Source organism: Rana temporaria, chromosome 3 (genome assembly GCF_905171775.1).
Source record: "Rana temporaria chromosome 3, aRanTem1.1, whole genome shotgun sequence".
NCBI classification, from domain to species: domain Eukaryota; kingdom Metazoa; phylum Chordata; class Amphibia; order Anura; family Ranidae; genus Rana; species Rana temporaria.
This window is the reverse complement of record NC_053491.1, coordinates 102,908,940-103,189,387: the sequence shown is the minus strand read 5'-3', so window position 1 is coordinate 103,189,387 and position 280,448 is coordinate 102,908,940. Positions and strand designations below refer to the sequence as shown.

General features: G+C 44.2%; 3 protein-coding genes, 1 long non-coding RNA gene and 1 pseudogene across 4 annotated transcripts; 3 read left to right on the top strand and 2 right to left on the bottom strand.

Annotated features, from left to right (window-relative positions):
- Positions 1-97,270: 97,270 nt before the first annotated feature.
- On the bottom strand, positions 97,271-138,104 carry LOC120931566 (zinc finger protein 585A-like). The gene is made up of 7 exons (XM_040343135.1): positions 137,878-138,104; positions 134,516-135,138; positions 122,832-123,443; positions 118,558-119,223; positions 109,617-110,096; positions 102,818-103,105; positions 97,271-97,917 (listed from the first exon to the last, which is right to left on the bottom strand). Exons 2-7 carry the CDS (start codon positions 135,024-135,026, stop codon positions 97,517-97,519), a joined length of 2,958 nt encoding a protein of 985 aa, XP_040199069.1. The 5' UTR covers positions 135,027-135,138; positions 137,878-138,104; the 3' UTR covers positions 97,271-97,516.
- A 38-nt stretch (positions 138,105-138,142) lies between these two features.
- On the top strand, positions 138,143-181,678 carry LOC120931567 (hydroxymethylglutaryl-CoA lyase, mitochondrial-like). Its single transcript, XM_040343136.1, has 9 exons — positions 138,143-138,286; positions 147,157-147,240; positions 151,426-151,533; positions 161,830-161,925; positions 167,390-167,538; positions 170,216-170,279; positions 170,384-170,572; positions 174,209-174,334; positions 181,221-181,678. The coding sequence occupies exons 1-9, from the start codon at positions 138,209-138,211 to the stop codon at positions 181,320-181,322; spliced, it is 996 nt and encodes a 331-aa protein (XP_040199070.1). The 5' UTR covers positions 138,143-138,208; the 3' UTR covers positions 181,323-181,678.
- Positions 181,679-183,867: 2,189 nt separating this feature from the next.
- Positions 183,868-189,219, top strand: LOC120931565. Its single transcript, XR_005747877.1, has 2 exons — positions 183,868-185,991; positions 188,752-189,219. It is a non-coding gene; the product is annotated as an uncharacterized LOC120931565 (long non-coding RNA).
- Positions 189,220-197,437: 8,218 nt separating this feature from the next.
- LOC120931564 (very-long-chain 3-oxoacyl-CoA reductase-like) lies at positions 197,438-252,095 on the bottom strand. Its single transcript, XM_040343133.1, has 11 exons — positions 251,846-252,095; positions 246,872-246,918; positions 236,652-236,727; positions 233,429-233,539; positions 220,585-220,652; positions 220,358-220,402; positions 209,346-209,380; positions 209,193-209,274; positions 205,046-205,111; positions 201,141-201,290; positions 197,438-197,658 (listed from the first exon to the last, which is right to left on the bottom strand). Exons 1-11 carry the CDS (start codon positions 252,015-252,017, stop codon positions 197,539-197,541), a joined length of 972 nt encoding a protein of 323 aa, XP_040199067.1. The 5' UTR covers positions 252,018-252,095; the 3' UTR covers positions 197,438-197,538.
- A 1,561-nt stretch (positions 252,096-253,656) lies between these two features.
- On the top strand, positions 253,657-253,787 carry LOC120933933 (annotated as a pseudogene).
- Positions 253,788-280,448: the final 26,661 nt, after the last annotated feature.

Genomic DNA, 280,448 nt, shown 5'->3' with positions numbered 1-280,448 from the left:
AATTAAAGCGTCGCCTATGGAGATTTTTAAGTACCGAAGTTTGGCGCCATTCCATGAGTGTGCGCAATTTTAAAGCGGGACATGTTAGGTATCTATTTACTCTGCGTAACATTGTCTTTCACATTATACAAAAAAATTGGGCTAACTTTACTGTTTTGTTAATTTTTTTTTAACTCATGAAACAGTTTTTTTTTCCCTAAAAAAAGGTGTTTGAAAAATTATTGCGCATATACTGTGCGAGAAAAAAAGTTGCAATGACTGCCATGTTATTCCCTAGGGTGTCTGCTAAAAAAAAAAAAAAAAAAAATGTTTGTGGGGTTAATTTTCTAGCAAAAAATTTGCGATTTTTACATAAAGGAGAAAAGTGCCAAAATAGGCCCGGTAACGAAGGAATGGAGGCTATCTACAGGCGTGCACTATGAATCCCGACCATGCTGATCAGACACAGCAGAGACAAGAGCACACATCTGCCTATAACCACTAATGTTCTTGCGGAGTGAGCATAGCCCCTCCTCAATGATTGTCCGCGCTAATACACAGAGGGCCCCTCGTTGGCAGACATATGCCCACAAACATCACACTCCAAACGTAAGACATTTTCAACTACCAGACGGGATTCAACCAGTCTCAGACTGCCCCAGTCAGCTCTTTAAAGCAGGTTCCGAAAGTACTAACACTGGGTGACACTATGTCAATACATATTAAATACATCTTGAAATTTCCACAACAATGTGATTAAGTCTAACTGATGTGTTGATACTGACATGAGTGCATAATTTAGAATTAAACACTTGGACGTCTATATACGTTTTTTTGGGTCAGCCAAACTATAAATTAGGCTCACTTTTTTAAAATACCATTTTGGCGTTCAGATATTGTCAGTTGCCCCTTTGCTGTGCTGACTACCATAGTTGACTAAAGCTGGTTTGCATGTACTGAAAGTAATCACATGGGGGGTATTCAATAAAGCTGTTGTATTGCTTTTCTTAATGTATTGCACCTAATTAAAGAAACATTTGCGACCATTTTGTTTCTGACAGCGACTAATGCATTCTATACTGTGGTGCAACACCTGCTCCAAATTCAAAATAAAATACAAACAGTTTGTATCACATGAAAGAGGAGCTAATTAAAGTGAAGGTTTACCCTAAAAACAAGTATTTACCATTAAATCCAGCATACTGCTGACATGTACAGTATGCTGTGTTTTTTTTTTTCCGCTTTACATACCGTAGTATATGTATTTCTTCCCCGGCTTCCGGGTAGTGAATCCCGCGGGACTGGGCATTCCTCTTCGAGACTAATTGATTAACTGATGACAAAAGCTTGCCCCCCGGCGCAAAAGGCGCGTCACCAGTTTCCGAAAAAAGCCGAACGTCGGTGTGCAGGCGCCGTATAGCGCAGACTCGCAGTTCGGCTTCTTTCGGCAACTCGTGACGCGCATTACCCCTAACTAGATAAATATGCTACTAGTAAAACGTTTAGATAGAAGATAACAGTAAATCAACTGTGAAGTGCAACTCTACATGCATATGAAAATTAAGAAACCTTATTCAAAAGATCAAAATATGCGAAAGTGACTTAGTATAGCGCAGACTCGCAGTTCGGCTTCTTTCGGCAACTCGTGACGCGCATTATGCGCCGGGGGGCAAGCTTTTGTCATCACGTCAATCACTTAGTCTCGAAAAGGAACGCCCAGTCCCGCGGGATTCACTACCCGGAAGCCGGAGGAAGAAATACATATACTACGGTATGTAAAGCGGAAAAAAAAAAAACAGCATACTGTACATGTCGGCAGCATGCTGGATTTAATGGTAAAGACTTGTTTTTAGGGTGAACCTCCACTTTAAGATCAACTCTCATTTGGTGTACAGAGACAGATTTTGTAAAGGTGTCTCGCGTGCGTTTTGTGAAGTGGTACTGCGTGTCCCAAAAATCAAAGCCAAGTTGTAGATAGGTACTTGAATTTGGAGCACACAGCACCACTTTTAGAACACATGGTGGAAAAACTATGAAACTAATAGGCAAGTCAACAAACTGACGTGTTCATCAGATGGACAAAATATCCTTATTCTCCCAAAATAATTCATACGCATCCCTTTAAATTAAAAATACCTTGCGGCTAAAAAATATAAATTAAATAAAATACGATAAGCCGCTACCCCTAACTAGATAAATGTGCTACTAGTAAAAAGTTTAGATAGAAGATAACAGTAAATCAACTGTGAAGTGCAACTCTACATACATATGAAAATTAAGAAACCTTATTCAAAAGATCAAAATATGATGTAAACCATTGTACGCATACAAAAGTGACTTGTGAAAATAGCATATACAAATGCTTGTGAAATGATACACCAAAAACAATAATTGGAAATCCAATATGAAATATCGATAAGTGGTTATTTCTTCTAATTAGTAGAAATTAAAAATACTCCTAAACGTTGACAAGAAATTTGAAATGACACACAAAAATAATTATTAAAAATCCAATGAGAAGTGACACTAGTACGTGCTTAATTTCTTCTGATTGCTGGAATTTAACGATACACCATCACCGACTAGAGACTAGACCCCCGAAGTGATCAATACATGGGTTCTGCTTACCAGATGGTGTTGACCTCTTTAATGAAAAAACGGGTCAATTGCGCTTTAGCAAGATAAAGCTGGCAGCAATAATGGAGGCTGTATGGACTGCTCAATCCCTCAGACCGACAAAAGATCACAGATGAAATATGTGGAAGGAACCAATAGTGTAATCCTGTTTTTATTTAAAATTCATAAAATACAAATTCAAACTGGCTGCTTACATGGATTTGTGCCTTCGCCCAGAACTGAGGCTGTTATGCATGTCAGATATCTGAATGATGCCCTGTGGATCGCACTTGTGCTAGCGTGCGTTCCACTGTCGATGGAGGACAACCAAAGGGACCGGGAGTAGCGTGACCAAGTACCGCCTTGACGTACGTTTCATGTGTTTCACGTAATTTCTTGTCAATGTTTAGAAGTATTTTTAATTTCTACTAATTTAGTAGAAATAACCACTTATCAGTATTTCATATTGGATTTTTAAATGCAAATGAAAAACAAATGCTTGTTTTCACAAGCATTTGTATATGCTATTTTCACAAGTCACTTTTGTATGCGTACAATTATTTACATCATATTTTGATCTTTTGAATAGTTTCTTCATGTTCATATGTATGTAGAGTTGCACTTCACAGTTAATTTACTATTAGCGCCCCCTATCTTCTTTCTTTACACATCCCTTACCTAATGGCTTTGTACTCCTATTTTGTGTTGCTCTCTGCATGCTACCAATCCCATTATCTATAGTCCATCTCAGGAGCAAACTGGGGGGGCTGCATTTCTACATACAGTTGGATCATAGAGAACGAATGTAACTACCCCCTAACAGGAAGTCAGATCACATACACATTCACATACCAAACCCACAGCCTACTAATTTTATAAAAGAAAAGGTGAGCAATTGTTGCTATATATTTCTATCATTTCTATCATTACAGGTAAAGTCTTAAAAAAAAAATACAAAATAAATATTTGTAGCAATATCTAGCTCAATTGGGTGATAGGTAGGCACTTCAAAAAGAAAGAGGGAGTATGAAACATGCTATCACTACATATGCCAGGACTTCACTTGAGAAAATACCAGATGCCAGTTTTGAAACCGGATAATCTAAATTACAGGAGACAAGGTTTCCTCATTAAAATGATGAAAAATAAGGTTTCAAACCTGCCTGAATCACTGAATCCAGGACCGCTGCTAGAAATTCCTGCCACCGTCAGTAGACTTCAAGGCTTTACTATACGGATTTCAATTTTTTATTTGTGTGATTGTCCTTCGACCCAATATGGACTTTAAACTTAAAAAAAGTTTGGCTCTCTGTCAGGCCTCCCCCCTATATGTAAAATGGATAAATTCATGCATAGCATGAATCTAACCATGGCCGCTGTAGCCACCCCCTATTCAGGCATCTGGCCCCTTGCCGGGCACCTGAATTACAGTGGCGGGGGTGTTTTTTTGAAGCACCTAATTAGTCTTCAAAAAAGGTGGACTCAGAGCGCAGAGCATCACGCTCGGAGCCCACCCAAATGTGTTAGAAAAGCAAATTAATATTTGCTTTTCTAAATTCTAACACTGAACTGCCTCCCTGACAATCAGGAAGCGTGGGTCTAATACCTGTCACCTGATTGGCTGAAGGCACAGTCATCCCTATTGTATGCCTAGCAGGATGGAAGAAGAGATGCACCGGAACCATGGAGGATGCAGGAGCCATCTTCTGACATACTGCATGTCCCACAGCTCGCCGCCCTCACCCGCTGCCTGACCCACCACCAGGATGGGGTAAGTGCCGGTCAGATGGTGAGAGGGGGGGGGTCACAGATGCTGCATATGATGAGCACAGTGGCTGCAAATGATGTATTTTTTATTTATTTTTTTCATTTATTTTTTTCTGAATTTTCCAGTTTGTTTGCGCACCGGCCACCACTGGTACTAATACTAAATCCAAGATCATTACAAACCATGATCCAATGTTTTTTTTAATAAAGCCAGTGTTATCAACCTGTGTACACCGTAATATCTCATTAACCTTGGACTTTGTATACCATTGGCTTGTGATAACATTTTATGATGCATTCTATTTCAGATAACTTTACAGATTGATGCGTCTCATCATAACTATTGATTACTGTAAGAACTTTCAAAATATACATATACTTTTATTGACATGGTATTACGTAACTATACTCGGCACAAGGTCAGATAGACTATGTAACATGTTTTAGCTCACTGCGATTTTCTTAATTGAAGATCACTCTCATGAGTCTTGTGATGGTGCAAAGCAATGCCAGCTGAAGCTCACACTGAGTTTTTTAATTTGAATTTCATTAATTTTGTCAGAACTGTAGCATGCATTAGCAATGTTATGTCAAAAAGTAAGTGAACTACTAATGTCATTCATGAATCACTGCAGCTCTGCTAATGTCAGAAAGTCTAGTCAACTTTGCTTTATAATTTATGTAATACATTTATGTGGGTTTAACCAAGCTCTCTGGCGTTTCTGAGTGAGGCTGCAGCCTCTTGTCACATGATTCTGTTCTGTGAAGCACCCTCAATGAACATTGTACGTTCAGTATACATTTTTGCAATGAAGGAATACCTTTAGTAATCGCAAAAGCACCGTTTTGTGTTTAGAAGTGTTGTGGAATGGTACATTAAAGCTACTGGATAGCAAAAATCTTGGAAGTATAGCTACTGTCAGTGGTAGAGAAAGTCTACTTTATAGCTTAATTATGAGAAAAAAAATGTATGGGAAAATGTCCATTCATGCAAAAAATTTAACATTTTAGGAGAAAATTATCATGTGATAAATAGCTCACATAGTAAAAGAAGTATAACTACATTCTAAAAATCCAAGCTAAATTCATTAAAGGGGTGTTCCACTAATTTTTAATGTTTATTAAATGTCAGCAGCTACAAAAAGCTGCTGGCTTTTAATAAACATACACTCACCTGCTCCACGTTCCAGCGACGCGCCGGCCGGGGGGCTCCGCTTCTCTCCCCCCCTCTCCGGCTGGCGTCTTCATTCTAAGTGTGGGCTCCCGGCCGTAACAGCTTTCGGCTTCAGAGCCGGGCACCCACTGCGCATGTGCGAGCGGCGCTGCGCCATCCGATTGGACAGGCAATCGCCTGGGACCTGTCACGTGTCCCAGGCGATCGCCTACAGGGAGGGGCTGCCAAAAGGCGATTAGATTATTCGCCTTTGCAGCCCCTCGGCAGAAGGAGGAAGTGGGACAGGAAGTCCCACTCCTCCTAAAGCCCCCACTCCCCCCCCCCCATAAAAATGACATGCCAAATGTGGCATGTAAGGGGGCGAGGAGTGGATTAAGCGGAAGTTCCATTTTTGGGTGGAACTAATATGGTTGTGGGATTTGTAGTCGGTGCCCGTGCCCTACTGTTGTCTGACCACAATGCTTAGATGCATATATAATAAGGGCTGGTGCTGCATCATTCAGCACACAGTCACAGTTGGCAGGGAAAGCTGGAACACTGCAAGAGAGGAGGCGTAGCTACAGCTCACCCATAGGAAAGCCCCCAAATTGGGTTTCACCCTGGAGTGGAGCCAGTACAGAAAGAATAAAAAATTGTCTTTTATTACACAACAGGGCAGCAAATCAAAATGGGACACAGTGCTTCATACAACTGGTCCCTCGGGGAATTCAATTCCAATTTGAAAGGATAAGTTCACCTTTTTGTTCACTTTTCTTTTTTCTGAATTCCAGCTCCCCTATGTACTTTTTTTTTCAAAAATATCAATGTTTTCCAATAAATCTACAGACACTCACTTTTCTTGTCCTTGTCCATGTTTCTAGATGTATCCATTGGTAATGTCTTTCTTCCTGATCAGACTATAGGTTATGACACAGGAAGGAGTTGATCAGCTGACCTCATTAGCATACACCCTGCATTATCCACCAACCCATTCCCAGAGGCACATTTTTTTAATGAAATGCAATCAATCGGTGATCATCCTTCTCACTAAATACACAATATAAATCAGATAGCATAGTGTATGGCCATCTTTATACAAATACATAGAAGTGAGTGAACGAACACTCAGCTGTCCAGCCCTGTTCACATCTCTGCAGCAAAAACAAAGAAAAGAGATTGTGCAGCCGCCCTAGTGTTGAACCATTTAACCACTTAAAGCAGTGGTTCACCCTAAAATCCACTTTCTGTCACTAGATCCAGCATACTGCTGACATCTGCAGTATGCTGTTTTTTTTTTTTTTTTGTACTTATCGTTTTATCCGTATGTCTGCTCCGGCTCCGAGCGGCGTATCCTTCCGGGTATAGGCGTTCCTAAGTAAAGCGCAGTTGATTGACGGGCTTGGATAGCGCGTCACACCTTCCGGAAATAGTCGACGTGACTCTCGCAGTCAGCCCTACACGGCGCCTGCGCAGTCAGCTCTACACGGCAGGCGCAGGCGCCATATAGCGCCGTAAGCAGCCGAGAGTCACGTCGGCTATTTCCGGAAGGTGTGACGTGCTATCCAAGCCCGTCAATCAACTGCGCTTTACTTAGGAACGCCCATTCCCCGACGGATTCCCCGCTCGAGCCGGAGCAGACATACGGATAAAACGATAAGTACAAAAAAAAGAAAAAAAAATCCAGCATACTGCAGATGTCAGCAGTATGCTGGATCTAGTGACAGAAAGTGGATTTTAGGGTGAACCACCGCTTTAAGAACCTTTAAAAGTTTAAAACCGTTTTTTTGCTAGAAAAATACTTAGAACCCCCAAACATTATATATTTTTTTTCTAACACCCTAGAGAATAAAGTGGCGGTCATTGCAATACTTTTTGTCACACCGTATTTGCGCAACGGTCTTACAAGCACACTTTTTTTTAAAAAAAAATCACTTTTTTGAATAAAAAAAAAAGACAACAGTAAAGTTAGCCCAATTTTTTTTAATACTGTGAAAGATAATGTTACTTTGAGTAAAATGATACCCAACATGTCAAGCTTCAAAATTGCGCCCGCTCGTGGAATGGCGTCAAACTTTTACCCATAAAAATCTCCATAGGTGACGTTTAAAAAATAATATAGGTTGCATCTTTTGAGTTACAGAGGGGGTCTAGGGCTAGAATTATTGCTCTCACTCTAACGATCGCGGTGATACCTCACTTGTGTGGTTTGAACACCGTTTTCATATGCGGGCACTACTCATGTATGCGTTCGCTTCTGCGCGCGAGCTCGTCGGGACAGGGCGCTTTAAAAAAATGTTTTTCTCATTTATTTAGATTGAATTTGTAAATTTTTACACTGTTTAAAAAAAAAATTGGTCACTTTTATTACAATGTAAACATCACTTGTAATAGAAAAAAGCATGACAGGTCCTCTTAAATATGAGATCTGGGGTCAAAAAGACCTCAGATCTCATATTTAGACTAAAATGCAATAAAAAATAAATAAATTTGTCATTTGAAAAAATGACAACAGAAAAATGTGCCTTTAAGAAGCATGGGCGGAAGTGACGTTTTGATGTCGCTTCCACCCTGCTATGCTACGGAGATGGGTGGGGGTCATCTTGCCCTCACTCGTATCCCAGCCAAGCAGCGTGAAGGACCCGATCGCCTCCGCCGCTGCCGACGGCTTCGGTAAGTGGTGATCTCACAACGAAACCGTCGCGGAGACCACCGTTATCGTTCACAGGGCCGGCCACGTTAAATATGGATATCTCGGTTGTGGCAGCAGCTGCTGCCGTTACCGAGATATTCATTTTTAAAGTGATATGACGTATATGAATGTGAGCCGGTTCTTAAGTGGTTAATAAAGAATTAAAAAACAAGAGTGCACTCACAATGGTAGACTGCTATTCAGCATGGGTAGTCTGTATCACACATATCCCTCCTCTCCTGGCTTGTCCCATGGACTTAAGCCCATATGATGGTAATCCAGGCAAGTAAAGTAAGGGTGCAGGGTTCAGATGGGTGTTGCTGTGTACAGAGTGCAGGGTTTAGGGGTGTACTATCCCAGCTACCTACCAAATCTTCCTCACATCTCTCTATCCAATTCTTATGATCTGTCCCTGCCATTAGTGCGTTTAGGGATCTGGTTGGTTGTGAAAGCCACTGAGAGCAAAGCTGTCTCTTGTAAACACAGAAGGCTTCTGTGTTCGCAAGTGACAGCGGGGGAGCAGGAGTGCGAGAGCAGGAAGTGGGGGAATGGAATTCCACCATTTTCAGGCTGCAAAACTGGGTGCAATGGCAAGGCCTGGTGGGCTGTATTTGGCCCACAGGCCTTGTGTTTGATATATGTGTTAACTGAAGGATTGTGCCATCAATGTAGTATGGTGCTTCAAGCTAGAATAGGTTGCAGTGAAGGATTGCATCATCACCATTCGGAATGTGTTCAGCTGTGTTCCAATACAGATTTTAAATGCTGCCATTGTTTGGACTCTTCCTTCTCCCAACGTACAATGGGAACATCTTCTGGAAACAGACAATGCTGGAATATGCTTGCAGGGCTGCTGCTGGAGTTCATTGCCGTAAGGCCTGAGGAAGGTATGGAATAAGCTACTGGGTGATAGACATGTGCATTCGTTTTCGTCCGAATGCATTTTCGTCCGAATTTCAGGTATTTAGGCACAGAAAACGAAAACCGAAAGATCCAACATAAACAAATGCTTTATTTTCGTTTTCGTTGCGGTCGAATGTGCCTAACCTTAACTCAATTGGTCCAATATTATTCTACATAAAGAGAAAAGATTCGACATAGAGAGGCATAAAGATTCGACATAGAGAGACATGAAGATTCGAAATAGAGAGACATGAAGAGTCAAATTTTTTTTTTTTTTTAAAGATTCTTTCGAATCTTCTATTTTCTTTTTTCGTTCTTAGAACATTCGACAGACACCATAAGCCTTCAATGACAGATTCAACCTTAATTGTGCCTAACCTTAACTCTATTAGTCCAATATTATTCTACATAAAGAGAAAAGATTCGACATAGAGAGAAAAGATTCGACCTTATAGAGACATGAAGAAGTCGACATAGATTGAAAAGATTCGACATAGAGAGACATGAAGATTCGACATAGAGAGACATGAAGATTCGATATAGAGAGACATGAAGATTCGACATAGAGAGACATAAAGATTCGACATAGAGAGACATGAAGAGTCAATTTTTTTTTTTTTTTAAGATTCTATCTTGTTCTTAGAACATTCGACAGACACAATAAGCCTTCAATGACAGATTCGACCTTAATTTGGATTTTCGGACAAATGCATTTTTTTTTTACGAAAAACTAAATAGATAAAAACGAATTTCGGGAGTAACTAAATAAATTAATTTTTCAGACGAAAACTAAATTACGAAACAAAATATTTCAGTGTGCACATGTCTACTGGGTGATGCCAGCCAGGCAAGGGGGCTCCCGGGGAGTACCTTTGTTGTGGTGCCAGGGAAGGATCATATGCCCATTTAGCCATGTGGTTTAAGGTACATTGCACTCAAAATTATTACATTTAAATATTTGACATTATTTTGATATAGAGCAAAGACTGGCAATTAGAATTCCATTTTATTCTTCCAAAAGGTAGTGTAGGTGTTCTGAAGGCAAATCGTGTCCCTCTTTCTTTATCGGGTCTCTATTATTATGCTCATGTTTTGCTATTTGTGTTTAGGATTCTTGCCATTTAACTTTTCAGCGTTATGGAAAAACATATCTGCAAGCCTCTAGAAAGAAGTTATGTGGTAAACGATGGAAATAAAGTTTAACACGGTCTTGTAACTAATAAATACCATATGTATCTATTTTGAATGTTGTTAGTGATGAGATTCATTTGAAAACAAATTAGTATAGCAAATAATATAGGAATATTGAACAGAAGTCCAATGTGTTTTGAAGTGGAACATGAGCAATTGTTAATGTTGCTGGTGAGTCCTAATCAGCTTCTTTTACTTGGAAGATGCAAAGCCAGAGATTTGATTGATTCACACCCAGAAAGAAGAATACAATAAATCTGTAACAGGAACAAGCTAAGAACTACTTCTAAAATACATCTGAAAAATTTAGCTCAATCTTTGCAGAAAATAAACCTGTGGCCAGGCTAATAGGCATTCAAATATTTACATATTCTTAACAAGAAGTACATTATCCTATGTAGCTACACTGGAGAAAGCAAAGAATCTCGACACAAACTAGGGACCATCATGTGTTGTAGGGTATAGGCTGCTTACATGCTTAAAGCCTCGTACACACGATCAGTCCATCTGATGGAACGGTCTGAAGGACCGTTGTCATAGGTTAACCGATGAAGCTGACTGATGGTCCGTCGCGCCTACACACCATCAGTTAAAAAACCGATCGTGTCAGAACGCGGTGACGTAAAACACAACGACGTGCTGAAAAAAACGAAGTTCAATGCTTCCAAGCATGCGTTGACTTGATTCTGAGCATGCGTGGATTTTCAACCGATGGTTGTGCCTACTAACGATCGGTTTTGACCTATCGGTTAGGAATCCATCGGTTAAATTTAAAGCAAGTTGGCTTTTTTTAACCTATAGATAAATAACCTATGGGGCCCACACATGATCGGTTTTTACCGATGAAAACGGTCCATCAGACCGTTGTCCTCTGGTTAACCTATCGTGTGTACGAGGCCTAATACCTCATGGCTCAAATAGGCCTTATATACAATGGAGTACAAAATCCGGATGGGCAAAGCCTTATGGAGAAATAGATGGATGAATGTGTTTTGATTCAAAGATTCTTTCTTCAAATAGGACATCCCTAAAAAAAAATACCTATATATATTTACTGTGCCACACACGGCTTTCAGCCACTGTGGTGGAATTTATCTTCAAAGTTCTCAGCAAAAGTATTTCTCTACGCAAACTCAGCTTCCACTTCTCCCTCCTTTCAGCAGCCTTCCAGTATCCTAATCTCCAAGGAAAACCCATAGCAGGTGCTCTAGAATAAGGGAGCAGGCTGAGCTGTTGAGGGATTGGACTTCAACAACTTCATTGCTTATTTTGTGAAACATGACAGTGAATGCAAGTCAAATATCCAATGCTTTTGCAAATTTTGGCCTAGGAATACCCTTAATCACTCCGTGTGGCGCACATTCATCCTGCTACCCAGGCCCTCCCGTGTCAACCACAGCTGGCTATAACTAGGCACTTGAGGGGTAGCTAGAGCACGATCTTTCCAATGTCTGTACTCACAAGGACAGATGGATGCCTACTTCCAATCTTTTAAGCGATGCCCTCCAGTGATACCAGGCAGATTTTGCACTCTAGAGTATTGGTAAATAAACACACACACTGTCAGCAGCGAGGGTTGGTCAGGGGCTCTATTCACATATCCCTGCTCAGATGAAGCGATTACATGCTAACGGCGGCGGTACAAATCTGACAGCCACTGTTGACAGCTGTTGCTTTTTTGCACACAGCGCATCACTCCACTGGGAAGATCTACTGATTCTCGCTGGTGGCCACCCATGGCTGCTAATGTGAATGTACCAGGGGCTGAACTACTGCCATAGCGAGCCACGCAAGCGCTATGGGGCCCGCAGCCGAGTGGGGACCGGTGAGGATTAGAAAAATGTGAACAGCGAGCGCCATGCTGGGCGTTTGCTGTTCACTCAGCTGTGTGTTAGCAAAGCGAAGGAATTCGCTTTGCTAACACTGAATCAGCCAATCAAGTTGCCGGGTCTGTTACCGGTCACCTGATTGGCTGAAATGTCAGGCACTGTGATTGGACGCCTGAGAGAGGACGGAAGAAGACACGGAGGATGTGCAGGAGACCGCTGCTGACCCGCTGCGAGACAGGTAAGTGCCGGGCAGCATCTGATGGGGCACAGTAGCGGCAATCGATGGGCCCACTGGCAGCATCTGATGGGCACAGTAGCAGCAATTGGGGAGGTTGTTTGCAGGGGGACACATACAACATTTTGCTATGGGGCCCTGTGATTTCTAGTTAAGCCCCTGGAATGTACCCTTACAATAATAAATAAAGAATGTTTAACTGGACATTAAGGGCCCTTTCACACGGGGCGGATCAGCTATGAACCTCCGTTTGCTCGCTCCGTTGATCCCCGCTGAGCCGGCGGATGACAGGGCGGTCCCCGCACACTGTGCAGGGACCGCCCTGTCTTTTCTCCGCTTTCCCCTATGGGGGGATCGGATGAACACGGACCGTCTGTCCGTGTTCATTCGATCCGCAGACGGAAGGAAAAATAGGGTTTTCTTCCATCTGCAGGGCGAGATCGGGTGTCAGCGAATGTTCACCTGCTGACACTCGCGATCTCATAGGGACAAATGTATGTCCCTTTTTCATCCGCACACGGATGGATGAAAAAGCAGACATACGGTCCGCAAGTGTGAAAGGGGCCTAAAGAGAGATTATTACAGGGTTTTAGCAATGTTATTGACATTTTTGGAATGTTTATACATTTATACACTGATGTTTTATATATTTTCAGTGTTTTGTAATTTTTTTCATATAGGATACTTTCAATACACCCTAAAAAAAAATTTTTTTTCTTGTTACAAAGCCCAGCAATGCCTGATAAACAGGCACTATGTATTGTAATTATGCTACTATTTAATTTCAACTGTTTCCTTCATGTCACAAAGTCTGCAGAATTGTGTGCATATGTTCATGATACTCGGCAGAAACCTTATTGCATCAGTCTTTGCACTGCTGTGACCTAAATGTTTCTTTTTTACAAAATAAATGGTTTGTCATAAATGTAATGACTTTTCTGTGATAACAAAGCCAGATTAATTATTACCCTCTTTAACAGCTGCTACTTAGCCAGAGGTTTCCAGAGGCCCGCAAGGATAGCTTTATTATTTATCATTAGTTGCACAGTATTAGAAACATTAAAAAAAAAACATCTTACACTTGTCCCAATGATGTGTAGCATTACCCCCATTGGAGCTGCTGGATTTTTGGGCGGCGTGTTACCTCGTGGCTCCTCCGAAATACCTAGGGGTGAATGATGCGTATTGCATGTGGTAGAAGTAAAGGAATGTCCAGACAGGTGCTCTTTGCTGTGCTCTTTATTACCCAGCCGGGTAAAAACAGTAAACTTGTGTTGAGGAAAGTAAAGCTGAAGAAGATAGGAGAATAGCAGATTCAGGTGTAATGATAGTAAACTGTCCTGCTCCCAAACGTAACACTTCCCTTCACCACTCCCGCCGGAGTGGGTTTAGTGTACCCGGACAGGCCTCTCTCACTGACCTGGCAGCTGGAGTATCACTCAGACAATTATAGGATGAAGTCTCTGCCACAGACCCTCCTTGGTGAACTTAAACTTGGCAGAAAGTCTCTGCCACAGACCCCTCTCAATGAGCCTCAGAAGACACCTCTGCCACAGGTCCCCTCTGGGTTGGATTATTGGAGATATGCCTCCTTAATTTAGTTACATCTGGATCTCCTTCAACTTGTCGCCCAGGTACCGACCGACAGGTGATCAATCCCTCGGTGTCTGGGTACCTTGATCCCCGGTGGTTTATCCAGGCCCTTTTGGACCACCAGCCTCTCAATGGCACTCCTCAGACACACTCCCCACCGAACAGCAGTAGCTTAGGATCTTCAAGAATGGGAACCCAGTCACTCAAAGGTGGGTGCCACACTGGACAAAGAAGACCCAGAACCAATGGCGTCTGCCCCAGCATGCACAGCGAGGACAAACCCCTGTGATTGGCTGCTAGGAAAGAGCACCCAAACCTTGACTCCACTGCTGCCACCTGCAGCACCGGGGCTGGAAGAACACCCCAGTACAGCAGAATGGACTCACAGCACAGCCAGGCTGAGACAGAGGGCCAGATTCACAAACATTTGCACTTGCGCCGTGTATCAGTGATACACTACACCGCCGTATCTTACCTGGCGGAATTTCGAATCCTCAGCGATTTTGCGCCGTAAGTTACGGCGGCGTAGTGTTTTTCTGGCGGCGTATTTGAAATTGGGGGCGTGATTCATTTAAATGAAGCACGTCCCCGCGCCAAATGAACTGCGCATGCTCCATTTTAAAACTTCCCGCCGTGCTTTGCGCGAAATGACGTCGCACCGACGTCATTTTTTTTAACTTAGACGTGAGTTACGTCCTTTCCTATTCACGGACGACTTACGAAAAAAAAAAAATTAAAATTTGACGGGGGAACGACGGCCATACTTTAACATGGCAAGTCTATCTATACGCCACTAAATAGCAGCTTTAACTATACGCCGGGAAAAGCCGACTAGCGACGACGTAAGAGAATGCGACGGCCGCGCGTACCTTCGTGGATCAACGGAAAAAGCTAATTAGCATACCAGATGCGGAAAACGACGCGAACTCCACCCAGCGGGCGCCGAAGTATTGCACCTACGATCCAAAGACGTACGAAGCCATACGCCTGTCGGATCGAAGCCAGAAGCCGTCGTATCTTGGTTTGAGGATTCAAACTAAAGATACGACGCAGCAAATTTGAAAGTACGCCGGTGTATCAGTAGATACGCCGGCGTACTTGCTCTGAGAATCCCAGAGACCGCATTTTGCTACTAACAATCTGGATCAGAGTTTAACTACACTCTGATCTACACATAAATTTAGCTAGCACCAGTACTGTAAGGTACAGGCGCTACAGATGTGTGCAAAAACATGACCTCCTTATTTAATTTTTTTTTATAAATATAATCTTATGGTTACTCTAAACCCTACACAGATCTAATCTGCTTGAAAGAAAAAAAATATATATATACAGTACAGACCAAAAGTTTGGACACACCTTCTCATTCAAAGAGTTTTCTTTATTTTCATGACTATGAAAATTGTAGATTCACACTGAAGGCATCAAAACTGTGAATGAACACATGTGGAATTATACATAACAAAAAAGTGTGAAACAACTGAAAATATATTTCATATTCTAGGTTCTTCAAAGTAGCCACCTTTTGCTTTGATTACTGCTTGGCACACTCTTGGCATTCTCTTGATGAGCTTCAAGAGGTAGTCACCTGGTGCAGCACCCCATCACTCTCCTTATTGGTCAAATAGCCCTTACACAGCCTGGAGGTGTGTTTGGGGTTATTGTCCTGTTGAAAAATAAATGATGGTCCAACTAAACGCAAACCGGATGGAATAGCATGCCGCTGCAAGATGCTGTGGTAGCCATGCTGGTTCAGTATGCCTTCAATTTTGATTAAATCCCCAACAGTGTCACCAGCAAAGCACCCCCACACCATCACACCTCCTCCTCCATGCCTCATGGTGGGAACCAGGCATGTAGAGTCCATTCGTTCACCTTTTCTGCGTCGCACAAAGACACGGGGGTTGGAACCAAAGATCTCAAGTTTGGACTCATCAGACCAAAGCACAGATTTCCACTGGTCTAATGTCCATTCCTTGTGTTCTTTAGCCCAAAAAAGTCTCTTCTGCTTGTTGCCTTTCTTTAGCAGTGGTTTCCTAGCAGATATTCTACCATGAAGGCCTGATTCACACAGTCTCCTCTTACCAGTTCTAGAGATGTGTCTGCTGCAAAAGGAGGCTACTTTGAAGAACCTAGAATATGAAATATATTTTCAGTTGTTTCACACTTTTTTGTTATGTATAATTCGAGATTTTCCTAGCTTGTGACGGAAAATATTAATTATATGAAGACAGGAGGCGAGTATCTTATGCATTATCTTTCTTTAATAATGCCCATAGCAGAAATACAGTAAACATTTATTGTAACTTAAAAAATTCAAAGAACTACCCTTCCCAGCAGTCCCTGGGCCAGTGTAGCCCCTCCCAGACCGTAGCCTATATAAGGGACTGTCTGAGGTAACCTATTCCTCTTTCTTCATGCGAATTAGTGTAAACAGGAACCGAAAGTCCAATTAGACATCTCCGCGGCTGCCGGGAACCTTCCGACCGGAACACAACATCCGAATCTGGAGGAAACGAAAGGACAAGGCCAACACGGACCAACTTCATCCGGACCAGCTTCATCCCAACGGGGACTATAGGAAACCCAAACCATTCGGAGCCGACCGGTCAGTTGTCCTCAGGAACATGGACCAACGGATTCAGTCAACGGCATCCCGACTCCGGATCTGGAACGCAGTAGGAACCTCCATCTGCGGTGAACTAAACCCATGGATCGAAACGGGCAGCAATCCCAACGGGGATAGTGAAAACGAACTCCCGGGGCGTACCAGCCTCCGACTTGCAGGGTGCGTGGTTCATCAGTCTAGAACGAGAGAGAGACAACCTCGTGACAGGGTTGGGTTGGGAGGGAAGATACTCGCCTCCTGTCTTCATATAATTAATATTTTCCGTCACAAGCTAGGAAAATCTCGAATTATACATCAGACAGGAGGCTCATATCTTATGCAAGTTCAAAGCTATAACAATGCATATGACCAATAACAATCAAAATAATCCACAACACTGACATAGATATGTGTACCTCCTGTTCAAAGCGGGATTGGCGGAAAAGCGGTCGCTGACAACAGTCCGCCGCTATAGTAAGTCACAGAGGAAACCGGGAAGAGAGGATTAACGTAGGAAACGAGGAGTTGAAAGACTTGCGAAGATCGCAGCGAGGCTGTCAAGGACATATAAGTCTGTAGACAGCGGACCACATACAGTTGTGGATGTGCGGGAAAGAACGGGTAGAAAAACCGATCGAAGTACCGTCTGGTCCAACGCACGATGGAAAAAGACTTGAGTCTCTGAGGCGAGGAATGACGCCTGGATATGTCCAAAGCCTTGACGTCTGACCCACGATGATGGAAATCAGACACAAGAAGACAGTAAGCTCGAAAGACAGTAACCTCAAAACAGAGTGTCAACGTCCCCCAGCCCGAGAACATGATCATGACCTTGGAAAAATCCCAAGTGTGCTGGTACATTGGGCGATTTAAACTTAACGCCTTCAAAATTGACACACCAACGGATCCAAAGAGTCCGCCCGATAATTGGCTATTACAGACCCTGGCGCTTGAACGGGGTCGACCCGTCGTTGATCACACCAAGTAACCCAGAGTCCCCAGGTAGATCGAGATGCTGATCTAGTCCCGGGGCCCAGTCCAAGGCAGGGAATCCCTAGCTGTTCCCGAAAGGTCGTAGTCTGCGACCGGAACCCCGATACTAACCATGTGAGGAGAGGTAGGATGTGCTTCGTGAGTAGAGGGTGCAGATCCCCGTTCGGACCAGCGAGGAGGTGGGGGGAATGAGGAAACAACCTGGGGAGTTCCACCGTCATCCTCAGAAGGAGGGGAAACCATGGTTGCGTCGGCCACCACGGAGTGAACCGCACGACTGATGCCCTCCGGCTCGCTAAGTGAAGGAGGACCCTGAGGGTCACCGGGAACACATGGTGCGCCTCCGGATCCGGCCTCCGGTTGTAAGAGCGCGGAAACTGGTGGCTGATACGGGGAACGAACAGGTCCATAGAGAAGGATCCGCGAAGTGAGCGAGGATCAGGGACCCTGACCGGTGCGGTCGCCAATCGTTGGAATCGGTCAGGTAACGAGAATCCAATCTGCCACCCTATAGGGATAGTCTGTGGCATATCCCGCAATCGGGACGATGTTGCATTCCAGGCAGAAGTGCCCGAAGTCTTACTAGATCCGCTAGGATTCTGGATCAGGGGCCCACCAAGCGATCGACGTACCGGACTGCGGGTACGTTGTCCGAACGCAATAGCACACAGCAGATGGACGTGCGTGGCAACAGACTTCCGATGGCAAAAAAGGCCGTCAGGGGTGTACGTGTTGATGTGCAGCCGAGGGTTCTCTGCGGACCACGTCCTACCGGAGGACGAGGGACTGCACCGAGCACCCCAGCCGAGGCGGCTGGTATCCGACCCTATGATGAAATCCGGTGAGGAGTTGAAAATGTCTCGCCGTTCCGTTTGACGGCATGACGTAACCACTACCGTAGGTCCACCATGGCTTCACTTAGTTTGTATAGCGAAGCCCCTAGCGAAGATGTAGAGTCTCGAGTCTCTGGAGGGTTCGACAGTGAAGAGGGGCTGGAGAGTGGCCTGGATTGACACCGGGAACAGGCCGACTAAGCGAGTCAGTCCGCGTAAGGACACCCGCTGCTGCCCAGCATGATACTGATGTCTTTGCGGATGGCGGCTAATTGGGTATGGGTAGCCGAAGGATCGCTAGGTTGGTGTCCACCAAGAACCCCAAAAACTCTATCTCCTGAAATAGGGAGATAATAGGTGTTCATGATCTATGAGGAGTCCCAGATCGCGAAGCGATCCGACCATCCAGGAGGCGTGTTCGCTCGCTAGGCGAGGGGAACCAGCCATTAGAAGTAGGTCGTTCAAGTAGATGTTCAACCTCACCCTTGTTCCACAGGGCAGTAAGTTGGTGAGATTTCTCAAGCTCCCACCGGACGAAAAACCGCCTTTCTTCTTCCTGATCGGGAAGATGTTGTTGAGGAAGTTCAAAGAGAGCGGGTCCATCTCTACTATCGGCTGTTTGGTCCAAGGTCTAGCAACCTGTTGTCCATTAGGACGGTGTTTAGGTTTGAAAAACCGAATGGGATGGTGAACCAGGTATAACTCCATTTGTCCTACCGTCTTAAAGATATCATCAATTAGCGTGATCCCATTGTGCTAGGTCAACCGGCTTACAGAGGCGGTAGCCTGCTCACTAAGGCGTAGGGTTAGGTGATAGGTCCAGAGATCTAAGACCCAGTACTGTGAGGTCCCAAAGGCCCTCTCTATTCCCTTCCTGGAATACTGAATGATTATGGGATCCACCTCTGGAGTGAGCACCACCGTATTTGGTAATGGAAGGGTGAGTATTCCACCCTCAACTTGTCCGGTTAGCGTACCGATCGATCTCCGGGTCCAGCATTCGATCTATTGGATCACCTCAGGTAGAGGTGCCCAGTCACCGGAGTGTGGTACTCCACAAGAGTCCAATAAGGTTTTACCCTGGGACCTAGGGTTGGCGTCGTCATGGAGCGCCATGTGCCCACTGCTCACATAATCATCATCATTATCATCATCATTGTCATCCTCAGACTCAAAGGTGTTAGCCGCCTCGTACTCCGCGGACGACTCTGGAAGAGTCCACGAGGAGTCTGGCTCAGTCCGTCTAGCGGATCGCTGCCTCTGCATGTACATCTCCCCGAGGCTCGGGGGTCGATTGGAGTCTGGGAAGGCAGTGGGTCGGCAGGCCCGGGAGGGTACTGCCTGGGGCATGTTATTTACTTCCCCTGCCGGGGAGTCCGTGGGTCGGCAGTCCTGGGAAGGTACTGCCTGGGGCATGTTATTTACTTCCCCTGCCGGGGAGTCAGAGGGTCGGCAGTCCTGGGAGGGTACTGCCTGGGGTATGTTATTTACTTCCCCTGTCGGGGAGTCAATGGGTCGGCAGTCCTGGAAGGGTACTGCCTGGGGCATGTTATTTACTTCCCCTGCCGGGGAGTCCGTGGGTCGGCAGTCCTGGGAAGGTACTGCCTGGGGCATGTTATTTACTTCCCCTGCCGGGGAGTCAGAGGGTCGGCAGTCCTGGGAGGGTACTGCCTGAGGCATGTTAATTACTTCCCCTGCCGGGGAGACGGAGGCCACATTAATGTGACGGCGCATACGGGACGCCATGCCCTACTCAGGGGCGTTATATCCTTGCCGGGAGATCCGGACATAGGGGTGCATGTGGGTTGGAACAACCGATGCCCTGGTAGTCTGGTCGGACCTACCGACCAGCTCAGGAACCAGTGCAGCACTGAGGTAGGTAGGGCCTTCCAGGGCTGCGTCCACCACTTCAGTGGCACCAGTAGAGAGTAAAGGATCTGTCGCTAGCCACAGGAGAAGAGTCAGCTGTCTGCGGACAGCACGGCCGTGCAGCACAGGAAGATACGGAAGTTATGTACTATAACTTGTATAGTAATTTCTATAATTCATTCAATTATTGTTATAATTTGTTTATTTATATATATATATGTGTATTTATTTATTCAATTATATATAAAGTATAGTTTAATAGTTTATATTTTAAAATTTGTTTATTATATATATTTATATATTTATTTATTTATTCAATCAAATAGATTGTATAAATTATTTATTTATAGACATCTATGTTCATTGATTTATTTATATTTATTTAATAAGTCAATAATTTATTCATTCGTATAATTATTTAAATTTATTATTTATTTACATGTATTAATATATTCATTATATGTAGAATAGACTACAGGGGAATAAATTCCCAGAACAAGAACTGATGTTAATGTAACTGAAGGTGAAGGAGTGACAGAAGCAGGGGAGGGGAGGAATTCCCCACCAGCTAGGTGTGAGTGACAGAAGTTAGATGAGGGGAGATATTCCCCACCACAAGGGGAGCTAGACGTGAGGCTCGGGGCCTAACGTGATTCGCATAGATCAGTGAGATCTACACAGAGTTCCAACCATACAGCCGCCCGCACCCTGGCGTGGCGGCGATGGGGAGAGACGGTCTAGCACACGGAGGATGGAGTCCCCAGGACAGGTCCGCAGCAATGGCGCCGTCGATTCGCGACAATAGCGTGATTGGTGTAGGGAGATCCTCACCGCCACGCCCCCCTCAGAGATGAGACGCTCTGAGGAGAAGGAGAAGAAGGGAGGTAGGAAAAAAGGCGCAGAGATGTTAAAATGGCGCCGTCCTACCTCCAGTCAGAAAACGAGCAGTGTGCAGAGCGCACCGGGGGGGAACAAAAGAAGCAAAGCAGCGGTATATTGTAAAATAAACAAATAAAGAAGCCCAATGACTGTAAGATGTACACATCAGAGGAAAACGCGTTCTCTACAAAACGGGTGGCACAGATAGCAAAGTGGGAAAAGCATACAGCAAAAACTAAACGTTTATCATTTTTAGAAATATCAGTTGTGCTTCATAAGACAGAAGGTTGATAGAACAACACACAGATGAAGGTCTGAGGGGATCAGAGGGTATATACAGATACAGGTGGAAGTTGAAGGGAATAGCGGAGGAGGGAAAAACCTCCGTAGCTGTAATAAAAGCCGGGGTGGGAGGGGGGGGGGGATCCCCAGCACCCTGTGGAAAGACGATGTGACATTAGGATCTACACAAATTAAAAAGGCTGCTGATAACCAAATAACAAGCAAGCCTACATAAAAATTATAAACATAGAGTAATGTACTTATCTGAGTTCTGGCTATGAGCAGAAAGAAAGAGGAATAGGTTACCTCAGACAGTCCCTTATATAGGCTACGGTCTGGGAGGGGCTACACTGGCCCAGGGACTGCTGGGAAGGGTAGTTCTTTGAATTTTTTAAGTTACAATAAATGTTTACTGTATTTCTGCTATGGGCATTATTAAAGAAAGATAATGCATAAGATATGAGCCTCCTGTCTGATGTATAATTCCACATGTGTTAATTCATAGTTTCGATGCCTTCAGTGTGAATCTACAATTTTCATAGTCATGAAAATAAAGAAAACTCTTTGAATGAGAAGGTGTGTCCAAACTTTTGGTCTGTACTAGGGATGTCCCGATACCGATTCTAGTATCGGTATCGGTACCGATACCAAGCATTTCCCAGAGTACTTGTACTCGGGGGAAATGCTCTGATGTCTCAGCCGATACCTGGGCAGGCAGGGGAGTTGCAAGTCTTTCCCCCGTGCTGTGCTGTCTTTCCCCCGTGCTGTGCTGTCTTTCCCCCGTGCTCCGTGCTGTCTTTTCCCCGTGCTCCGTGCTGTCTTTCCCCCGTGCTGTGCTGTCTTTCCCCCGTGCTCCGTGCTGTCTTTCCCCCCGTGCTGTGCTGTCTTTCCCCTGTGTTCCGTGCTGTGCTCTCTTTCCCCCATGTTCTGTGCTGTCCTCTCCCACCCCCCGTGTTCCGTGCTGTGCTCTCTTTCCCTCGTGTTCCGTGCTGTCCTCTCTTTCCCCCATGTTCCGTGCTGTGCTCTTGTTCCCCCGTGTTCCGTGCTGTGCTCTTCCCCCCGTGTTCCGTGCTGTCCTCTCTCCCCCCGTGCTGTCCTCTCTCCCCCCTCAATTTGTCAGGATGGAGAGCGGAGGTAGGAGCCGCTAAACCCGGCTCCTACCTTTTCAGAATGAACAGATTCAGTGATCACTGACTCTGTCCATTCATATAACTGAGCATCGTAACCTGTGTTTACGATGCTTCAGTTTATGAATGGAGAGGAGCTTCCCTCCATTCATTTCAGCTGAGGCTGCAGAGAAAGGGACTGGGGAACCTGTGTCCTTAGTCCTTTTCTCTGTCTTAAAGGGGAGATGTGAGAGGTCTGTTAAGACCCCTGATATCTCTCCAAAGACCCCCAACAGGGCTGAATAAAAAATAAAATAATAATTGCAATAAATATTTTTTTTAAAAAATAAATAAAAATAAAATGTAAATAATAAAAAAAAAACACACACACACTTACAATCCACCCTCCCCCCTAAAAAAAAAAAAAAAAAAAAAATCACTGTTAAAAAAAAATACTGTCACATGACATTAAAAAAAATATCGGTAATCGGTATTGGCGAGTACTTGAAAAAAAGTATCGGTATATATATATATTTATATTTGTACAACTTTTACTAAAGTGTTAAATAATAATAATCGTCATGATTTTTGCAGCTCATTGTCACTGCACAGTTGCAGTTAAACACAATTGAATCCTTTCGGATCTTTTGCCTAAATACTTATGTTTAGAACTATTCAGCATTGAAATACAACAGCAAAGTAGACAGTATTTACCATAAATCCCTGACTATCATACCATCAAACATAGCCATCCTCATGAGGCTCTGCTCTCAACAGCTTCTGACACACAGCATGACATCTGTAAATGCAGAAAACATAGGTTCATTGGCTGATGAGACAAACTAACAAGACAGATCTTCTCACAAATCCCTGTGGAGAGCGTACAGTAAGGAAAAGTCAAACTGTATCAAAGGCAAGAGTAGAGATGACAGAAGCAGCCGGATGAAGAACTAGGTCACGGGAGAAAGTCTTGCAGCTCAGTGTCAGTGTGCAGTTCTTTCCGTGGAATTTTAGAGTACATTTTTTCCAGTTTCTGACCCATATTTTACTGATGGCGATTTGTGTAAGCTATATTGATGTGCTTAGAGAAATCCATATCGTATAACCGGAACCGTAAAACGATTGTACGTGCCATCGATCAGAAGTGGTATTAGGTGCAATACTTAATCATTGTTGTGCTAGTAAGATTGACGTATAAGATGCCTTGCATAGAGATGCTACTACTTTAAACTTTTTTTTTTTTAACAGAAGGTACTTTAACCACTTCAATACCAGCCACTTACGCACATTCCTGCCCATGCCAATTTTCAGCTTTCAGCGCTGTCGCACTTTGAATGACAATTGCGCGGTCATGCTATATTGTACCCAAACAAATTTTTTATAATTTTGTTCCTACAAATAGAGCTTTCTTTTGGTGGTATTTGATCACCTCTGCGATTTTTATTTTTTGCGTAGTGAATAAAAAAAGACCAAAAATGTTGAAAAAAAAAAGTTATTTGTTTCTGTAAAAAAATGTTTGTAAACAAGTATGTTTTCTTCTTCAATGATGGCCACTAATATGGCTGCACTGACGGACACTGATAAGGTGGCACCGATGGGCACCGATGGGCACCGATGAGGTGGCACTGATGAGGTGGCACTGATAAGCACTGATGGCGGCACTGATGGGCACTGATAGATGGCACTGATGGGCACTCATAGGTGGCACTGATGGGTACTTATGGATGGCACTGATGGGCACTGGTAGGTGGCACTGAGGGACACTGATGAGTGGCACTGATTACTCTGGTGGGTGGCATTGCTGGGCATCACTGTTTTTATTAGTACTATTATGGTGCCAGTCAGTGACCATTTGTGGGCACTGATTGGCATATGTTGGGCATGTTTTTGGAACATGTGGATGGCCATGGGGGATGTACCTGGCCATCCACATGTTGAAGGCTTCCCTGGTGGTCCTGGCGGTTTCCCTGGTGTGGGCATCCAAGGGAGGGGCTATGCTGATAAACAATCAGCACGAACCCCCCCTGTCAGGAGAGCCGCTGATTACGCAAGTGAGAAAAAGCCGATCAACGGCTCTTCCTGTTTACATCATGATCAGCCGTGATTGGACACTGCTGGACACTGCTGATCTGTCGGAGGCTCTTTACTGAGATCGGTGTAGTGGTGTGTCAGACTGACACACCGCACCACCGATCGCCGCGATGCTTGCCCTCATGGGCGCACGCGCCTGCTGTTATCCTGCTGGACGTCCAGTCAGAATAACAGAACCACTTCCCGGACGTCAATCTGCTATTGACCGGGCGGGAAGTGGTTAAACATTTTTAATACTGTATTGTCACTGCTGAAGATAGATTATTTATTTACTTATTTTTCCTTCTCCACAAGGCAACCTAGGTAGAATCCTAGGGCCAGATTCATGTAGCCCGGGCGCAACTTAACTTTTCCGATTTAAGTTACACCGCCACAATTTTTCCAAGTTAGTGCCCGATCCACAAAGCACTTACCTGGAAATTTGCGGCGGTGTATCCTAAATCCGGCCGGCGCAAGGCGGGCCAATTCAAATGGGGCAAGTCCCATTTAAATTAGGCGAGCTCCCGCGCCGGACGTACTGCGCATGCTCCCGACGCGAATTTCCCAACGTGCTTTGCGCGAAGTTACGATGCGCCGAGGTTTTGTGAATCGCGACGGGTAAAAAAATTTGCGTCGGGAAAAAAAGAGTTGCGCCGGGAATTTTTTTTTTTTTTTTTACATTTGACAGCGACACGGGAAAGACGGGTACACTTTTACATGGTGTACTAACTTTACACTTTGTAAAAGGTACCCTATCTTTGCGACGGCAAACTAACACTTACGGAGACTTAACGAAGGGAAAAAGCTTTGTGGATCTCCGTAAGTGCTAATTTGCATACCCGACGCTGGTTTACGACGAGAACTCCCCCCATCGGTGGCCGCGGTACTGCATCCTAAGATCCGACAGTGTAAAACTATTACACATGTCGGATCTTGGGGATATCTATGCGTAACTGATTCTACGAATCAGCCGCATAGATAGAAACAGGGATACAACGGCGTATCGGCAGATACGCCTGCGTATCCCTTTTGTGAATCTGGCCCCTAGAGTCTTAAAATATTCCACATTTTGACATGTTACAACCAAAAACGTAAATGTATTTTATTAGGATTTTATGTGATAGACCAACACAAAGTAAAAGGAAAATTATAAATGGTTTTAATTTTTTTTTACAAATATATGAAAAGTGTGGTGTACATTTGTATTCAACACCTTTTACTCTGATCTCTCTAACTAAAATCTAGTGTAACCAACTGCCTTCATAAGTCACCTAATTAGTAAATAGAGTCTACCTGGGTGTAATTAAATCTCACTAATTCTGACTTAAAATACAAAAAATAAATAATGGATTTGAATTCAATGGAGGTATTTTCAGTTAAAACACTTTGGGGGTTATTTGCGAAAGGCAAATCCACTCTGCACTACAAGTGCAAACTGCACTTGAAATTGCACTGAAAGTGCACTTGGAAGTGCAAGGAAAATAAAAAATTGAATTTTAGCTTGCACATGATTGGACGATCTTCCCCTCATTTCAGATCTACCCCTCATTTTTAATGCGACTTCACTGTCAGAGCAATTTCAAGTGCACTTTGCACTTGTAGTGCAAAGTGGATTTGCATAACCCCCTTTGTAGATACATTACTACAGCCGATTAGATCAGGATCCAATTTAAAAAATGTGTGAACAAGCAACTAGTGTAAAACACTGTGGCCCGGATTCAGATAGCAGTTACGACGGCGTATCTCCGGATACGCCGTCGTAACTCTGAGTTGCGGGGTCGTATCTATGCGACTGAGTCATAGAATCAGTTACGCATAGATTTCCCTAAGATCCGACCGGCGTAAGTGTCTTACACCGTCGTATCTTAGGCTGCATATTTACGCTGGCCGCTAGGTGGCGCTTCCGTAGAATTATGCAATGAATATTAGGTAGGTATCAAATTAGGTAGATACGCCGATTTAGAAATGTACGTCCGCCCGGCGCATTTTTTTACTTTGTTTACGTTAGGCTTTTTCTGGCGTAAAGTTACCCCTGCTATATGAGGCGTATCCTATGTTAAGTATGGACGTAGTTCCCGCGTCGAATTTTGAAAATTTTACGTAGTTTGCGTAAGTCGTTCGCGAATAGGGCTGTACGTAAGGGGCAGGCGAACCTTAGTAATCCTTTATGTTACTGGCAGCTTCCTGTATATGGATTCATCGGGTAGTGTGCGGGTATTCCGTCACTTCCTCGATGCCGCAATGTCTCCTGGGAGCTTTTGTCATTGTTCCCAGGAGACATTGCGGAGGTCTGCGGTTTAGTAATTATGCATATGAGCATATCATTTATAATTTTTTTGGTGGGGGAGTGGATCTTGGGTGGGAGTTCCCACACTTTTTTCCCCAGGACTTGACCCCTGGTTAGAACACCTGTCAGGTTGTTATTACTTTCTGTGCCCCTGTTAGGGAGATTCACCCTCTCTAATTGACCTGTTTGCCAAAATAAAAGAAAATCCCAAATTTTGAGTTGTCCCCAAAAAAGTAATAGAGGGGGAATCTTCCAATAGGGACACTAAATCTGGTGACCTGGAGGTCCCCAAGAAATCCCCTTAATTTGCAGGGATTTCCTCTTGCTTCCTGTTTTGGCTATGGGACCAGAAGAGAAGGTAAATCTCCTCAATGGGACAAATATGTCAAAATAAATCTTACTGGAGTTATAACCCTTTCTTTTCAAAATGAAAAAAAAAAAAAGTTTTGCCTATAGTTTAACTTTAATTCTTACTCACACATAAACAGTGTTTTGCCTTACTATTGCTCAAAGTCCTACCTCAACTTGTAGAATGTTGCTTCTTCTGCTCTCTAGACATGTGCACTGCTGCAAAAACGTTTCGTTTTACTTGTTTTTCTGCTTTTTCCGAAATTCGGGAATTCGGAAATTCGAAAAAACGGAAACTCTAAAAATGAGAAATTCTGAAATTCGAAAATTCTGAAATTCAAAAACCCAATTTTGGAAATTTCACATTTTCGAATTTTAGATTTTCGAATTTTGCAATTTCCAATTTTCTAAATTTCGAATTTTCCATTTTCAAATTTTCAAATTTCCGAATTCGCGAATTTTGGAAATTCGAAAATTTGGAAATTCAACATTTTGGAAATCCAACTATAAACTAACCAATTGGCAATTTACAGTATCTACTGTCAGACAGGTGAGTTGAGTTTCATTAGTTATTGAAAGTCAGAGTATAGAGTGAAATTGGATGTAATAGGAACACATCCAAGTTTTCTGGATGTCCTATACAGCATGTCTTTCAAAAATCCTATATATTTATTATCATTCCAATATGTTTTTATAAATTTTGTTCATTTTTCACAAACAGCATGAAACCATACACAAACAAATACAATCATGCTGAATACATGATAGCTGAGATGTTCAATAAAATTATAATTACTAACGTACAAAATAATACATCTCTACAAAAACTCTCTATATTCAGGGTGAGAAAAAAAAGGGGGGGGGACAGGGAAAGAAACATATATAGTGGTGTGTCACATTAATATAATTATAGATTCTTTCTTCAACTTTTAAAAATTTGAAACAAAAATAGAATATGTATGCCAACAAAAATGAACTTAGAAATTAAAAAATTTCCAAGAACTTTGATGACTCTTTAAATGTTATCCAGGTCTGCCACATCCTATTAAACTTCTGTATAGTATTATTATTTTCAGCAACCAGTATCTCCATATGCATAATACCATTAAGAGTCTCAATCCACTCCGGAATTGAAGGAACAGTAGGAGATTTCCAGTATCTTGGTATCAATTGTCTAACTGCCAAGAGAAAAAAAAAACAAAGAAGAGATTTTTTGGTTTTAGATAGTAATCGAGGTAAGAAGGAAAAAATAGCTAATTCAACAGAATTATTGATTAATATCACCCACAGCAGTATTATACAAGCTGATTACTTGATCCCAAAGTTTATAAATAGAGGGACAAGCCCACCAGAGATGAGATAAGTTACCTATAGTGACATTACAACGCCAGCATAGATCTGATTGTGACGGGAAGTTTCGATTTAATTTAACTGGATTGCGATACCATCTAGAAAGCAATTTAAAATTGTGCTCTTGAGTGTCACAAGCTATTGAAAATTTATGGGTATTAATAAAAATTTGATCCCAATCTTCCTCTTGTATTAGCCGGTTTAGTTCCATCCCCCATTTGACCGTATATGATGGTAAACCAGGTGAATTAAAAATAGATAATAGCATATATATTTTAGATATAGTGGGCCAGATTCACGTACTTGCGCTGCGGCGTAACGTATGTCATTTACGTTACACCGCCGCAAGTTTTAAGCGTAAGTGCTTGATTCACAAAGCACTTGCCTGTAAACTTTGACGCGGGAACGACGGCCATACTTTAACATGGGCTGTCTAATATTACACCACCTAAATAGCAATCGCAACTTTACGATGGGAAAAGCCGAATCGCGACGACGTAAGAGAATGCGACGAACGCGCGTACCTTCGTGGATCGCCGTAAACAGCTAATTTGCATACCCAACGCGGAAAACGATGCAAACTCCACCCAGCGGTCGCCGAAGTATTGCATCCTAAGATCCGAAGGCGTACGAAGCCGTACGCCTGTCGGATCTTAGCCAAATGCCGTTGTATCTTTGTTTGTGAATTACAAATAAAGATACAACGCGGCAAATTTGAAAGTACGCCGGAGTATCAGCAGATACTCCGGCGTACTTTTTCTGTGAATCTGGACCTATATCCTTAAAACAAAGCCAAAAAGAAGCTTTAGGATTTAATGGAGAAGAACCAATTTCCAATTGAAGCCATTGTTTATCGTTTTGATTTTGGAACCAATCCAGAATAAGAGAAAATATAGCTGCTTTAGAATAACACTCAAAATCTGGCAAAGCTCCTCCTCCACGATCTTTTGATCGGCAAAGTCGCGCCTCAGATGACGTCTGTATGACGAAACACATAAGGCAGGACCAACTTGTTACGCAAATACGTCACTTCCGGGACTTTTTGATACACCATATGTGGAACTTACATTGCGAGCGCGGCTTCCTTGTCTGTACCACCTAGCTGAGCATTGGAGCTCTTTGATTTTAAAATAGTTTTTTAAATAAATACCTAGCTTGTTGCAATATCACGCTATGGAAATTTTCTTATAATAATTTCTATGTGGATACCAGGCCGGAGCTTGCACCGCAGAGAAGGATTCAGTAGGAAATTTTTTTCACTTCCTTACCTGTGGATGGATCTTCTTACCTGGATGTGAGGAGGATACCGTGCACGTGGGATTTTCCAGTTTGACGTGGATTCCTGCTTAACTCCTTTTACCCCTGCAGGGGTGAAGCGCTCTGGTGAGTGGGAGCACATAAGAGAAGCACGGAACAGTCACCACAAGCAAATTTTTTGTCACAAATTAATTTTGCACAGGCTGTCACAAAATTTCGATGAAGCACATGTCACTTTGGATTCTCTTGTGGACTTTTTTATAGTTGATTTATAATTTTTAATTTTTTGGTTTACTGAGAGTATTTATGAATAAGTTAAAGCATTAATACATGAATTAAGTTTGCACATATTGTCAACAATTTGGAGGAAACATGTCACTTTTTTCTGTGACCATTTTCACAGTTAATTCACTTTATTTATTTATTGAAGAGCATACAATAATGAGTATTTATATTGTTTTTTTCTTTAGAATATTTTTATAGCACTGTCACTCATATCTGGTAGTGACATCAACCCACCTGATATTTTTATTATAGTCGTGTTGGAATAACACTTCATTTGCACATACAGGGCCACTCCACCTGAGGTATTTGTCCACTGAACAGCGCTATCTTTCCCTTTGTTCTTCTAATTCATTCATTGGATTTCACTTAGGTGAAATCTTTATATAGGAAGGCAGTAGTTCAATTATCCTAAGCGTGGATTTGTTTATATATATTTGATCAGCAAAGTGTTTTCCAGTTAATTTGAGGTTTAGTATTTTTCCAAACAAGTTGCAATATCAAACTGTTCAGTTTTAAAAAAAATGTTTTAGATAGTTTAATAGGTACATTTTGGAATATGTATAGATACTTTGGAAGAGTATCCATCTTGATAGAATTAATACGGCAAAACCATGATAAAGAAAGCTCCAACCATAATAAAAATTCAGCTTGCGTTCGTAGTAGAAGTGGAAGAAAATCTAACTCGTAAACCAGAGTAAGGTCTGTTGGGATTTTAACTCCTAGATATTCCACTGCTACTTCTTGCCAGTGAAAAGGAAATAACACTACCAACGAAAAAAAACTCATCTCTAGGTAGTGAGATATTTAATAAATCAGATTTAGTTAGATTTATCTTAAAGTTACTTAAATATCCAAATTAATTGATTTCTTTTAAGACAGAAGGAATACGTATCCTTGTGATGTTATATAAAGTAAAACATCATCTGCATAAAGTGACGTTTTATAGTCTATCTCATTAATAGTAATACCATGTATAGAACAATCATTACGTATAGCTATTGCTAGATGTTCCATTGTAATCACATAAAGTAATGGAGATAACGGACAACCCTGACGGGTACCGTTATTAATCTTAAATATATTTGAAAAAGTACCGTTTGTTCGAACCTGAGCAGAAGGAGTTCCTATATTTTTATTAATTAAATATTTTTATTACTTTAAAAGTGATTAGATACTGTGTTAAAAGGTTCAAACAAATATTGACAGTGTTTAATTCTAGCATTTCATGCTATTCTGCATGAATTAAAGGTTTATTCTCCCTGTTCCTGACAATGTTTCATGTTACACTCCTATCTAGGGTGTAAGATGAATTGTGTTGTCCTTTTGCCAGCAGCAGATGGAATTTTTTAATTCCGTATGATTGTGTGGCTTCGCCCTTATAGCCATGTCATCCATTCATTGATCCAAGCTCATGAATCAATGAAGGAAGGACTACAAGTCCCTTCTGCTAAGGTAATAATTGCATCCATCTCTCAGTCTGTTTCATTTAATAGTGACAAAGGCACAAATGCGCTTTTATTAAAGGAGTTGTAAAGGAAAATGTTTTTTCACCTTAATGCAATCATCTGATGTTGGCGCCCCCCCCCCCCCCCCCGAGCCCCGTTATACTTACCTGACCCCTCGAAAGTCCCGCACGGTCCCGATATTCTCTTCACCGCTCAGCCTGGCCGCTGATTGGCTAGCACGGATGGATTGAGAGCAGCGCAGCCATTGGCTGGCGCTGCTGTCAATCACATCCAGTGACGCGGCACGCCGAGGGGCGGGGGCCGAGTGATACAGCTATGGCCACTCGTGGTATCACGGGAGCGAGCCCGCAATTAGTGACCACCATGGGAGCTCTCGCATGACTGTGGTGACTAATTGCGGAGAGGACCGAGACAGCCACCGAGGGACCCCAGAAGACGTGGATCGGGGGCACTCTGTGCAAAACGAACTGCACAGTGGAGGTAAGTATGACATGTTTGTTATTTAAAAAAAAAAAAAAAAATTCCTTTACAAACCCTTTAACATTCCTAGATTGTAAGCTCTAACGAGCAGGGCTCTCTGACTCCTCTTGTATTAAATTGCATTGAAACTGTACTGTGTGCTCACATGTTATAAAAGTTCTGCTCAATCTGTTGGCGCTTTATAAATCCTATATAATAAATATTATAATCTAATCCTAGCTACGAACTAGCAGTGAGGGCTGGAATTAAAGTAATTTAGCACCCTTTACTTTAGGTAGGTGCTAGTAGTAGGATTTTTGTCAGTACAGATAAATTTAATCAGGCCTAGCTGTGAGCTAGGGCTGTTTTTCTTTTATCTGTGTGGGCTGGGAGTGGCTCAGAGTAGGCTGGTGACTCACAGATAGCATCATCTTTCGGTTAACTCCCTTCTGCTTCTAGAGGCTTCTAAAAGGAAGGAGGGGGAGATAGGTGGAGCTGTCTGGGGTATTCTGAGGAGCCCTGACTTAATCCCCAACCTGGATTGTCAGGGGGCAGGCCTCCTTAAATACCTAGAGTCGCCCAGCTAAGGAGGAGTTGTCGGGTGGAAAAACTGGGAGATGGAGTGACGTTGGGCCTGGAGCTCGAGCGTGGAAGGGACCCTCGTACAAACCCTAGGAATGTTCTGATCAGGAGCAGGAGAGGACAGTGGAAGGTACTTCCAGGCAAAGTCTCCAGGAGGGATCCACCAGGTGTGGGAGGCATGCCAGAGCAGACTGGGAGTGTGCAGTCTGAGATGGATGTAGAGCCAGTGGGAGAGACTGTGATGCCATGAGCAGTGAAGTCGGGCAGCTGCAGCCAGGAGGGCTGGCAGGGCCTGAAGAGGATTGGCTGGGATCAGTAGTCCACCAAGGACAGCTAGCATTTAACCAATTTAACCTTTTCTGGCTATATCACAGGCAGGTCCCTGCCTGCAAATGGTATTTCTATAAGGCCTGGCTGGAATCAGAGTCAGGCTTAACCATGTGCTACCTGTGCCTGAGGAAAAGTGATGTGCTGGAGAGAGAGAGATGTAATAGTCTGCAAGAAGGTTTGTGCAGGAGGAGTGTGAAGTGTAAATATGTACAGGTAGTATACATAGTTCTGTCCCGATGCAAATGTTTCTACTCAAATTCTGGGCATCTTGTAAATCCCCTAACCCCATCCAAGTTTAACCCCTCAATAAAAACACAAAAGCAAAGTTAAAGGACTATTCGTTGACTCTGTGTGCTTGAGAAAGTGAATGCCGGGCTGGGCAGGGTGACAGATGGACTACAACTTTCAGCAGCTCCTACGGGGGGTACAGCTACAGTAATGATGGCCAATACTGGTGTGGGGACTTGGGGCATTGCTATCAATTGAATGCATGCAATGTTGTGTTAATTTTAAATAATAAAACCAATAGGACTACAGAAAAAAAATACAGTATGAAGTCAGCATGTCTAACAAAAAAGCAAAAAAAACACTGAGAAAGGCTGCATGAATGTGTAAAGCAGAGAACTGATCAATCTGCCCATGTTAACAACAAAGCCGACTATAATAACATAAGCCGCAGAGTTGTTCTGTTTTCACAGAGGAGATTCTGACAGTACTCAGGAGAAATAAAGCAGTCCGCGTGCTGCAATGCACTGGTACTCCTAATGCAAAACTATTTATTAGTAATTAAAGTGTTTATGCTATCCGTTTTTCAGTGCTTGTACTGGTTTTACCATATCAACAAAACTCAAGAAGTTATCAGATATGCAAAGTTGTGGGAATCATAGAGGTGCGCATAGCTTTTATTTTAATAGAGAATTCATGTAATTCATGAAACATATTTAATTAGAATTTTTTTTTTGCTTGGCCCTTGTAACCTTACACAAAATAGTTCTGAACAGATATTTGGAAGATCCTCCTGTTGCTTAGATCAGCCCAGATGTTCGCATATTGTAAAGTGTAGCATTGTGGTCATTAACAAATAAGAGTATTGGTGCTATTCTGCTGCTCAATGTGATATTTGCATCTCTGTGTATTTGAAAAGAAGTACAGGAAGGTCTCTCCCACCTGGACTGAGTGCAGAAAACAGGTTCAAATTGGCCCCTGTAGGCTATAGGTTGTCATATAGCAGGTTATTTCCAAGACATGCTCTATTCACTGCAGACCCTCTTCATGGGAATGTTTTGACATGAGGGGCTAAATGGCAAGACCTTTCACACTCAGATGAATGAGTCAAAGGAGTGACAAATTCACCCTCCATCTTCAGTTTATTTCAGTTCTGTATGGCTCTAAAGACAGTTTTAAGTCAGAACTCCAGCCAAAAATAACAAGACAAAAATAAATGGCCTATTAAAAGAAACCAGTTTTTGCTGCAATATTTAGGTTCAATCCAGAGATTTCCCTTGAAGTACCTTTCTGCCTCTAGATGTCCTCAGCCTGATGCGCAGCATTCAACCTACTTCATATGAACCCAGGTCTTCCTGGACCCGCCCCAGCTTGTCACTGGATCCGCTCCAACGCGTTACTGTCATTGTACTTTCTACTCATATTAGCATGTTGCTTGTCAGCACATGTACTGATTGGGTACTTTAACTGCTTCTTCCTCTCACATTCCAGCTTTGCTACACATTGACTGTGATTATGAACAGCTGATACCAGGTCACATGCAGGTACTTACACTGCTTGCATTTAAAATAATACATTTCATTATTTAATAATTATTACAGAGTTGCATACATTTGTGTCTTTTATTGCTGACTAGAGCAGTGGTTCTCAACCAATGGTCTTCAGCCTGCCACTGGGCCACAGGTTTTCTCCTCCTGAGCCTGCTCCAGCCAAGATTGCCCGAGCACCATACAGTATGTAAGTGACAGTCCAGCAGGTGCTTCCTGAACCCAAGGGCATGTTTGTGGGCATAGACATTACATGTGCAATATGGTGCAGAAACACGTTAAAGCCTACTGTACATGCCCTTCTGCAGGCACACCCTCTGATGCCAAGCAAGCTCTTTAAACCCAAGCTCTTCACCGTATACGTCTTTTAGTCTTTGCTCCTGTGTTTCTGATCCTGATACTTATATTGACATCACTGACTTATCTTCTACCTGACCTGCTTTTGGATTACCATTGTCTGCCTATGTTTGCAGCCCATCTCGGCTAACAACCTTAGTCTGGACTTTTGGCTAAGGTTCTGCCCATCGCCTTTGTATCTGATTGCCCACATGTTGCTGACCTTGTTAGTTTCTGACTCGGATTCTGCCTTTTTCTCAGTGTCTACCCACTCAGATGGTACTGGACCAGGCTTCAGACCTGACTAGAGTATCCACGGTATTCCACCAGCTATACCCCTGCCCATCCTATACCAGTGCTCTCAAGTTCCAGCCTAGAGTGTCTGCACCCTGTCACTTGTGCTTGTCCTACAGACCCTGTGTCAACTTCCAGGGGTGCTTTGATGAGAACTTTGCAAGAGGCCACCTTCATCACCTCAGGCTTTGTATTCAGGTACATGACACTGCCTGACAGTGTGACACGTGGGACACTATAGCAAACAGAAAAGGAGCCATGGTTTGAATCCAACTGACCCAGCTGGCTGCTAGATTGAGACACAGGCTTTGAAACTGCCAGGGGGCTGTAAAAATAATATTTAGCTCCAGTACTTGGTATACACAATGTAAGTGTAGCATATTGACTGTGTGCTACCTACACTGAATGACCCACACCTAGCGCTGGTAAGTGATCTACAGATGGATAGATGTGTCACCTGCCTAGTACTTGATATGTGTGTCTATTCATCTAACTTGCAGTTATTTAATGATTACATGACTGCAAAGTAGATCAACAAACAAACACAGCAGGCCCTAGGCAGGTGACAAAAGTTTATAATCATATAATAAAGTAAGGGAGTACATATTTTGCATTTCCCCAATTAGAGAGATTTTCCTCATTTGCATTGGTGACCACACAGGGGGTGACAGAAACTCCATCCAATGGCTGCATCAACAACAATTAGAATCTGACATGGGTTCAAACCCTTTTCCACTCTGTCCAAATTAGATTCATTCAACCACTCAAACAACCAAACATCTTCTCTGACTATGTGCTGTCTGGTTAGAAATATGAGGGCAATATCTAAAAAAGTAAGGTGAAACAATGATCCATAATGTGACATCCAATATAGCCTGTCCATGATGTTGCTAATGCTCAAGCTCAGTTATTGCTAAAGATCATGCTCACATGAGGGAATGAAAAGAACATTGGACACCAGTCACTTTTGTCTTTTGAAAGATTTATTGTCAGAAAGTGAGGGTTGTGGTTCCCAGATACCAAAACCATAACAGGTCTCTTCAGCAAGCTCCCCCCAGTCTTCCTCTTGGCAGTTTCCTCCATCCCAGGCAGGGCAGCTCTGGTACCACTGCCAGCCCAGGTCTATAGCTTTCCCCATCACCAGGGTGGACAACTCCAGGTTAACATTCAGCACCTGTTAGTCCCTGTAACAGGAGGGCCGTGGAACCCAGAATCCCTTAGAAAATATGGGATACCCTTGCTTCAGCTCCCCATGCACCTCTTATGTCTAAATCACCCTATTCCCATTAGGGGCATAGGGTGACTGAGAAAATATATCTTGGACTACTTAAAATGGGACAGTAATATTTATCCACAATATCTCCCAGGATATATGTAAAGACTATTCTTGATATGTTTGATTCTGAACTCAACATGTTAATTGAAAGAGGCTGATGTGTTCAACTCCAGCCACCTGTCTGTCTGTTATAATGTAAATGAGTCTAGGATAACTTCTAAGGGTCTTTCATTGTGGCTTGTGCTAATTGACCCTGTAATTGTGTGAAGGAGTTCTGTGTTGATTGGTGATAATGTTGATTGTGTCTTCTGAGCTACAAGACGGCAAGTCTAGCCTAAAGGTCATGTCTCTGAGTCATCTTGGCTGCTTAAAGGGATTAGTTAATTAGCTCATATTAATTAGGTCTGGTCACAGGTGTATTTTCAGAGTAATATAAGCAGGATATGTTTGTACCTCCTCTTTTACTGTATATAAGCCTGTAGTCTTTCAATAAAGATTGTTATTCCTGTTTGATCCTCAGCACAGAGCCTTGACTCATATCTGGGGGAGAATTATTCATATGGGTTTCTTGTTCAGCTGGTTGGAGTGTCCGGTAGCTGCCTTTGTGTTCAGGAATGGAATGTCCTAAACTATTTGAAACCCTCTCATACTCGGGGTGTCGTTACAGTCCCCATACCGGCTATTGGGCCTAACAGCAGAGCTCTATCCAGTAGCACCTCCCCAGGCCTCAGCCTGGAGGCAGAGAACGAGCCGTGCACATGGCCAGTCCCAAATATTTATATCTTCTCCCAGAATGCACCAATGGGCTGAACCTCCTACCAGGCTGGCTGAAGGAAATGCAAGTGACACCTACTGGCTTCAGTAAGAATTCACAGCTCAACTGAAGCTTAGGGAAAGACCTGGTGTAAAACTACACAATCAGTCTGGGCTACCTACCACCCAGCCAAAAAACAAAATGTAATCACTTAATGCCCACAGAGTGGTTCTATTCTGACTGGGCGTCATATGACATCCAGCAGGATAAGTCGCCTGCGCGTGCCAATCGCTCTAACACACCACATTTCTGATCCCGGTAAAGAGTGTATGATTTAAGCTCTTTACCATGTGATCACCTGCGTCCAATCACAGCTGATCACAATGTAACTAGGAAGTGCTGTTTATCAGCTTTTCCTCTATTAACGCTGACAAGGCGCGAGTAGAGGAGAGCTGATCAGCTCTCCTGACAGGGGTGTCTGCGCTGATGATCAGTGCATTGATTATCAGTGCAGACCCATCAAGGATGCTCATCAGGGATGCCAACCCGTGCCCACCAGGGATGCTAATCAGTACCCATCAATAATGTCCTGCTCATTGGTGCCGCTATCCATGCCCATCATTGTCGAGTGATCACACTCGACCCTAGCTGTTCTTGTAATGTCCTGCTCAGACAGATAAGAGGGATGAGAGATCATACAGGAATAGGTATCTCCTACCATTATTCTACCATGTGAAAACTGAGTACTAGATATGTGGTTGTTTTAGTTTTAACTATAGTTATATATGTTTAGTTTTGAGATACACAGTGAGTTGTACACTGTTATGCACATGGATATGTGGACCTATTGGCCGGAGTATGCCCCAATGGCCCTGTTTTGTACCTCCACAGTGAAACTTTTTAAACAAATACATATATACATTTGGGACTTTATATGAGGTATAGAACAGGATAGTTCATAACCTCCAACCCTAAATTGACAAGACTAACTAGGAGGGGAAAATTGGGACTTTATGTGAACATGCGGTACACATGGATAACAAGTATGTCTGACAGGTAGTTTATAGTAGTACAACCGCTATATATCAATGTATCCAAGGAATGATTTGTATATAAAACAAATAGGTTTATTCAATGACATGTAAAACATACCAGCATTATAGCATAGTATATGGTAATATATAAAATAACAGACTCATTTGATCCATGTAAATAAATTGTAAAGCCATACATCATTATATCAGCATAATACAATATATGTTATGAGATGTTCATGGGAAGTAAACCAGTAGGTAGCTTTTAATTTCTCGAGGCGCTTGGTGGAATAGCTCCACTCATCAGAAGCAGATGCATTGTAAAAATCAAAAAATGGTAATAGATAATGGTACTTGTCAATGGGTCTCAGTATGGGGGAGGGGGTACAAAAAAAGAGAGAGTAGGAGAAAGAAACCCACCCTGCTATGGTCAAGTCAGAGCACTGGGTATGTGACGAGGGCCGAAGGCCAGCTGGGATGATCATAAGTCCCGGGAGCTGAGGTGGTATAACCCAAGGCATATGATGACAAACCATCAACCACCACCTCTGGCTCAGACCCTTTGGTGCCTGCTCACCACAAGCCGTCGTAAGTCCTAATCTGGGCCGTCGTATCTATGCGACTGATTCTTAGAATCAGTTACGCATACATATCCATTAGATCTGACAGGCGTAAGGCTCTTACGCTGTCAGATCTTAAATGCAATTTTTTTTCCCGCCGCTAGGTGTCGCCTCGTCGTTTTCCCCGTCGTCTATGCAAATTAGCTATTTACGCGAGATTCCCAAACGTACGCGCGGTCGACGCAGTGAATTTACAACGTTTCCGTAAGCGTAAACTTACCCCTGCTATATGAGGGGTAAGTTTACGAAGGTCCGTCGTATGCCATGTTAAGTATGGCGTCGGGTCAGCGTCGTCTTTTTCCGTCGTTTACGTTGTTTTCCTAAGTCGTTCACGAATAGGACTTTACGTCAATGACGCTCACGTCAGCGTCATTGACGTTTTCCATCATGAGCTGGAGCATGCGCACTGGGCTATTTTTAATTTTGAGTTCCTGCACCTATTTTCTGAGAAAAAAAGCTCTACATCTAGGTAAGTGAAGTGAAGCACATTGTGGAGTCCTGTGAGGTGAGTCTCTGCGCTGGCTGGGTAGCAGTGATGGTTCTGTAGCCTTACCTCCTGTGGGCGCCGATTGTCAGCTGAAAGTATTAGGCTGGAACAAGAAGAGGGGATGGAATGCGTGTGAACCGCAGCGGCGTCTGACGTCACCAGATAGCAGGTGGGATACACAATCATTTTAAACCTTGTTGTATTTGCAGTTTTTTTTTATTATGTTTATTCAAACATGTTTTCAGATGTGACAAAAAACTTAACAGTACAGTAACATCAACAAAGTAGTTGACAGTACACTGACAGAAAACATTTACACCTGCGACTAGTACCGCATTCTCCTTATGCTACAATGATACAGCAATTAGCAACTTCATGAGACAGAAGCAACATGAACCCAAATCCACACATGCCTCATTGCAATTTTCTGAATAGAATCTTTCATACACTGATAATTTTTTTTCACAGACGAAGGAAATGTTTTAAATCTAAGCACCTTGGGTTATAGTTTTTTTTTATTATTTTTCAGGAACCAGGAAGCAACTGAAGAAATGCATAATAAAAGTGTTAAACAAGTGAATATACTATATTTTTCTATTTATTTATTTTTTTACCAATGCTAGTAGCATAACAATTTAAAAATTGTTATTGTTGTTTGAGTTTAATTCCATTTTAATGACTTTTTTATAGCCTGGAGAGTTACCACAGAAATAAAAAGCCCAGTTGTTTTAAAGCATAATTACAGTACCATCCTCCTGCCCCCATGGCTTATTATTTTTTTTATTTTTATACATACTTTACCTTTTGCAGATGTCTTCTGGCCAGTTATGTGACTCACAGGATCCTCTTCCTCCTCACCTCTTCCTCAGCACTAAGCAGTCTTCAGTGATGCAGAGCAGTGCTGCTATGAGAAGCCATTGTTTGTTGTGTAAGCCATTGGTTATATTGTCTCCAAGCCTTTTTTTAGGGGGAACTTGGTTAAACTCAGATCCACCACCTTTGGCTCAGATCCTTTGGTGCCTGCTCACCACAATCACTTGTAAACACAGAAGTCTAGTTTCTGTGTTTACAAGTGACAGCTCTGCACTCTGTGTGTAACCCCCCTGAACTCTACACTCTGTATGTAATGCAATCCTGGTTTTAATGCCCCTTTAAGACCCTCCTACTGTTCCTGAAATTTGACTAACCACACCCACTATTTGATGCGATTTGGACGATGTGTGTAGGTGGAGGGGTTTTAGGGGTTCGTGGTTGAGTTCCAGCTCCTATTGTTTGAGGGAAAAAAAGTCCTGATTGTCTCTGATAAAGTGTATTTTTCAGTGGTTAATGTTAGGATATTTTTTAGACAGGGACACAATTTGCCCCCCCCCCCCCCCCAAATCCTCCAGCAATGATCAGTGACCAATGTTTTAACACCTGGTTTTACTTTACTGAAAAACAACCTTGTTACACCTTAAGGTAAGTTTGTAGCCCATTTCATCAACTTTCTTCACAGAAGGTTCACTTTAAATGTCTTCCCATGGTAAAATGAATTCAAAGCTTTGGATTGCTTTGCACTTAGTCATTGCACTTGCATTTTGCTATTAACTACTTGCCTACTGGGCACTTTGAGCCCCTTTCTGCCCAGGCCAATTTTCATCTTTTAGCATTGTCGCACTTTGAATCAGTGGCGTAGCGTGGGTTGTCAGCGCGCGGGGCAAGGCAAGAAATTTGCGCCCCCCTAACCTGGGACTCCCCAAGTCCCTTTCCTTCCTACAATAGTACTGACCAGCCTGATTCCTATACTGACCACTACACTAACCTCTACACAGACTTACATGATTCCTAGACCGACCATTACACTTACCTACCTGTCCACTGCACTGACCTACCCGATTCCTACACTGGCCACTACACTGTACATCACACTACACTACACACCACACTGACCACCAGGGCTGGTGCAAGGATCTTCAACACCCTAGGCGATAACCAATTTTGCTGCGACCCGACTCCACTTTACCCTGCCCCTGCAACACATGTGACCTATCTGACCCCCTGACACACCTACCTGACACATGCACTGATCCACCTGAATCCTACTTCCTGCACTACTTACATTACACTGACCCACCTGAACCCTACACTGACCTACCTGGACACCTACACTGGCCTACCTGACACCTACACCTGGCCTACCTGACACCCTACACTGACACAAACTGACATCTACACTGGCCTACCTGACACCTATTCACCTCTCCGCCGGCCCTCCGGGTCTTCAGGGAGTCAGTCGGAGATCCGGTGACGTCATGGACACACGACGGGCCTTGCCAAGTCCATCTGAAGGGCTCCTTTGCTGTGCCTTCATAATCTGCATGCCGGCAGGGACCTTACTGTCTGCCACACGCAAGGCTGTTACACTTTCCTCTATCACGTCCCTCTATCAACCTGGGATTCTACAGCCATCCACTGGGAGTTGTGATAGTTCACTTCACGGGACGTTTACATGCCGACGGACTGATGTTAACCCCTCCCTCATCTGGATTCAGCAAGTGCGTATCGTTGTACAGATGTTTTATAACCAGTATCATACTTAGCTACATGTTTTTATGAATGCTTTTGCTACAGTTTGGTATTACTCGCACCATTTTTACAGTTTATGTAGCTACATCGATTTTATCTCCAGTGCAATATTATTTTGTTACCCTACTTGAGACTATGAAAATTTTATTGCTATTCCCCATCGAGTGCCTGCCTTTGTGTGGTTTTTTGTATCCGCAATCCATTTTTCCAGTGGTGGTAGCTGCACTGGGAATCAGCCTGCTAAGGGAGATCAGCTAAAAGTAGTTGGATCTGTATGTGCGTTATTAATTAATCGAAACTTAGTCGATTAATTGTTTAAAAAAAAATTGATTAATCGAACACAAACATTTTGATCAGTAACAGCCCTACTAAAAAGAAATTATGACTTTCTTCCCCCATCATGAATAATGTTTTCTATGGCCACAGTAGATGGATTCCTTTCCATCTATTAAAGTAAGTACAGTTATTCTAAGGTTTTGAGAGCTAGCTGCCGAGCTGATTTATTTCCCTTTGCAGTCGATCAGATTAGTGACAAATAACATGCTCATTCTGTATGACAGTAAAATGCCTAGGTTTAGAGCTGTATACCTTTGTACAAGTCAAATGGCATAATGCACAGCTAAAAATATACATTCTATATACATAGAAAGATAAAAACATTCACAATAAGTGCTTTTTTTATGGTCTACTTAAAAACATACAAACAAAAAAGATAAAAGTGATTGGGACTTTAAAGGTGTAGAAACCTCCTTTCAGAATGATTATTATAACACAGACATACAATATCTCACAAAAGTGAGTACACCCTCACATTTTTGTAAATATTTGTTATATCTTTTCATGTGACAACACTGAAGAAATTACACTTTTCTAAAATGTAAAGTAGTGAGTGTACAGCTTGTATAACAGTGTAAATTTGCCTAAAACGCTGGCAACAAAAGTGAGTACATCCCTAAGTGAAAATGTCCTAATTTGGCCCAATTAGCCATTTTCCCTCCCTGTGTCATGTGGCTCGTTCGTGTTACAAGGTCTCAGTTGTGAATGGGGAGCAGGTGTGTTAAATTTGGTGTTATCCCTCTCACTCTCTCATACTGGTCACTGGAAGTTCAACATGGCACCTCATGGCAAATAACTCTCTGAGGATCTGAAAAGAAGAATTTTTGCTCTACATAAAGATGGCCTAGGATATAAGAAGATTGGCAGGACCCTAAAACTGTGCTGCAGCAGGGTGCACGGTCCAGCAGACCAGCAGTTTAACAGGACAGGTGCCAATCACAACAGGCCCCGCCATGGTCAACCAAAGAAGTTGAGTGCACATGCTCAGCGTCATATCCAGAGGTTGTCTTTGGGAAATATACGTATGAGTGCTGCCAGCATTGCTGCAGAGGTTGAAGGGGTGGGAGGGTCAGCCTGTCATTGCTCAGACCATATGCCACAAACTTATTTGCTTCAGATGGTATCAAGCATGTGTGTCGGCAACCAGGTGAGGAGTACAAAGACAAGTGTGTTTTGCCTTCAGTCAAGCATGGTGGTGGGAGTGTCATGGTCTGGGGCTGCATGAGTGATGCTGGCACTGGGGAGCTACAGCTCATTGAGGGAACCATGAATGCCAACATGTACTGTGACATACTGAACCAGAGCATGATCCCCTCCTTCAGAGACTGGGCTGCAGGGCAGTATTGTAACATTATAATGACCCCAAACACACCCTCCAAGATGACCTTTGCCTTGCTAAAGAAGTGAGGGTAAAGGTGATGGACTGGCCAAGCATGTCGCCAGACCTAAACCCTATTGAGCATCTGTGGGGCATCCTCAAACAGAAGGTGGAGGAGCGCAAGGTCTCTAACATCCACCAGCTCTGTGATGTCATCATCACAGTGGCAACCTTTGAAGCTCTGGTGAACTCCATGTCAAAGATGGTTAAGGCAGTGCTGGAAAATAATGGTGACCACACAAAATATTGACACTTTGGGCCCAATTTGGACATCTTCACTTTGGGGTGTGCTCACTTTTGTTGCCAGCAGCTTAGACATTAATGGCTATATGTTGAGTTATTTTGAGGAGACAGCAAATTTACACTGTTATACAAGCTGTACATTTACTACTTTACATTGTAGCAACGTTTAATTTCTTTAGTGTTGTCACATGAAAAGATATAATAGAATATTTAAAAAAATGTGAAGGGGTGTACTCACTTTTGTGAGATACTGTAGGTTAAAGGGGTTATTTTATTGATACAAAAATTATTAAAATTGTATTAGGGATAATATATCCCTTAAAACCACTGGAAACACTCTCAAATCCTTAACTAGCTCATTATTCAAACTCCAACACTCCTGAAGGTCGTCATTCCTCCCTCTTTGTGTGTATAGTGTAAATATTAATGCTTCTAAACCAAATTACAAAAATCAATAAATTGTATCAATGTTAAGATATCACACTGGGGAGGATGATCACAATCCTGATGCATTTTGCAATGTCGGCTTCTTCAAGGGCTCAGAGAAGTGCGGTAAGAAAGAGTTGCTAGCGAGAAAAGAGACATATACATAGGGGCAGATCCACAAAGGCATTACGCCGGCGTATCTCTTGATACGCTGCGTAATTTTAAATTTTGCGCGTCGTATCTTTGTTTTGTATCCACAAAACAAGATACGACGGCATCTCGGCTAGATCCGACAGGTGTACGTCTTAGTACGCTGTCGGATCTAAGTTGCAATTTTTTGGCGGCCGCTAGGTGGCGTTTCCGTCGAATTCCACGTCGAGTATGCAAATTAGCTAGTTACGGCCATCCACGAACGTCCGTCCTGTCGGCGCATTTTTTTTAAGTCGTTTGCGCTCGGCTTTTTCCGCCGTATAGTTAAAGCTGCTGTTATGAGGCGTACTCAATGTTAAGTATGGCCGTCGTTCCCGCGTAGAAATTTGAAATGTTTACGTTGTTTGCGCAAGTCGTTCGCGAATAGGGATTTGTGTAGAATGACGTCACCGTCAGAAGCATTGGCTTGTTCCAGGGTCAATTTCAGGGATGCGCACTGGGATACCCCCACAGACGGCGCATGCGCAGTTAAAAAAAACGTTGTTTACGTGGGGTCACGAAGTATTTACATAAAACACGCCCCATTACATCCATTTGAATTCCGCGCCCTTACGCTGCCAAAGATACACTACGCCGCCGTAACTAACGGTGTAAATTCTTTGTGGATTAAAAAAAAAATAAGTTACGGCGGCGTAGTGTATCTTAGATACGCTGCGCCCGGCGCGGAGGTACGTGGATCTGCCCCATAATATACAATATATACATCCAGAGCAAATTGTTCATCATATATATTTCAAAATCAACTGTTTAGTTGTAAGAACTTACAGTGGGTATGAAATAGCCAGAGAGATCTCTCCCACGGCGGTTATACTCTATTTCATACCCCACTGTACGTTTTTTACAACTAAACAGTTGATTTTGAAATATATATGATGAACAATTTGCTCTGGATGTATATATTGTATATTATGTACAGTATATGTCTCTCTAGCAACTCTTTCTTACCGCACTCCTCTGAGCCCTTGAAGAAGCCGACAAGGCAAAACGCATCTGGTTGTGATCATCCTCCCCAGAGTGATAGTTTAACCACTTAAGCCCTGGACCATTTGTCTGGTTAACCTCCCTGGCGGTATGATTATGTCTGGAATTTTGTACCAAAAGCGGTACAATTTTTTGCATAGAAATTTGGTGATATATATTGTAGGCCTTCAATTTTTAGTAATTACTTACTTAAACCCGACCAAACAAGACTCTAGTAGACATCCTAGATGTGATAAAGTTTGAAACACAAAATCATGAATTATAATCTAATAATATAATTTTATTCAATAATGTAATACAAAATAATGAAATTTGTCAAACAAAGAAAATTCAATAAACATCCAGAGTGTGATAAATTTTGAAACAAGGTACAGCACAAAGTCCAACGTCACGATCAGGACAATGGAACCTGCTTCTTTTTGGACTTTCTTTCCATTGCCATCTCTCTTTGAATAGCAAACCACGCACATCCTGGTAGGTGCTGTCTTTTTTTGCGGTTGGCGGTATGTAGTCTATAAAATGATGACCAGTCAGGCGTTCTGGGTTGACAATGCCTGAAAATCTTCTGATAATATTTTTTTTTACTAGTAATGACGGCGATCAGCGATTTTTTGACTGCGACATTGTGGCGGACACATCAGACACCTTTGACAAATTTTTGGGACCAGTGCTATAAAAATGCACTGATTACTGTGAAAATGACACTGCAGTGAAGGGGTTAACCACCAGGTGGCGCTGTAGGGGTTAAGTGTGCCCTATGGAGTGATTCTTACTGTAGGGGGGATGGGCTATGTGTGACAAGACAGTGATCACCGCTTCCGATTAAAGGAAGCGGTGATCACTGTCAGAGCAGGGAGATGCTTGTTTACATGAGCATCTCCCAATTCTTCCTTACTGTGAGACGATCACGGGTATACCCGCGGCGATCGAGTCCATGGGACCTGCGGTTGGGCTCACGGAGTTCGCGACAGGCGCGAGCGGTACACAATATCCTTAAAGGGGACATACAGGTACGTCCTTTTGCCCAAGAGTGCCATGCTATCGACATATAAGGGCCCTTTCACACGGGGCAGATCAGTAATGATCCGCCTCCGTGTGCCCGTCAGCTCAGCGGGGATCCTCTGTAAAATCCCTGCTGAGCCGTCGGCTGACAGGGCGATCCCCGCACACTTTGCAGGGACCGCCCTGTCTTTTCTCCGCTCTCCCCTATGGGGGGATCGGATGAACACGGACCGTGTGTCCGTGTTCATCCGATTCGCAGACAGAAGAAAAAATAGGATTTTCTTCCGTCCGCAAATTTGGAACTTTGCGGAGGCGGGTGATTACGGGTGTCAGCGGATGTTCATCCGCTGACACCCGCAATCACATAGGGACCAATGTATGTCCCGTTTTCATCCGCAAACGGATGGATGAAAATGCGGACATACGGTCCGCACATGTGAAAGGGGCCTTAGTGCATGTGGCGGTCGGCAAGCAGTTAACATTAATACAATTTCTTGAATGTTGTCATTTGGTTGCTAAGCAGTACTATTTACACTACACAAACATAGAGGGCGGAATCACAACCTTCAGGGGTGTTGGGGTTTGAATAATGAGCTAGTTAAGGATTTGAGAGTTTCCAATGGTTTTAAGGAATAGGACATCCCTAATACAATTTTAATGATCTTTGTATCAATAAAATAACCTTTTTAACCTACAGTATCTCACAAAAGTGATTCCCCCCCCCTTTACATTTTTGTAAATATTCTATTATATCTTTTCATGTGACAAAACTTACAGTGGGTATGAAATAGCCATAGAGATTTCTCCCACCGCGGTTATACTCTATTTCATACCCACTGTAAGTTTTTACAACTAAATAGTTGATTTTGAAATATATATGATGAACAATTTGCTCTGGATGTATATATTGTATATCATGTACAGTATATGTCTCTCTAGCAACTCTTTCTTCCCGCACTCCTCTGAGCCCTTGAAGAAGCCGACAAGGCAAAACGCATCTGGTTGTGATCATCATGCATTTTGCAATGTTGGCTTCTTCAAGGGCTCAGAGAAGTGCGGTAAGAAAGAGTTGCTAGCGAGAAAAGAGACATATACATAATATACAATATATACATCCAGAGCAAATTGTTCATCATATATATTTCAAAACCAACTGTTTAGTTGTAAGAACTTACAGTGGGTATGAAATAGCCAGAGAGATTTCTCCCACCGTGGTTATACTCTATTTCATACCCACTGTAAGTTTTTACAACTAAACAGTTGGTTTTGAAATATATATGATGAACAATTTGCTCTGGATGTATATATTGTATATTATGTATATGTCTCTCTAGCAACTCCTCTGAGCCCTTGAAGTCGACAAGGCAAGCGCATCAGGCTTGTGATCATCCTCCCCAGTGTGATAGCTTAACATTGATACAATTTATTGCATTTTGTCATTTGGTTGATAAGCAGTACTATTTACACTATACACACAAAAGAGGGAGAAATCACGACCTTCAGGGGTGTTGGGGTTTGAATAATGAGCTAGTTAAGGATTTGAAAGTTTCCAATGGTTTTAAGGTATATATTATCCCTAATACAATTTTAATGATTTTTATATCCCTAAAATAACCCCTTTTAACCCATTTCTGTGTTGGAATAATCATGCTGAAAGAGGTTTCTACACCTTTAACGTCCCAACCTCTTTTTTCTTTTTTGTCTGTATTTGCTTTGGGATGTGGTGTTGAACTGTCAACTGAGCTAATGTACTTTGTACTTAAAAACATAGAAGAGCAAAACAGCAGTAACTAGGCACTATAACAATGTAGCAGTAATTACATTTTGGAATTAAAAATTCAAAAAAATCACAAAAAGTTTAAATCGAATCATTGTGATTTGCACCCTGTGGTGTGATCATGGACATTAGAACCCCATTAGTTCACAGGTCATTCACAGCTACTAATTTGTGATCGCTAATTTCCACAAATGTACAACATTAAAGCTCCAATAATTGCTTGACATTGTTAGTACATATTAACATCATAGAACATCTTACACACTTTCATGTAAACCTGAGTGGTAAGACTCAAGAGTACCAGGATTCACCAATGACGTTCCAATGTATTCTAAATCATTTTTGGAATATAAAAGTGCAAGTAGGTACATTCACCAAGTGCTGGCAGCTTGAAGGCAATGTACACTCTGAGATGTTTTTGTTTTTTTACTAGGTATTAATGTGATTGGGCCAGATTCTCAGAAGAGTTACAACGGTGTATCTCAGGAAACACCGTCTTATCTCTGTTTTTTGACCCGGGTATCTATGCAAGTGATTCCTAGAATCCGACAGGTGTAAGTGACTTACACTGTCGGATCTTAAATGTAATTTGCCGCTGGCCGCTAGGTGGCGTTTAGGTTCAGTTCTCATTTGACTATGCAAATGAGCCTGATACGCCGATTCCCGAATGAATTTGCGTTGCGTAGTCGTCGCTTACGTCGTTTCCGTAGGCGTAAGGTTACCCCTGCTTTATGAGGGGTAACCTTAGGCCAGTCCGCCGTATGCCATGTTAAGTATGGCGTCGGGTCCGCGTCGTCTTTTCCCGTCGGGTACGTCGTTTTCCTAAGTCGTTCTTGAATACGACTTTACGTCAATGACGCACACGTCGGCGTCATTGACGTTTTCCGTCGTGAGCTGGAGCATGCGCACTGGGCTATTTTTCAGCCCGGCGCATGCGCAGTTCAATCGACGCAGGGGCGAGCTTAATTTAAATACAAGCCGCCCCCTTTGAATTACGCGGGGATACGCCGGGCCATTTACACTACGCCGCCTCAAACTACGGAGCAAGTGCTTGAAGAATACGGCACTTGCTCCAGTAAGTTGCGGCGGCGTAGTGTAAATGGCTTACGCTATGCCGCCGCAGAATCTACAAGAATCTGGCCCATTATTCCCTGTGCTATTTACTTGCCTTACCTTGTAATGATGAACTCATAAGTTGCAGCTGCAGTTTGTAGTGTCATGGATGATTGCTTCCTCCATGTTCATGTTTTGCTACATCTAGCTTGTCCTGTTGGTAAAAGGGACAAGACAACTTGCTGTTCCGGGTCACGCAGCATCCAATGCATGTCTTGCCATCCACGCTGTGTCACATCACAAATATAAGAGTGATAATGTATTAAAAAAAATCTTCCTGCTGCATCAGGGATCTCTTTTTGTGTCTGTGAATGTTCTGGTGGTCAGATCTAATTACTGCATCTGCAGAACACTAGACTTAGAGACCCAGGGATTGTGAGTTATGTAGTTTCTTCACAGGAAGTATCCGTACAGACAGAGATCATACATTAACATGTGCAGTGCCATGATGTATGCCCAATGTTTGAACGGAAATTGAAACTTTGATGTGAAGATTTACTCTAATGTAGGCTGTGTAGAAGGCAACAAATGACACCATAAAACTACACGATCAAAGCACATCTTATGTAGTTGGGAAACATAAGGTGCAGGTAGGAAGGTTTATAATGCTTTCAAATGCTTTCAAATGGAATTATAGTGTTTTTTTATATGTATATATATATATATATATATATATATATATATATATATATATATATATATATATATATGCATATCTATATATATATATATGAAAAAAAACTACAGCGCTAAATTAAATACTCAAAAATTATAACATTAATAAATCACCAAATAATAAAAAGCTGCAAAAATATTTGATAGTGGGTCAAACAAAGTAAAAATGTGTATAATAAAATATTGCGCTAATTATTAACTTAATTATGCCAACCGTGCTGAGACAGTGATTCAAAAAACAATATAGAAACAAATCCACAAATTGTGTCCAATTGTATGTAGACTGTGTACCAGTGTTTCAACTAAAACAACAACACCCAGTTCAGTGCAGTGATAGGATTAATCGATGTGATCACAGACACACTCTCCTGCTTCACAGATGGGGGGGATCTCCTCCACACAGACACCGCTCATGAAAAAGGGAAAGGAGACAGCTCATTGCACAGATGGTATGGCACCAAAAAGAAACAACAGATATTCCTCTAGAATGGCACACTCACGCTACCGCCGTTAAAACAAAGCATAGATCTCCAATGCACCAATCCTCCATAGGGCCGCTCAGCTGATGTTGCATCTACTCATTCAGATCCATTCCCGCTCGTAGCTACGAGCGGGACGGACAGTGGATCTGAATGAGTAGATGCAACATCAGCTGAGCGGCCCTATGGAGGATTGGTGCATTGGAGATCTATGCTTTGTTTTAACGGCGGTAGCGTGAGTGTGCCATTCTAGAGGAATATCTGTTGTTTCTTTTTGGTGCCATACCATCTGTGCAATGAGCTGTCTCCTTTCCCTTTTTTCATGAGCGGTGTCTGTGTGGAGGAGATCCCCCCCATCTGTGAAGCAGGAGAGTGTGTCTGTGATCACATCGATTAATCCTATCACTGCACTGAACTGGGTGTTGTTGTTTTAGTTGAAACACTGGTACACAGTCTACATACAATTGGACACAATTTGTGGATTTGTTTCTATATTGTTTTTTGAATCACTGTCTCAGCACGGTTGGCATAATTAAGTTAATAATTAGCGCAATATTTTATTATACACATATATATATATATATATATATATATATATATATCTATATCTATAGATATATATATATATACAGTGGGCCAGATTCAGAAAGGACTTACGGCGGCGCAGCGCCATTTACGCCGTCGTAAGTCCTAATCTGGCCCGTCGTATCTATGCGACTGATTCTTAGAATCAGTTACGCATAGATATCCTTTAGATCCGACAGGCGTAAGTCTCTTGCGCCGTCAGATCTAAACTGCAATTTGTTTCCCCGCTAGGTGGCGCTTCCGTCGATTTCCGCGTAGAGTATGCAAATTAGCTAGATACGCAAATTCCCGAACGTACGCGCGGCCGACGCAGTAAAGTTACGACGTTTACGTTAGGCTTTTCCCGGCGTATAGTTGCCCCTGCTATATGAGGCGCAGCCAATGTTAAGTATGGCCGTCGTTCCCGCGTCAACATTTTTAAAGGTTACGTCGTTTGCGTAAGTCGTCCGTGAATGGGGCTGGACGTCATTTACGTTAACGTCGAAACCAATGACGTCCTTGCGACGTCATTTGGAGCAATGCACACTGGGATATTTTAGGGACGGCGCATGCGCAGTTCGTTCGGCGCGGGAACACGCTTCATTTAAATGATACACGCCCCCTACCCGCCGAATTTGAATTCCGCCGGGTGATTTACGCTACGCCGCCGCAACTTTACAGGCAAGTCCTTTGTGAATAAACTTGCGGCGGCGTAACGTAAATCGGATACGTAACACCACCGCACAGATTTGCCCGCTGTACCTGAATCCGGCCCAGTATATATAGCTCTATGTTTTCTATTTTTATTTGCTCCAGACTAAAGAAAACCTTTACAAAATATTTCCTTCTCTAATTATGAAACAATGTCTGTAAGGTACTTGAGCTTGCCAAAACGAACTACTAACTAATCTTGGTTCCATCTATATTTTGATATTTCTATTGTTATTTTTGCTTTTTGCACTTTTACTTTTGTAACTATTCATTTTGTACCGTTTGTACTTTGGTGTTTACCTCCTTTAGTGCAGTCAATCCCAGACAACGTCCGCTAGTGATGAAACGGGTGGTCTGCGTTCCCAACGTCACTATGCCTCTCCATACGGAGATCCTGTGAAACGGCCGACGAACTTAGCGGAGGAGACTTGGAGGAGACGCCGAGAAACGTTGTATCTGTACCCATATACACCGCGCATTTCCTACTTGCGTTTGTAAGTGCAATACGATCTTTTTCATTAAACCCATTTTATCGCAGTATACACTATGGATCTTCTTTTTCTTATTTCTCTGAGATATCACTGATCCGATCTTCTGCATACTTCCGGTTTTAACCACCAGTCTTCAGGGAGACGTTAAACACCCCAGGCACATACTGACCGCTGTGATTGTGGTCACAACTTCTGGTAAGGAGACTGCACTAACAGCTTTTTGGTGTCCCCCCTGGTGGAAGGAGTGTATTTCTTGGTTTACCACACAGTTCATATATATGAAGAATTCCTTTGGTTTATACACATTCAGTTGTGGCTCATTGGGACTTTTTATATTATTAGCTACAGTATATCACGTTCACTCATATATGCACTTAAATAGTTTATAATTTAGTTTTACTTTCATTGTTATTTCATATATGTTTGTTTTTGGAATATTGTTCTTCATTCACGTATTTTACACATATATGTTATACATTTTCCCATTTTTTTCATAGAAGTTTTTGGGTATTACCAATAATAATTTTCTAGTGCTGTACCTTATATTTAAACACTTTTCTAATAAAAATAAATTTCCCACAAAAAATATGAAATATTGCAAATTATTATTTGTACTTTCATTTCCAATCAGTAGGTAAACTTTACATTTTTTCTACATTTGTTTGACAGAGCAGCCTTGTCTTGCTTGGTCCTTCAGGTGCCTTTTGGCAAACTCCAGGCAGGCTGTCATTTGCCTTTCACTGAGAAGTGACTTCTGTCTGGCCATTCTACCATAAAAGGTAGAGTATGCAGATATAGTTGTTCTTCTGAAAGGTTCTCCTCTCTCCACACAGAAAAACTGGAGCAGAGTGACCATTGGGTTCTTGACCACCTCCCTGACTAAGGCCCTTCTCCCCTGGCCCATCTAAGGAAGAGTCCTGGTGGTTCCAAACTGTTTCCATTTATGGATGATGGAGGCCACTGTGCTTATTGGAACCTTCAATGCTGCAGAAATATTTCTGTACCGTTCTCTAGATCTGTGTCGCGATATAATCCTGTTTTGGAGGTTTACAGACAATTCCTTAGACTTTATGGCTTGGTTTGTGCTCTGACATGCACTGTTAACTGTGGGACCTTATATAGACAGATGTGGAAAAAAAGAGGGTTTTGGGACTTTGAATGAGAAATATGTAAACATATCTCAATCCCTGTTATATGTAGAAAAAAAGAGGGGGGTTGGGACTTTAAATGAGGTATGCATGAGAGGACTCAAAGATAAGACAGTGTAATATGGATGTGTTTATTTATCTAAAACACATACCAGAGCTTGCGATTTCGAATGTATACATAGTAGTAAACATGCATGGCAATGAGCATATAAAAAGCATGATGCAAAAACCATAAACATTGTATAACAACTTGTTCCTCGCAAAAATTCTCAAAAAATAGAATCATTAAACCCGAGGTTGGTCCTGCAACTGAAAAATGTAGCATCTGTGTAAGCCCGAGACGCCTTTCATGACATCCTCACATGCTGGAAATTAGTAAGTTTTTTGGAGATTGACCTTTTCCATCTCTCCTACTGTTTCCCATTATTTGGGTGTTATGCTAAAACTTACATATTATACTTATGTCCTTCTGCAGATTTAACCCCATTGCGCATCCGCCCCTGAAGATTGGTAATAATGCCATGAAAGGCGTCTCGGGCTCATTTAAAGTCCCAATCTACCTCTTTTTTTCTTATATAGACAGGCGTGTGCCTTTTTCAAATCATGTCCAATCAACTGAATTTACCACAGGTGGACTCCAATCAAGTTGTAGAAACATCTCAAGGATTATCAGTGGAAACAGGATGAACCTGAGCATTTTGAGTGTCATGGCAAAGGCTGCGAATACTTATGTACATGTGATTTTTTTTATTTGAATAAATTTGCAAAAAATTTTAACAAACTTCTTTTGTGTTGTCAGAGTTTTGAGGAAAATAATTAATTTTGGAATAAGGATGTAACATAACAAAATGTGAAAAAAGTGAAGTGCTGTGAATACTTTCCAGATGCACTTTATGGTGGGGGCACCCTTATTACATTTTTATTATAGAGCAACAGCTAAGCTTTATTGTTATGAGGCTAATTTATAGCTTTCACATTGGTTGGTAACCTTGGCTGTGTAGCTGCTGTGGAACTATGGGCCAGATTCACATACAAATACGTTACGCTGCGGCGGCGTAACGTATCCCATTTACGTTACACCGCCGCAAGTTTACAGCGTAAGTGCCTGATTCACAAAGCACTTACCTGTAAACTTGCGGCGGCGTAGCGTAAATCCGCTCGGCGCAAGCCCACCTAATTCAAATGGGGCGGGCACCATTTAAATTAGGCGCGTTCCCGCGCCGAACGTACTGCGCATGCTCCGTCCGTAAAATTACCCGACGTGCATTGCGCTAAATGACGTCGCAAGGACGTCATTGGTTTCGACGTTAACGTAAATGGCGTCCAGCGCCATTCACGGACAACTTACGCAAACGACGTAAAAATTAAAAATTTCGACGCGGGAACGACGGCCATACTTAACATTGCTTAGACCACCTAGGAGGCAGCCCTAACTTTACGACGCGTATCGCTACGGAAACAACGTAAATTTAGATCGACGGGCATCGCGGACGTTCGTGAATCGCCGTAACTATTCATTTGCATATTCTACGCCGACCGCAATGGCCTCGCCACCTAGCGGCCGGCCTAGAATTGCATCCTAAGATCCGACGGTGTAAGTCAATTATACCTGTCGGATCTTAGGGCTATCTATACGTAACTGATTCTACGAATCAGCCGCATAGTTAGGACAGGCGTATCACAGAGATACGGCGGCGTATCAGGAGATACGCCATCGTATCTCTTTTGCGAATCTGGCCCTCAAGGTTTAAGGACAGCCTTTTATTCCTGTGAATGAGAGCCTTTTCCAGCAGTGTGCAGGAGGAACATTAAACGGAGTATTAGTGTACAAGTGATTGTGCGTACCCTATCCTAAAATGAATGTCTTTTTTTTTTCTACTTTCATTCTTTACAAATTTGAAAGTTTTACTTCAAGTGGTGTAATAGGCTGAAATTGTGCCTGAAATAACCCTTGATTGTGTAATCTCAGCACAGCTGCCTTTTGACACTTCACTAGTTTGTTAGCAGATTCTAGCTCTGGGGAGACATCAGCTGCAAAAAAAAAATGGGAAGAAAATTGTTCCCGTAAATCAAATCATGTCTTTAATCACAACTGTAACAACAACAACTATATCTAATCCTACAGAAGATAAGTTATTACTAATACATCCTAAAAGTGAATAAAAGCTAAATTTGTTCTCACTCTATTGGATTTCAGATAAGCATTTTCTTCATTTACTACAAAGCTGACTTGACATAGGAGACGGCGGCATATCAATAATTACACAAAGGCCTTGGGACCAGGGACAGTACAGGGCAGGGGCACAAGGGGCAGATGCCCTGGGCGGTACAATTTGCTGGAGGGAGGGGGCGCAAATGAAGTGCCGGCAGAGTGCTTCACAGTACACACTAGCCGGCACCGCTAATAGCTGTACTGTAGTCGTCTGCACCTTATACTGTAACGATGTGCTGAGTGCACTTCAGCACCCGACTCAAGCCTAAACAGAGCGCACCAGCCCTTCCCTGTCAGCACTTCACTATTGGATTTCAGATAAGCATTTTCTTCATTTACTACAAAGCTGACTTGACATAAGAGACGGCATATTAATAATTACACAAAGGCCTTGGGACCAGGGACAGTACAAGGCAGGGGCACAAGGGGAGGATGCCCTGGGCGGTTCAATTTGCTGATGGGAGGGGGCGCAAGTGAAGTGCCGGCAGTGTGCTTCACAGTACACACTAGCCAGCACCGCTAATAGCTGTACTGTAGTCGTCTGCACCTTATACTGTAACAATGTGCCGAGTGTGCTTCTGCACCTGACTAAAGCCTAAACAGATCGCACCAGCCCTTCCCTGTCAGCACTTCACTCCCCCTATTTATTTTTTATTTTTCACTATGTGTTTGACACCAGGGAGGTAGCACACACATAGCTCAATCGCTGGATACACACACACAACACCATACTTGCAATTATCCCAACACATGTGGAATGTGTTGTGGTGATTGGGCATGCTATGTGGATATTTTCTTGGCTGGGGTAGGTTTCCTTACCTCAGCTTCAGAACAGACAACCATTTGGCGTCCCATCTTCCTCGATGCTAGCCAAGCACAGTGCTCTAGCCGACCTTTTATTTCTGTACCCAACTCGTGATGAATGGCATATAGCCATGAAACGCGTCGAGTTTCCATGGGGTGCTCAGTCAAGCCTGGCTCATTATCTATTCACTGGCCCACATATATCTTTTATACATTCAAAATTCATTGAGTACTATGTAACTATTATTGTGTATGTGTATCTAACTTGCAGCAGCTCTTTTGCTTATGGTGTACCAATGCCTGCTAATAGGAAATACCTTGTATTTTTTTACCTGTTTCATACTATTGTTACAAATAAATAATGTTTACTAACCACTCTACCTCCACACGTCAATTGCCTCATTTAAAGTCTCACATTCCTTTCTTACGTACTTAAACTAGGAATGGAGGTATTTATTTATTGTGCCTCATTTAAAGTCCCAAACTCCCCCCTCTCGATCACTTCCTCTATGAAGGTGCTTCGGAGTCCCGTCCTGGTGGCGTGACGTCACTCACTACCAGAGGCGGGATGGGAGGAGCGTAGAGAGCTGAAGCTGAGCCTGCAAACTAGAGAACCCGCAGAGGAGGAAAAAACAAAGTGTGTATATCGCACAAAAGTAATCACTAAGCACTTGACACATGCCATGCCATGCCATCTACAGTTTAATAAATGAACTATCTGGATCCAATCGGAGGAGGCTGAGGAGACATTAATTACCAATGTTACCTATTTTAAATTTCTGTAATATGCAGCATGAGGGGGGTTAATGTACTGCCACTAGTCAGCCAATAATGCATCAGTGACCAGTGGCTGTACATTAACCCCCCCCCCCATGACCAGTGGCAGTACATTAACCCCCCCATTCTACATATTACAGAAATAAAAAATAGGTAGCATTATTAATTAATGTCCCCTCAGCCTCCTCCCCTCTCCCAGTCGGATACAGACAATTCATTTATGAATCTGCAGCAGATTCATAAATGAACTGTCTGGATCAGATTGGGGGAGGGGAGGAGGCTAACGGGACGTTAATTACCAATGCTATTTTTAATTTATGTAATATATAGCAGGGGGGGGGGTTAATGTACTGCAACTGGTCACTAATGCATTAGTGGCTGACCAGTGGCAGTTAATTAACCCTGGCACTGGTGCCACTAATGCAGCACACAGGGGTTAATTAACTGCCACTGGTCAGCCAGACACTGGTGCCACTAATGCAGCACAAAGGGGTTAATTAACTGCTGCTGGTGAGCCACTAATGCATCAGTGACAGTACATTAACCCCCCCATGCTGCATATTACAAATACCATTGGTAACTAACCACTTGAAAAGACAACCCGTCACAGTACATATATTGCTACGGGATGCCAGCTACAGTCGCATGACACTGCCTGTTTCAAGGTTTCGGGCACATGCTCCCATGGTCCCACCCACCTACTCACCTGTGATCTGACATAGCAAGAGACTGTCAGCAATGCATATCCCAGCCAATAATTCATGGCCGGGACCTGCTGATGTGTCAAATCACAGCCCAGAGCTCTGTGTTGATAATCAATACAGGGTTCTTTACAGAGGGAATGATCACTTTTTTTTCTGGTCACTTCACACCATCAGTGCAGGTGCGTCTGGATATGCACCTGGGATTCCCCTCTCCCAGGCTGGATGTCCCGACCGGCTGTGGATGCCTGAAATCATGCAGTGGTCTAATCTCACTCTCTGCCTCATGATCCTGAATTATCCTCTAGGAATCAAAATGGAGTCTCTCCTTTCCTGCCAGCAGAGCATGCTGGGATTTATAGAACTGCCTCTTTAAAAGTCAGTGAGGCCGCTCTGTGCTGAGACTTCATATTCCACAGCCCTTTGCAGCTGCTTCCTGCAGCTTAGTACAGTCCCTCTGATTGGCTGCTGTAACTGCGTCTTTAATTGGCTCATCTCCTGCCAATAGGAGCACATGGGAGGCTGCAGAGTGAAGAGCTTTGTGTGAGTCAGTGAGGAGAGGGAGGGGGGTGAAAAGCCCATGCAGGAACTGACAGGCAGCACTCTCCCTCTTTCAGGATGGAAAGCCTGTGTGCATCGCGGCGGTCAGCTTGGTGGGGTCGCGGGTGACAGAGTGAGGCACCCGCTACACTAGTATAAAAAAATATATCCCATTGTTTGTAGGCATTTTAGCTTTTACACAAACCAATTAATATAGGCTTATTTTTTACCAACGACAGCAGAATACATTTTGGCCTAAAATTGATGAAGATTTTTTTTTAACCACTTCCTCGTGCCCAGCCTATCGGAGGCTGGGCACGAGGAAGTGGTTAAAAAAAAATCTCATCGGGAGCATAGAGACTCCGGCGACCATCTGGTCCGCCAGAAATCTTTATGGTAGGCATCCGGGGCCGGCGGATCTGTTCTCCGACTCACTGATCACATCGGTGAGTCGGTAGAAGCACCGGAGGGCGGTGGGGGGGATGTCCCCTCTCACCGCCCGTAAGAACGATCAATCGGTGGAACTGATGCTATGATCATTCTTACGCTGCACAGAAGCGCACATTCAGGTGCTCTTTTTGCAAACTCTAGTGATGGTTGTCCTTCTTGAACTTTGTCCCATCTCAACACTGGAGCTCAGTCAGAGTGACCATTGGGTTCTTGGTCAACTCTCTTCTTATGGCCCTTCCCCCGGTTTCTCAGTTTGACTGGGTGACCAGCTCTTGGAAGAGTCCTGGTGTGTGCCTTTCCAAATCATGTCCAATTTATAGCTGCGGGCATCATTCAGATATCCTGGCCCAAAGTCAAGGACGTCCATGGACGTCCACCCAGTAGGTGTGTGCATCGTGGCGGTCAGCTTGGCGGGTGACAGAGTGATGCACCTGCTACACTAGTATAAAAAAAAAACAGAATATATCCCATTGTTTGTAGGCATTTTAGCTTTCACACAAACCAATATACGCGTATTTTTTACCAACGACAGCAGAGTACATTTTGGCCTAAAATTTATGAAGATTTTTTTTTTTGGACGTTTTATAGCAGAAAGTAAAAAATATATTTTTTCTTAAATATTTTTTTTATTCATATAATAAAAGCTAACAAAACACAGTGGTGTGCAAATACCAAAAGAAAGCTTTATTTGTGTGGAAAAAGAAGGTATACTGTATATTTTGCTTGGGTACAGTGTTGCATGTTTTCTGTTGGGGAGCATCTCATTACTGTACATGGAAAGTTAAGATTACTCTTTCACCCATTAAAAAACGAACTAACTGAGAAGGAAAGTAAGCTACAATTGTAAATGAGGAGCTGTTATGATTCCTAAATATAACCATTTAAAGAAACTGATCAGAAAATAAACATGAAGGCTTCTATTGACTTACATCTAGAAATGCTGGTTATTTGGTTGTAATGCTAACCCACTGCCCTCTGTATTTTTTTTTTACTTTTTAGGCCTCATGCACACTGGACGTTAAAATAGCGTTATAAAATTGCCAGTAGCTTTTTTCAAAGTTATTGCAATAGCGTTTTTTAGCGGTTTTCCGCGTTAGCGTTTTTTAGCATTTTTTGTTGAAGAAAAATATATATATTTTTTTCAATGGATCAAAAACGTTAAAAAACACTGGTGAGTGACGTTTTATCAACGTTTATCAGCGTTAGAGTGTTTTTACAGCTGAAAAACGTTTCTCTCAGAACAGACTAGTTTTGTTTTTGTTTTTTACTGCTCAAAACGCCACTGCCCAAAACTGCTGATAACAGTCTATGTATGGACACATAGGATAACATGATGGAGAGTTTAATGACTGTAGAAAAAAACGTCTACTGCCAAAACAGCTGCTGTAAAAACATCCAAAAATGTCCAGTGTGCATGAGGCCTTAGGCCCCGTACACACCATAGAATCCATCCGCTGAAAAATCCCAGCAGATGGGTTTCAGCGGATAGATCCTATGGTGTGTACACGCCAGCGGATCTGTTTCCGCGGATATTTCTCCCCTGGGATGGATTCCAGCAGATCGAATATTTGCTGACATGCCAAGCATATCCATCTGCTGGAATCCATCCCAACGGATGGATCCGCTGGTCTGTATAGACTCACCGGATCCATCCGTCCGAAGGGATCCCCCGCATGCGTCGTAATGATTCGACGCATACGTGGAATTCCTTATATGACAGCGTCGCGCACGTCGCTGCGTCATAATCGCGGCGACGGCGCGACACGTCATCGCCAGAGGATTTCAGCGCGGATTTCAATGCGATGGTGTGTGCACTCCATCGCATGAAAATCCGCCGAAATCCTCGAGAGGATTTATCCGCGGAAACGGTCCGCCTTAGAGTCAATGACCTGGAAAAGTAGGCAGATAAGGTAAGCTAGAAAAATGTCAGAACTTGTTACAAATCAGTGTATCGACGTGAAGTCCACAAATATTGTATCTGTGCCCACAGTTTGTACTACTTGTGCATCGTACACATAGCAAAAGAGACCATGTTTCATAATTGGAGGCCATCTTTTTTCCTGACATTTTCCAACATTTGCACACAATGTTTTAAAGGGAACCTGAAGTGTACGTTTAGTTAACCACTTCAATACCGGCCCATTGTCATATGACGTCCACAAAGGACCTCTACCGATCCTGGTGGACGTCATATGACGTCCTGGGCTTTGTGGGAGGATATCTGAATGATGCCTGCAGCTAGAGGCATCATTCAGATATCCTTCTCTTCTGCCGGCGATTCTGCACAACGTAAGAACGATCATAGCGGCGGTTCCGCCGCCATATCGTTCTTACAGGCGACGGGAGGGGACATCCCCCCCTCCCGCCGCCATCCGGTGCTTCTCCGTGCTCTCCCGTGCCATCGGGGGCCCGGAGAACGAATCGTCCGGCACTGGCAGGAAGCATAGAGATGACTGGTGACCAGATGGTCACCAGTCATCTCTATGACCGTCGGAGGACCCGGGCGCGATGTGATGACATCACGCCCGGGTCCCCGTAAGTAAACAAAGCCGCAATTGCCACTGCTAAGCAACAGTAATCATGAGATCAGTGAATTTTTTTTACCGATTTCATGCTTTTCAGCCTGGAGGAGAGATGTGGGGTCTTATTGACCCCGCATCTCTCCATAAAGAGTATAAATAATAAAATAAAATAAAAAAGTGTAAAAAAAAAAATAAATATGTAAAAAAAAGAAAGAAATACAATTTTTTTTTTTAACGCCCCTGTCCCCAGTAGCTCGCACACAGAAGCGAAAGCACATGCAAGTCCCGCCGACATATGTAAACGCTGATTAAACCACATATGTGAGGTATCGCCGCGTGTGTTAGAGTGCCAGCAACAATTCTAGCACTAGATCTCTTCTGTAAATCTAAACTGGTAACCTGTAAAAAATTTCAAAATGTTGCCTATGGAGTGTTTGGGGGTTCTGCGTAATTTTCTAGCTAAAAAAATATGATTTGTACATGTAGGAGAGAAGTGCCAGAATAGGCCTGGTATGGATGTGTGTATAAAAGCCTGGTATGGAAGTGGTTAACAGTTACCCAAAAGTTAGTATTGATGTATTGTAGTGTATGTTTTGTTGACAGTTAGCTGAAAGTATGTAATTGTGTGTGCTTTTTATGCCATTTTATATTTTTGGAAATTAGATGTCATACAGTTTTTTTTAAATACTCTGCTCTCTCTGTATATCTGGGGATGTGATTAGTCAAACACTGTACAGAGAACCTAAGCAAATGCATTTTTTTTATTTAATCCTGGATTTTGGGGGTTCTAAGACACCTGAGTAGATATTTAGTGATATAAACATGCATATATACAGTGCATTCCTAAAGTATTCAGACTCCCCATCACTTTTTCAATTTTGTTATGTTGCAGCCTGATACTACAGTTGTTTAAATATTTTTTCCCCTCAATAATCTACATTTAGTACTCCTATAATGACAAAGTAAAAGCCAAATTTTAGAAATGTGAATTTATTAAAAAGAAAAAACAAAACTGAATATCCCATGTACTTAAGTACTCAAACCCTTTATTCAGTACTTTGTTGAAGCACCTTTGGTAGTAACTCAGTAATTACAGCCTCAACTCTTTTTTGGGATGACGTGACAAGCTTTGCGTACCTGTATTGGGGTATTTTCTGCCAAATCCTTTTAAGCTCAGTCAGGTTGGATGGTGACTGCCGGTGGACAGCCATTTCTAAGTCTCTCCAGAGATGTTTAATAAGGTTCAAGTCAGGTCCCTGGCTGGGCCACTCTAGAGCATTCACAGAATTATTCCTTAGCCACTCCTGTGTTGTCTTGGCTGTGTGCTTAGAATCATTGTCATGTTGGAAGGTGAACCTTCAGTCCAGTCTGATGTCCTGAGCACTGTGGAATAGGTTTTTATTAAAGATACCTCTGTACTTTGCTCCATTCAGCTTTTCCTTGACCCAGACCAGTCTCTCAGTCCATGCTGCCACCACCATGCTTCACTGTTGGGATGGTATTTGGCAAGTGATGAGCAGTGCCTGGTCTCCCCCAGACAGGCCAAACAGTTCAGTCTTGGTTTCGTGAGACCAGAGAATCTTCCTCACAGTCCGAGAGTCCTTCAGGTGCTCTTTTTGCAAACTCTAGTGATGGTTGTCCTTCTTGAACTTTGTCCCATCTCAACACTGGAGCTCAGTCAGAGTGACCATTGGGTTCTTGGTCACCTCTCTTCTTATGGCCCTTCCCCCGGAAGGGCCATAACAAAATAGAAAAACATGAATAGGGTTCTAAATACGCTGAGTGCACGGTAAATAGGTCTTCTTTTTATACTTTGCATCTGATTAAAAGGTTTATTTTAAGGGCATACCCAGTAAAAAAAAAAAAATCATACAATCGTTTCTTCATTGTTAACACTATAATATCTCCCTACTGTGCAAGCCAAGGCTAAAAAAAGTGACAATCTGAGAGTAATCATCAAATTCCACTACCCCACTAAAGTCTTGTTAGATATGTGGAAAAATATACTTCAGTCAGGGGCGGACTGACAACTCATGGGGCCCCCGGGCAATAGAAGATTATGGGGCCCCCGGGCTTACAGATGGCCACCATGCCAGGAGGTAGTGCAGAGGCGGGGCAGCTAAAATCTCGGGATTTTCACATCAAAAGCATGTCGGTTTCGTACATATCAGTGACAGATGTAAAAAAAAAAAAAAAGATTTTTACATACTGTCCCTGGTTTTACTGAGCCTGGCAACCCTGATGGGACCCCCTAGTGGCATGGGGCCCTCGGGCAGTGCCCGAGTGCCTCAATGGTCAGTCCGCCCCTGACTTCAGTCACCTTCCAGACCACTACTATAGTCCATCTCGGCTCCATGTTCACAATGGATGACAACAGCGTTGCACCGATACCGATATCTGTGCCGATACTAGGCATTCACCTTTCAGACCACTACTATAGTGCATCTCGACTCCATGTTCACAATGGATGACAAACTAAGCATTTGCACGAGTACTCAAATGCTCGATTCAAGAGTCTGGTGCAATTTCAGTCTTTTTTTAAATTGCACTGCGTTTAATACGATTTTCACCCCAGTTCAGGTGTAATTTCCAATGTTATACACTTTAACAATTCACATCTGAGCCGCTGAACTAAGTCTAACTAGACAGGGCTTGAAAACGCACTGCAAATCGACTGAGAACATATGTGAACCCAGACTAGGTATCGGTAATTGGTATCAGCGAGTACTTAAGAAAAAGTATCGTAACCCGTACTCAGTCTTAAAAAACTGGTATCGTTGTATCTCTAGATGATAAATCTAAACCAACTAAATAAGTGTCTGAATTATGGGTATAGCTTCCTGTCACTGGGATTAATGCTGGAAAACACATAAAGGAATTTATGGCAGAAACACCTGCTTGCCTCCTATCTCTTTTCTGTATTTACTATTTGGTTTTAAGTAGGACACAAGTATGGCGTAACAGATAAATTTTGTCAGGGACTCAATGACCGTATTTATCGGCGTATACCGCGCACTTTATTGCCCTGAAAATCAGGGCAAAATCATGGGTGCGCGATATACGCTGATACCCGCTTCCCGCGCTTTGTTCGAACCACTTCGCCGACATATACCGAGCGCAGTACACTCGGGTATAGTCGGGCAGGCTCGGCTCCTCTCGCGGTCACATCCTGTGCATCCTGTACGTCCTTTACGTGAGAGGAGCCGAGCCTGCCCGACTATACCCGAGTGTACTCCGCTCGGTATATGTCGGCGCAGTGGTTCGAACACAGCGCGGGAAGCGGGGATCGAGCGGGGAAGGCTGCAGAAGGACGCCGGACCAGACGAGGCCGCCGATGGATGCGATGGATGACGGGCAGGACGCGATGGACGACGGGCAAGACACCAACGAGGGGCATCCAAACTGTAAGGCCCCATACACACGTCCGAGGAACTCGACGTGCCAAACACATCGAGTTCCTCGTCGAGTTCAGTGTTGAAGCCGCCGAGGATCTCGGCGGGCCGACTTTCCTCATTGAACAACGAGGAAATAGAGAACATGTTCTCTATTCGGCCCGACGAGTTCCTCGTCGGCTTCCTCGCTGAAAAGTGTACACACGACCGAGTTTCTCGGCAGAATCCAGCTCCGATCGAGTTTCTGGCTGAATTCTGCCGAGAAACTCGGTCGTGTGTATGGGGCCTATGTATTTATTTATTTTTGCAGGAATCTTCCTTCAAGTTCGGGGGTGCGCGCTATACGCCGGGGCGCGTTATAGCCCGATAAATACGGTATACAACAGTGGAATGTAACTGAAACATCGATAACAAATTCATAATAAAGGATAATGCAAAGAAAGGCCTAAGTTGGTGTCCCATGATGCTGTTGTCACGGATGTCTATTCTGGTCAGTAGCCAAGATGGTGTAGCCTTCTGTCTGTGTCAGTCATATAAGCTATCTTATGAATTAGCATTTTAGGGACCAATTAGTTTGGGTGTTCCCATCTGTTACCTCAAATTCAGGCGAATCAGCACCAGCTCTGAATGGTTAGTTCTAGGCTATAGGACGGGACTTGGCTTGTCCCTTAAACAGTAGCACAGGTTTTTTTTAAAGCTCAGTTGACTTCTATCCCCATCCTGTTCTCACCTTAGAGCAATAATTTTCCAATTAAAAAATGACATTGTATCACTGTGTTAGAAATGAGTAATGTTATCTTCCAGGAGTCCACGGCTATTGCCAAGACTGTTTGGGCCCATCTGTTTCAGAGTCATCCCATCTGTGTTCTATAAGACAGAACCTTCAGGTTTAGCACAGATTCAAGAAATGCTAGATAAAGTTTAGACATTTTGATTACATTCCAGTACATGTCAAATTTATGTTCACATATCCAAGTTTTGCTACATATCTACAGAAAGAAAAGATCAAGAATAAAAATAATACTAATACGTTTTTTTTGTTTTTTTTATCTTTCCAAATCTGGATCAGCTTGCTAAAAACAGTATTGCATTTCTGAGTCAGCTTTGCTAAGACAAATTCAAATAAATATTTTTTATTCTGTGACAATTTTGTGAATAGAATTACCAACTGGGTTATATGACTGCATTAACAAATGTAATGTTATTAACCACTTCCATACCAGAGATACGTTACACCGCCGCAAGTTTTCATCGCAAGTGCCTGATTCACAAAGCACTTGCGATGAAAACTACGCTGGCGGCCTCCGGCGTAAGCCCGCATAATTTAAATGGGCGTGTGCTATTTAAATTAGGCGCGCTGCCGCGCCGGACCTACTGCGCATGCTCCGTTTCCTAACTCCCGCCGTGCTTTGCGCGAAGTGACGTCATTTTTTCGAACGGCGACGCACGTAGCGTACTTCCGTATTCCCGGACGTGTTACGCCAACGACGTTAATTTTTAAATTTCGATGCGGGAACGACGGCCATACTTTAGACAGCAATACGTTTGCTGACTAAAGTTAAGGCACCCAAAACGACGACTAACTTTGCGACGGGAAACTAGACTTGTGCTGACGTAGCGAACGCAAAAAACCGTCGTGGATCGCCATAACTCCTAATTTGCATACCCGACGCTGGTTTACGACGCGAACTCCCCCCAGCGGCGGCCGCGGTACTGCATCCTAAGATCCGACAGTGTAAAACAATTACACCTGTCGGATCTAAGGGATATCTATGCGTAACTGATTCTATGAATCAGTCGCATAGATACTCTGAGAGATACGACAGAGTATCTGAAATACTCCATCGTATCTCGACTGTGAATCTGGCCCTTAAGCACCTTCCTGCCCAAGACAATTTTCAGCTTTCAGCGCTGTCACACTTTGAATGACAATTGCGCGGTCATGCTACACTGTACCCAAACTGATTTTTTATCATTTTGTTCCCACAAATAGAGCTTTCTTTTGGTGGTATTTGATCACCTCTGCAATTTTTTTATTTTTTGCGCAACAACTAAAAAAAGACTGAAAATTTAGAAAAAAATTAAGTTTTTATTTTTTTCTGTAATTTTTTTTGTAAATTAGTACGTTTTCTTTTTCAATTACGGGCACTGATATGGGCACCGATGAGGTAGCCCTGATGGGCACCGATGAGGCGGCACTGATAGGCGGCACTGATGGGCACTGATAGGCGGCGCTGGTATGCAGCACTGATGGGCACTCATAGACGGCACTAATGGGCACTCATAGACAGCACTGGGCACTCATAGGTGGCACTGATGGGCACTCATGGGCAGCACTTATGGGTGGCACTGATGGGTACTTATGGGTGGCACAGATGGGCACTGATAGGTGGGCACTGGGCATAGATGGGCAATGAGAGGTGGCACTGATGGACACTGAGGGGTGGCACTGATGGACACTGAGGGGTGGCATTGATGGCATTGCTGGGCATCACTCCAGTCAATGCCCATGTTGCCAGTCAGTGCCCATTTGTGGGCACTGATTGGCATTTATTGTGCTCTTTTTTTATCGTTTTTTTTTTTTATTGTTGTTATGATGCCATGGTGGCTTCCCTGGTGGTCCAGTGTGGGGCTCCGAGGGGGGGCTGCGCTGATAAACAATCAGCGCGAACCCCCTTTGTCAGGAGAGCCGCCGATCGGCTCTCCTCTACTCACGTCTGTCAGACGCGAGTGAGGAAGAGCCGATCAATGGCTCTTCCTGTTTACATCGTGTCCAATCATCGTGATTGGACACGGCTGATCCCCTGGAGGCTCTTTACCGAGATCGAAGATGCGGGGTGTCAGACTGACACCCCGCATCACCGATCGCTGCGTTGCGCGCCCCCACGGGCGTGCGGCGGCTGTTATCCTGCAGGACGTCAATAGACGTCCAGTCAGGATTTCAGAACCACTTCCCGAACGTCAATATACTATTGACCGGGCGGGAAGTGGTTAAACCTAATTATATGACTATATACATTTTAAAGCTCTTGTAGACCCTTAAAAGAGAGGTTTGTGCCGAAAAGTCCTAGCTCTCTCTCTCCCTCTTCTCCTAAACATGTATGCTGAGGACTTCCATATTTAGTATAAATCTGAATACAGTAGGTTATGGTTGGCTCACTGGAACAGAGCAAAAATAAAAAGGGCAACTCTACCCTCCAAATTCTTTTAAAACTTTAATAACTCAAACCCCTTGGCATTCTTCCAAGCCCAGAGAAAATAACGGGAAGGGATGCAGTAAACCCCTTAAGAAAATAAAGGCGCTGCATCGCTAAAACACAACAACAAAATGCTAAACAACAGAAAAAATAAATGTCCTGTACAACTGTCAAAAAGCATGGCAGCTACTCAATCAATGTAAAACTTACAAGGGCAGTGCACAGTGGTAATGCACAAAAAAATAAGCTGTTTTCAAGCATATGCAACTTATTTTGATTTGAAAGTAGAATAAGAATTCATCATATACTCTATATTGATTGGTAGAGTGTGTGCTATAGATTTTTGTTAACTGTTTTTGCTATCTTAACCTTTTTACCCCAAATCATTTTCAGTTCTAATGATGGCGCAGCAGTCTTTCCCCTGATTTAAAAGATGGAACACTGGGCCATATCCTCAAAAGGAATACGCCGGCGTATCTACTGATACGCTGTCGTATCCCTGTTTCTATCTTTGGAACTGATCCACAGAATCAGTTTCCAAGAGATAGACAGAAGATCCGGCATGTGTAAGGGACTTACACTGCCGGATCTTAGGATGCAGTACCGCATCCGCCGCTGGGGGCATTTTGTGTCGAAATGCCGCCTCGGGTATGCAAATTAGCACTTACGGAGATCCACAAAGCTTTTCAGCTTCGTTTTTTCTCCGTAAGTTTTAGTTTGCAATCGTAAAATTAGGGCTGCTTTTAAAAAGTGTAAACTGTTTACACCTTGTAAAAGCAGACCCTTCTATCCAGCGACGCGTTTTTTTTTTTGTTTTAAACTTTTTTTTTCCTGCCGTATCTTTTTTTTTTCCCGACGCAACTTTATTGACCCGTCGCGATCCACAAAGCTTGGCGTAACGTAATTTTGCGCTATGCACGTCGGGAAAATGACGTCACGAGCATGCGCAGTACGGCCGGCGCGGGAGCGCGCCTAATTTAAATGGGAATCGCCCCCATTTGAAGAGGAACGCCTTGCGCCGGCGGAATTTAAGTTACACAGCCGAAAATTTCTAGGTAAGTGCTTTGTGGATCGGGCACTTAGGTAGAAATTTTAAGGCAGTGTAACTTAAATGGGAATTTTTAGGTTACGCCGGTTCTTTGTGGATCTGGCCCACTATTCCTACAGCAATTGTGTTTTTGTATCCCAGTCTACCTCAGTATTAGTCCCTATATTAAAGGCTAAAACCCACAAAGAAAAAAGGGGAGAAAGGGGGGAAAGGGGCACTTTAATATACCCAAAGGATATAAAGAGTATATATGACGTTAGACTAAAATACAATGTTTATTGGAATAGCATTAAAATAATCCCTTGTGAACAGGGAGACAGTATACAAATTACCACACACATATATAAAAAGACTAGAACATATCCATTGAAAACTGAAAATGGATTGACACAAGAAAAGCGCAATGATCCCGAATGCATGGGTCCAGAGCATTGACACGTTTTGACTGGTTAAGTTTTCCTCAGGGGGATGGTACACACCCCTGTTAAAATGACAGGTTTCTGTGATGTAAAAAAAATGAGACAAAGATTTATAATTTCAGAACTTCCACCTTTAATGTGACCTATAAATTGTACAAATCAAGAAACAAACTTAAATCTTTTAGGGGGGTGGAAGTAAAAATAAAAAAATAAAATCATGTGGTTGCATAAGTGTGCACACCCTCTTATACAGTAACTGGGAATGTACAGTAGCTGTGTTCAGAATTAAGCAATCACATTCAAACTCATGTTAAATAGGAGTCAGTAGACACCGGCCATCATTTGAAGTGCCTCTGATTAACCCCAAATAAAGTTCAGCCATTCTAGTAGGTCTTTCCTGATATTTTCTTAGTTGCATCCTACAGCAAAAGCCGTGGTCCGCAGAGAGCTTCCAAAGCATGAGAGGGATCTCATTGTTAAAAGGTATCAGTCAGGAGGAGGATACAAAAGAATTTCCAAGGCATTAGATATACCATGGAACACAGTGAAGACCATCATCATCAAGTGGAGAAAATATGGCACAACAGTGACATTAACAAGAACTGGACCTCCCTCCAAAATTGACAAAAAGACGAGAAGAAAACTGGTCAGGGAGGCTGCCAAGAGACCTACAGCAACAATAAAGGAGCTGCAGGAATATCTGGCAAGTACTGGATGTGAGGTACATGTGCCAACAATCTCCTGTATTCTTCATATATCTGGGCTATGGGGTAGAGTGGCAAGACAGAAGCCCTTTCTTATGAAGAAAAACATCCAAGCTTGTCTAAATTTTGCAAAAACACATCTGAAATCTCCAAAAAGCATGTGGAAAAATGTGTTATGGTCTGATGAAATCAAGGTTGCATTTTTTGGCCATAATTCCAAAAAATATGTTTGGCGCAAAAACAATACTGAACATCACCAAAAGAACACCGTACCCACAGTGAAGCATGGTGGTGGCACCATCATGCTTTGGGGCTGTTTTTTTCAGCTAGAACAGGGGCCTTAGTCAAGGTAGAGGGAATTATGAACATGTTGCAAATACCAGTCATTATTGGCAGAAAACCTTCAGGTTTCTGCTAGAAAGCTGAACATGAAGAGGAACTTCATCTTTCGGCATGACAAAGACCCAAAGCACACATCCAAATTAACAAAGTATTAGTTTAAGGGTGTGCACACTTATGCCGCCATATTATTTAGTTTTTTATTTTTAATTCCCCCGCCTAAAAGATTTCAGTTTGTTTTTCAATTGAGTTGTATAGTTTAAAGGAGGAAAAAGTTCTGAAATGATTTATCTTTGTCTCATTTTTTCACATCTCAGAAACCTGACATTTTAACAGGGGTGTGTAGACTTGTATATAGATGTAGAAGGCCACCCTGAGATGATTGTAAAATCCTGAGGTTATATGTTTGTATCTCTCAAAAGTGTTGGAGAAGAAAAATACAAGCTCCAAACTGGCAAGCCATCTTATTTCCCAAAAAGGGTGGAACTAAAGTGGCCCAAAAAAAGTGGAGTGGGCTAAAAACCAGAGTGGAGGAGAAGTTAAGCAGTGGAGGATAACCTGCTTTTTAGACTAGCCCAGAAAGGCCACCCAGCTGCATCACCAGACAAGATACCGGTGATAGGGTACTATTCCTTCTCTTACCGAACCACAGGCGTTATGTAAATTGTTTGACACTCTCTGCCCACTCTGGCATTGATAACTCCTACTAAGCCGGGGCATTTTCTACTCCCACTGGTCACAGTTTGGCCCCTCTAAAGCCTAAAGGACAGTAAACTGACCCTTTATTTAGAACGTTTGGAGCCCCCTGCTTTAGGAGAACCCTTCTCAAAGTACCCCTCAATGTTAAAGGACATGAAGGTCAGCATTAGAGAAGTGTTAATTCTTTCCATTCCCTTGCTATGGTGATACCAGCCTGCATACAGTATAAAAATATAAAACACAAAAATAACTATGAAGTCCTGAACCTATATCAAAAACTCCAAAGCTCCAAAGCAAAGGAGCCTTACTTCAAACCAGGGAATACTTTGAATACTATGCAAGGTGAAAAATATGTAAATGCACAATTTTCAGAACAAATATAAATTCAGGGTATCATAGGATGATAAGTATTCATAATAAAAATTATACAGTAAAGGACTTTATCTACTGAAAAACAGTTGTTAGACAAATGTTGTTTGATGCATTTTTAACCCAGTAAATGTTGGCACAAATCTACAGTTCAAATCGGAGAAAATCACTGACATAAATAAATAGTGAGTGTCAAGGAAATGGTGAGTGTCAAGGAAATTTCCCTCCAAATAAATAAGAAACACAATAATGTTGTAATAAGAGAAAAACGTCTGGGAAAAGCAGTGAGCCAATCACATTGGCAGGAAATATGCAGCCTACACAGTGCCTTCGAGGGCCATGTTTTTTGCAAGGAAGCAACAATAAAATATTTTGGCACTAAGAATGTATTAATATGAGATTTACTGTAGTAAGTAATTTATAATATTATTAATTTACAAAATGTGCTCTGTAATATAATATATTGTGAGATATATATATATATATATATATATATATATATATATAGATATATAGATATATATAGAGATATATATCTATCTATATATATATATATATATATATATATATATATATATATATATATATATATATATATCTGTCTATATATATATATATATATATATATATATATATATATATATATATATATATATACACACAGTATAAACTGTATATAGCAAATATTTACTACTACTACTAATGCTACAACTATTATTACTAATGCACAAGTGACAAAAGTCCCTTTTGGATTGCTATAATTCTACTGGTTAAATGAATATATACCGGTATATAAAAAAATAACACAGCAGAATCTCTATTTTATTTCACATTCTGTTTAAGTGGGGTTATGAGTTCTAGTTTTGCACAAAGCATATACTGTTTCCTTCCTACTCCTCCAGATGGAAAGTCAGCATGAAAGGACATGTAGAGTAGAAATATTGTAGTGTAACTGAGGATAGATCAGAGCCATATGGACTTAAGTGGAAGAATGTTTACATTCTGGTCCAGCAACTGGCATGGGATATTAAAGAACCAGTGAATCACTCTTTTATTACCACATGCACCTGACTGGGATATTTTTCTGGATGCAATATGGAAACGCTATGAATGCATTTGAGGGAGAACATTTGACATCATTTAGAAATGTGAAAAAAAAATGGAAAAGAAAAAACACAAGATTAGACAGTTAGGCCGATATACAGTATCATGCCCCTATTGCTAACTGTTTAATGTATTCTTATATAATGTATAAAGTGTAACTTTCATGTTGATAAGGTATTTAAATATTAAATACAGGGGGCCAGATCTACAGAGCAAGTACGCCGGCATATCTACTGATACGCCGGCGTACTTTCAAATTTCCCGCGTCGTATCTTTAGTTTGAATCCTCCAACCAAGATACGACGGCTTCTGGGTTCGATTCGACAGGCGTACGGCTTCGTACGCCTTCGGATCGTAGATGCAATACTTCGGCGCCCGCTGGGTTGAGTTCGCGTCGTTTTCCGCGTCGGGTATACAAATTAGCGATTTACAACGATCCACGAACGTATGCGCGGCCGTCGCATTTTCTAACGTCGTCTGTAGTTGGCTTTTTCCGGCGTATAGTTAAAGCTGGTATTTTGCGCCGTATAGATAGACTTGCCATGTTAAGTATGGCCGTCGTTCCCGCATCGAAATTTGAATTTTTTTTTTTTTTGCGTAAGTCGTTCGTGAATAGGGATGGACGTAACTCACGTCTAAGTTCAAAAAATTTCGTCGTTGCGACGTCATTTCGCGCAAAGCACGGCGGGAAATTTCTGGACGATGCATGCGCAGTTCATTTGGCGCGGGGACGCGCTTCATTTAAATGAAACCCGCCCCCAACCGCCCAATTAGAAATCCGCCGCCAGAAATACACTACGCCGCCGTAACTTAAGGCGCGAACCCGCTGAGGATTCGAATATACGCCAGGTAAGGTACGGCGGCGTAGTGTATCTCTGATACGCTGCGCCGATCGAAATGTATGTGGATCTGGCCCAGGGTTTCAATTCTCATTGGTGAATGATATAAAAGAAAATCATAGTGTCCTTGAATTTATTATGAATTGGAAATAATATAAATAATATAATGTCAAATATATATGAACAGCATACTTGGTTATATTTTTATAGATTTAGAGGCATTCCACTCTAAATAAGCCACCTTGTTTATAGTTACATAGCTTTATAAAAGAACATAAGTCCATTGAGTTCAATTTACGTGTGTGTATGATTGTTAGTCTCTAGAAATTCCCATAGCCCTGTATATGAGGAAAACATCTAAAAGTTTTTTGAAGTTTTGACAGTTCCAGCTAATACAACTTCCAGGGGGAAGTTAGAGACATGTGAGGCCTCGTACACACGATAGGTTAACCAGAGGACAACGGTCTGACGGACCGTTTTCATCGGTCAAAACCGATAGTGTGTAGGCCCCATAGGTTATTTAACCTGTTGTGTGTAGGCGTGACGGACCATCAGTCAGCTTCATCTGAGAGACATTTTTCTGTATCTAACAGTCTTTCGCAATGTGAGGCCTCGTACACACGATAGGTTAACCAGAGGACAACGGTCTGATGGGCCGTTTTCATCGGTCCAAACCGATCGTGTGTGGGCCCCATAGGTTATTTAACCATAGGTTAAAAAAAAGCCAACTTGCTTTAAATTTAACCTATGGATTCCTAACCGATAGGAAAAAAATGATCGTTAGAAGGCACAACCATCGGTTAAAAATCCATGCATGCTCAGAATCAAGTCGACGCATGCTTGGAAGCATTGAACTTCATTTTTTTCAGCACGTCGTTGTGTTTTACGTCACCGCGTTCTGACACGATCGTTTTAACTGATGGTATGTAGGCACGACTGACCATCAGTCCATCAGACCGTTCTCGTCGGATGGACTGTGGATGTGGATGTGGATGACTCGGATGTGTATGAGGCTTCAGATTAACCACTTAATGTCCGCCCTGTAGCAGATTGGCCGTTCTGTGCAGAATCACGTATATACAAGTGATTCTGCACCTCCGGGTAGGGGACGTGCTGGCGGGCACTGATTCTGTTGTGATTAGTCATAGCAGAAGCCGATCAGCGGGTGCCGGCCAATGGATGTCCACCAGCACCCAGGGCAGTCTTAATAGCATCATGGACCCCTGGGCAAAGTAATGCTCTGGGGCCCCTACAATGATGACAGTGCAGGTAAACAGACATCAAGTAGGTAGGAGGCAGATTGCCTACACTGTGTATCTATCACTCTCAGTGCCATCATGGGGCCCCCAATTTCGGGGCAGCGTGGGCTCAAGAACCAGTTGCTTTGGTGAAAAAACAGGGCCCCCCATGCAGCTGGGGCCTCTGGGCAGTGCCCAGGTGTGCCCCCTCATTAAGACAGCCCTGCCGACATACACTGATGGACGAGGAGAGAGGCTGGATGGAGCTCTGGATATGTAAACAAGGCAGAGCTCCGTCCTGACAGCGGGGATGTGATGGATTTTTTTCCCACCTTTGCAGTACACAAAAGTACTGGCTAGGCACACATTTATCCCTTTGACCACCCTAGATGTATAATCCCTTCCCAGCCAGTGTCATTAGTACAGTGACAGTGCATATATTTAGCACTGATCACTGTATTAGTGTCATTGGTTCCCACAATTTGTCAAATATGTCAGAATATGCCGCGTACACACGATCGGATCGTCTGATGAAAACGGTCCGTTTTCATCAGACGAACTGATCGTGTGTGGGCCCCATCGGTTTTTTATCCATCAGTGAAAAAACTAGGAACTTGTTTTAAAATTATCTGATGGTTAAAAAACCGATATGAAAATAACGATCGTCTGTGGGCACGTCCATCGGTTAAAAATCCACGCATTCTCAGAATCAAGTCGACGCATGCTCGGAAGCATTGAACTTCATTTTTCTCAGCACATCGCTGTGTTTTAAGTCACCGCGTTCTGACACGATCGTTTTTTTAACTGATGGTGTGTAGGCAAGACTGATGAAAGTCAGCTTCATCGGATATCTGATGAAAAAATCCATCAGACCGTTTTCATCGGATGAACCGATCGTGTGTAGAGGGCATTAGTGTTGGATTGATCGCCACCATTACTGGTATAAAATAAATAAATACAAATTCCAGTATATATCCCATAGTTTGTAGATGCTATGGCCCGGATTCACAAAGGAGTTACGACGGCGTATCTCCAGATACGCCGTCGTAACTCTGAGTGTGTGGCGTCGCATCTCCACGCCTGATTCATAGAATCAGACATGCCTCACAGTTGCCTAGATACGAGCGGCGTAAGTCTCTTACGCCGTCGTATCTTAGGGTGCGTATTTACGCTGGCCGCTAGGGGTGCTTCCGTATATTTCCGCGTAGAATATGCAAATTAGCTAGATACGCCGATTCACGAACGTACGTGCGCCTGGCGTATCAAGATACGTAGTTTACGTAAGGCTTCGGGTCGGCGTAAAGTTACCCCTCATAAAGCAGGGGTAAGTCATGTTAGGTATGGACGTCGGAAACGTCCGAACAGCGTCGTATTTTACGTTGTTTGCGTAAGTCGTCCGTGAATGGGGCTGGGCGTAGGTTACGTTCACGTCGCCTAAGCATTGAGCAGGCTTTCGATAAGAGCATCATTTACGCGGGGTCACGGAACATTTACATACAACAAGCCCCCTACCAGCCTAGTTTGAATTAGGCGGGCTTACGCCGTGTCAGATACACTACGCCGTCGTAACTTAGGGCCAGATTCTCAAAGGCGTTACGACGGCCCAACACCATTAGCGCCGTTGTAACACCTCATCTGGCCCCGGGTATCTATGCAACTGATTCTCAGAATCAGTTGCGCATAGGTACCCATTAGATCTGACAAGCGTAAGGCTGTTACGCTGTCAGATCTTAAAAGTATTTTTTTTTCCCGCCGCTAGGTGTCGCATCGTCGCTTTTCCCCGTCGTCTATGCAAATGAGGTAAGTACGGCGATTCCCGAACATACGCGAGGTCGACGCAGCGAATTAACGTCGTTTGCGTAGCGTACCCGACGCGTAAGGTTGCCCCTGCTAATTAGCAGGCGCAACCAATGTTAACGATGGCCGTCGTTCCCGCGTCGAATTCAATAAAAATTACGTCGTTTGCGTAAGACGTCCGTGAATGGCGCTGGACGCCATTTACGTATACATCTAGGCAAATGACGTCGGGGCGACGTCATTTAGCGCAATGCACGTCGGGTAATTTACCCGACGGAGCATGCGCAGTACGCTCGGCGCGGGAGCGCGCCTAATTTAAATGGTGCCCGCCCCATTTGAATTGGGCGGGCTTGCGACGAGCAATCTAACGCTACACCGCCGCAAGTTTACAGGTAAGTGTTCTGAGAATCAGGATGTAAACCTGTAGACCTGCGGCGGTGTAACGTAGATCTCATATATTACGCTGCCCAGGAGCAGCGCGAATGTATGAGAATCTGGCCCTTAGAGCGCAAGTTGTTTCTGAATACGGGACCTGCCGCTCTAAGTTACGGCGGCGTAGTGTATCTGAGTTACGCTACGTCCGCCTAAAAATAGGCGCGTATTTGAGAATCTGGGCCTATAACTTTTGCGCAAGCTAATAATTTTACGCTTTTTGGGATTATGTTTTTACCAAAAATATGTAGCAGAACACATATTGGCCTAGTTTTTTATTTTATTGTTTTCAAAATTGTCTCTTTTTTTGTTTATAACGCAAAATAAATAAAAAATGCAGCAGTGATCAAATGCCACCAAAAGCTCTTAATGTGGGCTTAAAATTGCATGTTCACACAATTGTCAGTTAAAGAAACTCAGCGCTGTATCGCAAAAAAAAATAAAAATGACCTGGTCTTCAAGGGGGGTAACTCTACCAGAGGTCAAGTGGTTAAACTTCCTTTCTTCTAACCTCAAATCATGATCCTGTGTCTCTGAGGGGTTTTAGATTGAACAATTTGTTACAATTACATTTCATATATTTGTACATTGTAATCATATCCCTTCTTAATCGCTTCTTCTCCAGAGTGAGTATCTATAATCTATGTACTGTAATTGATCATAGTGGCTGAAGTCCTCCACCACTCCTATTAATTGTGCTCTTTGCTAAACTCCAGTAATAGGTTAGGATCAAATAAGATCAGATAAAATACCCTAAAAATTGCCTGTCCTTGAAGTGATAAAATCCATTTTTTTCTTTACATTTGACCAGTGTTGCCAACCGTCCGTATTTTTACGGACAGTTCGTAAAAACGGGCACTTTTTCCATCCGTTCGTAAATGTCCGTGGTTGCGAGATCGGTTCGGCTTGGAACTGCGCATGGAGATTGGAGGCAGGGGTTGATGGTGGCTGCGGTGGCACCACAGAGGGGGATGGAGGCAGGGGGCAATGGAGGCAGGGGGAGATTGGAGGCAGGAGGTGTTAGTGGCAGGGGGTGATTGGAGGCAGGAGGTGTTGGTGGCACCGCAGAGGGGGATGGTGGCACCGCAGAGGGGGATGGAGGCAGGGGGTGATTGGAGGCATGAGGCCTGGGGGAGATTGGAGGCAGGGGGTGTTAGTGGCAGGGTGTGATTGGAGGCAGGGGGTGTTGGTGGCACCGCCGAGGGGGATGGTGGCAATGCAGAGGGTGGGGATGGAGACAGGGGTTGTTGGTGGCACCGCAGAGGGGGGTGAAGGCAGGGGGTGATGTGACTAAATAATTTGCCTTATTATATCGAAAATAACAAAAATATGTTTTTTTACCTTAATAACTACCTTAAATCACATTGCTATTTGCCTAAAGTACTTGTTTGTAGCCTAAATACTGAAATTTGCACCTAAAAATGTAATTTAGTAACTTTTGTGAAATGCCAGTAAAATGTGGCTGTGCCAGTAAATTTCAATCTGGTAGGTTGGCAACACTGCATTTGACATTGATTTGAAGCTCATATAATTAAAGTCTTATAATATTACTGAAGTGATGTTGTACTTGTAGTGCTACCCATGTAGGAGCTGCTAAGTAGATGCCCTGGGTTCTTTTCCTAGAAAATGTCCCTCAGCCAGGCACACAGTTTCAATCACTCTTCTGGTTCAATATCCAGTCTAGGGGTATGCTTTTTTTGGATGCTTTAATGAAAGCTTGAACTTGGGAAGGTAGTGGGTAATTGTAGGTTACTCCAGTAACCTTTAGTAGCAATTGAAGGACACTTCTATTAAACCTTCTTTAAAGGGGTTGTAAAAGTTCATGTTTTTTCACCTTAATGCATCCTATGCATTAAGGTGAAAAAACATATGACGATTACTGGCCCCCCAGCCCCCCGCTTTACCTACCTTAGCCCTGGAAATCCCACGTCGCGAACGCGCTCTTCCTTCACCCGGGCTTCTCGGCTCTTCATTGGATAGATTGATAGCAGCTCAGCCATTGGCTCCCGCTGCTGTCAATCAAATCGAATGACATGGGTGCCGGGGGGGCGGGTACGAGTCCCGCACTCAGCGGCTATGGCCGCTGAATGCAGGACATGGGAACGTGCCCGCAAGGTAACCTCCTTGGAAAAGCGCTTCACCAGAGGGGGTTATCTGAGGCGGGGAGGAGCCCAGAGAGACGCCGAGGGACTCCAGAAGACACCGTTCGGGGCCACTATGTGCAAAACAAGCTGCACAGTGGAGGTAAGTATAACATGTATGTTATTTGAAAAAAAAAAATGTTAGGGGTTAGGGTTAGAGTTAGGGTTAGAGGGTTAGGGTTTCCCATTGAAAAATATGGCTAGGACTCAGGACTTGGAACAGGGACCTCCCCCAAAGGTCAAAGGTCAGAAGGTGGGTTCCCAGAGGTCAAAGGTCACACGGTGTGGCTGACCCACCCCCACCAAAGTGTACGGCCTACCCCAACTAAGTCAGGGAATGAACAAGTCAGGGAATGAACAAGTCGGGGAAATGCGAACCTTTAGTGTCACTTTAAACCTTCTCCTTTAGAACTGCGAGTCAAGTCCTTGCACAAATAAATGATGCACTGAGCTTTGTAGTAGCAACCTGAGGAGATCAATCTTCCTCTTGGACATCTGAACAAAGTAGTTTCATTAAGGATTAAATAGACGGAGCTCTTCAGGACACCAGACACAATTTCACTTGTAAACACGCTGACTCTAGTATAAGAGGGATGGCAGCAGCACACAGTCTCCGGGATCTCTCACACCTGTCTGTACTCACCAATGTCCTTGGATAATTGGTTCCAATATCTTCCAATATCTTCCAGACACTTTCACCCAGTGTTACCAGACTAGATTCTGATGACAGCCCCTCAGTCAGCTTCAGGAAAACTCTTAGCAAAGTAGGCCTCTAGATAGCCCAACTGAGGCGGATGGCAGAATTGCCTAGAGGGCAAACAGCTTCTTCTCAGGGAAACAGACCACTCTGTTCTCAGTCTCAAAGTATTTGTACATACTCCCAGTTACCATCTGGGCAAGAGAAGTTGGGTACACACTGCTCCCAGGCTGTCTGCAATTAAGAATCCCTTATTACTGTTGTGGAAACAAAACCGGGTGCCTGCCAAGGTCCACAACATAGGAAGTTCATACAAACGAAAAGAGAAAGCGGCACATCCAGTAATAAAACATTTTTTGTTGGTTATTGTAGAATCAAGAGATTAAAAACATGACACACGAGGGATCCACAATGTTCAGCAGACGCGTTAGACATAGAGGGCCAGATTCTGGTAGAATCCACGGCGGCGTAGCGTAAACCATTTACACTACGCCGCCGCAAATTACTGGAGCAAGTGCCGTATTCTCCAAGCACTTGCTCCGTAATTTGCGGCGGCGTAGTGTAAATGGCCCGGCGCAAGGCCGCGTAATTCAAAGGGGGCGGCTTGTATTTAAATTAAGCGCGCCCCCGCGCCAATCGAACTTCGCATGCGCCGGGCATAAAAATAGCCCAGTGCGCATGCTCCAGCTCACGGCAGAAAACATCAATGACGCCGAGGTGAGCGTCATTGACGTAAAGTCCTATTCGCGAACGACTTAGAAAAACGACGTAAACGACGGAAAAAGACGATGCTGACCCGACGCCATACTTAACATGGCATATGACGGACCTTCGTAAACTTGCCCCTCATATAGCAGGGGCAAGTTTACGCTTACGGAAACGTCGTAAATTCACTGCGTCATCCACGCGTATGTTCGGAAATCTCGCGTAAATAGCTAATTTGCATAGACGACGGGGAAAACGACAAAGCAACACCTAGCGACGGTAAAAAAAAATTGCATTTAAGATCTGACAGCGTAAGAGCCTTACGCCTGTCAGATCTAATGGATATCTATGCGTAACTGATTCTAAGAATCAGTCGCATAGATACGACGGCCCAGATTAGGACTTACGACGGCGCAAATGGCCATTTGCGCCGTCGTAAGCCCTTTGAGAATCTGGGCCAAAGTGCTTAATCATTGCTCAATGATTAAGCACTTTGTGTGAAACGTGTCTGCTGAACATTGTGGATCCCTTGTGTGTCATGTTTTTAATCTCTTGATTCTACAATAAACAACAACGTTTTTTTCCTTACTGGATGTGCCGCTTTCTCTCACCATTTAGGCACCTCTCCCCAGGGATTGGCCAGGGCTGCATAAATATTTACCTGCTAATTAGACTCTCTCTGCCCGCTACATTTCTGGACAAACATGGGGAAGCAGTTAATTCTGCAGCCACTGAAACACAGAATAGACCAGAACAATCAAACACAACTACACTGATTACAGTGATCCAGAACTAAATTTGCCTAACAATGAAATGCAGCTCCACTGGATACAGTGGTCCAGAACCAGAACTAACCTAGCACCTATCTAGGAGGGTGATACATATGTTTCCACAGTTTAATGCAGATAAGTCAATGTTCCTCTATGATCTCTCTGCCTCCTCCTGTATCTCCTTCAATCTCTTTGCCATGGAAATGTTAAGAAACAGGAAGGAATGAGAACAAAAGTGCAAATATTCTTATCTCAGCAATGGCCCAGATTCACATACATTGGCGCATATTTATGCCGGCGTAGCGTATCGAATATACGCTACGCCGACGCAGCACACAGAGGCAAGCACAGTATTCACAAAGCACTCGCCCCCAGTCGCTGTTAAAGACACGCTGGGTTTCCTCAGCGTAAGCCAGCGTAGGTGGAAGTGGGCGTGAGCCATGCTAATGAGGCGTGACCCCATGTAAATAAAGGACTGAACGTCATAAAGTTACGAATAACGTACGGCGCATGCGCCGTCCCATGGACGCATCCCAGTGTGCATGCTCAGAATCACGTCGAAACAACTGCCTAAGATACGTCGAATCACTGCCTACGACGTGAACGTAACCTACGCCTAGCCCTATTCACGTACTACGTAAACGACGTAAAATACGATGGCTGTGTTCCCTGGTCCATACCTTTGCATGACTTGCGCCTCCTATATGGGGAATAACTTTACACCGGACGTAGGACTTACGCAAAGCGCGTATATTATGCGCCGGGCGAAAGTACGTTCGTGAATCGGCGTATCTCCCTCATTTGCATAGGTGAATAGGAAATCAATGGGAGTACCACTTGCGGCCAGCGTAAATATGCGCCAACGATAAGCCGGCGTAGGAGAGTTACGTCGGTCGGATGAAGCCTATTTTCAGGCGTATCTAGTTTTGTGGGCACGGCTCACAGATACGACGGCGCATACTTACACTTACGCGGCGTATCTCGAGATACGTCGGCGTAAGTGTTTTGTGAATCCGGGCCAATGTCTGCTCGTGCACCTCACTTACTACATGGCCATGTGTACCAGATACATGCATTTTTTTTATATATATATAATTTACTGCAATCTGCGTTTATACACCCAAAATATTATTGTACTAGAGTTAAGCATCAAAAATTACTGCTTTTATTTGCTAACGTATTTTTGGTGCTAATGTCAGGGCTACTTAACTGAAATAATAAATATATTGGTTTAAAAGTTAAAACACGGGAACTGCTTAATCAGAAACAAGTTTTTCCAAATAGTTGCCGGATTTTTATTTTATATCGTACAATTTATGTGAACCTACTTTTTTTGTGGCATGTTTGTTATCTGCAATATAGAGATTTGTAGATGAGCTATTTTCTGTCCGCCTATCAGATACTGCAGTCAGCATCCTTGGTCAATGACTGCAGCTAGAAAAATCAATTACGTAATATGCTGTAGAGAGCTGATCCATGGAATTGATTTAAGAAAAGAAAAGCTTGGTTATAGTGCTGCACTGGTAAATAGAAAGTATATTAGGGGAGTGGATATCCCTTAAACTTCCCTTCTTCTACAGCAGACCCCCTTCCAATTCCTGGCAGAGTAATTTATTGTAAATTGGATAGTCAGGTTTGATTTCTTCACACATCCTATTCTAATAAACTAATGTATACATATTGGGCCAGATTCACAAAAGAGATACGACGGCGTATCTCCTGATACGCCATCGTATCTCTGTTTTAGGGGCTTCCTAACTATGCGACTGATTCATAGAATCAGTTACGCATAGATATCCCTAAGATCCGACAGGTGTAATTGTTTTACACTGTCGGATCTTAGGATGCAATACCGCGGCCGCCGCTGGGGGGAGTTTGCGCCGTAAACCAGCGTCGGGTATGCAAATTAGTACTTACGGCGATCCACAATGGTTTTTCGCGTTCGCTACGTCGCTGCTAGTCTAGTTTCCCGTCGCAAAGTTAGTCGTTGTTTTAGCTGCCCTAACTTTACACAGCCCATGTTAAAGTATGGCCGTCGTTCCCGCGTCGAAATTCCAAAAAAAATTTCTTGCGTAAGACGTCCGGGAATACGGAAGTACGATACGCACGTCGCCGTTCGAAAAAATTATGTCACTTCGCGCAAAGCACGGCGGGAATTTCGAAACGGAGCATGCGCAGTAGGTCCGGCGCGGGAGCACGCCTAATTTAAATGGCACACGCCCCTTTGAATTACACGGGCTTACGCCGGAGGCCGCCGGCGTAGGTTTTCATTGCAAGTGCTTTGTGAATCAGGCACTTGCGATGAAAACTTGCGGCGGTGTAACGTATCTAGGATACGTTACGCTGCCGCACTTCTACGTGAATCTGGCCCATTGTTCCTGCATGATCAGAGTAAATGTTCAGTTTGGAGAGTGTTATGCCGCGTACACACGATCATTTTTTGGCATGTCCAAAAAAAAACAAAGTTTTTCCAACTTCATCATTAAAACGACGTTGCCCACACACCATAGTTTTTTAAAAATGCTCTAGCAAAGCGCGGTGACGTACAACACGTACAACGGCACTATAAAAGGGAAGTTCCATTCAGATGACGCCACCCTTGGGGCTGCTTTAGCTGATCTCTGCGCTTTTCTGTCTGTTACAGCGTGATGAATGTGCTTACTCCATTACGAATGGTAGTTTTACCAGAACGAGCGCTCCCATCTCATAACTTGCTTCTGAGCATGCGCGGGTTTTTTGCGTTGTTTTAGCCCACACACGATCATTTTTTACTACCCGAAAAACGACATAGTTTAAAACGACGTTAAAAAATGCAGCATGTTCGAAAAAAAAATTGTCGTTTTTCAGAACCTGAAAAAACGGTGTGCAGCCCACACACGGTCATTTTAAATGACATTTTTTAAAAACAAAGGGGCCGACCCACGTACCAGGGGGTAATCTTCCGCCGGGCGCATCGTATCTAAGTTACACTACGCCGCCGTAACTTATTTTTTTTCTAATCCTCAAAGAATTCGCGCCGTAAGTTACGGCGGCGTAGTGTATCTTTGGCGGCGTAAGGGCGCGGGGTTCAAATGGATGTAATGGGGGCGTGTTTTATGTAAATACGCCGTGACCCGATGTAAACAACGTTTTTTAACTGCGCATGCGCCGTCCGTGGGGGTATCCCAGTGCGCATGCTCGAAATTAACCCGGAACAAGCCAATGCTCACGACGGTGACGGTTCCCTATTCGCGAACGACTTACGCAAACAACGTAAAAAATTCTAAATTGTACGCGGGAACGACGGCCTTACTTAACATTGAGTACGCCACCATATAGCAGGTTTAACTATACGCCGGAAAAAGCCGAACGCAAACAACGTAAACATAATGCGCCGGCCGGACGTTCGTGGATCGCCGTAACTAGCTAATTTGCATACTCGACGCGGAATTCGACGGAAACGCCACCTAGCGGCCGCCGAAAAATTGCAGCTTAGATCCCACGGCGTACTAAGATGTACGCCTGTCGGATCTAGCCGAGATGCCGTCGTATCTTGTTTTGTGGATACAAAACAAAGATACAACACGCAAAATTTGAAATTACGCGGCGTATCAAGAGATACGCGGCGTAATACCCTTGTGGATCTCCCCCAAAGTTTTTTTCATGCTGAAAAATGATCGTGTGTACGCTACATTACTTTCGGTCTTATTTTCTATATGATTACATTGAAAGTAACTGACACATATAACAACAGTCTGCTTTATGACCAGAAGGTGGCAGCAAACAATTATGTCTTCTACTAGTCATCAAAGTCATAACATTATATTGCATACTTGCAGCGAGGTCCTCCTACCATTGTAAACCTCTGTAGCTAATTATAAATGATTGGATGACTTACCGTTTTCTTTTCTTACTGAATTTTGTGCATACTACACAGATCTACCTTGTGTGAGTGTGGATTACTTGTGTGGTGTTCCACCAGCAGGAATTGGATAGCAAGCTTCTCAATTTATTGCTATCTATGTTCTAGTATGGCAAATAAGTAAAATGATTTAAATAAAGTAGGAATAAATTAAATAAAAAAATGTGTACAGGAGTGCAGAGCCTGCAGCAGTATAGGCGTGTTTGAAACCTGTGATCACAGCGACTGTCGAAGGAAAGTTTTCCAGCACCGAGTTTATTTGCAGCTCTGATATGTTATGTGAGAAAAGTAAGAAAAGAAAAACAATAAACTTAATTTTGCTCATTTGCTTATGCAATCTGTACAACCAGAAAATTAAAGATTTTTTTTAATGATGGCATGGTAATTTTTTAGTTCATATCATTTTTTACAGAGCAGCATTCATTTTTCTCAGCTCATGAAGTACTTTCTTCTTTACAATTCATCCCTTACAATCTCCTGTTTTCATATATGTTCTTTCTTCTCTGCTATCCTCTGTCTTGTCCTAGTACTTCTCCTCTGGGTGTCTAGTTTAGCGCTACTACCTATATGGTTCCCACCCCCACCCATCCTGGATTATCTTGCGATGGGCATCCTTCTTATGGGTCTATTCTTCACAATGCCAGACTGCATATGCATGATAGCCATATTGCCTTGCAGGGCCGATCCTGGGCAGGGTGCACGGGGTGCTCCGCACCCAGGCGCCGCAGCGGTGGGGGCGCTGAAGCTCCAAGTGCTCCCCTCCCTCCTCCTTGTCTGTGTCCAGAGGCAGAGCGCATGTAGCGGGTGCATCTGTCCCCCATCCCGCTTGCTCTCTCCGCTGGCAACTGACAAGAGCGCATACCTCCGGCTGTCCCTGGAATCCGGGCTGGGTACCACAGCGGAGCCTAGTACCGGAACACTTTCCGGCACTAGGCTCCACTAATTAATTCTGTCTGGTGTGCATGGAGCAGTCTCCTGTCTGCCCCGCCCCCTCTGCGTGTGTCGGCTCTTCTCCCATAGGCGGTGTGATGAGAGGCTTCTGGGTTGGCCGTAGCTGCTGCCAATCATCCCGTGCACTCCCAGAAATGCTCTCTGAGTGCCACCCTCCAAGTAACCAAAGATGCCATGTATGCCCCGCCCCCTATAATATGCTTCTGCTCCCCGTGCGCCTGAGCTACAGGGATCTATTGGACAAGTACTGATCTATGGGGACACCTGATGTGGGGGGCTCTGATGGGGACACCTGCTGTGGGGGGACTCTGATGGGGGACACCTGCTGTGGGGGGCTCTGATGGGGGCAACTCCTATGGGGGGGCTCTGATGGGGGGCAACTGCTGGGGGCTCTGATGGGGGACACCTGTTGTGGGGGGCTCTGATGGGGGACACCTGCTGTGGGGGGCTCTGATGGGGGACACCTGCTGGGGGGGACTCTGATGGGGGACAATAATGAAGACTTCTTAGGGGAGCATCTCTGTGTTTGAGTCGTAGCCATAGAAACATGTGTAAAGGGGAGGAGTTAGTAAGATAACCACGCCCATGTGGGGCGCCAGAAATATTTCTGCACCCAGGCGTCTGTGACCCTAGAATCGGCCCTGTTGCCTTGGCCATGGCAACTGGCACATGAGCATAAAAACATTTTCGTTCTTTCATCTATATGGTTCCTCTCTCCATATTATCTTGCTGTGGGCATCCTTGCTTATTGGATTAACACCTCCGCCTGATTCCCCACTAGCCTAGGTTGTGTCTGTATATGCACAGCAGTATTGCCAATCGTCAGTATTTTTACTGGCAGCCAGTAAAAAACAGGCAATTTTCTCCTGCCAGTAAATGCCATTAAAATGAAAAAAAATGTTGGGCTCAGCTTGGTTCGGAGCCAGCTGAGACTGTGCAAGTGCCTGCTACAGTGTGATCGGGTGGCTCTAGCGGAGGCGGTGCCTGATCATGTCGTGTGATGTCATGGTGCAATGGAGCAAAGCAGAGCGGCCAGAGCCTCGTGTGCTGGTCTGCAGTATGGGAGCAAGGCAGGCTGGGACCGGGATGGTCAATGCTGTTTAGACTGGAGTGGACTGGACTGGAGGGACCAATAGGCTTGGAGAGAGACCGTCACTGTGACTCAGGAGGGGACGTGTTGTGTCAGTGAGGTCTCATCATCATCTGTGCTGCTGCACACGGCTGTCAGTGTCTACTCCACAGAAGTAGAGGAGCCAGAGCTCTATTGCTCCATCTTTGACTTTGCCTTAGTCAGTGACTAAATTGCTGTGGCCAAGTTCTCATTTCAAAGGAAGAGCTGGAGGAGGCTCTCAAATATTTGTCCCCATACTATCAACTATTAGAGAGGGAATTACATTTTCCCTAATGGATGAGATAAAAACTTTTTTTGTAAGCAATGAGAGAACCCAGAGGAAAAAAAACAACATTGCATAATCACTTATCCAAGCAGTACCTCTTACGACAACCTGATTCAATTTATATAGTTTATAAAGTTGAAAAAAAAGACACAGGCTTATCCAGTTCAACCTATGTGTTTGTGGTTTGTGATTTGTGTTGTCTGACAATTCCCCCATAGCCCTGTATATTCTGCTCTTTGAGGAAGGCATCTAAAAGTTTTTTGACATTGTCGACACTCTCAGCTAGTACCAGTGCTCAGTAAAGTCTCCCTTCTGAGATAAAGTGCCTCTCTTCCAGCCTTAAAGGGCATAAAGGTTTGTTTTTTTTATTTTCTAAACAGGTTCCTTTAAGCTAGTGCATTGTTGGCTCACTATCCTTTTCCTTCGATATCCCTTCTAAATGTTTTTTTTTCTTTGTCTGAATTTCTCACTTCCTGTTCCTCCTCAGTAAGCTGTTCTGGCTGACTAACCCCCAGCCAGAACGGCTCGGAAGATGGGGGCAAGCTTACTGAGGAGGAACAGGAAGTGAAAAATTCAAACATAGAAAAAAAAACATTTAGAAGGGAAATCGAAGGAAAAGGTAAGTGAACCAACAATGCACTAGCTTAAAGAAACCTATTTAGAAAATAAAAAACATTTACAACCCCTTTAAGGCTAAGTTCACATCCGTGCAAGTGATTGCCACTGTGCAGATGTGTGTGGGTGCCATTATTCCTCATGGCACGCCATATGCACTGTAAATTGTTCCCACACTGGGAACCTGGCCTTAATAGGGGTTGAATGCCGTCTTCCGGGACCTTAGAGTAAACAGTTTATCACAGTTAGTGAAGTCACCTTTAACCACTTCCATACCGGGCACATATACCCCCCTCCTGACCAGGTGAAATTTCAGCTTCCGGCACTGCGTCTCTTTAACTGACAATTGCGCGGTCGTGCGACGTGGCTCCCAAACAAAATTGGCGTCCTTTTTTCCCCACAAATAGAGCTTTCTTTTGGTGGTATTTGATCACCTCTGCGGTTTTTATTTTTTGCGCTATAAAACAAAAAAAGCAACAATTTTGAAAAAAAAATCTATATTTTTTACTTGTTGCTATAATAAATAGCCCAATTTTTTTTTTCCAAAATTTTTTTTCTCAGTTTAGGTCGATACGTATTCTTCTACATATTTTTGGTAAAAAAAAAAAAAATCGCAATAAGCGCTTACAAAATATGGGACAGAATTATTATTATAATTTTTTTTTATTTTTATTTTTTTTACTAGTAATGGCGGCGATCTGCGATTTTTTTATTGGGACTGCGACATTATGGCGGACACATCGGACACTTTTGACACATTTTTGGCGCCATTCACATTTATACTGCGATCAGTGCTATAAATATGCACTAATTACTGTATAAATGTGACTGGCATTGAAGGGGTTAACACTAGGGGGTGAGGAAGGGGTTAAATGTGTAGCCTGGGTGTGTTCTAACTGTGGGGGGAGGGGGGTGACTGGGGGAGGTAACCGATCTGTGTCCCTATGTACAAGAGACACAGATCGGTCTCCTCTCTCCCCTGACAGGACGTGGAGCTCTGTGTTTACACACAGAGCTCCATGTCGCTGCTCTGTCACTGCTGATCGTGGGTGCCTGGCGGACATCGCGACCGCCAGGCACGCCACCGGCATCTCGGGGACGCGCCGGGCGCGCGTGCACCGGCACGCTCCCCAGTGGCCGGAGGAATCCAGGACGTCAATTGACGTCCTGTTGAGTTTCCAGAGCCACTGTGAAGCCGTCATTTTACATGCGGCCAGTATTCAAGTGGTTAATGTATTTGTACATTGTAAACATATCCCCTCTTAAAGCGGTTGTAAACCCGCATATACATTTTTTTTTTTTTTTACACCTGCAAGGCAAAAGCCATAATGAGCTAGTATGCACCGCATATTAGCTCATTATGAAATACTTACCTCGGAACGAGGTGTAGAAAACTTACCTGGTCCACGCCGAGCGTGTCTTCCGGGTATCGCTGCTCCAGCGCTGTGATTGGCTGGAGCGGCGATGATGTCACTCCCGCGCATGCACGGGAGATTTCATTCCGGCATGGGCCGGCGGCAGCCGGCCCTTCAGCCGAGGATTTCTCCTGCGCATACGAGGGGAATATCTCCTAAACCATACAGATTTAGGAGATATTCTTTATACCTACAGGTAAGCCTTATTATAGGCTTACCTGTAGGCAAACGTAAAAAATGTGGGTTTACAACCACTTTAAGCACCTCTTCTCCAGAGTAAATAACTGTAATCTAAGTACTTGATCCCTATAGTTCAGGTCCTTCATCCAACAAAAGTTGGGGTTGGAGGCCCCCTAAAAGAAGTTACAAGAGGACCATGCGCTCCTTCAGTGTGACCTATAACTGTGTTTCCTCCTCTCCACTTCCTCTTTCTTTAGGGGTACCTCAAGGTTCTGTCCTCGGACCCCTTCTCTTCTCCATTTACACCTCCTCCTCTGGTCTGTTAATAAACTCCCATGGCTTCCAGTACCACCTATATACTGATGACCAGGGCCGGATTTGCTCTCCCTGCCGCCCCAAGGCCAGGTTCCACAATGCACCCCCTCCCAGCCAACCGAACCCCCCCCCCCCAAATTAACAAAGAATGTGCGGCACGGTTAGTTCAAATATGTTTTGTTTGTTTTTTTACTTTTTTTATCACTTTTTTTATTTTTATTTATTTGTAGCTTGTCGCTTACTTTTTTAAATTTTTTTTTTTTTTTTTAATTTTTTATTTATCATCAAAAAAGGCAGTCCGTGGGGACCATCATCATACAAACCAGACATTTGAGACATAAAGGCCCTGTGCCGGGCAGGTAGCATCAAATCTTACAGTCATATATACAGGCAATGACAATCCCCACCACCTGGGAAGCAAAAAAAACAAAATACCCTGATTTATTTTAGTGACCCATTGCCTGAACCCTCACGAGCTGGCTTCCCGAACCATTTTCCGTTTTCTAGAAGTTAATGGAGTAGAGGGAAATGAGACTTTTTTTTAATTTTTGTATAATTTTCTTATTATTTTTCTTATTCTTTACTTTTTTATTTTATTAATTTAATTATTATTTCTTATTATTTATTTATTTTTTATCAATTTTTTTTTCACTTAACTTTTTTGCTATCACACAGGAGAAAACAATTTCCTGTGTGATAGCAATTGGAGGTGACATGTTCTCTTTATTGACCCTGTCACCTCCAAAACAGGAGTCCTAGCACTGTGCTAGAACTCCTGTCACAGCTGAGATGGGAAGAGCACAGCTCTCCCCTCTCACTGTGTACATCGGCAGCAGGGACAGGTAACAGACTCGGTGGCCGGGGGGGGGGGGGGGGGGACAGAGTCCCGAAGACAGAGCCAGCAGAGAGAGGTATGTGGGGTGGGGGGGAGAGGGGAGGACGGACTGGAGCACATATTTTACAAGTGATTTTGGCGACATAGCAGGAATAACTTGTTAACGAGCGAGCGGATTCCCCCATAACTTACCGCCCTTAACTGTATGTTCCAGGCGTCGGGAGACTCCATGCCCTCGGAGCCCTGCCGCCCCAAGGCCTGACCTCAGTGGCCTTGTGGGAAATCCGGGCCTGATGATGACACACAAATCTATCTCTTTACCCCTCACCTCACTCCTTCAGTCTCCTCTCACATTACTAACTTACTAACTGACATATCAACATAAATGTCACACCACTTCCTCAAACTCAATCTTTCTAAAACTGAGCTCATAATTTTTCCTCCAGCCCATGCTCCTCCCCCTGACTTCTCCATCAAGATCAATAATACAGCCATCAGTCCCTCCCCTCATGCCAAGGTACTAGGTGTAATCCTAGACTCTGACCTGTCCTTTCAGACCCAAATCCAACCACGGTCCAAATCGTCCAGACTTCACCTCCGAAACATCTCCAAAATACACCCCTTTCTAACCGTCAAGACCACTAAGCAACTTATTCACTCCCTTGTTTTCTCTCGTCTTGACTATTGTAAGTCCCTCCTCATTGGCCTACCTCTCTGCAAACTATCCCCTCTTCAGTCTATCATGAATGCCACTGCCAGACTCATCCACTTTACCAACCGTTCGGTGTCCGCCACTCCTCTCTGCCAATCTCTCCACGGGCTTCCCATTGCCCAATGTATAAAATTTAAAACACTAACAACAACATACAAAGTCATCACCAATCTTCTCTCCATATATCACCCAACCTGTCCTCTCCGTTCCTCCACAGACCTTCTGCTCTCTAGTACCTCTTTGTCCCCTGCTCCATCTTTCTTCACGTTACACAGCATGCAAGCTGGTCTAGCACCTGACTACTGTGTGTGGGGATTAACCAGAGACCCACTCACCTGGAGCAGCTTTTCTTGTTTCTATAGCTCCCTTGTCTCCTCTTCACACGCTTGTCTATAGGAATTCTCCAGAGCCTCTCCCATCCTCTGGAACTCACTACCCCAATCTGTCCGGCTATCTCCTACTGCTAGCCTCCAGCTAACAACCAAATCTTCTACTCGCCTCATCAGTCCACCCCTCACAGTCCCTACCTTTTGTTTCACCAGCCCCTCCCTCATAGACTGTAAGCTCGGAGGAGCAGGGCTTCTCTAACCCTCTTGTTTTGAATTGTACTGTTGTTGTAGTGTCTCCCTACATTGTAAAGCGCTGCGCAAACAGTTGGAGCTATAAAAAGCCTATATAATAATTATAATAATATGACCGAGAGTGATTGGATTTATGGTGTCTCCTCCTATTATATAGTTTTGGTAAATCTAAAGGAGATTGTAAAGAGATTGTACAATCAGATTGTATAGTGTATGGCCACATTTATACACCTATAATTTTGTAGTTGCGTTTTCAGTGTCATTAATTGTTAACGGCACACCAAACACAGAAGAAAAAACACATTTTGCCACATGAAAAAACAGGTGACAAATGAAGTAACAAATTTAGAAAAATGTCCTATGAGCTACTTTGCCAGGTGGAGCTCAGCCCATTGAAATTGACTGGCTGCCCTATCTGTGTCACTGGAAAAAACGAGCCAAAAAACATGCACTCCCACAGCTCTAGGTCCTGAAAGTGAAATCGGTGTGTTTACAGGGTCCTAGGAAACAATAAGAAAATTGTTTGGCATTGCAAATGTCAAAGGAAAAAGTAGTATCAAGGTATGTGCAACACTAACAATTGCCACTAGATGTCAGTCTTGGAGTCCAAATAAAATGACATTAAAAACTGTGTTCTCCATATAATTCCCACAAGGTACAACAAGAACACCAATACCTAGATTCAAAGACGCCGCCGCAACTTTAAGGCGGCGTAGCGTATCATATTTACGCTACGCCGCCTTAAGTCAGTGAGGCAAGTACTGTATTCACAAAGTACTTGGCTCCTAACTTACGGCGGCGTAGCGTAAATGCGGCCGGCATAAGCGTGCCTAATTCAAATGAGGATGGGGGGGCGTGTTTTATGTTAATTACTCGTGACCCGACGTGATTGACGTTTTTTACGAACGCCGCATGCGCCGTCCGTGTACATATCCCAGTGTGCATTGCTCCAAAGTACGCCGCAAGGACGTATTGGTTTCGACGTGAACGTAAATTACGTCCAGCCCCATTCACGGACGACTTGCGCAAACGACGTAAAATTTTCAAATTTCGACGCTGGGACGACAGCCATACTTAACATTGACTACGCCTCCTAGGGGCAGCTTTATCTTTACGCGGCGTATCTCATACGGAAACGGCGTATCTTTACTGCGACGGGCGCACGTACGTTCGTGAATCGGCGTATCTAGTCATTTACATATTCTACGCCGAACTAAACGGAAGCGCAACCTAGCGGCCAGCCTAAAAATGACACTTTAAGATACGACGGCGTAGGAGACTTACGCCGCTCGTATCTTAGCCTAATTTAAGCGTAGTTTCCAGAATACGCTTAAACTCTCTATGAATCTGGCTATGTAGTCCTAATCTGTTCTAAAATTCTTAAAGGTGAACTACCAGATAAAAAAATAAAATTTATTCAATTTCTGGATAAATTAAAAGGAATCATTACATGAATTGTACATACAGCTCATAGAACTACCTGAATCTGTCTTCATAGAAACCTCCTCTAATTCCCTGCATGGCGGCACCCAGAGAGGGTGGCAGCACTGTATCAGGCTTTGCTGCTTTGCATAGCGTCGTCTATCTGGTGTTGTCAACTTCCCAAAAAGAGGCAAGTCACAGACCTAGACCAAACTGAGCTGAGATGCAGTCATCTAAGGTTACTGGATTTTCAATGTGAAATACGGGGACACCCTCCTGACCATGCCCACAAAAGCGTGCCCACAAAGTCACACCACCAGATTTTGAACATGCCCTGAAACAATTGGTCACAAAGGGAATGATACAACGCATGTTGGCGAATCGTGTGTGTGGTCAGGCGGGGTTTAAAGTGGAACTAAACTCTATACTTGGCTTTTTCTTCAACAGTCTGACGCCCACAAGGTCCCTTGCTGGCATCTTTTTCCCCAGCTTCTTCCAGGTGTCTGTCTTCAGCCATCTTGATTGGCTGGCATGGAGCGATGTCACTCCCACACATGCGCAGAAGTGCATTCATCCTGGAACACGGCCACTCTTCCGGAATGAGGAGAGAGCTGAACCGGACATGATGCCAGTTTGTTGACAAAGTGATCGCTCTGTCATTGGATGGAGCGATCACGTGGTGGGCTGCTGTGATTGGCCCATTACCTTTACTTTTGGATACACGCCCCAGCCGCCCACATGACGGCCTCCCTCACATTTTTAGAAATATTTTATTATATCTTTTCATGTGACAACACTGAAGAAATTACACTTTGCTACAATGTAAAGTAATGAGTGTACAGCTTGTATAACAGTGTAAACTGCTGGCAACAAAAGTGAGTACACCCCTAAGTGAAAATGTCAAATTGGGCCCAAAGTGTCAATATTTTGTGTGGCCACCATTATTTTCCAGCGCTGCTGCCTTAACCCTCGTAGGCATGGAGTTCACAGGTTGCCACTGGAGTCCTCTTCCTCTTCTGCATGATGACATCACAGAGCTGGTGGATGTTAGAGACCTTGCGCTCCTCCACCTTCTGTTTGAGGATACCCCGCAGATGCTCAATAGGGATTAGGTCTGGACACATGCTTGGCCAGTCCATCACCTTTACCCTCAGCTTCTTTAGCAAGGCAGTGGTTGTCGGAGGTGTGTTTGGGGTCGTTATGTTGGAATACTGCCCTGCGGCCCAGTCCCTGGAGAGGAGATCATGCTCTTCTTCAGTATGTCACAGTACATATTGGCATTCATGGTTCCCTCAATGAACTGTAGTTCCCCAATGACAGCAGCACTCATGCAGCCCTAGACCATGACACTCCCACCACCAAGATTGACTGTAGGCAAGAAACATTTGTCTTTGTACTCCTCACCTGGTTGCCGCCACAAACGCTTGACACCATCTGAACCAAATAAGTTTATCTTGGTCTCATCAGACCACAGGACATGGTTCCAATAATCCTTGTCCTTAGTCTGCTTGTCTTCAGAAAACGGTTTATGGGCTTTCTTGTGCATAATCTTTAAAAGAGGCTTCCTTCTGGGACGACAGCCATGCAGACCAATTTGATGCAGTATGCAGCGTATGGTCTGAGCACTGACAGGCTGGTCCCCCACCCCTTCAACCTCTGCAGCAATGCTGGCATCACTCATACATCTATTTCCTATAGACAAAATAAAAAACCGAAAGTGACCCGTTTAGACCCGATTAAAACATAAGACATGCCTCCATCCCTGTATATATAAAAAGTATATATTAAAAATAAAAAGGGTTTTGGGTCTTTAAATGAGGTATGAATAAGTGTATGGTGTTATAAAAGATACCTAATTGTAAATAAGTTAGATGTCACAATCCCCGTAGGGAGATCCATGTAACCATAATAAATTAATGATTAATAAATCCAATAAATTAAATATATTGATGAATATAATATTTCCTATAGACAACCTCTGGATATGACGCTGAGCATGTGCACTCAACTTCTTTAGTCGTCCATGGTGAGGCCTGTTCTGAGTGGAACTTGTCCTGTTAAACCGCTGTATGGTCTTGACAACCGTACTGCAGCTCAGTTTCAGGGTCTTGTCAATCTTTTTATAGCTTAGGCCAGTGATGGCGAACCTTGGCACTCCAGATGATTTGGAACTACATTTCCCATGATGCTCATGCACTCTGCAGTGTAGTGGAGCATCATAGGAAATGTAGTTCCAAAACATCTGGGATGCCAAGGTTCGCCATCACTGGCCTAGGCCATCTTTATGTAGAGCAACCATTCTTTTTTTCAGATCCTCAGAGAGTTCTTTGCCATGAGGTGTCATGTTGAACTTACAGTGACCAGTATGAGCGAGTAAGAGCAATAACACAAAGATTTAACACACCTGCTCCCCAGTCACACCTGAGGCCCTGTTAACACTAACTAATCACATGGCTAATTTGGCCCAATTTGGACATTTATACTTAGGGGTGTATTCACTTTTGCTGCCAGCGGTTTAGACATTAATGGCTGTGTGTTGAGTTATTTTAAAGGGGACAGCAAATGTATACTGTCGTACAAGCTGTACACTCACTCCTTTACATTGTAGCAAATTGTCATTTCTTCAGTGTTGTCGCATGAAAAGATATACCGTATTTATCGCGGTATAACGCGCTCCCGCGTATACCGCGCACCCTTAAAGTTGCCCCGAATCCTGTGGAAAAAAAGTTTTTTTTGTACTTACAGTTTTGGTGTCTTGCGCGGCGGCCTCGTCGGGTCCGGCGTCCGTCTTCGGCTTCGGGTGTCCTCTTCGTCGGGTCCGGCATCCGTCTGCGGCTTCGGGTGTCCTCTTCGTCGGGTCCGGCGTCCTTCTGCAGCGTCCTCGCGTCCTCCCCGCTCGTTTCCCGCGCCGAGTTTGAATACTGCGCCGACATATACAGAGCGCAGTACACTCGTGTATTGTCGGCAATGCTCGGCTGCCCGTGCTGACGTCCTGTACGTCCAGGACGTCAGCGCGGGAGGACCTGAGACTGCCCGACAATACACGAGTGTACTGCGCTCGGTATATGTTAGTATTCAAACTCGGAGCGGGAAAGCGGGTATCGGCGTATACCGCGCACCCACGATTTTTCCCTGATTTTCAGGGCAAAAAAGTGTGCGGTATACCCGATAAATACGGTAATAAATTATTTACAAAAATGTGAGGGGTGTACTTACTTTTGTGAGATACTGTAAATTTAATTTGGGTACAACATTGCATGAACGCACAATTACCAGTTAAAGTAGCGCAGTGCTAAATTTCCAGGTTATGAAGGGGGTAAAACCTTCCAGAGCTGAAGTGGTTATACAGGCTGAAAACCTACGTGTTCTGTGTTTACCTTAGGTCCGATAAAAAAAAAAAAAAAAAATCACACACGATACACATTAACAAGACATTTTCTGACATATTAACATTAAATACACATATACATGAGAAACCTGATAGAAGTATGTGAAAGTTTTACAGACTTTTTTTTTTGGCTTCTTGGCATGAGTAACAAAATTCATTAGAATGGATCAACAAAGTGGCACGAAGTTGTATTAGTCCCCTTATGACAAGTCTAGGGCTGTAAAAACATGGAATGCTTCCCAAAGGCTTCCCAATATTCAGGGCAAGTTGACATCTCTCAAGAGTGAGTCCTCATGTGTCTGACCATAGAAGATTTGAGGCCAAACATCTTCCCACACTTTGTGCACATAAAGCTTTTCTCCCCAGTGTGGACTCTCTGATGGACAATAAGAGAAGACTTCCGGGTGAAACTTTTCCCGCACTCGGCACACAGAAAGCGATTTCCTCCAGACTGAGCTCTGCTGTCCTCGTCTGATCCATGAACCCATGTACTGACTCCTAAGCTGCTATTAGCTGCATTTTTTAATGTGGTCTTCTCTAAAGAACTTTCAATGTTCTCCATCATTTCAGAGTTCTCTTTGTTTAATGCTTTAGAAACATCAAATTCAAGTCCCCAGCCAGCTGAGTAGGGGCATGCAGTCATTTCTCCATTGGTGTATTTCTCAAGGTGCTCACCAGCTACAAGAGAAACACAAAATTGTGAAAATCACAGTAAAGAAGAAAATAGGCTTTGAGTTTAGGTTCGTAACCAGTGTTAATTTCGTTGACTAAAATGACTAAAACATTTTTAGTCGACTAAAACTAAAACAATTGAGATGACTAAAATACGACTACAGTGGCATTTTAGTCAACAGACTGATACCGCGTACACACCATCGGTCCATCCGATGAGAACGGACCGATGGACCGTCGTCGTCGTCGGTTAACCGATGAAGCTGACTGATGGTCAGTCGTGTCTACACACCATCGGTTAAAAAAACGATCGTGTCAGAACGCGGTGACGTAAAACACAACGACGTGCTGCAAAAAACGAAGTTCAATGCTTCCAAGCATGCGTTGACTTGATTCTGAGAATGCGTACATTTTTAACCGATGGTCGTGCCTATTAACAATCGTTTTTTTTCCTATCGGTTAGGTAACCCATCGGTTAAATTTAAAACAAGCTGGCTTTTTTTTAACCGATGGTTAAATAACCGATGGCGCCCACACAAGATCGGTTTTGACCGATGAAAACGGTCCATCAGACCACTCTCATCGGTTTAACCGATCTTGTGTACGCGGCATTAGACTAAAACTAAATTTAAATTTGACTTCAAAATTAACACTGGTCTGTTGTACATGTTCATACCTCAATACCATATGAGATTTTTCACTCCAGCTGTATATAATGAGTTTGGAAACTGTAGAGAAATGTTCAATAATACATTACAATTTAAAGTGGAGTTCCACCCATAAATATAACATTACATCAGTAGTTTTAAAACAAATGTCATTAGTCCTTTAAGAATTTTTTTTTTTTTTTTAGATGCCTTCAAAGTGTTGTTGCTAGGCAGAATAGTTAATCTTCCCTCTTCCTGCACCTAGGTGCTTAAGCTTCCTAACCTACACCGCACAGACTCCTGGGAATGTAGTGGGTGTAACTTTCCAGGAGTCTGTGCACTCCCCAGTCTCGAAGAATCATGTGACTTAGGTTTCAGATCAGGTTTCAGCACCTGTACTGTCCATTACACTGCTTGTGCAGCACTGAGCATGTGCGAGATCTGCAAGGCTGAAATCCAGGAAGTCATACAGTCTGGCTTCATGATGCCCACACTTAAGATGGCCCCAGTCAATTTCTATTTTATAAAGTGTCTAAATGCTGTAACAACCTAACAAAACCGACCTTAGTTTACAGACTAACTTTACTAGAATACATTAAGCTTGTGTATTACAGGGGTATTTATATTTAAAAAGTGAAATTGTGGCCGGAACTCCGCTTTAATAACACGCATTGAATTTTAGATGACTAAAATTAGTTTTAGTCAACTAAAATGTACTGGAGATTTAGTCGACTAAATACGACTAAATCTAAAACAATTGCAGAAGACAAAAATGGGACTAAAGCTAAAATGCCATTTTAGTCCTAAGACTTATGGCGCGTACACACGATGGGAAATTCCGACAACAAAACTGCAGATTTTTTTTCCGACGGAATGTTGGCTCAAACTAGTGTTGCATACAAATGGTCACACAAATGTTGTCTGAAATTCCGAACGTCAAGAACGCGGTGACGTACAACACTACGTCGAGCCGAGAAAAATTAAAATGTAAAAATTAAAGTTCAATCACTTAACTCCGAGCATGCGTAGGATTTTTGTGCGTCAGAATTGCATACAGACGATCGGAATTGACGACAAGAACTTTTCTTGTCGGAAAATTTGAAAACCAGCTCTCAAATTTTTGTTGTCAGAAATTCCGACAGTTCCGATGGAGCCTACACACGGTCGGAATGTCCGACAACAAGCTCCCATCGAACATCTGGAAAGGAAAGATAACCGCTCAGCAGCAATCACAGAACCTAATGACTAAATCCAAACCATGGGTGCCGGCAATGCAAAAATACGAAGGGAACTTGGACAGCCGCACTCCAAAAACGTTCCTTTTATTTAAAATAGATCACAAAATGAACATGCCACAGCAAAAATTGGAACAAAAGCTAATGCGTTTCGCACTGTAGCTTCAGTGTCTAGTCATAGCTAGTACACATAACACATGGATATTGAGAATATATATGCTTCACCTCACTGGTCACGTGGTCAGCGAGATGATAATTGGAGACCTAGTAAACGAGCAGTAAACTAGCGTCTCCTGTGAACCCAGGTGAATCCAAGCATGTGATTGGGAAAACTTTCCCCCCTCTTTCTCTTCCTCCCCCCCCACACATACACACACATGCACCTCCTATAAACCTACATATATTGTTTGTTTGGATGTTTTAAGCAAATGTCTTAGTGTTATTATCAATGTAAATTATATCTACATATGTTATATAAATATTGGGCCTGATCCACAGCCGCCGAGCGCAACTTAACTTTTTAGAGTTAAGTTACACTGCCGCAAATCTCCCAAGTTAAGTGCCGATCCACAAAGCACTTACCTGGAAATTTGCGGCGGTGTAACTTAACTCCGTCCGGCGCAAGGCGTTCCTAATACAAATGGGCGATTCCCATTTAAATTAGGCGCGCTCCCGCGCCGGACGTACTGCACATGCTCCGTCGGGTAACTTACCCGACGTGCATTGCGCTAACAGACGTCGCTCCAACGTCGTTTGCTTAGATGTTTACGTAAATGGCGTCCAGCGCCATTCACGAACGTCTTACGCAAACAACGTAGAATTTCAATTTTGACGCGGGAACGACGGCCATACTTAACATGGCTTAAGAGAGCTAGGGCTGAGCCCTAGTTTTACGCGGCGTAACTCGACGTAAACGACGTAGAATTAGCGCGACGGGCCCGTCAGAACGTTCGTGGATCGCCGTAAGTGTTCATTTGCATATTCTAGGCCGGCCGCAATGGCCTCGCCACCTAGTGGCCGGCCTAGAATTGCATCCTTAAGATCCGACAGTGTAATTCAATTACACATGCCGGATCTTCTCCCTAACTATGGAAAACTGATTCTGTGGATCAGTTCCATAGTTAGGACCAGGGATACGACGGAGTAACAGCAGTTACTCCGTTGTATCTCTTTTGAGGATTTGGCCCATTGTAAATAAAATTAGGTGTGTTGTGATAAAGTGATGTCCGCAAATGTCATGTGACATATACATGAGTGTGCTAAAAAGTGTGAATGTGACCTCAAAGATGAGCGTGAAACAAGGGGGGGAAGTGATGGTAATATGTGTGAATATATTACGGTGAGGTATCGATGTATATATTGTGGTATCCATTGACCACTGCTCATATATGTTGTTGAATGGTGAAAAACAAAGCAAAACAAGCCAAATAAATATATATATATATATATATATATATATATATATATATATATATATATATATATATATATATATATATATATATATATATATATAATGAAAGTAAAGATATGAAGAATGTGCATGGGGTAATCTTTATATGTGAATGACTACACAAGATCCCTAAATTACGGACCGTGTATATAATAGTGCTGAAAAGTATGTTAAAAATATCATAAAAATAGGATAGAAATAAAAAAAAAGAGTGAATATTGGTTTAAATTTTTAATCCTTATTTTTTATATATTATTTTCTGTGTTTCATTTTTAGTTTTCATTTTTTGAATTGTTAAATTACAAATTTTTAATTATAAACTTGTATTTTAAAGAAAAAGTAGCATAGTGTATGAAAGGTCTACATAATTATTATTAACCCATATTGAGACCGAAATTAGATTCAATCTCAAAATATTCTTTAAGGCGTCTCATCATAGATCCGGGTGGTCAATAATGATTAGTGCACCGGGACCTGCTAAAAGAGACTACAAGGTATAATAATGCAAATGCAACCATAATGTTATGTTAATTTTATTTGGTAAAGTTGTCGTAATATAATTCCAAACTCTGAATCGTGAACATGTGTCAAAAGACAGTGAAAAAACTTGATAATGACAACATGAAAATGGGATTTGGTTTGCTATTAGTATGGATATATTTAAAAATGATTCCTTAATTGAAAAGAGGGGAAACAGATGTGGTAATACGTCAAAAAGTCACGGACCATATACGGGGCAATGCAGTATAAAAACTGCAATACTTTTCTGGTGACTGCATTCTTAATGTCCTGTGCCAAAATTTAGAAAAGCAGTGCGACAGTTCTAACTTTTACATTATGTTGCAATCGCAGCGACTACGCTGTAATTCATAAAGAAATATGTCAGTTTTGGAGATAGGGAAACTTGTGGTAAAAAAGACCAATGTCATTTGTGTTGGGACGGAGGAGATTGTAGGTTGTGAGATGGTGGCGGCTCCACGGCTGCTGGTGTCCTACCAACTAAAGACACTTGGCCACACAATCTCATTGGTTGCTAGGATGCTGGCAGACCAGAAGCCAAGAGCACCCTAGCAATCAATGAAGCACAACATCCTTGAGACCTATGCACAAGGCCAGCTACTCTTTATGAATTACCGTATTTATCGGCGTATATCGCGCACTTTTTTTTGCCCTGAAATTCAGGGCAAAATCGTGGGTGCGCGATATACGCCGATACCCGCAGTCACTTCCTGGACGTACATGACGTGACCGCGAGAGGAGCCGAGCCTGCCTGACTATACACAAGTGTACTGCGCTCGGTATATGCGGCGCAGTAGTTCAAACTCAGCACGGGAAGCAGGGATCGAGCCGGGAGGACACCGCAGATGGACACCGGACCCGACGAGGACACCACCGAAGCCGCACGCCGGACCCGACGAGGCCGCCGCGCAAGACACCAAAACTGTAAGTACTAAAAAAATTTTTTTTACAGGAATTGTGGGTCCACTTTAGGGGTGCGCGCTATACGCCGGAGCGCGCAATACCCCGATAAATACGGTACATGAATAGAATTTAGTACAATTTCTACTTACCAGTGCATGGGTTTTCTAGATCTTCTTCCTTTATATTTGGAGAGTCGTCTTGTGTTATCTCCTTTACATTGGTACAAGATGAAGCCACGCAGTTAATAACAGGCGCCCCAGGTAATAGACACGGGTTGTCGCGTGACATCTGAGCTCGGTCTAATAAAGCAGATTCTAGCTCATTCATTAATGGCGCAACAGTATTATCGGCATCTGATGAACGCTGTATATCTTCTAGCCACTGTTGTTCATCGGGCTCCATCTTCAAGACCTCATCAGGATTCAGGGGCAGTTGACCTGATCAAAAAAAAAAAAGGACTTAAAGCGGAGTTCCGGCCACAATTTCACTTTTTAAATATAAATACTCCTGTAATACACAGGCTTAATGTATTCTAGTAAAGTTAGTCTGTAAACTAAGGTCCGTTTTGTTAGGTTGTTACAGCATTTAGACACTTTATAAAATAGAAATTGACTGGGGCCATCTTAAGTGTGGGCATCATGAAGCCAGACTGTATGACTTCCTGGATTTCAGCTTTGCAAATCTCGCACATGCTCAGTGCTGCACAAGCAGTGTCAGATCAGGTTTCAGCACCTGTGCTGTCCAAGTCACATGATTCTTTGAGACTGGGGAGTGCACAGACTCCTGGAAAGTTACACCCACTACATTCCCAGGAGTCTGTGCGGTGTAGGTTAGGAAGCATTAAGCACCTAGGTGCAGGAAGTGGGAAGATTAACTATTCTGCCTAGCAACAACACTTTGAAGGCATCTAAAAAAAAAAAAAAAATTTGTAAAGGACTAATGACATTTTTTTAAAACTACTGATGTAATGTTATATTTATGGGTGGAACTCCACTTTAATTTACAAGAAGTTAAAGCGCTAGTGAAGTTTAGAGAGAGAGAGAGAAAAAAAAACACATTACCCATGCAGGTTAAGGGAATAATGTGCTAGTATGCTTCACATAAAGGCACATTATGGAAGACTTAGGCTGCGTACACACGATCGGTTAAACCGATGAGAACAGTCTGATGGACCGTTTTTATCGGTCCAAATCGATCGTGTGTGGGCGCCATCAGTTATTTAACCATCGGTTAAAAAAAAGCCAACTTGTTTTAAATTTAACCGATGGATTCCTAACTGATAGAAGAAAAAAAACGATTGTTAGTAGGCACGACCATCGGTTAAAAATCCACTCATGCTCGGACTAAATTAGGGGACGGGAGCGCTCGTTCTGGTAAAACTAGCGTTCGTTATGGAGATAGCACATTCATCACGCTGTAACAGACAGAAAAGCGCAAAACGTCTTTTACTAACACAAAATCAGCTAAAGCAGCCCCAAGGGTGGCGCCATTGGATTTGAACTTCCCCTTTATAGTGCTGTCGTACGTGGTTTACGTGTCCACGTTCTGACACGATCGGGTTTTTTTTAACCGATGGTGTGTAGGCGCGACTGACCATCAGTCAGCTTCATCGGTTAACCCAGGGCTCGACAAATCCCGGTCGCCATGGCGACTAGAAGTAGGGTCCTTGCGACTTGACTTTTTTTTTTGAGCTGGCGCCATCTGGTGGTGAGCCGTTGGTATTACAAGTTTTTACCACCAGATGTGTAAGCTGGCGCCATCTGGTGGTGGCTGTTGGTATTACAAGTTAAGCATTACAAGTTAAACAGCAATTCAATGTAATTTTTCACTATTTTTCACTACTTTCACTGCCATCTTCTTCCCTCTAATTAGAACCCCCAAACATTATATATATTTTTTATCCTAACACCCTAGGGAATAAAATGGCGATCGTTGCAATACTTTCTGTCGCGCCGTATTTGCGCAGCGGTCTTACAAGCGCACTTTTTTGGGAAAAAATTACACCTTTTTTAATTAAAAAATAAGACAACAGTAAAGTTATCCCCATTTTTTTTTATATTATGAAAGATAATGTTACGCCGAGTAAATTGATACCCAACAGCTTCAAAATTACGTCCGCTCATGGAATGGCGACAAACTTTTACCCTTTAAAATCTCCATAGGCGACGTTAAAAAAATTCTACAGGTTGCATGTTTTGAGTTACAGATGAGGTCTGGGGCTAGAATTATTGCTCTCACTCTACCAATCGCGGCGATACCTCACATGTGTGGTTTGAACACCGTTTACATATGCGGGGGCTGCTCACGTATGTGTTCGCTTCTGCGCGCAAGCTCGTCGGGACGGGGCGCGTCTTCTGGCTCCTAACTTTTTTAGCTGGCTCCTAGATTCCAAGCAAATTTGTCAACCCCTGGGTTAACCGATGGAAAAATCCATCAGACCGTTCTCATCAGATGGACCGATCGTGTGTACGTGGCCTAACCTTAAAACGAAGCCCTCCAATGGAGTGCTGTCACCGCTGACAGGGCTTTCATCTGCACCCAGTCTTCCTCCCAGACTCTGGCCATTTGAATGGCCGGGCTGCGATGATGCCACTCCCATGCATGTGCACGGGAGCCACAATTGTGACACAGCGCTCTGAAGGTATGGTATACTCTGTATGCCTTTCCATCAGAGCTCAGTGCGTATGTGCCGGTGATGCGACTAGCTGCAGAAATAGTGAATATCTCCTCAGCTATTTACATATGAATGCTCCCGTTATTTACATATGAATGACGGTTACACAACAATGACAGGGCCCCTTTTTCCCTGCCTTAAAGACGGCTCTGATTGAAGTCAGGGTTCTGTACAGGCCACTTGAATTTCACCATGCCAAACTAATCAAACTATGCTTATTAATAGAGATGCTGTAGAGATAGAATGAGGAAAACCCCCTGTCAGGTATTCCTGCTATTCAGGGTTCCATTAGGGAGATTTTCCCTCACTGTCTATACTGGGGACAATGTTTAACCAGTCAGGAAGTGAAGGAACATCTGCACCACAGAAACAGACAGCAATAAAGAGTGAAGAGAGGTTCTAGCATTCCCCAACTCAAATTTAATTTTTTTTTTTTTTTACTAACGTAAAAAAAAATTCTCAGAGTTCATTGAAGGACAGGGGGGTAGATTCAGATAGATTAGCAGATCTTTAGATCTGCGTAATCTATCTGATTTACGATCCGCCGGCGCAAGTTTTTGAGGCTAGTGCTTTAATCAGAAAGCACTTACCTCAAAACTTGCGGCGGCGTATCGTAAATCCCCCGGTGGAATTCAAAATCCGGCGGCTAGGGGGAGTGTACTATTTAAATCAGGCGCGTCCCCGCGCCGATTTAACTGCGCATGCGTCGCCGGCTTAATTTCCCAGCGTGCATTGCTCCAAATGACGTCACTAGGACGTCATTGGTTTCGGCGTGAGCGTAACTTGCGTCCGGCCGTATTCTGAATCGACTTACGCAAACGACGTAAAAATTCAAAACTCGGCGCGGGAAAGATGGCCAAATTTAACATAGGATACCCCTCACATAGCAGGGGTAACTATACGCCAGAAAAAGCCGAACGCAAGCGACTTAAAAAAAAAAGCGACGGGCGTTCATTCTGAATCGGCGGAACTCCTCATTTGCATATTCATCGCGTACAAAAAACGAAACGCCACCTAGCGGCCAGCGGGAGATTGCAGCCTAAGATCCGACGGTGTAAGTCACTTACACCTGTCGGATCTTAGGGAGATCTATGCGGAACCTGATTCTATGAATCAGTCGCATAGATCCGACCGTCGGAACTCGGAGATACGACGGCGTATCAGGAGATACGCCGTCGTATCTCTATCTGAATCCGGGCTTTTTTTTTACAGAAGAAATGATCAATAGCAACAAAAAACTGCTAGCCAGCACAGGAATAAGCGCGCCCACACAAACACACAACCAGCATTATTATTATTAACCACTTAAGGACAGAGCCTCTTTCTGAGATTTGTTGTTTACAAATTAAAAACATTTTTTTTTTGCTAGAAAATTACTTAGAACCCCCAAACATCATACCATTTTTTCTAACACCCTAGAGAATAAAAATGGCGGTCCTGGCAATACTTTAAGTCACACCGCATTTGTGCGACGGTCTTACAAGCGCACTTTTTTGGGGGGAAAAATACACTTTTTTGGATTAAAAAAATAACAGTAAAGTTAGCCCATTTTCTTCTTTTTTTTTTTTACATTGTGAAAGATAATGTTACGTCAAGTAAATTGATACCCAACATGTCACGCTTCAAAAATTGCACCCGCTCGTGGAATGGCGACAAACTTTTCCACTTAAGAAATCTCCATAGGCGATGTTTAAAAAATTCTACAGGTTGCATGTTTTGAGTTACAGAGGAGGTCTAGGGCTGGAATTATTGCGATCGTTCTACTGATCGCGGCGATATCTCACACGTGTGGTTTGAACACCGTTTTCATATGGGCGCTCACGTATGCGTTCGCTTCTGCATGCAAGATCTTATTTATTTTACCTTTTTATTTTTTGAAAAAAGCTTGACAGGGCCTCTTAAATATGAGATCTGGGGTCATAAAAGACCTCAGATCTCATATTTACACTAAAATGCAATAAAAAAAAAAAATTGTCATTTGAAAAAATAAAAATGCCAATTTAAGAGCTATGGGCAAAAGTGACGTTTTGATGTCGCTTCCACCCTGCTATGATATGGAGAAGGGTGGGGGTCATCTTCCCCTCACTCATCTCCATACCCAGCCACCAGAAGGACCCGATCGCCTCCACCGATATCAGTGATCTTGCGGTGAATCTGCTTCAGAGACCACCATTATCGAAAACCGGACCGCCGGCTGAGGAAGAGGATATCTGGGTTATGGTAGCTAGCTGCTGCCATAACAGAGATATCCCTCTTCAAACAGCCAACGTATATCGGCATGCGGCGGTCCGGAAGTGGTTAATATTATTATAATACAGGATTTATATAGCGCCGACAGTTTACGTAGTGCTTTACAATTTGAGGATAGACAGTACAATACACTTTAATACAGTAGGCATCAGAGGGCCCCAGAGTATGCCCCAGTTTTGTAGCAAAGTAGTCTGATATTTCTCCTGGAGAAGAAACACGTTGGTTTGAATTGGGTCCAAGACTCAATTAAGAAGAGTCCAGTTCTAGCAAAAATTTCAGAAGATTCAAGATCCATCAGAATCATTGTAACGTCTGTACATTCAAAGCCACATTATCCATCAAAGCCACCCGCGCCGTTTCTTCAGAAGCCTTTGACGTAACTGGCATGCCTGGGAGTGATGTTACGCGGTTCTGGCCAGTCACACAGCTGGAGTCCGCGGAACCGGAAGGAAGATGGGCGAAGATGGATGCGGCCTCCAGCGGGGATGGCGAGGGCTTTGTTTGCAGGCAAGTTTAACATAATGTGCTAGTATGCGATGCATACTAACACATTTACTTTTGCATGTAAAAAAAAAAAAACCTCACTAAATTGAAGGGGTGTCCAAATTCTTTTGACTATATAATGTATTTACTACTTACAGTAAAGACAGAGGCCCAGATTCACGTAGGGCGGCGTAACTTTGTGCGGGCGTAGCGTATCTTATTTACGCTACGCCGCCGCAACTTAGAGAGGCAAGTGCAGTATTCACAAAGCACTTGCGTCCTAAGTTACGGCGGCGTATCGTAAATGGGCCAGCGTAAGTGCGCGTATTTCAAAGTAGGCAGGTCGTGGGCGTGTTGTATTTAAATTAAGCTTGACCCCATGTAGATGCATGGCCGAACGAACGGCGCATGCTCAGTATCACGTCGAATTTTCAAAGTAATTTACGCCCGCTTAATGCTTAGGCGACGTGAACGTAACCTACGCCCCATTCATGGACGACTTACGCAAACGACGTAAAATAAGACGCTGTTCGGATGTTTCCGACGTCCATACCTAACATGACTTACCCCTGCTTTATGAGGGGTAACTTTACGCCGGTCCGACGCCTTACGTAAACGACGTATCTTGATACGCCGGGTGCACGTACGTTCGTGAATCGGCGTATCTAGGTCATTTGCATATTCGACGCGGAAATATACGGAAGTGCCCCTAGCGGCCAGCGTAAATATGCAACTAAGATACGACGGCGTAAGAGACTTACGCCGCACGTATCTTAGACAAATTCTGGCGTATCTGATTCTATGAATCAGGCGCCGAGATGCGCTGCCCTCATTCGGAGTTACGACGGTGTATCTGGAGATACTCCGTCGTAACTTCTTTCTGAATCCGGGCCACACAGTTTAGTTGGTTTAGAGTTTTGTATGATATGTTTTATCAATTAAAAAACAAAACAAGCAGTAGCTCTACATAAGGGCAGCTATTAAAGATGTTGTAAAGGTAAAAAAAAAAAAAAAAAAAATCCCCAAATAGCTTCCTTTACCTTAGTGCAGTCCTTCTTCACTTACCTCATCCTTCAAATTTTGCTTTTAAATGTCCTTATTTCTTCTGAGAAATCCTCACTTCCTGTTCTTCTGTCTGTAACTACACACAGTAATACGAGGCTTTCTCCCTGGTGTGGAGAAAGCCTCTTGAGGAGGGAGGGGGCGAGCAGGAGTGTCAGGACGCCCACTAACACACAGCTCCTTTCTCTATCTGCAAAGTAGAGAGCGTCCTGACACGTCTGCTCGCCCCCTCAAGAGGCTTTCTCCACACCAGGGAGAAAGCCTCGCATTACTGTGTTTAGTTACAGACAGAAGAACAGGAAGTGAGGATTTCTCAGAAGAAATAAGGACATTTAAAAGCAAAATCAAAGGATGAGGTAAGTGAAGGAGGACTACACTAAGGTAAAGGAAGCTATTTAGGGATTTTTTTTTCCCTTTACAACCCCTTTAATAGATATGCTATAAAAGCAAACAGAATAAAAAGAAAGCAACCTACTCACCATTATGGATTTCCATATGCACTGACAGATCTTGATATCGATCTAAACAAATGCCACATTGAGAGCAAATATTAGGGGGTTTCCCAGTGTGGGTCCTCATGTGTCGGACCAGAGAGGACTTGAAGGAAAAGCTCCTCCTGCACTCTGTACACATGTAGAGTTTCTCTCCTGTATGAACTCTCTGATGTACAATAAGGGATGATTTCCGAGTGAAGTATTTCCCACACTCAATACAGTGATAAGGCTTTTCCCTGCTATTAGATCTTCCATCAGGATTGGATTTAGTGGCTTTTGTACATTCAGCGCTCTCCACTCCACTGAAAACAAGACCCTGCGATGCCTTTCCAGAACCATTATCTCTTGTCTTACAACTGCTAAGATGTGTACAGTTTCTTTCTTCTGAAAAGTCATCTTTGGTGTCACAACCTTGAAAGTCAATATTTTCTGCATTCATCAGATTGTTGGAAGACGTGTCACTAGCTGAAAAATACAATGCATGAATAGCTGAAGTTATCAATACATAGATAAAACACACAATGCCGCTAGCCTATTAGTATACAAGCATGCTATAAGAACATTTCATTTCGAAGTAGTGACAATTCTGCAAAGAAAGATGTTTTGATGGGTTCACTTTGGATTTCGACCCTTGGGCTAGTCCCTTCCGTCTAGTAGCCAGGGCCGATCCTAGGGTCACAGACGCCTGGGTGCAGAAATATTTCTGGTGCCCCCACATGGGCGTGGTCATCTTACTAACTCCTCCCCTTTACACATGTTTCTATGGCTACGACTCAAACACAGAGATGCTCCCCTAAGAAGTCTTCATTAGTGTCCCCCATCAGAGTCCCCCCCAGCAGGTGTCCCCCTTTAGAGCCCCCCACAGCAGGTTTCCCCTATCAGCGACTCCCCCCAGCAGTTGCCCATCATCAGAGCACCCCCACAGCAGGTGTCCCCCATCAGAGCCCCCCCACAGCAGGTGTCCCCCATCAGAGCCCCCCCCACAGCAGGTGTTCCCATCAGAGCCCCCCACATCAGGTGTCCCCATAGATCAGTACTTGTCCAATAGATCCCTGTAGCCCCCCCCCCCACAGCAGGTGTCCCCCATCAGAGCCCCCCCACAGCAGGTGTCCCCCATCAGAGCCCCCCCCACAGCAGGTGTCCCCATCAGAGCCCCCCACATCAGGTGTCCCCATAGATCAGTACTTGTCCAATAGATCCCTGTAGCCCCCCCCCACAGCAGGTGTCCCCCATCAGAGCCCCCCACAGCAGGTGTCCCCCATCAGAGCCCCCCACAGCAGGTGTCCCCATAGATCAGTACTTGTCCAATAGATCCCTGTAGCCCCCCCCCCCCACAGCAGGTGTCCCCCATCAGAGCCCCCCACATCAGGTGTCCCCATAGATCAGTACTTGTCCAATAGATCCCTGTAGCCCCCCCCACAGCAGGTGTCCCCCATCAGAGCCCCCCCACAGCAGGTGTCCCTCATCAGAGCCCCCCACAACAGGTGTCCCCCATCAGAGCCCCCAGCAGTTGCCCCCCATCAGAGCCCCCCCCTAATAGGAGTTGCCCCCATCAGAGCCCCCACAGCAGGTGTCCCCCATCAGAGTCCCCCCACAGCAGGTGTCCCCATCAGAGCCCCCCACAGCAGGTGTCCCCATAGATCAGTACTTGTCCAATAGATCCCTGTAGCTCGGGCGCGCTGGGAGCAGAAGCACATTACAGGGGGCGGGGCATACGTGGCATCTTTGGTTACTTGGAGGGTGGCACTCGGAGAGCATTTCTGGGCGTGCACCGGATGATTGGCAGCAGCTCCGGCCAACCAGAAGCCTCTCATCACACCGCCTATGAGAGAAGAGCCGACACACACGCAGAGGGGGTGGGGCAGACAGGAGACTGCTCAATGCACACCGGACAGAATTAATTAGTGGAGCCTAGTGCCGCAACGTGTTCCGGTAATGGGCTTCCGCTGTGGTACCCAGCCCGGATTCCGGGGACAGCAGGAGGTATGCGCTCTTGTCAGTTGCCAGTGGAGAGAGCAAGCGGGATGGGGAACCGCAGCCCCCGCTACATGCGCTCGGCCTCTGGAAACAGGCAAGGAGGAGGGAGTGGAGCACTTTGGAGCTTCAGCGCCCCCACCTCTGTGGCGCCTGGGTGCGGAGCACCCCGTGCACCCTGCCCAGGATCGGCCCTGCTAGTAGCCCAACAGTTACAAATACAGTGGAACCTTGCTTTACGAGTAACACGGTTAATGAGCGTTTTTTGAATAACGAGCAACCATTTTATTTTTTTATCCTGACTCGTCTCGCAAAACAAGCAGAATTCAAGCTAATGGAGTGTGCAGTACCGCATTTGGCCAGAGGTGCGGGGGCGCCGGTGACACTTGGAACGGTTTGGAAATATTCAGTTTGCGAGTGTTTCCGTACCTTTCCGAGATCAGCCGAGCTGTCCTTGAGTATTTCTAAATGCTGCGTACAAACGACCGCTTTTCATGGCGAGAAAAATGCCATTTTTTAAATTGGTCATTAACCACTTGCTTACTGGGCACATAAACCCCCTTCGTTCCCAGGCGAAATTTCAGCTTCCGGCACTGCGTCGCTTTAACTGACAATTGCGCGGTCGTGCGACGTGGCTCCCAAACAAAATTGGCGTCCTTTTTTCCCCACAAATAGAGCTTTCTTTTGGTGGTATTTGATCACCTCTGCGGTTTTTATTTTTTGCGCTATAAACAAAAAAAGTGCGACAATTTAAAAAAAATATATATATTTTTTTACTTGTTGTTATAATAAATATCCCAATTTTTTTTAAAAAAAACTAATTTTTTTCTCAGTTAAGGCCGATACGTATTTTTCGACATATTTTTGTAAAAAAAAAAAAAAAATCGCAATAAGCGACTGGTTTGCGCAAAAGTTATAGCACCTACAAAATGGGGAACAGAATTATGATTTTTTTTATTATTTTTTTTTTTACTAGTAATGGCGGCGATCTGCGATTTTTATTGGGACTGCGATATTGCGGCGGACGTATCGGACACTTTTGACACAAATTTGACGCCATTCACATTTATACAGCGATCAGTGCTATAAAAATGCACTATTTACTGTATAAATGTGACTGGCAGGGAAGGGGTTAACACTAGGGGGTGAGGAAGGGGTTAACTGTGTAGCCTGGGTGTGTTCTAACTATGTGGGGGGAGGGGGGTGACTGGGGGAGGTGACCGATGCTGTGTCTCTATGTACAAGAGACACAGATCGGTCTCCTCTCCTCTGACAGGACGTGGAGCTCTGTGTTTACACACAGAGCTCCACGTCCCTGCTGTCACCTGCCGTGTCACCGACGATCGCGTGTACCCGGCGGACATCGCGGCCGCCAGGTACACGCATCGGGTCTTCGGCGATGCGCCGGGACAGTTTTTACCCGCGGGTAATGCACATAAAAGGCCGTGTTTAAACGGCCACTTGGCACTTAAGAGCCGCGCTGCGGACATATTTTGTCTATAGCGCGGATCTCAAGTGGTTAAAGACGATCGTGTGTAGGCTCCAGAGCATTTTTCGCGATGAGAAAAATGGGCATTAAAAACTATTTTTTCTCGTCGTCGTTTTTCTCATCGTGTGTAGGCTTTAACGACTGGGGAAAAAAATGTGCATGCTCAGAAGCAAGTTATGAGAAGGGAAATTTGCATAATCAGCCCAAAGGGTGGCGCCATTAGAATGGAACTTCCCCTTTATAGTGCCGTCGTACGTGTTGTAAGTCACCGCCCTTTTTTTTGAGCATTTTTTTTTCATGATCGTGTGTATGCAAGGCAGGCTTAACAAGAGAAAAATTTAGTTTTTTCCCATGACATGAAAAACGGTCGTGTGTACGCGGCATGAGGCTCTCCGGTGCCCCCCCCCCCACCTCTGGTATTGCATGCCATAGAAGTCAATGCGGAAAAAATCATCTGGTTTCCATTGACTTCTATGGGGAAACTCGCTTTGATATGCGAGTGCTTTGGATTACAAGCATTCTCCTGGAAAGGATTATGCTTGTAATCCAAGGTTCCACTGTACTACCTAAATGAGGCACGGGACTATACCGGAATCCCTTGATTTTGATACTACTGTATGCCTTTTCCTGTTCTTGATAGCCTCAGCAATGCAAAAATGGCTACAAAATTACTATTTTTTGTAAAACTAAGAAGGATTGAAACAGAAAAAGCAGCGGTTAGACCAGGGGTAGGCAGGGGTAGGCAAGCCACACTACACAGAACATGGAAATGCATTTATTTTAGGAAATATATACTGCTGATGAGAAATGGTATTTAGCAGTTTATAGCAGTCTAGCTGGATACACACCGCAGTATTTTTTCACAACCAGGTTTGCAAGATAACTGAAATACATCACAGATTATATAATTTGCTGTTCAGTGATTGCAGTATTCTAGTCTGCATCTCCCCGAGGTAATACCTAAAATCTGGCCTGTTAGTGGGTCCTGAGGACAGGGTTGATGACCACTGCTTTAACTGCTTGCCGACCAGCAGCCGTATAACTGGCAGGTCGGTTCTGCTGGGCGAGATCACGTAGATCTACGGCATCTCGCCGTTTAGCCCCAATAGGGGCGCGCCCCTGACGCCGACGCGCGTGATCACCGCCGGGCACCTGCGATTGCTCGTTACAGAGCGAGAACCGGGAGCTGTGTGTGTAAACACACAGCTCCCGGTCCTGTCAGGGGGAGAAATGCCTGCCTGTCTGTTCATACAATGTATGAACAGCGATCAGTCATTTCCCCAAGTCAGTCCACCCCCCCTTCAGTTAGAACACACCCAGGGAACATACTTAACCCCTTCCTCGCCCCCTAGTGTTAACCCCTTCCCTGCCAGTGGCATTTTTATATTAATCAATGCATTTTTATAGCACTGATCGCTAAAATGCCAATGGTCCCAAAAATGTGCCGAAGTGTCCGCCATAAGGTCGCAGTACCGAAAAAAATTGCTGATCGCCGCCATTACTAGTAAAAAATTTAATATTTATAAAAATGCCATAAAACTATCCCCTATTTTGTAGACGCTATATGCCAGATCCACAAAGAAGTTACGTTGGCGTATCTATTGATACGCCGCGTAACTTCTAGGATGCGCCGGCGTATCTTTTTTCTGTATCCAGAAAGCAAGATACGACGGATTTTTGCTTAGATACGACTGACGCAAGTCTCTTACGCCGTCGTATCTTAGTTGCATATTTACGCTGGCCGCTAGGTGGCGCTTCCGTAGATTTACGCGTAGAATATGCAAATTAGGTAGATACGCCGATTCACGAACGTACGTGCGCCCGACGTATCTATATGCGTCGTTTGCGTAAGGCGTCGGACCGGCGTAAAGTTACCCCTGCTATAGTGAGGCGTATGCAATGTTAATTAAATTTGAAAATGCGACGTGATACTGAGCATGCGCGCGCATGCGCCGTTCAAAAAAAGCGTCATTTACGTGGGGTCATGCTTAGTTTACATAAACGCCCCCCTGTTCCTCATTTGATTTAGGCGCGCTTACGCCGGCACATTTACGCTACGCCGCCGTAACTTTTAGACGCAAGTGCTTTGTGAATACAGCACTTGCCTCTCTAAGTTGCGGCGGCGTAGCATAACTACGATACGCTACACCCGCTTATATTTACGCCTATCTACGTGAATCTGGGCCTATAACTTTTGCGCAAACCAATCAAACCAACCAATCAATAAACGCTTATTGCGATTTTTGTTACGAAAAATATGTAGAAGAATACGTATCGGCCTAAACTGAGGAAAAAAAAATAAGTTTTTTATATATGTTTGGGGGATATTTATTATAGCAAAAAAAAAAAAAAGTTTTTTTTCCAAAATTTCGCTCTATTTTTGTTTATAGCGCAAAAACTAAAAACCGCAGAGGTGATCAAATACCACCAAAAGAAAGCTCTATTTGTGGGGAAAAAAGGACGCCAATTTTGTTTTGGAGCCATGTCGCACGACCGCGCAATTGTCAGTTAAAGCGACGCAAAAAGTGGCCCAGTCATTGACCAGCAAAATGGTCCGGGGCTGAAGTGGTAAAGGTATATTAAGCAGTGGCGGCCCGCCCATAGGGGGCGCTCAGGGATGGTGGGATCAGTGTCCGGGGGGAGGGATGGTGGGATCAGTGCCCGGGGGAGGGGATGGTGGGATCAGTGCCCGAGGAGGGGGATGGTGGGATCAGTGCCGGGGGGTGATGGTGGGATCAGTGCCCGGGGGGGGGGGGGGGGATGGTGGGATCAGTGCTGGGAGGTGAGTCCCTTAAAGGAGTTCTCCAAGCTAAAACTTTTAACCTCCGCTGTGCCCGGGCTGTAAAACTATACAAAATAAACTTTCACTTACCTGCCTACGACCCCCGTTGTTCCGATATCGCCGTCCCGTTCTCCGGTCCCGGTCTCTTCCACTTCCTGCGGGTCGGTGACTCACAGTGCGCTCAGCCTATCAGTGGCCGCGACGGGACATTGCTGCGGCCGCTGATAGGCTGAGCGCACTGTGAGTCACCGACCCTGCAGGAAGTGGAACAGACCGGGACCGGAGAACGGGACGGCGATATCGGAACAACGGGGGATCGTAGGCAGGTAAGTGAAAGTTTATTTTGTATAGTTTTACAGCCCGGGCACAGCGGAGGTTAAAAGTTTTAGCTTGGAGAACTCCTTTAAGGGACTCACCTCCCAGCACTGATCCCACCATCCCCCCCCCCCGGGCACTGATCCCACCATCACCCCCCGGCACTGATCCCACCATCCCCCTCCCCGGGCACTGATCCCACCATCCCTCCCCCCGGGCACTGATCCCACCATCCCTCCCCCCGGGCACTGATCCCACCATCCCTCCCTCCAGGCACTGATCCCACCACCCCCCCCAGGCACTGATCCCACCATCCCTCCCCCCGGGCACTGATCCCACCATCCCTCCCCCCAGGCACTGATCCCACCCCCCCCCGGGCACTGATCCCACCACCCCCCCCCTGGGCAATGATCCCACCACCCCCCGGGCACTGATCCCACCATCCCCCCCAGACACTGATCCCACCACCCCCCGGGCACTGATCCCACCATCCCTCCCCCCGGGCACTGATCCCACCATCCCCCCCGGGCACTGATCCCACCATCCCCCTCCTCGGGCACTGATCCCACATCCCTCCCCCGGGCACTGATCCCACCATCCCTCCCCCCAGGCACTGATCCCACCACCCCCCCCCCCCCCGGGCACTGATCCCACCCCCCCCCCCCGGGCACTGATCCCACCACCCCCCCCCCCAGGCACTGATCCCACCCCCCCCCGGGCACTGATCCCACCATCCCCCCCCTGGGCAATGATCCCACCACCCCCCCGGGCACTGATCCCACCATCCCCCCCAGACACTGATCCCACCACCCCCCGGGCACTGATCCCACCATCCCTCCCCCCGGGCACTGATCCCACCATCCCCCTCCTCGGACACTGATCCCACCATCCCCCTCCTCGGGCACTGATCCCACCATCCCCCTCCTCGGGCACTGATCCCACCATCCCCCCCGGCACTGATCCCACCATCCCTCCCCCCGGGCACTGATCCCACCATCCCCCCCCGGGCACTGATCCCACCATCCCCCCCCGGGCACTGACACTGATCCTATCCCCCCGGGCACTGACACTGATCCCACCATCCTCCCACCGGGCACTGACACTGACCCCACCCTCCCCCCGGGCGCTGACACTGATCCCACCCTCCCCCCGGGCACTGACACTGATCCCATCCTCCCCCTAGCACTGACACTGATCCCATCCTCCCCCCTGGGCACTGACACTGACACGGAAAGTAGTACAGAGACTAGTCGCACAGTATCTCATGCAGTATGTCCACAGTCTCTGGTAATCTCGTGCAGTATGTCGGCAGTCTCTGGTAATCTCGTGCAGTATGTCGGCAGTCTCTGGTAATCTCGTGCAGTATGTCACAGTCTCTAGTAATCTTGTGCAGTATGTCCGCAGTCTCTGGTAATCTTGTACAGTATGTCCGCAGTCTCTGGTAATCTTGTACAGTATGTCAGCAGTCTCTGGTAATCTTGTACAGTATGTCCGCAGTCTCTAGTAATCTTGTGCAGTATGTCCGCAGTCTCTGGTAATCTTGTACAGTATGTCCGCAGTCTCTGGTAATCTTGTACAGTATGTCCGCAGTCTCTGGTAATCTTGTACAGTATGTCCGCAGTCTCTAGTAATCTCGTGCAGTATGTCCACAGTCTCTGGTAATCTTGTGCAGTATGTCGGCAGTCTCTGGTAATCTTGTGCAGTATGTCCGTAGTCTCTGGTAATCTTGTACAGTATGTCCGCAGTCTCTGGTAATCTTGTGCAGTATGTCGGCAGTCTCTGGTAATCTCGTGCAGTATGTCCACAGTCTCTAGTAATCTTGTGCAGTATGTCCACAGTCTCTAGTAATCTTGTGCAGTATGTCCGTAGTCTCTGGTAATCTTGTACAGTATGTCAGCAGTCTCTGGTAATCTTGTGCAGTATGTCGGCAGTCTCTGGTAATCTTGTGCAGTATGTCCGCAGTCTCTAGTAATTACTAACAGTGTAATTCTTTAGTTTGTTTGCGCCGATCTGTAAGGCTGCGTTATATACCATGATTTGTGATGCTGGGGCTATATACTCTGTGTTGTGATGCTGAGCTGTATACTCCTGACACTATGAGTGGAAGCAAGTGAAATACAGGGGACGGAGTGGGTGGATCCTATAATGGGTGTGGCTTATAAGTGGGAGGGGCCAAATGTGGAGGGGCGGAGTCTTGCGCCCCCCCATCCTAAAACTTCACCAGCCGCCACTGATATTAAGCAGACCTTCACACTACTCAGCTGTGTGTTAATCTGATGGATCAAATCTGAAAGTACACCCAACTATAAATGTCCAGCATTACTTACAGTGTATACACATGACCCTCATGGAACATGAAGACATACCTGTATGTACCATCTGATGTCTCAATAACAGATCCTGCTGCCAGAACTGTTGACCACACTGCCAGCACACATGGGATTCCCCTGCACCGCCATTAATACAATTGTTGTTTCTTTTGTCTTCTGCTTTCAGATTCAATGTCTGGGCCTTGTGTGTTTTCAGGTGCACTACAAGCTGCGATGTGTGCCGGAAGCTCTTTTCACACTGAGAACACTCATAGGGTTTCACTCGTCTGTGAACTTTCTGGTGCTGGAAAAGGCTGGAATAGCGAGGGAAGCATTTGCCACAATCTGGACATATGAAGTTCCCGGCCTTTGGGATGTGGATCCTCAGGTGTCTGACCATGGAAGACTTGAGACTGAACCTCTTCCCACACTGTGTACATATGAAGAGTTTCTCCCCAGTGTGGACTCTCTGATGGACAATAAGAGACGACTTCCGGGTGAAGCTTTTCCCGCACTCGGCACACAGAAAGTGTTCCTTAGCACTCCTGACCAACTTTTGTGCTTTATTGCCAATATACATAGAATGCTTTTCTACCAAATGTAGCTGGGAGGTATTGCATGCGTCTTTATGATGGGCATTCCTACTTTCTTCACCTCTCGCACCAGTTTCACACGCACTGGAAAAAGTTCTTGTGTCACCTACCGCGTCAATAAAATATTTACCTGCAGAATAAAGAGAAATAAAAGGAACATCATTTTCATTACATTAGTCAATTCACAGTGAAGACTGGTAAAATACAGGGAACCAGTCAAAAATGGGCATTTTGTATTGATTTAATATTCCAATTTTGAAGTCCTGATAATGAAGCCATAGATCCTACTTCAATACCGGACACTTTCACCCCTTTCCTGCCCAGGCCAATTTTCACATTTCTGCACGTACAATTTAACCACTTAAGACCCGGACCATTATGCAGGTTAAAGACCTTGCCCGTTTTTGCGATTCGGTACTGCCTCGCTTTAACTGACAATTGCGCGGTCGTGCGACGTGGCTCCCAAACAAAGTTGGCGTACTTTTTTTCACACAAATAGAGCTTTCTTTTGGTGGTATTTGATCACCTCTGCGGTTTTTATTTTTTGTGCTATAAACAAAAATAGAGCGACAATTTTGAAAAAAATGCAATATTTTTTACTTTTTGCTATAATAAAAATCCCCCAAAAATATATATAAAAATTTTTTTTTTTTTCCTCAGTTTAGGCCGATACGTATTCTTCTACCTATTTTTGGTAAAACATATCGCAATAAGTGTTTATCGATTGGTTTGCGCAAAATTTATAGTCTAAAGGCTCATACACACGGTAGGACATCCAACAAAATTTCCCTTGGATTTTTGTCCTAATTGATTTGTCCGGCCACACCCATAGCATACACACAGTCAGACTTTTCTGCAAACTTTTCTAAAAGTTTCCCAACATCACATGTTTTTTTTGCTCTTTTCTGCTCTTTACCGCCACCCTTTGGTTAACTTCTGCTATTGTTTGTTGCTTTTAACATTGGTTCTGAGCATGCATATTTGCACTTTGTCCAAAAGTTGGTTGGATTGCTGTACACACAGTCAGACAAAGCACCATCGGACTTTTGTTGCCGAAAAGTTGGTCCGTTTGCAGACCCATCTTTTTGTTGGATGAAACCCGAAAAAGTTGGTCCGATGGAGCGTACACACAGTCAGACAAATTAGAAAACTTGCAGATTTTGAAGTTGGTTGGCAAAAAGTGTGACCGTGTGTATGGGGCTTTACAAAATAGGGGGTAGTTTTATTGCATTTTTATTAATATTATTTTTTACTACTAATGGCGGCGATCAGCGATTTTTTTCGTGACTGCAACATTATGGTGGACACATCGGACAATTTTGACACATTTTTGGGACCATTGGCATTTTCACAGCAAAAAGTGCTATAAAAATGCATTGTTTACTGTGAAAATGACAATTGCAGTTTAGGAGATAACCACTAGGGGGCACTGTAGGGGTTAAGTGTGAACTCATATGTGTTTCTAACTGTAGGGGGACGGGGCTGGACATGTGACGTCAGTGATCGTCTTTCCCTATATCAGGGAACAGACGATCACTGACACAATGAAGAACAGGGAAGGTGTGTTTACACACACCTCTCCCCGTTCTTCAACTCCTGTGACCGATCGTGGGACACCGGCGGCGATCGGATCTGCGGGTCCCGTGGGTGCGGTCACGGCACTCGCGTCTCCGCGGCTGGGCTTAAAGAGACACGTACAGGTACGTGATTGTGCCCAGCCGTGCCATTCTGCCGATGTATATCGGCGTGAAGGGGTCCTTAAGTGGTTAAGGCCTTATACACACTGGACGTTAAATTTTTTTTTTTATAAAAACGGCAGTAGCTTTGCAGTGAGTTTTTCCATTTGCCAATGGCCCTATGAATACAGACTGCAGCCGCCATCTACATTGCCTCTATTGGTATTTAAGGAAATAGTGAATGTCATATTTCTGTTGTGCACCAGTTGTAGTGCACATGATCATGTGAGTGTATTTATTATTTTTTTGTAAATACATTTTTAAATTATTACAGAAAGCACTATGATGGTTTAAACTTGTCTTGGGAATGATTTAATTTTAATTACATCATGTAATCCAATGGAACCGTGTGGGAATGTGGCGATTTTGACAAGCTGCCTGCAGCAGAATCGCTACTGGCAGCATCGCCCATCTGACATTAAGGGCTGCTGTACTTTGCTCTTGCCCTAATAATCAGGTCTGCACATACACTATGGGCCAGATTCACATAGCCCGGGCGCAGCGTAACGTAACTGGTTTAAGTTACACCGCCGCAATTTTTCCAAGTTAGTGCCCGATCCACAAAGCACTTACCTGGAAATTTGCGGCGGTGTATCCTAAACCCGTCCGGCGCAAGGCGTGCCCAATCGAATGGGGCGAGTCCCATTTAAATTAGGCGCGCTCCCGCGCTGGACCTACTGCGCATGCTCCGTTTCCTAACTCCCGCCGTGCTTTGCGCGCCATGACGTAATTTTTTAAACTGCGACGCGCGTAGCGTACTTCCGTATTCCCGGACGGCTTACGCAAACGACGTTGATTTTTAAATTTCGACGCGGGAATGACGGCCATACTTTAGACAGCAATACACTTGCTGACTAAAGTTAAGGCACCAAAAAAAAAGTGTAACTTTGCGACGGGAAACTATACTAGCGGTGACGTAGCGAACGCGAAAAACCGTCGTGGATTGGCTGTAAATCCTAATTTGCATACCCGACGCTGGTTTACGACGCGAACTCCCCCCATTACACCTGTCGGATCTTAGGGATATCTATGCGTAACTGATTCTATGAATCAGTCGCATAGATAGAAACAGGGATACGACGGCGTTTTGGCAGATACGCCGTCGTATCCCTTTTGTGAATCTGGCCCTATATTCTCAAAAGTATTGGGATGCCTGTCTTTACAATCACATGAAATTTAATGGCATCCCAGTCTTAGTCCATAGGGTTCAATATTGAGTTGGCCCACCCTTTGCAGCTACAACTGCTTCAACTCTTCTGGGAAGGCTGTCCACAAGCCTATGGGAATGTTTGACCATTCTTCCCAAAGCACATTTATGAGGTCAGGCACTGATGTGGACTAGAAGGCCTGCCTTGCAGTCTCCGCTCTAATTCATCCTGAAGGTGTTCGATCGGGTTGAGGTAAGGACTCTGTGCAGGTTAGTCAAGTTCCTCCACCCTAAACTCACTCATCCATGTCTTTTTGAGCCTTGCTTTGTGCACTGGTGTGCAGTGATGTTGGAACAGGAAGGAGCCATCCCCAAACTCTTGGTATGCCCCACACCATAACCCCCCTCCACCAAATGATTTGGACCAGTGCATAAAGCAAGGTCAATAAAGACATGAATGAGTGAGTTTGGAGTGGAGGAAGTTCACTGGCCTGCACCCGATAGAACACCTTTGGGATGAATTAGAGCGGAAACTGCGAGCCAGGCCTTCTTGTCCACATCAGTGCCTGACCTCACAAATGCACTTCGGGAAGAATGCTCAAACATTCCTATAGACAAACTCTTAAACCTTGTGGACAGCCTTCCCAGAAGAGTTGAAGCTGATATAGCTGCAAAGGGTGGGCCAACTCAATATTGAACCCTGCGGACTAAGACACCATTAAAATTCATGTGCGTATAAACGCAGGCGTCCCAATACTTTTGACAATATCGTTTATATACTGAAACAAGCTAAAATCAGCTGTGTGCTCAATAACCTAGTTACCAGCATTAGGATTTGAAGCATCTTTTTCTCACCTTGGTGTTCTTGGAACATACCTTGCTCCAGAAAACTCTCGCCACATGATGGGTCCATGTGGGGCTCTTCTGTAGTGCCCTCATTGTTGGTCGATTGGTCTCTATCATCAGAGTCTGGCTCCAGGAACGTCGTTAGGGCTGTGCGTTTCCTCTGGTGTGATGCGCCACAAAAGCTCTTCTCGCACTGGAATGATTTTTGCCTCCTGTGAACTTTCTGGTGCTGAACTAAGCTTGCGTAGCGATTAAAGCACTTGCCGCAGTCAGGACAAATGTTTAGGATTTTTGGAGAATGAGTCCTCAGGTGTCTGACCATAGAAGACTTGAGGCCGAACCTCTTCCCGCACTGCGCACACACAAAGCGTTTCTCCCCAGTGTGGACTCTCTGATGGACAATAAGGGAAGACTTCCGGGTGAAACTTTTCCCGCACTCGGCGCACACAACGCGTCTCTCTATACTGTTCATAGTCCCCTCGGTGTGATTATATTCATCTTCTAACTGACCACAACCATTAGTCCTTACCAACCGAGAGGATGTATCTGAATCGGACTTATGGCCAATAGAGCTGCCATTTGGGAGTCCACAAACGCTGACAGCGGGCAACAGAGGCTTGGCTGAAAAATAGAATTTAAATGCACTATTAGAAATTCCATGTTTAAGATTTTTATAAAGAATAGTTCTATATTTTAAAGCAAACCTGTCTTGTGGCCCTGCAGCCTACGCATTGATATGCAAAGGTGTGCAAACTTAATCTTTGGTTTTAATGTAAAGTGTTATACAGGACAATGAGGTTTGCTACAAGCTGGCAAGCTTGGAATTTTTCTTTGCTGTTTTTTGACATGTGTTACCCTTCCTTGTGCTTCTTGCTGTAAAGACCAGTCACAGGCTGGGGTGGTTGCCATTTGTTTGTACCTACCATCTTGTATACCGCCACAATTACCTTTGTGAAAATGATGCGCGCATCCAGCGTAATTACTTATTATGCAAAAACAGTTCCCCAACCTCTAGCAGGAGGAATTCAAAACATTTCCTAACGGCACTTTTCTGGCACTATGGCCCTTTAACCACTTGCCGTCCGCGCCATAGCCGAATGACAGCTACAGCGCGGACCTGAATTTCCGGGAGGCTGTCAACAGACGTCCTCCCCTTTGCGCAGGGCACGTGAGGCACACACTGTGATCACAGAGTCACTGAGACTCAGGTAATCAGAGATCCGGCCCCTTACCACGTGATCAGCTGTCAGCCAATGACAGCTGATCATGTGATGTAAACAAAGCTCGGTAATAGTTATTTTTTTCTCCTCAAGCGATCATCGGCTTATGTGCAAGGGACATCGGTCGCGAAGAGGAAGGAAGCAAAATCTGCCTCATCTGTGCCCACAATTACCTCCTGCCAGTACCACCTGCCAGTACCACCTGCCAGTGCCCACAAGTTCCACCTATCAATGCCCACCAGTGATGCTGATCAATGTAACCTACCAGTGCCCATCACTGCCATCCATCAGTGCCCATTTCTGCCACCCATCAGTGCCCACCAGTGCCACCTATCAATACCCTTCAGTGCCACCCATTAGTGTCACCTATCAGTGCCCACCAGTGTCACGTATCGGTGCCCACCCTTGCCGCCTTATCGGTAACACTTTGGCACCAAGCACACGCAAATATGCAGCCTCTCAGTGGCCGGGCCTGGCACTGAGCGGTCGCATTTTTACATAAAATATCGTCCATAGAACTTTGCCGTGAGCGCGTGCCTCCGGTGCAGTGACTGGCCGCTCTGTACGCCATGTAGCAGGTGGCACATTTGCTGTCACTACCCCCTCCCCTTCATACCTATCACTGGTTGTTAAGGACATTGTTGGTTTGTTCCTCATCAGGTCCACTCTCTCAATGCGATTGACAGCAGACAGTAGGTAGCTTCTATAGCCCAGTGATATTAAACTTTGGCACCCCAGATGATTTGGAACTATGGGCCAAATCCACAGCCAGCGGCGCAAAATAAGTTTTTTCAAACTTATGTCATTTAAGTTACGGCGCCCTAAGTTGGTGTCGTAAGTGCCGTATCCACAGCGCATTTGCGCACAAAATTGCGCCTGCCGTAACCTAAATTCGGAGGCGTAAGGCGGGGTTATGGCAAGTGGGAAGGAAGTGGGCGTGCTTCATTGTAATGAGCCGTGACCCCATGCAAATGAAGGTCCGGCCGTACTGCGCATGCGCGCACAAATCTGCTGCTCACTGCGCATGTGCAGAACTTTGCTTGGCGCAATCAGTGAGATAGGTAAAAGGCCAAGTGTACTTGGTTTGAGGATCGCCCTGTGCTTAACTAGCTCCAGTCAAACACACTTCATTTGCAAAAGTATTTCCCTGTGTTCCCTTCCATGAGCAATTTGCTTCTGCTCTTAGTTTGTCAGTGTTTGTTGGTAAGTTGTGTGTGATAGAGAAGTGTTGGAGGAGTAGTAGATAGTAGTTGTTGTTTGTTTGTGATAAGTGTATTTTTTGTTTGATTGTTTCTGCTAAGTTTTTTGTTTTGTTTTTTTCTGCTTGGATTTTGTGTTTGGTTTTTGTGTGTTTGTATTTGACTTTGTAGTAGCTGTCTGCTTGTGTGTGTATTTTTGTGTATTTGTTTGGTGTGTATTTTTGTGTGTTTGTCCTGTTTGTTTTCTTGTTGCTGTGTGGTGTTTGTGATGGCTCCCAAACGCAGGAAGCTGAATTTTTCCCATGTTGAAAAGCAAATCCTTGCCAGGTATATCATCCAATATGGAAGATATTTACATGGGCCTGATAGCCGGAACACCTCCCCGGCCCAAAGGAAGAGGATATATGCAAAAATTACAGATCACATAAATGCGGCGAGGGGAGGGGAGACGAGGACCCCCGCTGGCATTAAGAAAAAGATCAATGATCTGAGGAGCATGGTCCGCAATAAGGTGGCCAAGCTCACTGCGCATAGGAGGGGCACTGGAGGAGGGGGACCATGCCCCATCCGGCTGACTGAGGAGGAATGGGCAGTGGCCCGGTGTTTCGAGCCAGAGCAGGTGGTGGGCCTGCCTGGTTATCAGTCTGATGTTCCTGTGAGGCCAGGTAAGCTTTTTGTTTTTCTATTTGGTGATTAGCATGTGTGGGTGGGGGAAGGGAACATGTGCCAAGTGTGTGGATCCTCAAACCTGCGATTGTTTGGTGTCTTCCACAGATGACCAGGAGATTGCTGGGCCATCAGGCCAGGCTGCTGCACCACCCCAAAGACAGGAGGCTGTTGAGGAGTCCCCAGGGGAGGGGAGTGGCCAAACCTCCCCTCATGAGGAGGCTGAGGGGGAGGAGGATGAGGGGGAGGAGGATGAAGATCTCCAGATTGGCCGGGAAATCATTATTGCCACTGATCTCATGACATTTGACGATACCCTTGAGGCTAGCCTTGAGGCTCCCCTTGAGGCTACCCCAGAGGCTGGCACCAGTCAGGCCACCATCAGGGGTAGCCCCTCCCACAACATGCCGCAACCCACAAGGGTCACTCTATCCCCTCCTACCTGGCCACAAGCCTCAGGGGCAGGCAGGATGGCGACCCAGGAGACCAGGGGGGGGTCTGAGCATCTGCCGGCCAGTCTGCTGAGGGACAATGCCCAGCAGACCCGCAGTCTGGGTGACATCAAAAAAACTATGGCCAAGATGGAGCACAGCCTGGATGTGATGAGGGAGTCACTCAGTGATGTGGCCACCAATTCATTGGGTGTCATCACCTGTTTGTGGTCCCTGCATACCGCCACAACAGGCGTGGGCCAGGAGGTGACTGCCCTCACCCGGGCTGTGCAGGACAACACCCGGGCTGTGCAGGACAACACACGGGCTGGCCAGGCCAATACGGCTGCCATCACTGACTGCCTGAACAGGATAGCAGTGGCCTTGGAGGGCAGGCCAGCCGGAGGTCAGACACCAGGGGAGGCTCCTCCCTCCCCTGCTCCCCCCCCATGAAGATACTCCCTCCCCTGCCCCCCCCCCCCCCCGTGAAGATCCTCCAGGTGCCCGTGGCCGTGCCCCTGCCCGTGGGCAGCCCAGACGGAGCACTCGCCGCCGGACTTAAATACCAGGGGTACTTTTTTTTTGGGTTTTATAATTTTGTTTATTATACTGTACTTATGATTTGGTTTATGTGTGTGAATGATGTGTGAATGTGGGGGGGTGGCATTCCTGACAAAATAAGGGTGTCACCCTCAGTTTTGGTGGAGAAGGGATCCCCAGGACCAGGGAGAAGTCATCCTAGGTTCCTGAATGGTGTATGAATGCACAGTGACATAATTGGAGCCGTGGCGTGGCGTTACTGCTCCCAAGTACCAAAGGGGGGGGGGGTACTTGGATCTAATCCAATTCGATGTGCATGTGATGTGTCTGTGCTAGGGACCACAGTGGTGTGCATTCATGCATTCTCATTGTGACATAAATCATGTGCGTTTCCAGAGACAAAAACATTCTCAATGTGTCATTAATCATGTGCGTTTACTGTGCAAAGCAACATTCTCATTGTCACATAATTCATGTGCGTTTGCAGTGAAAACAAATAATATCATTGTCACATAATTCATGTGCGTTTGCAGTGAAAAAAAATATCATTGTGACATGATTTATGGCCATTTACTGAGAAAAGATGCCTTCTGCGAGGCGTCTCCTGGCTACTGTGCCCTCAGTAGACCGGGTAGAGTGGGCTAGGGGGGGGATTGCCTGGGTGGGGGGTCAGGTCAGCACGTAAGTTAATCTCCAGTCCCCTTCTCATTGCAAAGTTGTGAAGAATACAACAAGCCCCTATTATTTGGCACACAAAGTCTGGGGAATACAACAGTGTACCCCCAGTCTTGTCCAGGCATCTGAAGCGGGACTTCAGCAGCCCAAATGTACGCTCCACTACTGCCCGGGTGCGAATATGAGCCTCGTTGTAGCGTTGCTCTCCTGGGGTTTGGGGGTTCCTGAAGGGGGTCATCATGTGAGGTCCCAGGGCATATCCAGAGTCACCTGGAAGGGAAAAGACAGGAGGATATTAGTCATGCATGTGCCCCTTGTGATGTCTGCATCATGGGGGGGGACAGTCATACCTGACACCCATGTCACTCACCAATCAGCCAGCTGTCTCCATACACGTTCAGCTCCAAATCTCGAGATATGTTGGTCTGCCTGAAGATGTAGCTGTCATGGCACGAACCCGGAAATTTGGCACAGACATGCCAGATGAGGCCATGGGCATCTACGATTACCTGCACATTTATGGAATGCCAGTTTTTGCGATTCCTGAACAGGTGCTCTGTATCATGGGGGGGCTGTAGTGCCACATGGGTACAGTCAATGGCCCCGATGGTCCGTGGGAATCGGGCAATCTGATAAAAGTCGGCCATGCTCTTCATTCGCTGGTCCTCCTGGGTGGGCTTTTCAAATTGACTGCCCATGCGTCTCAGTATTGCAGGGACAACCTGGTGCACACACCTGCTCATCGAGGACTGTACCATCCCAGCCAGACCTCCACATGTTCTTGGAAAAGACCCAGTGGCCAGAAAATGCAGGGTGGCCATAACTTTAATGTGAGCTGGCAGGGCATGGGATCGTTGGGTTGGGGTGTTCAGATCATCCTGCAGGATCCTGGTTAAGTCCAGGATGGCTTCCTGGTTAAATCTGAAGTTGCCAATGACCTCAGACGCAGTCATGCCAAAGAGATCTTGGCGTGGGCGGTATACCCTCTCCTGTGCCCTCCTCCTCCTCCTCTGTGCCCTCCTCCTTCTCTGCGCCTGTAAAGTTGCGAGTGCCGTTGTAATCATTGATGGCCCGGGCATTTTGGCAGTCACAATGAAGTCCAGCAAAGAAGTGTTGGCAGCTCTTCCTAAATGGTGTTGCTTCAGCAGACCTTTACAGGGCTGGTGTAAAATTAGGGCTGCTTTTATAAAGTCTAATTTTGCTCCAGAAAACTAACAGGTGCGTACAGGGCGTTATCTACGGCGCACAGGGCGTAATCTACGGCGCACACACTTAATTTTGAGGATCGCCCTATCTCCCTCATTTGCATCTTTGCCTATCAAATAAAGCGGCGTGACTAGCGTAATTTGCGTCAGAGGATGCGCCGGAGTAATTATTTTAGGTAGGACGGAAAAAAACGGATTTTTCGTTTTGAGGATCGGGCGCAAAGATACGCGCGGAGTAAAATTAGAAATCTCGAGTTAAGTCGGCGCATCTGCTTTGTGGATTTGGCCCCATATTTCCCATGATGCTCATCTACACTGCAGAGTGGGAAATGTAGTTCCAAAACATCTGGGGTGCCAAGGTTCGCCATCACTGCTATCGCCATTAGCAGGCTATTGGCCATGGATCCACTCACTGCCAGCTGCCAATCGTGAGAGATGAGGCCCTATTAGGAAACGAATACAGTACAACCTTGGTTTGCATAGCAAGATCACTTATTGTTATCTCACATATATATTATTATTATTATTCTTATAGCCAAATTTACCACCCTAACTCCTCCCACAGCTTTTACACTACATAGACAAGTAATATACCGAAAACGTGCAGATTGTTCCCTATTGGTGGGCTATCACTTTGTGGAATGGTTCACGAAATATCGTAGTTTTTGTGGCGAAATTTGTCGAAACTAGAGTGTGAGATGACAAAAACTGAAAAATCAGGACATGATTTCTAAACTGCCACCACTCCCTCATTTTCAAGCCGACCTACACAAATCTTATATCAAAACGTTCAGCTATCCCGGCTGCCACTACACATGTCCACGACTAACCCATAGGTCTGATCTTTTTCACAATATGACCATTTGTTTGCAACTCACACCATTCATAGACATTCATTGAAATTACACTCTAGACACCTAAAATTTGAAGGGCAATATCTAAACTGCGACTGTACCTTTTTAATATTTTAGAGACATACTATGCAGCAAAATGTAGGGCTGGGTCTTGTGATTCTCACAATATAAAGCTCTTCACTATACGACATATAGTTTTTAAAATACGATCGTTTGAAGAATGACAAGTATTCAGGAGAGGCAAAAAAACTCTGGCCTGTGCTTAGAGCCTGCATAAACATTGGTTTCCTGGCAACACTGAGGCCTCGTACAGACGAGGGGACATGTGCGATGAAAATGGTCCGCGGACCGTTTTCATCGGACATGTGCGCTCTGAGATTTTGGTCTGATGGTTGTACACACCATCAAACCAAAATCCCCGCGGACAGAATACGCGGCGACGTGACGGCGACGCGGCGATGTACGCGACCCCGGAAGTTCAATGCTTCCACGCATGCGTCGAATCACTTCGACGCATGCGAGGGATTTCGGCCGAGCGGACATGTCCGAGGAGTCGTACTGACCATCGGACATGTCCGACGGACATGGTTCCAGCGGACATGTTTCTTAGCATGCTAAGAAACAGTTGTCTGCTGGAAACCTGTCCGCTAGCCCAGGAATCCGGTCCGGTCGGCCCTACACACGACCGAACATGTCCGCGGAAACTGGTCCGTGGACCAGTTTCAGCAGACATGTTCGGTCGTGTGTACGAGGCCTAAGGGGAATTATATTGCTACATTTAGAGGCGCCTCTCTTCTCTTTTATACCCTGTAGCTCCTGCTGGATTTTGCTTCTAATCCCCTTGTGGATGGACATGTTACACAGCCTATCACATTGCTATAATATTTTTATATGGATTATAAACCGAAGGACCTATGAAGAAATGGTTGGGGAATGAATCATTTGAGTTCCCATGATTTCTCATGATAAAATTTGCTTTGATATACAAGTGCTTTGGATTACAAGCATGTTTCTGGAATGAATTATGCTCGGAACCCAAGGTTTACTGTATCTGTAAATACTCAGACTTCGCCCAACTAGCTTTAAAACTCTACCTGTTACAATACCTGTTATACATGTACCTGTTGCATATGTGTACAGATCTGAATGAGGCGGCTGTGGCGGTGGAGCCCCGCACACATCTGGGCCAAATTCAAAAATGTCAGTGACTGAGGGGGAAGGGTGTGGGTGGGACAAATAGCACCACGTTACACCCATAAAGTGCAAAAGATGAAGTTAGCCTTTAACCGGTTCCCGACCGGAGCACGACTATTTACGTCCACAGAATGGCATGGCTGCGCACATGGGCATATATGTATGTCCCCTTTAAGATGCGAGCTGTGTGGTCGCTCACACAGCCGACGGCACGCTCACGACCCTGACGCAAGCTCCGTGACCGCGCCCCCGATCGCCGCCGGTGTCCCGCGATTGGGTCACAGAGCTGAAGAACGGGGAGATGTTAGTGTAAACACAACGGGGTAGATCCACAAAGAAATTACGCCGGCGTATCTATTGATACGCTGGCGTAATTTCAAAATTCCCGCGTCGTATCCTCAAAACAAGATACAACGGCATCTCGGCTAGATCCGACAGGCGTACGTCTTCGTACGCCTTCGGATCTTGGATGCAATTTTTCAGCGGCCGCTAGGTGGCGTTTCCGTCGTAATCCACATTGAGTATGCAAATTAGCTATTTACGGCGATCCACGAACGTACGTCGGCCCGGCGCATTTTTTTTCGTCGTTTGCGTTCGGCTTTTTTCGGCGTATAGTTAAAGCTGCTATATGGTGGCGTACTCAATGTTAAGTATGGCCGTCCTTCCCGCGTACAATTTTGATTTTTTTGCGTTGTTTGCATAAGTCGTTCGCGAATAGAACTTTGCGTAGAATGACATCACCGTCGTAAGCATTGGCTGGTTCCGGTTTAATTTCGAGCATGCGCACTGGGATACCCCCAGGGACGGCGCATGCGCAGTTAAAAAAAACGTTGATTACGTCGGGTCACGACGTATTAACATAAAACACGCCCCCATCACAGCCATTTGAATTCCGCGCCCTTACGCCGCGAGAGATACACTACGCCGCCGTAACTTGTGTCGCGGATTCGTTGTGGATTCAAACCAAAGCAAAATAAGTTACAGCGGCGTAGTGTATCTTAGATACGCTGCGCCCGGCGCAGATGTATGTGGATCTGCCCCCACATCTCCCCATTCTACCTAGGTGACACTGTCACTGATCGTGTTCCCTGTCATCGGGAACAGCGATCAGTGACGTGTCACGACAAGCCACGCCCCCTAACAGAACACGCCCTAGGTGACCTAGGTAACCCCTTCAGCATCCCCTACAGGTTAACCCCTTCACTGCCAGTGTCATTCTTACAGTAATCAGTGCATTTTTATAGCACTGATAGCTGTAAAAATGACAATGGTCCCAAAATGGTGTCAAAAGTGTCCGATGTTTCCGCCATAATGTCGCAGTCACGATAAAAAAAAAAAAATCGCTGATCGCCGCCATTACTAGTAAAAAAAAAAAATCATAAATAAAAATGCCATAAAACTATCCCCCATTTTGTAGACACTATTAGCTGGATTCAGGTACAGTTACGACGGCGTATCAGTAGATACGCCGTCGTAACTCCGAATCCACGCCGTTGTATATTTAAGCGAATGCTCAAACTGAGATACGCTTAAATGTTGCTAAGATACGACCGGCGTAAGTCTCCTACGCCGTCGTATCTTAGCTGTCTATTTACGCTGGCCGCTAGGGGCGTGTACGCTGATTTACGCCTAGAATATGTTAATCAGCAAGATACGCCTATTCACGAATGTACGCACGCCCGTCGCAGTAAAGATACGCCTTTACGTAAGGCGTTTTCAGGCGTAAAGATAAACCACCAAAAAGATGGCGCAGCCAATGTTAAGTATGGATGTCGGAACAGCATAGAATTTTTCACGTTTTACGTTGTTTGCCTAACTCGTCCGTGAATGGGGCTGGGCTTAAGTTACATTCACGTCGAAAGCATTGACTATTTGCGATGTGATTTTGAGCATGCGCACTGGGATACGTTCACGGACGGCGCATGCGCCGTTCGTTGCGTCATTTACGTGATGTCACAATTCATTACCATACAACACGCCCACTACAGCCTACTTTGAATTACGCGTGCTTACGCCGGCCCATTTACACTAGGCCACCGTAACTTAGGACGCAATTTCTTTGTGAATACTGTACTTGCCTCTCTAACTTACGGCGGCGTATCGTATATGAGATGCGCTACGCCCCCGCCTAAAGTTAGGCACAGCTACGTGAATCTGGCTATATAACTTTTGCGCAAACCGATCAATAAATGCTTATTGCGATTTTTTTACCAAAAATATGTAGAAGAATACATATCGGTCTAAACTGAGGAAAAACATTTTTTTTACATTTTTTGGGGGATATTTATTACAGCAAAAAGTAAAAAATATAGATTTTTTTCAAAATTGACGCTCTATTTTTGTTTATAACGCAAAAAATAAAAACCGCAGAGGTGATCAAATACCACCAAAAGAAAGCTCTATTCGTGGGGAAAAAAAGGACGTAAATTTTGTTTGGGGGCCACGCCACACGATCGCACAATCGTCAGTTAAAGCGACGCAGTGCCGAATCGCAAAAAGTGGCCTGGTCATTTGGCTGCATAATGGTCCGGGGCTTAAGTGGTTCCTTAACTCCAGACAGCCATGCTGACTACACAGCCGCTGGTGTGTGCCGCCAGGAAGAGTGCAGATGTGCCAATACTGTGCACAGCACCATTTATCTTTTTTTTTTGCAAACTTTATTGAAATATCAATATGACATTTCATGAAGCTCTTTTAACACAGTGGCATTGGGATGCAGTAGTTTGCGTTGCAACCAGCTGCATGCAGTTTTTTTTTTCAGCGCACACCCTGGACACTATAGGAAACATTTTAATTTGCCTTGCACTGGGACTGTGCTTGGCAGTCCTGCCTACAGCAGTCCCAGCATGCCTGGTGTGAACAAGTCCAAAAAACATTGGGCTAGATTCAGGTAGGGGCGCGCATAGTTACGGCGGCGCAGCGTATCGTATTTACACTACGCCGCCGCAACTTACAGGAGCAAGTGCAGTATTCACAAAGCATTTGCTCCGTAAGTTGCGGCGGCGTAGCGTAAATGGGGCCGGCGTAAGCGCGCGTAATTCAAATGAGGAAGGGGGGGCATGTTTTCTGTCAATGTCTGATGACCTGACGTGATTGACGTTTTTTACGAACGACGAATGCGCCATCCTTGTACATATCCCAGTGTGCATTGCTCCCAAGTACGCCGCAACGACGTATTGTTTCGACATGAACGTAAATGACGTCCAGCCCTATTCGCGAACGACTTACGCAAACGATGTAAAAAATTCAAAAATCGAAGCGGGAACGACGTCCATACTTAACATTGCGTGTGCCACCTAATAGCAGGAGCAACGTTACGCCGAACAAGCCTTACGCAAACAACGTAAAAAACTACCGCCGGGCGCACGTACGTTTGTGAATCGGCCTAACTAGGTAATTTGCATACTCTACGCCGAAAACGACGGAAGCGCCACCTAGCGGCCAGCGTGAGAATGCACCCTAAGATACGACGGCGTAAGAGAATTACGCCAGTCGGATCTTAGGCTAATGTCGGCGTATCTGGCTTTCTGAATACAGAAAGAAGATACGCCGGCGCAGCTTTGAATTTACGTGGCGTATCTATGGATACGCCGGCGTAAATCACGGCTGAATCTAGCCCATTGGTGTTTGACCCTTGTTGGATGTGTAAATTATAAACCCATTAATTTCCGGTAGGAAGTGACTTTCCAGCCAATACTCTTTTCCTCACCGTTGTGTCTCCCCTGGTGTCTGATAAGGGAATTGCTCTTTCTAAAGCCTTTCTTGCACACATTATCTTCCTCTGCTCTGTGGAGGGTGGGGACATGATCCACGGCATTTCTTCCATGTATCTTCTGATGGACCACAAGTTCTGATGTTTGAACAAAGCTCTTCCCGTACTCACAGTTTCTATAGTGTCCATCTCCTTTATGGACTTTCTGGTGCTGGAAAAGGCTGGAATAGCGAGGGAAGCATTTGCCACAATCTGGACATATGAAGTTCCCGGCCTTCGGGATGTGGATCCTCAGGTGTCTGACCATGGAAGACTTGAGACTGAACCTCTTCCCACACTGTGTACACATGAAGAGTTTCTCCCCAGTGTGGACTCTCTGATGGACAATAAGAGACGACTTCCGGGTGAAGCTTTTCCCGCACTCAGTACAGATATATTTCTTTTGTCCACTGTAGTTCTCTTTCCCCAGGTCAGTTTTATGATCGCCATTTTCCACCTTTTCATTCATTTCTGCCTGTCTACCACTGTTCTGTGTGTATTAGCATTGGAGGAGGTTTCACTCTCTGCTCCTGTAGCCATTCTATAATCATATCCAGACATAGAGGGAGGATTTTCTTCTCCTAAAAAAAGATGAATAAAACATTGATCTATTACATATTACTGGTAGTGCAGAACACAATATACCACCCAATATATGATGAGTGAGTGGAGTTTTCTCCAAAAAACACACAAGCTTCTGATTCAAGTGTCCAGGGCAAGGGGTGGGCAGGAGGGGAAGCCGCCCTGGGCGCAGTGGTGGTGGGCACTACATGTTCCAGATTAGACCTGCATGATTATTAGTTACAAAAATTGCGATCTCCATTTAATCCCCCCTCATATGACATCATCCGTGTTGCTAGGACACGCCGTGACCCTAATCTCTGTAAAGAGCCATGGCTCTTTAACCTCCTGAGGCCCGCGCTATAGCCGAATGACGGCTACAGCACGGACCTGAAAATCCAAGTGGACATCAATTGACGTCCGCCCCTTTGCTCGCTCCCGAGCAGGCAGCGGGGAAACTCTGTGCTGGCCGTGTCCCTTGGACACAGCCAAGCACAGATCGCCGTGAACGGCCAATCGGAGTGGCCGTTCGGTAGGCGATCTGTGCGGCCAATGAGAGATGATCTCATATGTAAACATATGAGATCATTTCTCATTGCCGGCTCTCACAGACAGCGTGCTGTCAGGGAGAGAGACCGATCTGTGTCCCTTGTACATAGGGACACAGATCGGTCACCTCCCCCAGTCAGTCCCCTTCCCCCACAGTTAGAACACAATGCAGGGATACATTTAACCCCTTCCTCACCCCCCTAGTGTTAACCCCTTCAATGCCAGTCACATTTATACAGTAATTAGTGCATATTTTTTAGCATTGATCGCAGTATAAATGTGAATGGTGCCAAAAATTTGTCAAAAGTGTCCGATGTGTCCGCCATAATGTCGCCGTCCCAATAAAAATCGCAGATCGCCGCCATTACTAGTAAAAAAAAAAATTCTGTCCCCTATTTTGCAGGTGCTATAATTTTTCGCAAACCAATCGCTTATTGCGATTTTTTTTTTTTTTTTACCAAAAATATGTAGAAGAATACGTATCGGCCTAGACTGAAAAAAACGTTTGTTTGTTTTTTAAAAAATTGGGATATTTATTATAGCAACAAGTAAAAAATATTGTATTTTTTTCAAAATTGACGTTCTTTTTTGTTTATAGCGCAAAAATAAAAAAAACGCAGAGGTGATCAAATACCACCAAAAGAAAGCTCTACTTGTGGGGAAAAAAGGACGTCAATTTTGTTTGGGGGCCACGTCGCACGACCGCGCAATTGTCAGTTAAAGCGACGCAGTGCCGGAAGCTGAAATCTCACCTGGGCAGGAGGGGGGTATATGTGCCCAGTAAGCAAGTGGTTAACCATGTGATCGGCTGTGTCCAATCCCAGCCAGTCACATGTAAATGCTGGTATTCGGCTCTCATCGCCTCTCACTGACCGAGTGTGTGGCAAGGAGAGCCAATCAGCGGCATCTTCTCACAGGGGACATCCAGACATGTAATCAGGGCACTGATCACAATACAGCGCCACCAGTGCCAGCAATCAATGCCTACAAGTGCCACCAATCAGTGCTCATTAGTGATGCCAGTCAGTGCTGGCTATCAGAGCCACCCATTAGCACCACCCATCAGTGCTGCCAGTGCCCACCTGTGCCCATCAGTGCCACCCTAGTAGCGCCCACCAGGGCCACCAAGCAAGCTGCTTTCTGTGGGGGAGTTAACCAGGAGGGAGGGGCCAGGATCACAGAAGAGGGAAGTATAACATGTTTGTTATTTTTACAATCACTTTAACCTCTTCCCGCTGGCTATGCATTTAAAACCTCTTAAAGGGCCGGTAGGCGGCAGTGGAAAGGGGTTAAACTGTTGGATCTTGTTTACAGAAAAAGTCTAAAAAAGTGAACTAACTCTGTGCACCCCCCCCCCCCCCACTGCCCTGGTCCCCGCTGTACTTACCTGAGCTGTCAGTGCCCATACAGCTGGTCCAGGGATTTGAAATCAACCCGGATTACAAATCTCCCGACCACTGGACTGGCTGCAAGGGGCACTGACAGCTCAACATCCCCAGAGGTAAGTACAGCCAGGACCGGGGGTGGGGAGAGTGTAGGGCAGTGATGGCGAACCTTGGCACCCCAGGTGTGTTGGAACTACATTTCCCATGATGCTCATGCACTCTGCAGTGTAGCTGAGCATCATGGGATATGTAGTTCCAAAACATCTGGGGTGCCAAGGTTCGCCATCACTGGTGTAGGGTGTTAGGTACATGGAGCCTAACCCTTTAAATCTAGCACGACAGCCAGGCAATTAGCATTGTGAAAAGGAAAAGGAGACAATCAGCAATGGCAGACCACACATTCCTCAGGAGGACAGCTCCAGATAAAATATTCTCCCCTTAGCTCTGATTCCCCTCTGGAGAGAAGCTGCTCTTTTCATGGGCTGGTGACTACAGAGGAAGTGGGGGCAATCTCCCCAATGGGGACACCACAATAAAAGTATGGCAGCACAGACTAATATAAAGTATCATAGGGATCCGCCCATCATGTCCTGGTGACTACAAAGGAAATGGGGGGGAATCTCCTCAATGGCAACACACAGAAATAAAAAGCAGCCAGATGTCCATCCTACAACACAGACTGTGATCTAAAGCTATGATAACACTGTAGAGGCGCGTAGTCATGGAGATGTGATAACACAGCACACCATACATACACACATACATAGACACACTCACATAGCAACACAGCTTACCGCCCCGCCCCCTGACCCCAGCCCTTCACACCTTCTAGATCCGGTGCTCATGGAAGCGCGAGGGTTTCTGGGAGTTGTAGTTTAGGTGGCCCTGTACACCGCGCAGGGTGGGTAGTACAAGAAAACTGTGACACTACAACAACCAGCAAACATCGCCTCTTTCATACACGGCAGGTCAGGCTGTCATGAGGCCGAGCTGCCGATAGATGTCGCACTCTGCTAGCGAATGACCTTGCCTTCCAACATCAGCGGGTGGGGGTGTGTCCATAGCGTGTTGCGGGATTGGCCCATCTTTGTATCCAATCAGTGTGCGGCAGGAAGACCGAGCGGAAGTGTGACTTTGTTTACAGGTGTCACGGAGGATGTTAGCTATGAGTGTCCGGAGAGCGGCTCCGTGGGGGGTCGGGGCTGCCTGGACTCCGAGGGCTGTGCTGCGCCAGGTCAGATCTACAGTATAGTTTCACCTTAGCTGTTTGTGTCCTGCAGGTGACTCCACACCTCCATTCATGTATATGAGGAACTAGTCCTAGCTGTGTGTGTCCTCCAGGTGTAGGAGAGGTGACCCCACACATCCATTCATTTATATGAAGAACATATATAGGAGAGGTGACTCCACACCTCCATTCATGTATATGAGGAACTAGTCCTAGCTGTGTGTGTCCTACACATATATAGGAGAGGTGACCCCACACCTCCATTCACGTATATGAGGAACTAGTCCTAGCTGTATGTGTCCTACACATATATAGGAGAGGTGACCCCACACCTCCATTCATGTATATGAGGAACTAGTCCTAGCTGTATGTGTCCTACACATATATAGGAGAGGTGACCCCACACCTCCATCATGTATATGAGGAACTAGTCCTAGCTGTATGTGTCCTACACATATATAGGAGAGGTGACCCCACACCTCCATTCATGTATATGAGGAACTAGTCCTAGCTGTATGTGTCCTACACATATATAGGAGAGGTGACCCCACACCTCCATCATGTATATGAGGAACTAGTCCTAGCTGTATGTGTCCTACACATATATAGGAGAGGTGACCCCACACCTCCATCATGTATATGAGGAACTAGTCCTAGCTGTATGTGTCCTACACATATATAGGAGAGGTGACCCCACACCTCCATCATGTATATGAGGAACTAGTCCTAGCTGTATGTGTCCTACACATATATAGGAGAGGTGACCCCACACCTCCATTCACGTATATGAGGAACTAGTCCTAGCTGTATGTGTCCTACACATATATAGGAGAGGTGACCCCACACCTCCATTCATGTATATGAGGAACTAGTCCTAGCTGTATGTGTCCTACACATATATAGGAGAGGTGACCCCACACCTCCATCATGTATATGAGGAACTAGTCCTAGCTGTATGTGTCCTACACATATATAGGAGAGGTGACCCCACACCTCCATTCATGTATATGAGGAACTAGTCCTAGCTGTATGTGTCCTACACATATATAGGAGAGGTGACCCCACACCTCCATTCATGTATATGAGGAACTAGTCCTAGCTGTATGTGTCCTACACATATATAGGAGAGGTGACCCCACACCTCCATCATGTATATGAGGAACTAGTCCTAGCTGTATGTGTCCTACACATATATAGGAGAGGTGACCCCACACCTCCATCATGTATATGAGGAACTAGTCCTAGCTGTATGTGTCCTACACATATATAGGAGAGGTGACCCCACACCTCCATTCACGTATATGAGGAACTAGTCCTAGCTGTATGTGTCCTACACATATATAGGAGAGGTGACCCCACACCTCCATTCATGTATATGAGGAACTAGTCCTAGCTGTATGTGTCCTACACATATATAGGAGAGGTGACCCCACACCTCCATCATGTATATGAGGAACTAGTCCTAGCTGTATGTGTCCTACACATATATAGGAGAGGTGACCCCACACCTCCATCATGTATATGAGGAACTAGTCCTCGCTGTGTCTGTCCTCCAGGTGACCCCACACCTCCATTCATGTATATGAGGAACTAGTCCTAGCTGTGTCTGTCCTCCAGGTGTAGGAGAGGTGACCCTACACCTCAATTCATGTATATGAGGAACTAGTCCTAGCTGTGTCTGTCCTCCAGGTGTAGGAGAGGTGACCCTACACCTCAATTCATGTATATGAGGAACTAGTCCTAGCTGTGTCTGTCCTCCAGGTGTAGGAGAGGTGACCCTACACCTCAATTCATGTATATGAGGAACTAGTCCTAGCTGTGTCTGTCCTCCAGGTGTAGGAGAGGTGACCCTACACCTCAATTCATGTATATGAGGAACTAGTCCTAGCTGTGTCTGTCCTCCAGGTGACCCCACACCTCCATTCATGTATATGAGGAACTAGTCCTCGCTGTGTCTGTCCTCCAGGTGACCCCACACCTCCATTCATGTATATGAGGAACTAGTCCTAGCTGTATGTGTCCTACACATATATAGGAGAGGTGACCCCACACCTCCATTCATGTATATGAGGAACTAGTCCTAGCTGTATGTGTCCTACACATATATAGGAGAGGTGACCCCACACCTCCATCATGTATATGAGGAACTAGTCCTAGCTGTATGTGTCCTACACATATATAGGAGAGGTGACCCCACACCTCCATCATGTATATGAGGAACTAGTCCTAGCTGTATGTGTCCTACACATATATAGGAGAGGTGACCCCACACCTCCATCATGTATATGAGGAACTAGTCCTCGCTGTGTCTGTCCTCCAGGTGACCCCACACCTCCATTCATGTATATGAGGAACTAGTCCTAGCTGTGTCTGTCCTCCAGGTGTAGGAGAGGTGACCCCACACATCCATTCATGTATATGAGGAACTAGTCCTAGCTGTGCCTGTCCTCCAGGTGTAGGAGAGGTGACCCCACACCTCAATTCATGTATATGAGGAACTAGTCCTAGCTGTGTCTGTCCTCCAGGTGTAGGAGAGGTGACCCTACACCTCAATTCATGTATATGAGGAACTAGTCCTAGCTGTGCCTGTCCTCCAGGTGTAGGAGAGGTGACCCCACACATCCATTCATGTATATGAGGAACTAGTCCTAGCTGTGTCTGTCCTCCAGGTGACCCTACACGTCCATTCATGTATATGTGTGTATCCTCCAGGTGTAGGAGAGGTGACCCCATCCATTCATTTATATGACCCCCATCAAATCATTCTCTGCAGCTATTACCTTTTAGAATGTAAGCTCCTTGAGTAGGGCCCTCCTGTTCCTTCTGTATTGATCTGTACTCAGGGCTGGTGCAAGGATTTTTGACACCCTAGGAGAAACCTAATTTTGTCCCCCCGACTCCACCCCTTTTGTCCTGCCTATGTATACCCCACCTTTTTAATGATGCACCCACCAATGCAGCCTCAGCAGCGCCCATCAATGCAGCCTTAGCAGCGCCCACCAATGCAGCCTCAGCAGCGCCCACCAATGCAGGCTCAGCAGCGCCCATCAAATGCAGCCTCAGCAGCGCCCATCAAATGCAGCCTCAGCAGCGCCCATCAAATGCAGCCTCAGCAGCGCCCATCAAATGCAGCCTCAGCAGCGCCCATCAAATGCAGCCTCACCAGTGTTCATCAAATGCATCCTCAGCAGCGCCCATCAAATGCATCCTCAGCAGCGCCCATCAAATGCAGCCTCAGCAGCGCCCATCAAATGCAGCCTCAGCAGCGCCCATCAAATGCAGCCTCAGCAGCGCCCATCAAATGCAGCCTCAGCAGCGCCCATCAAATGCAGCCTCAGCAGCGCCCATCAAATGCAGCCTCAGCAGCGCCCATCAAATGCAGCCTCACCAGTGTTCATCAAATGCATCCTCAGCAGCGCCCATCAAATGCATCCTCAGCAGCGCCCATCAAATGCAGCCTCAGCAGCGCCCATCAAATGCAGCCTCAGCAGCGCCCATCAAATGCAGCCTCAGCAGCGCCCATCAAATGCAGCCTCACCAGTGTTCATCAAATGCAGCCTCACCAGTGTTCATCAAATGCAGCCTCAGCAGCGCCCATCAAATGCAGCCTCAGCAGCGCCCATCAAATGCAGCCTCAGCAGCGCCCATCAAATGCAGACTCAGCAGCGCCCATCAAATGCATCCTCAACAGCGCCCATCAAATGCAGCCTCAGCAGCGCCCATCAAATGCAGCCTCAGCAGCGCCCATCAAATGCAGCCTCAGCAGTGCCTATCAAATGCATCCTCAACAGCGCCCATCAAATGCATCCTCAGCAGCGCCCATCAAATGCAGCCTCAGCAGCGCCCATCAAATGCAGCCTCAGCAGTGCCCATCAAATGCAGCCTCAGCAGTGCCCATCAAATGCAGCCTCAGCAGCGCCCATCAAATGCAGCCTCAGCAGCGCCCATCAAATGCATCCTCAACCGCGCCCATCAAATGCAGCCTCAGCAGCGCCCATCAAATGCAGCCTCTCCAGTGTCCATCAAATGCATCCTCAACAGCGCCCATCAATGCAGCCCACCAGCACCCATCAATGCAGCCTACCAGTGCCCATCAATGAGTGTTTGCTTGCTTCCATTCATTCGGGAGTTGGGACACAGTCCTCCGCTGCTTCTCTGACACTATGTGCGAACGGAGCGGCAACTGCCTGCCGATGCTGAGACTTAGTTGCTTGCAGCAGAGAGAAGAGAGTAGGAACACCAGTGGTCGGGTGCCCCTAGGCAGCAGTGCGCCCTAGGCGGCTGCCTAGTTGTAGCACTGGCCCTGACTGTACTGTAATTGTACAAAAAAAAACAATGTATGGTGCTGCGCTCCAGAGAAATATAAAGTGCTGATGTGACAAAGATAATAAGTGTCACATTTAAATAAAGTGAATGTGCAAATAATCATAAATTCATCAAAAAACTGGAAATAAAATAATATTCAGTAATAAATGTAAAATCCATATAAATAAAAGTCTATGCGGTATATTCCATTGTGAGTCCACACATTAATAACGTGCAAGTGTTAATGTTTCGCAAAAATGATGTACGAATGGTGACTTTAGAGAAAGTGCTGGTTCCTTGAAGTGCTAAATCTCAAAAAATGTGACACTGTGACTTTGGCGATTTGTGATCTTCGGTGCGTTTTATGCCTACAGGTGTACCAGCTTCTTACCGATGTGAGGTAAACCGCATAACAGAGTAATAATAGCTGATCAAATTGTCATATCCTTCAACGATCCCTCCTGGTAATTCCGGTCTATGTGTAGCCTAATTAATTCTTCCTCTATATTTCCTTCTAGAGGGCTTAGGTCAGCATATTTGCACTCAGGGTAACGTGTCAGGTAATAAAAAGAAAGTGTGGAGAAACAAGGAGCCTCTATGGTGAAGTATGTGCGGTAGAGGTAGACCGATATGGGTTTTTCTCTGGCCGATGCCGATATTTAGAAATATCGGGGCGGCCGATATATGATGCCGATTTTTGCGGCCGATATTTTAGGCCGATTTTTATTTTTTATTGGTGGCACTGGCTCATGGCACTGGATGCCACTAATTGGCACTGGAAAGAAGATGGCACTAGCAGAAGGCACTTATTGGCACTGGCAGGTTGCACTGGATGGCACTGAAAGATGGTACTAGCAGGTGGCACTGATTGGCAGATGGCACTGGTTGATAGCACTGGCAGGTGGCACTGGGTGGCAATAGTTAGCACTGGTTGGCATTGGCAGGTGGCACTTATGGCTTTAGTTGGCACTGGTAGGTGGCACTGGCAGGTGGCACTGGATGGAAGGTGGCACTTAATGGCACTGGATGGTGCCACTGGTATTGGCACTGGCAGGTGGCATTGGCAGATGGCACTGGATGGAAGGTGGCACTAATTGGCATTGGCGGATGGCCCTGATGGAAGGTGGCACTAATTGGCACTGGATGGTGGCACTGGTATTGGCACTGGCACTGATGGAAGGTGGCACTAATTGGCACTGGATGGTGGCACTGGTATTGGCACTGGCAGGTGGCATTGGCGGATGGCACTGGATGGTGGCGCTGGTATTGTTACTGGCAAGTGGCACTGGCAGGTGGCACTGGTGCAAAAAAATGGTGCCCCCCCCCCCCCCTCAGTACAGACCCCCTCTCCCTCCAGTATAGACACCCCCCCCCCTGCCCCCCGTAGTACAGACACCAGAGCGGTGTGTGTCCCACGAGCACGGGCCCCACCTCCTCTGTGGGCGTTAACAGAGGAGGGACGCCGCGCTGGGTGTACCAAGATGGCCGTGGCTCCGGAGCTAGGCCGAAGCCACGGTCTTTCCTGATGCTGTGACCACGGGGGCAATCCGCAAATCCGCGGATTGCCGCCGCGGTCACAGCATCAGGAAAGGCCGCGGCTCCGGCCTAGCTCCGGAGCCGTGGCATCGCTAGCGGGAATTGTAAAATATCGGCCCGATTTGGATAAAAATCGGCCGATGCCGATTTCTCCAAAACGGCCAAATATCGGCCGATATATCGGCCGACCACCTAGTACTCACATTTAAAAGTTTACAACTGTGTAAAACAAAACGAGCAGCAAGCAGAAACATCACTTGCGGTGTCCGTATGTTCCTACGCGTGTCGTCGCGGTCATTCTCTGATGAAGTCGCATGACGGTGACGACACGCGTAGAAACATACGGACACCACAAGTGATGTTTTTGTGAAGTCACCATTCGTACATCATTTTTGCGAAACGTTAACACTTACACTTTATTAATGTGTGAACTCATAGTTGAATATACCGCATAGACTTTTATTTATATGGATTTTACATTTATTATTGAATTTTATTGTATTTGCATCTTTTTGATGAATTTATGATTATTTGCACATTTACTTTATTTACATTTGACACTTATTATCTTTTTCACGTCAGCACTTTATATTTCTCTGGAGTGCAGCTCCATATATTGTTTTTTTTGTATTGTATTCTCTTGGGTGGCGTTTGACCAATATGCAACCGATTATTTTATATTGAAATTTTTAGGTAGCGTGGGAATATCTATCATTACATGTACTATAATTGTGCTGTCCCCCCTCTACATTGTAAATTGCTGCGTAAACTGTTGGCACTATATATATCGTGTATAATAATGATAAGCCAGTCCTAGCTGTGAGTAGAGGAGAGAATGGATAACAGAACACAGCTGACAAAATTTCATTCTGTGGCCCAGATTCCCGTATGAGTTACGCCGGCGTATCTCCAGATACGCCGTCGTAACTCTGAGTCCGAGCCGTCGTATCTATGCGCCTGATTCTTAGAATAAGTTACGCATAGATTTGTATTAGATCCGCCCGGCGTAAGTCTCTTACGCTGTCGTATCTAAGTTGCATATTTACGCTGGCCGCTATTTACGCCTAGAAATATGTAAATCAACTAGATACGCCAATTCACGAACGTACGCCCGGCCAACGCAGTACAGATACGCCGTTTACGTTAGGCTTTTCCCGGCGTAAAGTTACCCTTGCTATATGAGGCGTACCAATGTTAAGTATTGACGTCGGAACAGCATCAAATTTTTCACGTTTTACGTCGTTTGCGTAAGTCGTTCGCGAATAGGGCTGTGCGTCATTTACGTGCACGTTTAAAGCATTGGCTTCTTGCGGGTTAATTTGGAGCATGCGCACTGGGATACTTTCACGGACGGCGCATGCGCCGTTCATTAAAAGCATCATTTACGTGGGGTCACATTAAATTTACATAACACACGCCCACATCTTCCACATTTGAATTAGGCGGGCTTACGCCGGCCTATTTACGATACGCCGCCGCAACTTTGGTTTGAGAATACTGGACTTGCTTGTCAAAGTTGCAGAGGCGTAACGTAAATAGGATACGTTATGCCCGCACAAAGATGCACGCTTCTACGTGAATCCAGGCCTGTGTGTCCCATTGAGGAGATGTCCCCACACCTCCTGGATTTCCTAAAAGGGGATCCACCAAAACCAGTGTCCCCATAGGAGGATTTTACCTCCATTACTGCTACAGTGACCATTCACAATTCTGGATCTTCCCTCACTTTTTGGGTTCGTTTACAAACATGACTATTATTTCTGGAAGTGCAGTCGCTGTAAATCTGAGGGGTAGATCTGAAATGAGGGGAGGCTCTGCTGATTTTATTACCCAATCATGTGCAAGCTAGAATGCTGTTTTTTCTACAGCGAGTGCACTTGTAGTGCAATTTCAAGTGCACTTTGCACTAGTACTGCAAAGTGGATTTGCCTTTCGTAAATAGCCCCCAAGGTGTGAATGAGCCTTAATGGGGCATTCTGGATGAAGCCTCTGCACATTGCTACAGTGGGTATATCTTATTTCAGAGCCCTAATGGGGCACAGAGAACAATAAAATACAATTAACAGGGCCCTTCTGTTTTCTATTCAAAACTAAAAAAAAGTGTCTGCCTTTAGAAACACTTTAGCACACTGAAATGTATCCTGCTAAATCATTAATTGTAAGCCAGTATTAAAGTAGAACTCCACTTACATTTTTTTTACTTTGTGGTCCCTTCCACCTCCTGTATTTAGAGCTGGTTCACACCAGATGCAGTTCAGCGTATTTTTATTCTGCGTCCAAAAATGTATGGGTATTATTTACCATGGATTCCAATGGCCTTAGTTCACCCCAGTGCAGTGCGTTCCAGTGCAGTTGACAAAAGTAGAACATGCTGTATTTTTTCTGTATGGAACACGGCTAAATGCATCAAAAAAGTACCGGAACGCACATGTCACAAATAGGGGGAAAAGTGCACTGGAATGCATAGAAAACATGCCAAAAATGCATCCAGAATGCTGAAATTGTGGTGTCAACCATCCCAAAAAATAAGAATGTGCCCAAGTCTTACAGATCCTCCCCACACTCAATGCTTCCTTCTTCATCCCGCACTGGCGGTCCTCTCCAATCAGAACCAAACTCTGCCTATATCCTGCTAGCCAGGCCAATCATTTACACACCCACGGGGGCTCAGTATTCAGCAGGCTGGGCTCACAGGACTCCATGACAGAGGGGTGCTATGTTAGTGTGACTCGGTCCAGGAGAAATGGTGGGGTATGCACTTACAGCTGGAGTTCTACTTTAATATTCAATGAACAATTATAGTAAATAAATACATTGTAAACAAGCTTATAAACATGTGGATGTGGTAAATGTGGTCATATGAGTCCTCTAATTACTCATATATCTCAAATGCAGCATCATGGCAGAAAAGTATTTTTTTATTTTTTTATCCAAAAGCATATTGTGATTTGGTAATGCTGATTAAAAAAAAAATCCTGAAGTTTCCTGATATCTGAAATATGAAATCTGTAACTAATGACAATGTGTGTTGACAGGTCAGTTCATTACCTGTATACTCCTTCCCTTCGGCGGTAAAGGTTGTTGAGGTTGGACCTCGGGATGGATTACAGAATGAGAAGGTAAGCCGACCATTAGGCTGCATTCACACTTGAGCTGATCGTTTTACAGGCTTAAATATTTGTACAGGCAGTTTTGCTTGAGCTTTTTTTCTTTTTTTTCTTTTTTTTAAGGCCTCATGTACAGGACGTAAAGAAAAAAAATGCTGGCGCTGCTGTCAGGGAAAACACAATGCTAAAAACTCGTTTTTTGACGTATTTTTTTAAGACGTTTATGAGGGGTTTTTGAGTGTCGGCATTTTTACAAAAAAAAACCACTCCCTTATTTTACACTGTTTGTGTACATTTTTACAATGTAAAAATGGCTGTAAACGCAATTGAGCGTTTTTTTTAGGCCTTTTGCGTTTTTTTACAGCCAAACAGCCCCTGCTTCCAGATGCACTGGCAGTCATTTTTTATTTTTATTTTTATTTTTACCGTCTCTAAACACTTATGCCTTCAAACTCCTCTGAAAGTTTATATGTGCATGGACAAATAGGCAGTAAAATAAAAATGTCAGACGCCCCCTAAAAGCAGCTGCAAAAGCGTCCTGTGTACGTGAGGCCTAAAACTATTTTGTAAAATAGGGGAAATTACTGCGCTGCCAGAGTGGGCGTGACAAAGCTGCTGACACAAACAAAAGACTATTTGTATATGAGAATGTAGAAAAAATGTGCAGCGCATTTTTTCTACGCTATAAAACTATTTTGGGCAATTGAATGCTATTTTCTAGGAAAAAATAAAAACGCGCAACGTTTGCTTTTTTTCAGGTGTTTCTATTGAAATCTATTGGGGCTAAAAATACTTGACACTTGTAGCTGTAAAGATGCTCATGTACTTTTTTGAGCTACCAGCTTAAAGTGACGCTACGCTATGAACAGGCACCACTCAAAACCATGGGATTTTCAATGTTTGTTGTTTTCCAACTACAAAATTGTGCTAAAAAACATTTCCTTTAGCTTTTGGACACATCCCTTAGTATGTCCCACGGAATGCAGGAGGCTGGCTTCTAAAGAAATCTTCACTGCAAGGATCTCAGGAGCGATTACATCACTTCCTGTTGGTGTTCCATTGCTGCACACTGAGGGCCAGATTCAGGTAGGGAGCGCGTAACTATGTGCGGGCGTAGCGTATCCTATTTACGCTACGCCTCTGCAACTTTGACAGGCAAGTGCATTATTCACAAAGCGCTTGCTCCGCAAGTTGCGGCGGCGTAGCGTAAATTGGCCGGCGTAAGCCCGCCTAATTCAAATGTGTAAGATGTGGGCGTGTTTTATGTAAAATCATCGCGACCCCACGTAAATGACGCTTTTTACGAACGGCGTATGCGCCGTCCGTGAACGTGTCCCAGTGCGCATGCTCCAAATTAACCCTCAAAAAGTCAATGCTTTCGACGCGAATGTAAATTACGCACAGCCCTATTCGCAAACGACTTGCGCAAACTACGTAATCAATGGAAAATTTGACGCTGGCCCGACGTCCATACTTAACATTGGCGCCTCATATAGCAGGGGTAACTTTACGCCGGAAAAAGCCTTACGTAATCGGTGTATCTGTACTGCGACGGCCAGGCGTACGTTCGTGAATAGGCATATCTAGCTGATTTACATATTCTAGGCATAAATCAGCGTACACGCCCCTAGCGGCCAGCGTAAATATGCAGTTAAGATACGACGGCGTAGGAGACTTGCGCCGGTCGTATCTTAGCAATATTTAAGCGTATCACAGCTTGAGAATACGCTTAAATATACAATGGCGGGGATTCGGACTTACGACGGCGTATCTACTGATACGCCCGTCGTAAGTCTACCTGAATCTGGCCCTGAGACTACAAATCCCACCCCCTAGGAATTGGTGTCTGAATGGGCAGCCATGTGGGTGGGACAGAACAGAAATCTTTGGGCCTGTCAATTAGACTGTGCCGTACAGTGGGTGGAGCATACTGGAAGTGTCACTCCTGGGTCCACCCACTACAGTGATCAGTAATTATGTCACAGCTTGATATATAAAATAACTACAGTGGGGAATATACAGGACGGGTCGCCAGGGGGATAGCACACATGGCAGCCAACAGTCTTAAAGCAGTAGTAAACCGCATAAAATTGGTCCCCCTGCAGGCTCATGTCATCATGTGCTAGTATGCCGCATACTAGTACATTATGGCACGCTTGCCTAAAAAATGAAGCTCTCCAGCAGCGAGCTGTCGCTGCGGACAGGGAGTCCATCTTCACCCAGGCTTCCTTCTGGGTTTACAAATGGTCACAAACACAAATTCTCCTGCACTTGGGAGTGCCCCTGCTCAGGATGAATAAGCTATATCGCCCTCTTGGTTCAACAAGGATAAGCCAAGTCTTGCTGCCCTCTAAAGATTGGGGTAGTCTGATATTCTAAAACCACAAGAAACATAAAGAAAAGGGCGCACAGACCTAGTGCATTATCCTAAAACCACAATTGTATTGTTAAAAAAAAATATTTTGGCTCTGAGAAAGAGTTTAAGCTCGAAACGCTTTAGCCTATTGGGTCTTCACCTCCTGCCTGAGATTTTGATGCACTATGGACTGAACAATGTTGTACCATGTGATGAGCTTTAACTCAATTGTTATTTTCTGAGTATTATAATACTAACCTTTTTTTAAGAATAAAATTATGGTTTTAGGATAATGTTTTAGGTTGGTGCGCCTTTTCTTGTGGTTTCCTTCTGGGCTCTGGCTGTTTGAATGGATGAGCTGCGATGACATCACTCCTGCGGCACAGATCTCTCAATGGACAGCATGCCGTCCATTGAGAGTGCAGTGCACATGCGCCAGTGACATCACCGGCTGCTACACATGTAAATATCTCTTAAACGCTGTACTTTTAGGAGATATTTACTGCACCTACAATACAGACCAAAAGTTTGGACACACCTTCCCATTCAAAGAGTTTTCTTTATTTTCATGACTATGAAAATTGTAGATTCACACTGAAGGCATCAAAACTTTGAATTAACACATGTGGAATTATACATAACAAAAAAGTGTGAAACAACTGAAAATATATTTCATTTTCTAGGTTCTTCAAAGTAGCCACCTTTTGCTTTGATTACTGCTTGGCACACTCTTGGCATTCTCTTGATGAGCTTCAAGAGGTAGTCACCTGGCGCAGCACCCCATCACTCTCCTTCTTGGTCAAATAGCCCTTACACAGCCTGGAGGTGTGTTTGGGGTCATTGTCCTGTTGAAAAATAAATGATGGTCCAACTAAACGCAAACCGGATGGAATAGCATGGCGCTGCAAGATGCTGTGGTAGCCATGCTGGTTCAGTATGCCTTCAATTTTGAATAAATTCCCAACAGTGTCACCAGCAAAGCACCCCCACACCATCACACCTCCTCCTCCATGCTTCACGGTGGGAACCAGGCATGTAGAGTCCATCCGTTCACCTTTTCTGCGTCGCACAAAGACACGGGGGTTGGAACCAAAGATCTCAAGTTTGGACTCATCAGACCAAAGCACAGATTTCCACTGGTCTAATGTCCATTCCTTGTGTTCTTTATCCCAAACAAGTCTCTTCTGCTTGTTGCCTTTCTTTAGCAGTGGTTTCCTAGCAGATATTCTACCATGAAGGCCTGATTCACACAGTCTCCTCTTAACAGTTCTAGAGATGTGTCTGCTGCAAAAGGTGGCTACTTTGAAGAACCTAGAATATGAAATATATTTTCCGTTGTTTCACACTTTTTTGTTATGTATAATTCCACATGTGTTCATTCATAGTTTTGATGCCTTCAGTGTGAATCTACAATTTTCATAGTCATGAAAATAAAGAAAACTCTTTGAATGAGAAGGTGTGCCCAAACTCTTGTTCTGTACTGACTATAGGTAAACCTTTTATAGGCTTACTTGTAGGTACAAGATAGAAAAGTGGAGTTTACTATCGCTTTAAAGAATAAGTTCACCTTTAGTAACATGTTATACCTGTATTTATGGCTGAAATGCTCTGCAGGCTCCTAAGAAAAAAAATTATTAAATGCACATTTGTTTCACCTGCAAAATCCTGTCACTTTGGCCTTTAGAAAGGTTTGGAGGGCTTTTCCGGGAACAAAGAAGGCAGGTTTTCTCACCGCCAGGATTGTGAGTACTTTCAACAAAGTTCAGCTTTAAATATTATTGTAACTGGAATATTCTTCAGCATTCTGTTGGTTTGAGCTGCTATCTTTGTATGTTTTGTAGACAAATGTACCAACAGAAGTGAAAATCAACCTCATTAACATGCTATCCGAATCTGGATTGAAATCAATTGAAGCAACAAGCTTTGTATCTCCAAAATGGGTTCCTCAGGTATGTACCTTTACTGAGCTGTGGAGTGACAGAAAGGAACTTACTCAAACCAATAATTTTGTTGATCTCCTTCACCAAATTGCATTATATGTGTATAAAGAGAATGTGTGTGTGTATATAATATATATATATATATATATATATATATATAAATTAGTGGTTTTGTACATGTGTTCTTTTTTTAAAGCGGAGGTTCACCCAAAAAACATTTATATAAGATCATATTCTTTATACTTCCAACGTGTACAGTAGGCCCTTTTTTTTGGCTGTACATACCTTATTAGTCACTCCCGCAGGAGTAGACGTTTATATGCTGCAGCGCAATATCATTTGGGACTTCGCCCAGATGATTGACGTCCTTGAGAAAAAGTTCCCCCCGGCCGGATAAGGCCCCCCCCCTATTGCGTAGGCACGTCACGAGTGTCAGGTAGTTTCCGAAAGAACCCGAACATGCAGAGCTGCAAGTCAGCTCTACACGGCGCATGCGCACCGACTAGGAGCCGCGTAGAGCTGACTCGCAGCTCTGCATGTTCGGGTTCTTTCGGAAACTCTGTGACGCGCCTACGCAATAGGGGGGGGGGCCTTATCCGGCCGGGGGGAACTTTTTCTCAAGGACGTCAATCATCTGGGCAAAGTCCCAGATGACATTGCGCCCCAGCATAGAAACGCCTACTCCCGCGGGAGTGACTACCCAGAAGCCGGATTGAAAATAGCTATAATAAGGTATGTACAGCCAAAAAAAAAGGGCCTACTGTACATGTTGGAAGTATAAAGAACATGATCTTATATAGATGTTGTTTGGGTGAACCTTCGCTTTAAGTATTATGGACAGAACAAAGTCTGTTAAAAATGAAAAATTCCATATTCGGATACATTTTTCTATCCAGCCAGCAGGTGGCACTCTAGGCTACGTTTCCTGTAATCCCTGATCAGAGCTTTGAATCAGACAAATAGAACTTTATAAATAAAATGAACAAAACGCAGTGCTAATGAAATGATAGTGCACACACCACTATACAAAGTAAGGGGGATATGTGTCCAGTAAGTGATGTAGATATGTGCAAACAAATAGTACAAGTAAATATATATAAATAATGATAAAAAAATATATAAATTGCATCAAAAAAAAATTGCATGATTAAAAAAAATCACATCACACTAAGGTGCATAAACATGCATAATAAATAATAGTGGTAAACAGTCCAATCCTTAAAAATGACACACAAGTCCATATAAAAGTGTTGTAAGGTGCTCCCCTATGGTAATTAAAGCAGAGCTCCACCCTAAGGTGGAACTCCCGCTGATCGGAACCCTCCCCCCTCCGGTGTCACATTTGACACCTTTCAGGGGGGAGGGGGGTGCAGATACCTGTTTAAAGACAGGTATTTGCACCCACTTCCGGCCACACAGTCGCGGGCAGACTGCGGGCATGACGTCACCTCCCGTCCCCGTCCCCGTCCCCCCCCCCGTTGTGTTCTGGGAACACTCGGCTCCCAGTACACAGCGGGAGCCAATCTGCAGGCGTAGCGCGACTCGCGAATGCGCCGTAGGAAAACGGGCAGTGAAGCCGGAGCGCTTCACTACCTGGTTCCCTCACAGAGGATGGCGGGGGGGGGGAGCAGAGTGAAGAGCGGTCGCTCGTCCTCTGCTGCGGGCGGCGCTGGACTCCAGGATAGGTAAGTGTCCTAATATTAAAAGTCAGCAGCTGCAGTATTTGTAGCTGCTGGCTTTTAATATTTTCTTTTCAGCGGACATCCGCTTTAACAGTACAAAGAAAAACAAAAAGACTGCGCTACAACACAATAAACACCAAGGCAGCAGCTATCGTGTGAAGTACACAAATAAACATAAAAAACAAAAAGCCGCGCCAAGAAATGGTTAAACAAGTCCACTACTGAAGGTAGAAGGGATAACAATGGAAAAAGTCTATGAGCTCTTATACAGAGGCCAAAGATGCACTTGGTAGTACAAGGACACAAGTTCCATATAATGTGGCACAATGATGTAACGATGGATGTAAATTCCTCCAACACCCGGTGACAAGCATGCAGTATGTGAAATTCCTCCACCTGGAAATCAAAGCCTCTTACCAGAAGGTAAGGAATCAAAGCGGATGGCTATAACCCAGCCTCGGCCTTTAATTTCTCCAGGGATCCCAGATCAGGAGTCCGCAGCGTCACAATCGATAGATCACAGTTGCTCCATTGGAGGGAGTGTATAAAAAGAGAGGACGCATATAGCGTAATACAGTACAGTAACCACATTTATTAAAAAGTAGTCTACTTACAGCAGCAATGAATAAAAACAGCCAATGTATTTAAAAGTTGAAAAAGCCGGCCGGCAAACAGGAGCCCTTCCTCCCGAGCGTGGTGATGTCACTGACGCAGCCTCCCAGACGCGTTTCGTCACAAGCTGACGTTATCAATGGGGGCCTGTTTGCCGGCCGGCTTTTTCAACTTTTAAATACATTGGCTGTTTTTATTCATTGCTGCTGTAAGTAGACTACTTTTTAATAAATTTGGTTACTGTACTGTATTGCGCTATATGCGTCCTCTTTTTATACACTCCCTCCAATGGAGCAACTGTGATCTATCTTTTTATACACTCCCTCCAATGGAGCAACTGTGATCTATCGATTGTGACGCTGCGGACTCCTGATCTGGGATCCCTGGAGAAATTAAAGGCCGAGGCTGGGTTATAGCCATCCGCTTTGATTCCTTACCTTCTGGTAAGAGGCTTTGATTTCCAGGTGGAGGAATTTCACATACTGCATGCATGTCACCGGGTGTTGGAGGAATTTACATCCATCGTTACATCATTGTGCCACATTATATGGAACTTGTGTCCTTGTACTACCAAGTGCATCTTTGGCCTCTGTATAAGAGCTCATAGACTTTTTCCATTGTTATCCCTTCTACCTTCAGTAGTGGACTTGTTTAACCATTTCTTGCCGCGTCTTTTTGTTTTTTATCCGCTTTAACACTCACCTTAGAGCGTGCGACCTTGCAACTAAGCGTGACGGCGTAGGGGAGGGGACAGAACAACAGGAGAGTCTGTGTAAGGCTGAGAGGACTGTTTACCATATCCCAATCTGTACATCTCGCTACAAGCCTGTTATAGAGTGGTGCACTGTCTTACCTGCAGTATGTGAGTACCCCGGCAAGGGATCTCTCTTTTTATTCAAATAAATATTGTTAAAATGTTACTTGCACATTCTAGGGTCCGTGTTCATCCGATCCCCCCATAGGGGAGAGCGGCGAAAAGACAGGGCGGTCCCTGCACAGTGCGATCCCCGCTGAGCAAGCGGAGCATACGGAGGCGGATCATTACTGATCCGCTCCGTGTGAAAAGGGCCTTAGAGGTTTGTTGGAGAACCTTAGTGAACATCATCATGAAGGCCAAGGGACACACCAGACAGGTCAGGGATAAAGTTGTTGAAAAGTTTGAAGCAGGGTTAGGTTATAAAAAAAAAAAAAAAAAAAAAAATATCTCAAGCTTTGAAAATCTCACCTTCACCAATGAACTTTAATATAGCCTGATCTGTGTCACACTTTGTCACTTTTTGCACTTTAAACAAATCTATATGTTATATTGCGATTAATGGGAGTGAAATATGCATGTTTATTATTCATTTGTGTAGTACAATTTTCATGAATTGATTAGGTAGTACAATTTCTGTATTTGATCTAAAAAAAATTATTTATTATCACAATATTTATTTATGGTATTTGGTGGGGTAGCACTGCACTAATTGGTTACTATGTCCAAAATCCTAAAACTGTCCCAAAGGATCCTTTTATGTACCATTGTGTATCACAGACCAGACGCCTTTACCGTCTTCCATAGAGACAAGAGGGTGCTGCAAAGCTCCTTCCCAAGCTGGCTGCAGGGGTTGGTAATGAGAGGCTGTTACATTGCGGTGGCTACATGGGATAAAGGAACTTTCTTTATCGTACATCACGGGACACAGAGCGGCATATTCATTACTATGTGGGTTATATGGAGTACCTTCAGGTGATGGACACTGGCAATCTCAAACAGGAAGTGCCTCTCCCTATATAACCCCCTCCCATAGGAGGAGTACCTCAGTTTTTTCGCCAGTGTCTTAGGTGTTGGTCATGGAATAAGCTTTGCCTCCACATCCTTGGGATCAAGGCAGGCTAACCGGATCTGTCCAAAATGCCTCAGTGCTAAGGTGGACAGTACCCGGGCCCCAAGTCGTGGGGTTTAGCCTATAATGCTTCTCTTTTAGAGGGCTGGACCCTGGGCCCAGGTCTTGGAGCTTTTTTAAAAAAGCCAAAAGTATCCTGTTTGCCAGAGTGCTGTATAGGTCCAGGACAGAGGTTCCTTCCAGGACCCCAGTGCCTGAAGGTCTAGTACACTACCCACGGAGATGGGAGAAGATTGGACATGTTGTGCTTTACAAACGTCCTGCGGCATGGAGCAGGTAAGAGGAGGGCCTGCGGGACTTGGTTCGACAGTGGGCTCTCCAGGGGTGATCTTTTGGGGGGTTAGCCTGAATATGCTCTGCATTGGCAGCCTGGTTCACTATGTCTGTGTAAGACAGGATGACTTTCCTTCCCCCCAGCACTTGGTCCCCCTGTCCTAGGATTTTTGCTAGCTATTCGCTGTGCGACAGGTTGGGGTTTTATTTTTTTTGGAAAAAAAAAAAAATCCCAGGGCTAGAAGAGAGGTTCCTGTTGGGCCTCTAATGAGCCTTACCTGACCGAATGTTTGAATCTGCCGCTCCTCCAGAGGCTCCGTGTGAGCTAGCGTTCGGCGGCGCGTCTCCTCCATGTGTAGGCCCCCTTTCCCGGCATACGTGCGCGCGGGCACCTCATATAGGTTGCCTTCGCGCCGTTCGGGGAGAGGGGGCGGTGACGCACGTATTGACGTCAGAGAGGGGCGTGCCGCAGCGCCGTTATACACGGCAAGCAGCGTTCTGCTCAGTTTACAGCTGAGAGGGGAACAAGGAGGACACAGAGCGGCAGAGCTCTGACACCCGGTGGCGCAGAAGGGTATTACAATATTGGAGCTCGCTCCAAAACAGTGACAGTTAAGCCTAAAATCCCTCCTTCAGCAGATTGGTGCTGGCAAAAATCAGGGTGGGCCAGTACAAAAAAAAAAAAAGAAAACCTATTTTTACTAATAGGCTTACTGGTCCCACCGGGTTTTTGGACATTATGACTTTGTTCCCTAAACCCTAAATTTTACTCTCCTAGCTAAAACACTTGGTGTTATATGCAGAGTCCCTCAGTGTTGTATCATGGCTCCCAAGGGTTCAGGATCAAGAGCTACAAAAAATGCCAAAAAACAGAAGGGTTCCCCCTCTGATTCTGATGATGTGAATCCAGCTATGCCGGTACTTCCCCCCCCCTGTGATTCCTGCAGGGGTCGCCTTGGTTGAGCCATTAGGGGAGGCTGGTGCTGAGGCTGGCCCAGAACCACCCAACCCTGTGTTTGTCACAGAGGAAGTACTAGCTGCCTCCCTGGGAGGGCTAGAAAAGAGGTTAGCCGCTATGATCGCTAACGCTATTCCAGGCAAAAGGCGGACTAGATCCCCATCGCCTAGATGTGTATCCTCGGATGCTGAATTTCTCTCTCCCGAGGAATTAGAGGTTCAGGAGGATCTGTTGGACCGGAACCTAGAGGGAACAGAGTGGGAGGAATCTACTGTGGAGGAACCTTTTTCAGCCTCCCAAGCGGAGAGCCTGTGGATCCAGTCTTTGACAGACTTGGTCCGGTCGGCATTTAAGTTGCCCTTGCCTGAGCCTCAGGTCCCTGCAGTCTCCTCCTTGGGTTCTCTGAAAGCTCCCTTGAATAACGCAGTTTTCCCGGTCCATCCTCTTTTGGAGGAGTTGATTTTCCAGGATTGGGTACGACCAGACAGAATTTTTCTGCCACCTAAACGGTTTTCGGTTATCTACCCTATGGAAGAGAAATTTTCTAAGAGATGGGCGCTCCCAGCTGTGGACGCAGCCATCTCGTGTGTAAATAAGTCATTAACTTGCCCGGTGGAAAACATTCATATGTTTAAAGACCCGGTGGATAAACGTTTGGAAACTCTATTAAAGGCATCCTTTGCTACGGCAGGAGCAGTGGTGCAGCCAGCTGTGGCTGCTATCGTGGTCTGTCAAGCCTTAAAGGACCAGACAAAACAGATGCTTAGAGACATCCCTGCCCAACAGGCAGAGGAACTATCGGATATTCCCAGAGCGCTGTGCTTTGCGGTGGATGCTATAAAGGACTCCATCCAGCAGGCATCTCGTTTATCACTATTTTTAGTGCATATGAGAAGGCTCTTATGGCTAAAGAACTGGGCGGCCGAGCCTCCATGCAAGAAGCTTCTGGCAGGTTTTCCTTTCCATGGAGGTCGACTCTTCGGAGAAGATCTGGATAAATACATTCAGACTATTTCAAGTGGCAAAAGTACCCTTTTACCAGTCAAAAATAAGTTTCGGGGTCCGGCATTTAAGAGGCAGCTCTGCCCTGTGCCAGGGCCCTCTAATTCCAGGCAGTATCGACGGCCTCCTGCGCGATCAAACTTTAACAATAAATCGCAGGGGCAGGCCCCTGGGGGCAAAAAGCCATGGTATCGCAAGCCAGCAAAGCCAGCCCCTAAGTCTGCCTTATGAAGGGATGCCCCCACCCACGAGGGTAGGGGGAAGGCTTTGTTTCTTTTCAAAGATCTGGGAAGCCAATATCCCCGACAGATGGGTCCGATCTTCTGTGGCCACAGGCTACAGATTAGAGTTTCTAAAGTTGCCCCCTCCTCATTATCAGGAATCAAGAATTCCAAACGATCCAACAAAGAAGTCCTCATTTTTTGCGGCATTGGATCGTCTGCTTGGTCAGGGCGTGATGGTAGAAGTACCAGCCCAAGAGCAAGGGCTAGGTTTTTACTCCAATCTATTTGTCGTACCCAAGCCCAACGGCGATGTCAGACCAATTTTGGACCTAAAGCATTTAAACGTTTACCTAAAGGTTCAGTCATTCCGGATGGAATCTGTTCGGTCAGCGGCCGCCGCGCTCCAGAAGGACGACTTTCTGGCCTCCATAGACATAAAGGATGCTTACCTTCATATACCGATCTTTCAGCCACATCAGAGATTTTTACGCTTCTCGGTGGCTCAGCGTCACTTCCAATTTGTGGCGCTTCCTTTCGGACTGGCTACGGCCCCTCGGGTGTTTACCAAGGTTCTAGCTCCAATATTAGCCAATCTAAGAATCCAAGGGGTCACGGTCCTAGCATATTTGGACGACCTCTTGATCATAGACCACTCACCTCCTTGTCTGGAGCGAGCGGTTGCCCTCACGGTTCAAGACCTCGAGAGGTTCGGCTGGGTCATTAACCGAGAAAAATCAGCATTCCAACCCACAAAACAGTTGGAATATCTCGGCATGAGGTTAGACACAGCTCAGCAAAAGGTATTTTTACCCCTGGTAAAGGTCAAGGCTATCAAAGATTTGATTCAGCTGGTTCTAAGCAAAAAAGAACCAACTATTCGCCTATGTATGCGTTTACTAGGCAAACTGGTGGCTACGTTCGAGGCGGTACCTTACGCACAGAGCCATACACGCGTCCTACAGGCAGCCATTCTGGCAGCTTGGAGCAAGAAAGGACAGGCCCTAGAGTTTCCTTTAGCACTATCATCAAGAGCCCGGCAAAGTCTGTGCTGGTGGTTAAACCCTCAGAACCTGCTGAAGGGAAAATCTTTCAGCCCCATAGCCTGGAAGATAGTGACCACAGATGCCAGCCTGAAAGGCTGGGGAGCGGTCTTGGATGGTTGCACTCACCAAGGTACTTGGGCAGCGGCGGAGAATCAGTTGCCCATCAATATCCTGGAGCTCAGGGCTGTCCGGCTAGCCCTCCTGGCATGGACATCCAAATTGCAGGGATACCCGGTGAGAATACAATCAGACAATGCCACAGCCGTGGCATATATAAACCACCAAGGGGGAACCAAGAGTCAGGCCGCTCAGAAAGAAGTGAGCTTGATTTTTCTGTGGGCAGAGGCTCATGTACCCTGCATATCGGCAATATTCATTCCCGGAGTGGACAACTTGCAGGCAGACTTTCTAAGTCGCCAAACTCTGTCACCAGGGGAGTGGGCTCTACATCCCCAGGTTTTTCAGACAATCTGCCAAAGGTGGGGTGTGCCAGACGTGGATGTCATGGCATCGAGATTTAACAAGAAGCTAGACAGGTTCATGTCCCGGAAAAGGGACCCTATGGCCTGCGGAACCGATGCGTTGGTGTGCCCTTGGCATCAGTTCAAACTCCTGTATGCCTTTCCCCCGTTACAGCTACTACCCCGGCTGTTGCGTAGGATCAGAGTGGAGCACAAGCCAGTGATCCTGGTTGCTCCAGCATGGCCCCGGAGGGCATGGTACTCACTAATCCTGAAGATGACAGAGGGAGACCCTTGGACTCTTCCTCTACGACCAGACCTACTCTCTCAAGGCCCGATCCTCCACCCTGCATTACGGCGTCTAAATTTGACGGCCTGGCGGCTAAATCCCTGATTCTCAGGGGTAGAGGTCTGGCTAAAACAGGTTATCTCTACCCTAATCAGGACTAGAAAGCTGTCTCCTTAGTAATTTTTTTACAGGGTTGGGAGGGCCTATGTAGGCTGGTGTGAGTCCAAGAAGTGGATTTCCCGCATATATACCATTGATAGAATGTTATGTTTTCTCCTGCTAGGAGTGGATAAAGGCCGGGCATTAAGCACATTTAAGGGACAGATTTCAACTCTGTCGGTGTGGTTTTCAGAAGCCGTTGGCCGCCCTCTCACTGGTTAAGACCTTCATGCAAGGGGTCTTACGTATTAATCCTCCGGTTAAGTCGCCACTTTGTCCGTGGGACTTAAATCTTGTTGTGTCAACTTGCAGAAGCAACATTTTGAGCCGTTGGCTGAGTTTTCTTTGGTGTTACTGACAAAGAAGTTGGTATTTTCTGGTTGCCATAATTTCAGCCAGGAGAGTGTCAGAATTAGCGACCTTATCTTGTAAGGAGCCATATCTTATTCTGCATAAGGACAGGGTGGTTCCCGTCTTCATCCTTCCTTTTCTACCAAAGGTTATATCCAGTTCTCATCTGAACCAGGATTTGGTACTACCATCCTTCTCCCAAAGCCCACTTCCAGAAAGGAAGGGTTGCTGCATACCTTGGATATTATCAGGGCCATGAGGGCCTATCTTAGAGCTACAGAGAAGATTCGGAAAACAGATGTGTTGTTCATTGGGCGCCTCCTGGGCAGCACATCATCAGTTCTCTATGGCTCAAGTATGCAAAGCGGCTACCTGGTCTTCAGTCCACACGTTTACTAGAATTATACCAGTTGGACGTAAGAAGGAATACAGATACAGCCTTTGGGCAGGCAGTGCTGCAGGCTGCGATTTAAGACCCTCAGAATCGGGGGCACCCTTGAGTTAAAAATGTAAAACATTTATTTTTCTCGACTAAGTTGGATTTATTATTATTATTTGAGTGTATCTCGGAATTAAATCCTTTTGGGAAGATGTCTCCCTCCCCTCATTAAGCATTGCTTTGGGACATCCCACATAGTAATGAATATGCCGCTCTGTGTCCCGTGATGTACGATAAAGAAAAAGGGATTTTTAATACAGCTTACCTGTAAAATCCTTTTCTTGGAGTACATCACGGGACACAGAGCTCCCACCCCTCTTATGGGGAACATTTTGGGAGGCATACTGCTTGCTACAAAACTGAGGTACTCCTCCTATGGGAGGGGGTTATATAGGGAGAGGCACTTCCTGTTTGAGATTGCCAGTGTCCATCACCTGAAGGTACTCCATATAACCCACATAGTAATGAATATGCAGCTCTGTGTCCCGTGATGTACTCCAAGAAAAGGATTTTACAGGTAAGCTGTATTAAAAAATCCCTTTTTGGTGCTGTGATGGCGCTACAGACCTCCTCCCTCATGCATCCAAAAAAGCACTACAGACCCCCCCAGTCATTCCCCTGCAGCCAGGAAGTGCCAGACCCCCCCCCCCCCCCACATAAGCTCCATCTTGTAAACATACAGCTTGCGGTCTGAGGTTGTACTATAAGGGCCTAGTATGGATTGGGTGGGGATCCCAATGCCATTTTATTTATTTTTTTACTTTTGTATATTCCTCGCAGTGGTGTGTGTGTGTGTGTGTGTGTGTGTGTGTGTGTTTTTTTTTTTTTTCTTATTCAGCTGTCAGCTGGGATAAGGACATATTTTGAACATATAAGTGCTATTTACAAGTCATAATTGTACTTGTAATGTTATTCATTTTGATTAGATGGCAGATCATGTAAAAGTTATGCATGGAATAAAGAAGTATCCCAGTGTCAGCTATCCTGTCCTAACTCCAAACCTCACTGGATTCCAGGCAGCGGTAAGTTCTATATTTATGTACACTAATAGCAAAATGGGTATATATGTATACTGTATATCGGTATTTTTTTTACTATGTTTTTGACCAGGGTGGTGCTGTGGACATAGCCTATCTTGATTTCTGTAAAGCATTTCATACAGTTCCACATAATGGGGTTTATTTACGAAAGACAAATCCACTTTGCACTGAAAGTGCACTTGGAAGTGCAGTTGCTGTAGATCTGAGGGGGACATGCAAGAAAAATAAAAAAACAGCATTTTAGCCTGCACATGATTGGATGATAAAATCAGCAGAGCTTCCCCTCAGATCTACAGCGACTGCACTTCCAAGTGCACTTGTAGTGCAAAGTGGATTTGCCTTTTGTAGATAACCCCCAATGTGTCTATAAAGAAGTTGTACACACCAGGACTTAAAGCAGGGGTTCACCCAAAAAAACTTTTTTTAATATTACACACATTAGAGCTAGCATAGTAAAGGCATTTACATTCTGCGTTTTTTTTTTTCTCTGTACATACCTTTATATTCTGTTTTTGTCCAGGGCTTCCGGGTTCCGATGACTGCGGGCCTGGGCGTTCCTATCCTTCCGTTGGATGATTGACGGCTTGTGAAACAGGTGACCTGTCGCACAACGCGCGTCACCAGATGTCGGGAAATAGCCGAGCTGCAAGTCGGCACTATACAGCGCCTGCGCAATCAGGTCTACACGGCGGGCGCAGGCGCCGTATAGTGCCGACTCGCAGCTCGGCTATTTCCGGAAATCTGGTGACGCGCGTTGTGTGACAGGTCACCTGTTTCACAAGCCGTCAATCATCGAACCAAAGGATAGGAACGCCCAGTCCCGCAGTCATCGGAACCCTGAGGCAGGGATAGGAACGCCCAGTCCTGGAGTCATCAGAACGCAGAAGCCCTGGACCAAATCAGAACATAAAGGTAAATACGGAGAAAAAAAAAAACCTGCCAAAAGTATATGCCCTTACTATGCTGGCTCTAATGTTAAAAAATCGTTTTTAGGGTGAACCTCCACTTTAACTCTTGGGTGGTTAAGTGGAATTGCCTAAAGGATAGATGTCATTGTGTGGTAGTAAAAGGGGTTCATTTGGAACAGAGACCCGTCTACACAAAGCTCTGTACTGGGTCCTGTTCTATTTAATCTATATGTAAGTGATACTAAAGGTTTGTTGGGTAAGGTATGTATTTTTGCTTATGACACAAAAGTGTGTAATAAGGTTGACGGTCCCAGAAGTGTCCATAGCATGGATTATGATTTGGCATTGCTGGAAGATTGGCCAAAGCAGTAGAAACTGCAGTTCAGTGTTTCTATATGTGAAATAATGCACCTAGGGAAAAATAATCCCTTTAAAGAGTACAACATTGGGGGTACAGTGTTGGCCAGTAATATAGAAGAGAAAGATTTGGATGTACAGTTGTGGCCAAAAGTTTTGAGAATGACACAAATATTAGTTTTCACAAAGTTTGCTGCTAAACTGCTTTTAGATCTTTGTTTGTTGTTTCTGTGATGTAGTGAAATATAATTACACGCACTTCATACGTTTCAAAGGCTTTTATCGACAATTACATGACATTTATGCAAAGAGTCAGTATTTGCAGTGTTGGCCCTTCTTTTTCAGGACCTCTTCAATTCGTCTGGGCATGCTCTCAATCAACTTCTGGGCCAATTCCTGACTGAGAGCAACCCATTCTTTCATAATCACTTCTTGGAGTTTGTCAGAATTAGTGGGTTTTTGTTTGTCCACCCGGCTCTTGAGGATTGACCACAAGTTCTCAATGGGATTAAGATCTGGGGAGTTTCCAGGCCATGGAGCCAAAATGTCAACGTTTTGCTCCCCGAGCCACTTGGTTATCACTTTTGCCTTATGGCACGGTGCTCCATCATGCTGGAAAATACATTGTTCTTCACCAAACTGTTGTTGGATTGTTGGAAGAAGTTGCTGTTGGAGGGTGTTTTGGTACCATTCTTTATTCATGGCTGTGTTTTTGGGCAAAATTGTGAGCCCACTCCCTTGGATGAGAAACAACCTCACACATGAATGGTCTCTGGATGCTTTACTGTTGGCATGACACAGGACTGGTGGTAGCGCTCACCTTTTCTTCTCCGGACAAGCCTTTTTCCTGATGCCCCAAACAATCGGAAAGAGGCTTCATTGGAGAATATGACTTTGCCCCAGTCCTCAGCAGTCCATTCACCATATTTTCTGCAGAAGATCACTCTGTCCCTGATGTTTTCTTTTGGAGAGAAGTGGCTTCTTTGCTGCCCTTCTTGACACCAGGCCATCTTCCAAAAGTCATCACCTCACTGTGCATGCAGATGCGCTCACACCTGCCTGCTGCCATCCCTGAGCAAGCTCTGCACTGGTGGCACTCTGATTCCGCAGCTGAATCCTCTTTGGGAGACGGTCCTGGCGCTTGCTGGACTTTCTTGGGCACCCTGAAGCCTTCTTCACAAATGCAGTGGAATTTTTTTTTTTTATGGGATTAAGTTAATTTTCATGGCAAAGAGGAACTTTGCAATTAATTGCAATTTGTCTGATCACTCTCCATAACATTCTGGAGTATATGCAATTTCCCATCTCAAAAACTGAGGCAGCAGACTTTGTGAAAATTAGTATTTGTGTCAGTCTCAAAACTTTTGGCCATGGTTGTACAGTGCCTTAAAAAAGTATTCATACCCCTTGAAATTTTCCACAATCTGTCATATTACAACCTAAAATGTCAATGCATTTTTTAATGTGATTTTATCCGATAGACCAACACAAAGTGGCATATAATTGTGAATTGGAAGGAAAATGATAAATGGTTTTCATGGCATGGATTTGTATTCGGCCCCCTTTACTCCGATACCCCTGACTACAATCTAGTGGAGCCAATTGCCTTCAGAAGTCACCCAATTAGTAGAGTCCACCTGTGTGTAATTTAATCTCAGTTTAAATACAGCTGTTCTCTGAAGCCCTCAGAGGTTTGTTAGAGAATGTTAGTAAACAAACAGCATCATGAAGGCCAAGGAACACACCCAGACAGGTCAGGGATAAAGTTGTGGAGAAGTGTAAAGCAGGGTTAGGCTATAAAAAAAAAAAATCCCAAGCTTTGAACATCTCGGGGAGCACTGTTTAATTCATCATCCAAAATGGAAAGAGTATGGCACAACTGCAAACCTACCAAGACATGGCCGTCCACTTAAACTAACAGGACGGGCAAGAAGAGCATTAATCAGAGAATCAGCCAAGAGGCCCATGGTAACTCTGAGGGAGCTGCAGAAATCCACAGCTCAGGTGGGAGAATCTGTCCACAGGACAACTATTAGTTGTGCACTCCACAAATCTGACCTTTATGGAAGAGTGGCAAGAAGAAAGCCATTGTTGAAAGAAAGCCATAAGAAGTTCCTTTTGCAGTTTTCGAAAAGCCATGTGGGGGACACAGCAAACATGTGGAAGAAGGCGCTCTGGTCAGATGAGACCAAAATTGAACTTTTGACCTAAAAGTAAAAAAAAGCTATGTATGGTGGAAAACTAACACTGCACATCACCCTGAACACACCATCCCCACTGTGAAACATGGTGGTGGCAGCATTATGTTGTGGGGATGCTTTTCTTAAGCAGGGACAGGAAAGTTGGTCAGAGTTGATTGGAAGATCGAGGGAGCCAAATACAGGGCAATCTTAGAAGAAAACCTTTTAGAGTCTGCAAAAGACTTTGAGACTGGGGCGGAGGTTCACCTTTTAGCAGGACAACAACCCTAAACATACAGCCAGAGCTACAATGGAATGGTTTAGATAAATTTATATTTATGTGTTAGAATGGCCCAGTCCAAGTCCAGACCTAAATCCAATTGAGAATCTGTGCCAAGACTTGAAAATATCTGTTCACAGACACTCTCCATCCAATCTGACAGAGCTTGAGCTATTTTGCAAAGAAGAATAGACAAAAATGTCACTCTCTAGATGTGCAAAGCTGGTAGAGATATCCCCAAAAAGACTTGCAGCTGTAATTGCAGTGAAAGGGGGTTCTTTAAAGTATTGACTCAGGGGGGCTCAATACAAATGCACGCCACACTTTTCACATATCTATTTGTAAAAGCTTTGGAAACCCATTTATCATTTTCCTTCCACTTCACAATTATGTGCCACTTTGTGTTGTTCTATCACATAAAATCCCAATAAAATACATTTACGTTTTTGGTTGTAACATGACAAAATGTGGAAAATTTCAAGGGGTATGAATACTTTCTCAAGGCACTGTACTTAATTCAAAATGAACAGGCAGTGGAGAAAGTGAATAGGGTTCCTCGCTAGAGGGATCACCAGCAGGAGAACGGAGGTCCTGATTCCCCAATATAGATCTTTAATGAGGCCTCATTTAGAATACTGGCCAGTTTTGGAGACCTCACTTGCATAAAGAGTCCAGAGACAGGTAATAAAAAATGGTGAAAGGTCTAGGGCAGGGATCCTCAAGCTACGGCCCTCCAGCTGTTGTAGAACTACACATCCCATGAGGCATTGTAACACACTGACATTCACAGACATGACTAGGCATGATGGGAATTGTAGTTCCTGAACAACTGGAGGGCCAGAGTTTGAAGACCCATGGTCTAGGGCAGTAATGGCAAACCTTGGCACCCCAGATGTTTTGGAACTACATTTCCCATGATGCTTATTTAAACTGCAGAGTGCACGAGCATCATGGGAAATGTAGTTCCAAAACATCTGGAGTGCCAAGGTTCGCCATCCCTGGTCTAGGGGATAAAACATATCTGGAGAGACTTCAGAACTTATATATACAGTTTGGAGAAAAGAAGGAAAATGGGATATATGATTGTCTCCCGTTTAAATTGTACCATTCCTGAAAAGTGATTTGTGGGCAGGAAATTTGAAGCCAATCAGTGGGCAGATACATTGTGAAAGGTTCGCGATGCCTGAGCCTCCATCCTTGGGTGAATGAGCTCACCATCCACTGTCTGTGACTGAATTCTCCCCTCCTCCCTTCCCTTTCTTTCCTTCCTCTACAGTACACTAAGGTAAGGAGTTGCTTTGTGGACACTAATGTATGTGGGGCTCTGGGAACACTGATTTAAGGGGGCGTGTTGGGAACTCTGATGTAAGTGGGGGCCCTGGTGAGCAGAAACCCCCTTACATCAGAGTTCCCCTTTACACCAGAGTCCACAGTGTTCCGCCTTTAAAAAAAATTGCTGTGCACTGCTAAAGTGTTTGGCGTGAAGAAAAGGTGGCAACCCTAGTTCATTGGGGCATGTCAGACCACAGGAGCCGTATTATCAGGATGGACAGGGGATTTGGTCAGGTTTGGAAACTTGTCCTGATCACTCCTGCTTCTTGGACATTGGCCTCTCACATCCATCAGCTTGCCTTTGTACTTGCAACTGACCTTTTTTGTTATTGTAATGCAGTCATGACGTGTGCTGTATGTTAAATTACTGAGCATCATTCTGTTTTCAGGTTGAATGTGGTGCCAAAGAAGTGGCCATATTTGGAGCAGCTTCTGAACTTTTTAGTAAAAAGAATATTAACTGCACCATAGAAGAAAGCTTGCAGAGGTTCAAGGCCGTTACTGACGCAGCTAAAGAAGCCAATATACCTGTGCGAGGGTGAGGACCTTTGTTTTTGTGAAGAAAGCAATGTCACCTTTTTATTAAAAAAACAATGATTATAGTAAGTTCAATGACCGTGTGCAACACATCTGTCTGTAAATTGAGATTTCATTTAGCTACTGTTGATCTATTCTGCAGTTCACTTGCTAGGTAAACAGAAGTTCGGGAATTAAAAAAACGAACAAAAAACATAACGTGCTCATCTAGGCGGATGCAGCATTGGTCCCCTGCCACCTCTACATCAAAAACTGAGAGATCAAACACAGCTGATCACTCAATTCTTGGTCTTCAGTGAGCAGAGACTATCAGTTACTGGCTCTCTGCTTTGCCCCTCCAGTGCTCTCTGGAGCGCCAGGCTGTGCAGGGGGTGGAAGTGGCTGTCTCAGCCTCTCAGCAGCGTGCTGAAAGGCTGAGCAAGCTGACGGTCAGGGATCTGTGTGGAGACTGGACTAGCTAAATTATATATATATATATATATATATATATATATATATATAATTGTATTATATTCAACTTTTTAATTAACCATTCCTTCTCTGGAGGGTTTACACCCCCCCCCCCCCCCCCCTCTTCCTGACCAGGCCATTTTTCGCGATACTACGGCACTGCAATACTTTGACAACTGCATGGTTTTGCGATGCTGTACCCAAATAAAATATTTTTATTTTCCCCCACAAATAGAGCTTTCTTTTGATGGTATTTGATCACATCTGCGGTTTTTATTTTTTGTGCCGTAAACAAAAAACAATTTTGAAAAGGAAAAAAAACTTTATTTTTTACCTTCTGCTATAAAACGTCCAATTAAAAAAATTTAAAAACTAAAATTTCTTCATCAATTTTAGGCCAATATGTATTTTTCTACATATTTTTGGTAAAAAAAAATCCCAATAAGCGTATATTGATTGGGTTGCGCAAAAGTTATAGGGCCAGATTCACGTAGAACTCCGGAGGCGTAACGTATCCCATTTACGTTACACCGCCGCAAGTTTTCAGCACAAGTGCTTGATTCACAAAGCACTTGCCTGTAAACTTGCGGCGGCGTAACGTAAATCCGTCCGTCGCAAGCCTGCCTAATTTAAATGGGGCGTGTATCATTTAAATTAGGCGCGTTCCCGCACCGAACGTACTGCGCATGCTCTGTTTTGTAATTTCCCGCCGTGCTTTGCACGAAATGACGTTGCACCGACGTAATTTTTTGAACGGCGACGTGCGTTACGTCCTTTCCTATTCCCGTACGACTTACGCAAAAATAAAAATAAAAAAATTTGACGCGGGAACGACGGCCATACTTTAGTCTAAATATAAGCCATTGAAATAGCATGCAGAACTTTACGACGGGAAAAGCCGACGTAAGAAAATGCGACGAGCCCGCGTAGCTTCGTGGATCGCCGTAAACAGCTAATTAGCATACCCAACGCGGAAAACGATGCAAACTCCACCCAGCGGGCGCCGAAGTATTGCATCCTAAGATCCGAAGGCGTACGAAGACGTAAGCCTGTCGTATTCTAGCCAAATGCCGTTGTATCTTTGTTTGATAATTCAAAATAAAGATACGACGCAGCAAATTTGAAAGTACGCCGGCGTATCAGTAGATACACCGGCGTACTCTCACTGTGAATCTGGCCCATAGTGTCTACAATCTATGGGATATATTTATGGAACTTTTAGTATCGTGATTTTTAATTTAATATGAATTGTCTGCCGTTATCGCCATCTTTTAGCGCAAGAAAAGTTTAAGAGATATGCATCCCTTTAAATTCTATGTATGTCTTCACGCTGGTCCCTTGTGCTTCCGTTGTGGTGTTTAAAAATCTTGCTTGCTGCATTTTTGGTCAGTTAAAAGAAATTGCACCAAAAATGCACCTCCCCGTTGAAATGCATATAAAACGCACACGTGTTTATGATGCAGTTTTGGAATCACATAACCTATGTAAAGCACACCCTAAGCACAGTAAAATTGTGGCAACGTTTTTGGTACCATTATTAGCATCTTTTTCTCTATTCCTAACACAGTTTTCTGCCGCTGAAATTTCAGTGCATCTCTAGAGTATTTATTTATATCCAGGCTTTTACAGTGTTGAAATAAAATCATAGTCGTTCAATTAAAGCGAAGGTCCGGTTAAAAATAAAATTAAAAGTCAGCAGCTACTAACACTGTAGCTGCTGACTTTTAATAAGGAGACTTACCTGTCCAGGGTGCCCGCAATGACGGCAGCCGTAGCCGAGCAAACGCTCGGGCCTCGGCTGCCCCGCCGCCATCCTCGGTGAGGGAATCAGGAAGTGAAGCCTTTGCGGCTTCACCGCCCGATTCCCTACTGCGCATGTGCAAGCTGCGCGACGTGAATGGATGATGTCTCCTGGGACACACACAAGGTCCCAGAAGACACCGCTCCACCATTCCACAGGAGGCAGCCAAGGAGCAGAAGAAAGAAGACGGGCTGCGGATCAGGAAGTGGCAGATTAGGACGATCTGCCTAGCAACAAGCACTTCAGGTATGTATAAAAAAAAATTGTTTTTTTGTTTTGCAGCATTTAGAAAAAAAAAAATTCTTGGTGGAGCTCCGTTTTAAATTGTCACTACATAAAGTATATACTGTTTTTGTTACTCTTTTTATTAAATTATAAAACCAATCTTGTTGGGTTTTCTGACCTTTTTTATCTGGTGACTTTGCAGGTATGTGTCTTGTGTTCTTGGCTGCCCATATGAAGGGAAAATATCACCAAGTAAAGTAGCAGAGGTAAAATAATATATGATCTCTTTTATAAAACACTGTCTTCTCACCTTCTGCACACTGCACAGATATAAATGAAAGCTTTATTATTCTTTTGTTTTTTCCTTTAGGTGGCACACAAGATGTTCTCTATGGGTTGCTATGAGATTTCCTTAGGGGACACAATTGGTGTGGGGACACCAGGCAGTATGAGAGACATGTTGACTGCTGTCCTAGATGTTGTTCCATCTAAAGCCTTAGCTGTTCACTGCCATGACACGTATGGACAAGCTCTGGCCAATATTCTTGTAGCTCTGCAGGTAACACTATGCCTTTTACATATCTCTTACATATGTAGTGTTTAAACATTCTCTTTTTAAAAGGTAAAACCTTCACCATTTCCTCTGGATACTGATTCTGAATTGGAGGGTCTGGTTCATTATAATCACCTGGTGCGCACTCAGTTTTTTTAATGAGAAAAGCTGCAGGGCCCTTGATTTCTAGGGGCCCATTCGCACCACAAAGCATTGCGGACATAGCATGTTTCCTGCACTGCAGGTCAATGCGCTGCCCTTGCGAGACGCATGTGGGCGCCAATGAATTGTTAATGACCCTCTAAATGCATCTCACAAACGCAGCACATTTGCAGCCACCAAATCGCATGGTACCGCAGTAGTGCTTGCAGTACTTTTTTAGTGTTCCAGTGTGTTTTGCAGCCCTAGTTTAAACTGGCCCTTAGGACGTATTTAACCCTTGGGGAGTGCCTCACCAAAACTGAAATTATTGTAGGCGGGTGCTAACATTTTTACTTGCATTTTAGTGCAGCTGGAAAAATCTATGGACCAATCACACAAGCAGGAAATTACTTTGAGGGCGTTCTGTACACCAACATCTTGAGAAGAAATTGTATATGTCATATTATATTTTTTTTATTTGCTATATTTTTTTTTTCTTCCCCACAAAAGTAGAGTTACTGCTTTAAAGTTAATGTATGTGGCTTTCCTATGTTTACGTGATTGCTGTACATTTATTTTTTATTTTTTGAATTATGTATACAGATGTGTCAATTCTCTTTTAAAGCGGTGTTTCACCCTAAAAAACAACTTTCTAGCATGTCATTCAGCATATTAGCGAGAGCTACAGTATGCCTTTATATTTTTTTTGGCGCCGTACTCACTGTTTAATCGCGTAGTAAAGATTCAGACTCCCCGCGGGGAATGGGCGTTCCTATGCAGAGGGCTCGTGATTGACGGCCGGCTCTGGCACGTCACGCTTCACGAAAATAGCCGGAGTAGGTCTCGGCTCTTCACGGCGCTATACGGCGCCTGCGCACAGACATCGGAGCTGACTGCGCAGGCGCCGTAAAGAGCAAACTCCTATTTCGGCTATTTCCGTCAAGCGTGACGTGCCATAGCCGGCCGTCAATCACGAGCCCTCTGCATAGAAACGCCCATTCCCCTGAAACTTTACTACGCGATTAAACAGTAAGTACGGCACCAAAAAAATATATAAAGGCATACTGTAGCTCACGCTACTATGCTGAATGACATGCTTTAAGGTACAGATAGACATTAGATCCTGATTTGCTGTTTTCAGACAGATTTAGCTACAATTTGATGTCTGTGGGCTTTACTGGCCAAGACTCATTAAGGGGAATAGTGATCATACATGGTCCAGGTATCCCGTAATGTCGGCACCCCAAGCTGATTCGTCCATCGGCTTCAGGTGCAGGCTCCAGCATCTTCAGTAGTGGAAACAGGAAGTGAAGCCTTGCAGCGCGAGTCGTGCTGTGCTTTCTGAATGACCTGCTGTCTTCTAGGACCTGTGTCACTCCTAGAAGACAGCGGGATGGAAGGAGGAGGGGCCAGAAATCTTCCCTGGTTTTGACAGCTATCCACTGCCTCCCAAAAGTGGCAAATGTGGCAGAGGATGGGGGGGGGGGGGGCGAGGGTGCAAACAAGCAGAGCTTTAACTTTTGGGTGGCGCTCCATTTTAAATTGATGAGTTTAATTCCACTTTTAAGCAGATTGGAACAAAGCTTTATAATCTATACATCCATCAGATTGTACAGGAGCTTTATGTGTGATGTGTAGTCTTATAATGCTTTGCATACCATTGTTTTAAAACTGTGTATGAAGAATCCGGTATCTTGCCGTTCCAACAATTTTTAAAAAGGCAAATGGATTGTAATGCCGCATACACACGGTCGTTTTTCGGCATGAAAAAAAAACATTTTTAAAAACGTGATTTAAAATGATCGTGTGTGGGCTTCACATCGTTTTCCGGCTTCTGAAAAACGACAAAAAAAAAAAATTCGAACATGCTGCATTTTGTAATGTCGTTTTTTAAAATGAAGTTTTTCGGGTTGTAAAAAAGGATCGTGTGTGGGCTAAAACGACGTTTTAAACCCGCGCATGCCCAGAAGCGAGTTATGAGACGGGAGCGCTCGTTTTGGTAAAACTACCGTATTTGCCGGCGTATAAGACGACCCCCTAATTTTCCAGCCAAAATGTTGGTTTTGGGATATACTCACCGTATAAGACTACCCCCTTCCTACTAGTCATGCCTCGCCTCACGGTGCCACCATTACATGCCAGACTATGCCACTACATGCCAGACTGTGCCCCATTACATGACCAGACTGTGCCCCATTACATGACCAGACTGTGCCCCATTACATGACCAGACTGTGCCCCATTACATGACCAGACTGTGCCCCATTACATGACCAGACTGTGCCCCATTACATGACCAGACTGTGCCCCATTACATGACCAGACTGTGCCCTTACCTTATCCTAAGACATGCGAATCGCAGCCGTACGTTTTTTCAAAAGCCGCGCCTTCTACGTCTTCTGTTCCGTGATAGGCGGAACATTCAGTTTCCCAGGAGGCACTGTGTTCAGTGTTCGCCTATCACGGAGGCCCTCTCGTCCGAGGACGAGAGGGCCTCCGTGATAGGCAGACACTAAACACAGGACGAGAGGGCCTCTGTGATAGGCGGACACTGAACACAGTGCCTCCTGGGAAGCTGATTGTTTCCGCCTATCAGGGAACAGAAGAAGTCGGAGGCGCAGCTTTTGAAAAATCGTACGGCCGCGATTCTGGGATAAGGTAAGATGTTAGGTTACCGGCGTATAAGACGACCCCCAACTTTTAGGAAGATTTTAAGGGGTTAGAAAGTCGTCCTATACGCCAGAAAATACGGTACCATTCATAATGGAGTGAGCACATTCATCACGATGTAACAGAAAAAAAAGTGCGAATCGTCTTTTACTAACACGGAATCGGCTAAAAGCAGCCCAAAGGCGAATAGAACTTCCCCTTCAGAGTGCCGTCGTACGTGTTGTACGTCACCGCGCTTTGTTCATCATTTTTCAAAAACGATGGTGTGTGGGCAACATCGTTTTTAATGATGAAGTTGAAAAATGTTGTTTTTTTCATGGCGAAAAATGACCGTGTGTACGCCGCATTAGATGCGATGTATGTGGTCAACATAAGTCCTCTTAAGGGTTGTTGGATATGATGTGCAGATTCTTTTTCTAATTATTCAGTTGAATATACATATGGCATTTCTAAACATAAAATTCTGGAATCCTAATACTGTGCTGCTGAAAAACATTTAGTTTAGCTTCTGGCGTAAAAGCTAGATACACAGATGGTGTAGCTTCCCACACACATACAAAGAATGTATTTCTTCATTACTTGAGGCCATAAGAAGAGCTCTGATCAGAACATTTTGCTAGGATTATAGACCAGGTTCTTATTTTTTCACATTCCTTTCATCACTTTGAAAGGATAGATTCTATCAGGCAGTCCTGAGCTGTTTTCTATTTGTTTAAGGGGAAACTCTATACATTGAATTTTAAATGGGCAGACCTTCATTCCATTATACTTCTGATGGTTCATTCTGCTGTGCGGTTCTGTTATCTGACACTATTTCTCTCTGTGTGACAGATGGGAATACATGTGGTGGATTCCTCGATTGCCGGCTTGGGAGGATGTCCTTATGCACAAGGAGCTTCGGGAAATGTGGCCACGGAAGATGTGGTTTACATGCTTCAGGGCCTTGGCATTCACACGGTTTGTATAAATAACCTTTATTTTGATGACCCTGTCATAATGATCCATCGTGCCACCGCTGTCATATTGTCTCTAAAATGAAACCGTCCTTTACAGAGAACTCTGGTAAACACAGTATTCATTAACCACTTAAGGACCGGACCAATATGCTGCTACATGACCCAAGGGGTTTTTACAATTCGGCACTGCGTCGCTTTAACAGACAATTGCGCGGTCGTGCGGCGTGGCTCCGCGCGGTCGTGCGGCGTGGCTCCCAAACAAAATTGGCGTCCTTTTTTTCTCACAAATAGAGCTTTCTTTTGGTGGTATTTGATCACCTCTGCGGTTTTTATTTTTTGCGCTATAAACAAAAATAGAGCGACAATTTTGAAAAAAATGCAATATTTTTTACTTTTTGCTATAATAAATATCCCCCAAAAACATATATAACATTTTTTTTTCCTCAGTTTAGGCCGATACGTATTCTTCTACCTATTTTTGGTAAAAAAAAATCGCAATAAGCGTTTATCGACTGGTTTGCGCAAAATTTATAGCGTTTACAAAATATGGGATAGTTTTATTGCATTTTTATAAAAAAATATTTTTTAACTACTAATGGCGGCGATCAGCGTTTTTTTTCGTGACGGCGACATTATGGCAGACACTTCGGACAATTTTGACACATTTTTGGGACCATTGTCATTTTCACAGCAAAAAATGCATTTAAATTGCATTCTTTATTGTGAAAATGACAGTTGCAGTTTGGGAGTTTAACCACAGGGGGCGCTGTAGGATTTAGTGTTCACCTAGTGTGTGTTTACAACTGTAGGGGGGTGTGGCTGTAGGACTGACGTCATCGATCGAGTCTCCCTATAAAAGGGATCACTCGATCGATGCGCCGCCATAGTGAAGCACGGGGAAGCCGTGTTTACATACGGCTCTCCCCGTTCTTCAGCTCCGGGGAGCGATCGGACCCCCAACCCACATCTAGGCAGGGACGTACAGGTACACCAATGTGCCTGTACGTGCCATTCTGCCGACGTATATCTACATGCGGCGGTCGGGAAGTGGTTAATAGATGTGCTGATATAACCTGTTCCCATGTGTATGTTCTTTTGGATTCAAATGAACTGCTTGGCAGATAAAGTCCATCCAACCTGGACTTTCCCCTACATACTGGTTTGTCGGTGGGAATTATGTCCAGCCATGGTAGAGACGGAGCCAAATGGCTAGGATGCCATGGCTACTGGAAGTGTACTGAGTATGATGTCCTGTTTGCCTTCACTTCTATAAAAGTTGGCACAAGTTAAGGTGTGGTGCCATAGGTGTAGCTAATCCCACGCAGAACTTGAATAGCGCTACAGCACTTTTATAGGTCTAAGTATTAGTTAAAAAAAAAAACTTTTTTTCGAACTTCAATTAAAAAAAAAAATATATATATCACGTGAAAATTAGAAGGCCATTTATTCTTGCCTGTCCTGCTACCAGTGCCACCACTTTTCACTAGACCAGATGAATAATCTGAGGCCTCTTACCACATCCTTTATGGATGCGATGGTGAGTGGATGGAACCACAGCACTCCAAAATGGACAAAGGCATATGGCAACCGGAAGAGTCAGATGTTTCTTGATGCAAAAGTATCTTTTGAATACAGCAAAGGTTGGCAGCATTAGAAACAAGACAAGGTGTGCAGGGTTGGTGCAAGTATTTTTGTCTACACAGGCAAAGGTGCATTTTGCAAACTGTCGCCACTTCTAGTACAAATTCATATCTCAGAACTGTACCGGTTTTGGCGCGACCTTCCCAAGATTTGAAAAAAATCCTGGTGTCCCGTGAATCCAGGCTAAGTTTTGAGGGGCAGTGCCGAAATGTGTTTTTGGGTGCCATTATCCTTTCATGGCACCCCAAACACGATGTGATTCTGCCGCGATTGTCACACAACAGGATCACCGCAAAATGTGCCTTTTAAAATCACGTGAAGCTTGTTGTCTGAAAAGCAGGAGGAGCTTCTTTGCAGGTGACAAATGTGCACAGGACAGCCCATTCAAGTGGGAATGCTCGTTCCCGGAGCACTTGCTCCCCATCTCTTGTGGGGTGCCCGGGGTCCCAGATGCTACAATTGCCTCTTCTGTGGCAGGTGACATCTCTTTGATAGGTGGGCCAATAGGATATCTTCTGGGGGGTGCTTTGGGAGGGGAGAGGACTTGTGCTAGAAGGTGGGGGGTTTAACCCCCCCCCAGCCCAAGTGCTCTCTCTCCTCCCAAAGTACCCCCTTCCACATATCCTCTTATCACCCCCCCATCACTACTGAAAGTATACGTCCTTGTTAACTGCCCCCCTTCCTGGTCACTGTGTCCCCCTCCTCTATGTTCATCCATATAAAACACAGACTTCAGATCAGCATGGCTCTTCCAGTGCAATGTCTCTACTCCCTGGCTCCTCCTCCTCCTGTCTGTGTACAGGAGAACATCAGAGCTGAGGAGGAGCTGACCTCAGTGAGGTCTGCAAGAAGTGTGCACTGTGCAGGCAGCGAGATGGTAGATATGCCGGCTGTCACAGTGGGGGGAAGATCGCCGCATGTGGGACCCCAGGCACCCCGCAACAGATGTGGCTGCAGAGTAGGTGTCCTGTGTCGGGCCAGTTGCCAGTGCCGGGACTCTGGGATTTTAATCAAATCTCAGGATGGTCCCAGCAAATTGTGGACAGTTGGGAAGTATGTTTTTCCAAATTTGTTTTTAGAACAAATAGTATTCATTAGCTGTAGTGGGCCAATTCCATAAGACTGCAGAAGCGGCATGGAAAGTCAAGTAGAACAAAACAACCAACCAAAACAAATTCCCTAACTACAGCAAACTGAAATCTTCACAATTGATATGGATCATTGCATATATGATTTTATCTGTTTGTATGGCTTTCGGGAACATCACTAGATTTTGGAAAAATCCACATAAAATACAGTCCATACTCATACCTATATTTCAGCGTTGCCTCAATCTGCCTTTTATATGAGTCTCCCATTATGCCCAGTCAGGCTCTGTTATTATTTTTTTTGTTTGTAATTACTATATAGCTATTAAAGTCTTGTTATTTACAATCTCTAAGGCCCCGTACACACCATAGAATCCATCCGCAGATAAATCCCAGCAAATGGGTTTCAGCGGATAGATCCTATGGTGTGTACACGCCAGCGGATCTGTTTCTGCGGATATATCTCCCCTGGGATGGATTCCAGCAGATCGAATATTTGCTGACATGCAGAACATGGTCTGTACAGACTCACCGGATCCATCCGTCCGAAGGGATCCCCCGCATGCGTCGTAATGATTCGACGCATGCGCGGAATTCCTTATATGACAGCGTCGCACACGTCGCCGCGTCATAATCGCGGCGACGGCGCGACACGTCATCGCCAGAGGATTTCGGCACGGATTTCAATGCGATGGTGAGTACACTCCATCGCATTAAAATCTGCTGAAATCCTCAAGAGGATTTATCCGCGGAAACGGTCCGCTGGACCGTATTCGCGGATAAATTCTATCGTGTGTATGGGGCCTTAGTGTGCTTACCATGTGTTCCTGAATGTGTTAACACTGTTACAATCTTAATATGTTGCTAAATTCCAATATATAATAAACTAAAAAAGTTAAATTGCTCTTTTCTATATAAATAAATTACTAAAAAACTTTTCTCAATCACCCAATGATTTTGCAATGAACGTTTATCTAAAAAAAACGCTGCAGAGGATTGCTCCCTTAACAGGGAAGGCGCTCCAGGCTGGTGTATAATCTGACCAACAACGAGTGTATAAGGAATGTGATTGCGCTGCTGCAAACCACAAACAACGATAATACCAATAACGATGTGCAATAAAACCGTATGTGCTGAATGAGTAGTCCAATAATATGAAAATAGTGACAAAAAATATATAAAATTGATAATGAATAATCTTCCTATGAAAATGCGCTTCAAATTTCATTGTGCAAACAAGAGCTTCTCATAAACGACAATCTGTGACAAGTGCTCCCTTCACCAGGTGCAATGACAGTTCGCCTCCTTCCTTGACCCTGTTGGGGTCAAACACGCTTAGAACTTATGACTATCATCTGCAACTGGCTCCTCTTTGGTCTCTATTAGTTCCTTTGAAGACCCTACAGGGATCAAACGCGCTCTGCACCCGATATACGTCTCCTTTAACCAAAATTTTTTACTGATTATTATTATTTTTTTTATTATGTTTTTTTAAATTTTGTTATACAATTTTGCAAACGGGTCATCTTTCTCCTTCATTGATGTATGCTGATGAGGCTGCATTGATGGGCTGCACTGGTGGGCACTGAGAAGTGGCACTGATGGGCGGCACTGAGAAGTGGCACTGATCACTGATGGGTGGCAGTGATGTGCACTGATGGGTGGCAATAATGAGCACTGATAGGCAGCACTGCTAGGTGGCACTGATTGGCACCAATGGTGATGGGCATTGATAGGTGCCACTTGTGGGCATTGATAGGTGGCACTGTAGACACTGGCAGGGGGTTTATAAAGGAACACATTAGGCAGATGTGCCTCCTTCCTCTTCAGGACCGATGTCCCTTGCACCTAAGCCGGTGATCGGCTTTTTTTTCTCCTTACGCTATCAGCATGAGGAGAAAAAAGAAATGTTTACATAATGTGATCATCTATTGACATCCTCCCGGCAAAGCAGGTCCGCGTGTAGCCGTCATTCGGCTATAGCGCGGACGGGAAGTAGTTAATATTTCCTCCGTTGTCTTCACCAGCAACTCCAAAATGACATGAAAATATAAAGTGCCTCCAATAGGGCAGTACTAGGTGTTAAATGGAATTAAACCTCACCACCCCAGCTTCATACATTATATTCACATGTATTTAAATATAAAACAGCATAATAAAATTCAACAGGTCTCACATATGTCACCGCCAGGTTCTACCTGTAAGCATTAAGCTACCATCCTCTTGGCTTCACTTGGAGGGCAGATGAAGCAACGAGGATGGTAGCGTAACGCGTAGAGGTAGAGCCTGGCGATGACATATGTTACATATGGGAGACCTGTGGAATTTTATTATGCTGTTTTATATTTAAATAAATGTGGGTATAATGTAAGCAGCTTGGGTGAACTTTTTTTTTGGGGGGGGGGGGGGGTTTGAACCACAAAAATATGAAACAAAGTACAGTATGGAGAGAGAAAACGCTAACCTTGCTTGAGATGGTTTCTGGAGTGGAGGAAGGTGGGTGGGAGGCAGTTATTGTTTGGCGGGAGAGTCTCCCCCCATAAGGACATTGGGGTGATCTCCTTCAGGGGTTTCCTTGTTTCTTTGTCTCTTAGCCACACTGTACACTCACAGTACTTTTCTCTGTGCCCGTGATCCACCTACTGGAAGTCGCAACCATGTGTCAGAGCAGGAAAAATGGACGCGGCCCGTGTTCGCGAACCAAAGCAATTTTTCTTTAAATTTTCTGTTTGTGAACTGAGTTGTTCGTAAACAGAAGCTTTTGTGAACTGAGGTATCACTGTATAGTGCGTTTATTATATTTACTTACCATTAGGTGGCAGCGCACAACTACCACTTATTTATTATCTGTAAACTAGCAAATGATCGTGCATTAAAAGACAGCTGCAAAGGATTACTCCCTTGACAGGGAAGGTGCTTCAGGCTGGTTTATAATCTGACCAGCAATAAGAGTCAGTGAGTTATTTTAGCATCTGGATAAGTGGATAACATACAGAGGTGTAATAAGATAGGATCAGATTAAAGATAAAAGTTGAGAAAAAACGTTTGATAACACTGTGGATCACTGTTACATTGGACAATAATTGGAGACTTCCTTGCATATAATCGATTTATTTTAAAGATGACACGGAATGTTTCTTTTGTTTACACAGGAGTACGCCATCATTGCACTATATTTTTTTTTATTTATATATTTTTTTTCTTTATTTACATTTTTGGTTGCAACATCATTTGGTGATTGATGAGAGTTTTTTGCATTAGCAATTTGGCACTTTATTTGTAAAAGAGAGCTATTTATTTATTTTTTAGTTTATTTTAGATTGGAATTTAGCAACATATTAAGATTGCAACAGTGTTGACACATTCAGCAACACATGGTAAGCACACTAGGAGATTGTAAATAGCAAGTCTTTTGAGTGTTGGTTCACACAGTGGCGGCTTCAAAGTCATCTGACTCTGAAGCTGTTCAGTACAGCGAAACTTCAGCACAACTTCAGCGTGGCTTGCAAAACTGCTTCTATATGGAAGTCGATGAAAGCCGCTCTGAAGTCGCCCCAATGTAGTACAGGAACCAGCGACTTGGGTCGCTCCTATTAGAACGGTTCCATTGCAATGCATGGATCGCCACTTGTCAGGCGGCTAAGTAGCCTGACAGTACCGGCACTAATGGCTATATAAAAACTGCAAACAAAACAAGCTTATTTTTTTTCTCACACCAATGTTACCCCATGAATATATTTTGCAAGCTGAGTTTTTCTCAATTTATAGAGCAGCAGTGATAACAATATATATATATATATATATATATATATATATATATATATATATATATATATATATATATATATATATATATATATATATATATATATATATATATATATATAATCATCCAGGCGCAGTTCACATTTGCCTCCAGTCAGGCTCAACCAACACGTGAAGAGACCAAGGAAATGCTTTTTCTGCTTGCAGCAGACTGATTATATTTTCTCAGCCTAGGCAATGTCATCTGACTCAAGCTCTGTGAGCTCCTTCTTCTAATAAAAAAAATGGTCCTGGTTTTTAGACAAATGATACTTTTGTTGTATATTGTGATAGAACATAAATGTATTCATGTAAATATACTAATTGATCTGTTTTATTGACGTTTCTTTTTAGGGCATTGACTTGAGGAAGCTAACAGAGGCTGGAACATATATATGCACTGCTCTAGGAAGGAGAAGTAATTCAAAAGTAGCTCAAGCGACATCCAAACTATGACCAGCAAAACCAATGCAGTATGCACTCTGTATACAGTAATACCTCCAGTGAGATAATTGACTTGGGGCTCTGGATCTCACTATCCTGGTGTATGGAAGATCTTCTGCTTTCCAGCATATGACTTGGCAGATTATGCATCCTTGCCAAGCAATTCTAACTTGGCTGCTAGAAAAGAACTTGTCTAAAAAAGCAGGCCAGTGCAGTTATCACAGCATAATTAAAATACATTTCTATAGGAAGTCTGTACTAAAAAAAATCCATTGCTGACTTTCTTCTAAAAAATGCTAGATGTTGGATGTCGCTGTTGTTGGCACTTTCTGATCAACTAACCTGGAATAAATATTCAGTAACTCCTTCATCTGCCTATTTGTTACAAGACCGTATCCTAGGAATTGGTCGTGCTATTGGATCAGCAGGAAGCCAAGTAACTCAAATTTTCAGATAAAGATATCAGCAATGGTAGCTAAAATGGTTTTATTTTGTATTTACATTTTTTTAATTTTGTTCGCACAGATTTCTAAGGTCAGGCAATGCACTGACATTCTTGCTTCCATATAGCTAGATTCAGAAAGAGTTAGGCCGGCGTATCAGTAGATACGCCGACCTAACTCTGAATCTGCGCTGTCCTAAGTTTAAGTGTATTCTCAAACTGAGATACACTTAAACCTATCTAAGATACGACGGCTTGCGCCGTCGTATCTTGGGGTGCAATATTTAGGCTGGCCGCTAGGTGGCGCTTCCGTTGAGTTTGGCGTAGAATATGTAAATGCATAGATACGCCGATTCACGAACGTACGTGCGCCCGTCGCAGTAAAGATACGCCGTTTCCGTAAGAGATACGCCACCTAAAGATAAAGCTGCCCCCTAGGAGGCGTAGTCAATGTTAAGTATGGCCGTCGTTCCCGTGTCGAATTTTGAATTTTTTGCGTAATTCGTCCGTGAATGGGGCTGGACGTCATTTACGTTCACGTCGAAACCAATGACGTTCTTGCGGTGTACTTTGGAGCAATGCACACTGGGAAATTCCACGGACGGCGCATGCGCCGTTCGTAAAAAACGTCAATCACGTCGGGTCACAGTTTTTTTTTTTTTTGTTTTTTGTTTTTTTTTTTGTTTTTTTTTAATTCCGCCTCAGAGAACTATCAGGATACTCAATCACTTTAGCGTTCAATTTGCAGTCTCCTTTGTTCGCATCATGGTTGGAAATTTCTTCCTTTTATTTTATTTTTTTCCCTCTTTTTTATTAATCAATATATCTCTTTCTTTTTTCTATATTTCTTTTTTTTTTATCTTTTTTTTTCTTTTTTTTTTTTTTTTTCCTTTCCCTTTTTTCTTGAATATATGTCAATAAATATACAAAAGGAAATAAAGAAAAACAAAATTCTTAAATACGTGAATAGATACATTAATGTCCCCTAGCCGAACAAACCCTTATCCCACCCTCAAGCCCCCCCCAACCCTTGATCCCGCCCTCCCACCCTCCCCTATCTCCGGAGTTCTGTCTCCTATTGAGTCACTCTTTGCCCGTTGACCTTCCTACACTGTATCATCCTGTCTATATACCTTGGTGCAAGTTTAAAATTAGCCCAATCCTGCCATTTCCGTTTAAATCCTCCCTCTCCTTCCTCTCCCATGTACCTGAGCTGTTCAGCATAATATATGTCGTTAATTCTACAAAACCAGCTCTTTACTGTCGGGCTCGTAGGGTCCTTCCATTGTTTGGGGATCAGACTCTTAGCTGCATCTAGTACGTGTGGAAGTAAGGTTCTCATATACTGTTTAGTTGACATTTCTGTCCCATGAAACAAGCAGACCCATGGATCCGAAGGTATTTTAATTCTGGTTATCTCCTCGATTATTAATAATACATCAATATATACTATACTATACTATACATAATAGTCGGGTCACAGTTAATATACATAAAACACGCCCCCCACATCCTCATTTGAATTAGGCGCGCTTACGCCGGCCAATTTATGCTACGCCGCCGTAACTTAGGAGGCAAGTGCTTTTTGAATACAGCACTTGCCTATCTAACTCACGGCGGCGTAGTGTAAATACCATACGCTACGCCTGCCTAACGTTGCGCGCCCCTACCTGAATCTAGCTAATAGTGCTTGTGTTCAGTGTGCCCCTAAACCTTTAAGGAAGATTGTGCTCCTTCCAGGCTTGCCTGCCTTCTGCCTATCCAATAAAATACATGTGATTCCATTGAGACTCAGTAGTTGTTATATACACGATCGGAAATTCCGACAAGAAAACCGTGGATTTTTTTCAGACGGAATTTTGGCTCATACTTGTGTTGCAAAACACAAAATTCCAACCGTCAAGAACGTGGTGACGTACAACACAACGACGAGCCGAGAAAAATTAAGTTCAATGCTTCCGAGCATGCGTCGACTTGATTCCGAGCATGCATGGTTTTTGGTGCGTCGGAATTGCATACAGATGATCGGAATTTCCTCCAAGAACTTTTCTTGTCGGAAAATTTGAGAACCAGAAAAATTCCAATGGAGCCTACACACAGTCAGAATTTCCGACCAAAAGCTCACATCGGACTTTTCTTGTTGGAATTTCCGATCGTGTGTACGCAGCATTAGAGTTAGGACTACAGAAAATGGAGTTCCTTGACAGGGCCTGTAGCTTAAACATGTATTTGTAAATCCCCCTTAATGCATATTGTTAGACAGGTCATATCGGTTGGTTGGTCGCTGGCTTGTAAGTTTGAACTTGGAAATCTCTTTGTATTTGTTTGACTTCCCATCTGCTGTCAGAATAAAATCAAGCCAGACTGCTCAGCCATTCACATCAAGCCTTGTATTTTATCAATAAATACAAGGATTCCTCTGGCCTGTTTCTCCACCTCAGCCAGTCAGAGGAAGCCTTGCAATAATTGATAAAGTACATGGCTTCCTGTCAGGCTCTGGTGTTAAAGCCTTTCCATGATGCATGTGTGAGGCCCTGTCTACATCACCAGTGCCTTACTTAACTCGGAAGTGGAAAACCGTAATTGTAAGTAAAAGCAAAACATTTTTGTTTAACCAATGAATGTAAGATGATTTCATATCAGCATGCGATTTTTTTATTGAAAGGGGGGAAAGCTTGGTTTAACATTTAACTGTCTTCCTGTTACCCATTAGCTTTTGACATTAAAACTCTGCAAACCACTAAACGCTATTGTAACATACAAAAGTAAATTCATATTTGTCTTCAGCCCATCTTGCAAATAATACTCCCATAATGATTACCGCGTGTCCCCCTACCAAAAAATGACAGCTCTGCATTCTGACAAAGCTCTTGGGGGGGAATGAAGCACGTTATTGCATTACAGCATCCTGGGAACCCCCATGTGAGAGGTGCCTCCTCACACATTCTTTTGTCATCAGCAGATGCATAAAGCCATCAGGTCTCTACGGATACAGCCGCTGCTCCCAATTTATTTTTTTTTGTTTACAAATGATTTTTTACTGAAGCAAAGGAAATTATACAGTCATATGACAGTACATAACAGAAAATTAATGTCATAGGGACAATTATGAAAATCAAAATAAGGAACAAAAATTCCGAAGCATACAAAAGTCATTAAAAAAATACTGATCGTTAATATCTGACATAACTTATACATACAAATGTAGGAGGAAGGTATACCTGAGAGTATTGCTTATGCAAGGTCTGGAAACCTAGATTGGCATCTAGTCATGTGATAGTAAAATATGCCTATGGGTTTTCCAAGCATCCCATCTACGCTCGAATAAGTGCATTTTATCTTGTAATGTATACAAAATCCTCTCCATTAGTATAACTGTATCCATTCTGTTTAGAACAGAGGACAGGAGTACTGCGGGGGTCTTCCAGTGCAGAGCAATAGCCTATAGGGTGGATATGCAAATAGTGTTTATAAGACATTTTTCCTTTGTGGAAGATACCTGGGATTGAAGCTCCAAGAAGACACATGGAGACTGTGAGCTGTAGAGGAGTACCTGATATTGCTGAAGCGATGGCAGTCACTTTCTTCCAAACTCGAGAAAGTAGTTCACAGTCCCAAAATACGTACTTAAAGGTACCTGGGAGCTTGCAGCCCCTGAAGCATAGTCCCGATGTCCCCGGAAATATGGCCTGAAGTCTGGAGGGGGTATAATACCACCTGGTCAATACCTTGTAGGCCGTTTCTCTAACTGCCAAGGATTTTGAGGCTTTGCGCAAGTTATCCAACATGGTGTCCCAGTCTTATGGAGCCAACTGTTCATCGGTCTGTCTCCCATTTATGTTTATATGGAGGTTCTCCCGGGAAACCCGAGGACAAAGCTGATTTGTAGAGGATTTCTTCCCAATTTGACATACGTGCAGGTGCGTGTTCAAGGCTGTGCACTCTATGCCAAATTGAGAGCACCTGTGCCCCAATAGACATGAATGTGACTGCTTGCACAGAAATGCCTGGAACACTTGTGCATCCCCATGCGGGTAAATCTGACCCTTACTCGGGTGTACACTGTGTAGTACGCCCCATGTGAGCGAAGCCTTAAGCACAACAACTGTGCAGCACTGCAAAGTAGTAAGCAGAGCCTGAATATCTAATGAACATTTGTCCCTGTGTACATTTATAAATACAAATTATACACAGAAATTGCTTTAAGACATCAATGAAATTTGATTATATAACATCAAGGTGATTTTATTTTTGTTTTTTTAAATATGCAATAACTCTTTCATCTGCCTTTTTGTTGGCCTGACCAATTTCTATGATATGGTCTTGTATTGGATCAGCAGGAAGCCAAGTAACTCAAATTTTCGGATAAAGATATCAGCAATGGCAGCTAACATTGTTCTATTTTTTTATTTTAACTTTTTTCTAACAGATTTCCTTTTTGAATTCATTTTCACTTTTGATGAAAAAGTGGGATACACATTTTTAGCTATGTTCTGCAGCAAGATCCTTCTGATTTTTTATTTTTTTATCCATTCCATTTTACTAAATATTCGTGGCCAGTAGAATGGAACAGATATTGACCTTCTTTGTGAAGAATGCCAGCATTATTACAAAAAGCCATCCTCTTCTATTGCATCTTTTACATTCTACCCAGAAAAAAAGCCAGATGAGTTAAATGTTTTAAAATCCATGAAGTGCTGGTAGATAATTGGGGTTGAAATACTGCAGAAGGAATCACTCTGCAGGAAAGGGCTTTTAACTTGTGAAAGCAAAGCTTAACATTAAATTGCAAAACATGTCATCAAGAAGAGATGGTTGTTCACTAACTTATATCTGTGAATCATTACATACAGATTAATAAATGTATATTGTTCTGTAAATCATTGTTTTGTTTTGTAAATCATTTATTTTATAAATGCAAGACATTCCGGCAGCGATATAGTCACTTCCAATCTGCTATACAAACAAGTGGCCACTGCCCCACCTATAAATGGTCTTTGCAGCAAGGAGCACTGGAAGGGTGACATACAGTACAGACCAAAAAATTGGACACACCTTCTCATTCGAAGAGTTTTCTTTATTTTCATGACTATGAAAATTGTAGATTCACACTGACGGCATCAACACTATGAATTAACACATGTGGAATTATACATAACAAAAAAGTGTGAAACAACTGAAAATATATTTCATATTCTAGGTTCTTCAAAGTAGCCACCTTTTGCAGCAGACACATCTCTAGAACTGTTAAGAGGAGACTGTGTGTATCAGGCCTTCATGGTAGAATATCTGCTAGGAAACCACTGCTAAAGAAAGGCAACAAGCAGAAGAGACTTGTTTGGGCTCAGAGGCGGCTCTAGGCTGTGTGAGGCCTTAGGCAAAACTTGACATGGGGCCCCTCTCACGCCCATGATGGGGAAAAATAATTCAAGGACAAGAGCCTCTTCCCCACAACCCTGGCCGGTGGTTGTGGGGGTCTGCCGGCAGGGGGCTTTTTGGAATCTGGAAGCCCCCTTTAACAAGGCGGCCCCCAGATCCTGCTCTTTAATAACTTAGGGGCGGGGGGCCCGATGTCACCTGGTGAACCCGCCCCCTTTGTGACGTTATTGACTGAGGGCATGCTGGGTCATTGACGTCACAAGGGGTGGTGTCAACGATATTCACTGGTTGTTAGGGACGGTGGCAGGCCCTGTTCCTGAGTCAGTGCTCATAACGCTGCCTGAGCAGCGCAGCGTTAAGGTCCCATGTCCTTCAAAACTGGAGTTATGCATTGGGCAATTTAGGTGGCCGTGAGGCCCCTGTGAGTGTGAGGCCTTAGGCGACCGCCTAATTAAAGAGCCGCCTCTGTTTGGGCTAAAGAACACAAGGAATGGACATTAGACCAGTGGAAATCTGTGCTTTGGTCTGATGAGTCCAAACTTGAGATCTTTTGTTCCAACCCCCATGTCTTTGTGCGACGCAGAAAAGGTGAACAGATGGACTCTACATGCCTGGTTCCCACCGTGAAGCATGGAGGAGGAGGTGTGATGGTGTGGGGGTGCTTTGCTGGTGAAACTGTTGGGGATTTAATCAAAATTGAAGGCATACTGAACCAGCATGGCTACCACAGCATCTTGCAGCGGCATGCTATTCCATCCGGTTTGCGTTTAGTTGGACCATCATTTATTTTTCAACAGGATAATGACCCCCAAACACACCTCCAGGCTGTGTAAGGGCTATTTGACCAAGGAGAGTGATGGGGTGCTGCGCCAGGTGACTACCTCTTGAAGCTCATCAAGAGAATGCCAAGAGTGTGCCAATCAGTAATCAAAGCAAAAGGTGGCTACTTTGAAGAACCTAGAATATGAAATATATTTTCAGTTGTTTCACACTTTTTTGTTATGTATAATTCCACATGTGTTAATTCATAGTTTTAATGCCTTCAGTGTGAATCTACAATTTTCATAGTCATGAAAATAAAGAAAACTCTTTGAATGAGAAGGTGTGTCCAAACTTTTGGTCTGTACTGTATGTCAAACAAATATGAAAAGATTTCCAATGTCAAACATACCAACCAGCCAGTGACCAACTGAATTGACCGGTCTGACAATATGTGTTAAGAACAGGGTATTAGTCTGCACACATTTGCAAATGCATGCGTAAGCTACAGGCCTCGTCAAGGCCGGTTGGTAAGTTTGAGCTTGGGAATCTCTGTGTTTGTTTGAAATGCGTCTCCCTTCCAGGGCTCCTTGCTGCAAATACCAGTTATAGGTTGGGCAGTGGCCACTTGTTTGTATGTTTTGATTATATTGGTCAGGCAATGCACTGACATCCTTGCTGCCATCGTGCTTGTGTTTAGTGTACCCCTGTACCTTTTAAGGAGGATTGAGCTCCTTCCAGGCTCACCTGCCCTCTGCCTACATATCTAATGAACATTTGTCCCCATGTACATTTATTAATACAAATTATACACAGAAATAGCTTTAAGACATCAATGAAATTTGATTATATAACATCAAGGTGATTTAAAAAAAAAATGTATACAGCACATGTCCATTTAAAATGCATATACCTGCCACACACACATTACAGGAACATTTTTATTTGAAAACTAAGTTGCAGGCACATGCTTTTGTAAATTACTGCAGATGGTAGCATTTGTGCAGACATGGGGCAATTGGTTGACTGATGGGCAGATTAGGAAAGGATGTTGGATTTAAACAAGTGCCAGTAGCTGAGCAAAGATGAAAATAAAATACAGAGAATATTCTTCAATTCCTCTGTTTCCTTTTTTAGTGATTACAAGGAAATTGGACATCCTGATCTGATCTGGCATTTGATTTAATTTTAAAATATTAAAAATAAAAGGTTACTGTAACTTGTGAAACCCCATTGTAACCGTCTAGTCTGTTTATGACTCTGAATGTTGTGGAACATGCTGTTTTGTATATATGCAATTGTTTCAATAAAGTTATTTTTGAAAACAAATCTAAACTTAGTCCTGAAAAGACTCAAAAAATTAATATGCCTTTTCCAGCTGGATCCAAAACTCAAGTTCTTCCCCTAATGCTTTAAAGCTCCTTAAATTGTACGGATGTTTCAGTACAGCGCAGAACCGGTGAAGATTAGACAAGTGGACATCAAATTATTATTTGGGTCACACAATATCAGAGTTTATAATATCTCACAAATTTTACTTGAGGACTATGTACTTTTTAGGAACACATTTGCCCTTATTTTTTACTTGACAAGCTAGTCCTTGAATGCATGACTTGGAAGAGATATTTTTTTTTATCATTGAACATACTGTACACTTAGGCTGGCCGCAGATGGATCTTTTTTTTTCATTATTTTAACCCAGTGGGTTAAACAAAAAAAAATATGAACAAATTTCTCCATCCACACAATCAAGGTGAATAAAGGAATCCTCCTCGTGTAGACGTTGTATTCAGAATACACTGATCAGGAGCTGCGGCCTATTGGACAAGCATAATTGACACAAGTTGATTGTTATGCCGCGTACACACGATCATTTTTCAGCATGTAGACAAAAACTGTTTTTTCCAACTTCATCATTAAAACGACGTTGCCCACACACGGTCGTTTAAAAAAAAATGCTCTAGCAAAGCGCGGTGACCGTACAACACGTACGACGGCACTATAAAGGGGAAGTTTCATTCGGATGACGTCACCCTTTAGCTGATTTCGTGTTAGTAAAAGACGATTCACGCTTTTCGGTCTGTTACAGCGTGATGAATGTGCTTACTCAATTAGGAACAGTAGTTTTACCAGAAAGCGCGCTCCCGTCTCATAACTTTCTTCTGAGCATGCACAGGTTTTTAACGTCGTTTTAGCACACACACGATCATTTTTTACAACCCCGAAAAACGACATAGTTTAAAACGTTGTTAAAAATGCAGCATGTTCGATTTTTTTTTTTTTGTCGTTTTTCAGAACCCGAAAAATGATGTGAAGCCCACACACGATCATTTTAAATGACATTTTTTTTAAAACTTCGTTTTTTTTTACATGCCGAAAAATGATCGTGTGTACGCATCATGAGATTGACTTAAAGTGATTGTAATGGCAGAATTTCTTTTTTATCTTGATGTATTTTATGCATTAAGATAAAAAGCCTTCTGTGTTCAGCAGCCCCTCTAATATTTATCTGACGTCCCTCCTAGATCCAGCAATGTTCCAGGGTTGTCTCGGCTGCCCGGGACACCCCCCCTCATTGGTTGAGACAGCAAGTCAATCAGCCAATGAGCAAAGAAAGGGGGCGAAGCCAAATGGACACTGGGAGCTGTGGCTCAGTTTGGGTGCCCCCATAGCAAGCTGCTTGCTGTGGGGGCACTCAACAGGAGGGAGGGGCCAGGAGCACTGAAGGGAGACCCTAGAAGTGGAAGATCTGGGCTGCTCTGTGCAAAACCACTGCACAGAACAGTTAAGTATAACATGTTTATTTATAACTAAAAATAAAATGAGACTTTACAATCACTTTAAGCCTAGTGCACACATACCAAATGTTGGGAGACATCGGCCAGTTCAATAAAAAGCTGACATTCAGCACGTGTGTATGGCAGCCTGTCCGAACAGAAGCCGGCCGAGCATGCTGGAAAACCAGCAGCCGATCAGCGCTCTCAGCCAATGGTTGAGAGTACTGATCTGAGTATTCTGGCAGGGGGGCTGTCCCCCTGTCAGAACACTATAGCTCAGCGGGGTGAGATCACTGTACTAACATGGGGTTGTTACTACAGTGGCTCTGACCGGAGCTGACCATTTATTTTTCATTAATCCCAGCAAATGTGTACAAGGCTTTGTCGAACAGGAGTAGTCACGCATTTATTTATATTTGTCCGGCCCTTACTGAACCTTCCAAATTTGAGTCCATCTATGGCCAGCTTTAGCCCTGGCTGAAACTTTGAATGACGATAAGGGATAAATACCAACTGCCAAATGCATTACCTTTTGACTACAGCACTATGTACTTTCTATTAAGTTTTCTCTTCCCTCTTGGTCAGTTAAAACAATTTCACCAGTATAAATGGGGCTCCATAGGCCCAATATTATTTCCATCTTGTGTTCTTACCTCTGGTACAACAAACTAACTTATTACTGCATTGTTGATTTGGCAACATCATTACAGCTAGACCAGGATGAATGGAACTCTAATTTGTTGGTGTATGTCTAGTACATCACTTACTGTAACATTCTAAAAATTGAAAAATCTTTTAAACTGTAATTGTGGCATTCCATAGTTGGTAAGGTTGAAAAGACACAAGTCCATCAAGTCCAACCTGTGTGTGCACTTTCATGTCAATATTACATAGTTAGGTTGAAAATAAGACACGTCCATCCAGTTCAACCATAAAAAAAAATATCGTACAATCCCATATACCCAATTCTATATCCACAGTTGATCCAAAGGAAGGCAAAAACGCCAGCAGAGCATGATCCAATTTGCTACAGCAGGGGAAAAAAATTAAAGAGTGCCCCCTTGTCTTTTGTGTTGACCGTAAAGTGAATAACTCAACACCAAGTTCACTTTATGGATCCCTTATATATTTGTACATGTTGATTATATCTCCCCTTATTCTCTTCTTCTCAAGAGTAAATAAATTCAGTTCCTCTAATCTTTCCTCATAGCTGAGCTCCTCCATGTCAGTTTGGTTACCCTTCTCTGCACTTTCTCCAGTTCCCCGATATCCTTTTTGAGAAATGGTGCCCAAAACTGAAATACATATTGCAGATCAGGTCTTACTAATGATTTGAACAGGGGCAAAATTACATCTCTATCTCTGGAATCCATACAGTACCTCTCCTAATACAAGAAAGGACTTTGCTCGCTTTGGAAACCGCAGCTTGGCATTGCATGCTATTATAGAGCTTATGATCTACCAAAACCCCCAGATCCTACTCCACTACAGATTCCCCAGTTGTACTCCCCCTAGTATGTATGATGCATGCATATTCTTAGCCCCCAAGTGCATAACTTTACATTTATCAACATTAAACCTCATCTGCCACATAGTCGCCCAATTAGACAGAGCATTGAGGTTGGCTTGTAAATTGAAGACATCCTGTAAGGACGTTATTCCACTGCAGAGCTTGGTGTCATCTGCAAAGACAGAAATGTTAAATTGTATATCCCTGTATGTTTTATGGTCATTCAGGTGCTTATCTAAATATTTTTTGAAATTATCGATTCTTTCTGCTGAAACCACTGCTTGTGGAAGAGAATTACACATTCCTACCGCTCTTACCGTAAAAAAACTCTCTACACAGTTTCTGGTTAAACCGCTTTTGCTCTTATTTTGGTGAATGGCCACAAGTCTTTTTAAATGCCCTTTCGCGGAAAAGTTTTATCCCTATTGTGGTATCGCCAGTACGGTATTTGTACATTAAAATCATATCCCCTCTCAAGCGTCTCTTCTTCAGAGAGAATAAGTTCAATGCTCCTAATCTTTCCTCATAACTAAGATACTCCAGTCCCTTTATTAGCTTTGTTGCCCTTCTCTGGACTCTCTCCATTTCCAGCACATCCTTCCTGAGGACTGGTGCCCAGAACTGGACAGCATACTCCAGGTGCAGCTGGACCAGACTCTTGTAGAGTGGGAGAAGTATCGTTTTATCTCTGGAGTTAATTCAATTTTTAATGCATGCCAATATTCTCATGGCTTTGCTGGCAGCAGTTTGACATTGCATGCCGTTGCTGAGCATGTCATCTACTAGGACCCCCAGGCCCTTTTTTATCCTAGATTCCCCCAGAGGTTCTCCCCCTAGTGAGTATATTGCATTCATGTTTTTGCCATCCAAATGCATTATTTTAAATTTTTCTACATTAAACCTCATTTGCCACCCTATTTATTTGTTCAGATCTCCTGCGGAGAAGCTATTGCCCTGCTTAGCTTCATATCGTCCGCAAATACTGAGATTGAGCTGTTTATCCCATCCTCCAGATCACTTATAAATAAATTAAATAGGATTGGTCCCCGGACAGAACCTGAGGGGAACCCCACTTTCCACATTGGACCATTCCAAGTACTCACTATTTATCACTACCATCTGAACTCGCCTTTGTAGCCAAGGGCAATCCAGGTACTCACCCTTTGGTCCATGCCGACAGATCTTAGCCTGTACAGTAAACGCTTGTGGGGAACTGTGTCAAATGCAAATTCCAGATACACCATGTCTATGGGCCTACCTTCATCTAGATGGCAGCTCACTTCCTCATAGAAGGTTAATAGATTTTGTAACGGAATGACCCGGGACAAACAGAGACTTTGTAAGGATGAGGGGTACTCCTGTACCGGCGTCACCAAGGAGTCTTATGTCTAGGGTCACCTTATGTCCGATAGGGCCATAGGGTGACTGAGAAATTATATCCTAAATTACAGGACAGGGAACATCACTGATAGTTCATATTTTGACGCAGTAACAGAGCGTGTCAGTCTTGTTATTGAGGGAATTCCTATGGAATGGATCGGGTCTGCCTGTTGGTTGGAGTGTCGATAAGCTGTCTTGGATGGAATGGAATATCGTGAATGGTGTTAACCCCTGTCCCATTTGGGGTTCCGTTACAGTGGTGGCACAGCAGTGGGATGTTTCCATTGGCAGAAGGACGGCTACAAGGACACAGGACAATGGAGACGCTGTATGAACGGCTGAAGCTCTCTTCCCTCAAGGACTTACTGGAGAGCCGGGGCAGATCGGCCTGCAATCGTAAGAGAAAGGACATTATTACAGAGCTTGTCCAAATGGATAGAGCTAAAAGGCCCAGCGTAACATACAGGACACCCGATGAAGAGTTTTTTGACCGGGCTGTTAGACGTGGACTGGCACAGTATGGACCTAATCCTCCACCGGAGATCATAGACCGGGTTATAGCGGCTGTGGATGCCACTTGGCTACAGCAAAGAGGTGCTGCAGCAGCAGAAGTCACAGCAGCACCAACTGAAGAGAAGGGAGAGGTACAGATGCCAGTCACCATGGAAGTGGAGTTCCAGGGAGCCGGGGCAATTGGTCCCTCTCCCCAGCAACAAGCTGTGGTGGTAAAGCGTTTACTCCCAGCTGAATCACTGGCAGCAAGGCAGGATGCTACTGGCTGCTGCACACAACTGCAGCTTGAGCTGACATCGGGGGATGGGACTGTGGTCTCCCTTCACAGCAACACAGCGGAAGAGCTGGCAACAGAGCAGAGTGCCACAAGCCTCTGCTCTCAACTAACGGAAGAGGGAGTTCCTGGGACAGTGGATGGGACTTCAGTCTCCACTGACACAACCCCAGAAAATGGTGCGTCACCGAGACAGGAGGATGTCAGCTTTGCTTTGCAAGCATCGGGGGATTTTCTACCACCAGTGGATGGGACTTCAGTCTCCACTAGTATACCCCAGGGATGGGGGCCAGTTGGCCCAGATCCCCAACAACACGATGGACTGAGCCCAGTCACCCTGTCTTCTCTCCAGCGGCTGAAAGGACTCCAGGGAGAAGGGCCAGTCCAGGCCTCTCCCCAGTGGCAGGCAGGTTCTCTGAGAGAGACCGAGGTTGGCAGGGTGAGTAATGCTCTGTTTGGAGCAATTTATTTGGGGTACGGTATGGATACCAGCATTGAAGGACTGGTACTACTGACTAACTTCGGAGTCAACCCGTTTGGGGTCTCCTCCTGTGTCAGTCTCCCACCGAAAGGGGAGAGATGTAACGTAATGACCTGGGACAAACAGAGACTTTGTAAGGATGAGGGGTACTCCTGTACCGGCGTCACCAAGGAGTCTTATGTCTAGGGTCACCTTATGTCCGATAGGGCCATAGGGTGACTGAGAAATTATATCCTAAATTACAGGACAGGGGACATCACTGATAGTTCATATTTTGACGCAGTAACAGAGCTTGTCAGTCTCGTTATTGAGGGAATTCTTATGGAATGGTTCGGGCCTGCTGGATGGTTGGAGGGTTGAAAGCTGTCGTGGGTTGATGGAAGATCGTAAACGGTGGTGACCGTTACAGATTTGTTAGGCAATAATGATTTTTCATGAATCCATGCTGATTACTGCTAATGATACCGTTTTCATTACTAAAATATTGTGTATATAATCCCTTATCATCCCTTCCAAGAGCTTGCCTACTATTGATGTGAGACTAACTGGTCTGTAGTTCCCAGGGATATATCTTGATCCTTTTTTTAAATATTGGTGCTACATTGGAGAAAAGCCAATCAGCTGGTACCATACCAGTTAGTAAACTGTTCAAAAAAATTAGGAAAAACCGTCTAGCCATTACATGGCTGAGTTCCTTTATGACCCTCGGGAGCAAGCTATCTGGTCCAGGTGACTTTATTTATGTTTTTTAAGTCTGTTTCCAATTTTATCCTCTGTTAACCATGAGGGTGCTTCCTATGACATGTTGTGAGGATAAACATTTCAGTTTTGGTTACTGAAGCCCCCAGTTTCCCTTGTGAAGACTGAGGAGAAGAATACATTCTAAAACCTTTGCCATCTCACCATCCTTAGTGACTAGATTCCCTTCATCATTCTTTATGGGGCCAATATGATCTGTCCTCCCTCTTTTACTTTTTCATGTGGCCAAATGCGAGCAGGCAAGTGGAAATTTTGAGGGCTGTGTGTGCAGACATCTTGCTCCAAGGGGGAGCACTTGCCCCCCCCCATGTGTACACCCATGATACCACACCACACATACATCCATATGACCTCCATATATTGGAGCGCAGTACAGCTAATGACCCTCACTATATGATCATTAACCCTATACAGATTACTTTGCTGGATCACAGTAGAGAGGTGTTCACCAATGTCCCTCCCTCCTTTTCCAACTCCCCTCGGGAGTGAGAATCCCACACAATAGGAACTTTAACACAGTAAGTGAGTCAAAAGGAAGTGGAAGAGTTTTTTTTTTGCAGGAGAGATCCGGCCACAGGGAGCAGCCAAGGAACCTCTTACGACACCCGACCACAGACTGGGAACAGTTTGCAGCAGTCAGGGACATATCCAGGAGGCCTAAGTCTGCTTAGACAGCCACAACTTAGGGTGTCAGGATGGGAGGGGGGGTAAAATACACCTTCGCCTGAGTAGACAAAAATGCTTGCACCGGTCCTGTACATAGCACACCCCAGATCAGATACAACCAGCCCTTTGATGGCAATCATACTGCAAAAATCGACCCGCAATTAAGAGTGGGACACCCCTGCTCTAAATTCTCCTCTTTGAATACACCTGTTAACGCCTATTTGTGCATGGACACGCAGGCTAACGGAGAGTGACGTTTAGAAACTAAAAAAAAAAAGTAAAAATTCCTGTAAAAGCATGCAGCCTTAGAGGGAGAATTGTTATGCAGATATTCTTTGAAACCGTGCAAGCCTCTCCTATGTACTCAATAATACAGGGCAGTTGAAACTGTTACCTTTGTTGAAATAACAGCAATTATCATCTTACTAAGCTCTATAATAGACATGTGCGGTTAGTTTCATTCTGAATCGAAATAAGGACACATTTTTCGTTATTTGGAAATTCGGATGTATCCAAATTTCTGAATGACAATAGTAACGAATTTAAACAAATCCGAAATAACTAAACGCAATTTCAGAGGAAATTCAAATAGTTTTCTAATATAATTCAAATTTCCGAAGAGAAAAAAAATAGAATAGAAAATAAAGGAATAGAAAAGAAAACAAAAAAATTGAATAGAAAATAAAGGGATAGTATAGAAAATAAACAAAGAACAAAATAGAATAGAAAAAGTAAATAATAAAATAGAATAACTAAAGAAATAGAATATATCAGAATAGAATTAAAAAAAATAGAACAGAATAAAAAAAGAGAGAGAATATAACCATCTTCTGAAATTCAAATTTCAAATAGAATACATTTGAATAGAATAAAAAAATAAAAAAGTAGAATAGGAAAGTATGAATGAAATTCGAATTTGAGTGGCATTTTCCAAATTCGGTCAAATTGAGTCCAATTCGACCGAATTCAGAAAATTTAACTAAATTACATTTATGTAAATAATAAATCGAAACAAGGAAATGTTTTCATTCTGCACATGTCTACTATATAAATATATATTTTTATTATTACTTTTATTGTGTGCCATAACTTCTATAAGCAGCATGTCAGAAGGTGTAGACATAGAATTTGTTTCAATTACATACCATCCCTTATTAGATTACTACAAAATGCGTCAGCACACAATACCAAAACCAAGTTCCTTTTTTTATTATCATTAATATTTGAATATCAATATTTGATCAAATAATTCAATGCAATAAAGAAAAACATGCAACCAATAGTACGCTCAGCTTGCTTTCTTGTTTTTGGCATAGTCTTCCTTTACATGTTTGAATTGGTCTCCAACTGCATCCGAAAATAGCACAGAATAAAAAATACTGTCTGGAATGAAATCCAAAGCATAACTCTGAAATGAGAAAAAGAGGATGTGAAGCGCACAATTATATAGGCATTGCCTTTCACTATCTTACACAATATACAATACTTATACTATATGTACACTCTTGTAGAACATGTGGCACAGCTTTGATGGCTAAGTAAATGTGGCTGTGGCATTCCAGTTGGTTAACAATCTATATAATTGACACATGCCTTCCAAGCAGGACAGCGACAATGGGTGGGCAGTAGATGTGCAGAATGAAAAAAACTTGTTTTGTTTCATTAGTATAGTAACATAATTTTGTTTAGCTAAATTCATTTTTTTTTTCAGAATTTTTTTTTTTTTATTCGGATTTGAATCGATTCGAATTTTCCAAATTCTAATTGATTTGACTTTTCTATTCAAATTCTAATTGAATTCCATTTGAATTGCATTTAAATCAAATTCCATTCAAAATCTAATTTATTTATTCTATTTAAAATTAGAATTTTGGATGATGGTTATATTCTTTCTATTCTTTTGTTTGTTTTTTAATATTCTATCCTTTTCTTTTCTAATCTATCCTTTTCTATTCTATTATATTATATTCAACATTTTTTTATTTGAAATTGGATTTTGGAAACCAGTTATATTTGTTATTTACTTTTTATTTGTTTATTTTATTACTTTATTTTTTATTCAAATTGAAATGTTTTCTCTTAGAATTTTGGAAGATGGTTATAGTCTTTCTATTCTGTTCTATTCATTTTTTTTCTATTTTATTCTGTAATTTTCTATTCTAATTCTAATCTATTATTTTCAATTCTATTAAAATTCAAATTGATTCCATTTCAATTTTTTGGGAAAATGTTATAGTCCTTTTATTCTATCCTATTGTTCTTTTAATTCTATTTTATTTTCTATTCTTTCTATTGTTTTCAAATTTATTCTATTTGAAATTCGAATTTCAGAAGATGGTTATATTCTTTCTATAATCTATTTAATTTTTTATTTTAGTCTTTTCTATTCTTATTCTATTTTATTCCTTTATTTTCTATTTTATTTTATTCTGTTTTACTCTATTCTTTTATTTTCTATTCTATCCCTTTATATCCTATTATATATTTTTTCTATTTCTTTTATTTTCTATTCTGTTCCGTTTTACTCAGTTCTATTCTTTTTTTTCCTTGTTATATTCTTTTCTATTCTTTTTTTTTTCTATTCTATTCCTTTATTTTCTATTCTATTTTATTCTCTTCGGTAATTGGAAAACATATTGAAAACAATTTGAATTTGAAAACTATTCAAATTTGAAAAAATATTACAATTATTTTCATTATTTGGATTTGTTTAAATTCGTTACTATTGTAATTTGGAAATTCGTAGACATTCGAATGTCCGAAAAAATAAATTTGTCCGATTTTAAATTTGGAACTAAATGAATTGTACGTCTAGTGGGCAGAAGGGGCAGCTGCTCAGGGTACAGGAAAACAGGGGCAGGGGGCATCCCCTCACCACATGCATGCTCCAGATTAGTAACTGGCAACCAGTGGACCTTGGCTTCACATCTGCTCTGACAGCTACTGCTGTCACATTGTGCTCCAGCTACCTTCTAGCTGCTAAAAAGGAAGCGATTGGCCATGCATGTGCAGTGCATAATCCAAACATGGGAAGCATCAGCAAGGGGGCAGAGAATGGGCTATAGCATGCATTAGCAGTGGGGGCATCAGATTATCCGTGGCACCTGTGCGTTATGTAAGGTTGCATAAACTTGTAGAGGACTGTGTGATTACTAATTGGGACAGTAAAATATTTGATTGGTGCCATGCAAACCATTGTTTCAATGCAATGCCATTTGTTTGGGACGGCACTCCAACACACCCCTTTACACACCATTGCACCTGTTTAATGCACCACCCTGAGTTTCGGTATGCTGTCCAAAATGCCACATGCAGAATCTTTGGTCCGCAGCCCTGCGTTAGGCAGACCATTGAAATCAATGGGCTGTCTTAAGGCAAGGCACATAAAAGTGTATCCATAGATGCAGTATGGGGGATGTTACTGACAAGATCACCGGATGAAAATAAAAGGGAAACAGCCTGAGAGGAAAAAAAAAACTAACAGAACCACCTAATTCAAAGACTGGTAAGCTGCAATATATTGAATTTTTGTTCTTGATTTAAACACACTTTAATGATAATTTATTATATGTGGCAGTTGTGCATGTAGGGCTTGTCTATGTGTGAGAAATTAAGTCTTCCAAAAATATACATTTATATATAAACTATATTGTCAAAAGTATTTGCCTTTCCACGCACATGAACTTTAATGGCATCCCCGTTTTAAGCCCTGTACACACGACCGGGATTCCCGGCGGTATAAAATCCACCGGGAATCCCGACAGGAAAACCGAGAACCTGCTCGGTAAGTTTCCCCGTGTACACACGGCCGGGTTTCCTGTTGGGAAAACTGTGGGGAGAGCTTTGGCCGGGAATCCGGGCCGTGTGTATGCTCACGCGCAGAGTTTCCCCATAGGAAAACTGCTGGGTTTAAAACCGGCGGGAAACCCGGCGGGAAAATAGAGAGCAGGTTCTCTATTTTCCCGCCAGGATTCCTGGCAGTTTTCCTGTCTGGAAAACTGCCAGGAAGCATACACACGGCCGGTTTTCCCGGCCAAAAGCTCTCCCCGCCAGGAAAAACGGCCGTGTGTTGTACAAGGCTTAAGTCCGTAGGGTCCAATATTGAGTTGGCCCACCCTTTGCAGCTATAACAGCTTTAACTCTTCTAGGAAGGCTGTCCACAAGGTTTAGGAGTGTGTCTATGGGAATGTTTGACCATTCTTCCAGAAGTGCATTTGTGAGGTCAGGCACTGATGTTCCTCCACCACAAACTCCGCTCATACATGTCTTTATGGACCTGACTTTGTGCACTGGTGTGCAGTCATGTTGGAACAGGAAGGGGCCATTCCCAAACTGCTCACACAAAGTTGGAAGGATGGAATTGTCCACAATATCTTGGTATGCTGACACCTTAAGAGTTCCCATCACTAGAATTAAGGGGCCAAGCCCAACCCCTGAAAAACAACCCAACACCATAATCCCCCTTCATCAAATGATTTGGACCCTGGCACAAACCAAGGTCCATAAAGATATGGATGAGCAAGTTTGGGGTGGAGGAACTTGACTGGCCTGCACAGAGTCCTGACCTCAACCTGATAGAACACCTTTGGGATGAATTTTAGCGGAGACTGCAAGCCAGACCTTCTCGTTCAACATCAGTGCCTGACCTCACAAATGCACTTCTAGAGTAATGGTCAAACATTCCCATAGACACACTCCTAAATCTTGTCTGGAGCCCCTGAAAAACAACCCCACACCATAATCCCGCCTCCACCAAATGATTTGGACCAAATCTCTTTCATTCAGTTACCAAAAAAATCCTGTAAAAGCTGCCCCAGTAGGCTGTGACAGACCACATTACTGCATTTCTCCAATCTGTATTACTCAATCACAAGAAGTAGAGTTGTGTACCTGGAGAGAGTGTGAAAGGCATCCGCTAGTCCTGTTTGTGTATCCCACAGTGTTCAAAGCTTCACAAGCAAAGTCTGCCGGAGATTTCACAAATATGTTTGTCTTCATCTTAAATGTCATGTCCGTTGAGACCAACAATGGCATCACACTCTGTGAAAACAATTTCACCAGTTAGGCAAACAACGCATGTCCATTTAAAAAAATAGTTTTTGATTTTCAGGGACATCATACAAACACTGGTTTCATTAAAGTAGAATACGGGAGCACTAGGTTATGGTATCTAGCTAAAAGCAGCTAAAGGCGGGTATGGGTGACTATATTGAGATACAATAAAATTCAGCAACATTTAACAGATTTGCACACAGTGTAACTGCTGCTTATAGGGTTTAGTTAACCATATAGAAGGCAGGTGGGGGGCTGACTGGCTGTTACGCTGATCACAGACTTATGACTGGTTCACACGGCCGAATATCGGCCAGTATCAGCCAGTTCAACAGAAACCGTAACAGTAAAACAGCTCAGCCACTATGGCCGGATCTAGAGGGTTGCTTAAGTGGGCTCTACCCTGCCCAGGTTTCTGTTGCACCCCCCTTAAGACACCCACTACCCCTCCTGACGCTGAGCCAGCCATCTCCCATCCCTGCACTGTACACAGCCTGAGCACAGGCAGTAAGAACTCCAATTGGAAATCCAATTCTATTGCACACAGCTATGATCTGCAGGGTATAGCTAGTTACTGCAGCTGAGCTAATGTTCCAACCATGGAATTTCACAGGTCAGAACTGCAACATAGCAGCCGGTTACACACTGTGCACATCATAGCTGTGTGTAATGGAATCAGATTTCAGCTACAGTGTCTGCTGTGTGGGGAGGAGTTTTTTCAGCCTGTGATCTGGCTGTTTACTGTGCAGGGAAAGATTGAGCTGTGCCTATTGCCCTGCCAGTGGTACCCCTGTCATCTCCCCTGCCAGCAATGACCCCTGCCCTCTCTCTTGCCAGCAGTGACCCCCTTCCCCCTCTCTTGCCAGCGGTGACCCCTTTCCTCTCTCCCTCCTGCCAGTGGTGACCCCTGTCCTCCCTCCAGCCATCAGTAACCCCTGTCCTCCCTCCAGTCAGTGGTGACCCCTGCCCTCTTTCCTAGGCTGACCCCTGTTCTTGACTCCTCTCCTCAGCTTTGCTGACCCCTGTTCTGACACGCAATACACTTCCTTACTGATACCTATACACTCCCCTGCTGACCTCCCATCCTCCACCCTGTTCATCCCCTGTCCTTCACCCTGTTGACACCCTCTACACTGTCCTACAATCTAATAGCCCCTGTGCACTGCCCTACAAACTGTTGACCCTGTTCTTTGCTCTGCTGATCTCCCATGCGCTGCCCCTCTGACATGTTTTACTGCACCCCCCACATCAAACAGGCTAGATCCAGCCCTGACAGTCACCCTAATAGAGCCTAGACTATGAGATGCCGGCCTTTTAGTAGACTGTCTGCACACCAGAGTGAATTATACGAGAGTTTAGATCTGGAAAGCATCAAATACAGTATCCCTGAATACTGAACAAACCGGTTTCTCTGCTTCATGTCTGGACAGTAAAATGTTTCAACAACTTTACTTGATAGTACGTTTGCTAATATGTATAAAAAAATATCAGAAGGTATCCAAAGGATAAAAACTGATCCTAGCACTCTATGGACGTGGTGGAATATGTGTAATAATCAATAGTTTTGCAGACAAGCAGCTGTTATAATAGGGTAAGAAATGAAAAGCAATGTGTCTCTGAATAGAAGCACTAACAGCGCTAAGGTGACTAATTAAACCTGTAATTAACCTTCTGCTAAATTAGTCTCACTGAGTGAGGATGAATGCAATGTGTATGACCACAAAATGAAATAGGTTTAAAATATAAAATCATGTGAACCAAAAGGAATAAAAATGCATAAAGTCCATTCACAGAAAAAACTGTATAAAGTCTCTTAAACCGATGTATTTCATAAAATCCTTGAAACTTCCAATTGTAAAATAATCTTCATACCGGGTCTCCCTTAGGAGTTCTACTCACCAGATGCCTATGGTGTGTTCAGCATTAAGAACTCCTTGCTCATACTGGGATTCCTTTCAATGGATTGCCTTAAAAGTCTCCTCAATCTTCCAAAAATATCTCCTTCCTCCTGTTGTCACCGTATCTCAGTAGGTTTGGTATAGGTCATAAATGAGGGAGTGTTTCATGTAAGGCAAGTGAAAAGACATATAGTGTAATACTGTTTTTTATTGAGAACCATGCCCCATAAAAATATATATATGCTTACAAATGTTGAAGATAAAATACAGCACATCAAACGTAGTGAACTGCAGCTCCCGTCCGCTCTAGGTGCACAGTCAGCTCCAGCTGGAGCTGAGCTGACTGTGCACCTAGAGCGGACGAGAGCTGCAGTTCACTACGTTTGATGTGCTGTATTTTATCTTCAACATTTGTAAGCATATATATATTTTTATGGGGCATGGTTCTCAATAAAAAACAGTATTACACTATATGTCTTTTCACTTGCCTTACATGAAACACTCCCTCATTTATGACCTATACCAAACCTACTGAGATACGGTGACAACAGGAGGAAGGAGATATTTTTGGAAGATTGAGGAGACTTTTAAGGCAATCCATTGAAAGGAATCCCAGTATGAGCAAGGAGTTCTTAATGCTGAACACACCATAGGCATCTGGTGAGTAGAACTCCTAAGGGAGACCCGGTATGAAGATTATTTTACAATTGGAAGTTTCAAGGATTTTATGAAATACATCGGTTTAAGAGACTTTATACAGTTTTTTCTGTGAATGGACTTTATGCATTTTTATTCCTTTTGGTTCACATGATTTTATATTTTAAACCTATTTCATTTTGTGGTCATACACATTGCATTCATCCTCACTCAGTGAGACTAATTTAGCAGAAGGTTAATTACAGGTTTAATTAGTCACCTTAGCGCTGTTAGTGCTTCTATTCAGAGACACATTGCTTTACGTTTGCTAATATGTTTACTTTCAAATGACTCTCCAGTTTGTTGTATACTGCAACTGATGCAAGAGGGTTTCCATCAGTGACGGCTGGTGCTCAATATTTTGGGGGGCAGAAAACAAACCTGCCTACCTCATTAGCACTACCGCCACCTGCGCCCCCTCACTTGTGCTAATGTTACACCCACCCACCACCCCCCGCAGGAGATGGACGGGAAGGCAGCGGCCTTACCTTAGGAGATGTCTGGCAGGCTCTCTTGTATTACAGATGGTGGTGCTCCGTGGTGGGGTGGAGCCTGAGCCGAGCTGTTGTCGGACCCAAGGCAGGAGCGCCGGATAACCTGCAGTGCACTGGCGTCCCGACCTGTTAGCCTGCTCCAGTGCGATCAGCTGAGTTCGGCCTCAGTACTCACTCAGCTGTGACCAATACACATTCCTGGCCTGGGCTTCTGACTGGGGGGGACCACACTTGAATTGGCGTAACTTCTCCTACCGGCCCGTTTCCTGATTGGCCAGGAGGAAAGGCAGTAAGACATTAGCAAATATTATTTTGCTAATGTCACACAAGTGGGTGGGCTCAGGGCACAGTTCTCTGCGCCCTGAGCCCACCCTTTTTTGAAGCCAAGTAGAGCCTTATGTTCTAATCACATGCTTAAAAAAAATAGACATTGAAATCCATGCGTCCGGCACCCTGCATGTAGATCAGGGGCTGGGTGTATGGATTAGGGGAATCTCAAACAATCACCTTTATGTATTCATACACTTCAGGATTATTACTAGAAGTGATATTCAATTATTTGCCACCTCAACTGTAAAATTCACCCGTGAGCTGGAAAAATACCTCTAAAATATGCACAAACATAGAGAATGCTATCAAGCTGATAGCCATTTACCTGCACTGTTATACCCTTAGACTTGTATTCCACATGTAGACCGCGAGAAAAGAAATCCACAAAGACCTAAAGAACAAACGATTAATGAGTTTCCGTAATTAACAAAAAGAATATCAAACTATCACAATTAGCATGATAGTATTTAAATATATTTGAGATACATGTAACATAAATAATGAATATACTGTAAAGGGTACTGTGTTCAGCATACAGATGACTATGACTGTCTCTTTCAGACAGGTGGGAAAATGGTAAAAACTGAGCTGCGGTTTTACCACCGCCCGCCTGAACTGTACGGGGCTGTTCACATGCTGTGGCTGAGATGCTTTGCTTCGTGGCTTTTTTTATTAAGGGTGTAGAGTTTGACAAGTGGTGCTCCCATTGAGTTAAATGGGAATGCACCGCAACCACATGCAATGCACCCAAGGAGGCGAGGTGCCCTTATCATGATTTAAGGTTATGGGAAAATGTGTCACCCGGGGTGGCAGTAGAATATATGACCACATGCAGCATGAGGGGGTAAATATCCTTAGTAAAGGCTACATTTTTATTGCAAGTTGTGGTACTTTTTCTGTTCTTGAAATTGTGTTCAGTAAATAATAAAAAGATTTTGTACAATGCACCAACTGGGTAAGCCCAACTCTTGGCAGATAAAAAAAATGAATCCCTTGCAATGGCGCTGCTCCCTGCAAAGGAGCAGACGATCATCTAAGTATATCTACTTTAACCACTTCAGCTCTGGAAGCTTTACTCCCTTTATGACCAGGCTGTTGTTTGCAATACAGCACTGCATTACCTGACAATTGCACAGCCGCTCGACACTGTACCACAATAACATTTTTGTTCTTTTTTTTTGCCACTAGTAGAGCTTTTGGTGGTATTTGATAACCTTTGACCGACAATTTTCTGATATAAAACATATCTAATAAAAAATGTAAAAAATATTTTTTTTTCATCAATTTAGACCAATATATATTCTGCTACATAATTTTGGTAAAACATCCCAATAAATGTATATTGATTGGTTTGCGTAAAAGTCATAGCATCTTCAAACTATGGGAAATATTTATGGAATTTGTATTTATTTTTTACTAGTAATGTTGGCGATCAGCGACTTATAGCGGGACTGTGATATTACAGCATACAGAACTGACACTTTTTTGGGAACCAATGACACTAATACAGTGATTAGTGCTAAAAATATGCTCTGCCATTGTACTAATGACCCTGGCTGAAAATGGGTTAACTTCAGGGGCGATCACAGGGTTAACTGTGCACTTAGCTAGTGTTTTAGTATAGTGTGTGAGGTGCCTTTACAAGTGGAAGGCATGAAATAGTGTTCCTGCTTTGCAGAGACACAGGATCCATGCCTTCTGTGCTGACAAAACAGTGATCTGCCTTGTTCACATACTGTCGTTCTGCCTGCGTACTGATCGATCAGCGGATGCCAGCATACATCGAGACCTTGAGATGCGCTGATCGGCTTCCGCTGTTTAACATCACAGCGGGAACGAGCCAGCGCACACTGGCACACAATACCCGGAAGTGCAGGATCACGTATATACATTGCCTTAAAAAAGTATTCATACCCCTTGAAATTTTCAAGATTTTGTCATGTTACATCTAAAAATTTATTTTATTGGGATTTTATGTGATTAACGAAAACAAATATGTCAATGAAAAGTGTGGCGTGCATTTGTATTCAATACTTTGTAGAACCACCTTTTGCTGCAATTACAGCTGCAAGTCTTTTTGGGGATGTCTCTACCAGCTTTCCACATCTAGAGAGTACATTTTTTGGATGGATGGAGCGTCTGTGAACAGCATTTTTTAAGTCTTCCCACAGATTCTCAATTGGATTTAGGTCTGGACTTTGACTGGGCCATTCAAACACATGAATGTGCTTTGAGCTAAACCATTCCATTGTATCTCTGGCTGTATGTTTAGGGTCATTGTCCTGCTTGAAGGGGAACCTGCTCCTCAGTCTCAAGTCTTTTGCAGACTCTAAAAGGTTTTCTTCTAAGATTGCCCTGTATTTGGCTCCATCCATCTTCCCATCAACTCTGACCAGCTTCCCTGTCCCTGCTGAAGAGAAGAAAAGCATCCCCACAACATGATGCCACCACCATGTTTCACGGTGGGGATGGTGTGCTCAGGGTGATGTGCAGTGTTAGTTTTCCGCCACACATAGCGTTTTGCTTTTAGACCAAAAAGTTAAATTTTGGTCTCATCTGACCAGAGCACCTTTTTCCACATGTTTGCTGTGTCCCCCAAATGTCTTCTCCCAACCAGCAAAAGGGACTTCATATTGATTTCTTTCATCAATGGCTTTCTTCTTGGCACCTTTCCATAAAGACCAGATTTGTGGAGCGCACGACTAATAGTTGTCCTGTGGACAGTTTCTCCCACCTGAGCTGTGGATCTCTGCGGCTCCTCCAGAGTTACCATGGGCCTCTTGGCTGCTTCTCATTCCCGGCCTGTCAGTTTAGGTGGGCGGCCATGACTTGGTGGGTTTGCAGTTGTGCCATACTCTTTCCATTTTCGGATGATGGATTGAACAGTGCTCCGTGAGATGTTTAAAGCTTGGATATTATTTTATAACCTATAACATCTATAACCTATAACCTATAACACATCTCTTCTTTGTTAAATTATTTTATAACCTAACCCTGCTTTAAACTTCTCTACAACTTTATCCTTGACCTGTCTGGTGTGCTCCTTGGCCTTCATGAGGCTGTTTGTTCACTAAGGTTCTCTAACAAACCTCTGAGTGCTTCACAGAACAGATGTATTTATAGTGATATTAATATTACACACAGGTGGACTCTATTTACTAATTAGGTGACTTCTGAAGTCCATTGGTTCCACTAGATTTTAGTTAGGGGTATCAGAGTAAAGGGGGCTGAATACAAATAAACGCCACACTTTTCAGATATTTATTTGAAAAAAGTGCTGAAAACCATTTATCATTTTCCTTCCACTTCACAATTACCGTATTTATCGGGGTATAGCGCGCTCCCGCGTATAGCGCGCACCCCTAAAGTTGCCCCGAATCCTGTGGAAAAAAGTTGTTTTGTACTTACAGTTTTGGTGTCTTGCGCTGCGTCCATCGGCGGCCTCGTCGGGTCCGGCGTCCGTCTGCGGCTTCGGGTGTCCTCTTCGTCGGGTCCGGCGTCCTTCTGCGGCGTTCTCGCGTCCTCCCCGCTTGTTTCCCGCGCCGAGTTTGAATACTGCGCCGACATATACAGAGCGCAGTACACTCGTGTATTGTCGGCAATGCTCGGCTACTCCGCGCTGACGTTCTGTACGTCCAGGACGTCAGCGTGAGAGAAGCCGAGACTGCCCGACAATACACGAGTGTACTGCGCTCGGTATATGTCGGCGCAGTATTCAAACTCGGCGTGGGAAAGCGGGTATCGGCGTATTCCGCGCACCCACGATTTTGCCCTGATTTTCAGGGCAAAAAAGTGTGCGGTATACGCCGATAAATACAGTATGTACCACTTTGTGTTGGTCTATCGCATAAAATCCCAATAAAATACATTTATGTGTTTTGGATGTAACATGACAAAATGTGGAAAATTTTCCCTAGACATAAGCAAGCAATTAACCCCACTGCAAGGGATCATTTTAATATTTGCCTGGAGTTGGGCTTTAAAATCCAAATAATCTTTAAGTTCAAGTCAGCCAAAAACAATCCAGGTGCACCAAAACAATTTTTTTTTTCAGTTTTACAGTTAATTTTCTTTACATATTAGCCACAGCCTGAGCATAAAATCCTGCCCTCTGCCTACATGTTGCAGAAAAAATAAAAATATTTTTGTGTGAAAGCAGAAGTCTCTCTGCAGAGGTCTGAAATGGGCCCTGCTGAGTCTAAACTAGAGTTCTCCATTCAATAAAGCTCACACTTCTTGATAATTGGACAGATTTAGCCTGATTTCAACAGGGGTGGCATGTCAGACCTCTGCAGAGAAACCACTGCTTTCACAAAGAGAGCAAGGGTCATTTTCTGCAATGTGTTGGCAAATGATATGGCTGTACTAATGAAAACCAACTATAAAACTTTGCACACCTGGTGGATTTAAATGGAAGGTTCCGTTAGGCTTTTAACATATATTTGTTTCATTTCTCAACAAAAAATACTTACTTTTGTGGCATTATATACAAGTGACATTGGATATGGGCGGTTTCCAACTTCAGAAGAAAGATTTATAATCAGGCCTTTCTTCCTGAAAGACAGTAACATAGGTTCTAAATGCAGCCATCAGCACCTTACCCAAATTTGAAGCTCCATATTTACCTCTGCAACATTTGAGGGAGAATAATCCGAGACATCTAAAAAAGGAAAAAAAAAGAAGAATGACTAATATCACTTAAATAAATTATATTGTTACCTACTGAGACCTAAAACATACAGGGTGAGTGCCATTAAAGTGTTACTAAACCCACAACAGTAAATGCAGTCTGTATATGCAGGAAAGGGGTTAACTGACTACAACCCATCTCCTGATAGAACAGACACTTTAGGGGTCAGTTTGGTGCAGGCCCGGACTGGCCATAGGGCATACCGGGCATATGCCCGGTGGGCCGTGGCGGCCCGCGAATGGCCCTTGGCGGCCCTCGGGCCGATCGCGGCCCGCGAACGGCCCTCGGCGGCCCGCAAGTCACTTCTACCCAGAGGTGTACCAAGGCCCTTGGGGCGGACTGGGCTGGGTTGCAAGAATGCATTTGCCCCCTGGGCTGCTCTAATGTCCTGCAAAAAGACCACTGAGCTGGCCGAGTGCGCCACCTGCCACAAGTTGTGGATTGTCCACTGGCCACGTCACCTGGCCACATCACCTGCCACGTCACCTGGCCACATCACCTGCCACAAGTTGTGGATTGTCCACTGGCCACGTCACCTGCCACGTCAACTGGCCACGTCACCTGCCACAAGTTGTGGATTGTCCACTGGCCACGTCACCTGCCACGTCAACTGGCCACGTCACCTGCCACAAGTTGTGGATTGTCCACTGGCCACGTCACCTCACCTGCCACAAGTTGTGGATTGTCCACTGGCCACGTCACCTGCCATGTCACCTGGCCACGTTACCTGCCACAAGTTGTGGATTGTCCACTTGCCATGTCACCTGGCCACGTCACCTGCCACGTCACTTGGCCACGTCACCTGCTACAAGTTGTGGATTGTCCACTGGCCACGTCACCTGCCACGTCAACTGGCCACGTCAATTGCCACAAGTTGTGGATTGTCCACTGGCCACGTGACCTGGCCACGTCACCTGCCACATCACCTGGCCACGTCACCTACCACAAGTTGTGGATGTCCACTTGCCACGTCACCTGTTTCAAGTTGTGTATTGTCCACTTGCCATGTCATCTGCCATGTCACCTGGCCACGCCACCTGCCACAAGTTGTGGATTGTCCACTTGCCACCTCACCTGGCCACGTCACCTGCCACAAGTTGTGTATTGTCCACTTGCCATGTCACCTGCCACATCACCTGGCCACGTCACCTGCCACAAGTTGTGGAATGTCCACTGGCCACGTCAACTGGCCACGTCACCTGCCACAAGTTGTGGATTGTCCACTTGCCACGTCACCTGCCTCAAGTTCTGTATTGTCCACTTGCCACGTCATCTGCCATGTCACCTGGTCACGCCACCTGCCACAAGTTGTAGATTGTCCACTGGCCACGTCACCTGGCCATGTCACCTGCCACAAGTTGTGGATTGTCCACTTGCCATGTCACCTGGCCACGTCACCTCCCACAACACCTGGCCACTTCACCTGCCACAAGTTGTGGAATGTCCACTGGCCACGTCACCTGCCACGTCAACTGGCCACATCACCTGCCACAAGTTGTGGATTGTCCACTTGCCACGTCACCTGCCTCAAGTTGGGTATTGTCCACTTGCCACGTCATCTGCCATGTCACCTGGCCACGCCACCTGCCACAAGTTGTGGATTGTCCACTGGCCACTTCACCTGGCCACGTCACCTGCCACAAGTTGTGGATTGTCCACTGGCCACATCACCTGGCCACGTCACCTGCCACAAGTTGTGGAATGTCCACTGGCCACGTCAACTGGCCACGTCACCTGCCACAAGTTGTGGATTGTCCACTTGCCACGTCACCTTCCTCAAGTTCTGTATTGTCCACTTGCCACGTCATCTGCCATGTCACCTGGTCACGCCACCTGCCACAAGTTGTGGATTGTCCACTGGCCACGTCACCTGGCCATGTCACCTGCCACAAGTTGTGGATTGTCCACTTGCCATGTCACCTGGCCACGTCACCTGCCACGTCACCTGACCACGTCACCTGCCACAACACCTGGCCACTTCACCTGCCACAAGTTGTGGAATGTCCACTGGCCACGTCACCTGCCACGTCAACTGGCCACGTCACCTGCCACAAGTTGTGGATTGTCCACTTGCCACGTCACCTGCCTCAAGTTGTGTATTGTCCACTTGCCACGTCATCTGCCATGTCACCTGGCCACGCCACCTGCCACAAGTTGTGGATTGTCCACTGGCCACTTCACCTGGCCACGTCACCTGCCACAAGTTGTGGATTGTCCACTTGCCATGTCACCTGGCCACGTCACCTGCCACGTCACCTGCCACATCACCTGGCCACATCATCTGCCACGTCAACTGGCCACGTCACCTGCCACAAGTGGATTATCCACTTGCCAAATCACCTGGCCACGTCACCTGCCACAAGTTGTGGATTGTCCACTGGCCACGTCACCTGGCCACGTCACCTGCCACAAGTTGTGGATTGTCCACAATGCAATGCAAGCAATTACATTTTTTAATGTTTTTTTTTATGGTTTTTCATAATTTGCCATCATTTTTGAGATTTCTAATGTAAAAAAATAGGTCACCTTTAAAAACACCTATAAACGAAATCGCGGCAAAACACCGGTACCGCCTGAAACGCGAAAACTTTTGCGTCTGAACCCAAAATTTTGCTTCTGAAAAACGAGCCTAAACCCAACTGCTTTAAAACCTTTTAATCTTCCAAAAAATGCATCAAAAACGCACAATTTCTAATTAGAAGTCTGAGGGACTGGGGCTATGGAAAACCGCCACAGTGGCGGCCTGTCCATTAAGGGCACACGGGCACTGCCCCCTCCATTATGCCACCCCCATATGTAAAATGGATAGATTCATGCCTGACCGGCCACTAAGATGGGGTAAGTGTCGGTCAGACAGCGAGTGGGGGGAGGGTGTGTCACAGTGGCTGCATTTGATGGGACAAAGTGGCTGCATTTGATGGGACAAAGTGACTGCATTTGATGGGGCACAGTGGCTGCATTTGATGGGACAAAGTGGCTGCATTTGATGGGGCACAGTGGCTGCATTTGATGGGGCACAGTGGCTGCATTTGATGGGGCACAGTGGCTGCATTTGATGGGGCACAGTGGCTGCATTTGATGGGGAACAGTGGCTGCATTTGATGGGGCACAGTGGCTGCATTTGATGGGGCACAGTGGCTGCATTTGATGGGGCACAGTGGCTGCATTTGATGGGGCACAGTGGCTGCATTTGATGGGGCACAGTGGCTGCATTTGATGGGACAAAGTGGCTGCATTTGATGAGACAAAGTGACTGCATTTGATGGGGCACAGTGGCTGCATTTAATGGGACAAAGTGGCTGCATTTGATGGGGCACAGTGGCTGCATTTGATGGGGCACAGTGGCTGCATTTGATGGGGCACAGTGGCTGCATTTGATGGGGCACAGTGGCTGCATTTGATGGGGCACAGTGGCTGCATTTGATGGGGCACAGTGGCTGCATTTGATGGGGCACAGTGGCTGCATTTGATGGGACAAAGTGGCTGCATTTGATGGGACAAAGTGGCTGCATTTGATGGGACAAAGTGGCTGCATTTGATGGGGCACAGTGGCTGCATTTGATGTGACACAATGGCTGCATTTGATGTAGCACAGTGGCTGCATTTGATGGGACAAAGTGGCTTCATTTGATGGGGCACAGTGGCTGCATTTGATGTGACACAATGGCTGCATTTGATGTAGCACAGTGGCTGCATTTGATGGGGCACAGTGGCTGCATTTAATGGGACAAATTGGCTGCATTTGATGGGGCACAGTGGCTGCATTTGATGGGACAAAGTGGCTGCATTTGATGGGACACAGTGGCTGCATTTGATGGGGCACAGTGGCTGCATTTGATGGGGCACAGTGGCTGCATTTGATGGGGCACAGTGGCTGCATTTGATGGGGCACAGTGGCTGCATTTGATGGGGCACAGTGACTGCATTTGATGTGACACAGTGGCTGCATTTGATGTAGCACAGTGGCTGCATTTGATGGGCACAGTGGCTGCATATAATGGGGCAAAGTGGCTGCATTTGATGGGGCACAGTGGCTGCATATAATGGGGCACAGTGGCTGCATTTGATGTTTTTTTTCAGTTTGATTGCTTCCCCCCAAAAAAATGTTGAGTACCAGTGTGAGCCAAAAGGCTTGCACTCACAGATACTCCACTGAAAAGTTATCAATTCTCATGTCACTTTTCAGAGGCATTTGACAGACAGTAAGGAGGTGATACCTAATTTCCTCCCTGCCTGTTTTAACCTCAGCCAGTCCCTCCAGATATTTCACTTTGTACTCCACCTTATTTTCATTACTCTTTATAGGTATTAGATGTTCTCTCACCTTATTCTTTGCACATCTAATACATAATGAGAGTTCTGGAAATAAGGTGGAGTTCAAAGTGAATTTCTAAACCTAAGTTGAGAACCCCTTTCAGAAGATTTGAGGATATTATTAAACTCAGAGACTGGTGGACTTAGGCTATCATAAATAGATTGAAAATCTGCCAGTTCAGCAGAAATTTCAAACTATCAATGTGCAGACTGGTTATACAGACTCCGATCTATCAACTGACTTCAGTACAACAATGGGAAATGCAACACTCCAGCAATGTGGATTTCTCTCTCTGTGCCACAAATGTGGGGCAGTCTCTCTCTCTGTGCGGGCATTCCATCATTAACCCCCGCCGCGTGCCCCCCCCCCAGGCTGCTCAGTCTAAAATGCCCGGGCCTATTTTTTGTCCCAGTCCGGGCCTGGTTTGGTGTGTATTACTAGAGAGGTTTTTTTCTTGGGAGAGTGCACACACACAACCCCAGTGAACCATGCTACTGCCATCTCTTCACAAAAGTTTGACTTTGTAATAATTTTAAGGCTGGATTCACACTTGTGCAGTGCAAATTTCAACTCTCTTATCTCTGCAGAGAGATAAGAGAACTGTTCAGCAGATCATCTCCATTTTAGCTGCGAATCTGGAAACCTGGGAGAGGGGAGGGGCAGGGGGGAAGTGTATTGAGGTGAATAAGAGAAATCCTGAAGAGAAATTAACACATCTGCGAATTAGATGCGTGACTATAGAAGATAATGGGCCTGAATTCGCACCTGAGCCGCACCGCAATACCTAGAAAATGCACACGTTTTTTCGGCAATGCGCAGTGCAAATGCATTGCACATATGTGAACCAGCCTCATTGAAATCAATGTATTTTATAATGTTATGCGAATTGGATGCGGTTTAAGTCGCAACCAATTCGCATAGGTGTGAACCCGGCCTTAAGCTCTACTTTGATGTCTCGTACACATGGCTGGTTTTCCCGACGGGAAAACTGTGAGGAGAGCTTTTGGCTGGGAATCCCAGCCCTGTGTATGCTCCTCACAGAGAACCAGCTCTCTTTTTTCCCCGCCAGGTAAACCGGCAAACTTTTGCCCGGCGGTTTTTGCCAGTTTTCCTATGGGAAAAAATGTGATGGAGCATACACACGGCTGGGATTCCTGACCAAAGCTCTATCGCAGTTTTCCTGTCGGGAAAACTGACCGTGTGTAGGGGAAAAGACTGACCGAGCAGGTTCTCAGCTTTCCCCTTGGAATTTCCGACGGGAACTTTTCTCGTTGGAAATCCTGCACGTGTGAACGGGGCATCAAACTAGGTTCACACTATGCCAGATATCACATGTTATTTGCACCGTATTTCGATGCACATCACATGCAATGTCCGTGCGATGCAAATTTAGCCATACAGTTTGTATGGCTGAAATTGCATCGCATTCGCTCCAAAATGGTGCAGGATCCTTGGTCCGCACTGGCATCGGATCGCATGGGTGTTCAGACCAATGTGATCCGATTCCTGTCCGATTTCACAGTTTTCACTGCAAACTGATTTTGGGGTGTCATTAACTTTATATTGACACCCACAGCAGTTCACAGATGTCAGTATGCACTGCCTGCAATTGAGATGCGATGTGGCACAGTGGTGCGATTTGGCATGCAATTTGAGATGTGAAATCGCATGCCAAATCGGCGGCAATTGCACCGTCCTAATCGGTGCGACGCAGCAAGTATACAGTGGGATAGCTGTGGAAGAGCTGAAGACAACCAGTGACGATTGGATCTGGAAGTCTAGCGAGAGACTGGGAACTCAGTGAAGACCTACAGTGGGATACTATGAGATAACAGAAGAACTATTCTGTGTTACCAAGAGTTATATGTAAATACCTTTAGTGATTGTTACAAGTTCAGTTGCCATAAGAGACAGCGGCCCTTCCTATACAGATGAGGCATCCGGCTGAAGGCCTTTCCCAGTATGGCTGTCTCGGAGTCTGTCAATCATCATTGCATCTACTCAAGGGTGTCCTGTCCTTATCCCGCCATCCCACTGTTCTTGTCAAGACACAATAAATCTATTGCTCGCATTCAAAAAGTGACTGGCGCCCATCATTTCATCTTGCATTAAACCCACTATGCCTGTTAATCCACTCTACGAGGAAGGATGTCAGCTCTCCCTAACTCTTGAGGACACTATTAGGCTTCTAAATGCCCAGACCCAACTACATTGACAATAATAATAAATTACCTTTATGCAGGTAAAAAAATTTTTTTTTTTTTACTAGGATCCTGGAAAGCATTGTACCAGAGATCAGTAGATGGTGGGTGCCATGCAGGATTCCTGCAGACTTGTCAGTGTGTATATTTATTTATTAAAATGCTTAACCTACGCAGTCCTACCTGAAGGCCTCGATGTGCAAAATATAAAAGATATTGACATTATAAGACCTTAGAAAAACCAACATTCCAGAATGACAACACACAGAGTAATAACCCTGGGGTCTGTCTGACACCCCCCATTAAAATTGCCTGACTCCAAAAGCTTGTACAAAAAGTACGGTTTTCAATTCCTTTCCAAACTTCAAAAAGTCATTCTCAAGTCCCAGTTTCAGAGGCAAGGAGTTCCAAAATTCAGCTCCTAGTACTTCACTCGTTCTCCCTCCGCATTTTTTCTTTTTGAAATCTGGAACCTTCAATTTGACCAGATACGCCGATCTCAAGGATCGGGTGGGCGCATACTTGATGAACTTTTTCCTTCAGGAACTCTGGGCCACATCCATGCAATGCCTTATGGACAAGACATCCAGTTTTGAACATAACCCGCTCTTTCACGGGCAGCCAATGTAGGGCTCTAAAAGATGGAGTTATGTGGTCACGACGACCAACACCAATCAGTAACCTCACTGCGGCATTCTGAATCAACTGGAGCTTGGCGATGGTACAAGCAGGCAAACCCAGGTACAGAGCATTGCAGTCGTCCAATCGACTGCTGATAATGGCATTGACCTGTGTATCTGTGTGCCTGTATCTCATACAGGTAGGCTGACAGGAAGAAATAACACTGACAGGAAGAAACCAGAGCACTCAACAGCACCATGATAGTTCATTGAGAACTACAAGCTGACAGCCGCAAAGCAATACTTGTAGTTTTCCAATTTACAGAACATTCTGAAAGGATGACGTGGCCGGGTGGGCAGAACCCTACATGGCCGCATTTTCTCTAGATTGTGGCTCACTGTCAAAACAGGGACGGGGCAGCAGTGGCTGGTGCAATTATAACATATTACATGCTACACCCTGAATATGAAAGTAACATGTTATAAAAGGTGAACTTATCCTTTCAATTACAGAAACAGGAAAATAATGCCAATACTAATCACATTGCAAATTCAATTACTTTTATTTTAGTAAGATGTCCTGATCTGCAATCACTGATATATGGATGGATTTGTCAGAAATATTGGGGTTAAAAGAATATATATAGGCCTTTATATTATATATTTCTTTCATACTATGTTTTGAGCACACCTAAAGCCATCTTGTATAAAGGATTATTTTTTTTAAGCGGTTAAACTAAGTTCACTGCCTTTAAAGAAGAGGATTTTCTGTCTTACAATGAGAATGTGTAAATCTGGTCTGTACCACCTTCCCAGGTTATAAATTAAAAGGTTTAGACACTAAGGGCCCTTTCACACATGCGGACAGTATGTCCGTATTTCATCCATACGGACATGGTCCCGCCCCCTAGACCAGCTTGTGTGATAGTAGATTGAATCAGTCTTCTGCTTATCACATGACCTGGTCTTAGTTGTTCATAGAGACCTGTTAAATACATATATAGATTGTTGTGATAAAAGTTGCAAACATGGTGTCCTATTAGTGAGAGTATTCAAGAATAACTATTAGGCTCAGAGTTAAATTCCAATGATTTAAATTTTAAGGAATTTAACAACCAGCAACTAATTGTGTGGGGGAAGATTTTCACAACCCATATATTTCCAGGGGATGCCAGAATGTCTGGAGGAAACTGACACATGATTGTCAACCATCAAAAGATTAATGGTGTTTTACTAAGCCGAGGGTACACAACACTGCCCCTAGAGGGGGGAAAATAGTAATTATTCAAGATGGCTGCATACTTGGTTGTCATGGTAACATATAAAGCACATTGTCACATTACATCATCAATTACATAGTAATGAGACACACACACACACTTTTTAGGTGGGATAAAAGTAGCTACAGATCACAGAGAAAGAGATCTCTGGGGCTCACTATGTCTCTCTATCTCTCTGGAGGCTGAAAGAGGAAGATCTCAGAAGGAATTTGGATGGAGACTGGGACATCTTGAAACGCAGAGGTGTAGGAGGTTGAAAGAAGTCATTTTGGGACTTTGCTTCTCAAAATAACAGAATTCCTAAAGTCCTGGTAAAGTATTCATCTTTTCATGTATACCTTTTTGGTAATTGAATTGTTTTTGCATATACATTACTAAAACCATTTAAATATATGGCAAAGCAAATTGGAGTTGTATTCTTTTTAACTGCAGTATGAAATAATTATATTCCGAATATTAAGAGACATCCACACTTTTGTTTGTCTTTAAAAAGCTAAAGCTAAAGTTTGTACAATGGTTTTATTATGATATATGTTTAGAAATTGATTCATCCTAAATTTAACAGAAGTCTTGATCAAATTATAAACCTGTGCGCAATATAACATTAGTCCAGGGGTGTCCAAACTTTTTTCAAAGAGGGCCAGATTTCATGAAGTGAAAATGGGTGAGGGCCGACCATTTTGCCTAACTTTTTTTGAACCATTAAAATTAAATGCAAATTAAATATTTTATGCAAAGTTTATTGCAAACGGCATACTATTCATTTCATAATATTGATGACAATATATGATGATATATAATATATCTTCTCTTCTCTGCTCGGGGTAACGATGAGCTCAGGCGTTTTATGTTTAAAAAAAATATATACAAATCTCTATCTCTCTATCTCTATCTATCTATCTATCTATCTATCTATCTATCTATCTATCTATCTATCTATCTATCTATCTATCTATCTATCTATCTCTCGCTCTCTATCTATCTCTCTATCTACCTCTTTATCTCTCTCAAAAGGAAAGGAACTGCGTTCCGGTTTGATGTGGCCCCCCAAGTATATCCATCTGTGGCCCCCAAAGTTCGAGCGTGTTATGTTTTTTTTGCTGTTAATATATCTATCTTCTTTAGCCTGACAAATCCCAGAGTGCCACGCTCATTCTTAGGATAAGCCAGGGTGGGTTTCACAAGTCTATGTGCCCGAGTCCGCAATCACAGGCACTGATGCAGAGATCGGGAATAGTCACAGTGCCTGTGATTGGCTCTTTGCGCTGTCAGCTTTATAGCGGATCTGGCAAATCGACTTCTGACCACTCCCAGCCACACCCCCCGACTCATACTAACAATGAGCGCGGTGCTCGCAATTCGTCAGGCTAAAGAAGGTATATATTAAAAAACATAACACACTCAAGCTTTGGGGGCCACAGGTGGATATACTTGGCGGGCCACAAATGTATATAAGCAAATTCCAGGTGGGGGCCACATCAAACCGGAATGCGGGCCACAAATGGCCCGCGGGCCGGACTTTGAACATGTCTGCATTAGTCTGTGCACGTTTAAATTTAAGTTAGAAGATCTGTTTGTTTTGAGAAGAAAACACCGTGCTTAAAGCGGGGGTTCACCCTAAAACTACTTTCTAGTATTACAATTTCCCGACACATTACAATACAATTATGCCTATTTTTTTATTTTTTATGCTGTACATACCTCGGTACAGCTAGTTCACCCGCGGCTTCCGGGTTGCGAATCCCGCGGGAGTGGGCGTTCCTAACTTGCTGGTGATTTTATGCTGTACATACCTCGGTACAGCTAGTTCACCTGCGGCTTCCGGGTGATGACCAAAAACGAGCTCCCCCCATCGTGTAAGCTGCGTTACGATTGCCGAAAGAAGCCGAACGGCAAGTCGGCGCTATACTGCGCCTGCGCACCGCCGTTCGGCTCCTTTCGGCAATTGTGACGCAGCTTACGCGACGGGGGGAGCTCGTTTTTGGTCATCAGCCGGAAGCTGCGGGTGAACTAGCTGTACCGAGGTATGTACAGCATAATTGTATTGTAATGTGTCGGGACATTGTAATACTAGAAAGTAGTTTTAGGGTGAACCCCCGCTTTAAGTAAATCAATTGTTTCACAAGTCCGTGAAACCACGGAAAGATATTCATTAAGTTACCAAGTCTAAAATGTACAAGTATCATTCAAGTATTGAAATGTGGTAATTTGTAATAGAGCTTGTGTAGAAATGTGAATTATCTAAATTATCATTTATCTTTGATACATCCATTTATTTGTATTATCACGAAATATACCTGATATTAATTTTCACTGTATTTTTAGTTAATAAATATATATTTTTGAGCATATCATTTGTGTCACTTGTCTTCAAAATAGCACGGATAAACAAACTTGAATTTCTTGTTGATATTTATGGAAAAGGGTAAATCTCCCCAAAACTAAGATTTGCATAATTTCATAAATATAATACTGTTTTATTGTTTCAGCATAAACATTTTTGACAGGTTTAACAGCAAACATATACGTACCCATAATACTGACATAATATTGCAGTTGATTGCTTTGTCCAACATCTAATAAATACACAGAAATGAAGATTATCCACAATGCCTTCATTATGTCTTACACATAAAACATTCTGCTTTAGCTGAGGATATAGTAAAGAATAACAGAGAACTGTCACCCAGGAGGATCCCCTTTTCTACACACAAATCAATGATAGATTTAGAAACTTATTTTATGTGAAAGTACATACCTGATCTATATCAGGGATATCCATAAATCTGCATGGGTTCCTTGATATGTTCATACCTACATTGTTTACTGAAAAAGAAAGATGTAATTCCATGAGCAATGTACCAACCAATAAACAAGCATTCTTTCTTCACACAATGTACATCTCTTACTGTATAGACAATTACAATTGTTCCATGGAGACTGTACTGCATGCACTAAAGATAAGCAAAACAGCCCTAATGGCACACTTCTGGTGGGTAGTTGCCTTTAAGAACCAACTGTGCCCCTGAGCCTAGGTTCACACTGGGCTGCGGGAGTGAAGCCGTGTGAGTTCAGCTGAACTTGCACGATTTTACTCTCGCTTGCCAGTCCAAATTTCGGACTATAAATTGCGATTATAGAGACATCTGTGCAGGTTTCTGCACAGATGTCAATGTAAATCGCAGGCCGAAATCGCAAAAAAGTAGTACAGAAACTACGTCGCACCGATTAGGACGGTGCCATTGCTAGCAATTTGCGGCAAATACCGCCGTTTTGACATGCGATTTGACATGCCAAATCGCATGTCAAAACGCACCAGTGTGAACCAGGGCTTATTGAGGCAAGCATTTGCACCAGCATTGGTAACATTACCAACATGTGTGGCAAATTTAGGTAGGTCTTTCTAGCGCCCCTTTAAGATTCTTTCGCTATGGCAGTGATAAATTCTCAAAGTGTCATTAGACCCACATCATTAACCCCTTTGCGTCTAAGGGTAAATCTTAATGCCTAAGCACAATTTTGCAACTTTGACATGTGTTAGTAAAACCCTACATATCTTCACAGCTACTTTGTACATCCAGATGGATCATACTGCGTTTTATTTTATTATCAAAATAGTAAAAAAAAAAAAAAACATTCCTCCATTCACATCAATCAATCAGTGGTATGCCCACCATTAGAATACCGCCCTGCATCCACCCACTTCTAATGATGTGCATACATGCACTGTTCTTTTTTTTTTTTTTGTTCAGCCCATCAAACGTTGTGGATGAAGAAATCTCTACCAAGAAAAGTAAATAAAAATATATGCCGAAGCATAGGCGCAATCTGCCCTAATGTCCACCCCTGCCTCTATGCTTCTGCATACATACTCTTTTTTAACTGTGGTGGTGAAATGAAATGCTACAGCGCTGGAGTTACTGATTTACGCATCAGGAGAGAAAACCCTTTTGCTGTCAAAATAAATAAATCAGTGCTGCAGCTGAATGGTGTACCTGTAAAAGCAAACAATGGTAACAATAACTCACAGTATCAATAAAACCCAATAGAACAACTTTTTTTATTGCAATCTGTGCCAAAAAAAAAAGAGCAAAAATATATATAACAAATCCGCCTTGCTTTCAAACAATTTCTCCCCAGCAAGCGTGCCAGATATAGGGTCAAGATGGGGTCAAGCTCTGTGACAGGGCCACAGGCTATACATATATTTTTATGGTTTACGAAGGAAAAGATAGCAGCATGGAGCCCCGTAACTGCCCAGACTACATAAGGAGCAGCGGTAAGATTGTTTTGGACTTGGTGTCACCCTTGTTCTGAAAAGGGTACCACTTTTACGTGGACAATTATTACACAAGCGTGCCACATTTTAGTCAACTTTTTGATTCTGGAATTGGCGATCGCTGGAAGAACAGCTCCCATTCAACCCCACCTCCTGGTGGTGCTCGCCCCCCACTTTGAGGCAGCCCACACTCGCCAGCCCTCATTTTGAGAGTGGAAATTTTTGAGGGCTACACTATACCATTGGGGACTTTAGTATAGATCTGATCTGATCAAAGATATTGATCAGTTCAAACACTATTCTAGCAAGGGAGGTGTATGATGTGTGCACTAGGCCACTTTCACACTGAGGCACTTTACAGGCGTTTTAGCGCTTAAAATAGCACTTACTCTCCTGTGACTCTAGTGTGAAAGCCTGGGGTGGTGCGCTTGCAGGACAGGAAAAAAATTCCCGCAAGCAGCATCTTTGGGGCGGTTTAGGAGCGGTAAATACATTGCTCCCAAAATGCCCCTGCCATTGAAATCAATGGCCAGCGCTGTTGAAGCAGTATAACTGCGGCGATTGGTCGGCAACTGGTTAAAGAGGTGGAGATCTATCTGAACAACATGGGAGAAGTCAAATCACAGAGGCACAGTGTCGTCTCCTCACACCTGATTTAAACCTCTACAGGACAAAAATGTACTATTGTGCCGCAATTGCATGCATTGTATGACAATCATGGGTTTAAATCAGGTGGTGCATGTTGCCTCCTCACCACCTGTCAAACAAACTCGGATCGCTTTTTAGAGGAGCAGCAGTGCCTGCTGCACTTGTGAATGAGTCCTTAGTTGCATTCGGCAGCGGCACCCTTAGGGCTCATTCACATGTAAAGTTGGGGGTGGTAAAACTCTGCGGTTGAGTGACAGTGTTACTGCCCCCAATCCCTACCCCCCCCCCCCCCAACGGTGCATCAGCTTTCCAGGGTTAACTGCGCTTTGCCATAGACTTCTATTATATCCTGCAGATGTGGTGCACTTTCTGAAAGGGCACCAAAAATCCTGCATTCATAAAGTGCACCAAACCCGCGGGATATAATTGCAGTCTATAGCTAAGGGCAGCAATCCTGCAGGAAAGCAGCATCTACACTGCACTGCATCCGCGATGTGAGTAAGCAGCCTTATACTATTATGCCCAGTGTATTGCTTCACACTGACCTGAAGATCTCTCTTTCTTGCTGCTGGCACCTCTCTGGAGACTGCTACATGAGATAAGAGGTGGAATGCAGTTGTTATCACTCTGTATGGGACAGGAGCCAGCAATAGAGAGGAGGCATTGGCTTACAAGGAGGTCCCTCTGCATTGCAGTCTGTTTGATGCTCTGGGATGGTGGGTCAGCAAGCCCAGACCGTGATCTACAAGTCACCTGTCCACGATCTACAGGTTGCTGACCCCTACTTGCGGCACAGACTCAGAAGGAACGGCCCGGGTTCCCGTTCCTTCAGAGTGCATGCAACCAAGATGTCACTGGATGCATGTGCAGTAAATATCTCCTAAACGGTGCAGGTTTAGGAGATATTGACAGTACCCATCGGTAAGTCTTATTATACGCTCAAAATAGCTGATGTCGCCCTTCCTTCTAAATTACAGCCCTGCTCTGCGCTTAAGATGCAAACTGAGGTAATATTGGGCACAGGTATTCAGATAGACAAATAAGATAAAAGCTGCTGCTTAAAACTGGAAAACAATGTAAAATGTACAGTAGATATAAAACTTCTAAAACCATAAAGGCCCAAAGTTCAAATAAAACACTGTAGCAGCGCTATTCCCAGACCAGCGTCTGAAACACTTCTATATGTCCATAATATATAGGAAATCAGATGATAGTGCTGATAGATAGGCAGAGAAAATCTTCAATAATTGCTTCCTTCACCAGAGGGGGCGTTCACCACGTGAGGGGATAAACCCCTTAAGGGGATGCACTCACCACAAGTAAGTAAAAGTAAAGCCTTGAACATATGTCTCTCTGTATCTCCTGGATGTTGCACTCTCCACCAGCCAATGTGTTTATGTTCAATCAAATCGCCATCACATGAAAACAGAGGGAACTCAAATAGTGTGATATTGTTTTAAATGAATGTAAGTTTTATTGAGCCCCAAACACATCCCTTAATACATTCAGCGTACCATAAATATAAAAATGACAAGCATAGATAACAAATAGATGCCAGTACTGTGCCTGTGAGTCTTTCTGGCCGGACAGCGCAGTGTGCTAAGAGCAGACTTTTTCTCCTGTTCCTGGTTCCAAAAAAGGCTGTACACAGTGTTAGGTCATTGGATTAGCGTCACGCCCTGACGTTTCGTCCTAATTGACTTCTTCTGAGGGCGTGACTAATATCTACTGTACATTTTACATTGTTTTCCAGTTTTAAGCAGCAGCTTTTATCTTATTTGTCTATCTGAATACCTGTGCCCAATATTACCTCAGTTTGCATCTTAAGCGCAGAGCAGGGCTGTAATTTAGAAGGAAGGGCGACATCAGCTATTTTGAGCGTATATTTGTTTTTATTCTCAGCAGCTATGGATGCTTTGAGGTTCTTGAGCAACAGGAATTTAGATATGAATACACTATTTATCGATGATGAACCTACCACCGCTCAAGTAAATTATAACAATATTTTATCAGGACTGGGCAATATTTTAGAGAAACAAGTAAGAACTTGGTGGGACATTTGTACCCTAGAACAATATATTAAAAATAAAATTATCATTAGAAGTTTGAGGTGGGATGTTATACCGCAAGACGGTTTGGACGATCAAGGATCTATTCAAGAGTGGTATGATTTTTTCATAGGGGTGGGGTTCAAACTACAAGAGCTCATTCTCCAGAGAAAAAAACGCAAAATGACACGTCTTGAATCTAAGATCAACGAATTACAACAGCAATTAGATCCAATAAAGGAAAGCCAACAGATCACTGAATTTAATAGTAGAATGAATAAACGGCTTGAAAAGTCGATAAGGACACACAAAAAAAGAAAATAAAAAAGTATCATAGAGATATGGGGGATTTTAAAGCAAACACTATTTTTGCATGGCAACAAAATCTACCAGACACAGTAAATATGGTAGAAAAAGCACGACCACAGCAGAATGAATTAATACAAATTGCACCGCCTCAACCCCAGATTAGAGAACCGGCTAATACATACGCAGTCGGAGATGCAAGCTATGGCACACCAATACGATTCTCTACACCAGTTAAGAGGGGCCGTGGAAAAACAAGAGGCCCAAACCCTAGAGGGAATCAGGGCCAAGTGCAACAAAATGGACCTTACCAGGTTCCAACATACAATAAATTCCAACCATTACAGACATACCAACAAAATTATTATGAAAATGCTCCCCCACAGCGTCCTTTTTTAGGAAGAGGAGGAGGAGGAGCACCGAGGAGAGGGAGAGGCTATCCACCTCGCAGGGGGAAACCCCAGTATTACCCTGCACCCCAATTCAGAGATCAGAACCCACGAGAACTACCACCATTGAACCAATGGGAGAGAGAACAGGTGCCCCAGCCAAGGCACGAAGTACTAGAGGATGTAGAGCCGGAAGGAAGACTCAACAAAAGAAGAAGAAATCAGGAATAGGGGGGATCTTTAATTTAAGCCCGGTAGAGTTGACACATAAAGAAATCAATATTCTTAATCTAGGCTTAAAATGTGGAATGAAAAGGCCTGTAAATAAATTTGACGTTTTCATAGACGTGCATAAATATATTCGCAAGTTGAATATAAAAAAATATTTTGCGGGGAACAGCATGTGTACAAATGATAAACCAACGCCAACAAATGGTATACAGAACAGTGGTTTAAAAAACAAATCTCTCTTTAATCCGCTGAACAACCCGAATCACCAAATAGAGGTTTTTAAAAGTCTAGTACTGCGCGACTTAGATGAACTGAAGCCTGCAAAAAATGTGAATTTTAAACATATAAAAGAAGGGATTGATAAACTCGAAGAGAGGAATGATATTATTATCAGACCGGCGGACAAAGGGGGAGGTGTGGTAATTCTCACCAAAGAATTTTACCACAACCAGATCACAGAAATGCTAGCAGAAAAAGACACATATGCAACATTGAAACAGGATCCAACAACGGCGTATACAGGACAACTAGAAACAGTGATCAACATTGGCTCTAGATCAGGAGTACTAACTCCAAAAGAACGTAAATACCTGATACCTGCGAGTAGCAAAGTCCCAACGATATACACTTTGCCAAAAATCCATAAGGACCCCATGAATCCCCCAGCTAGGCCAATAGTGAATAGCATTGATTCAATTTCGTCACGATTAGGACAATATTTAGATACCTTCTTACAGAAAAGCGTTAAAACCACTAAGTCATACCTTAAAGACACCAAAGATCTTTTAATTTGTCTCCAAGATCTAGTCTTCACTACTGACCAACCTATCATACTAGTAACAGCAGATGTGGCGTCCCTCTATTCAGTAATACAGCATGACGATGCGATTTTAGCACTAAATTGGGCATTAAGTGGTAGAGAAGATCTGCCACATAATCAGAAGGTATTCTTAGGACATGCATTGAACTTTTGCTTATCACATAATTACTTCTGGTATGATAGTAAATTTTATTCACAGAAAAGAGGCGTTGCGATGGGAGCTAGATTTGCTCCCAGCATCGCCAACCTTTTTATGGCCGAGTGGGAGGATAAGGTGATTTTTAACAATCAAAGATCAGAGCTTCTATTTTATAAACGTTTTATCGATGACATATTTTTTATTTGGACTGGCCCCCAAAGTTCTCTGGAAGAATTTTTAAGTGTTTTAAATAACAATGAAAATAATATTAAATTATCATCGGAATTTAGTGAAACAGAAATAAATTTTTTGGACGTCACAATATATCGCCAGAATACAAACTACAAACGAAAGTCTACTTCAAGCCAACCGATAGGAATAGTTATTTGCCCATTTCCAGCGGTCATCATCCTTCATGGATTCGAAATATTCCCAAAGGACAAATTATGCGAGTAAGAAGGAATTGCTCTGAAGATTCCAATTTTCTGATACAATCAAAGACTTTGACAGATAGGTTTGAAGCCAGAGGATATAAACCGATAGTGATGGAAAAATTGGTTGAAGATATATTGGCTATACCAAGGGATAAGTGTTTACAACCAAAACCCATTTCTGAAACTAGTATTACAAATAGTAAAGAATGGGGGTTTATATCACAGTATCATATGCAATATAAAGAAGTAGAGGCGATATTTAATAAACATTGGCATGTCTTAAAGTTGGATAAGAAAATAGGGAATGCTCTTCCCCAAAACCCTCAATTCATCTACCGGAAATCAACCAATCATGGAGACCGGATAGTTAAAAAGGTTCTGGATCCCCCTGCTAAACCAAAGTCCTTTTGGGACCAGAATGGCTTCTTTGCCTGCAAAAGATGTAAAGCATGTCAGTCCATATCAAGACCATTAAGGGGAATAGATAGATTCCTGTCTCCATCTAATAACCAGGAATTTAAAATAGAACAATTTATGACCTGCAATACAGACTATGTGGTGTATGCTTTAAAATGCCCATGCGACCTCCTTTACATTGGTCGCACCAAAAGAAAGCTGAAAGTACGTATTTTAGAACACATTAACAATATTCGGTCAGGCTATAAGGACCATAATGTGTCATGGCACTTAAAGCTTAAACACAAGCAAGATCCCTCTGGGCTTCAATTTTGGGGTGTGGAGCACCTCGAAAAAAATTGGAGAGGCTCACATAGGGTACGTGTGATGGCGATTTGATTGAACATAAACACATTGGCTGGTGGAGAGTGCAACATCCAGGAGATACAGAGAGACATATGTTCAAGGCTTTACTTTTACTTACTTGTGGTGAGTGCATCCCCTTAAGGGGTTTATCCCCTCACGTGGTGAACGCCCCCTCTGGTGAAGGAAGCAATTATTGAAGATTTTCTCTGCCTATCTATCAGCACTATCATCTGATTTCCTATATATTATGGACATATAGAAGTGTTTCAGACGCTGGTCTGGGAATAGCGCTGCTACAGTGTTTTATTTGAACTTTGGGCCTTTATGGTTTTAGAAGTTTTATATCTACTGTACATTTTACATTGTTTTCCAGTTTTAAGCAGCAGCTTTTATCTTATTTGTCTATCTGAATACCTGTGCCCAATATTACCTCAGTTTGCATCTTAAGCGCAGAGCAGGGCTGTAATTTAGAAGGAAGGGCGACATCAGCTATTTTGAGCGTATATTTGTTTTTATTCTCAGCAGCTATGGATGCTTTGAGGTTCTTGAGCAACAGGAATTTAGATATGAATACACTATTTATCGATGATGAACCTACCACCGCTCAAGTAAATTATAACAATATTTTATCAGGACTGGGCAATATTTTAGAGAAACAAGTAAGAACTTGGTGGGACATTTGTACCCTAGAACAATATATTAAAAATAAAATTATCATTAGAAGTTTGAGGTGGGATGTTATACCGCAAGACGGTTTGGACGATCAAGGATCTATTCAAGAGTGGTATGATTTTTTCATAGGGGTGGGGTTCAAACTACAAGAGCTCATTCTCCAGAGAAAAAAACGCAAAATGACACGTCTTGAATCTAAGATCAACGAATTACAACAGCAATTAGATCCAATAAAGGAAAGCCAACAGATCACTGAATTTAATAGTAGAATGAATAAACGGCTTGAAAAAGTCGATAAGGACACACAAAAAAAGAAAATAAAAAAGTATCATAGAGATATGGGGGATTTTAAAGCAAACACTATTTTTGCATGGCAACAAAATCTACCAGACACAGTAAATATGGTAGAAAAAGCACGACCACAGCAGAATGAATTAATACAAATTGCACCGCCTCAACCCCAGATTAGAGAACCGGCTAATACATACGCAGTCGGAGATGCAAGCTATGGCACACCAATACGATTCTCTACACCAGTTAAGAGGGGCCGTGGAAAAACAAGAGGCCCAAACCCTAGAGGGAATCAGGGCCAAGTGCAACAAAATGGACCTTACCAGGTTCCAACATACAATAAATTCCAACCATTACAGACATACCAACAAAATTATTATGAAAATGCTCCCCCACAGCGTCCTTTTTTTAGGAAGAGGAGGAGGAGGAGCACCGAGGAGAGGGAGAGGCTATCCACCTCGCAGGGGGAAACCCCAGTATTACCCTGCACCCCAATTCAGAGATCAGAACCCACGAGAACTACCACCATTGAACCAATGGGAGAGAGAACAGGTGCCCCAGCCAAGGCACGAAGTACTAGAGGATGTAGAGCCGGAAGGAAGACTCAACAAAAGAAGAAGAAATCAGGAATAGGGGGGATCTTTAATTTAAGCCGGTAGAGTTGACACATAAAGAAATCAATATTCTTAATCTAGGCTTAAAATGTGGAATGAAAAGGCCTGTAAATAAATTTGACGTTTTCATAGACGTGCATAAATATATTCGCAAGTTGAATATAAAAAAATATTTTGCGGGGAACAGCATGTGTACAAATGATAAACCAACGCCAACAAATGGTATACAGAACAGTGGTTTAAAAAACAAATCTCTCTTTAATCCGCTGAACAACCCGAATCACCAAATAGAGGTTTTTAAAAGTCTAGTACTGCGCGACTTAGATGAACTGAAGCCTGCAAAAAATGTGAATTTTAAACATATAAAAGAAGGGATTGATAAACTCGAAGAGAGGAATGATATTATTATCAGACCGGCGGACAAAGGGGGAGGTGTGGTAATTCTCACCAAAGAATTTTACCACAACCAGATCACAGAAATGCTAGCAGAAAAAGACACATATGCAACATTGAAACAGGATCCAACAACGGCGTATACAGGACAACTAGAAACAGTGATCAACATTGGCTCTAGATCAGGAGTACTAACTCCAAAAGAACGTAAATACCTGATACCTGCGAGTAGCAAAGTCCCAACGATATACACTTTGCCAAAAATCCATAAGGACCCCATGAATCCCCCAGCTAGGCCAATAGTGAATAGCATTGATTCAATTTCGTCACGATTAGGACAATATTTAGATACCTTCTTACAGAAAAGCGTTAAAACCACTAAGTCATACCTTAAAGACACCAAAGATCTTTTAATTTGTCTCCAAGATCTAGTCTTCACTACTGACCAACCTATCATACTAGTAACAGCAGATGTGGCGTCCCTCTATTCAGTAATACAGCATGACGATGCGATTTTAGCACTAAATTGGGCATTAAGTGGTAGAGAAGATCTGCCACATAATCAGAAGGTATTCTTAGGACATGCATTGAACTTTTGCTTATCACATAATTACTTCTGGTATGATAGTAAATTTTATTCACAGAAAAGAGGCGTTGCGATGGGAGCTAGATTTGCTCCCAGCATCGCCAACCTTTTTATGGCCGAGTGGGAGGATAAGGTGATTTTTAACAATCAAAGATCAGAGCTTCTATTTTATAAACGTTTTATCGATGACATATTTTTTATTTGGACTGGCCCCCAAAGTTCTCTGGAAGAATTTTTAAGTGTTTTAAATAACAATGAAAATAATATTAAATTATCATCGGAATTTAGTGAAACAGAAATAAATTTTTTGGACGTCACAATATATCGCCAGAATACGAAACTACAAACGAAAGTCTACTTCAAGCCAACCGATAGGAATAGTTATTTGCCCATTTCCAGCGGTCATCATCCTTCATGGATTCGAAATATTCCCAAAGGACAAATTATGCGAGTAAGAAGGAATTGCTCTGAAGATTCCAATTTTCTGATACAATCAAAGACTTTGACAGATAGGTTTGAAGCCAGAGGATATAAACCGATAGTGATGGAAAAATTGGTTGAAGATATATTGGCTATACCAAGGGATAAGTGTTTACAACCAAAACCCATTTCTGAAACTAGTATTACAAATAGTAAAGAATGGGGGTTTATATCACAGTATCATATGCAATATAAAGAAGTAGAGGCGATATTTAATAAACATTGGCATGTCTTAAAGTTGGATAAGAAAATAGGGAATGCTCTTCCCCAAAACCCTCAATTCATCTACCGGAAATCAACCAATCATGGAGACCGGATAGTTAAAAAGGTTCTGGATCCCCCTGCTAAACCAAAGTCCTTTTGGGACCAGAATGGCTTCTTTGCCTGCAAAAGATGTAAAGCATGTCAGTCCATATCAAGACCATTAAGGGGAATAGATAGATTCCTGTCTCCATCTAATAACCAGGAATTTAAAATAGAACAATTTATGACCTGCAATACAGACTATGTGGTGTATGCTTTAAAATGCCCATGCGACCTCCTTTACATTGGTCGCACCAAAAGAAAGCTGAAAGTACGTATTTTAGAACACATTAACAATATTCGGTCAGGCTATAAGGACCATAATGTGTCATGGCACTTTAAGCTTAAACACAAGCAAGATCCCTCTGGGCTTCAATTTTGGGGTGTGGAGCACCTCGAAAAAAATTGGAGAGGCTCACATAGGGTACGTGAATTGTCCAAACGGGAAACTCGCTGGATTTTTTCTACTGATGTTTTAGCGCCCAAAGGCCTCAATATAGAATTGGACATTAATTGTTTTATTAGTAACGCTTAATAAGTTTTCTTAGGCTCAGGTTCATTTTTCTTATTTATATATATATTTATATATATTTTTTTATATATTTTATATACAATATATATAATATTTATTATTTTCTGATTTTATAATGCATGCTATGCATGGTCCTTCATTTATACACCAGTTTAAGTACACCATTTTAAGTATACTTTTTAGTCATGTGCGTTGATTGTAACTCTCATGGTGTATTTTATCCTTTCTTAAATGGTGTTATTCTTTCTCTTTTTTAACAATATGATATATTTTAAATAATGTCATCATATTTTATAAGCAGATTTTATCATCGTATCTTGAAATGTTACTGTGTATAAATATACCCACGGTATTATAACCAAGATGGTGTTAGATGTAAAGGCATTAGGTTAGAGTACCGCTATGCTTTATCAATATTAATGTATATCCTTGAAAATGTGGGGTGTATAAATGTTTTAGCCCCTCAACTGTATGACTTATAGAATTAAGTAATAGCACGCATGCGCGGCGTGATGCGCTCACGTGGCCCGTTCCGACCAATGGACGAGGAGATGCTCTTCACTTGTTGAGGCTTTTCTTCCGCCCTGGGTTGGCTCCGGTCGCGTAGGGCGCATGTGCGACATGACGCGCGCACGTGATTGGAGTTGGCCAGTAAGAGAGGAGACACGCTCCACTTGCTGGTCAAACCACTCCTTCTCCCAGGCTGCAGTTACGGATCGCGTGTGCGCATGTGCAACATGACACGCACACGTGACCGTTAAAGAGCCAATGAGAGCAGAGATGCGCTCCACGGGGGGATACTAATACTGGGTCATGGATTAGCCTAGTCACGCCCTCAGAAGAAGTCAATTAGGACGAAACGTCAGGGCGTGACGCTAATCCAATGACCTAACACTGTGTACAGCCTTTTTTGGAACCAGGAACAGGAGAAAAAGTCTGCTCTTAGCACACTGCGCTGTCCGGCCAGAAAGACTCACAGGCACAGTACTGGCATCTATTTGTTATCTATGCTTGTCATTTTTATATTTATGGTACGCTGAATGTATTAAGGGATGTGTTTGGGGCTCAATAAAACTTACATTCATTTAAAACAATATCACACTATTTGAGTTCCCTCTGTTTTCATGTGATGGCGATTTGATTGAACATAAACACATTGGCTGGTGGAGAGTGCAACATCCAGGAGATATACAGAGATACATGCTCAAGGCTTTACTTTTACTTACTTGTGGTGAGTGCATCCCCTTAAGGGGTTTATCCCCTCACGTGGTGAACGCCCCCTCTGGTGAAGGAAGCAATTATTGAAGATTTTCTCTGCCTATCTATCAGCACTATCATCTGATTTCCTATATATTATGGACATATAGAAGTGTTTCAGACGCTGGTCTGGGAATAGCGCTGCTACAGTGTTTTATTTGAACTTTGGGCCTTTATGGTTTTAGAAGTTTTATATCTACTGTACATTTTACATAAGTCTTATTATAGGCTTACCTATAAGGAAAAGTCAGAGATGGGAGTTTACTCTCACTTTACGTGGGAACATTCTGGAAATGTATAGTTGGGTCTTAGAAAGTTCGGCTTTACCAGAACATTAACATCCTAAATCTGTTTATCCATGGGATGAGGAAGTGTCCAAAACTTCTCACACAAATCAAGCCAACATGTCACCCATTACCCAGAATTCCAATCTCCAGTCCTTCCAGTTCTTCTTTAATTGTCTGGTAGATATGTGATCCGTTCGTAAAATCTGCTTGGATTACCCGAGTCTTGCGTCCAAATTCTTGTTCTTTATCAAACACAGAAAAACAACACATGAATCATGAAATGTGTAAAATCATTAAAGTAGTTGTAAACCTCAGACATACTGAACACAACATTTCCCTCTATAGGGTGTACTTGTATCAATCAAGAGCACTAAGTGTAATTTCTGTCTGCTGCATCATTCACTTCTGACAAGTTTTCCTGACACCAAGAGAAAAATGGTGACAGGGAGGGTGCCCCAGCTGATTGACAGCCTCAGTTCTGTTCCTGTGTGTTGTGAAGAGGGGGTGTCCCTTCCCTTCCCTCCAATCAGCTCTCAGAACTCTGCTTACTGAGCTTTACAGTGTGTCACTTCAGCTCTCCACTCATTTTTTTTTAACCTCTCAGACAAGCTTTATAAATTCAGCACTTTGAACAGATGTGAAGAAGAGAAGACTGCAGACAGACAGGCACAACTTATGTAGAAGGTGTATTACCTGAGGATAGTCACTTCACTGAGTATATGTAAGTATTTTAGAGCAGATCTTCCCCCTCTCATTTTTTTTTAAACCTTGCTTACCAGGTGGTGTGTTCTGTACATTTCAGATACTCACCCACTCAATTGATCCTGCGTTGTCCTGTTGAGATTCTCTTCATTTCTACCAATGCTCGTCCCGTGCCGCCATGTTTTCTGTGACGTCATTGAGGGGCTGTCAGCTCTTCCGGGTTCATCTGGCAGACCTCCCAAAAACTTGCCCCTGGGCTCGCCCCCTCAGTCTGTCATTTACAGGGACTCACCCTCTTTTGGATCTAAATCCCTTAATCCCTCTTTCTTTAGATGTACCTCTTTTTGCTCCCAGAGATCTATATAAATAAATGTAATATTCATAAAAAGATCATCCCATAATGTCACTGACAAAGATAAGGATAGATTTATCTTTAGAAGCATATTACACCCATATTTCTGAGTAAGGGGTAAAAAAAATAATAATAAGACTTTTGCCTTTATAACCACTTTAACCATAGAAAAAAAAAAGGGACAATGGAGGCAGGTCCAGCACACAGCCTGTGATTGACAGCCTCAGCTCTGTTCCTGTGTGCTGTGTGAAAGGGTGTGTGCCCCATCACTCCATTTAGCTCTCATTGAGTTCTGCAGAGTGTAACTTTAGCTCCCTGCCCCCTATTCAGACAAGCTGTGTAGAATGGATGTAAAGAAAAGAGGCTGCAGACAGACAGGAACAACTTCTGTAGGAGGATTTAGGCCAGTCACTTCACTGGGTATATGGAAAGGTTTACAACCACTTTAACAAGAATATTTGAATTAGAAGAAATAAAAGAAAAAACATAATGGTTCTTGGTCAATTTTACATTTATATACCGTATTTATCGCGGTATAACGCGCTCCCGCGTATACCGCGCACCCCTAAAGTTGCCCGAATCCTGTGGAAAAAACGTTTTTTTTGTACTGAGTTTTGGTGTCTTGCGCGGCGTCCATCAGCGGCCTCGTCGGGTCTGGCGTCCGTCTGCGGCTTCGGGTGTCCTCTTCGTCGGGTCCGGCGTCCTTCTGCAGCTTCGGGTGTCCTCTTCGTCGGGTCCGGCGTCCTTCTGCGGCGTCCTTGCGTCCTCCCCGCTCGTTTCCCGCGCCGAGTTTGAATACTGCGCCGACATAAACAGAGCGCAGTACACTCGTGTATTGTCGGGCAGGCTCGGCAACTCCCGCGCTGACGTCCTGTACGTCCAGGACGTGAGCACGGAAGGAGACTGGCCAACTATACCCGAGTGTACTGCGCTCTGTATATGTCGGCGCAGTATTCAAACTCAGCGCGGGAAAGCAGGTATTGGCGTATACCAGAATACTCCCGTGTTGCGGTACCCCCATAGGGGCTGCTGGATATTGTGGTCCACCTGTCACCCTGCCCAGCCCGGCACTCACTTCCCAGACACTCTTGAGACAATGAACAGTCAGTATGTTTGTTTTGTATTTTATTGAGGGATTTTAAACTTGGATAGGGTAAGGGAAATTATGGGCTGTCCAGAATCAATGATGAAATCAATAAGATGATCAGTTGGAACCTCTATTTACACTTCTAGAGCTCCAGTCATCTCCAGCACAACGCTTATTTGTAGACTGTTCCTCCCTCTCCTGTACAATACTTTGTTCCAGGCACAGCTAGCACATGGTAGGCCCAACTCTGACGCTGTCAGGCCTTCGTAACTGCCATTTGCAGGCAGGGATCGTGGGTCCCTTTGATGTAGCAACAAATAGCGAAAGAAAAGTCCTTTAGTGCTAGTTTTCCTTTGGTGGACTACTGCTCCCAGTCAGTCCTCTTTAGGTCCCACCAGCCCTCCTGAGTGCAGCTGCCCGACTCCACTGCCCATGACATTACAGTCTTCCCACTGGCTCTACATCCATCCAAGACTGCATGCTCCCAGTCTGCTCCGGCATGCCTCCCCAGCTCTTCCAACTGTGCCTGTCACTCACCAGCCCTCCTGGCTGCACTTCAGTGGATCCCTCCTGGAGACTTGCCCGGCAACACTAGCTCCTGTTGTCTTTCTCAGTTCCTCTCTGTGCCTCCTGTACAGATCTTACTTTTGTTTCTCAGCAGGGCTCCAACTTGCACCCAAACTTTCTCAGGCCCAAGGTCACCCCCCCCCCCCTCAGACTAGGGAGTGCCTCAAAGGCCCTGAAAACGTAGTGCTCCATTTCCAGCTTCTTCCACTCGACAACTCCTCCCCACCTGGGCTGACTCTAGGTATTAAAGGAGGCCTGCCCCCTGCCAATCCAGATTGGGGATTGGTCAGGGCTCCTTAGAACACCCCAGTCAGCTCCACCCCTCTTCCCTCCTCCCTTCTAGAATCCTCTAGAAGCCAGATGGAGGTAACCGAGAAGTAGAGGGAGGAGGCTGCCAATACACAAGAGGTAAGGTAGGCAAGATGTTACAGGGATCTACTGCTGAAACAGTCCACGTGAATATGAGGGACAGCTGTGTTCAGTGGTTTCTATGCATATGCTTCTTGCTCTTTTATTGCTGAACATCTAATTCACAGAAGAGGTAGCCTATTGTCAAAATTTTTTTTTTTTAAAGTGTGTAATACAATTATAAATGAATACAGAGGACAAGACAAAAAATGTTTGCTCCCAATCACACAGACATTACCTATCTCTGCAGCCACCTTCTTAAGCTTCTCCAAAGTACGGCTTATTAGCACGACATCCAGACCTCTTTTTGCAAGCTAGGAAACACATCAGCAATGTTTTAAAAACTTAAACTTAAAGAGTAACATGTAAACAACATTTATATTAAGAAAATACATTGCTAAACATATTACCACCAGTTAAAGGGGAGTTCCACCCACAATTTCACTTTTTAAATATAAATACCCCTGTAATACACAAGCTTAATGTAGTCTAGTAAAGTTAGTCTGTAAACTAAGGTCCGTTTTGTTAGGTTGTTAGAGCATTTAGTTAGTTTATAATCTAGAAATAGACCGTGGCCATCTTAAGTGTGGGCATCATGAAGCCAGACTGTATGACTGGATTTCAGCCTTGCAGATCTCGCACATGCTCAGTGCTGCACAAGCGATGTAATAGGTTTCAGTCAGGTTTCCATAGCAATGGGAGTGTCAGAGGAAGTTGCCGCCCCTTCTCTATGCAAATAGGCTATTTGCAAGGACTACTGGGATACATGATGCCTATCCCAGAAACCCTTGCAAATAGCCTTGTGACTTAATAGCCTAGGCTAATAAGGAGGAGGAAGTAATGAAGGACTACAAAATAAAGGTATTTACAAGCAACAAAATAAATAAAAATTGTCCATTCTAAACACTATGGGCCAGATTCACAAAGAAGATGCGCCAACTTAACTCGAGATGCGCGGCGTAATTGAAATTTGCGCCGCGCGTATTTTTGCGCCTGATCCTCAAAACGAGTTACGCCTGAAAACCAGTTTTTTCGTCCTACCTAAAAAAATTACACCGGCGCTTCTTCGAGCGCAAAATACGCTAGACACGCCGCTGTTTTGATAGGCAAAGATGCAAATGAGGGAGATAAGGCGATCCACAAAATTAAGTGTGTGCGGCGTAGATTACGCCCTGTGCGCTTCTGTTAGTTTCATGGTGTAAAATTACACTTTATAAAAGGTGCCCTAACTTTACACCTGCCGTGTAAATGTCAGCTAAAGCAACACCATTAAGGAAGAGCTGAGCACACACACTTGCAGGACAACAATCTGTATGCCAACATGCCAGGGGCATCCATGCGCATAGCTAGACTATTGACTTTAGTAACCGAGGGTACCCCCTCTTCTGAGGGAACAGCAGTCAGGAGACGCCTCGCAGAATGCATCTTTGCACAGTAAACACACACATTAATCATGTCACAATGAGAATGCATGAATGCACACCCACTGTGGTCCCTAGCACAGACACATCACATGCACATCTAATTGGATTAGATCCAAGTACCCCCCCAATGGTACTTGGGAGCAGTAACGCCACGCCATGGCTCCAATTATGTCACTGTGCATTCATACACCTTTTTACACGGACCTGGGATCACTTCTCCCTGCTCCTGGGGATCCCTAATCCACCAAAACTGAGGGTGACATCCTTATTAAATCAGGAATGCCCACCCCCACATTCATACATCATTCACACACATTAAACAAATCATAAGTACAGTATACCAAAAAAATTTATAAAAATCAAAAATCAAAAGTACCCTGCAAAATTTACGGCGGCGGCGTAAGCTACGCCTGGGCCGCCCACGGGCATGGCCACGGCCAACCAGAGGAGCCTTCTGGGGGGGGTGGGCAGGGAAAGGAGGATCATCCTGGGAGGGGTGTGAGCAGGGGAAGGAGGATCATCCTGGGGGGGGTGTGAGCAGGGGAAGGTGGAGCCTCCCCTGGTGACTGTCCTCTTGCTGGCCTGCCCTCCAAGGCCACTGCTATCCTGGTCAGACAGATTGTGAGGGCAGCCGTATTGGCCTGGCCAGCCCGGGTATTGTCCTGGACAGCCTGGGTCAGGGCACTCACCTCCTGGGCCACGCCTGTTGTGGCGGTCTGCAGGTCACACAAGCATGTGATGACCGCCAAGGAGTTTGTGGCCACATCAGTGATTGACTCCTTAATTGTGCCCAGGCTGACCTCCATCTGGCTCAGAGTCTCTTTGATCTGAGCCAGATTGCGGGTCTGCCGGGCATTGTCCCTCTGCAGATTGCCCGGCAGACGCTCGGCCACCCCCCTGGTCTCATGGGTCGCCATCCTGCCTGCCGCTGAGGCTTGTGGCCTGGGAGGAGGGGAGAGAGAGACCCTTGTGGGTTGAGGCCTGTTGGGGGAGGAGTGGGAGGGGCTACCCCTGATGGTGGCCTGACTGCTGCCAGCCTCAGGGGTAGCCTCAAGTGTCAACATATCCGATGCCAAAAGGACTTGCCTGGCAATGTCCATATCTTCAGCCTCCACCCCCTTATTCTCCTCCCCCTCAACCTCCTCATGAGGGGAGGTGTGGCCACTCCCCTCCCCTGGGGACTCCTGCCCTTCTTGGGACTCCTCAGCAGCCTCTTGTCCTGGGGATGGTGCAGCAGCCTGGCCTGCTGGCCCAGCAACCTCCTGGCCATCTGTGGAGGACACAAAACAATCACAGGTTGGAGGATCCACACACTTGGCACATCTTCCCTTCCCCCACCCACACATGCTAATCACCAGATAGAAAAAACCCAAAATTACCTGTCCTCACAGGAGAATTTGATTGATAGCCAGGCAGGCCCACCACCTGCTGTGGGTGGAAACACCGGGCCACTGCCCATTTCTCCTCACTCAGCCTGATGGGGCAGGGTGCGCCTCCTCCAGTGCCCGTGGCATGGGCATTGATCTTGGCCATCTTGTCACGGACCAGGCTCTTTTGTATGCCACCGGGGGTCCTCGTCTCCCCCCCCGCCGCATTGATCTGATCCGTAATAAATTTTTGGGATGATCGCCTTCCTCCTGGCCGGGGGGGGTGTTCCGGCTCTCAGGGCCATGTAAATAACGCCCATATTGGGCGATGCCCCTAGCAAGAATCTGCTTCTCTATGCTCGAAAAATTGAGCTTCCTGCGCTTAGGGGCCATAATACCCACCACTCAGCAACAAGAAAAAACAAACACAACAAACAAACAAAAATACTCACACAACAAACAAACAAAAATACTCACACAACAAACAAACACAAAAATCAAACCACACAAGCAGACAGCTACTACAAATTCACAAACAAACTCCCAAAAAACAAACAGAAAAAAAACAATCAGCAAAAAACAAACAGAAAATACAATCAGAAAAAACACACAACTACTACACTCTACTACTCCTCCAAATCTTTTAACTAACACGAAACTCACCAACACACACCAACAGACGACAGAGCAGAAGCAACTTGCTCTAGGAAAGGGGAACACAGGGATGTACTTTTGCAAGGGAAGTGTGTTTGTCTGGGGCTTTTTATACACAGGGTGATTCTCAAACTAAGTACACTTGGCCTTTTTCCTATCTCACTGATTGCGCCGAGCCAAGTTCTGCACATGCCCAGTGAGGTGCTGATTCGTGCGCGCATGCGCAGTACGGCCGGCCCTTCATTTGCATGGGGTCACGGCTCATTACAATGGAGCACGCCCACTTCCTTCCCACTTGCAATAACCCCGCCTTACGCCTCGGGATTTAAGTTACGCTTGCGCAATTTTGGGCGCAAATGCGCTGTGGATACGCCACTTACGACAAAAAATTAAGGCGCCGTAACTTAAATGACATACGATTTGAGTAACTTAATTTGCGCCGCTGTTTGTGAATCTGGCCCTATGAGATTAGGGCATGCAGCACAGACAAGCATAAAAAATGGATGGAACTCCACTTTAACAACAACATAATAGTTGGTCATGTGTGTGAAAATACAAGTAAAACTTGGCAAAGCTGCTTAGAACTCGGAACTTGCTATTTGGAGCTTTGTTTTAATAACTTTAAAGAGAGTGGAGGAAATTCATTTTTGTAGATATGATTTAGAATTCCTTTGGCTACTACGTCTAAATTGTCAGTGTTAGTGGAACGGTCCATGCACCTACCTCAGACAGTTACAGTATGTTTATATGGCCCTAATAAATTCCCTTTGAAAGCCAAATTCTCCCAAACAAAAATTCCCCCTCTTCCCAGTACAAATCCCCCCCAATACAAACCCCAACCCTGCATTAATTTATGCCCCCACCCAGCTCAAATCCTCTCTTTCCCCAAATGCCTCCCTCCTAGCATAAATCCTCCACTCCTCAAATTTCTCCTCTGAACACAAATCCCTCTCAATCATCCATATCAGCATAAATCCCACCAATCACCCTTCCTAACACAAATACCCCCTCCCAAATACCCCCTTCAAGCAAAAATCCCCCTAAATTGTGCTTCCTAGCATACCCCCCCAGCACAAATCCTCCCCCCACACATTTCCCCTCCTTGAATAAATTTCACCCCTCACCACCCCAGAATCCCCCCTTCCAGCACAAATCTCTCCTCATCTTCCCTTCCAGCACAAGTCCCCCCCCCTTCCCCTCTTCCAGCAAAAATCCCCCAATCTCCCCTCCCCCATCATCCCTTCTACCACAACCCCCCCCCCTCCCTTCAAAAAAAAAAAAAAAATAACACCTCCAAGCACAAGTCTCAGCAAGCACAGGGAAATAGGTTTCCCCAGGAACCTCAATGATAGCCAGGAACCCCGTTTTACAGATGGAGAAAGAGAGACAAGCTGAATAGTGTTGAGCGGAATACGCCATATTCGATTTCGCGATATATCACGAATATATAGCCGAATATTCGCTAAAATCGAATATTCGTGATATTTTATAAAAAAAAAAAAATTTGCGAAATTTCGCTAATGCGAATGCGAAATTGATTGCGAAATTTTGACAACTGTGGTAGGAGAACTCTAAATGGCTCTGATGCAAAAGAAGGGCGGAGAAAGTATTCGGGAATATTCGGAAATCGAATATTGGTGATATTTTATCGAAATTTTGCTAATGCGAATGCGAAATTGATTGCGAGATTTTGACAACTCTGATTGGCTCTGATGCAAAAGAAGGGCGGAGAAAGTATTCGCGAATATTCGGAAATCGAATATTCGCGATTGCGAATATTCAGCAACATAAAAGGATCGCCTCAGCTTAGCTACTCGGCCCAGGGTCTCTATTCATACCAGCAATGCTTTTAGACTTCGATAGGATGTGATCTGTTTTAAAAATAAATTTGAAAAAATACGAATATTCGGAATTGCGAATATTGGCCGCGAAATTCGAGTTATTCGCGAATATTTGAATATGCCATATTCGTAACGAATATTCGAAATGCGAATATTCGTGAGCAACACTAAAGCTGAAGTCCCAAGGTGTCATCAGTGTATAATCACACCATCCGCCAAGGACTTCACTAGTGTGAACTATGGAGAAGGGTCATGTTTTGAGGCTACTTGCTGCATCCAGCATCGCACACTGCATATAATGTTATATATAATATAATCTTGCACAGCATGTCCATAGAGGCTTGGTCACAGCCAGTCATGCAGGGATCTGAAAAATTTGCATATCTACAACAGAGCTTATCTCCCCCCCCACCCCCTGCAATTCTGCTGGGTTCCCCCCTTTTCCCTCTCCTGCTGCTGTGGGGGATGCTTTCAGGATGGAGATGAAAATAATCAGTGATCTGTACTGATCACTCCTGTGTCCATTCATAACTAAATGAACAGGAAGCTTTGTACAGAGCTATTACTATCGATTCATTCTGTGCAGCTGAGGCTGCACATATGGAGATTGAGGGCTGTGTCCTCATGCTCCTTTCTCTGTCTAAAATGGGTAACATCAGGGGTCTGTTTAGTCCCTTCGATATTTCACCAAAGCCCCCCAAAGGAGCCCATAAAAACATTGTAAAAATGAATAAAAAATACAATTGTAAAAAAATATGTTCAATAATTAAATAAAGTGGTAAAAAAATGATAAAGAAAATAACTAAAATAATAAAACTACTGACACCAGTAGTGAAAGTACCAGGGTCTCAAAGTTCACACCTGAGACCAGGCCCTGGTGTTCTGGCACTGTGGGGGGGTTCTTTATGGTTTCTTGCACTGGGGCCTTGAAGGTTCTAGTTACGCCTGTGCAATGAGAGAACGCATTGTATTCACTAAAAGTATAAAAGAAAAAGAAAAAACAAGATGTTCTATGAATGGATATGGTGCTGAGAGAGTGACTCCCCTGTGGTCAGTGTTTAGTGCAGGGGTGGCGAACACGCGGCTCTCGAGCCGCATGCGGCTCCCGGCCAAAATGAATGCGGCTCTTTGCCTCTTATCATTATTTTGTATACTGTGGCTCTTTGCCAAGTTTGGATTTTGTTATGCTGCTTCTGAGGAGGGACAGGCTGCGTCATCACGTCTCCCATCCCTCGGAAACAACTGCACGGGCCAGAGAGCGTGGGGACCCGTGTGTCACATGTTGTGTCACATCTTGCCGTTAGTTCTTAGTGTGGAGGACGCAGCACACCCTCACCATCACTGCAGGATTTTTACCCTCACTCAAAATGGCAAAATGCAAAGCTAAACGAAAATATGAAGATGAACACAGGACATTTTTGGAAGAATGGGAAGATGCTTTCTTCTTTATTGAACGGAATGGGAAAGCGCTGTGTTTAATATGCAATACTATGATATCACATTTCAAGGCTTCAAATCTTCAGCGTCATTTTAGCACTCTCCATGCTAATATTGACAAGGAATTACCCAAAGGTACTGAACTACGCAAGCAAAAATTTAGCACCTTGAAAAGCCAGGTAAAAAGACAGTCTCAAATGTTTCAGCAATTAACCAAGCATGTAGAAACTGTGACCCTTGCATCCTATAAAGTGGCGTGGAACATTGCCCGTGCTAAAAAACCATACAATGAGGGGGAGTTTCTAAAACAGTGTTTTGCGGATGTAATTGAAACCTTGGCTCCAGACAATAAAAAACTCAAAGATTCCATCAATGATCTCCAGCTGTCACGGCACACAGTTGAAACCAGAATAGCAGACATAAATAATGTGATTGAGTCAGATCTACATGCAGACTTGAACGCATGTGCTTATTTTAGTGTTGCATTAGACGAGTCATGCGACATACAAGACAAGCCACAGTTGGCAATATTTGCGCGAATGGTTTCTGAGGACTGCGTGATTAAAGAAGAGCTTCTCGACATTGTCGCATTAAAAGACAGAACTCGCGGTACTGACATAAAAGAGGCAATGACTGCCGTTTTTAAAAAAGCGAATATGTCTTTTGAAAAACTCACCGCAATAGTCACGGATGGAGCACCGTCGATGATTGGCTCAGTAAATGGACTTGTGGGTCTTTGTAAAGGTGATGACGCCTTCCCTGAATTTTGGAACTTCCACTGCATCATCCATCGTGAGCAACTTGTGTCCAAAACACTGAATTTAGACCACGTTATGAAGCCTGTGATGGAGTTTGTGAACTACATCCGTACGCACGCCCTTAATCACCGGCAATTCAAAAACCTCATTGCAGAACTTGACGCAGACTTGCCCGGTGATCTGCCACTGCACAGCGCAGTGAGATGGCTCTCAAGAGGCAAAGAAGTTTCGTGCTTTTTTGAGCTTTTGGAAACAGTAAAATTGTTTATGGCACAGAAGAACAAAACATATCCTCTGCTTTCAGACCCAGAGTGGCTTATGGATTTGGCATTTTTAGTGGACATGCTTTCACACTTGGATAAACTAAACATGGACCTGCAGGGGAAATTAAAAACTCTTCCTGAGCTGACACAAAGTGTATTCTCCTTTGTAAACAAGTTGAAGCTTTTTAAAGCACACATTCAAAACAGCAATCTATCCCATTTTCCTTCTTTGCGCAGCACCCTGCAGAAGACCGGTGTTAAAACAGATATAGCTGGATACAGGGATGGACTGGGACAGAAATTTGGCCCTGGACTTCATCCAGACTGGCCCACTTTGACAGTTCTCCTCCAATGGCGGCCGGACAACTCCCGCACCCCCCCCCCCAGCCACCCAAGCCCCCTCTCCCCCTTCACTAGCCACTAGCCGTTCTACTTTATTAGTGTAGAACGACTAGTACTGGTACTCTTATAGGCAGTATCAGTGGGGAAGCTAGACATTACTTCACCCGGGGCAAAGAATCAGTTCGGTGCCCCCCTTATGGGACAAGATTAGGCAGAAGTGAGAAATTCCCAGGCCTTAGCTGTTGAGTCAGCTGTCTGCCCCCTCCCCCCATGCTCCTCTGTCGTTGTCCCTGCTTCTTTGTGAGGGAGAGGGGGGCAGCAGTCACTGAAGCCGGCCCACTGAGCCACCGGCCCACCGGGAAACTCCCTGTGGTCCCAATGGCCAGTCCATCCCTGGCTGGATACGTGAAACAACTTACACAACTGCAAGAGAAGTTTACTTTGCGGTTTGAGGACTTGGACCAAAAAAGACCACAGATCACTTTTCTCATCGACCCGTTTAATGCTGACACTGACTGCCTGAAAACCCCACTTGTTACTGATGAGGCAGCGAGTGAACTAGAAATGATTGAGCTACGCGAGGACGATAGACTGAAATCTCTTTTGAAGGAAGGCCATGTTACGTTTTGGAGAGCTGTGCCAACTGAAAAATACCCGTGTGTAAAAAGAGCCGCTTTCAAGCTGCTTTCTATGTTCTCGTCAACATACGTCTGTGAGAAGCTGTTTTCTACTTTGAAACACGTGAAATCAAAGCACCGGTCCATTCTGACCGACACTCATGTAAAGGAACTGCTCCGAGTGGCTACAACTGAATACAAACCTGATTTGCAGAAGATTACTGAAAACAAAAGATGCCAGAAATCCCACTGAGATTATCATCCCATCACTCCAACAAGGTAACAAAAAACACCTGACTGAGCATGTTATATTATGTGTTTAATATATTATTGTTAAAATTATATGCTTTTGTGTGAGTGTTTGTCTGTTTTGGCAGGTCACTGCGTGGTGTGGCTCTCTGAGGCCTCGTACACACGACAGAGTTTCTCGGCAGAATTCGGCGAGAAACTCGGTCAGAGCCGGATTCTGCCGAGAAACTCTGTCGTGTGTACACTTTCGGCCCGATGGAGCCGCCGAGGAACTCGTCGAGAAAATAGAGAACATGTTCTCTATTTTCTCGTTGTTCTATGGGAGCTCTCGGCCCGCCGAGCTCCTCGGCGGCTTCAGGGCTGAACTGGCCGAGGAACTCGATGTGTTTGGCACGTCGAGTTCCTCGGCCGTGTGTACGAGGCCTCACTCTCACAGTTTAAAATTTTGGCTCTTTTTGTCGAACTTGTTCGCCACCCCTGGTTTAGTGTGTCAGCTGTTCGCAGACAGCCTGAGCAGGACATGACTGTAGTAGTGCTTAATATTACAGTGATTTCCAATGTTCCCAGTGACCCATCAGGAATAAGTAATATATACACTATCGGCCAGATTCAGGTAGAAATACGTTACGCTGCGGCGGCGTAACGTATCCCATTTACGTTACACCGCCGCAGGTTTACAGCATAAGTGCCTGATTCACAAAGCTCTTACCTGTAAACTTGCGGCGGTGTAACGTAAATCCGCTCAGCGCAAGCCCGCCTAATTCAAATGGGGCGGGCACCATTTAAATTAGGCGCGTTCCCGCGCCGAACGTACTGCGCATGCTCCGTCCGTCAAATTACCCGGCGTGCATTGCGCTAAATGACGTCGCAAGGTTTCGACGTTAACGTAAATGGCGTCCAGCGCCATTCACGGACGACTTAATGAATTTTAAAATTTTGACGCGGCAACGACGGCCATACTTAACATGGGTTACACCACCTAGAGGGCAGCCTTAGTTTTAAGCGGCGTATCTCGACGGAAACGACTTAAATTTAGAGCGACAGGTAAAGCGTACGTTCGTGAATCGCCGTAACTAGTCATTTGCATATTCTACGCCGACCGCAATGGAATCGCCACCTAGCGGCCGGCCTAGAATTGCATCCTAAGATCCGACGGTGTAAGTCAATTACACCTGTCAGATCTTAGGGCTATCTATGCATAACTGATTCTATGAATCAGCCGCATAGTTACGACGGGCGGATCACAGTGATACGACGGCGTATCAGGAGATACGCCGTCGTATCTCTTTTGTGAATCTGGCCCTATATTACCAAAACTATTGCTAATAGTTTTGCTAATTCACGGTCACTATACATGTACTTTATATTTTTTTCTGAGTTTATTTTCACTATATTCACTGGAGGTTGATGGTTTATATTTACTTAAAAATTAGAACATAGTAGTGTGCAAGTTTTTCTCTTATAACAAACACCAATGTATATCATCATCTAAATGCAATGACTTACCTCTTGTGCATATGCCTTCCCTATGCCATCTGTAGCCCCCGTTACCACTGCAAAAGAAGACAGAAGCATGAGGCCTTTGCTGTATGCACCCTGGCAGTGAGTACGTGCTGCTTCGTTTTTTTTTTTACACAACTCAGTATAACAACTTTATCATAACACAACTATTTCTATGCAGTCAGATATGTGGTCGCCTTAAAGAGACACTAAAGGTTCACTTTTTAAAAAACAAAAACAAACATGTTATACTTACCTCCACTGTGCAGCTTGTTTTGCACAGAGTGGCCCCGATCCACGTCTTCTGGGGTCCCTCGACGGCTGTCTCGGCTAATCCCCGCAAGAACTAACCCCCTTCATGGGAGCTCTCCCATGGGGGTTAGTTGTTGCGGGCGCGCTCCCGTGATACAGCCGGCGGCCATAGCCGCCGACTGTATCACTCGGCCCCGCCCCCCAACAGCAGCGGGAGCCAATGGCTGTGCTGCTATTAATCAACCAATGAATGAGCCGAGAACCCCAGCCGAGAAGCCAGCGCGTTCACGGCGCGGGACTTTTGAGGGGTCAAGTAAGTAAACGGGGGCTCAGGGGCGCTAATCCTCGGATGTTTTTTTTTTTCACCTTAATGCATAGAATGCATTAAGGTGAAAAACATGCACCTTTACAACCCCTTTAACTGTAGTATTCTAAAGGCATCCATATATTTCCATATATTTTAAAGATTTCTCACTTCTACTTATAATGCAGTTCGGGCAATAAGCAAGTTCTCTTATTTTTAATGCCCATACAAGGCTATAAGGCACACAGGACGTAAATAAATAAAACCACAAGGTTTAGAAGTGTCTATGGGAATGGTTGACCATTCTTCCAGAAGAGCATTTGTGAGGTCAGGCACTGATGTTGGATGAGAAGGCCTGGGCCGCAGTCTCTGCTCTAATTCATTTCAAAGGTGTTCTAACGGGTTGAGGTCAGGACTCTGTGCAGGCCAGTCACGGCCCTCTATCCCAAACTCGCTCATTCATGTTTTTATGAACCTTGGTTTGTGCACTGGTGCGTAGTCATGTTGGAACAGGAAGGGGCCATCCCCAAACTGTTCCCACAAAGTTGGGAGCATGGAAATTGTCAAAAAATGTCTTTAATATAATCCCCCTCAATCAAATGATTTGGACCAGTGCGCAAAGCAAGGCCCATAAAGACATTGACGAGTGAGTTTGGGGTGGAGGAAATTGACTGGCCTGTGCAGAGACCTGACCTCATCTCGATAGAACACCTTTGGGATGAATTAGAGTGGAGACTGACCTCACGAATGTGCCTCTGGAAGAATGGTCAAACATAGACACTCCTAAACCTTGTGGGCAGCCTTCCCAGTATAGCTGAGGCTGTTATAGCTGCAAAGGGAAGGCCAACCCAATATTGAATCCTACGGACTGAGACTGAGATGCCATTAAAGTTCATGTGCATGGAAAGGCAGGTGTCCCAACACTTCTGGTAATATAGGGCCAGATTCACAGATATCTGCGGCGGCGCAACATATCGTCTTTACGTTACACCGCTGCAAGTTTTCAGCGCAAGTGCCTGATTCACCAAGCACTTGCGTGTAAACTTACGGCGGTGTAACGTAAAGCCGTCCGGCGCAAGCCCGCCTAATTCAAATGGGGCGTGTACCATTTAAATTAGGCGCGTTCCCGCGCCGAACGTTCTGCGCATGCTCCGTGTGAAAATTTCTCAACGTGCTCCGCGCGAAATTACAGCGCCCCGACGTATTTTTTGAACGGCGACGTGCGTTAAGTCGTTTCGTATTCCCGGACGTCTTACGCAAAAAAATTAAAATTTGAAATTCGACGCGGGAACGACGGCCATACTTTAACATGGCTGTTCTAAATGTAAGCCATGAAAAAGCAGGCTTATGTTTGCGACGGGAAAAACGTACTAGCGACAACGTAAGAGATTGCGACGAACGCGCGTATCTTCGTGGATCGCCGTAATCAGCTAATTTGCATACATGGCGCTGGAAAACGACGCGAACTCCACCCAGCAGCCGCCGGAAAATTACACCTAAGATCTTAGCCAAAAGCCATTGTATCTTTGTTTGTGAATTACAAATAAAGATACGACGCGGCAAATTTGAAAGTACGCCGGAGTATCAGCAGATACTCCGGCGTACTTTTTCTGTGAATCTGGCCCATAGTGTATATATAAGTATTGCGGTCGGCAAGTGGTTAAGCCCTGAAAGGGTTTGCCCCCTAAATGACCAGGCCATTTTTTCCCACAAATAGAGCTTTTTTTTGCTGGTATTTGATCAACTCTGCGGTTTTTAATTTGTGCGCTATAAACAAAAAAGGAGCGACAATTTTGGAAAAACAAAAACATTTTACTTTTCACTATAATACATATCCTAAAAAATATAAAAAAAAAACAAATGTATTCATCAGTTTAGGCCAATATTATTTTTCTACATATTTTTGGTAAAAAAAAAAAAAATTGCAATAGGCATATGCTGATTGGTTTGGGGAAAAGTTATCGGGTCTACAAACTATGGGATAGATTTATTATTTCAGGTACTTACAGATTTATGGACTTTTATTTATTTTTTATTGTTTTTACTGGTAATGATGGCAGCGATCTGCGGTATTTTTAGTGGGACTGCGACATTGCGGCGGACAAATCTGACCCTAAGTGACACTTTTTGGGGACCAGTGACATTATTACATTGATCAGTGCTATAAAAAAATGCCCTGATCAATGTAAAAATGACACTGGCATGGAAGGGGTTAACACTAGGAAGCGACCAAGGGGTTAAGTGTGTTCCCTCAGCATGTTCTAACTGTAGGGGGGATGCGCTGCCAGGAACATGACAGAGATCACTGTTCCCTATGACTGGGAACAGAAGATCTCTGTCATGTCACTAGGCAGAACAGGGAAATGCCTTGTTTACATAGCCAGTTCCCCGTTCTGCCTGTGTACAAGTGGGCGAGTGCGCGCGCTATCCTCCTTCTACGAACAGGCGTACATGTATCTGCATGAGCAGGTCGGCAAGTGGCTAAGCTGTTTTTTTTCCCCTCCTATTGCCCCGTACACACGATTGGAAATTCCGACAGCAAAAGTCCGTTGTGAGCTTTTGAACGGAAATTCCGACCGTGTGTATGCTCCATCGGACTTGCTGTCGGAATTTCCACCAACAAAAGTTTGAGAGCAGGTTCTCAAATTTTCAGCTGGAAAAAAAATCCGATCGTCTGTAGCAATTCCGATGCGCAAAATTTTGGCGCATGCTCGGAAACAATTCGAAGCATGCTCGGAAGCATTAAACTTAATTTTCTCGGCTTGTCGATGTTGTTGTACGTCACCGGGTTCTTGACGGACGAAAGTTCAGAGAACTTTTGTGTGACTGTGTGTATGCAAGCCAAGCTTGAGCGGAATTCCGTCGGAAAAAACATCCAAGGTTTTTACAACGGAAAATCCGATCGTGTGTACGCGGCATAAGAGCAAAGGTTGTCCAAGGGAGGAAAAAAAACATCCTTTGAGTATGAGGCCTAAATGTCTATAAAATAGAAAGTTACTGCGGCGTAGCGTAAATCTGCCGGCGTAGGGGCGCCTAAATCAAATGAGGGACAGGGGGGCGTGTTTTATGTAAAATAAGCTTGACCCCACGTAAATGACGCTTTTTTCGTACGGCGCATGCGCGCGCATGCTCAGTATCACGTTGATTTTTCAAATTAAATTACGCCCGCTCAATGCCTAGACGACGTGAACGTAATTTACGCAAAGCCCTATTCGCGAACGTTTTACGCAAACGACGTAAGCGACGGAAAATTCGACGCTGGCCCGACGTCCATACTTAACATTGCGTACGCCTCATAGAGCAGGGGTAACGTTACGCCGGAAAAAGCCTTACGTAAACAACGTAAAAAAATGCGCCGGGCGGACGTACGTTTGTGGATTGGCGTATCTAGCTAATTTGCATCCTCAACGCGGAAATCAACGGAAGCGCCACCTAGAGGCCAGCGTAAATATGCACCTTATATCCGACGGCGTACTAAGACGTACGTCAGTCGGATCTAGCCCCCATTGTGGATACAAAACAAAGATATGACGGGTCATCATTGAAATTACGCGGCGTATCAATAGATACGCCGGCGTAATTCCTTTGTGGATCTGGGCCCAGGTCAGACAGACTTTTTTCGAAAGTCATTCTAATGGAAAGATTTTTTTTTTTTTTTATTGTTGTTATGTTATATTATAATGTTGTTATTGTTATGTTATATACTGTTTATAATGTATGTTTTATTATTATTATTATTATCATTATTATGTTATATATTTATAATGTATGTTTTATTATTATTATGTTATGTTATTATTACGTTATATATTATTTATAATGTATGTTTTTTTATTATTATTATTATTATTATTATTATTATTATTATTATGTTATTATTATGTTATATATTTATAATGTATGTTTTATTATTATTATTATGTTATGGTATCTTACATTATTATATTTTATTGTTATGTTAGATTAAAATGTTGTTATTTAGTTATAGATTATTTCTAATGTATATTTTATTATTATTTTATATATTATTTATAATGAATGTTTTTTTTATTATTATATTATGGTATCTTATATTATTATATTATTATTGTTATGTTAGATTAAAATGTTGTTATTATTATGTTATATATTATTTATAATGTATGTTTTATTATTATCATCATTAATATGTTATGTTATATTAATATTAATTATATTATTTTAATATATATGTTATATTATTAATAATAATGTATGTTATATTATTATACATCACAGTGTGTGGGCTCTAGACATTGCCCCAAGTGGCAGTGCCCAGATCACACATCCACATGGCATGCACTATAGAAGTTCATGACATTTGCCAGGCTGAGCTCACCCTACACACCTCGCTCATAGCCTGCCTTCCTCTATATAATCCAATGACATGTTCTTCTTCCTCTTACCTGCCCAGCGCCCATAGCGGGTGAGATCGCCCCTCCACCATCCGGACAGCACATAGATCCTCAGCCCCCGCAGGATCCTCAGCACCAGCTTCAGTATGAGGAGCCCGACCAGCAGCCAGCCCAGCATGGTTATTATGCTCTCATGTACGCACGGTTCCCTGGACACCTCCATGTTCTCCTGTGTATAGTGGAGTGTGCAATGTACACCGATCCCAGGCGGGGCCCCTTATCACTGATGACACAGCAATGCTGGGAGGACAATGTACTCACACTGAACTTCGGAAGAATGCAAAGAAATACTAATCCTATATACAAGTGTGTTAGCATGTGGGATAGCACCCCTTCATGTCTGGAAGCCATATTCAGTGTTGCCAACCTACCAGATTGAAATTTACTGGCACAACTCCCAAAATTTACTGACACAGACAGGTTTTACTGGCATTTCACAAAAGTTACAAAATTAAATTTTTAGGTGCAAATTTCAGTATTAAGACTACAGTACGCTAAGCAAATAGCAATGTCATTTAAGGTAAAAAAAACAACATATTTTTTAATTATTTAGTCAAATCACCTCCTGCCTCCATCACCTGTCACCATCACCCCCTGCCTCCATTGCCCCCTGCCCCCATTTCCCGCTGCCTCCATCGCCCACTGTCACCAACACCCCCTGCCTCCATCGCCTCCTGTCTCCAATCGCCCCCGCCTCCATCACCCCTGCCTCCAATTGCCCCCCGCCTCCATCGCCCCCTGCCTCCATCGCCCCCACCTCCATCGCCCCCTGCCTCCATCGCCCCCTGTCTCCAATCGCCCCTCCTCCATCGCCCCCTGCCTCCAATTGCCCCCTGCCTCCATCGCCCCCTGCCTCCATCCCCCCCCCCATCCATCGCCCCCTGCCTCCATCGCCCCCTGCCTCCATCCCCCCCCATCCATCGCCCCCTGCCTCCATCGCCCCCTGCCTCCATCGCCCCCTGCCTCCAATTGCCCCCTGCCTCCATCGCCCCCTGCCTCCATCGCCCACTGTCTCCATCGCCCACTGCCTCCATCGCCCCCTGCCTCCATCCCCCCCTCCATCGCCCCCTGCCTCCATCGGCCCCTGCCTCCATCGCCCCCTGCCTCAAGATGCATCATAGTCAGACCTAAGTAGTGCAGGGACTACTTTGAAGTCACTGTGATGTGAAGTCGCACAGATATGAATGGTACTGATTGAATCATTGGGTACAACTTGTCATGCGACTTTGCAGTCCCCGTTTGCAGGACAAGTTGACAAGTGAAAGAGGCCTTTAAGTAATCAACAATGCAACACAAGGCTGGATTCACACATATGTGATGCCGGGACCAGCACAAATCCAGTGTGGGTTCCCGCATCGCATGTTTCTTGCAGGCAATTTACTCTGCTCTCTGCGAACCGATGCGGGTATCAAAACAAAGTCAATGACACCCCCAGATCGGTTCGCAGATCACAGTTCGAATTGTAAAATGGTGCAGGAATCAAATTTCATGGGTGTAAACACCCATGCGATCCGATTCCAGTGCGGAACAGAAAAAGGGTCCTGCACCATTTTGGTCCGAATGTGATGCGAATTCAGCCATATATGTATGGCTGAATTCGCATTGCACAGACATCGCATGTGAATCACATGCAATTTCTGACATCGCAATAGGGGGAACCCAGCCTGACCGTCGTACCTACACACCATCGGTTAAAAAAACGATCATGTCAGAACGCGGTGACGTAAAACACAACGACGTTCTGAAAAAAACGAAGTTCAATGCTTCCAAGCATGCGTCGACTTGATTCTGAGCATGCGTGGATCGCTTCTCGGCCTTTTGGCTAAGATCAAGTGTAGTATCTGTTCTTATCAGTTGCCAATAGGTGGTGCTAAGCTGACTGTCCCCGGTACCCTGTGGCAGGGGGAAAGGGATGGCAGTCGGCGGACGCTAAGCCTGTTGGTGTGGAGGTGGAAGCCTTCTGATGTGGACAGAGAGGCATGAGGTCGAAGCCAAGAGGCCGGGTCCCTGGCCGTTGGCCTGGATTTGGTGGTATCTGCCCCAGTCAGTTGTTCTGGAGGGAACCCTTGCTTCTCCTTTAACCGGGATGGAGCGGGTAGTACTTCCAGAATGTGATTAGGTGGGAGAGATAGGGGTTGTGGGTAGAGTCTGCATCAGTAGGCTCTCCCCGACCTCTTCTCCCACCTTCCTGGCTGGGAAGGGTGCTGCCGGTCCGGATCGGGGGCTAGGGACCGTTGAAAAGCCCATGGAGATTGTGCCCCTGGAGTGGCAGTCCAGGGGTGCCATACATTGCACGAGTGTTTGAGGGGCACTCATCGTGTGGCACCTTCAGGTCACTGATCTCCACAACACACTTTTCACACCTGCCGCTTGGGCCGGGCTTTTTGGCTAGGACCAGTGGAATTTTTATCCTGGCCGGAGGGCCGGCCAATGTATTTCACATTGGTCACTTTCCTCACTTTCCCATCTTCCTTTTCCCCACTTTCTTTTATTATTTTTCCCCTGTTTGTCTTGTTTTGTCACTTTTTCTGTTTGGTGCTTGCACTTTTAGTGTGGCGAGTAGGGTGCTGGTCCTCGGGCCGGTCTCTGAAAGTCTTGGGAGTTGGTGGACTCGGCCTTCTGGTTAGGTTCACCGGCTCTCATGGGGTCTCCCTTCGGGGGAGCCTCACCGAGGAGGGTTCTGTTTCGGCAGTCCCTCCGAGGATGTTGGGTCCTTGTGGCTTCGGCTGCTTGGACCAAGATGGGTCCATATGGCTTCGGCTGTATGGACCACAGTAACTCTTTTCCCTGTCAGGAGCCTAACGCCCCGGGGGATCAGAGACGGGTCCTTTTCGGAGGACCACTGACGTTTGCACCCGTCGCAGTTTTTTGTGATGTCACTCTTTATGTGTGTGCACATTTTTCCCTGCACCGGGTGGAGTTTTTGGGTTGTGTTTTGCACGCCACAGGCTTTTCAACAGAAAAAAAAAAAAATTGTATTTGTAGTAGAAAAATAGAAGATAAAAACAGTAATGATCGATGAGTGTATGTGTATTATGTGTGTATGTATACTGTGTGTGTATACTGTGTGTGTATATTGTGTGTATTCTGTGTATGTATACTGTATGTGTGTATACTGTGTGGCCCCATAATCTCCTATTGCCCGGGGGCCCCATAATATCCTATTGCCCGGGGGCCCATGAGTTGTCAGTCTGCCCCTGTCTAGATGATATGCAATGGGTGTCACAAATCTTCTAACTCGTGTATCAAACGAATCTTCCATCATCACTTCCGGTTTCAATAGTACATCCGGCCCTTACGTGTTACATCTCACCATGTGACTTTGTCAGAGGAACCGGGTTGGATGTCTAGTGTTTCCTTTTATTTGCTAAAACAGGAAATGGCTAAACGGCCATTTTCTCTGAGTAATTGTCTCTGTTATGGTGGCGGCCATTTTCTTGGTTAGTTAAAAACAAACAATGGCGGCCATTTTCTTGAAGTCAAAGATTATAACATGTCTACATCATATTGGTGGCCATTTTCTTGGTGGAGAATACTCATAATAGTATAATGACATGAATGTTATATCTATAATGAGTCTTAAGACCAATAAATGAATATAAGGTGCATACGACAATGTCTGTACCAAATACCATAATAAATATGCAACCCCTACCAGAGATGAGGTTGGAAAAGTCCATCCCATTAAACCGATAAAATCGCAGCTATATGAAACATATTAAAATGAGTTAAAATGCAGTTGCAACATGCAATATGTGGGCAGAACTAAAAGACACCTTATGGTTTGCATTAGGGAACACATCCAAAACATTAAAAAAGGTTTTCCTAAACATAATGTGAGTAGACATTTTGCACAGTTCCATGATAATAACCCCACACAGTTATCTTTTTGGGGGATAGAAAGATATAATAGACCCTGAGGGGGAACACATGGTGAAGTCCATCAGTCCAAAAAAATCCAGATGGATACACACCCTTCAAACTCTTGTGTCTGATGGACTCAATGTGGAATTTGATTTGAACAGTTTTTTTTTTTTAAGCAATTTTTAGCATTTTATGTTTTTTATAGTTATTTTAACTAATTTTAATATGCTTCATATAGCTACGATTTTATCGGTTTAATGTAATGGACTTTTCCAGCCTCATCTCCGGTAGAGGTTGCATATTTATTATTGTTTGCACCTTATATTCATTTATTGGTCTTAAGACTCATTATAGATATAACATTCATGTCATTGTACTATTATGAGTATTCTCCACCAAGAAAATGGCCACCAATATGATGGAGACATCTTATAATATTTGACTTCAAGAAGCCGCCGTAGTTTGTGTTTAACTAACCAAATACTCAGAGAAAATGGCCGTTTAGCCACTTCCTGTATTAGCAAATAAAAGGAAACGCTAGACATCCAATCCGGTTCCTCTGACGAAGTCCCGTGATGTGACGTAACACGCAAGGGCCGGATGTACTATTGAAACCAGAAGTGACGCTGGAAGTGTCCACAAAAGCGTGGTTTGCACTATTTTACCCGTTTTTCTTCGTTTACATGTAACAGCCCGTTTCCTATTTAATAAACTCTCATTATATAATGGTTTCAAACTATGAGAGATTCTTTGTTTATCTTTTAATTCATACATTGGGAGACTCATTGGCATCTGGAAATTCGGATATCCACATCACCACCAGAAAGTCCCAACTTACACCATCAGAAGCACGGACAACGTGTGGAGATTGATAGTCGCTGTTGCCTTGGATATCTAGGAAATCTTGAAGGCTTGGTGTACTCTGGTGTGAGGTAAGTGCTCTGTGAGCATTTATCATTATGAAGATAAAAGGAGCTGCGGTGGCTCAACGCGATTGGCACTGCGCTGACAAGCCATTCACCTCTGCAGCTAGGGGTTCGGATCCCGGTCTCGGCTACATGTGAATTGAGTTTGGTGGTCTCAGCCCGACTCCCGGTGGGTGTGCTATGCGAGGTAAGCCTGCGCTTAGTACGCCCATCCCCCTCCCACAAAAACCACCACACTTACACGCACTCGAAATTGGGTTAACATGCACGCACTTTGACCACGCGGTCTCTAAAAAAAGAGAGGCGAAGGACTAACGGGGCTGGTTGAGCGGTCTAGATCCTCTCACTCCCTTATAGGGAGTCCCTCTGCCCCGTTGGGCTTCAAAGCGGAGCAGGTAGGGCGGGCTGTGTGGGAGGACCCCCTCACACACCCGCCATTGCCACCCGGGGCATGGAGAAAGGTGGCAGATTGCCTCTGGGGGAAGCCTGCCTACTCCCAACTCCTGCAGTCTGGCTCCTCTCTCGAGTACACGCACAAAATACACTTTAGAAAAAAAAAATCATTATGAAGATAACCCATGGAAGATTCGTTTGATACACGAGTTAGAAGATTTGTGACACCCATTGCATATCATCTAGAAGAACTTCTTTTGCTCAATTGAGTTCCTGGGATTTAGAACTATTTTGGTTTTACAGTCCTTTTTGGATCCAGAATTAGTGTGGACTTATGCACTTATGTTATTTACACTTCATTAGTCTTACTCATAGAATCAGACAATTACTTTAGGTAGTCGCGCTGATCATTATCTGTTTATATGTCTTTAAGGTAGGTCAGTGTATGTCAGGTAGGTCAGTGTGCGTCAGGTAGGTGGTCAGTGCACATCAGGTAGGTAACAACCCTCCCCTCGGTGCCGGACTCGGACTTCAGGCTGACACCCCTGGTCTTTTTGCCACCTAGCAACACCCCTAGTATCAACAGCCAAATAGTGTTATCCTGTGTACATTTGGCTATTAGTGTTTTTTGAGCTTCAGCATCTAGGAGCAGAAAACAAAAGTTTTGTAGAGTTTCTTGGAGCATTTTTTCCAGCAGAAATGCTACTAAATGCTGCTAAACGCTCCTAAACACTACTAATAGTGTTTTTGAGCTTTTTTTTCCCCTTTTACTACAAAAATGCTAATAAAACGCGAATGCTCCTAAACGGTCCTAAAACGCTGCTAAGACGCTACAAATAGCTATTACCAGCGTTTTTTATCCAGCGTTTTGTCCTGCGTTTATTTTAGTTTAAAAAGTGTGCATTAAGCCTTAAAGTGCAATGTCTATCTTTTCGCATATTTGTTTCTGGGAATGTAATCTGTGGCAGATCTTTGACATCTTAGCTACAAATTCACACTAGAGTATTGAGTGATGCAGGTTTGGCACTCCTTTGAGATCATAGTCCAGCTTTTGTATTTTAAACAAACTTCAAGTTGACTCATGCTCAATTAAAAGCTGCTTTTACAGGCATTTGAGCTTTTATTTCTCTGCCTAATAGCTTAAAGTAGGGCGACCAGACATCCCCAGTTTCAGGGGACAGTCCCCTGATTGAGGACACTGTCCCCGGACCAAGTCTGTCCCTGGTTTTGTCCCCAGAATGGATTTAATAGGGGGCAGGGGCAATTTCAAAGACAATCAGTGCAGAATTAAAATAAAACAATTTGAATTGCACACCCCGCTCCGCCGTGGCTACTAGCATAGGGGGGTTGTATTTTTCCCATTATCTGTGCCCCCTAACATGTGCTGGTCGGAGCGGAGGGAATATTTCTTCAGTTTCGGGCGCATTGCCATTCAGCTTCGCTCGCATGTTCTTCTGCCTTGGCTCAAATCCTGGCCAGCCGCCTGCCTATCTCCTTGCCTTGCCTGGCGGAGTGATCTTCCTCCGCTCCCCATCCAGTAGTAGCCGGGGCCCGGAGAGTAAGACTTGAGAGGCTGTGAGGGGGGCGGCGACGGGCAGAGAGTCGCTGATTGTTGCCATTACTAGTAAAGAAAAAATATGTCCCTGGATTTCATTTTTAAAATCTGGTCACCTTAGCTTAAAGGGGTTGTAAAGGTTTGTTTTTTATTTTCTAAATAGGTTCCTTTAAGGTAGTGCATTGTTGGTTCACTTACCTTTTCCTTCCATTTCCTTTCTACGTTTTTTTTTTCTTTGTCTGAATTTCTCACTTCCTGTTCCTCCTCAGTAAGGTGTTCAGTAAGCTATTCTGACTGACTTTCCACCGCTCTTATGATGGTGGAAAGCTTACTGAGGAGAAACAGGAAGTGAGAAATTCAGACAAAGAAAAAAAACATTTAGAAGGGAAATGGAAGGAAAAGGTAAGTGAACCAACAATGCACTAGCTTAAAGGAACCTATTTAGAAAATAAAAAACAAACCTTTACAACCCGTTTAACCACTTCAATACCTGCCCATTATAATATGACGTCCACAGATGGGATCTCCTATCCTGGGTGGACGTCATATGACGTCCTGGGCTTTGTAGGGGGATATCTGAATGATGCCTGCAGCTAGTGGCATCATTCAGATATCCTTCTCATCTGCCGGTGATTCTGTGCAACATAAGAACGATCATAGCGGCGATTCCGCTGCTTGATCGTTCTTATAGGCGGCGGGAGGGGACATCCCCCCCTCCCACCGCCATCCGGTGCTTCTCTAGGCTCTCCCGTGCCATCGGGGGCCCGGAGAAAGAATCGTCCGCCGCTGGCAGGAAGCATAGAGATGACTGGTGACCAGATGGTCACCAGTCATCTCTATGACCGTCGGAGGACCTGGACGCGATGTGATGATGTCACGCCTGGGTCCCCGTAAGTAAACAAAGCCGCGACTGCGGCTACTAAGCAACAGTAATCATGAGATTGGTGAAATTTTTTTCACCGATCTCATGCTTTCCAGCCTGGAGGAGAGATAAAGAGGACCTGTCACACACATTTCCTATTACAAGGGATGTTTACATTCCTTGTAATAGGAATAAAAGTGATAAAAAAAAAAAAAGTGTAAAAAAAATAAATAAATATGTAAAGAAAAAAAAATTATTACAAAAAAATTAAAACGCCCCTGTCCCCGGTAGCTTGCGCGCAGAAGCGAACGCACACACAAGTCCTGCCGACCTTATGTAAACGCTGTTTAAATCACATATGTGAGGTATCGCCGCCTGCGTTAGAGTGCCAGCAACAATTCTAGCACTAGATCTCCTCTGTAAATCTAAACTGGTAACCTGTAAAAAATGTCAAAGCGTTGCCTATGGAGATTTTAAAGTACCGAAGTTTGGCGCCATTCCATGAGTGTGCGCAATTTTAAAGCGTGACATGTTAGGTATCTATTTACTCGGTGTAACATCATCTTTCATATTTTACAAAAAAAAAGGGCTAACTTTACTTTTTTGTTATTTTTTTAATTCATGAAACAATTTTTTTCCAAAAAAAAGGCGTTTGAAAAATGATTGCGCAAATACCGTGCAAGATAAAACCTTGCAATGACCGTCGTTTTATTCCCTAGGGTGTCTGCTAAAAAAACATATATAATGTTTGGGGGTTCTGCGTAATTTTCCAGAAAAAGAATGATGATTTGTACATGTAGGAGAGAAGTGCCAGAATAGGCCTGGTATGGAGGTGTGTATAAAAGCCCTGTATGGAAGTGGTTAAAGAAGCTTGTGCTTCTTTGTGCTCTTTCGCACGTTTTTATTGTGCGTTTTTTTTTTAAGTCAACGTTTTTTTTAGAAGCTAATTTTCATATTTTTTGTGCGGTTTTGCGCTTTTTCGCCCTTAAAGCGGTTGTATACCCCCCTTTCACATTTTACCTAAAAAAAATAGTAAAATGAATATCTCCTAAACATGTACGGTTTAGGAGATATTCACCTTACATGCAGCCGATGATGTCAGCGGTGCATGCGCCCTGAAGGTCCGGTGGATGCTGCTGGAAAATCAGAGCTCCTTCCCGGAAAGAGGACTCCCACGTGCATGTGCGGGAATGACGTCATCCCGGCTCCAGCCACTCACAGTACCGGAGTTGTGACCCCGAGAGAAACGCAGAGGCAACATGTCAGCTCCCTCAGCAGTGACCAGGAGACGATGCCGGAACTTCATTCTGAGGTAAGTATTTCATAATGAGCTAGCATGCAGTGCATACTAGCTCATTATGCCTTTGCCTTACAGGTTGTTGTTTTTTTTTCCCCGAGCATACAACCGCTTTAAGCATCTTTTCTGCTTGAAAGTTCCTCTCAAAAAAGCTCATATGCCTGTAAACTCCTGCAAAAGCCATAAGCCCGGATTCCCGAAGCACTTGCGCCGACGTATCTCCAGATACGCCGCGTAAGTGCAAATATGCGCCATCGTATCTGTGCGCCGTACCCACAAACTAAGATACGCCTAAAAACAGGCTTCATTCCACCGACGTAACTTGCCTACGCCGTCGTAGAGTGGGCGCATGTTTACGCTGGATGCATGTGGCGCTCCCATTGATTATCAATACAAATATGCAAATGAGGGAGATACGCCGATTCACGAACGTACGTGCGGCCGACGCAGGCTACGAGTGGTGCGCGTAAGTTGTACGTCCGGCGTAAAGTTAAGCCCCATAAAGGAGGTGTAACTCAGCAACAGACGTGCAAAGGGCTGCACCAAGGGATACAAGCCGGCGTATTTTACGTAGTTTACGCTGGACGTGAATATGACTAGGCGTAGGTTACGTTCACGTCGTAGGCAGTGATCCGGCGTATCTTAGGCAGTTTTTCCGACGTGTTTGTGAGCATGCGCACTGGGATGCGCCCACGGGACGACGCATGCGCGGTTCGTTATACGTATCTGTCTGGCGCTCGGCCCATCATTTGCATGGGGTTAAGCCTCATTTGCATGGCTCACGCCCACTTCCACCTACGCCGGCTTACGCCTAGGAAACGCAGCACAGTTTTGGGAGCAAGTGCTCTGTGAATTCCATACTTGCCTCTCTGCGCTGCGTCGGCGTAGCGTACAGGAGATACGCTACGGCGGCATTAATGTGCGCCGCTGTCTGTGAATCCGGGCCAAAGTGTTCAATGTGTCATTGGCTTGAGAGGCAGTGTGCTGCTGTGCATGAGCCCATAAAGTGAATGAACCCGGCTGTAAAGTTCAATGAGCTCTTTAGATAATCTAAATCCACCTGACATGGCAGCAGAAATGTAAGCACGCCATTCTTCCTAGCTTGCTTGTTTTTTTTTTAGCTCTTAGTTCTCTTGTACACAATTTTAGATATCACTGACTGTGACTCGAAAGCCTCCAGTTACAGTGCCTTGAAAAAGTATACATACCCCTTGAAATTTTCCACATTGTCATGGTACAACCAAAAATGTAAAATGGATTTTATTGGGATTTTATGTGATAGACAAAGTGGCACAATATTGTGCAGTGGAAGGAAAATTATAAATTGTTGTCAATTTTTTTTACAAACAAATATGTGAAAAGTGCGGCGTGCATTTGTATTCAGCCCCCCGGAGTCAATACTTTGTAGAACCACCTACCGCTGCAATTAAAGCTGCAAGTCTTTTTGGGTATGTCGCTACCAGCTTTGCACATCTAGAGCAGCGTTTCTCAATGCCAGTCCTCAAGATGCCCCAACAGGTCATGTTTTCAGGATTTCCCGCAGATGAAACGACTGTGGTAATTACTAATGCAGTGAAAGTTTTTAAATAATAATAAATAAATAAAATAATGGAAAGCCTAAAAACCTGACCTGTTGGGGCACCTTGAGGACTGGAGCTGATCTAGAGTGACATTTTTGCCAATTCTTCTTTGCAAAATAGCTCAAGCTCTGTCAGGTTGGATGGAGAGCGTCTGTGAACAGCAATTTTAATCCCTTCCCGCAAACCGCCGTAGCTGTATGTCGGTACTTTGACGTAGAATACCGGGGTTATGGCAGCAAATAGCTGCCATAACCCCGGTATGTTCTGAAAAGGTAGTCCTCTTTAAGATAAAAGTGGTCTCCACGGTGGATTCACCGCAAGATCACTTTTATCGGAGGTGCCCATCCCCCTCACGCCACGTTCTGGCTGTCTCAGCCTTTTACCGGAGCCGCCGATAGCGGCAGAGACGATTTGATCCTTTCCTCTCAGAGGCTGTGAGTTGAATGAGGGGCCCCACTCGACTCAAGGACGTTGGATGACGGAAGCAACGTCAAACGTCACTTCCGCCCAACGCCCTTTTTTTTTTATTGAATTTTTATAATACCATTTAAAGCGGGGGTTCACCCTAAAACATCTATATACCGTTACTTTCAGCATACTGCTGACATCAACAGTATGCTGTTTTTTTTTTTTTTTTTGCTGTACTTACGTTTTTTTTCGTTCTTTTGACCCGGCTTCCGGGTTCTCGCTCCCTCGGGGAGTAGGCGTTCCTAAGACGAGGCATAGATGATTGACGTGCGGGTGGGGCGTGTCGCGCCTTCCGAAGATATCCGAGATGGGACTCGGCACTTACGGCGCCTGCGCAGTCAGCTCTACACGGCAGGCGCCGTATAGCGCCGTAGAGAGCCGAGTCCCCCTCGGATGTTTTCGGAAGGCGTGACGCGCTTTGCCCGCACGTCAATCATCTATGCCTCGAGCACAGAGCGTCTCCTGGGAGGATAAACACTCACTCCCAGGAGACATTGCGCAGAGCTCCCCGTCGGGGAAAAAGGAGCACACGCCCACTCCCCGCAAGGAAGAAGACCCGGAAGTGAGGCTGAAGACAGGTAAGTGTACACATTTAAAAAAAAAACGACAATGCTACAAGCCTTTATTAAGGCTGGAGATAGGTTAGCTAAAAAGTTCATTTTGAGGGTGAACCTCCGCTTTAAGTGTAAATATGAGATCTGAGGTCTTTTTGAGCCCAGATCTCACATTAAAGAGGTCCTGTCATGATTTTTTATATTACAAGGGATGTTTACATACCTTGTATTAGGAAAAAAAGTGATCCCAAAATGTTTTTTAAAGGGACAGTGTAAAAATAAAAATAAAGAGTAAAATAAAGTGCCCGACCTACCGTGCTAAAGTGCAGAAGCAAACGCATACGTAAGTAGCGCCCACATATGTAAACAGTGTTCAAACCACACATTTGAGGTATCGCCGCGATCGTTAGAGCAAGAGCAATAATTATAGCAAAAGACCTTCTCTGTTACCTAAAACTGGTAGCCTGTAGAAATTTTTAGACATCGCCTGTGGAGATTTTTAAGGGTCAAAGTTTGTCGCCATTACACAAGTGGGTACAATTTTGAAGCGTGACATGTTGGGTATCAATTTATTCGGCGTAACATTATCTTTCACAATATAAAAAAAAATGGGCTAACTTTACTGTTTTCTTATTTTTTTTATTTAAAAAATGTATTTTTCCCCCCAAAAAATTGTTTGTAAGACTGCTGCGCAAATACAGTGTGACATAATAGGGGTTATTTATGAAAAGCAAATCCACTTTGCACTACAAGTGCACTTGAAAGTGCACTTGTAAGTGCAGTCGCTGTAGATCGCTGTAGATCTGAGGGGAAACTCTGAAATATGGGGAAGCTCTGCTAATTTTATCATCCAATAATGTGCAAGCAAAAATGCTGTTTTTTATTTTCCTTGCATGTCCCACTCAGATCTACAGCGACTGCACTTCCAAGTGCACTTTCAAGTGCACTTGCAGTGCTCTTGTAGTGCAAAGTGGATTTGCCTTTCGTAAATAACCCCCAATGTATTGCAACAACTGCCATTTTATTCTCTAGGGTGTCTGAAAAATATATATATAATGTTTGGGGCTTCTAAGTAATTTTCTAGCAAAAAGAAAAACAGATTTTAACTTGTAAACAACAAGTTTGAAAAAATAGGTCTGGTCCTTAAGTGGTTAAAGTCTTGTCACAGATTCTCAATTAGATTTAGGTCTGGACTTTGACTGGGCCATTCTAACACATGAATATTCTTTGGTTTAAACCATTCCATTTTAGCTCTGGCTGTATGTTTAGGGTCGTTGTCCTGCTGGAAGGTGAACCTCATGTCTTTTGCAGATTCTAACAGGTTCTCTTCTAAGATTGCCCTGTATTTGGCTCCATCCATCTTCCCATCAACTCTGACCAGCTTCCCTGTCCCTGCTAAAGAAAAACATCCCCACAACATGATGCTGCCACCACCATGGTGTGTTCAGGGTGATGTACAGTGTTAGTTTTCTGCCACACAGCGTTTTGCTTTTAGGTCAAAAAGTTAAATTTTGGTCTCATTTGACCAGAGCACCTTCATGGCTTCTCACAAACTGCAAACTGAACTTCTTAAAGCGGGGGTTCACCCTATCGACAGGAAAAAAAAAAAAAAATTTTCTTTTACCTTTAAATCAGGCACTGTAGCGCGAGCTACAGTATGCCTGTCCCGAATTTTTTCCCCCCATACTCACCTTGTAGTCGTCCATCGAAGATACCGGGGAATGGGCGTGCCTCTGGAGACGGAGGATGATTGACGGCCGGCTCTGGCGCGTCACGCTTCTCCGGAAATAGCCGAAATAGGCTTGGTCTTCACGACGCGTGCGCATAGCCTGTGCGCACGCGCCGTGAAGAGCCGAGACCTACTCCGGCTGTCTTCGGGGAGAGTGACGTGCCAGGGCCGGCCGTCAATCATCCTCCCTCTCCATAGGCACGCCCATTCCCCGCGGGAGCCGAAATCTACGATGGACGACTACGAGGTGAGTACGGGGTTAAAAAAATCGGGACAGGCATACTGTAGCTCGCGCTACAATGCCTGTCTCGATGGTAACATCATGTGGGTCAGGGTGAACTACCGCTTTAAGGCTTTCGTTCAACAATGGCTTTCTTCTTGCCACTCTTCCATAAAGGGTAGATTTGTGGAGTGCACAACTAAAAGGTTGTCCTTTGGACAGATTCTCCTATCTGAGCTGTGAATCTCTGCAGCTCCTCCAGAGTTACCATGGGCTGCTTCTCTTATTAATGCTCTCCTTGTCCGGCCTGTTAGTTTAGGTGGACGGCCATGTCTTGGTAGGCTTGCAGTTGTGCCATACTCTTTCCATTTTTGAATGATGGATTGAACAGTGCTCCTTGAGATGTTCAAAGCTTGGGATATTTTTGTATAACCTTACCCTGCTTTAAACTTCTCCACAACTTTATCCCTGACCTGTCTGGTATGTTCCTTGGCCTTCATGATGCTGTTTGTTCATGAAGGTTCTCTAACAAACCTCTGAGGGCTTCACAGAACAGATGTATTTATACTGAGATTACATTACACACAGGTGGACTCTATTTACTAATCAGGTGACTTCTGAAAGCAATTGGATCCACTCGATTTTATCAGAGTAAAGGGGGCGGAATACAAATTTATTTGTAAAAAATGTTAAAAACATTTATCATTTTTCTTCCACTTCACAATTATGTGCCACTTTGTGTTGGTCTGTCACATAAAATCACAATAAAATAAATTTGAATTTTTGGTTGTAACATGAAAATGTGTGTTGAGAAATGTCGTGAAGGATAAGGGGAAGGAGAAAAGGAGAGAGACAGAAGAAGGAGAGAGGGAGTGGGAGAGAAAAAAAGGGGGGGGGGGAGAATTATAATCTTCGAAACAAGGATAGAACTAGGATGAAGATGTAGAAATATACCCTCTGTTCCACTTCACCCTCCCTTCTAGATTGTAAGCTCTAACGAGCAGGGCCCTCTGATCATTCCTGTATTAAATTGTATTGTAACTATAATGTCTTCCCTGATGTTGTAAAGCGCTGCGTAAACTGTTGGCGCTATATAAATCCTGTATAATAATAATAATAATAATTAGGAGGAGACAAGCTCGGTATCCGTGTAATACCAGTGGTCACAGATAAAGGTACGTGAATATATAACGCCCAGGGTTCCCACATTCGTTCAAACAAAGCACTTCGGTCATTGATAATACTAACAATATTTTGTGTTTAAATCATCTAAAAGATACTAAAGGTGTCTTCCAGGCTCCTGCTATAGTGATTTTTGGCATCAGTAATATAAAGTAAATCAGACGTTTCAACGGACGCGGCCACTCAGTAGGGAAAACAGTAGGGCCAAGCTTGGTTGCTGATCAATAGAGAGCCCCGTCACTTTGCACAGCATCGAGAACACCCTATTCCAGAATACCCTAATTTTAGGGCATTCCCACCATATATGCAACATCGAACCCTGCAACATACAGCCCCCAAAACATTTCCGAATTTGCTTTAGTATACATCCTGGCCAGGCGAGTCGGGACCAAGTACCATCTGGTCAGCACTTTAAGTCCAGCCTCCACAAGGGAGACATTTAGGGCCAGATTCACAAAGAGATACGACGGTGTATCTCCTGATACGCCGTCGTATCTCTGAGTTCCGTCGGTCGGCTCTATGCGCCTGATTCATAGAATCAGGTTCCGCATAGATCTCCCTAAGATCCGACAGATGTAAGTGACTTACACCGTCGGATCTTAGGCTGCAATCTCACGCTGTCCGCTAGGTGGCGCTTCCGTTTGTATTCGCGAGGAATATGCAAATGAGGAGTTACGCCGATTCAGAAACGAACGACCGCCCGGCGTTTTTTTTTTATGTCGTTTGCGTTCGGCTTTTTCCGGCGTATAGTTACCCCTGGGTCTATGAGGCGCAGCCAATGTTATGTCGTTCGCGAATACGGATGGACGTAATTTACGTAAACGTCGAAACCAATGACGTCCTTGCACAAGGACGCCTGCAAACAGTTTGTTGAAGACAAGCAGACTAAGGACATGGATTACTGCAGTGGTTCTCAACCTGGGGGTCGGGACTCCCTCGGGGTCAAATGATGATTTGCCAGGGGTCACCAAATCCTGGGCTGTTCCTGAAGCCCTCACTGTTCTCCCAGGAAGGGAAATGATAAGAGGGGGAGGAACAAAGAAAAAGGGAGCGAAAGGAAAAATATAGAGAGCAAGAAAGACAGAGGGAAAGATGGGGGAACAAAAACAAGGAATTAGGATAGAGAGGGATAAAAGGGAACGAAAGGAGAGCAAAGAGAAAGAGTGATACATCCTAAAATGTACCATAAGGGGTTTTAATATTGTACGAGTGGAAGGCACTCAGGGAGCGCTAAATGTTCGCGGGTTAGGGGCGCAAATTACTTGTTTTGCCTTGGGTGCTTTCAACCCATGCTATGAAAATAATTTTACTGTTAGGGGTCCCCACAACTTGGGAAATTTTATCAAGGGGTCACGACACTAGAAGGTTGAGAACCACTGGATTACTGGAACCATGTCCTGTGGTCCGATGAGACCAATATAAACTTATATGGTTCAGATGGTGTCAAGTGTGTGGCGACAACGAGGTGAGGAGTACAAAGACAAGTGTGTCTTGCCTACAGTCAAGCACGGTGGTGGGAGTGTCATGGTCTTTGGCTGCATGAGTGCTGCCGGCACTGGGGAGCTACAGTTCATTAACCTGCCTGGCGGTATCCCCGAGCGTGACTCGGGGTGTTTTTTTCATGCTGCGATTGGTATCCCCGAGTCACGCTCGGGGTAGCTGTGCAGAGTGTGCAGCCGCGCGGCTTACCTGCTCGCAGCATCCACAGACAAGTTACTCACCTTGTCCCTGGATCCTGCGCTGCATCCCCGCTGTGTGAGCGAGCGGGTCCTCGCTCGATTCACAGTGTCCCCGTGTGCCGCCGATCTCCGTTCCCTGCGACGTTACGACGCACGGGGGCGGAGAATGGCGCCAAATTCAAAAAAGTAAATAAACACAATACACACAGTATACTGTAATCTTATAGTTTACAGTACTGTATGTAAAAAATACACACCCCCCTTGTCCCTAGTGGTCTGCCCAGTGCCCTACATGTTCTTTTATATAATAAAAACTGTTCTTTCTGCCTGAAAACTATAGATTGTCCAAAAGTGTCCCTTTATGTCAAAAATGATTTTAGAGCAGCTAGAAAACAGCGATAATAAATTATAATCACTTGCAGAATTGTGCGATAGCGATTTGTGGGGAAATACGTCATAAAAAAATAAAAGTGATGACAGCGAAAATTCTGCAACTGAGCAAATTTCAGTGATTTTGAGTTGATTACATTATTGAATAATTTTTATTATAATTATATTATTATTTGTTATAATTATTTATAATTATTTATTATATTATAATTTATAATTTTGTTTTTAAAAAAAAATCATACCCGGGATGCCTACTAGACTCTTGTTTGGTCAAATTTAAGTGAGTTATTCCTAAGAATTACAGACCTACAGTATAAAACGCCAAATTTCCTTGCAAAGTAATTGTACCGCTTTTGGTACGTAATTCCAGACAGAATCATACCGCCAGGGAGGTTAAGAGAGCCATGAATGGCAACATGTACTGTGACATACTGGAGCAGAGCATGATCCCTCCCTTTGGAGACTGGGCCGCAGGGCAGTATTTCAACATAATAATGACCCCAAACTCACTTCCAAGATGGCTGCTGTCTTGCTAAAAAGCTGAGGGTAAAGGTGATGGACTGGCCAAGCATGTCTCCAGATCTAAACCCTATTGAGCATCTGTGGGGCATCCTCAAACGGAAGGTGGAGGAGCGCAAGGTCTCTACCATCCACCAGCTCTGTGATGTCATCATGGAGGAGTGGAAGAGGACTCCAGTGGCAACCTATGAAGCTCTGGTGAACTCCATGCCCAAGAGGGTTAAGGTAGTGCTGGAAAATAATGGTGGCCACACAAAATATTTAAACTTTGGACCCACATTCTCACTTAGGGGTGTACTCCCTCTTGTTGCCAGCGGTTTAGACATTAATGGCTGTGTGTTGAGTTTTTTTGAGGGGACAGCAAATTTACACTGTCATACAAGCTGTACACTCACTACTTTACATTGTAGAAAAGTGTAATTTCTTCAGTGTTGTTACATGAAAAGATAGAATAAAAGGGGTGTTTTGTGAGATACTGTATACATATACATATACGAATATACTCACATACACACATACTGTATACACACCTTTTTAAAGTTGCTAAAGTACTTCTTACTTTGGCAGGTGTCTAGTGATAGAACTTTTTCAAAGTACAAACAAATTAATAAAGGTCTTCAATTTGGACAGGATCTTCTGGAATCTCTATTACTGATACTGAAAAGGATATCAGCTACATTTTAGTTTATGATGACATTCTTGTTATAATTGCTCATTTTCCTTTGCACTTACTAGTCAGACATTACTAAAGTCTACATAACTAGTGCTGACATTTTATTAAGTGGGTAACACAAAGATTATGGCTCTGTACTATAGGTCATCATCCTTATCATATTTAGCAACACTTGCTTGACCAATTGCTGATTATGTAGTTTATCTGTCATCTATTTCCTAGTTGTACTATACAAACACAGAAATCAGACAGATCATTACACTATATATTTGTTTGCATTTATATGTATTTGCACATTATATATATATATATATATATATATATATATATATATATATATATATAAGAAGGCCAGTATGGTGGCCTGAGTTTATGGGAGGAGCCCGGAGGGTATTTAAGCAGCCCACTCACACATGCTCTTTGTCGGTTCAGTGTGCGGTACTACACGTCACTGGGCCGACTCTTCCCAGCTCACCTCATGTCCGTGAGTCTGCGCATTCAATCACATTCGACATCGCAAGCACTTTGCGGCTTCTCCCTTCATGGTCTTCGCCGGCGGTTCCCGCTTACTTCGCAGGTAGGATTCAAACCTTTTCGTATCTTGTGCAATCTTGCAATTCGTTATGCTTCCTATCCTGCATTCCTTTTGGGAAAAAATCTGCTTCTGAGTTACTTTTGCTCATGTTCCAACATCATTCGGCTCAGGCATAATACATTTGCAACTTCCTTCTGCCAAACATACGATTCATTTGTAAATCCATTTGGAGATTGACATGTGTTTGTATGGGTTCTTTGGCAGATTGAGGTGGTAATTGGACTCACATGGTGCCTTCTCTGCACTTGATTAGCCTGGGGGGATGGGTGGTTGGTAGGTGTTCGGTATCAAAGCAAGGGGTAGCATACACTCTACAACCAATTCGTATCAGATTTGTTCAACACTCCTTACTATCAATTCATATCGGATTCATTTCATGCATTTTACAACCATTTTGTATCACATACATTGCATACTTTCTACCGTTGTCATTCATTGTTTCCCCCATGTCGTGTGTTTTAGTTCCCGCAGCGGAACTTACGAATTGCTTGTACACGGTTCTTCTCTCTCATTTATTTACCATAGTTATTGCCTGTGTGTCATGCATGGCGCCACACCACACTCTTGGGATGTGTTGCACATCCACTCCAGTCCAAAGCAAACCCAGTCGCACGTTCACTGTCCCAGGTAGGATTCGTTAGCTTGTCATGTCAAATTCGTGGCCACTCGTGGTGTCACCTGTACCATATGTTTGGTTCCCGCAGTGGAGCTTACAAAGCATTGATACGCACTTCTCGTGTTCTATTTTCTACACCCGGCATCACGCTACACGTTCCCGACATGTTTCACTCCAGCCACAGTCCGCCGCAAACTCACTCGCATGGCCCACTGTCGCAAGTAAGATTTGTTATTACATTCTTTATGTCTTATCAATTTGCTGCCATTCGTTGTCTCCCATATCGTTCATTAGTGGCCCCTGCGGAACCTACGATTCAAACAGGTGTTGTCCTTCTACCTTATACTACAAACAAACCAGGTGTTTCTATCCTTTCTCAGTAGCCCAATTCTTATTGATTGAGACCTTGCAACCATGCAAATCATCTCAGCAGTCTGATACCCTTGCTCAGACCCTTGCAACACATGACCCTTACAAAATGCAAAAAAAAAAAAAAAAAAAACGCAAAAAGGAAAAAAAATATATAAAACGCAAAAAAAAAAAAACAATTGCCACCACGTAATCTCAGCCCAGCAACCTGACACCTGTTGAGACCGTTGCAACGATGCAAAATTCGTCTCCACAGCCTGACACCCTTGTTAAGACCCTTGCAAACGCAATACCGTCTTAGCAGCCCCACACTCAACGAGACTCTTGCAACCACACTAAATCGTCTCAGCAGCCTGACACCCTTGTTAAGACCCTTACAAAACGCAAAAAAAAAAAAAAAAAATTATATATAAAAAAAAAAAACGCAAAAAAATAAAATAAAAAAAAAAACGCAAAAAAAAAAAAGAAGAAAAAACACAAAAAGAAAAAAAAAAATATAAAAGTGCAGAAAAAAAAAATTGCCACCACACAATCTCAGCCCCGCGACCTGACACCTGTTGAGACCGTTGCAACGATGCAAAATTCGTCTTCGCAGCCTGACACCCTTGTTGAGACCCTTGCAAACGCAATACCGTCTCAGCAGCCCCACACTCAAGGAGACTCTTGCAAGCACACAATTGTCTCAGCAGCCTGACACCCTTGTTAAGACCCTTGCAAACGCAATACCGTCTCAGCAGCCCCACACTCATGGAGACTCTTGCAAGCACGCAAAATTCGTCTCCGCTGCCTGACACCCTTGTTGAGACCCTTGCAAATGCAATACCGTGTCAGCAGCCCCACACTCATGGAGACTCTTGCAAGCACACAAAATTCGTCTCCGCAGCCTGACACCCTTGTTGAGACCCTTGCAAGCGCAATACCGTCTCAGCAGCCCCACACTCATGGAGACTCTTGCAAGCACGCAAAGTTCGTCTCCGCAGCCTGACACCCTTGTTGAGACCCTTGCAAACGCAATACCGTCTCAGCAGCCCCACACTCATGGAGATTCTTGCAAGCACACAAAATTGTCTCAGCAGCCTGACACCCTTGTTAAGACCCTTGCAACACATGACCCTTACAAAACGCAAAAAAAAAAAAATTGTCACCACACAATCTCGGCCCAGCAACCTGACACCTGTTGAGACCATTGCAACCATGCAAAACCGTCTCAGCAGCCTCACACCATTGTTGAGATACTTGCAAACGCAATACCGTCTCAGCAGCCCTACACTCATCAAGACTCTTGCAACCACACAATACCATCTCAGTAGCCTCACACCATTGTTGAGACCCATGCAAACGCAATACCATCTCAGCAGCCCTACACTCATCAAGTCCCTTGCAACCACGCAATACCGTCTCAGCAGCCTCACACCATTGTTGAGACCCTCGCAAACGCAATACCGTCTCAGCAGCCCCACACTCATCAAGACCCTTGCAACCACGCAATACCGTCTCAGCAGCCTTTACACCACTGTTTCAGATCCTTGCAAACGCAATACCGTCTCAGCAGCCCCACACTCATCAAGGATCCTTGCAACCACGGAATACCGTCTCAGCAGCCTCACACCATAGTTCAGACCCTTGCAAACACAATACCGTCTCAGCAGCCCCACACTCATCAAGACTCTTGCAACCACGCAATACCGTCTCAGCAGCCTCACACCATTGTTGAGTCCCTTGCAAACACAATACCTCTCAGCAGCGCCACACTCATTGAGACCCTTGCAACCACGCAATACTGTCTTGAGCAACCTCCCACTCGTCAAAGACCTTTGTGACCATACAGTCTCGCCCCAGCAACCTGGCATTCATTGAGACCCTTGCAGCCAGACAAATCATCTTTGGCCTCATGTACACTGCTGTTGGTAAAAAAAAAAAATGGGTTCAGACGGATGTTCAGAGGCATTCGAAACGCCAATGCCTGTAACAGCTTGTAAACACTGCCAGATGCGGTAACTCATGTTTACCAGCGTTTCATTCACAGTCGTTTTCATAAAAAAATTAAAATAAAGGGGAATATTGTCTCAGCAACTTGACACTCATTTAAGACCTTTGCTAAATGTAATATCATCTCAGCTACCTCACACCCTTCTAGACCTTTGCAACCACACAATCACATCTCAGCAACCTGACACCCGTTTAGACCTTTGCAGCCATACAAAGTCATCTTAGCAACCTGACACTCATTTGAGACCATTGCAAATGCAATATCGTCTCAGCAACCTGACACCCATTCATACCCTTGCAGCCATACAAAGTTGTCTAAGCGGCCGACACTCATTTGAGACCATTGCAAAACGCAACATCGTCTCAGCAACCCCTCACTTGTTGAGACCTGTGCAACCACACCATGCCATCTCAAAACAAACCTCATAATCATCGAGACCTTTGCAACCACGCAATATCGTCTCAGCAAACCAGACTGAGACCCTTGCAACCACCAATACCATCAAACCTTCATACTCAAGGCCCCTGCCACCACACAATATCGTCCCAGCAACCTGACACTCACTGACACCCTTGCAACCGCACAATATTGTCTGCAGTAGTATAAAACACTTAGCGGCACGCACCTACGTGCAAACCCGAATACAAACTAAACTTGCAAACACACCTCAGTGACAAACAATCAGCCATACAAACACGCAGTGGCACCCAGTTGGCCATTCATCTTCAGTGGCACACGGGCCACTCATCTTTTCTCAGTTTTTTTTCCTTCGGTTAGTTCAGGTTTTCATCCAGCACCAGCGAGTGCACGTTGGCCTGCGAGTGCATGTATATCGTCTTGTTGAGCACCTGTGTATTGTCTTGATTTTCTCACACCAATGCAAGATCCAGTCCAAGTTCTCAAACTAGACCAATCATCAGTAGCAGACTTAGCTATGTGGGACAACTTCCCCACCTGATAGAACATCATTTCAATCTTCATCCCGGCAGTGTCAGCCGAGCCACCAAAGGCTTTTGCAGCCATTTTTAGGCCGCCACTGGTTCCCCAAAACTTGGCCCTCAGAAATTCTCTTAAATTTTTGCTTCACCCAGTCTTCATCACGCCTCGTGCTGCACCCCATCGTGGCAGCTGCCCAGGTCTGGGGCCACACTTGAACAGGACAGACACTGTTCTTCACCACAGACAATCAGGCCACAGCCGACATCATCAATTAAGATAGATCTAAGTCACTCCCCATCACTTCTTGCGCAGGCTCGCGCAGCTGTCACTCCGTCACCAGTTAATATCTTATGTAGACCTTTTCCAGGCAAATGCAAAAAGCAGCTGATGCGCTTTCCTATTCCAACCTTGGAATGGATGTTTTTTCCAGCAAGAGCCTGGAACCGACCCAACAACTATCCCTGTCCCACCATGGACATTGCTGACGATGGACTGAAGTCGCATCTCGCCAACGCAATCCAACTTATTAACCACTCCTTGGCACGCAACACACTGAAGGCCTATCGCACTGCTTGGAACACTAATCGCACATTTTTGGCCCCTTGCCCCGGAGCAGCAATAGGCAACGTTGGACACATCCTAGCCTTCATATCGTATTGCCACATGCAGCTGACCATTTCTCAATACTATCACGCCATATCTAGATGGCATCCAGCATTTCCTGTCCCTGCAGGACCCCAGTAAACCGTCAGTATTCTCGAGCCCATGCAGTCAAGTCCCTCCTACAGGGCATACAGAAGCACCAACCTGTAGTCAGTGGCAAGCGCCTACCTTTCAAGAGTCCCCTCTTTAGAGACATGTCTAAAATCCTTACTCGTTCCCTGTTTAGGGCTTTGCCCAGACTAGTCACCCAAACAGCCATCTATCAGGCCTTCTACGGTTCCCTACAACCTAGTGAATTTAGTCAGCGGCTCCGGCAGTCACACACTGCTCCGACGCCACCCGACTCGCTTTCGAACCACTACACTCTCACAGTCTGAAAACGCAACAAACCAGTGACGGTGCTCGACCCACTACTGCTCCATCTACCCAGCCAATCTGATGGTAGCTCGTTGCTACCCTTTCTAAACCAGCTCCCTGAGTGTCAGCCAGTGTGTCAAGCATGTCAGAATCCTCCTAAGTAACTTGTGCTTCAAACCCCAGTCAGTTCTCTGGACATTCTTTCCGAATTGGAGCAGCCTCAGTTGCCTCCCAACAGGGAGTACCAGACTACGTAATCAAGATACCAGGCTGATGGAAGTCTCCTTGTTTTGCCACATACATCCCAAATCCTCATGAAGGAATGGCACAAGCCTTTACCAAGCTGGCTCAATAGATACAAGAAATCAATATAAACTATTTCCCTATCTGAGTCTTTTGCCCCCTTTTCTTGGCATACTGACCAGACCACCAAGGCACACTTCAGGTCTATTTATGTTGTAAGTCTTGTCGCGTGTTTATGTGATCCACATCCCTCTCGGTCAGAGGGTAACGACCATAAATAAGAAGGCCAGTATGGTGGCCTGAGTTTATGGGAGGAGCCCGGAGGGTATTTAAGCAGCCCACTCACACATGCTCTTTGTCGGTTCATTGTGCGGTACTACACGTCACTGGGCCGACTCTTCCCAGCTCACCTCATGTCCGTGAGTCTGCGCATTCAATCGCATTCGACACCCTCCCGCCCTTCCCTTTTTCAGGGCACTTCTCAGCATATCCTTCTTCAATTAACTACCCATTACTTACCTTGGGTATGCCCCCTTTTCTTGGCATACTGACCAGACCACCAAGGCACACTTCAGGTCTATTTATGTTGTAAGTCTTGTCGCGTGTTTATGTGATCCACATCTCTCTCGGTCAGAGGGTAACGAACATAAATATATATATATATATATATATATATATATATATATACTGTATATTTGTGTGTGTATATATTTATATATATATATATATATATATATATATATATGTATATGTATTTTTATATTTGTGTCATAATTACAATGCAAAGTGGATTTTTGTTTTTGTTATGTCATGGCATAAAAAATAAAGGCAATTTTTTGAGAAACATTTTGGCACTTTGGGCCATATTCACAAAGGAGATACGACGGAGTATCTCAGATACTCCGTCGTATCTCTCAGAGTATCTATGCGACTGATTCATAGAATCAGTTACGCATAGATAGCCAGAAGATCCGACAGGTGTAATGGACTTACACTGTCGGATCTTAGGATGCAATACCGTGGCCGCCGCTGGGGGGAGTTCGCGTCGTAAACCAGCGTCGGGTATGCAAATTAGGAGTTACGGCGATTTTTATTGTGTATATAGCCCTGTACACACGGCCGGGATTCGCGTTGTTTTTCCTGACGAGATTACTAGCAAGATTTTCTTGCCGGCCGAGTGTACACACGTACGATTCAAAAGAACCGCCGTTCTTTTGAATGGAACAAACACGGTGACGTCATCGACTACGATGAACATGCGCTCGTCACATTCGATACCATCGCCGCCATCTTGCTTCACCCTACCTATGTCTTGGAAGCTACCGCGCATGCATCAAATTTATTGCGAACATGCACAGGTTTCCATGGAGGCAGGTAAGTATACAGACGCTCGGGTTTCTCGGCAGGAAAACACTGCCGAGAATCACAACGAGAAAATGGAGAGCAGGTTCTTTATTTTTCTCGTCTAGATTCTGGGCAGTTTTCTGGACGAGAAACCTCAAAGCCTCGTACACACGCACGGTTTACTCAGCAAGAAAGCTCTGCCAGCAGTTTTCTTGCTGTTTCAGGCTGAGAAAACCGTGCGTGTGTGAATGAAGCTTTAAAGCGGAGGTTCCATTACAAAAAAAAAACATTAAAAGTCAGCAGCTACTAACACTGGAGCTGCTGACTTTTAATAAGGACACTTACCTGTCCTAGCCGAAGCGATGTCGGCCCCCGCCAAGGCCGATCCTCGATCCTGGCAGCTCCAAGCGCCGCCATCCACAGTAAGGGAAACAGGCAGTGAAGCCGTACGGCTTTACTGCCCGTTTACTACTGCGCATGCGCGAGCAGCGAGGCACTTTGGGCCATATTCACAAAGGAGATACGACGGAGTATCTCAGATACTCCGTCGTATCTCTCAGAGTATCTATGCGACTGATTCATAGAATCAGTTACGCATAGATAGCCAGAAGATCCGACAGGTGTAATGGACTTACACTGTCGGATCTTAGGATGCAATACCGGGGCCGCCGCTGGGGGGAGTTCGCGTCGTAAACCAGCGTCGGGTATGCAAATTAGGAGTTACGGCGATCCACGAAGATTTTTCCCGTCGTTACGTCGTCGCAAGTGTTAGATTTCCGTTGCAAAGATAGGGCACCTTTAACATGGTGTAAAAGTACTCCACCATGTTAAAGTATGCCCGTCTTTCCCGCGTCGCTTTTGATTTTTTTTAAACATTTTTCTTTTTCCCGGCGTAAGTCTTTTTTTCACGTCGCGATTCACAAAACGTTGGCGCGCCGTAATTTCGTGCAAAGCACGTCGGGAAATTTGCGATGGGAGCATGCGCAGTACGTCCGGCAGTACGTGACAGCGTGAGCTAAGGAGCGGCGTGCGCTCCACTTGCGTGTCAGCTAGTCTTCCGGAAGTGCGTGGGGGTGTGCGTGTAGCCGCTTTACGCACGTTTCGTTAGATTACGTCTTCTGAAGCACCCGCTTCAGAAGACGTAATCTAAGGAAATGTGCGTAAAGCGGCTACACGCACACCCCCACGCACTTCCGGAAGACTAGCTGACACGCAAGTGGAGCGCACGCCGCTCCTTAGCTCACGCTGTCACAACACCGGGCTTCAAGTGCTATAGTGGGATCACTGCTATCCTAGCAGATTAATGCTTACAGCATCTGAGCATAGATTTCTGCTACTGCTCAGCTGTAGCTGGTTATTTTAATATATTTTATTTTCTTTCATTTTTTATATTTTTGTACTTCCTGTATATGATGCTGTGCACGCTACATTGTTGGTAGTGCCAATACATTTTAGTACTTTTTTCAAAAACATACCACACTACGGGAGTCTGTTTTCTTTCTTGGAGGAACCTGGATCAGTAAAAAGCACCCCTTTTACCTGCACAAGTGAGACAGCCCGGAAAGCCTAAGGACGGGAGAGCCGTGCTGCGGAGCGCTTGGAGGTTACTAAACTATATGCACTTTACCCCTGCAGGGGTGAGTGTCTCTGGTGAGTGGGGACACAGGAGGGGGAGCACCGGAATCACATCGATTTCACCTGGCATAGTGTGATTGCTCACCAGTCAAGACTCACCACTGAATGAACTGACCAATTACACACTAACCACAGTTTTCAGAATGGACTTTTGATTTATATGTTTACTTTGATGATTTATTCCAATTGCATGCACATGGACTACCTTATGAGATGATTGATACATCAGTATTACTATATTTATAATCTTTATAATTTTATGCACACAGCTACCCTATTTGGGTTGAGGATCTCACTTTACTGATATTGTGATTACTATTGTGGAGAAATTTGTGCCCATTTATTTGAGTACACCTTAGCAAGGGGCATAATTTGTGCACCTACTACTATTACCACGACCCAGTTGGTCAGGCTGGGAGAGGTATTCTTGCCCAGTGAACTCATATTTACAATTCTTTCATTTATTAATTTTTATTTCTATTTTTGATTATCTAAGGCAGCCGTCACTAAATGGCGGCCCGCGGTCCGAGTCCGGACCGAGTGCCGCTTCTGCCCGGACCGCCAGGCTGCCAGTATAATCATTAATGTCCGCAGCTGTTTGTTTGCTGGGACCGCGAGTTTCCCCCAGTGACGCTGCGTGCGTGCGTGCGGCGGCTCCTCGCTCCCCGCTCCTCACCTCAGGTCTGAGATGAAAAGCTTGCATAGCCGCAAGTAGGGGCGTGACATCACGTGTGCGACCCGCCCCCTGCTGCTTGCGATTCCCGGTGTTCTGACAAGACAATTGGTTCTGACTCTTCTTGCTAGTAGGGGCGTGACGTCACGGGTGCGACCCGCCCCCTGCTACTCGCGGTTCCTGGGTCCTGTCTCCTTATCTTGCAGATTCTGCCCCTTCTGTTGTGCCCTCATTCAAGGTATGTGGGCCACATGTTAGCTGGTATTTACTGCTGGGCATATTTTTTTTATGTTAAGGGGCACTCTGATGGACAATTTTTTTTTTAAGGGGCACTCTGATGGACAAATTTTATTTTAAGGGGTACACTGATGGGTATATTTTTAATGTGCACACTGATAGGCATATTTTGTTAAGGGGCACACCGATGGACACATTTTGTTGTGCCCATTAGAGTGTCCCTTAACATAAAATTTGCCCACCAGTGTGCACATTAAAAATATACCCATTAGCATGCCCCTTAAAATAAAATGTGCCCATCAGAGTGCCCCTTAAAATAACAGGTGCCCATCAGCGTGACCCTTATTTTATGTTAAGAGTCACGCTGATGGGCATATTTTATGAGCAACACTGATGGGCACATTTTGAATTAAGGGGCACGTTTTGTTGTGCCCATCAGAGTGCTCCTAATATAAAATGTGTCCATCAGGGTGCCCCTTAACATAAAATGTGCCCATTAGCGTTTCCCTTAACATAAAATGTGCCCATCAGCGTGACCCTTATTTTATGTTAAGGGGACTCTGATGGGGCATCTGATGTAAGGAGGCATTCTGACGGGAATGCCTGATGTAAATTAGCACCGTGATGGGGACCCCTGATGTAAAGGGGCACTGTGATGGGGACCCCTGATGTAAAGGGGCACTGTTATGGGGATGCCTGATGTAATGGGGCACTGTGATGGGGACGCCTGATGTAAAGGGGCACCGTGATGGGGACGCCTGATGTAAAGGGGCACCGTGATGGGGATAAATGGGGACTTGAGATTCGGACCTCGACCCAATTTTTTTTTTAGTGACCGGACCTCCTTGAATTTTGACCGGACCCCTGATCTAAGGTGTATTTCATTTTATTTTATTATATTTCACTGTTGGGTGACACTTATTTTGTTTACTGCCTACACATCACTGATGCTACTTGAGTATCCCCTACTCAGCAAATAAGACACACAATTTGCACCTAGCTGCTATCTTTTTAGACAGCCTTCCATATAGCCCCCTGGGCC

Bases quoted from the DNA above. Each gene is read 5' to 3' on its own strand.
- LOC120931566 (XM_040343135.1), bottom strand. From the start codon at position 135,026: ATGAATGAAAAGGTGGAAAATGGCGATCATAAAACTGACCTGGGGAAA. The intron at 119,224-122,831 runs GTGAGAAAAAGA...TTTATTCTGCAG, and splicing joins TATGTTCCAAGAACACCAAG to GTAAATATTTTATTGACGCG. The intron at 97,918-102,817 runs GTAAGTAGAAAT...TTTCTCTTGTAG, and splicing joins TCTAGAAAACCCATGCACTG to CTGGTGAGCACCTTGAGAAA.
- LOC120931567 (XM_040343136.1), top strand. From the start codon at position 138,209: ATGTTAGCTATGAGTGTCCGGAGAGCGGCTCCGTGGGGGGTCGGGGCT. The intron at 147,241-151,425 runs GTAAGCCGACCA...TATGTTTTGTAG, and splicing joins ATGGATTACAGAATGAGAAG to ACAAATGTACCAACAGAAGT. The intron at 170,573-174,208 runs GTAACACTATGC...TCTGTGTGACAG, and splicing joins ATATTCTTGTAGCTCTGCAG to ATGGGAATACATGTGGTGGA.
- LOC120931564 (XM_040343133.1), bottom strand. From the start codon at position 252,017: ATGGAGGTGTCCAGGGAACCGTGCGTACATGAGAGCATAATAACCATG. The intron at 233,540-236,651 runs GTAATGTCTGTG...TGTTTGATAAAG, and splicing joins GAAGGTGGCTGCAGAGATAG to AACAAGAATTTGGACGCAAG. The intron at 220,403-220,584 runs GTATGTACTTTC...TGTATTTATTAG, and splicing joins ATATCCCTGATATAGATCAG to ATGTTGGACAAAGCAATCAA.